Below are 288,358 nucleotides of genomic sequence, written 5' to 3'. Positions count from 1 at the left end.
AGGCACCCCCCAACTCTTTCTTTTGAGGATCAAACTTCTTACTAGAATGGTTAGAATAACCTATTTCTTAACTGGAAGGGGACGTATGAGATCATCCCATTCAGTGGTTATTTTTAGACTCTTAAACCATAGAATACTTTCTTAGAAAATGATCCTGGGGCCCTGGTACATAAAACACACAGGAGTGCTGCTGGCTGAAATGGCAGGGGGAGCTCCGAACCTGGCCTTCTCTGCGTCCTTTACAGCCGGAAGCAAGTTAAGGAAGCCTTGGGTGTCTGTTGAAAACTGTTTGAAAGCTCCTGATTATCTCTCATTTTAGAGATAAGCAAGCTGAGGCCCAGAGAGGGGGAGTGGCTGGCAAGGTCAGGGCTAGTGTCTGGGTCTTCCAGCTTCTGGCTTGCAGCCTTCCACCAAATCCCAGGCCCTGTGTCTTCACAAACCCTGCAGCACACCTGGTCCAGGAAGGGGCTGCAGTGGGAGTAGAGGAGGGGAGAGGCTGGGCTTCCACTCTCCTCCTTCCTCCTTATCAACAACCTGGGCTCCCAAGCCCGTGGGGAACGAGGAAGTCAGGGAAGGGACAGACAGGGAAAAGGGAAGGGTGCAAGGGGAGGCCCTGGGAAACAGGTAACGCAAAGGAAGAGAGAAGGTGAGGCAGAAAAGGGGTGGGTGAGGTGAAAGAGCTAGCAGCTGCTTGCTGTCCCAGACGGGACCAGCACTGGCCTAGGGTTTGCGTTCCCCCTTGGGCGAGTCTGGCCCCTTTTCCTGCCTCAGTTTCCTTTGAAGGCTTCTCTGCTTACCAGTGGTGAAAGCACACCTAGGCTACTGGAGCGGTAGGGTGGGGTAAGAGCGCCACACACCGGGGGCCAGAATTAGCTGGCTCAGCTGTGCCTATAAATAGCTGAACGTCTTGAGGCTGTTTAAAAGTCTCTCTGGGCATTAGGTTCTTCACCTACAAAACCAGGTAGGATAAGAGCAACTCTAAGGGCCCTTTCGTCTAGGAAAGATCTGGCAAATGGAGCCTGGGTTTGGGGAGCCTGGAGAATGGACTGGTGCGGGCTCCCGACGCCTGGATTTGCAGGCTTAGGAGCTGGCAGGGAGCCGGTGTTGTGGGAGTCTAGCAATCCTGTTTTATAGGCAAGTAAACCGGACTTTTCTGCTCTCAACTTGGTCTCCTTATCTTCTGAACTGTAGAGTCTTAAAGTTCAGCTGAAAGCAATTCTGTGCGGTGGATGAGTTTTCTGAACACTTTATAGACTTTCAACGTTTTTTACAAAAACAGCACATGCTCGTTATAAAAATTTCCATTAATATAGGAAGTGAAAAAAGTACAAAGCTACAAATTGCCGTCCTGTTCCCTTCCTCAACCCCCTCCCCGCCCCAGGATCCCAGGGGTGTTTCTTCCTACCAGTTTACTGTGTATCCATCCTGAGCTTTCCGATGAACACAAACGTATCTGTGTGCGCGCACGCCCGTCCCCATAAATGGGATTATGCTATCAATGATTTAAGCATAAACTTTAGAATCGGACACACTTGGGTTGTAATCCAGCTCATAGCTAATTAGCTGAATGACCCTGTTACCCGACCACTTTTGGTTTCAATCTCCCCAGGTGCAAAAGAGGAGTAATAATATTTATTTTATAGTATTGTGGCAAAGGTTTAATGAGATTTTATATGACAGCACCTAACAGTACCTGGTACACAGTAAGCACCACACAAACACCTGCACATGCACACACACACAGAATCCAGGGGCACAGAGCGAGTTAGAGGTGTAGTGACAACAAGACCCAAGTTTTCTGACCTCCAGTCTCGTTGACTTTCAGCCACACCTCCCTGCCTCTCACCTAAGACCCCCCCCCAAGACCCCCCCCCCCCCAAGCACAAGTTCAGTGCTCAGTACTTGTTGAAGGCATGATTGAAGTTGGTGGGGTGAGGGCAGATAAACCCAGGGACTCGACATCGGTGCAGCTCCTGGGTTGCCTGCTCTGGAGGATGGAGGGCTTTACCCTGTGGATAGGAAGGGTGTGGGGACAGTGTGGGTTGACTGGACCAGCTGTTGCTTCAGGGCTCCAGCCCGGAGGCAGAGCCGAGGCCCCAGAGTGGCTCTCAGCTTAAAGGAGCCTGGCCTAAAAGGAATGTGCAGTGGGCTGCCTCTGCTCAGGAGGGGCTAAAAAAAGCCTTACCCTCCCCTGGGCTTTGTGTGAGGGTTATCAACTGCTCAAGTCAGCTCATCTCTCTGGCTGGACTCTGGCATTTTCGAGAGGGTCTGTTTTCCTGGCCCCTCTGGGTTTCCACTGATTGGCAGGAAGGGATCAGCCTGTCCCAGAGGTGGAGGCCAGGAGGAGTGTGAGGTGTGGAGGGAAGGGGTGGTGGGGGGAGGGGGGCTTGTCGCCCCAAACCTGGTGACAATACACAGTTGTCAGCTGTACCCTGCCGGTGTTTCTTCCTTTTATAGTCAGAACAGTTGCTCTTGCTCTCACCCAGCCCCTCTGTGGGGGCTCCTGCCCAGGATAAAAGGGGAGGGAGGCGGCCCGGCCTCCTGTCTCATCTCCCAGGCGCCACATCTCTTGATTCCTTCCTAGCTCCCACCTCCACTGAAGATCCCAGCAAGACAACATGCCTCCCAAGAAGCCTGAGCCTAAGAAGGAAGCAGCCAAGGCCGCCCCAGCCCCAGCCCCTGCCCCAGCTCCTGAACCCCCCAAGGAACCTGCCTTTGACCCCAAGAGTGTAAAGGTGAGTGAGCCTCCGCCACTGGGATGGAGGTGGGGATGAAATTCAGGATCCTGTCTGTCCTGGACCTTAGAGATCTACTTCCTGGAGACTGGACTGGCATGAGGGCTGTGGCGTCCATGCCCCACATCACAGTGCGTGGGGCAAGGGAGCCAGTGTTGGAGCTGGTGAGGGGTATTTGGGGTTGTAGGTCTTTCCCCTCAGCAATGGATTTCTGCTCTGTCACCCCAAATTTACCCAGCAGAGTTGGGAATGGCAGGGAGGTACAACCAACCGACCATTCAGCCTTAAATTTTAAGGCACTGGGGGAGCCACCATAGCAAAGAAAAAGAGACTGGCCCTTTTCTCAGAGGTAGTAGTACAATATCTTTCTGGAGAAGAGACACATAATGATAACTGCCCGCGAAACTTGGAGTAAGTGATTTAAGCAGTGAGGAAGCAGGGGGTCTGGGAGAGGCTTCGTCTGTAAGACCCTTGCAGTGGGTGGGCGATGGGGGCAGAGAGGCTCCAGATAAGGGAGAGGAGGCCTGCTTCCCTCTCCCCTCCCCTCCCCAGGTGGTTCCCTCCCTCGGTGGCCTCAGCCTGGGCTCCTGGCTGGAGTGTGCAGTGAACTGGCCCCTCCCAGGCTGAGAGCCTCCCTCTAACCTGGTGAGGGAGTGGGGTCTGGTTCCCTCTGCTGCCCTGGCCCTCTGCCCTCTCTGCCCTCCCTGCTCCCCCTCGAACTGGAAGGTTCCTCTCCCTGGAGCTGGTGTAGACTCCGCCTGCTGACTCAGTCACTTTAGGCCTCCCAGCTGTCTGGCCCAGCTGCTGAAGGAATGGGACTGGGAGGGGATGGGCAGAGGAGGGAGGAGTCAGAGGCCTCTGGAGAGTGAAGCAGTTCTGAGCCTTGGTGCCAGAATGTAAGAGGTCAAGTGCTACTGGTATGAAGAGCTATTAATAACAGGTTGGGAGTGGTGGGCCTCTGGGGATAGCCACTAGGGCAGGTCTGGGGGTGGCGAGGGATTAGATCAAAATAAGAGCTCAGGGCTGGGTTCTGTGACGAGGAGGCAGGGAAACTGAAACTCTGGGCTCTAATTTGGATGACCCTCCCTGGCTCTCTCAGCGTTCCTCCCAGCACCCACAGCCCCCCGGGACCTTGCAGTTGTGCCAAGGACCTGAGGTTGATCTATGGTAATCACTACAAGGGTCAGGAGTCAAGCAGAACTGGGTTGGCCAAGAAACGGAGGCCGTTGCACGTCCCTGGGCTTGGTTAGGGTCCACGTGAAGGCAATAGTGTAAGACCTTGAAAGTCCCTGGGTCATTCATTACTCCCACTGTGGGCAGAGCCTAGCAAGAAAAGCTGACTATCTCCCACCCCCATCAGGATGCTTTTATTTCTTTAAAAAAACAATTTTTTTTTAAATAAAGAGACAAACAGGGATGATCACTTTATTTTTAGTTTTTTGAGAGAGAGAAAGAGCGCGCGAGCCCACAAGTGTGAGCAGGGGAGAGGCATAGGGATAGAGAGAGAGAGAGAGTGAGAGAGAGAACCACACTGAGCTTAGAGTGTGACAGGGGCTCCATCCCATGAACCTGGGATCATGACCCCAGCCCAAATCAAGAGTCGGATGCTCAACCGACTGAGCCACCCAGGCCCCCAGGATGCTTTTATTTCTGATTTGTTCTGATAATGCACTACTCCTGTGGGGCAGCCTGGTCCCTGACATCTGCATGGCAGGTGCCTAGTGATCTCAGATCAGAGCCACCCTCCCAGTCTCTTTGGCCTGTCACTTCTCTCCATCTACCCACCTCCCCCAGTTTCTCACCCCTGGTTGAAGTCCTCTTTCCCATGTCTGGAGCTTCCCATCCTGAGGGTTGTTGAAATTGCTTTATTTTTTTTTTTTAATTTTTTTTTTTCAACGTTTATTTATTTATTTTTGGGACAGAGAGAGACAGAGCATGAACGGGGGAGGGGCAGAGAGAGAGGGAGACACAGAATCGGAAACAGGCTCCAGGCTCTGAGCTGTCAGCCCAGAGCCCGACGCGGGGCTCGAACTCCCGGACCGCGAGATCGTGACCTGGCTGAAGTCGGACGCTTAACCGACTGCGCCACCCAGGCGCCCCTTGTTGAAATTGCTTTAAAGTGAAAAAAGAATTTATGTATCCTTCATGAGGACTGTTTCCCCTATTATTGTATTTCTCCGGTTCCTTTGCTTAGAAGACTCTTCGCTCAAAGATAGAACGAAAGTAAACTTAAGCCCAAAATGTGTGGTTATATATTCTGATTTTATGTTTTCATACTAATTTCTCTTACACATTTACTCCTGGGGCTTAACTCATTACGATGTAACACAACCACACCATTTCCTCAGAAAGTTCATGCGAAGCATCCTTTACCCTATTTTAGGGGTTCCTCTACCTTCCTGACCAACCCCACCTTCGCCAAAGCCCGTTCCTGGTCACAGCCAGTTTCCTTCCCAACCCACTGTAACCCCTCCTCCGCTCTCCTAGCTCCTTCCAGTCACCCCCGGAAGTCCTCATTAATGGAGGTCAGCCTGTGGGGGGCAGAAGTGGGCGGGGGGGGGGACACATCACAAGTGGCAGAGTTAGGACTAGAAATGGCTGTCCTTGAAGATATGCCAGGAGTGGTTACCACCGCCACTGGGAGGGTGGTGGTAGATAAGGACGATGAAGTGACACACAAAATCCCAAATTACAATGATGACTCATGCTTGTTCATTGCCATTCATTTTCAGAGCTTCCCACCTGCCTCTTCTGTACTCAGCATCGGATTATCATGAGTTGTGGGGGCGAACCCAAAATTTATTCGTTTGCTCAACAAATAGTCTTTGAGCCTCTACCCTGTGCCAGTCATTTCTGTGAACAGTAGCAGAAATGCCTGCCCCTCGAGAACCCTGGCCTCAAGGGGCCCCCCCGCCTGGGAACACCTAGAGGCAGGACTGCAGGTTATGAAACATCAAGGGTCCACCCAAACTAGTCTTGCTGTGCCAGTGCCTAAGAGGGAGAGGTGGGGGTGGAATGGGGTGCAGAAAGAGAAGGTGTGATTGGAGGAGGTGGATCGCCAGTGGGAAAGGGAGGCTGAGGGTGAGGAGTAGTGGGCGGTGGGAGAGGGATCGCGGGTGGATTGTGGAGTAGGGATGAAAGTGAGTGTGGTTTCTTGCCGGCTGGGATGAGGAATTATTTACATTTGACCCAAAGAAATTACAATAGGGAGTCAGCATAGGTTCTAACATTATCTAGCATACTTCTCTTTCTCTCTTTCCCTCTCATTGTGAGCCATGGCTTCACAAATGGTCCTGACGGAGCTCTGGTGGCTGCCCTATGTGATAGACTGTGAGCCGTGGCTCCTAGTCAGGAGGCTGGGTTCTGTGCTCAGTCTCCTGCCCTGCTTATTGGTGACCTGCGGGAGGTGACTCCGACTGCGATGGCGGAGGCCACTTGTGCTTCGGGAGCCTTCGGCAGTCTCAGCCTTCATTCCTGTGTTTCCCTCCCCACAGATAGACTTCACTGCTGACCAGATCGAAGGTGAGTACTGACAAGCCCACCTCCTCCCACACACCCTCTGTTGCACTTTCCTGGAAGAGGAGGAGGAGGAGGAGGAGGAGGAAGGAGAGCAGTACTTGTAGGTAATAGTAATCACTGTCATCATCATCGATAACCTGTATTTGCCAAAGGTTTTCTGTGTGCCCATTTTCAACTACAACAGATATGTCCTTCCGTCCTTCCTTCCTTCCTTCCTTCCTCTCTCTTTCTCTTTCTTTTTTTTTTTTTTTGAGAGAGAGGGAGTGGGGGTGGAGAGGGTCTGAGTGGGTGGGGGGAGAAACAGAGAGAGAGAGAGAGAGAGAGAGAGAGAGAGAAAGAGGGAGGGAGGGAGAGATGTAAGCATGCTTCATGCCCAGCACAGAGCCCCGGGATCATGACCTGAATGGAAACCAAGAGTCAGATGCTCAACCAACTGACCCACCCAGATGCCCCTAAATGTGTTATTTCTTAAGTGCTTTACGTGGATTAACTCACTTAACTCTTACAACAACCTGATGAGATAGAGACTGTTACTCCCCCCATTTTACAGTGATAACACTGAGGCACAGAGAGGTTTGGTAGTTTGCCCAATCTCACACAGGCAGTTGGTAGTGGAGCCAGGATTCAAACTCAGGCAGTCTGATTCCAGACCTGAATTCCCACCTATTCTGCCAGACTGCCTGGAACATATTACATGCACAGCACCAATGTCTTTTTTTCCCCTCCACCCCCAAAACCTATTCAAGATATTTAGAACTCCCGTTTCTGTTCCTGGTATTAGAAAGCCCTCCTTAGGTCACCGGCATCCTCTCCCCTCACCCTGTAGCCCACTGAGGTGCTCACTCACTAAAGGGGGAAGGGTCAAGGGTGACTTTGGGGTGCTTAGTCCACCTGTGATCCCCACCACCAATCCTTCTCCATCTTTGATGAAGACATAAAGTTTTATTAAGTGCAGCTTCAAGAGAAGCGTCAAGATCTCCTACCCTCCGACCTGATTATTGCCCGTCTCCTATAGGAGTCTGGTGTTTTGGGAATGGAATGTTTCATCATGTGATACCTGCTTTATAGCTGGGGCTCACCGCCATTGCAACTTATCCCTCTGTTTTCCCCACCAGATGCCTCCAGGACATAAAATCATGGGAGCTGGAAGGGACCTTGAAAGGTCCTCTGATCCAACCCCTTGATTTTAAGCACATAACTATATTTTTAAAAAGTAGACTAATACCTGCAAATGGTTAAAAAATATATATACTTTACTTAAAAATAAATAATGAAAAATAAAAATATTTTCCCTTTGCTTTCCTCTGATGCTGATCCCTCTCCCAAATCCACTGTTGATAAGACTACGTGTCCTTTGAGAAAAATATAGTGATATACCAGTATGTATAAAATGTATACATATTGAGTCATGTGATACATACTGTCCTATACCCTTTACTTAATGCATATTTGGATTTACTAATATATAATATATATTACTTAATACTGTATCTTGGTATCTTTTTATAGTTTATACAATTTTTCATTTTTAAAAAGAATTACATTCTTTTATTTTTTTTTAAGTTTATTTATTTATTTTGGGTGTGTAGGGGCAGAGAGAGAGAGGGAGAGAAAGAATCCCAAGCAGCCTCTGCATTGTCAGTGCAAAGTCCTACTCAGGGCTCGATCTCACAAAGCATGAGTTCATGACCTGAGCCGAAATCAAGAGTTGGATGCTTACCTGACTGAGCCACCCAGGCGCCCTAAGAATTACATTCTCTAAAAAAGAATGGATGCACCTTTTAATTTAATCAGGCTAGCAGTGCTAGACCTTTAGGCTGTTTCCAGTTGGGGGGCATCGGCATGGTTTCCCCAGGGGAACTTCCTAGCAGGGGTCAAAGGATACATGCATTTTAAATGTAATAGCTATTGCCAAATTGCCTTTCCAAAAAGTGATACCAGTTTACCCAAACACAGGGCATGAGAACTAGTGGATGCATTTTGAAACTAGTAGATTGAATCTGACTCTGCTTTTGCAACACCCTGTGGATGCTCACTTTTCAGTCAATAGTCTGGGGTGCAGCGAAATACTTAAAATTGACTTCAGTGTATTTTATTTTATTTTATTTACTTTTTACTTTTTATTTATTTTTTAAATTTACATCCAAGTTAGTTAGCATATAGTGCAATGATGATTTCAGGAGTAGATTCCTTAATGCCCCTTACCCATTTAGCCCATCCCCCCTCCCACAGCCCCTCCAGTAACTATCTGTTTGTTCTCCATATTTATTTTATTTTATTAAAAAAAAAATTTTTTTTTCAACGTTTATTTATTTTTGGGACAGAGAGAGACAGAGCATGAACGGGCGAGGGGCAGAGAGAGAGGGAGACACAGAATCGGAAACAGGCTCCAGGCTCTGAGCCATCAGCCCAGAGCCCGACGCGGGGCTCGAACTCACAGACCGCAAGATCGTGACCTGGCTGAAGTCGGACGCTTAACCGACTGCGCCACCCAGGCGCCCCTGTTCTCCATATTTAAGAGTCTCTTATGTTCCCCCCCCCGCCCGCCATTTTAAAATTATTTTTGCTTTCCTTCCCTTATGTTCATCTGTTTTGTATCTTAAGGTCCTTATAAGAGTGAAGTCATATGATATATGTCTTTCTCTGACTAAATGGCAAGATTTCATTCTTTTTGATTGCTGAGTAATACTCCATTGTATATATATACCACGTCTTCTTTATCCATTCATCCATCGATGGACAGTTGGGCTCTTTCCATACTTTGGCTATTGTTGATAGTGCTGCTATAAACATGGGGGTGCACGTGTCCCTTTGAAATAGCATACCTGTATCCCTGGGATAAATACCTAGTAGTGCAATTGCTGGGTTATAGGGTAGTTCTATTTTTAATTTTTTGAGGAACCTCCATACTGTTTTCCAGAGTGGCTGCACCAGTTTGCATTCCCACCAGCAGTGCAAAAGAGATCCTTTCTCTCCGCATCCTTGCCAACATCTGTTGTTGCCTGAGTTGTTAATGTTAGCCGTTCTGACAGGTGTGAAGGAGTATCTCATTGTGGTTTTGATTTGTATGTCCCTGATAATGAGTGATGTTGAGCATTTTTTCATGTGTCAGTTGGCCGTCTGGGTGTCTTCTTTGGAGAAGTGTCTATTCATGTCTTTTGTCCATTTCTTCACTGAATTATTTGTTTTTTGGGTGTTGAGTTTGATAAGTTCTCTATAGATTTTGGGTACTAATCCTCTATCTGATCTGTTGTTTGCAAATATCTTCTCCTATTCCATCAGTTGCCTTTTAGCTTTGCTGATTGTTTCCTTCGCTGTGCAGAAGCTTTTTATCTTGATGAGGTCCCAGTAGTTCATTTTTGCTTTTGTTTCCCTTGCCTCCAGAGACGTGTCGAGTAAGAAGTTGCTGCGGCCAAGATCAAAGAGGTTTTTGCCTGCTTTCTCCTCGAGGATTTTGTTGGTTTCCTGTCTTACATTTAGGTCTTTCATCCATTTTGAGTTTATTTTTGTGGATGGTGTAAGTGGTCCAGGTTCATTCTTCTGCATGTCACTGGCCAGTTTTCCCAGCACCATTTGTTGAAGAGACTGTCCTTATTCCATCGGATATTCTTTCCTGCTTTGTCAAAGATTAGTTGGCCATACGTTTGTGGGTCCATTTCGGGGTTCTCTATTCTGTTCCATTGATCTGAATGTCTGTTCTTGTGCCAATACCATACTGTCTTGATGATTACAGCTTTGTATTACAACTTGAAGTCCAGAATTATGATGCCTCCTGCTTTGGCTTTCTTTTTCAAGATTGCTTTGGTTATTTGAGGTCTTTTGTGGTTCCATACAAATTTTAGGGTTATTTGTTCTAGCTCTGTGAAGAATGCTGGTGTTATTTTGATAGGTATTGCATTGAATATGTAGATTGCTCTGGGTAGTATCGACATTTTAACAATATTTGTTCTTCTTATCCAGGAGCATGGAATATTTTTCCATTTTTTTGTGTCTTCTTTAATTTCTTTCATAAGCCTTCTATAGTTTTCGGTGTATAGATTTTTCAACTCTTTGGTTAGATTTATTCCTAGGTATCTTATGGGTTTTGGTGCAATTTTAAATGGGATCAACTCCTCTATTTCTCTTTCTGTTGCTTCATTATTGGTGTATAGGAATGCAACCAATTTCTGTGCATTGATTTTATATCCTGCGACTTTGTTGAACTTATGGACCAGTTCTAGCAGTTTTTGGGGGGAATCTTTTGGGTTTTCCATGTAGAGTATCATGTCATCTGCGAAGAGTGAAAGTTTGACCTCCTCCTGGCCAATTTGAATGCCTTTTATTTCTTTGTGTTGTCTGATTGCTGAGGCTAAGACTTGCAATACTATGTTGAGCTTTAGTGGATTTTAATTAAGTATATACTTTTGTGTAGACACAAGCATAGTGTTACTCACGAGGACTAGAAAGTCAACTAATGACCACAATTTTTCATTTTCCAAATGGGAATCATGGTCAAAGCCAAGGGGGATGGCTGGTTGCCTCTTTCCTCTGTGAAGATTTTTAGGGCTGTGGCCTAATTCCTTTCAGTCTGTCATTCCTCTGGCCTTGAAGATGTTTCTTATTTTGGATCGGAATTGTTTCTGTTTTAATTTTACTCTTGCTAGCTCTTCATTTGATCTTTGATGAAGCTGAAGATGGTTTTCTTGTGTTATGCTGGAAATAATGTTATTTGGAATGAAATTTTGGTATTAGCCCTAATTCTGCCACTCTTGGCCACGAGACTTTTGGCAAGTCACTTTTTTGAACCTTAATTTTCTTATTGGCAAAGTAATATTTGGTTCTTTCCAATTCAGAAATTCTGTGACTCTTTTCAGCATGTCTTAGCTTTATATTCTCCAGGTGATATGGCCCCATTAAAAAAAATGTTTATTCATTTTTGAGAGAGGGGGGTGCATGAGCAGGGAAGGGCACAGAGAGAGGGAGACAGAGGATCTGAAGCCAGCTCCACGCTGACAGCAGAGAGCCTGATGCGGGGCTAGAACTCACAAACCTAGAGATCATGACATGAGCCAAAGTCCGATGCTCAACCGACTGAGCCAATGAGGTGCCCTGGCCCCATTTTTTTATGCTGCTTTTTTTTTTCCCCATAGGAGTTAGCTTCTAACTCTTGATTTACCAGTCCCTCTCCAGATTTCCATATTCTTGTAGGAAGGAATTACCACCTTTGCTCTTTGCACTAGTAAGCACCTGACTACTACAGACTATTGAGAAAAGGTTTCTTCTGGGCCCATGAACATCACTTCTCATGCACCCCGTGATCGCACTGGCTTTGTCCTCTACCTAGTAGCAGCCCTCAACTCCAGTGTTTGGAGTTTCTGTGCATACCAGGACTCTGCAGCAGGCTGGAGTTCAGCAGGTAAAGCAGGTCTTTCCCTCCTCCTCCTCCCTCCTCACTGTTTTCTTGGTGCCATGAATCCTTGGTCAGAAGTCATGGGCACACTGGCCTATAAATGAGGGTAACAATACTTATAGCCTAAGGTTTTTGAAAGATTAATGAGGTAATCCATACATTATTAGTGCAGATCTTGGTCCGTTGTAAGTGATCAAATCGCAGGTCATCGTGCTTATTACTTCCCCTGTCAGGTTCCATCCTCCTCATAAGTATCATTATGTTATTCTTTGATGAGAAGACTCCTTTTATTAAACCTGACCTCACTCTTCTGAATGAACTAGAACATCAAAAAGTCTGAGTTCAGATTCGGCTAACATACATTCATTGAGCACTGAATTTGTGCCAGAAGCCATGCTCATTGCCTTAAATGTTAAAAAAAAATTTTTTTTTAAATCCTTCTAACAGAACTGTGAGGTGGGTGTTATTTCCTTTTGGCAAAGGAGGAAACCAAGTTTCAGTGAGGTTAAGTGACCTGGCCAGGATTGATAGTTGAGTGGTAGTAAGATAATACTACCACCATTGTTCGAGAATTTACTATACGCTGGCCATTTTGTTAAGATTTTTAACATACGTTATTGTATTTAATTTGAATGTAATTTAAGAACCCTATGAGGTAGGTGCCATTTATGGAAGAGGAGAGGTTTATGGAGATTAAATATTTACTTGCCCAAGGTCACACAGCTAGTAAGCAATGAAAATGGAATTTGAACTCAATTATTCAGTAATTGCAAGACATATGGTTTTCTATCTTTTTAAATTCTTACAAAGCCCAATAAAGACTTGCGAGTAAACATCTTGGGGAACTTGCTTTGATGTGCAGAATGATTTGTAAATAATCCATAAGCAGCCTCTAAGGAATAAGTGTTTCTAACGTATATGGTGAGGATTTAAAGCAGCTTTCTTCCTAAGTGGTTCACGCATTCTTTGGTTTATGTTGTTAATCTATCTGCTTAGTAAATCATTTCTTTGCCATTCCCAGTCCAGATTATCCCCAGTAATGAACTAGTTGAATCCAAATTAATGAGGAATTAAGGTTCTTTGCAAAAGGCCCAGGAGTGCCTTAATTCAGCCCTGCCTCTTTGATACCTAACCTGGTACCTTCAGGAATCGAGTCCTAGCTCTGAGCTGGCTCCAGAACTAGGGAATACAATAATAGCCACCATTTGTTAATTCCTTTAAAATGCACTAGACAGCATGCTTGGTGCACTTGGTAATCCCCACAGCAACCCACTCAGGTGGACATTGTATTCCTGCTTAGAGCTAAAAAAAAAAAAAAAAAAGGGCTGATTAAGGCTAGTAGTTTGCTCAAGGCCACATGCAGGTCAGTGGTAGAGCTGGGGTGGTCTGACGGTCTCTACCAGGTCAGCTTGTCTGGCCTGGAAAAGGCAGTACTGATAGTAGCCAGCTTTTGAACAGGTCTTATCACTTTGCAAAGTGCCTCCACACGCTGCCACCTCCTTTGACACTCACAGTGGAGCCTTACTCCCTGTGTTTGCACAAGGAAACAGTCTTAGCTGGGCTTATTCTAAGCTACTCAGCAGAGCCAAGATGAGAACCCAGGAATCCTGACTTCTGAGCTAGTGCTGTTTTCATTTCCCTGATATTTTCCACAGGCAGGCACCTCCCCTACAGCAGGGAAGGGTGGATGGATGGGAGCCATGGAGCAGGGGAGACATTGAGGTTATATGACCATGACTGATGGAAGAGATCCCAGGCCCAGTGCTGGAGCAGGTCATGTAGTCTCCAGGATGCCCCTTTGATTGTCAGAAGATGGTGTGGGGTGGCTTCCAAGGAGGGTTTGGAACGATGGCCGAAGGGAAATACTGAAATGTTTTATCAATCACATTGACCTGCTCTTCAGCCTGGGTGGGTGGAGGCTGATCAGCCTTGGCCCAGGGGCCTGCAGTCGGCTCTTCTCTCTGCAGAGTTCAAAGAGGCTTTTTCGTTGTTTGACCGGACGCCAACTGGGGAGATGAAGATTACCTATGGGCAGTGTGGGGATGTGCTGCGGGCCCTGGGCCAGAACCCTACCAACGCCGAGGTGCTGCGTGTCCTGGGCAAGCCTAAGCCTGAAGGTCAGTGTGGGCCTTGTAGCTCACCTCCTGGTGTCTGTCCCGCTGGCCCCTGGGGCTCTTTCTCCTCTCCCACTTTAACCCTTCAAGACCAGCCCCCCTCCCCAGGTTAGGAGCTGTTCTTGTTTTCTCTGTGAGGTCGGAGCTCCTGAAGAGCAGGAGTGACATTCTGTTGCTTCAGTGTCTTCCTCTGATGCCCCAGGGTGCAGGGAGGTGAGGTGGGGATCTGACCACGAACCACTTGCCCGTACCCCTGCACCCAGTTGCTCTTAGTTGAGGTGTTACCACCCTGAAATGTCCTGTGACCACTTGTTTCCAATGAGGGTCAGAGCACTAAAGATTGCAAATTACTTGTTTAATAGAAGTTGGAGCAGACTTGAGATGAGCTCTGTAATGATGCCTCTTTCGCTCCTTTGCATTCAGTAGGTTTTGGGGGATGAGTTTCAAAAGTGATATAAGGGAATGTGTCCCATTTGTGAATATCACTTGTCATGTATGGGTAGTAAGGTTAACAGCTGCTCCAACACACATGTCCTTCTGAGAGGTGTAGGTACTAGGTGGGGCAGGCAGACCTGGGCAGAGCCCCCAGCTGGGCGGGGGGCTGGGATGCATCTCTAGAGGCTTCCTGGGCTCCATCTGGATCCTTCCCCTCCTCCTCTTGCTGGTGAAGACAACAGTGTGGGGTGAAGGATGTGGGCAGAAAAGGGTCAGAGGACCAGCAGTCCTGCTTAGAGGTTAAAAGATGCTTGGAATTTCCATTTTTGGAGGTTCCTGTGTTGTTATAAAAGAAAGAATTGCCAACATTTGCGGTATTTAAAAATTAAAGCTTTCAACACATGTCAACATGGGAGAAGTGGGTTAGTTACAAAAGGATTGCAAATTTATAAAAATTATTGATTCAGAGTTGTTCCAGGCAATGTGGTCTAATAATGAGACCCAAAGGGAGAATTTTGCAAAATTCTCTTTTTTTTGCAATCCTATTGGTTTACCTCTGTGACATGCCTATCACATGTCACAAGTCTACCTTGTGAATGTGAGGCCTGGTTCTGTGACCTGTTGGGCCCCCTCAGATCCTGCTGCGGCCACCCTCAGCTCCCCTGCCTAGCTGGCCACCCGGAACTGAGAGGTCTGGCTGGGAGTCATGGCGGCTTTCCCCTTCTACACCGGTCCTGACCTGGCAGAGCTGGGACCAGGCCCCCTGCTGACCCTCTGCTCCCATCACATTGTTTCCTTCCTGCCTACAGAGATGAATGCCAAGATGCTGGACTTTGAGACGTTCCTGCCCATCCTGCAGCACATCTCCCGCAACAAGGAGCAGGGCACCTATGAGGACTTTGTGGAGGGGCTGCGCGTTTTCGACAAGGAGAGCAATGGCACCGTCATGGGTGCCGAGCTTCGCCATGTCCTTGCCACCCTGGGTATGCAGGCCGGTGGTGCCCGAGTGGGAGGAATGGAGGGTGGGAAGTGCCCGGGTGGCATATGTTGGGGGCGTCCAAGGGCCCTTGCGTCCTTAGGATCACATCCTGATTCAGGCCCTGTTTCCCCAGGCCCAAGGTTGTTCCAACCTTCCCCAACTGGGTTTGCTCAGCTGACTTGGGAGGAGAGGAGAGCAGGTTGGGAGAGCAGACAGGGATGAGGCCTGAGACGTGGGACCCAGGGCCCCTGTCCTTGTCTTTGCTTCAGTCACTGAGGCCCTGGTCTGCTTGCCCAGTGCTGGCTGTAGGGCAAAGGGAGAGGCCTCGGGGAGTAGGAGGGACCTAAGACCCTTGGCTCCCCTTCCAAAGCTTGGATGTCCACCTCCCAGACCTGGGGAGCCTTGGGCCTTGAGACTCAAGGGAGTGCTAGGGTTTTGCCTGTCCCTCCTTGACCATCTGTAACTCAGAGTCTACTTCTCCGACCCCAGGAGAGAAGATGACTGAGGCTGAAGTGGAACAGCTGTTGGCTGGGCAAGAGGATGCCAATGGCTGCATCAATTACGAAGGTATCGGGTCATGCCTCACTCCCTCGGACACCCAGGCATGGTGGGCACGGTTTGGGCTGGGCAGATCTGCAGAATAGGATGGAACAGATCCAGGGCCTGGAGGCTGTGTGTACCAGATGGGCAATGGTCAGCTCTCGGTGGATGTTCTTTTCCCTCCTTGCAGTGAACAGCATAGTATAATGGAAAGAGCACAGAGTTTGGAGATAGATCTGTGATAGACTGGCCGTGTGACTTGGATCAAGTCACTTACCTTCCCTGAGCTTCAGTTTTCTCATCTGAACAATGGGGTGGTGCTGGTACCTTTCTCAAGGTTGCAGGGATTAGCAGAGAAAACGTAGCTCATTTTGTCCATGTCTGAGTGTCAGCGGCGAAGACACAGGGCAGAGGTTCTTTCTTTTCTTCCAGCTGCTCCCCTGCAACCCCAAATAAGAGAAAGAGTCACAGTCTGGAGAAAGGGGGGTGGGGAGGTTGGAAGTCTGGCAGTATATGGGAGGGGAAGAGGTCCTAGGGGCTGGGAGGTGCCAAGTGTGTGACTGATTTCTGTTTTCTTTCCCAGCCTTTGTCAAACACATAATGTCTGGGTGAAGCAGACCCGTCTAGGGTGAGTGCGGCCTCTCCCTCCTGGTCCCTTCTGGGGTGTTCCAGGGGCTCCCAAACACCACCACATGCCCTAGAGCTTTTCTGTCCTAATCCTACCCCAGATTAGGGGTAGCGGGAAACCGGAGGGGGTCACCGGAGGGGGTCACTGGAGGGGGTCATGATGGGAGAGCAGCTTAGTCTGTCTACCTATGCTCTCTGTGCTCCTGCATCCTGCCCTTGCTCCCTTCCAGCCTGGCCATGCGCTCTCCCTGGTCTTTGCACCCTATCTCCACCCCCATCAGTCATACCTTATAGCCTCTCTTAGAGGCTCTCAAGGCAAGACCATTTCCTTAGGCCTGGGGTCTCCTGTGCAGGCTCCTGCAGTGAAATCCAGGTCCTGGGTAGAAGAGAGAGTGCTTCTGGCCGGTGCTCTGGACTCTGTTCCTGTTCACTCCCCATCCCCTGAGCTCCCCTGGGCTTAGAGCCATCCTGATTGGGGTGTGGGGTTTGTGATAAGGGGCTGGGGTTCATCTAGCACTTTCTTTCAGGTGCCTGGCCCTTGGCCTTAGCCTTTCTGGGGTGAGTTAAGCAAGAGGCCCAGAGTGACTGAGCTGGAACTGGGGTCCTGGACTTAACCGCTGTGCCACAGCCCCAAGGACTCCCTGTAAATAAACAGTTTGAGCAAGCCTGGGCCAAATTCTCTGATTCCAACCAGTCTCTGAATTTTTTTTTTAAAGTAATTAATTGAGGTGTGTGTGTGTGTGTGTGTGTGTGTGTGTGTACGTGTGTGCGTGTGTGTACGTGTGTGCGTGCGTATGAGATATGAGGTTTCATGCATATTCCTCAGAGAAATGAGTAGTATCTGGGAGCTGGGAGACAATATACATACAATATAGAATTTCCATCTTAACCATTTTTAGTGTATAGGTCTATGGTGTTAAGTATATTCACACTGTGGTGTAACCAATCTCCAGAACCTTTTCATCTTAGAAAGCTGAAAATTCTATGTTCATGAAACACTAGCTCCCCATTTCCCCCTCCCCTGAGCCCCTGGTGATCACCATCCTACTTTCTGTCTCTATGAATTTGACCACGTTAGATATCTCACGTAAGTGGAGTCATACAGTATTTGTCTTTTTGCATCTGGCTTGTTTCACTTAGCATAATGTCCTCAAGGTTCATCTGCGATGTTGCCTATGTCAGAATTCCCCTGTTTTTTAATGATGAATGGTATTCCCTTGCAGGTATGTACCACATTTTGTGTATGGTCCTTGTTTCTTGACGTGGGCCCCTGTAGGTGCCTCTTCCGCTGAGTACAAAGCCCCTGGTACCTGATCCAGCCCTCCGTGTCCTGGACATCTCCCTGACTTCGCTGCTCAAACCTTGGGCTCCATACCCAGGACTCCAGCTCAGGGCCCTGGAAAGTGTCAGGGTCAGAGGGAGCACAGACTTCAGCCTGGGAGGGCAGGGGAGCAGTGGAGGGCAAGTGGCAAGAGGAGAGAGATGAGAAAACCAGGCTAGGGAAGGAGATGGAAGATGTGATGAAGTTAAAGACACACACCCAAGAGCAGAAACACTGATATGGGAGCTCAGGGACCCCCTTACCCCTGTATGGGTGTCCCTATATCCCTGAGAACTCTCCAGGGTGGATCAGATTCTCCTCTCGCAGCCTTTCTGCTGCCCTGCTGGGACATCCAGCCACAGAACTTTGTGGAACATCTATAAATCCAGCCATTGTTGAGATTCCATGAGCCCAAATGGGAAGATTGTTGTGGGAAGCAGAGAACCACAAGCCCAAATTTGCCCTTCTCAGAATTTATAGTCTGGCCAGGAAGAGGAGACCAAGGCCCATGTATAGGCCTTCTTCTTTGAAGAGGGCTCCTGCTTTGGGAGTAAACTGGTTGAATCATAAAACCAGAGATCTTTATGTAGTTGTGAGAGGGGTCGTTGACTCCAGTGGTTTTTAAACTGTTTTAGCTCCAAAGCCTTTTGCTCGAACTAACTTCTATTCTATGGGGAAGCCAATCATGAAGCTGATGGGAACCGAGCTCTCCAGCTGAGACAGCGGGCTGGATTCCAGCTTCTTGGAGTCTCTAATTGGGCTCCTTGGAGCACAACCAGAAGACCATTGATTGAGCCAGACCTAATTGTAAAAATAAAAGAAATGGATCAGTTGAAGTGAAGTGACTTATCCAAGGTCACAGCTAATAGTACTCAAGCCCACTTTCCCAGAATCCTATCTTTTCCCCATTTTCAACACCAACCTGCCTTTGAAATTTTTTTTCAAGTTAGGCTCTCGGGAGTCTTTCACTCTTGTTTACTCCCTCCCATTCTGACTGCTCTTTTTTTGACCTTATTTATTTCTCCTTTTTGAAAATCACCCTCCCCAACTTGAAATCTGACATTCTTCCTCCACGTTGGGGCCTCATCAGATTTCCTCCTTTCTTTTCTTCATGAAGTGTTTATTGTTCACTATATGCATTTCTGAGGAACTGGGGCTAAGGCTCCCAATGATTACAAAACTGAAAGTGTTTTCCCTGCCAAAGAGTAGCGTATGGTCCAGTTCAGCAATGACAGAAGCATCCAGGGACTAACCAGGAAATGACTGCCCAGTGGCGTAACAGCAGCAGGATGGCTTCATCCTTGTAACTTATGGTGTAAGTTCCAAGAGGCCTGTAAGAAGAGGAACCAGAAAGAAGTGAGGTGTGACAGGGAAGATTTTCCTTGGGAGATGGGCTTGAAGTGAGACCTTAAAGATGCCCCAAGGCTGGTGTTCAGCCCCAGGGAGAAAGAAGGTCTCGAACAGGGATTTTACCAACTCCTTCAATAGACACTTACTGGGTGCCTGCTGTGTGGATGGCACTGGCTTGGGCCTTGGGGATTCACTGTCCAGCCATGGTCCCTGCCCTCATGGAGCCTACAGTCTAACGGGAAGACAGACATTAAATGGTTGTAATCACGTGACAGAGAACAGCCAACATTTTTGGAACACGGTAGCAGTTATGCTTGTATTCGGCTGTGAGTCACGAAGACCAAAAGTGGCTTAAAAGAAACAAAAGTGCATCTTTCCCTCCCGTCGAAGTCCAGAGGCTGGCCGTCCAGGGCTGGGATGGCAGCCATTCTGCACAAAGCCCTCGGGACCCAGGCTCCTTGTACCTTATGGCCCCGCCGTGTGTGACCTCTCTTCACGGTCTAACACGGCTGTTCTGGCTCAGCTACCGCTTCTACCGGGGGAGGAGCTCCGGAAGCATTTCCTACTCAGTGAGCCTCCTCGGGCACCAGCACGACCTCTGTGGTGGTGGGCTTGTTCACGCGAAGACAGAAGAAACCCCTGTCCTCTTAGTCACCCCTTCCCTCCCCAGCCTCCCTCCGGCCTGACGCGCCAGTCAGCACTTGCCCCACCAGGGAAGAGGTGTGGGTGAAAGGCCACCTATTTCAAATTTTTCTTCGGACTGACTTCCAGGATTTCAAACCATGACCCGGGCCATGTCTTCGTCTGCTCGGGCTGCTGTGACAAAATGCCACAGACCAGGGGGGCTTAAACAACAGGCATTTATGTCTCACAGTTCTGGGGGCTGGAAGTCTGAGATCAGGGTGCCAGTCTGCTTGGGTTGGTGAGGACTCTCTTCCTGTCTTCTTGTCGTATCCCTAGAGAGGAGAAAAAGTGGGGAGAGAAGGAGAGGGAGAGAAGAAGAGAGGCAGAGGCTAACCCCATATGAGGGCTCTACAATCATGACTTTGCCCAAACACGGTTATCAAAGGCCCCACCTCCAAATACCTTTACACTGGGAGTAGCAAGCTGGGGCTTCAACATATGAATTTGGAGAATTCAATTTGGGAACCGAATTTGGGAACATAATTCAGTTCCGTAGCAGACCATATACTCTATAGGAATAGGACTGAGCCCACTGTGGTCCCTTCTGCCACCCTGAGGGGGGGCCGACTGTTGACCTAAGAGGGTGGCCCTTCAAGGAGGTCGAATGAAGGTTGGGGGAAGGGCCATCCCAGATCCTGTGCAGATGGGAGGAGGGCTCCGGCCCGGGGCTAGCAATGCCATCGTCCCCGTGGGGTGATGGCCAGTGATGGCACACGGAACAGCTGCTTTTGTGGAAGGATGAAGGCGACTGAATGTGCCCACAGGCCAGACTTCCCGTCTCCCAGCGCCTGGGACAGTAAACACAGACCCTGGTGTAGCTTCCTCACCACCCCGAGCCCTGCGGACAGATGCTGCAGAGGAAGCTTCCTGCTCCAGCTCAGAGAGGATGGGCAACTTCACTGAAAGTTCCCACCATCAGAGGGGATGAACCAAAGCAGGACACAGGGAGGAGATTTAGGGAAGGTTCCTGCTTACACTCTCCCCTGCTCTGCCCCATCCCCACCGCCTGTCCAAAGGTCATTGTGTGCGTCCTGGCTCCTAAGCCCAGAGCCTGTCCTGCCCCCTGGAGACAAAATGGGGAAGGCAGTCACTAGGGCCAAGGTGATTACGGAATGGGGTCTGCTGAGGCCACAGGCAAATTTCAGAGAGATGCCGATAAAGAGCATTATCAACTTAGCGAACACCTACTATGTGCTGGGCGCTGTGCTAAGCACTTCACTTTTTCTCATAGCAGCCTGCGAGATAAGAGTCCTTATGCCTGTTAAGATTTTTAAGACATGACAGAGAATGACAACAAGCTCTATTCTTTAGTCTCTTAATTTCTCTGCTCCAGTCGAAGGCTGTAGCATGGTATAATATTAATATTCCCAGAACGCCATTTTCATCAAGTTGCTTCCTCAATTAGGACTTCTAAAACCTCCCTAAAAGCTACTGGTCACTCCCAAACTTTTCTGTCAGTTTCTTCATTTATTTGGCCCTACGCTCCTAGGGACACCACTTGCTGTGGCCAGCTGACCTCTTTCCCCTCAGTTAGCTCCCCCATTCTGCTTCCTCCTCCTCCTCCCCCCCTCTTCCTCCTCCTCCCCCCTCTTCCTCCTCCTCCTCCTCGTCTCCTTCCTCCTCCCCATCTCCCTCCTCCTCCTCCTCCCCGTCTCCCTCCTCCTCCTCCCCGTCTCCCTCCTCCTCCTCCTCCCCGTCTCCCTCCTCCTCCTCCTCCCCGTCTCCCTCCTCCTCCCCGTCTCCCTCCTCCTCCTCCTCCCCATCTCCCTCCTCCTCCCCGTCTCCCTCCTCCTCCTCCTCCCTGTCTCCCTCCTCCTCCTCCCCGTCTCCCTCCTCCTCCTCCCCGTCTCCCTCCTCCTCCTCCTCCCCGTCTCCCTCCTCCTCCTCCTCCCCGTCTCCCTCCTCCTCCTCCTCCCCGTCTCCCTCCTCCTCCCCGTCTCCCTCCTCCTCCTCCTCCCCATCTCCCTCCTCCTCCCCGTCTCCCTCCTCCTCCTCCTCCTCCCCGTCTCCCTCCTCCTCCTCCCCGTCTCCCTCCTCCTCCTCCCCGTCTCCCTCCTCCTCCTCCCTCCTCCTCCCCGTCTCCCTCCTCCTCCTCCTCCCCGTCTCCCTCCTCCTCCTCCCCGTCTCCCTCCTCCTCCTCCTCCCCGTCTCCCTCCTCCTCCTCGTCTCCCTCCTCCTCCTCCTCCCTGTCTCCCTCCTCCTCCTCCTCCCCGTCTCCCTCCTCCTCCTCCTCCTCCTCCTCCCCATCTCCCTCCTCCCCGTCTCCCTCCTCCTCCTCCCTCCTCCTCCTCGTCTCCCTCCTCCTCCCCGTCTCCCTCCTCCTCCTCGTCTCCCTCCTCCTCCTCCCCCCTGGCTCCCTCCTCCTCCTCCTCCTCCTCTCCCTCCTCGCCTCCACGACCTCTTGATCCATCTCATTCCTCCCTCCTGATGCGTGCTCTTCTTTCTGCGCAAATGATTCCCACCCTTCAAGACCCAAGTCAGGCTGCCCCCCCGCCCCGCACCCCCAGCTTTCCCCGCTGCCAGAGGTCTGTGCTAATTATCGATGGCCACAATTTAGTCTCCTTAACCCAGCTGTCAAGTTGGAACCCAAGATATCAGAGCTAGAGGAGACCCTGGAGACTTCCAGTGGAGTGTAATCACCTGAGAGCAGCATTTCGCGTAGTGACATCACTTGCCTGGGTGGCGTTCTGTAAAACCTCCTTGGTTACCAGGGCTTTCAGGTGGAAGGTGTGTTGGTGGAGGCTGCCGGTGGTGCAATATCCGCCTCACACCGCTAGATGGCAGAATTGCAGCGGCATGCTTCCGCTGGGCGCCCAGGTGTGATGCACAGCTGGACCCGAGAAGCGGAGGAAGAGGAATTCTCAGGCTGGGCTGGAAGGAACCCTAAGAAGTCACTCGGTCCATCACTATGCCTTCAGGAAAATGGGGGTTTTATTCACTTGCAAAGACTCACAACCATTAGCCAGCTTGCTTCAGTAACCCCACAAAATTTTGCAAAGAGGGGTCAAAGGGAGGACACTATCCCGGACACGTCCAGTCGGCTCCTAAGTCGCATCCGTGCTCGTCTTCAGTCCCACGGGTTGCAAAATGAGGAGGATGATGAGCTCATCGTTAATCCCTTGCAGCTTTCTGATACTAACCATTTAGAACTCGACAAACTTCTTGCTATTCAGTTTTGGTCCATTTGCTCTCTTTTCATCGCCATTGTGGTTCTAGAACTTTCAGGGGTAGAAAGCATTCACTCAGAAGAACTATGGAGTGCACTGTAGTAGGTGCTTTGGGAGATTAACAAAACAAAACAAAACAAAACAAAACAAAACAAAGTTTTGAGTTTAAGCTCTCTTGGAGGACAAACGACCTGTATGTGAATAGTTAAACTACGTTAAAAGACAAAATAGAAGAAAGGACACCAGGCAGTATAAGTCTATGTATCAAAGGAGAGGCTTGGGATCCCACAGAGCAGTGGGAGCTCAGAGGAGATGTAGTCAGGGAGGGTTTCACAGAAGAGGTGTGGCAAGCTTGGATCTCCACCAACTAGAACCAGTCTCTGTCTTTTAGGACTTGGTAAAAAGAAATAGGGAAGAATGAAAGGACAGGGAGAAAAAGAACTGGAGAATGGGACGAGAGGCAAGCAGAATGGAAGAGAGATAGAGGGGTGAGCAGGGACCACACTCTGGAGTGATGTGCACCAATTCAGAGGTAGAGAAGACATATAAAAACAATCTAAAGGTAAACTGGGAAAGTACTTTCTTTTCTCCCCTAACCTTGTAGAACCACAGAATTATAGACTTCCAGGCTGGGAAGAGACCTCTAGTTCAAACTCTTCCATCAGAGCTTTGTAACATGACTACCCATTGTTCACTTGAATACTTACCGTGATGTGGGACTCGCCACCTCTCAAGGTAACCCATTCCATTTGAGAGAAACTCTGATATTCTTCTTAGTAAGAATCTGATATTTACACTTCTGAGATTTCTATCAAATGGTCCTGGATTTGTCCAAAGTAACCCAGAAAAGATGTAAGAACACTCCCCAAGACAGAAGTTGGCATTTCTTCTTTCCTCAGCTGAGGGCCTACCAGCAGGTGCTTGTTCCAGGCCCAAATCCTTGAATCCATTTAACGTGGCCAGTTGCTTTCTAACTTGTTCCATCTGGGGCTCAGTTCTCTCTTAGCAGTGTACTTGCACACTTAATTTTTTTTAATGTTTATTTTTGAGAGAGACAGACATGAGTGGGGGAGGGGTAGAGAGAGGGAGACACAGAATCCGAAGGCAGGCTCCAGGCTCTGAGCTGTCAGCACAGAGCCCAATACAAGGCTTGGACTCACAAACGGCGAGATCACGACCTGAGCCGAAGTCGGACGCTTAACTGACTGAGCCACCCAGGCGCACTACTTGCACACTTTAGAGTCTGGAAATTAATCTTCTGGACAGAAAAGATGTAATTGAGGTCAAAAATGCCAGCACAAAGGACTGTACTCTTCCTGTTCTTCTTGCTCTGAACATATGCACATCATATTCTTTTTTTTTTTTTAATTTTTTTTTCAACGTTTTTATTTATTTTTGGGACAGACAGAGACAGAACATGAACGGGGGAGGGGCAGAGAGAGAGGGAGACACAGAATCGGAAACAGGCTCCAGGCTGCGAGCCATCAGCCCAGAGCCTGACGCGGGGCTCGAACCCACAGACCGTGAGATCGTGACCTGGCTGAAGTCGGACGCTTAACCGACTGCGCCACCCAGGCGCCCCTGCACATCATATTCTTATTGATTCTAACATTAAAAAAATTTCCTCATTTAGGACTTATGCCTTCTTGGCCTTGTTCCTCACAGCCCCATGCCCCAAGTTTATGTTCACAATCAGCCCTCAGCTGCCCCTCCTTCCACCTTTACGGATAAGAACCCTCAGAACCTCTTTCCTCAGCTCCATCAGCCTCTTTGGAACTCCTTCCCCACCTTTTTCCTTATTTAGTTGTTTGCGATTTGCTTTTGAATACCATCCATTCCGCTGGTGCTAGGAACAGAGATTTAACCATAAAAGGCCCTTGTGGGCACATTCATGCTCTTTTTCCAAGAAGATTTATACTTTTCATATTTTCAAAGGGGTCAGAGACCCAGAAAAGGTTAAGAACCATTGTTTCAGAGTCTTTGTGGGATTCTGTTTATCTTTTCCCTCAATGTTTTGACATTGCATCTGGTGTGGCCAGAGTTCCTTCCAGGCTACCATGACCTCTAAGATAGCTCACCCCCTTCTCGAAGGACTCTCTTCACTTCTGCCTCTCTCCCAGACATCCCTGAGTCACACTTAGGTTTAAAGAGGCAATTCCACTTCCTCTGTGGCCCCGCTTTGAGCTGACTAAATGTTCCTACCAAGCTGGACCCACGTGGGTGTGCACCACTGCCCCCCTCCCGGCTGGAGCTCGTTGAATTTCTACCGTCACTTCTCTTCCCTTATCACATTCGGTGGCCTCCTCTGGGCTTCCAGACAGTGGGTTCCCTGTGGATGTGAGTCTTCTTGGTGGTCAGTATTCTCATGCCTACTCTCCTACCAGTTTCATTTTTCTTAGACAGAGTCCATTGTCAAATGGAGATGAATCCCATCTCATAAATTTTTGGTCATCGCCAAGACAGTATGTGCAATTTCTACAAGAACTTAGTCATTCTGTGTTTATATGAATCTTACCTGGTGCCTCTGGCAACTAAGGGCCACAGTCAGTGTGGAGATAGGGGCTTGGGGTTGTCTGCGTCTCAGTTTTCTCTGTGGCACGTGAGACTTTGGTCCCAGCCCTTGAGGACCGGGAACCGCACAGCTGGCTGGGCTGGTCTCAGGGTTCCCTCAGCCTCCTGACCCTCAGGCTTCAAAGGAGATTTAAAGGTAGCCCCCTGGGCCCTACCACCCCTTCTCCCATTCCATCCCAACCCACGCTCACTCTCTGAACTCAGCTCCTCTGTGCCCGACATGCTATGGAGAAGCCAGGGCCAAACATCCAGCGTTGACAGCGCGGTTACCAGTTGGAATGTGAAGAGTTCCACACTGACTTCATGCGTTTTACTGCTGGTACTGCAACTTTTCGTTTGCCTTAGAATTTCGTCTTTGTGACAGTTTGCCAGGGTCTAGTCTCTTGTACTGAAAAAGCTGGCATGGTGCCAGGCCTTTGTTGTTTAGGAAATTGAATAGAATCTGGTCCTTGCCCTCAAGGAATATCGAGACTGATGGGTAAGCTAAGACATGTTTTGTGCTCAAACACGAAAACATCAAGCAGAAGGCAAAGGCTTGTAAGACTGATACTCGCAAAGAAGTGCGTGGGGGCGGGGGGGAGCTTGAGAGGGAGAAGCAGGCTTATTTCCAGTTAGGAGATCACAGAAAGCTCGTTGGAGGGGGAGGAGCTGGCATTGAAAGAGTAGAGGCCGGGGCGGGGGCGGGGGGGGGGGTGGTTTTGATCCACACCCACAGAAGCGGTAGAGCAGTGGGTTAAGAGTAGAATCTCAAGGGAGTAGATCCCAAGCACTTGGGTGGCTCAGTCGGTTGAATGTTCGACTTCAGCTCAGGTCATGATCTCATGGTTTGTGAGCTCAAGCCCCGCATCGGGCGTGTGGCTGTCAGCGCAGAGCCCGCTTCGGATCCTCTGTCTCCCTCTCTCTCTGCCCCTCCCCTGAGCATGCTCTCCCTCTCAAAAATGAATAAACATTTAAAAAAAAAAGAGTATAGTCTCAGGGTCACAATGGGTCTATGCTCAGGAGCGGTGTGACCTCCAGCAAGTTTCTCAACCTCTCTGAGCCTCAATTTCCCAATCTACAAAATGGAGATAACAGTAGTCCTGACCTCATTTGGTTATTAGGAGATGGATTAGTGAATGAATACATGTAAAACACTTAAAACACTGTCACTGTTTGAAGGATTCAGTAACTATTAGCTCTATAGGGGAGAAGAATATTCTAGGAAGAGGGAACAACTCCAGCAAAAGAAGGAAAATGGAAGAACAATTCTTCTTTAAAAAAAAAAATTAATTCCAGTGTAGTTATCATATGGTGTTATATTGGTTTCAGGTGTACAAGATACTGATTCAACAATTCCATATATCACCCAGTGCTCACCATGGCAAGTGCACTCAAGAGCTACTATTCTTTTGGGAATAATAAAATAATGATAAAAGTAATAAATATACCAAAATAATAAAAATACCTTGCAAACAAATGGAGAAGAAATAATGTTCATTAGAATACAATTGCCTTTACTGCATACCTATCCTGTGCTAATGCTCTTCTGTGCTTTCCATGCAATGTTCATTTACTGTTTTTTTTTAATTAAGATTTTTTTTTAAAAAGTTTAATTATTTTTGAGAGAGAGAGAGAGACAGAGTGCACGTGGAGGAGAGGCAGAGAGAGACAGAGACACAGAATCTGAAGCAGGCTCCAGGCTGTGAGCTGTCAGACAGAGAGAGAGAGAGAGAGAAAGAGAGAGAGAGAGAATCCCAAGGAGGCTCTGTGCTGTCTGCACAGACCCTGATGCAGGGCTCGATCTCGCAAACCATGAGCTCCTGACCTGAGCCAAAATCAAGAGTCAGACGCTTAACCGACTGAGCCACCCAGGCGCCCCATTTCTTCTTTCCAGTACTCTTCCTGGGGCAGGCATGATTATCCCCATTCTACAAATGAGGAAACTGAGGCTGATAGAGACTAAGTATCACAAGAGCACTTAGAGAGCAAGCAGAAACTTCAGGAATCAGACCCGCATCCATTTACTGCCTAAGCCTGGGTTGAGTTTCTAGCTATAGTCCCCTTGCCTTCCTTGGATCCCCCTTCCCCACCCCTGAGTCCCTCACCCCACAGCTTTGCATATACAAACCTGCCAGCAGGTTAAAACAAACAAACAAACAAACAAACAAACAAACAAACAAACCACGGCTACAAACTCCAAAATACCAAGGTGATTTGGAGTAAGGAAGTGACCAGAGACCCTTCCCAGGGAGCAGACCTCAAAGGAACTGGGGAATGCTACTCCGGGCTCCAGTTGAGAAAGTGAGAGGAAGGGACGCCTCCCCGGTGACCCTGTCCCTTTCTTTGTAGCATCTGAGGCGTCTGGTTGAGCTGAATTTGAGGGTTGCTGGGTGGGGGAGATGGGACAGGAAGAGAGTATTCCAGGGCAGAGTCGGAGAGGCAGTGAGTCACTGGTGTGATAAGATCTGCCGCTTGGGTGGATAGGTTACTAAGTTTCTTTTTTCCTACAGGTTTGGACTTGTTAGGAGTAGTCCTGATACACAATCACTCCAGCATTTATTTGCCTTTTTTTTCCCTATCTTGATAAGAAATACAATTAAAAATTGCTGCAGATAGATAGGGCTGGGACTTATGGCTTAGAGCCCGCGTAGCTCATTTCTTGAATCTTTGGCGAGTTTATCATAACCCTAACCCTAACCCTCCACGTGTTGCCACGCTCCAATTAGTTTTTGAGGGACTTTGAAAGTTCTGTCCCCCTGCCTCAAAGGGCACCCATGGTCCCTGCCAGAGTGTCCCAAATGTCCATTATCAACCACTTTTAGCGGGCGTAGGCATTGAAGGGTCCTGGGTGTGGCTTGTTAATTGAATGTTTGGGCTTGGGAGTTGGAATGCCAGGGTTTGGAGCTGAGGACTATGGTTTATCAATGAATGAGCTTGGGCGAGTGGACTGTTCCTTTCTGTACTTTATTGTCCTCATCTGAGAAATGGGGATAAAAACAATACTCATCTCGTTGAGGGGTTCTGTGAGGATTTTACAAGGTAACATGTATGAAGCATTTAGCACAGTGGCTGTGACATAATAAGCCCTCAATTGGGGCGCTTGGGTGGCTCAGCTGGTTAAGCGTCCGACTTCGGCTCAGGTCACCATCTCACAATTTGTGGGTTTGAGCGCCACGTCGGACTCTGTGCTGACAGCTTGGAGCCTGGAACCTCCTTTGGATTCTGTGTCTCCCTCTCTCTCTGCCCCAACCCTGCTTGTGCTCTGTCTCTATCTCAAAAATAAATAAGCATTGAAAAACAACAACAAAAATAAACCCTTAATAAATGTTGGCTATGAAGTTGTTACCACTCTGTCATCTTGCCTTATTCAGTGGATTGCCCAGTAACAGTTCTGAGGCAAGAGGAAACATCACATTTTGTGATCCGGGCAAAGGAAAGCTCTAGAAAGAACAGGGCATTCATTAAAGTAGGATGGTTTCAGTTGAAGATTTGATCACGTACAAGTTCTGCTGAGCATTTAAGGGTTGGGGGTGAGGGTGCAAGCTCCTAGGGAAGGACCAAAGAAACAGGATCAGGAGGACAGATAAAAGGTGGTTGGGAGAAACTAGCAAGGGATGGGGAATACGGCCCTTGGGGTGGTCACAAGTGTGAGCCCCTGAGGGGAGGAGAATGGAGCAAGAGGGGTGGAGAGGAGAGTGGGGGGGAGGGAGGGCCAGAGAAGTGGAGGTGTTCTCCTGCCAGGGGTCCTGGTGAGGGTGAAGGAGGCATGACTCTCCCCTTCCACACCTTCCTCAGTTCCTCAGGCCTCGTGGCTTCCAAGTCAGGGTCTAGGACCACAGGTCTTACTGGGTTGGAAACAGCCAGAGCCATGGGGAAGTGAGCCATACTGCTGATCACACTCCCAGCTCACCGTCATCCCACTCTTTGTCATTCTTTCAGGGAAAAGCTGAATCCCAGGGGCCCTCTGTTCGGCCCAGACCTTGGTCTAGTGCCCAGGTTTTTCCGGTGTGGCTGCCGTATCTCAGAAGTCAGCCGGGCATGGCTGAGAACTTCTTATAATAGTCAAGGCAGGAAGTGGTCAGGACCTGGAAATAGAGCAGTCCTAGGGGGTGGGAGGGTAGGGAGAAGGCTTTTCTGGTGGAAAAAGGCCTTGGGTGCCTCCATGGGCCATAATTCCCTTGGGTAGACTTCCTGGGCTTGACCTGGACTGCAGAGACCTTACGAGTAACTGTTTCTTTGTAGACCTCCCAATTTTATCTAGAAATGGGCAGCGCGAGAATGTTGTATTCCAATAGGAATTTCTCCCATTAACATGGCAATGCCCACCTAAAACATTTGGGGGTGTCTGCCATCCTGTACCCACACTTAATGTGTGGGAGACAATGGGTTGTAGAATCAGGTCCACCGGTTTTTTTTTTTTTTGTAATGTTCATTTATTTTTGAGAGAGAGAGAGAGAGAGAGAGAGAGGACAGAGCATGAGTGGGAGAGGGGCAGAAAGAGAGACACAGGATTCAAAGCAGGCTCCAGGCTCTGAGCTGTCAGCACAGAGCCCAGTGTGGGGCTCAAACTCACAAACTGAGATCATGACCTGAGCCAAAGTCAGATGCTCAACCGACTGAGCCACCCAGGCACCCGAGATCAACCTGTTCTTCGTTCTAGCTTTACTACCTTCCACCCGGGTGCCTTGACTACTACTGCTACTAATTGCCTCTTTATCCCTCCAAGCCTTACTTTCTGCCTCTGTTAAAAGTTATTATGCGGTTATTATGAGGATTAAGGAAGATGATCAATATTTGTAAAGAAGGAGGTATACAAAAAGAGGAGGGTATATATGCAATGTACTATTATATATGTGCCAAAGATCACCCATGGATCGGTACAGGGGCAGGGAATCTGACCTAGGAGCTGTCAGAGGATGCTCAGTTTGACCAGCAACAGCCTCACCCATAGCCTATAATGTCCTCCCACCTTAACTGGGCCAACATTGCCCAGGGGTCTAGCGACAGGAGCAATGAAGAAGCAGATGGGTGTCTTGACTTCGAGGCAGAATCTGGGGATTTTGACTAGGAATCCAGCAGAGATGAGTTGATCCTAAGGTGGAAAAGCTAACTCACATTTATTGACTACTTACTACATGCCAGCGACTGTGCTAACTGTCTTACGTTAATTTTTTTCCCATCTAACTCCCATCTTGCAGATGAGGAAACTGAGGCCGAGTGAAGTTAAGTAACTTGCCCCAGGTTACTAACAAATGGCAGAGCTAGTTTTTGAATCCTGGCCACCGGACTATGGTGAGTTCAATCCTGACATTACTCTCTCTTAAGAGGGGGAGTAAGGAGAGCCTGAAAGGGCTAAGACATGTGTCGGGAGCACAGCTGCAAGCTTGTATTCACTGGAGCAGAGACTCAATGACTGGGGATTTAGAAAGACACAAAACAGGAATTGGGTGTCAGAAGCCAAGCAGCAGCTCTGTTATCAGAACATGGTGTTACCCTGGCTTCAGGGTTGGTTGGGGAAAGGGCCTGAATTGGTTTCAGATGGAGTGTAAGCAGTTACACGATGCCTTCTAAGGGCATAGAGCCTGAATCCTTGAGTCTTGGCCAGGTGGTACCTTGTATGTTGAGCTGGGATGCAAAGTCCTTGGCTCTCACTTTTTTTTTTCTCCTCAGCAGAGATAGTTCTGGTTCATGAGAGGATGCACCCCAAGACAGAAGTTGATTGTCTTGGGCCCAACTGGGCTCAAGCCCCAGGAGGGCGGGGCCCTGGTGTTCTTTGCTACTGTATCTTGAGAAGGACCTGGAACATAGCAGGTACTTGATATGTGCTAGTGAATGAATGTAAAATGCCAAGGTTGATCTCCTCTCTCCCCAACTATCCTGATAAAATCTAGGAGTACTTTCTCAGAGAGCTCCCCAGAGTCTAGACATTCCAAGTTATACCAGTTTTAGTCATTTTGGACTCTAAAAAGCCCATTTTCCTTCAAGCCAAAGGAACAGCTAGGTCAGCCTTTTCTCAATGGACAGAAGGACTTCTGCCAAATGTGTAGGAGGAGAAGATTCTGAGCCAATATGCGACTCCACACTTAGTCTCCTTAACTACAGGAATGGATTTGCATTGAGAGATCTACAGTCTTTCCACAAATAGTAACAATAATAATTACATATTCCTCCGTGCTTTTCAGAGTCCAAAGGGCTTTCATATCCATGGTCTCATAGAACCTCATAACGATGTGTGTGTGTTGAAGGGCGGGGGTTAGAGTTAGAGTGGGATTGGTGGTGAGGAAAAGGGCAGGGACCAGATGGGTTATTTTTTACAGATACAGGAAATGACTATAGAGAAGATTTGGACTTTTTCAAGATCACGTAACTAGTATGACTTTTAAGGCAAGCATGACTTTTAAGGCAAGAGGTCTAGGAAATGGCCAAAACCTGGTTCCTCCAATGAAGATCTGAACAGGGGTGGGGCTTCCCCAGTGGGGCAGATAACTGGTGAGAGCACAGGTGAAGGATCCCTAGTTTGGTGTCAGCTCAGCTATGGTCAGGCAAGGGGCCAGATAACATGATTTTTGCCTCTTAAAGGGGCAAAAGTCTTGGAGAAGATCTACATGTCATGCCTTCAACACCCCTCCCCTCCATCCGCAGACTCTCAAGAAGACCACAGAATGGACGCTCTGTGTCCACCATTGTTGCTCAATTAATATTTTATTTCATTATTTATTTATTTAGTTAAAAATTTTAACATTTGTTTATTTTTAAGAGACAGCACAAGCAGGGGAGGGGTGGAGAGAGAAGGCGGGGGTGGGTGGTGGGTGGGTGGACACAGAATCCGAAACAGGCTCCAGGCTCTGAGCTGTCGGCACAGAGCTCGACGCGGGGCTGGAACTCATGGACCACAAGATCATGACCTGAGCCGAAGTCGGGTGCCTAACCGACTGAGCTCCCCCAGGCGCCCCAATAATTTATGAAAATTAGTTAAGAAATCAGTAGAAAGTAATTAGTAGTTAAAATTAGTTGCTAAGAAAGTAAGAAAAAAAAATAGAAGAGATTCTTTTACATGCTGAGGTCCTACTGGGCAATGTAAAGATAACGAACTACAGTTCCTGCTCTCCAGGAGCTCGTTGTTCAGCAGCGGTGGAGAGGTGAGAGTGAAAAAACTCATAATCACAGAACTTCTGCTTCTGACTCTGACAAAGTGGTATGGGGCTCTCTCTCCCATGTTAAACAATACATTTAGACAAAATGTTTGAGGAGCTGCTTTGGACGCCGAACTAAAACCATCGAGGGAAGGGAAACACGTGCGGTGAGGCCTACGGCTGCCCCACTTTCTGCTTGGGGGGGACTGTCTGGATGGCATGGCGAGGAAGTGAACCTAAGAAGGGCATGGCGGTCTCACCCAAGAGCACAGCTTAGAGCTGGAGGCTGCTGAGGGGGCTGTCATCTGTGGGGAAGGTTCTTAGAGTGGAAGTTGCTGACTGGAGAGGCACCCCCAGAAGTCTGCATGGGTGTCCCCCGGGGTCTTTGGATGAGGGAGAAGCAGCACATGTACATGGTGAGGTTCTGGAAGTCTTAGCAGAAGGCAGATGGGAGCTGAACAGAAGTTGCACATCGCCTAGAGATGTTGGAGTTTCAGCTCAGTCGGAGTGCAGAGACCTCACTGAACAACTTGGGTCCCTAGATGATACAGGAGGTCTACACGCTTTAGGAATAAGGACCGTGTTCTATAGTCAAAAATAAAAACGACTAAAAATAAAATATATATATAAAAGACTAGTCTTGTAAACGAATAAAACCAAGCTTGACTGCATCAAGATTATTTGCCAGTAATTTAAATGCCTAATAGGACGACACTCAATGCTCTTAGAGGGAAGATCACATAAACTCTAAAATGAATCATCTACAATGTGTAGTATGCAGTCTAATATTACTATATATTTGAAGAAGCAGGAAATTGGGACCCACAGTTTTTAAAAAAAGCAATCAAGTAAAACAGTCCCTGAGAGGAGTCAGAATGAGCAGACAGGCATTTTTAAAGGATTATAAACATGCTTAAGGACATAAAAGGAAACATAGATATAATAACTGAAGATATGGTGAATCTCAGCAGAGAAACTGAAACTATAAAAGAGAAGTGAAGGGAAATTATTCGAACTTAAAAACACAATGTCTGAAAAATTCCCTGGATAGGCTTAGCGGCATATTAGAGACTGCAAAATATAGAGTTGAGAGACTTAAAGAGAGATCAATAGTCTAATCTGAAAAACAAAAAGAAAAAAGGGATTAAAAAAAAGAATAGTGCCTCAGTGGTCTGTGGGATAATATCGAAATACTTATAATTATATAAATAATTATAAATATTTACATGACATCTAAAATATGTGTAATTGGAATTTCAGAAGGTAAGGAGAGAGAATGAGCAGAAAAAATATTTAAAGAAATAATAGCTTAAAAGTTCCTATATTTGGTGATTGGAGTGCCTGGGTGGCTCAGTTGGTTAAGCATCAGACTCTCGATTTTGGCTCAGGTCATGACCTCATGGTTGGTGAGATTGAGCCCTGCATCGGGCTCTGCGCTGATAGAGTGGAGCCTGCTTAGGATTCTCTCTCCCTCTCCCTCCGCCCTTCTCCCCCATGCACACGCTCTGTGTCTCTCTCTCTCAAAATAAAAAAAAATATTTTTAAGAAAGTTCCTATATTTGGTGAAAAATAAGCCACTTACATATTCAAAAGACTCATCAGCCCCAAGCAGGATAAATACCAAGAAAACAACACCTATTCGCCTTACAGTCAAGCTGGTAAAAAAAGCAAAGATAAAGAGAAAACTTAAAAGCAACTAGAGACCATCCTGAGACAGTTTGAGCAACAAAATAATGATGGCCCTGCATTATGACTTGTGGAATAAAATAAATATCCACGAATTCATACTGATATAAGTAAATAATTAAAATTTTGTTTTATTTATTAAAATGTTTTTAACATTTCTTTATTTTTGAGAGAGAGAGAGCATGAGTGGGAGAGGGGCAGAGAGAGACAGAGACACAGAATCCAAAGCAGGCTTCAGGCTCTGAGCTGTCAGCACAAAGCCCAATGCGGAGCTCGAACTCACAAACTGTGAGATCATGACCTGAGCCGAAGTCGGTCGTTTGACTGACTGAAGCACCCAGGCGTCCCAATAATTGAAATTTTAAAATAAGAGAAAAGGGGCAACTCTTCCTTATTGTGGAACTCCAATTGATAGCAGTGAAAGGAAAAAAAGGAAGTAGAAATCACTCTTAATCAAACACCATGGGACTGATAGCAGTCAAGAACCATTGATAGGTGCTAAAATTATTGAAAGTATGAAGAAAAACATATTTGTATAGAATTGAAGTGTCTTTCCATAAAACATTTATTAACTACAAAAAGGAAAGCAGTAACTTTATGGTGAAGAAGTCTGGCACACACCACCTGAACCATGTGACCGCGGTTAACATTGTGGTTAACATCGTGGTTAACGTTGACCGAGGTTAACCAATGACCGAGGTTAACATTGTAAGTAACAAGACATACTGTCATCAGTTACCACCTGATATGACGTGTCCACGAGCACATCATTACTGTGGTAGTCTGTCTAGAATCCCTCAATACAATCATGAGAAAACATCAGACCAACCCAAACCGGGAAACATACTGTAAAATAACTGGCCTAACATTGACACAAAAGTGTCAAGGTGAGGAAAGAAATAGGCTGAGAAGATGTCACGTTGGATCCTGGACTGGAAAAAGGACCTTAGTGGGAAGATTGGCAAAATCCAAATATTGTATCTCGATTCGTTAATACTATTGTGTCTATGTTAATTTCCTGCGTCTGGTAATTATGACTTGGTAATAAGATGTGGACATTAGAGGAAACCGGGTGAAGGATTGGAGAGAAGTCTTTAGTATTTTGTAATTTTTCTGTAAATGATTTCAAAACAAATAAACAAAAACCAAAACCAGAGGGAAAAGACAGGGGAACCACAATGTTAGGGGTGGCTGACTGCTCATAAGAAACAGTGGAGGCCAGAAAACTGTGGAACAACATCTTTAAAGTACAAGAAAACCACCTCCCCTACCGCTGTCAACATAGAAATCTAGATCTAAGAAATATTGCAAACGAGCAGGAAACAAATGAATATTGAGCATATTTGTTGCCAGGAGACCTTCACTGCAAGGTTTGTTAAAGGAAGTTTTTCAGGCTGAAGGGGCTGGGGAGTGGGACAGCAGGTTTGTTGAACCTCTGGTGCCAACAGAGCTAGGCTGAGGAGACACCTGGGTGATTGGGAGATTGGTTATAATTGTGGGAATTGAGCAAATAAGTAAATATGTGGGCAGACATGTGACCAGGCCGTGTGATCTGGATTTTGTGCCAGGGCAAGGACAGCACTGTGAACATGGTTTAGAGACTCTTCCCCAGCTGAGAGAAGCATGTGCAGCTGGTGTCTCAAACCCCGGGTCAGGAAGCCCAGCTACCCTTTGTGGGCTGGCTCCTCCTCTGTCCCCTTCAACTTGCTAGTGACATTTCTGCTGATGGGTGCTGCTCTTTTGCTGTATCCTAATGTTTAGGAGGTCTGAGGAGGAAGTGCCCACCTCTGCAGAGGGTGGGGCTGGAGGAACGGGCCCAGACAAGCCTACCTGGAAGAGATTACGTCGGGGATATTTTGAAAGAGAAGTGTAATTTTCCAGGTGGAAGATTTAGGAAGGTCAGTCAGATGGAAAGCCATGGAGTGTCTGAGAATGCCAAGTTAACTTCCTGGGCTAGGGTGGGAGATGAGGCTGAAAGCTGAGTCAGGGCCAGGTTTCAGGTATCTTGCGTGTCTCAAGAGAGGGCTTAGGGAAGCCCAGGGGCAGGTTGAAAGCCCTTAGGGGAGCCCAGGAGCTGGAGAGACTTCCATATCCTCTTTGATGCATCAGGTTTGGTTTTAATGTCATTAGAACTACCCATTGCGTCAGGAGCACCAGCCCCAGCCCCTGGCGGTCTGCTGCTCACATCCACGGCGTTTTGCCCCTCTGAGCCGGCTGGTTTCTGGTCTTGGGAGAGACCCAGAGACCCAGGGGAGGGACTGGCGGGGGGGGGGGGGGGAGGGGGGGCAGGCAGAGAGTGGGAAGGAAACCTTGGAGGAAAATACGATAAAGCTGCAAAGCCTGTGAGTTTGCGTTTGGAGGAAGTGTATTGGCCCCTGTCCTGAAACGTTGATCACTTTCCATACGCAAGCCAAGTATTTGTAGAGAGAGGCCCTTTATGGACATCATTGCTTACACAAGCTTGAGATGCGGTCTTGTCAAGAGGCTTTCTGGAAAACCAAAGTAACCCAAAGGGGGAAAAATAGTGAATAACGAAGGACTAGACCGGTGCTTGGCATAGAGTAAGCATTCAAAAGGTTGTCAAATAAACAAATTAAAGTGTGCATGAATGAAACTCAAGGTACAGAGGGAAAGTGCCCGGGAGTTCGGGTGAAAGAGAAAGCCCTCAGGAGGTGAGACTGGGTCAGGAGACGGGCCACAGGCTCCTGGCTTTTCTAAGCATACCCGGGATCCGGACGCGGACCCCGGGACCAGGATGTCTGCGGAGAACGTGCCCACGACCCCGCTCCGGTCCCAGCCTCGCCTCTCGGGGCGGGTCCCGGCCAGGCGGGGGGAGAGGAGCCGAGGTTTCCCACCACCCCCTTGCCGGCGCAGGGTCCAGAAAAGCGCCGGAGGGGAGGAAGCGCGAGTCTGCGGCCCGCCCCGTTTGTCCCACCCACCGCGTCGGCTCCCTCCCCTCCCCTCCCGCTGCGGGAAAAGTGGCCGCGGGCGCCGCTGCTCGCTGTGGGGCGGGCGCGGCGGCGGCGGCGGCGGACGAGATGCGAGCGCGGCCGCTCTGGGCCGCCGTGCTGGTGCTGGGGGCGCTGGCGGGCGTCGGTGTCGGAGGTGGGTGAGGCTCCCGCGCTGCGGGGACGCGGCTCTCCGGAGATCCGCGCCGCGCATCCTGCCGCCGCGGAGTCTGCGGACTCGGAGCCGGGAAACGCGCGGGCCGCCCCCACGCGTCTGCGCTCCGAGTGCGCGGGGCCAGGCTGGGCCGCCGGAGCCCGCAGCCGGGGAGCTTCCCGACCCCGTGGTAGCAGGGCTCAGAGGCCACCTAGGGGCGGGTCCTCTAGGACGCCGGAGCCCTTAGGGGAGTCGGGCGCCTGCCCCCGGCAACCTCGGCGCGCGCGCGCGCGCGGGGGTTGGCGGGCGCACCTTCGGGGCGGCGCGCATCGCAGGTGGTCTGGGGCGTGCGGAGGCCGGCTGGCTCGGGTGGGCGCGGCAAGCTGCGGCTTCCCGGGGCTGTTCCCGCGCGCTGTCGAGGGATGTGGTTGTAGCTGCTCGGATGAGAGTGTGTGCGCGCGCGGGTGTGCCCGCTCCTGCACATTCCTCTCTCTCCTTGGGTTACACTTTCTCCCAAGTTTTCTTTTCTTTTCTTCTTTTTCCTTGGTGGCTCCCGGCAGGAGCGGTTCGGAGGAGGGTGAGGGCTCTGGCTCCCACCCTCCTCCTGGGTCCTGGGTTACAGCAGTGCCTCCGCTTCCGGGATCGCCCTCCAGTATATGCGAGGAGCCACACCACGGGTCCCTGTTACTGGCTTCGATCCCTGGCTTTGTCTCTCCCGCTGTTGCACACACCATGCCAAGGCGGTTAGCATTCGATTCGGCCTCATTGGACCTGGGGAGCGGGTGGAGGGGCAGAGATTACAGTCTAGGGATGCTGCCCGTGGTCCTTCCGGAGCCCTAGTGACCTTGCCAGGGAGAACTCTGGCTCCTGGTCCGCTAGGGCGTTCCTCTGCAGAGGACACCCATGTGTACATATATGTACTCTTAATGAAACCAGTAGTACTCCTTGTAAGACAATTTAAATCCTGCAGAAGGTATTTAAAAGAGATAAGTCCATATCAAAGATAGCTCTTCAGAAATACTTTGATGACTGCCTTCAAGATCTTGTGTGTGTGTGTGTGTGTGTGTGTGTGTGTGTGTATAAGAGATTATACAGGACAAGGCAACAATATAAAAAAAACCACTTTAATGTATGATTGACATACAAAAAGCTGTATATATTTAATGTATATGACTTGATGAGTTTGTAGATAAATGTACACCCAGGAAACCATCCCCACAATCTATATGAATGATGTGATGGGGGAGTTACAGATCATTTATAGGGGACTAAGCTGTTTTTGCCGAAGCTTCCCATGCGATAGATGCTGAAACATGTCAACCGATGTCTTCAGCCTACAGTGAGCAGCCTGGTGACCATAGGACAGAAATACGCATCTCCAGCCTTGTGTCCTGGGAGGTGTTAGAGCCGCGGTTCAGATGCTGCCTGGTGTCGATGAGGGCAGTGGGGCTGCCTGCTTCCGTGAACTTAAAACATTTTCTTTTTACGTCTACAGCTTTCTGAATTTCTGAATGATTTCTGAGTCTAATCATTACATTCTTATAGTCTTAGAAGGAAATGAAGTAACATAAGGTAGAGCCTAGCATGGTGCAGGTGCCAGTATTAGTGAAGATGAGGAGTGTACCTGTCATTTTGGTGTCTCTTCCTCCACCCCTCCCTCCTGGAATTTTTTGTAGATCTGGCTTACAGAGTTGTAATGATCCATATAGGATACCACTGCATTGACATACTTAAGTTTGCATTAAATATCCTTTGGGAGATCTGTTCACAGATTCATCGTTGATTGGGATCATTCCAGCTGTTGTGATGGGTTGTGCTGAGCCAGCCCCAGACTCCTGAGAGCCAGGGTGGAGAAGTATTTAAGAGCTTGCTCTCTAGAGTCAGACCTCCAAAATAATAGACTCCTGGTAAAAGCAATTTCAATTATGTTTAAATCCCCTACCCCAGGGTTGAATCCCCCGCTGCTGGGTTGCAGGTGTTGTCAGATTCCTGGGGAAGCAGGAGGTTAGGATGAGAGCAGAAGAGGGTTGTTGGTCCACACAGTGTTGAAGGGACACACAGAAAGAGCTGGGTGGTGGCACAGAGAGGCTGTCCCAGAATAGGAGAGTCTGGTATGGGGAGAAGCGAGGTTGTTTGAGGGTAGAATTGAAATTTGGAATTTACATGCAAAGATGATCTTTCTGGCTTCACCCAAGAGGTATTGGGTTTTGTGGCTTCCCGAGTTTAAGTCTTTATTCTAACCTGAGACCTGAGGGATAACTAGTTTTGTTTGTTGTCACCATCTAAGTTGATTAGTTCTGAGCTGAAGTGCTAATTTCTCCTTCTGAGTTTATACCCTGGAAACTCTCCAGATGAAGCTTCTGCAGGAACCTTCAGAGCCTGGAGAGACATGGCAGGAAGGCTTGTTGGCTGGGGAAAGGGACAGCTATGGTTTAAAACCAGCCAGATGCGTGTTTAATTCTTGATTTTGCCTCTTATTGGCTGTGTGACCTTGGGCAAGTTACTTCATCTCTTGGGAATCTCAGTTTCCTCATCTGTAAAGTGGAGAAAACAGTACTTCGATGATTATGCCAATTAAATGAGATAAAGGCACAAAATAAGCATTCAACAAATGGCATTTACTATTTTATTATTATTATCAGTTATTATTTTAGAAAGAGAGAACATGAGTAGGGGATCGGGCAGAGGGAGAGAGAGAATCAGCACAGAGCCCTACACGGGTCTGGATGTGGGGCTCGATCCCATGACCCTGGGATTATGATCTGAGCTGAATCAAGGGTCAAATGTGCAACCGACTGAGCCACTCAGGCACCCCAAATGGCTTTTACTATTGCCATTATTCCTATCCATGGTACCTACCATGTGTTGGAGACAAGAGCTATTACTGCTTCATGCAGGCATGCAACCCAGGCTCCCAGAATGAGACCGGTGGAGTCCCTTATTCCATACCCTTGTGACATTCCGCCATTGGTGGTGTGGCATATCTCAGCCACTCTCACCCAGCAAGAAGCCACAGAAGAGACCAAGGAGGAAAGAGGCCCATCATTTGCTTTATATACTAGAAAACCTTAAGTTCTGTCTCTGGGAAAAGAGGAAAGTGAAAGACATTCACAAGATTTCAGGTGCTGTGAGGAGAAGGACATGTCTGTTTTGTTCAGTGCTGTAGTCCCAGTGACTGGCACCCTGGCAGCCAAAATAAATACCTAGGGAAGGCTAGCAAAAGGCATCTGGAGGTGATGTGCCTCATTGCAAGAAACCCAGTATTTGAATATCTGCACTGATTCACAGAGGATCCTCCAGTGTTCCATCTGGGCATTCTGGAGATTTTTAGAATACAGCTGAGACCATGAATTCTTTGGGCATTTGGATCTCTGCACTATGGTGCCTTAGACCTCTGTTCTCAGGGGACCCTCTGTGGATTGTCTGCTTTTTTTCCCTCTTTCCTGGGAGTAGACACTCAGGAGGGAAGCTTTCTCCTTTACCTCCCTCAAAACTGTGTGAGTGGTAGAGATCTCCTGGGGACAGCATAAGATGGGGTAAGGAGGCGACAGTGAGGAGGGGGAAAATGGATATGACTCTGGAATTTCCTAATAGAAATTCTTCCTCTGTAACTCCCCACCACACTCAGGATCTCTGGTTATCATCCCCTCCCAGCCCTGCGAATCCTTCTGCCTCTGTTGGCAGAAATAGCCAAGAAGCATGCCCACAGGAACCACAACTCATGAATCAGCAGACAGATAATTAACTGGGGGAGTGACTGAGCAGCTTCAGGGATAAACCACTTGGCCTGAGCCAGCCCCCTCTGCTGCCCACAGAACTGGCCTGCTACTTCACCCCATCGCCTCACCTCCTTGCCCCTGAGCTCTGCCCGTTCCTAGATGGGAAGATCATTGTGTTTGAAGGAACTCGGTTCCTGAGTGCCAATGCAGGTGGGAGTGGGAGAATGATACTGTCTATTCTTCCTGTGTAAGCTGCTGCTGTTTATTGCAATGTGAAACTATCCAGCAAAAGAAATGTGTAAAATCTGCCTTTTTTCCCCATGTACATAGTGTCTCCGGGAACACTCTTTTTATTATTTGTTTATTTTTTAGAGAGAGAGTGTGCACATACAAGCAGGAGGGGGGGGCAGGAGGTAGGGAAGGGGCAGAGAGAGAGAGAGAGAGAGAGAAAATCTTAAGCAAGCTCCACACTCAGCACAGAGCCCAATGTGGGGCTTGGCTGGGGGCTCCATCCCATAACCTTGGGATCGTAACCTGAGCCAATATTAAGAGTCAGACACTTAAACTGACTGAGCCACCCAGATGCCCCTCTAGGAACACTCTTTTTTTTTTTTTAATTTTTTTTTTTTTCAACGTTTATTTATTTTTTTTGGGACAGAGAGACAGAGCATGAACGGGGGAGGGGCAGAGAGAGAGGGAGACACAGAATCGGAAACAGGCTCCAGGCTCTGAGCCATCAGCCCAGAGCCCGACACGGGGCTCGAACTCACGGACCGCGAGATCATGACCTGGCTGAAGTCGGACGCTTAACCGACTGCGCCACCCAGGCGCCCCTAGGAACACTCTTTTTAAAGTGAGGTTGACTGAAGGGTAATTTACATGCAATAAAATCCACCCTTTTTAGGTATATGGTTTTTTGAATTGTGACACATGTTTAATCAAGCATCCATCACCATAATCAAGATACAGAATATTTCCATCATCCCAAAAGGTTCCCTTGAACTCCTTTGTCATCAATACCCTATCCCCACCTTTAGTTCCTGGCAACCTCTGATCTGTTTCCCGTCCTTACAGTCCTACCTTTAATGGAACGTCATATAAATGAAGTCATAGCCCATTAAGTCTGGCTTCTTTCACATAGCGTGACACATCTGAGATTCATCCATGTTGTGGAGAACCCCAGAAAGCCCAGGGGTTATCTAGGTCTACTTCATCTTCCTCAGGTGCTGAGGCGGTTACCCTGATGGGGCTCCTGGGTGGCTCAGTCTGTTAAGCGTCTGACTTCAGCTCAGGTCATGATCTTACAGTCCATGAGTTTGAGCCCTGCATCAGGCTCTGTGCTGACAGCTCAGAGCCTGGAGACTGCTTTGGACTCTCTGTCTCAAAAATAAATAAAAACATTAAAAAAATTAAAAAAGAAAAGAAAGCAGGGGACCACGTGAATGAAACCCAGATGCAACTTTCCATTTCTAAATTTTCTAACGGGATCAATGCCTTTGAGCCATGTATAACCCATTTGATTTCCCCAGTGCTAAGTAGTGATCTCTTCAGGATATTGGAGAGGACTTTGCAGCAACCAGCACTTTTATTATTAGTCTGGAAAGGAATGCGTATTTTGTGGCCAAATATGGTACATCACAATCCTTGTTAAGTAAACCTGGAGCTATTCTACCTTTTAAAATGTTTTTGCGGGGGTGGGGGGCACCTGAGTGGCTCAATTGGTTAAGTGTTGGTCTTCACCTCAGGTCATGATCTTGTGGTTCGTGGGTTGGAGTCCTGCGTTGGGCTCTGTGCTGACAGCTCACAGCCTGGAGCCTGCTTCGGATTCTGTGTCTCCCTCTGTCTCTCTGCCCCTCCCCCATTCACACTTTGTCTTTCTTTCTTAAAAATAAATTAAAAAACATTAAAAATTTTTTGAAAAATATTTAATTAAAATTTTTGATAGCATATCTGAAAATAATAAGTCTTCCTTCTGGTTTTTAGTCATATTCCCACAAAAAGACTAGTCTCCTTCCCCGCCCCGCCCCCCCCAGCATTTCTTAGCTCAATTGGTGAAGACATTCAGACATTCAAGGAGAGAATGAGGTGATATGCGCTCATTTTAAGAAAGTCAAACATTGGAGAGTAAAATGGCTAGTTTCCCTTTAATTCTGTTCTCCCATAACGTTCAATATTAATTAGATGGTGTGTTCTATTTTTTTTAATGTTTATTTATTTGTTTTGAGATAGAGCACGCATGCTCGACCACAACTGGGGGGAGGGACAGAGAGAGGGAGAGAGAGAGAGAGAGGGAGAGAGAGAATCTCAGGCAGGCTCTGCAGGGTCAGCACACAGCCCCAATGCAGGGCTCGAACTCATGAACTGTGTGAGATCATGACCTGAGCAGAAATCAAGAGTCAGACGCTTACCCGACTGAGCCGCCCAAGTGCCCCCAGGTGGTGTGCTCGATACAGATTTTCCTCCACGTATATATAATAATTCTCATGTGTGTCCCTATGCCTCTACCTAAACTTGTGCTATTTCTTTTTTTAAACTTACAAAAAACACCTCCTTTCATGCAGAAAAAAAAAAAGTCAGTGTGAAAAGATCTGCGGGTCGGAAACTGAGAAACCTATATTCGATTCCCAGCTGTGCAAGCTTTTTCATCTGTTTGCTGGGTGACTTTGCACAAGCCATCTTCCCCCTGAGCCTGGTTGGGCTCTTGGTGTCTCAGGGGCTGCAAAATGGAAGGAGATGGAGGGAGAGACTTTGGTTCACACCTGCCCCTCCTCACCTTCAACTGGAGAAGCTTTTCCTTTAATTCATATCATGGAACTCCATGTAAAGATTTCTTGGGCGGGGGGGGCGGGGAAGAGGGAGGTCTACAGTTAAAAACAGGCTTGAAAAATTTCAAGGAGAGAAGAGAGCTCCAGAGGTTTGGCAAAAGGCACATTTAGTAGCCACTTTAAGAAGTCCCCATAGTTAACCTAAATCTCTGTGCTAAATGGGATTCCTGGGTCGAGATCCACCCGTGGTTTCAAACCCTTGCTTTATTTAGCCACTACACGAGATAAGCTCCTCCAGGTTAAACCTTTGCTGGAGCTGCGTTGCTGGGGGGGTGGGTGTGTGTGACCACCTCTCTGAGATGAGGGGAACGTGGTGTCTCCGATCTGGGACTGCTACATATTGAGAACAGACCATACCCTGCTCTCTCCCGGGCGGTTCCTGAAGGGAGTGGGCCAAAGTCTATTCCTGAGTTCCCGCTGGATTTCAGATTCAAAGAGGCTAACGGGTGCTGATGCTGCAGATGTCCCGGCTTGTAGGAAGCCTGGCATGCTCTGGGGAGCCTACATGTAGGTGAATGCCAGTGTAGAAAATGAGACAGGACTGAGGACATTCAGAATTAGCTTTAATTTTTTTTTTTTTTTAGCTTATAAAAGTAATTCCGCTTGTTGGTAAAAAAAAAAAGAAAAGTTGAAGCAGTGCAGAAGTAGGATAATGTGAAGTACCAAGTCCTTTGTAGTCTTGTCCTTCAAGATACCCGCTGTTAATAGTTACTCCAGTTTTATTCCCCCATGTGTGTCACCATATGCAGTTATTTATTCTTATTGTTATTTCTTTTTAAAAATTTTTAAAAACTGTTTTGAGAGAGAGACAGTACAAGCTGTGCAGGGGCAGAGAGAGAGGGAGGCGTAGAATCCGAAGCAGGCTCCAGGCTCTGAGCTGTGGGCACAGAGACCGACCCGGCGCTCGAACTCGTGAACTATGAGATCATGACATGAGCTGAAGTCAAGACGCTTAACCGACTGAGCCACCCAGGTGCTCCTCTAAGCATGTTTTATGTCAGTTTATATCTTTCCATTATTTATCCTAAGAGATATAATTCTTGCCAGAAGGCATACTGTTATGTGGATGTAGCAGAATTTACTTAATGGATTCCCTGCTGGCGGACTTTGGGATCATTCCCATGTATTTGCTACTACAAATAAAGCGGCAGGGAGTCTCCTTGTTCATTGTCTGCACCTTTGTTCAAGTGTTTCTACAGGTTCAATTTCTTGAACCAAAGCTGCTGGGTCAAAGGACATGAATGTTTTACATCTAAATTGTAATAGGTTTTGCTGAGTTGTTTTCCAAAACGGTGGGAGTAATTTGCCTTCCTACCAAGACGGGGTGGGGAGGGGTGGGGGTGGGGACCGTGAGGACCATTGCCTGCTGTCCGTACCCACCAGACGTGAGCTGGAGGAAGAGGAGGAGTAGCAGAACTGGACAGCTGCATGCCAAGGAGGTCACCAACAGGGCACCGCTGGGCTGGGCCTCAAACAGAGCTTGGTACCAGCTCGCTTCTTCTCTGTGCTGAGTGTGTCACTTGGGAGGTGGGGCCTGTGCTGATAACATTTTCCAGAGCTTGAGATGCAGCATTTGAATCAAGTATCTGTCAAGCTGTTAAGAAGAAATGGGCGTTTGTACATTGTGTGAGTGGTCTTGGGCCCAGGGAGGCTAGGCCTCCTAGACTGGGAGTCACTCGTGATGCTTTCTGGCTGGAATATAGACGTCCAGGACTGGCGGAACCTTGAAGATCTTCTAACCCAACACTGTTTGCTTTACAGAGAAGGAGAAAGGGAGACCCTGAGCGTTGAAGGGACCCTCCCAAGGTCATACAGCTTGTTTAGTGGCATTGGTAGGCGCTAGCCCTGGGGGCTCTTGTCTCCTGGCCAGTGATTTCTTCAGCATATCCTTTTAGAGGCAGAGGGTCCTATGAGTCTGACCCTGGGGCAGGGCTGGGGCAGCGGTGGGGATGGCATTCCTAACTCAGGAAGTAGTTCGAGGGAAGGTGAGGAGGAATGAAGCCAACATTTACTGAGCATCCACCATAGGTGGTTCTTCCACATAAATTATCTCATTTAATCCTAACAACACCTGAGATAAGTACTATGTCCATATTTGGGAGCATGGGGAAAGGAAGCAGCCATTTGGGGTCTCCCGTGTTTGGCCCATGTGGCTGCATTAGGCCCTTTAAATACCAATGAGCAATTACGAGTCCTTGAGTAGAGAATACAAGAGTCACTGGTGTCGCAGCCCAGGGAGATGAATGGGCCTGCTGGAGGCTACCTAGCCAGCGGAATGGCAAAGAAGTGGCTTTGGACCTGAGATCCCCTGCCTATAGTTCTGCTTGTTTTCCCCACCACGTTCACTGTTACGCAATGATAATGATCATTGATTTTACCACGGCTGCCCTATGGTGTTGCTCAGGGACTGGGTGTTAATGTTATATGACAACCATACAGAAGGTAGGACTCGGTCGGAGGAGGGGCCTTCTGCAGTGTTCTGCACACGGCTACCTCATTAACCCAGTTGGAGATGCAAACCAGGCATGATCTGGCTTTGCTTACAAGGGCAGGGCCTACTGGCTGAAGAGTCAGTGAAAGGGTATGGCCGGTGGTGAAAACATTCGAACTTTGTCCAAGCAGGTCCACTTGCTAGGGAGCAAACCTGTCTTTCTACCGTGCCCCACATGTCATCCGGCAGTAAGTCCTTGGAACATGTCTAGGGTCTGACCACACTGTTAACACCGTTACTATCCCAATCCAAATCCCTGCCGTCTGTTGCCTGAATTATTGTAATAGCTTCCTAACTGGTTTCTTTTCATCTTGTTCCCCTTAGGTCTGCCTTCCTTTCAGTGGCCAGGAGGACCTTTTCTCTACTCACGTTTGCTCAAATTCCTCTAGTCGCTTTCCATCATATGGAGAATGAAAGCCATACTCCTTACCATGGTTGTAGTTTTCTAGCGTTTTGGTCCCTGACTGCTTCTCCAGCCACTTGTCTGCCTCTTTCCTCCTCCCTCTCTCTTCCTGCTACTTCTTTAACAGGCTGAAGTCCATCTCGCACTTGTGGATTCTTTCTGGAATGCTTGTCCCCTAGATCTTCTCATGACCCACTCATATCATTTTGAAATGTCAACTCAGAGAGGCCTTTCTTTTTTCTTTTTTCCCCCTTTTCTTAATTGTTTTTTTTATTTGAGTACAGTTGACATACATGTTACATTAGTTTCAGGTGTGCAACGTAGTGATTCAGCATCTCTGTACATTATGCTACATTCACGAGTGTAGCCTCCAATTGTCCCCATGTGATGCCATTGTAATACCATCGACTGTATTCCCTATTCCTATGACTTACTCATCTCAAAGCTGGAAGCCTCTATCTCCCAGTCCCCTTCACCCATTTTGCCCATCCACTTATCCCCTTTTCCCTCTGGCAAACATTGTTCTCTGTATTTATAGGTCTGATTCTGCTTTTTGTTCGTTCATTAATTTGTTTTCAAGATTCCACATATAAATGAATCATATAGTATTTGTCTTTCTCAGTCTGACTTATTTCACTTAGCATAATACCCTCTGGGTCCATCCATGTTATCACCAATGGCAAGATCTCATCCTTTTTTATGGCTGTGCAATATTCTAGTGTGTGTGTGTGTGTGTGTGTGTGTGTGTGTGTGTGTATTACATCTTTATCCACTTATCTATTGATGGACACTTAAGTTGCTTCCAAAGTTGGGTATTGTAGATAATGCTTCAGTAAACATAGGGGTGCCTGTATCCTTTTGAATTAGTGTTTTTTTTTTCTTTGGGTAAATACCCAGTAGTGGAATTATTGGATCATATGATGTTTCTGTTCTTAATTTTTGAGGAACCTCCCTACTGTTTTCCATAGTGGCTGCACCAACTTACATTCCTACCAACAGTGCATGAGGGTTCCTTTTTCTCCACATCCTCATCAACACGTGTTATTTCTTGTCTTTTTGATTTTAGCCATTCTGACAGGTGTGAGGTGATATCTTATTGTAGTTTTGATTTGCATTTCCTTGATAATGAGTGATGTTGAGCATCTTTTCATGTGTCTGTTGGCCATCTGTAGGTCTCTGGAAAAATGTCTATTCAGGTCCAGAGAAGCCTTTCTTGACTATGTTCTCTAGAAGAGACTTCTTCCCCTCATTGATGTTATTCTTTTATTCTCCCCCCCTTTTTTTTAAAGCATTTGCCACTGGTTGAAATTGTCCATTTTTGTTGTAAGTTTTTGTTTTTGTTTTTGCACTAAAATTTGAGCTCCACAAGACTAGGGGGCTTGTTTCGTTCCACAATATGTCTCCAGTGCCTAGGAGAGCGCCAGGCACAGGTAGGTGCTTCATGAATAGTTGTTGAGTAAATGAATGAATGAACACCAACACCACTGATGTATATTAATATAAAAGTATAAAGCTGAAGTGGCCATGTTCCTATTATCTATAGATGGATTAACCATAGCAACATTTTCATTCCAGAATGGCTTTTTTTTTTTCTCAATCACGTAAAGTATTTAAGGGCAGTGTTTCTCAAAATCGTGTCATATATGCTATAGAAATGCAAAACCTTTTTGTATGATCTTCTTAGGGGTGCTACAACTGTGGGGCTTAACGCAATGAACTTTATTCTAGTCTCCCTGGAGCCTAGAAAACTGGAGGCAAGGTATCAGCAGGACCCTGCTTTCTCAGAGACTCTGGATAGAATCCTTCCCTGCTGCTTCCTGTCTCCTGGTGGCTGGTACTCTGGCATTCCTTCGCTTCCAGTTGGATCACTCCGATCTCTGCCTCTGTCATCACATGGCATTTTCTCTGTATGTTTGTCTTCACATGGTGTCTTCCCCCTGTAAGGACATCAGTCAGGCTGGGTTAGACCTCCCCTAAGGACCTTATCTTGGTTATATCTGCAAAGATCTTGTTTCCAAATAAGGTCACAGTGGTAGGCACTGGGGGTTAGGACGTCAGCATATTTTTCTGGGGGCACAGAATTCAACCCATAACACATTTTAATATTGGTAGAGGCAAATTATACACAAATGCCTTCTGATGTCACATGCCATATTTAACGAACTGTGATGCACTTTTTTAAATCTCTGAAATTATGGTACATCCTACATCCATAGTCTTAGATATGGTGAAATGTGGAAATTTGGATTTCCTGCCATTTTGGGTGATGCTTCCTGGAGCTTTATGCTCAGAGGTGCGTGTTACCTTGAACTTCACTTTTCCCTTCCCCTTCCCCTTCCTTAGATTACTGAGCTGCTGCTACATGTAATGAAGGAACAAAAATAAAATAGACTTTCCTAGCAGATTGCTCTAAGAAAGCTCTAGAGAAACTTGTGGATCCATATGGCAGTTAGCATGAGATGTTTTGTTCTTGGATGACTCACTCAGCCAGGTGACTGCAATGGAAGATCAGGCCCCGCCAAGTCAGCCGGTGTCCCCGTGGACCTAATTGGGAAGTGACTAGTCAAAGGTCAGTGGCAGGGCTGGAGAGCCAGGCCAGACCTCCTTTCTGGCAGATAGTAAGACAGTCCGTAGTGTACGCAGTGTGGATCACCCTCCCTTCCCACTAAACACCTCTCCTTTTGACTCAGCCCTTTCCTGAAGCACCCTGGCTTCACTAGGGTGGCCCATTCCTGCATTCTGGCATCCTGGCTCATTGGACAGTGTGTCCTCAAAATAGCTCTCATTGACGCATTATGACTTCCACTTGTTCCAACTCCCTTCCTGGTTCCTCTTTTTTCCCCCATTTTCCCCATCCTTTGTCTCTCTTCTGGTTTTGTGAATTGGGCTGACGTGCCAAACCACAGCCTTTCCTTCCACTGCTTTTCAGGCAAACTTCTTGGCGGTCTTGTCTATATTTTCTTTCTTTCTTTTTTAATGCTTATTTATTTACTTTGAGAGATAGAGAGAGAGAGAGAGAGAGAGAGAGAGAGAGATTGAATCCCAAGCAGGCTCCAAGCCACCAGCACAGAGCATGACGTGGGGCTCGATCTCACGAACGTTGAGATCATGACCTGAGCTGAAATCAAGAGTTGGATGCTTCACCGGCTGAGCCACCCAGGCGCCCCTCTCTCTGTTTTCTACTTGGCCTTCTCCTCTTGGCCATCCCTCCTGGACTGGATTTTCGAACACTAATATTCCTGGCTCCATTTAGAAGTTAGATCTGACAACTGATCGTTTTACTGTAGTCTGATGCTTTCTGGCTCTGTGCTCCCACCACCCCCCTGTTCAGGGCATGCTCAGCAGTGTGTCTAGTGTCGTGTAGAAGAGTGGCTTCAGCGAAAAAGTAAGAAGAAAGTAAAACATTCACCTGCCTCAAACAGCTTGGGACTCAGGATGAAAACAGCAAGGACAAAAACGACAGCCACTGTAGCAGCAGCAGCAGCCTTTAGGGAGTGCTTCCTGTGTGCCAGCCCTTTGTGCTCAGAGTTTGACAGGGACTTGTTTCATTTAATCCTTGCAGCCACCCTGTGAGGACCAGGGCCCTGTTTGCTTGCTCTGGCTAAACCATCAGAGGAAATGGGTGGTGGGGTTGCTGATTGTTTTCAGCGACAAAGTTCCGATGAAGATTGCCACTTCTCTGGCAGGGCTGAGTCTGGGCCCTTGAGGCTGAGCAAGAACACAGGCCTTATGAATGGCTGGAAACAGAGGCCCAAACTCCTTCCACATGTTCTGGAGGGAGGGGTGGTCTCAGAGCTGAAGCTCATTGAATCAGCGTGGCCCAGGCGCAGAGACTTCTGATGAGTCAGTCACTTTTAGCCACTGCGATCCGGGGAACCTGCCTTTGGTGGTAGGTCTTGGTGGGGGGTATTGTGGGGGGAATCACTGGTTCTCATGAAATCAACCTATGATTCACTAAGAGAGGAAAGGGGAACAGGCTCTTATGACTCCCTGGGCATGACTTCCTAAAGAACAGATCCCAGCAGCTTGTCTCATCCTCTGGGGTCATGGGCTGCCCATTCACCGGGAGGGAGCCTGCTGTTATTTATTTCCCATCTGGCAAGGCTTTCTATTGTGGCTATTGAGTCGAGGGCTCCTAGGCAAATACATGCTAATTGGAGAGTGAATGGTTGGAAAAATGGGTAGCCTGGGGAGAGTTTTCAAAAATAATTGGAGGTGCCCATACCTCCCATGGTCCTCTTCTCTAGTCTCACTCTTCCTGAGGTCTCCCCCTGCCTCTTCCCCCCAACCCCAGTGAAAATCGATGGCATTTATGTCTGGAGTTACCCCCCTGATGCTGATTCCCATGGAAACTTTGAGAAGGGAGACAGAGACCTAAAACATTTTGAGCTATGCTTCCAGTAAGGCAGTAAAGGTGGGGGGGGGTGTGTGTGTGCTCACATCTGGCCAGGGAAAGAGCCACCGTGAGCTGAGACATGGCCAGGCAGTCCTTGCAAGGGGAGGCCTCCTGGTTGCCTCGTGGATTCTGAACTGTGAGGTCTTCTGAGGCCAGCAGCTCCTGGCTAACTTCCTTCCATTATAGACAATGCGTGGCTGAGGGCTGCCCCAACTCAGAGGTGGCCTTGGTAGCTCAGGGCCAGGCCGGGAGCCACTGCTGTGATTCCCACGACACGGTCCTCGCGCTCGCTCAGTGAGAGTGTCAGTCAAGTCAGAGCCTGGGGCCCAGAGGTTCCTCATGGGCTGGTAGCGGCACCCCACTTGGGGAACTGTGGATTTGGGAAAAGCCTTTGAAAGTTAGACTCGAGCTCTGAGGAAGTCTGGGGCTTCCAGGATTCCACATGTGATGCTGGTGTTTTTAGGAGAACAGTGGAAGTTTAAATTGTCACAGGCACTGTTTCAATGCATTTGCATGTTTTATAATGGAACTCAATGCATAATTTGGAGACATGAGCTCGGTTGCTTAAAAACACAAAATATAACTGATCCAGGCTAGTGCCTTTCAATTTGCTCCACTGTATATCTATGGAGCATCTCCTGTGAGCAAGGATCGGGGCTGGACGGGACTGGATGGGGCTGGACGGGGCTGGACGTAAAATCTATTGGGTGGCAGTGTTGTTAAGATAGATAGATGAACAATTGTAACGTTAGGAGTTACGAGTGAAGAAACAGGCTAAGAGGAGATGCATACTCTCCCAAGGCCACGTTAGCAGTGGTGACTCAACGAGGACCGCAGTCTACTGATTGCACGCTTCCCTCTTCTGTTAGCTCCCTCCGCCCCCTGGTGAGGCCCTGAGATGGATATCGGTAAAACGTAATTTTTTAAAGAGGTAAAAGTACGTTACCATACAAGTGTAACACGAACATGTGTCAAAGATTTTATTCAGCTTAATTAATGAGGGAGTCAGTTTAATTCAAAAGAAAATTCAGGGAAGGGAGGGGCGCCTGGCTGGCTCAGGGCATAGGACATGCAACTCTTGATCTCAGGGTTGAGAAGTTCAAACCCCATGTTGGGTGGAGAGATTAATTAAAAATAGTTTAAAACAATCTTTAGAAAATTCAGGGAAGGGAGATTTATAGTTGGTAGTTGAAAGGAACGCTGAAATCAATTACCTAATATTTTCGAAATTGGTTAAAGGCAATAAAACCAGACAGAAATCATTTGCATTGCTGTTGGATAAGAATCATATGCACTGTTATTATCAAGAATCATTTCTTTTTGTTTGTTTATTTTTATTTATTTTGGGAAAGATACAGAGAGCAAGCAGGGGAGGGGCAGAAAGAGAAGGAGACAGAATCCCAAGCAGGCTCCATGCTGTCAGCGCAGTGCCCTGTGCGGGGCTTGAACTCACAAACCATGAGATCATGACCTGAGCTGAAATCAAGAGTCAGACACTTAACCGACTGAGCTATCCAGGCACCCCAAGAATCATTTCTATTGTTACTGGTTTTCTACAAGTTAACCTCTACTTTTATAGAGTTCTAAAATGTCCTAATCAATAGAAGCCAAACAAAGGTATGCACTCCTAGAAAATCAGATAATCCCTAAGTATGGTGGGTCTACCTGTCAACACTGGATACAACAGATAACAATGGATAATTTTTCTTGACAATATTCTGTGTGTGTGTGTGTGTGTGTGTGTGTGTGTGTGTGTATACACACATTTTCTGGGTATGTTTTGTCTAGGTGTTGGAAGGGAGTTCAGACATGTTAAAATAGACTTGAGACATTCAGCTTGATAGGAAGTTTTGGGGGCACTGGGAAAACAATTTTTTTTTGATCAGTCTGATTTCCCTAAAAATAGATTTGCTGGTCTTACCAGCTGGGAGCAAAGGGACTACTTTAGGAAATTGGATGAAGGACCTGGGTCATGGAGAGGAATGTATCTTCCTCAGTATGTTCCTTACATTGGAAAAAGCCTTCCTGGGGACCACTGCGGAAGGGAGGAGGTTTACCTGGCTGAGCCCAGAAAGGCTGAACTAGGGAAACAGGGAGGATGAGAGCTTCCGCCCAAGCCAATGCCTGGGGTTTGCTTCCTGGCTAGGCTTCTCTGGATTATTTCGGTCTCGGTGGTGGTCTCTGCTCTTCCCCCTCCCACCCCACACCCCAGGCTTTTCTCTGTCCCATGACAATGTGAAAACTGTTCACATTCAAATGGCATTTTGTCACATGCCCAGTACTTCTCCTTCACCTCCCTAAATTCTTTGCACAAATCCTGTGAGGTGGGTGTTACCATTTCATAAAGGTTAACTGAGCAGCTCAGTTAGTCCTGGTACAGCTAGTAAAAGGAGCATTCAGAAATTCAAATACAGGGGTGCCTGGGTTGCTCAGTCGGTTAAGTGTCCGACTCTTGATTTCGGCTCAGGTCATGATCTCGTGGTTCATGGATTCAAGCCCCACATCGGGCTCTGCTCTGACAGCTCTGACATCGGGCTCTCCCTGCTTGGGATTCTCTCTCTCCCTTTCTCTTTGCCCCTCCCCTGCTGTCTGTCTCTCTCTCTCTTTCAAGATAAATACATAAAAACTTTTTTTATATGTTTATTTATTTATTTATTTATTTATTTATTTATTTTGAAGGAGAGTGAGAGAGACAGAGCACAAGCGCGGGAGGGGCGGAGAGAGAGGGAGACACAGAATCCAAAGCAGGCTCCAGGCTCTGAGCTGTCAGCACAGAGCCTGATGCAGGGCTCGAACCCACGGAGTGGGAGATCACGACCTGAGCTGAAGTCAGATGCTCAGCCGACTGAGCCACCCAGGTGCCCCTGAATATGAAAACTTAAAAATTAAAAAAGAATTCAAATACAGGCCTTCCAACTCCAATTCCTGCTCTTCCAGCTTGTCTCACTCAGCCTTTTCTGACATTTCTGGCATTCTCCCTGGACCATTCTACACCCTGACACCTTGATATATGTATTGGGAGTCTTGAGAGGGCTTCAGAAGATTTGCTTTGTCCTGGAAGGCCAGTGGAACACTGCCTGGCAGTGACCCCCACCGTTGCCCCCCACCATATTTAGGCTGTGTGTTAATGTTAGTGCCTCAGGGCCTGGGATCCCCACGTAGTGGCTATGAATCTGTCACACGAATAATTGGAGAGAGGGCACACTGCATTGCTCTGGGCCTCAGATTTTCCTGTGCACAATGTGGGTGTCAAACCAGTTGTTAATGAAAGCCTTTCCATCTGTTATGATCTGACACTGTGGGTCCATCTTGCTCCAAAGCTTGTCATCACTGGGGCCTCTTCAGTGAGGGTGGCGATGAGTTTCTCCTGACCTTTCTCGTTCTCTTTCCTCCTTACCAAACAGCCTGTGTTTGGTGAATGTCTATGGTATGGTCAGACCTGCTGTGTGCATCTGAGAGCTATACATCTGAGCATCTGGGGAAGTTGGGAAGGATGGGGCAGGCCAGTTACCCTGTCAGGCCAAGTCGGTTGCTAACGCCTTTGTCTCCTTTGCAGTGTCCAACATCTGTACCACACGAGGCATCCACTCCTGCCAGGAGTGTCTGGCTGTGAGTCCTGTGTGTGCCTGGTGCTCAGATGAGGTAAGGAGAGGACATCTGACCTTCCTTCTTAACCCAGGCTTCGCTGCTTTTGTGCAGGAATGGACCCATAGGGTTATCTCCTCCCTGCTAAGTACACAAGCCCCGTGTCCCTTCTGAGCAGAACTAGAAGGAAGCCTTCAAATTGGTAGATGTCAACGTGAGCTGTCATGGGGTTGTTGCCGGGAACGCCGTCCAGACTCTGCGGTGTGGCCCCCAGCACGAGCCAATGTGGTCAGGCTCCTGGCGTCACTGTAGCCATTGTCTCCCTTTGCCACACTTTGATTGCTTTTTTGTTGGGGTGGAACACCCCGGGAAAGCAGGGTATCAAAAAGAGAGGCAGCAGAGGGTTATTGGTATAGAGGGGATGCTGGCATAAAAACATCCTAGAGTTTTTAAAAGACCGGTAAAAGAAGAATCTTACACTTAACGTGACAGCGGTGGGGGACGTTCAGTCAGAAGATCTTTTCTCTTCCCTTTTCCTCTGTGATGTCTGGACCCCCGCAGCTTTACCTGCTCCTCTCTCTCTTATTTTCCTCCTTCCTTCCCTCGCTTAGGTGTCAATGAGGGAAGGCGCTGGGCCCATTTGGTGAGGATACAAGGGTGACAGGAAAGGGTTAGCTGTGTCTAGGCAGAGGGTTTGTTGTGTCTGGGGCCCTAGGGAATGAGTGTGTCTGAGGGAATGGCTATGTTTGTGGCTGGGACGGGAATTTGGAGCTGGTGAGAGCTGGGGGGTGAGTGTGGCTGGAGGGATTCCAGTGATTACAGACCGAGACTGAGTCATTGGCCTGGCCCCCGGCAGGTGTTTACCTGAACTCCTGGCCTGGCTGCTTCCCCACTACCTGAGGCGCCCTCTCTGTCACCACAGCACCTCTCTGCCCTCTGCAGTTTTCTGACTGCTCTAACCCAGCCTCCTCGTCCCTTTGCTTCTCTTCCTGATCTGCTGAGTTTCCTAAAAAGGCAACCTCCCTGGCAGGCTGGTGGGGGTGTGGGGAGAGAGAGTGGGAGCTGGGAGGCTGTGTTTATCCTTAGACAGGAGGACTGCCAGAGCTGCGGGGGCCAGCCCAACACACTACTTTGCCTCCGTACAGTTCAGCACAGGAACTGCTTCCAGAGGCAGCTGCCCAACATCTGGGCCACATTGACTTCATTTAGCGAACGAAACATTCCCTGGGGCTGGGAGGGAGAGGTGGGGAGGGGGCGGGTGAATCCATCCCCCCTCCCCCCACCCCCACAGGTTCTCCACCCCTCTGGGCTGAGCTGGCTGTTCCAGTGTGATGGGGCCTCCTCCCTTGTCCTTTGCCATATCCTCCTTCCCTTGGTTGCCATCATAATATCACTCACCCGCTCTTGTAAGGAAGTTGGAATTCTGCAACTGCATCCCAGAAGAAGGGAGAGCTGGATGGGGCGGATGCCTCCTTCTTGGATTGGGTGGCCTGAAGCTGGCTGGAGCAGATGGGTAGCCAGGGGAGGAGCCCTAGTGTCGCTCAAAGGATGCTCCCATCCCCTTTCCCTCCTTTTCAACCCAAAGTGAGGGAAAATGAAGGCAACTGTGGCCAAGAGGCATCTGGGGAAAAAGAAAACATATTCTTGGAGTGTCCATCACCCCTTTTGCTCTGCATAAGGACATGCCCTGTAGCTGAGGTATGTTGAGGCCGAACCGGACAAAGCCTGTAGGTCATGTGACCAGATTTTGGAAATGCAAGTGCAGAATATTTATGGATGACCGTGGTGAATTTTGTCTCCTGGGGCAGACCAGGGGAGGATGGGGGGAGCGGGAAGGTGAGGGTAGGATCAAAGCATAAGGTAGGACCTGCCTAGGAATGGTGGTGGTGGTGGGGGGGATGGGGTGAGTCAGAGAGGAAATGAGTGTATCAAGGACCAAAGAAAACTAATGAGTAGAAGTAGAAGGTCCAATAAGATATTCTCTGGGAGAATGGAATATAAACAGGAAAGTGGGGGAGGCCAAGGGGTTAGAGAATGACTACAACTATCTCTGAGAAAGGGGGAGGAGGGGAGGAGAGATAGCGGAGGAGCCCAGTATGAGGCAAAGTGTGTCAGCCAGGGAGGAGTGGGGGGTGGGAATCCCAGCCTGTAACCTGAACACGACTGCTGGTGGTGGTTGTTTTTTTTTTTTTTTTTTTTTGCCCGAGGGCTTCCCCTACACAGGCCAAGTTTAACTGCTGAAAGTGTCTTGGCTGTCGGCTTAAAAACCCAGAAGTGAACCATCTGGGCCATTTTGTATGTGACTTGTTGAATAATTGACCCTAGAGGGCCCTCTGCCTCTGCCTCCCTTACCTTAGCCATTGCAGGCAGGGTTGGCAGTGCCTGGAAAAACAACTGGTTGGGCTCAGCTTTCCCTTGGTCCTAGAGGACAGCAGCTCTGGGTGTGTATCGCAAGTGTTTGGCCGGGTAATAGGAAAACATAGCCAAAGTGGATGAGTGCAGTTTTGGGTCCATCTGCAGAGGGTGTGTTCCTGGAGGATTGGATACTGATACGGGTGGGGGCGGTGTACTGTCTCTGGGATGTGAATGTAACAAAGAGGCCAAGCTCCCCCAGAGATTCAACTCATGGTCTCGGCCTCCATGGCGCCATGTTGGAATCTAGAACCTTCCAAACTTGCCTCGTTGTAAGAACCACCTGGGGTGCTTTTTAAATATAAAGGTTCCCCGGATGGGTCCTGGACCTTTTGCACCAGCATGGGCTCTTATAGTAGCAAGTTTGGCAAATACTCCTGATCAAAGGGGCTGATCACTGGGGTCATGGTCGGTGGAGGTGGATGGAGTTAAGGCAGCCAGCTAAAATTCAAGACACCCAGTAAAATTAGAATTAAATAACAAATAATTTATAATGTAAGTATGTCCCAAATATTTGCTATATTTGGCAACTCTAAGTAGAGGGGAGGTACTAGAAATTCTTCTGTAGTCCTGAGTTTGCATCAGAAGGTGGACCAGCTGACACTCAGCCTGACAACCGAGGATGAAAGAAGAGGAATGGGTTTGGGTTTAGCTAAGTCGAAGACTCCAGTAGAGGTGACTTATTTTCTTCTCTGCATCTGTCGGGGAAAGGTTTGAGGCTACTATTGAATTCTTTTTCAGTCGCATTATAATTTTGTTCTCACTTCTCTGCTGCTTTTTCTTTCTATTTTTCTTTTAATCTGGAGGGTAAATGTTCATCTTGAGAGTTTTGCTAAATGTGTTATTGTAAAAATAAAGGTATAATATTGAAAGTGCTCCCCTTCCCATAAACAGTGGGGTATGGATACCAATAACATAAGCTAAAGTGCTTTTCTTTTCCTCTCCTTCTTTCTGTCCCTTCCACACTTTTGCCACTGTATGGTCAAGCGATTTCTTGTCCTCACTGGATGTCAATCAAGAAAACAATGTTAATTTATTTGGGTTGGAGGCATTTGGTAGAAAAGAGTCACCCTCTTTTTTTTTTTTTTTAACTTTATTTGAAAGAGAGAAAGAGAGCGAGAGAAACATTGTGTGTAGGGGAGGGGTTGGGAGCAAGAAAATCCCAAGCAAGCTCCGCTCTGCCAACGCAGAGCCTGATGTGGGGCTTGAACTCATGAAACTGTGAGATCATGATCTGAGCCAAAGCCAAGGGTTGGATGCCTAGCCAACTGAGCTGCCCAGGTGCCCCCCAAACAGTCACCTTCTATTTGCATTTATTGGTTTATATCATATCAAAAGAATTTGAGTATATTTGACTTGTATTGAGATTTTTCATATTTTGAAAGCATTTCGTGCTCACAGTCTTATTTTATCCCCTGACCAAGCCTGTGAGAGAGGTAGCATAATGAGAGTTATTCATGCTGTACTTTCCCAGTTTCCAAATCAGGATGAATGAAGAATAGGACTAATAGCATGCATCAGTCTCCCAGGAGAGGGAGGGGATTCGGCTCACAGAGCATGTGGGCTGGAACCTCCCACCCCTGTGCTCAGGATCTTCCCCTGGGTCTTGGTTATTTCTGCCCTTTTTGTGTCACGTCCAGTTTCACCAGGAACTGGAACTTTAACCTTCGTCCTCCCTCCTTTCAGTTTTTTTCTCTGAGTAACCTAGAGACATTCCTTCTACCTTCCTAATCTGGGTTATTAAGAAAGGGAATGTTGCCCAAGTGTGTTGAGGTCACCACCTTGGTATCCTCCCGGGACAGGAGGCTCTCTGGGAGAGCGTGGCTGAAGGGCCCGCCTGTTATGTTCCTGACCTCTGATGTCAGTGACCGCAGAAGGAGGGAGGGAGACAGTTTTTGTTTGTCAGTGTTTCTATTTCTAAGGAAATTCATAACAAACCATAAGGACTATCAGCAGGGCTTAGTACTTCAAACCTTCTCGTAATAAGCACTGTCATATTGGGAAATGGGCAGTCAAGAAACCCCGCCTTCAAGGGTGCAGCTTAAAGACCCACGAAGGCCTTGCTGCTCTCCTTCAGTTCCCTGGTCTCCCCTTTGCTCTCTCCTTTGGCAAATGTCTTAGTACTGGAAAGGGTCAGCTCCTCCATGCATCTTGGTCTCTCCAGTCATTGCCTTTTTTGGAAGGTTTTCTCCCTGGGGCTTTGCGGGTAGCTGGGCTCAGAGATAAGGTAGGGAGCACTGTGAGCAGGAGGATGTTTTCTGGGGGAGAGGGGTTGGGAGAGATGTGCAGGGGCAGCCAGAGAAGATTGGGCACAAAAACTCCAAGTGCCCATAAGTTCACCCCGCCATCTGTCCTTGGCCAGGGCTGGGAGCGGAGAGGACATTTTCATCTATCCCAGAGATTTGGAGGATCTGTGATGTCCCCGTTGGAATCTTTTGGGCCAAGAAGGTTAAGTCCTTTGCACTGTTTCCCACTGCTGATGTCATTTAATCACCTCATACTCATGAAGCTGAGAGGGAAAGAAGGAAGCTGCCAACTTCCAGAAGCTTTTTCCACTTTTTGCCTGGGCCAGGATGGTCCTCATTCCATTTCTCTTAGTCTATTCAGGCAGCTATAACAAAAATACCATAGGGGGGCCTGGGTGGCTCAGTCGGTTAAGCGTCCCTTGGTTTTGGCTCAGGTCATGATCTCACGGTTTGTGAGATCGAGCCCTGCATCAGGGTTCTCTCTCTCTCTTTCTCTCTCTCTGCTCCCCCCCCCACCCATGCTAACTCTTTCTTTCTCTCTCAAAATAAATAAATAAACTTAAAATACCACAGGCTGGATGGCTTGAGAACAAACATTTATTTCCCATAATTCTGGAGGCTGAGAAGTCCAAGATCAAGGTACCAGCAAATTTTGTGTCATAGTGGCTGTCTTTTTGCTATGACATGGCAGAAGGGGCCAGGGAGCTCTCTGGGACCCTTTTTCTTAAAAAAAGTTTTTTCTAATGTTTTATTTATTTTTGAGAGAGAGAGAGAGTGTGTGGGGGGCACAGAGAGAGGGAGACACAGAATCTGAAGCAGGCTCTAGGCTCTGAGCTGTCAGCACAGAGCCCGACACGGGGCTCAAACTCATGAACTGTGAGATCACGACCTGAGCCGAAGTCAGATGCTTCACTGACAGAGCCACCCACGTGCCCCATGGGGCCTTTTATTAAGGGCACTACTCCCATCATGAGGGCTCCACATCAAGACCTAATCACCTCTCAAGGCCCAACCTCCTAATACCTTGGGGGTTAGGGTTTAACATGTGAGTTCTGGGGGGGATACAGACATTCAGTCTATAACACTATTAGTTTCATGTTTTCCTCCACATGGGGAAGACTTTCAGTCTATCAGGCAAGGGCTGGGCATGAGAGGGAGAGAGACTTCAAGCATCAGGAGGAGTTTTAGGCTACAGAGTCCTGATTTTTTGAGTATGGATGGTTCCTTGTGGCCACATCCCTCCCTTGGCAATATGGCTACTAGTCACCTGCAGGGGCTAAGGAGGCAGAACATTATCTATCCTTCCCACACCAGCCACATCCCCATCCTGCATTCTGTTCCCTACCCGGGCATTCTCAGGTGTGACTCTTCCCAGGACTGTCGCTTCCACACTCCTGTTTCTCTGCCTTGTTCCTCACTCTATACAGAATTTAATACAAACTATCACTTTAAGAGGATAATTACAGTCAGATAATCTAGTTAGACCTCTCTTCTGCCATTCTTAGCTCTGTAACTTTGGGCAAGTTACTTAACTTCTCCAAGCCTTAGATGTCTTTCCTGCAAGATCGGGTTCCTCATTTGTGAAGCCTCCGGACCTCAGGTTTTTCACTTATAAAATAACAACAGTTCCAGCACGAGGGAGCTGTGTCCACATAAAGTGCGTGTCGCTGTGCGGGATATGCGGTGAGTTCTCAGTTAATGTTAACACCAGTTTTTCTGGGATATTGGTGCGGGCTGTTCAGCTGACTTCTGGAAATGGTTGTGAGAGGGAGTGGGTAGGGATGGGGGTGAGGATTGAGGGCCTGAAGGCCTAAATATTGTGAAATAGGTCCAGGGAAGGGCTTTCCGGCTTTCCGGCCAGTTCTCCCAACCTGGCAAGGAGCCCTCCTGGATCTGTGCCCACACAGTGCTGGCTAAATGTGCTGGACGTCAGGGCAGGAAGGAACTGAAAACACCATGTCACCTGACCCCCTCGTCCCACAGGTGAGGAAACTGAGGCTCAAAGGCGTGAAATGACTTATCTGGGGTCACGTGCTCATTAGTGGTAGACCTAGGATTGAGCCTGTTTCCTGATTTCTTTCCAGTGCAGCATGCCCCCCACTCAGTACTCCAGTGTAGACACACACCGAGCTTCCGAGGGCCGTGGGATATACGCCAGGGTTTTTGGAAGGGCGCTCAATGCCCTGTGTCCAGGGTAAGGGAGGAAGCTTAAAGTGATAGGGGAGGCTCTGGTCAGTGCCTGGCATCATGGGATTTGCCCCAGCTTGTGGAGTTTATTTATAACCGACTTATCCAGGAACTATTTATAGAGCGTCTCATAACAATAGCTACCTTTTATTGAGCACTTATCCTCGGGCAGGCACTATACTCTGTGTTTCATGTGCATTGTCTTATTTAGTCCTGCATAACATCCCTGTGTGGGGGGCTATTATTATCTTCACATGACAGCTAAGGAATCGAGGCATGGAGAGCTTCCGTGACTTGCCCTCGGAGCCAGCTAGTAAGAGGCAGTGCTGAAGAGTCTCTGCCAGTCTACTCCTGTGCTCTGTACTTTATTTAATACACTGATGGTTGAGATCCTCTACATTGATTTCTGGGACTCATGTGCGGGTTGCATTTCTGTTTGAAAACTGCTGGTCTAACAGGCATCCTACTCTACTGGCCCTCTTCCTAGCTATCAATCCACCAACAGGCGCTCGCCCAGCACTTCCGGTGCCTCAATTTCCCTCTTCTGTACAATGGGCTATCTTAGGAGGGACCACCCGAGTTCATTTATGCTGGTTTAGCTCCGGAGTGCTGGGTAAACTCTAGGCTGTTGGGAGTTGGCAAAGCCTGCAGGACGCAGAGAGCCACATGGCTCTGACCACAGGGCCTCACCTTGGGCTCTTGTCTTACAGGCCCTCCCTCTGGGCTCGCCCCGCTGTAACCTGAAAGAGAATCTGCTGAAGGATAACTGTGCCTTGGAGTCCATCGAGTTCCCCGTCAGTGAGGCCCGCATCTTAGAGGCCAGGCCCCTCAGCGACAAGGGCTCTGGAGACAGCTCCCAGATTACTCAAGTCAGCCCCCAGAGGATTGCGCTCCGGCTCCGGCCAGGTAGGGATGGGGCTCTTTCTGGGGAGAGATCCTGGACAGATGGGCACAGGGTACAAGGTGGAGGCCTGAACCTTGGGAATGTAGCTCACGATGGAAATGGGGTGGGAAGAGAAAGATGTTGGGGGCGGTATGGGCAGGAGAACAGAAGAAAATGAAAGGTATTGGGACTTCAAATCAGAAAGATCTGAGTTTGAATCTTGACTGCCCCATATATTAGCTATCTGACCTTGCGCAAGTTACTTAACTCTTCTAAGATAGTAGGAACTGGAAAAAATGTTTATTTCTTCTTTTCCCAATGCTTGTTTTACCTAACTTACAGCTTTGTGTTGAGGCTCCGATGAGATACAAAATGAGAAAGTAATCTGTAATTGTAAGCCCCCTTTCCAGGTAAGATTAGGGCAAAGTCATGGCGGCAGATAAAATAGGGGCAGGAGACTTTCGGGGGACAAGGATTAGGCTGAGACAGGCTTTTTGAAGCATTGATTTAGACTCTCCAATTACATCAAGAAGAATTTTACCAAGTACCCTCTTCATGCAAGGCATGTGTTAGGTGCTAGGGGGTTCGGAGGAGGGTGGGACATAGTTCGTGCCTTTTACAGAGTTGAAAGTGTTGTGACTGCCAGAACCTCTGTGACCCTTGGGACCTAGAGGGTTAGACAGATGGGCATTTAGAAAGGGTGGAGAATTTTAGGTGGAAAAAAAAAAAGAGGTTAAAATAAGAGGATTGGGGTGCCTGGGTGGCTCAGTTGGTTAAGGATCCCACTCTTGATTTTGGCACAGCTCATGATCTCACAGTTGTGGGATCAAGCCCCGTGTCTGGCTCAGCGTGAAACATGGAGCCTGCTTGGGTCTCTCTCTCTCTCGCTCGCTCTCTCTTTTTCTCTCCCTCTGCCCCTCCCCTGCTCATTCTCTAAATAAATAAATAAATAAATAAATAAATAAATAAATAAAATAAAAGGATCAAGAATTGTAAGAGGAATAGAATTAGGGGGAGAAGAGAAAGGACCAGGGCTTTCCAGTCTGGTTTGATCAAGAAGTTACTCAATCCCAACTGTGTCCAACCCACTTATTAAGTCTCGGAGGGGGAAAAGGAGAAAAACAAACATCCCTCTTGCCTTCCAGATGATTCGAAGATTTTCTCCGTCCGAGTCCGGCAGGTGGAGGATTACCCTGTGGACATCTACTACTTGATGGACCTGTCTTACTCCATGAAGGATGATCTGTGGAGCATCCAGAACCTGGGCACCAAGCTGGCCTCCCAGATGCGCAAGCTCACCAGTAACTTGCGGATCGGCTTTGGGGCTTTTGTGGACAAGCCTGTGTCACCATACATGTACATCTCCCCTCCAGAGGCCCTCAAAAACCCCTGCTATGAGTAAGTCCCTCTTCGAGAAGCCAGGGCAGCATCACTTGCCTTTGTCTCAGGCAGGTGCAAGTTCTGTTGCCTGTTTCTAGCTCTGGGGTAGATTCGTTGGCTGCCGTCTGGCCAAATCCTGTCTCTTTTCTACCTTGGTCTTCCTGTCTGGCAGGTGAGCTGGCCTGTTGATCCGGAGCATTGTGGCAGTAGAATCCAAGGCTGTTTGGAGTGTAGTAACTGCCAAAATCTTTGTGACTCTTGGGAAGAGGATTAGACAGATGGGCATTTAGAAAGGGTGGAGAATTGGGGCACCTGGGTGGCTCAGTCGGTTGAGTGTCCGACTTTGGCTCAGGTCATGATCTCACAGTTCGTGGGTTTGAGTCCTGCATCGGGCTCTGTGCTGACAGCTCAGGGCCTGGAGCCTGCTATGGATTCTGTGTCTCCCTCTCTCTCTGCCCCTCCCCGGCTTGCACTCTGTCTCTCTGTCTCTCTCTCTCAAAAATAAAATAAACATTAAAAAAAATTCAAAAAAAAAAAGAAAAAAGAAAGGGTGGAGAATTTCCAGAAAGAAAACTCATCAGCTTCTTGGTCTTGTTACAAAGAAGTAGGAGACAAGAGAAAACCAGAGGGAAAGGAGATAAAAAGTAGAGAGAAATTTATGGATGAATAAATAGAGGAATTATAATTTCAGAAGGATTGATTCCATTGTCTCCTCATCATCAAGGTTATGAGTACTACAGAGTTAAAATGCAAGGGGGATTAAGTCCTGGAGGAATACGAAAAGAGTGGAAATGATATTTACTGAACTCTCTAATAGTCTGAAAATTGATATGTGTGTTTCTGTTGACACTTTGGCTTATAACTGAATGGCTTATTTAATTGGTAAAGACCCTGAACATCCATGGAGTGTAATCATTTCAAAGGATGGTTACTGAGCCAGACAATGGATGAATTTACCTTTTCATTTTCAGAGTTATACGAGGTACCCTTTTAGACTTTCTGTCTGGGTTGTTAAGTTCCCCAGTAAAGATGTCAGCCATCAGTTAAACTGTTGGTTGGTTTAGTCTGGTGCAGATCTATCAATTTGTTGGTGGTTCACGGATATGAAGTTGTTGATGAGCTTTTGCTTTATTGTTGTGTCAGTGTTACCTTGGAGAGGTGTTAAGTCCAAGGTGATGGTAACAACTGGAGCCTCACTCTGATATAAGCGCTTTCCATGAGTCAACTCATGGAAGCCTCACAATAACTCTTAGGAGATATGACCTATCATTTTGACCCTCTCATTTTGACCTATCATATGACAGTCTCATGGCTAGTAAGTGGAGGAGCTGGGACTTGAACCCAGGCAGACTGGTTCCACAGCTCACTATCTTATCTTGGAGGCCAGCTGGAGGCAAAGCCACCACGATGACTTGGGTCATTAGAGGGGTTTGGAGTCTGAACAGTCTGGGTAGCGGCGGTTGTATGGAATCGGCCTGGGCCTTGTGCTACCCATGCTTGTCTCCCCCTTTCTCCCTCTTACTCCTCATGCAGCCTTTTCCAGTTAGGGTTTCTGCTTCAATTATCTCCCTCCCTCCACCAGTATGAAGAACACCTGCTTGCCTATGTTTGGCTACAAACATGTGCTGACACTAACTGACCAGGTGACCCGCTTCAATGAGGAAGTGAAGAAGCAGAGTGTGTCGCGGAACCGAGATGCCCCAGAGGGTGGCTTTGATGCCATCATGCAGGCTACAGTCTGTGATGTGAGTTTGGACGGCAGGGAGTGGCGGGTGTGGTTGGCGTAGATTAAAATGGGGAAGAAGGTGGTCCAACTGTGGGGGTTTCTGTGCGAAATAAGAGAGAGGAACAAAGAGTTTTGTATAGTATGAGCAGTACATTTCTCCTGTTATGCAGCCTTTGTTTGGATCGTTCCCTGGCCAGAGCAGACGTTTTTCTGAACCTCAGTGATCCCAGATGTTTTCTGGGAAGAGCATCTTCCCACCTTTTCTAGAAGGGTGTCAGAGTCAAGGCTGGATTAGCTGAACCTTAGCAAAGCGGGCAGGTGTTCAGTTGGGATTTCTCTAGCCCAGCCCAGCTCGTACTTGCTGGTGGCTTTCTAGATGGGCCATGTGATTATCACTGGAAAAGTTATGTTTGGAGTTGAAGTAGGTGTCTTTCAGCTGCCTGAACTAATCAGCTGAGACTCTTTTCCTAAGAGACAGAAACCTTCAACTTGGAAAAGCTCTGGCTTGTGTTCTGAGGACTGGGACTGAGGCCCCTCTTTGGGACGACTTGTTCAGCCCTTCACGCATGGAAGTCCTTGAATCTTTGTTTTCTACCAATGATGTGGCTTGAGTTGCTTTCTTTCTTTTGCTTTTTTTTTTTTCAACAGGAGAAGATTGGCTGGAGGAATGATGCCTCCCACTTGCTGGTGTTTACCACTGATGCCAAGACCCATATTGCGCTGGATGGAAGGCTGGCAGGCATTGTCCAGCCCAATGATGGGCAGTGCCACGTTGGCAGTGACAACCATTACTCTGCCTCCACTACCATGGTGAGATTCTTGGTACCACCTATGGTCCCAATTCACTCTGGCCAAGGCTGCCCTAACCCAGGCAGAGTCTTTGTGTGAATGTGGAAATGGCGGCACTTCCCCTGGGCAGGGTGCAAGGCTTGTTTCAGCCTGTCTTCCCGCTGCCCCCCATACCAACTGGACACCCTCACCCCCGGTATGGCCTGCACAGACATTATAAGTGGTCCTGGCTGTGGCGTTGTCGCCACCACCTCCCCTGCCTCCAGCAGCAGAAGCAACAGCAGCGGCAGCAGCATGGCATCCAGAATGGACCCAAAGGACTTTTGCAGGTCCAGCTGGGAAGTGGGCCTTCCTGTCTACTGTGCACAGATTAGCCTCTTCTTGGAATACCGGGCTCACTTGTGATTATTGGAAGAAGACAGAGGAAAAAGAGACAAAGATCATCTGAAGAATGGCGATCTGTTCCTGTGAGGAAAGGTTAAAGGGACAAAAAGGAAGAAGGTGAAAGGATGATGTAGCTGATACAGAAGACGACTTCTTCTAAGTAGTTTTCTATGGCCTTAGTAGGTCAAGTAACAGGAGAGGATACTGATACCTGGGCATCTGGGGGGAGGTGTGAACTCTACGTCTCTTAAAGACAGTATAGCCCCTCCTTGTCTAGGTGGCTTAACGGTACACCTGTGTAAAGGCGGGAGTTCCCTGCCCCCGCCCCCACCCCCAAGCTGGATGATCTCATGAGTTCTCTGCAAGGTCTAGGATCCCAGGGACATATTCGCAGTTCACCAGCATCTCCATTGTGGCTTGGGTTCTTTGGTGTCAGCCATGTCCAAGTGGGCAGGACCGGGCACTGGGTGAGTCAGTAATCATTGACACCTAATGTATGCAAGGCACCTTACCAGGGGCTGAGGGGGATAAAGGGACTACGTAAGGTCCTACCCTTTTTGGTTTAGTTGAGGAGACGTGCTACCAATAATACAAGATGCATGATTGATTAGTGTGCAGTGGGGTAGCACGCTCAATAAGGGCTTTAGGTATTCAAAGGGGGAAAGCTCATTATGAACTGGGATAGTCAAGGAAGGACTCCCAGAGAAGGTGGGACCTGAGCTGGGTCCTAAGGAAGGAGGAGGGTTACCAGAAAGAAGGCCAGTCCATGGCGGGGAGGGGGGGGGCAGCTCAGTGGTCAGTGGAAGAGGGAGAGAGGTATATGTCGTGTGGACCAGAAGGCTGAGACCACGTTGGGGAGGATTACGCATGCCAGGCTGAGGCATTTGTCAGTAGTTGCAAAACAAGAAGAAGCTTCAAAATGGGGCTTGACACATGCTGGATGGAGAGCAGTGGGTAGGGAGACTCGGAGTTCTGCCTTGCAGCTCCCTCCTTCCTTCCCATTCGTCACCCGCCCCTCTCTCCTCGGAGCCCCAACATTCCCTTGCGATGCCCCTCTCTGCACTTCACTTTGTGTCGTATGTACCTGGCTTCGGCACTAGACTCTGAGCTCCTTGGCAGCAGAGACTGTAATATGTGTATCATTCAATGTTTGTTAAGCGAATTAGTGGGGGGGGAAAAAACGAGGCCTGACAACTAACTGGTATGAATGCATCAAAGTCCAGTAGGAAGAAAGATGCTTGGTTTCCTTTCTTCCTTTCTTTCTTTCTATGCTTATTTATTTTATTTAAAAAAATTTTTTTTAATGTTTATTTATTTTTGAAGGAGAGAGAGACAGTGTGAGCGGGGGAGGAGCAGAGAGAGAGACAGAATTGGAAGCAGGCTCCAGGCTCTGAGCTGTCAGCACAGAGCCCGATGCGGGGCTCGAACTCACGGACCGTGAGATCATGACCTGAGCCGAAGTCGGACGCTCAACCGACTGAGCCACCCAGGCACCCCTATGCTTATTTATTTTAAATGTTTTATTTATTTTTGAGAGAGAGAGAGAGCGCGTGCGTGCGCATGCATGTGTGGGGTAGGGGCAGAAAGATGGAGACAGAGGATCAGAAGTGGGCTCTGTGCAGACAGCAGCAAGCCTGATGAGGGCCTTGAACTCACAAACCATGAGATCATGACCCTGTCAACCAACTGAGCCACCTGGGTTCTCTTTAATGTTTATTTATTTACTTTGAGAGAAAGAGAGAGCACACGCAGTGTGCAGGGAGGGGCAGAGAGGGAGGGAGGGAGTGAGAATCCCAAGTAGGCTCCACGCTGTCAGTGCAGAGCCTGATGCAGGGATCAGTCTCATGAACTGTGAGATCATGACCTAAGCCAAAATCAAGAGTCGGACACTCAACCAACTGAGCCAGCCAGGTGCCCTGAGATGCTTGGCTTTGACCAGCCTTTGCCTCTTCATCTGTCCCTGGAGTTCACAACTGGGTTTGTGTTGCCATTTAGTCCATTGCCTCACATTGATCATGGCGTGAAAAGGTTTAAGCACCACCACCGTCTGGGCCACAGCCCAAATCAGCCAAATTCTAAGGTGTAGAATTCAGGTGAATTCTTAACTGACTTCCACATCCTGCCATTTTACAGGATTATCCCTCTCTGGGGCTGATGACCGAGAAGCTATCCCAGAAAAACATCAATTTGATCTTTGCTGTAACGGAAAATGTAGTCAGTCTCTACCAGGTGACTGTGCCTTCAGGGATTTCGGGAGTGGGGTCTGTATTGGGTGGAGCTGTCTCTGGGAACCCAGGCACACTAGCGCGGGCCATGCTTCCCAACCAGGAAAGCCCCTCCTCCAGCCTATTCCCAGGGGCAAATGGTTCCTTTTTATGGTCTCTCTCGTCCAACCTTGAACCTCACGGGATGGGTGTGTTGGTGTTTGTGGTGCTGGAGGGGAGTAATTTATTGGGGGAGAGGGGTGTGAGAAGTTCTTTATAATTTTTCTCAGGGCTGCAAAACTGCTATATTTGTTCCTGGAAGTGACAAGTAAAATATCCCATCCTTCCCTCAATCTTCGTTTCAAGACCCTCATTCTGATTTGGGGAGGGCTTTTGAGATCACCCTCTTCATTTAGTCAGCCTTGCACATCTCTCTGTCTTACCTTCTAGAACTATAGTGAGCTCATCCCAGGGACGACAGTGGGGGTTCTGTCTGCCAATTCCAGCAACGTCCTTCAGCTCATTGTTGATGCTTATGGGGTAAGTGTCTTGCACTGGGGTTGGGTCTGCTAAGAATCCACCTCACTTGGCATTCCCCAGGAGGGAACGCAGACTTTGGAGTCCTGGATGTGAGTTCACTATGCAGCCTTCACTGCCTTCCTCTTATTCTTCTAGAGGCTGGCTGATGGCCAGCACTGGGAGGAATGCAGCCTTCTGAGAGGGAAATGGCTCAGAAAGAAATGCCAGGGAGTGTCAGGAGCAGTGGGTGGAAGAGCTTAGAGAAGGTGGAAAGGAAAGAGAGGTTGGGGATGGTGATGAGGAAGGACAGGGTGAGGGATAGGGCTCCAACAATAGAGAGAAGAGGGAGCTGAGCCAAGGGGAAGATGAGGTTGGTTAAAAATTAGGTAAAAAAAAGCTACTATCCAAGGTGACCAGTGCTAGCCCTCCCTTTTTGCATGTCTCTGAGGCTTGCAGGAGGGTGTGGCTGGTTTAGATTTTACCCAGATTCAACTAGACACCAGGGGGGACAGAGAGAGAGAGGAGCAGGCCTTGGGCAGGAAATATTGTAAGAAATAGGCTCCTAAGGATGCTCTCCTCTGGCAGCTTCTAAGCAAACCCCGGCACCCAGCACTGCCGCGGTGAGTCCATGGCCACCTGATATTTTACTTGGGGTGGAATTGGTTCCTATCTACTTCCTCTCGGCTCATCTCCTTAACCTTCTCTTGCCCCCTTTCTGCTCAGAAAATCCGCTCTAAAGTAGAGCTGGAAGTGCGGGACCTCCCCGAGGAGCTGTCTCTATCCTTCAACGCCACCTGTCTCAACAACGAGGTCATCCCTGGCCTCAAGTCTTGTGTCGGACTCAAGATTGGAGACACGGTGAGGTGGGCTGGGCTGGGCAGGGGCTGAAGCTTCAGCTCTGACCCTGGCCTGTGCCCCTGAGCGTCTGTGGGCACCCCTTCCGTTCCTCCCCTGCACCTTCTTCCCGAAGGTCATTACAAGTTGGATATAATGGAGCTTCCAACCTTTTCCTCTGAGACTCCTGTTGTCTAAACTTCTCCGCTACGCGGAGATTTTTTAAAAACTTGCGTTTAGCTTACCTCTGTTTGTTTACACACAGTTGATTGCAAATGAAAATATTTCTTACCTTTGGCCCAGTCTCCAGCCTCCCCTACGGTAATACCTGTCTTTCCTCTACGATGTGAAATGGCAGTCACATCTACAGATAGTTGCTGAGCACCAACTTTGTGCCAGGCATCATTCGCTGCTGGAGATTCAACAGCAAATGGAACAGGCAAAAATACCAAATACCCACTGTCATAGACTTCCAGAACGCAAATGTTCATTTTGCCCCTCAAGTCCCTCCGTGGCCTCTATGGCTTTCTTTCCTTACTGGTTCTCTTCTGCTTCTGCCGATGGGGGGAGGGGTTGGTGAAGAGGGAGGGAAGCAGAAAGGGGGATAGCTATGTCTCTATCACCGGTATCATCTGTATCTCTATCATCTGTATCTCTGTCATCTCTATATCTAGGTCATCCATCTGTCCGTACACCTATCTATATTCTAGAACATGTGCACATATCCTGTCTAAGAAATATTGGCCGGAAAGGTGTTTGACTGCACAAGTCATGATGTACTATATGGAAATTAAACAGTAGATCCTGAGCCTTTGGTCACTGTGTGGCATCGTGTGGTGCCATATAGTGCTTTGTGTGTCTGGCTGACTGATCTTGTGTATAATCAGTCCAGCTCGCTTCGTTGGCCAGAGAAGAATTTTTATAAGATCACAGGTTCTGTTCTGCTTGAGCTGGCTTATTTCACGGGTGGAATTAAAACACACACACACACACACACACACACACACACATATCCAGGGGCACCTGGGTGGCTCAGTTGGTTGAGCATCCAACTTCAGCTCAGGTCATAATCTTGTAGTTCGTGAGTTCGAGCCCCACCTCAGGCTCACTGCTGTCAGTCTGTCAGCGCAGAGCCTGCTTCAGATCCTCTGTCCTTCTCTCTGCCCTTCCCCCACTTGCAGTCTCCCAAAAAATAAATATATATTAAAAAAAAAAAAAAACCAACCTCTCTCCTGACTGTAAATTATGTCTGTGCACCCAACCAGATATAACTGGACAACTGTCCCCAGGCTTTTCTTTTTGCTTTGCAGACCTTGGTCATTTGGAGGCTGAGGAACTCCAGGTTGCTGGGGGATGAGACACCCAGTTTGGATATTCCCCGGGCAGGGCAGGGCGGGGCAGGGCGGGGCTTCTTTCCCTCCAGGGCTGGAGTGATAACAGGGTGCGCCTGTGTTTGAATGCGGTCTTCCTTTCCACCCAGGTGAGCTTCAGCATTGAGGCCAAGGTGCGAGGCTGCCCGCAGGAGAGGGAGAAGTCCTTCACCATCAAGCCTGTAGGCTTCAAAGACAGCCTCACCGTTCAGGTCACCTTCGACTGTGACTGTGCGTGCCAGGCCCATGCTGAGCCTTACAGCCGCCGCTGCAACAATGGCAACGGGACCTTTGAGTGTGGGGTGTGCCGCTGCGGGCCCGGGTGGCTGGGGTCCCAGTGCGAGTGCTCCGAAGAGGACTACCGCCCCTCGCAGCAGGAAGAGTGCAGCCCCCGGGAGGGCCAGCCCGCCTGCAGCCAGCGGGGCGAGTGCCTGTGTGGCCAGTGCGTCTGCCACAGCAGTGACTTTGGCAAGATCACGGGCAAGTACTGCGAGTGTGATGACTTCTCCTGCGTCCGCTATAAGGGGGAGATGTGCTCAGGTGAGTGAAACTGCACACCCTCCCGCCCCTGTACCCGCGCACGCTCGCTCGCACATCCACAGCCTCTGGAAACTTAGGCCGGGGCTTAGGTGGGCACAGGAAGGCCCAGCAGGCAGAGCCGAGTGGATGGTCCTTCCACTCCAACGGCAGAAGACAGGAAGGAGGTTCTCTGTAATTCCGCTCTGCTCCCCGCGTCCTTGCTCCTGGGGTACACAGCGGCAGTGAGCCTCTGCTCTCCTGGAGCATGGGAATGAGCGGGGGAGCTTGAAGGTGAAGACCGTTATTTTCTTTTCTTCCACCTGCCATTCTGCTAATACTTTAAATCACTGGCTCTTGATCATTTCAAGGATGCGGAACAACTCCCTTTTTAGGTTAAAAAAAAAAATCTCTGGCTGCTGGTAATTAGATTTTTAGTAGTTACAGATTCGGAAACTGCATGGTATCAGAATACGTAGTAAAGTTGGTAGTAATTATTTTACATGAATTTGTCTTTTCATGACAAGACTTGGAAAATAGTAAAAAAGCAAGGCAATGGAGCACGTTTAACAGCCAATACACTCGGAACAATGAGTGGAAAATCATAAGCTCTTTTTACATGCTGGCACTATTTTGTTATCGCTATTGGCACTATAACGTTTTGGATTCTAGATCTGTGCTGTCAGATATAGTAGCCCCATGTGGCTATTTATTTGTAAATTAGTCACATTGAATTATAACTTAAATAAATTTAAGTTAAATGAAAAATGAGGGGCGCTTGGGTGGCTCAGTAGGTTAAACCTCTGACTGCACTGCCAGGGTATTGACTGCCTAGAGCCTGCTTGGGATTCTCTCTCTCTCTGCCCCTCCCCCATTGGAGGTTTTTGTTTTTTTTTTCCCTTTCTCTCAAATGAACTTAGAAAAATTAAAAAAATAAATGAAAAATGAAAAATGAAAAATTCATTTCCTCTGTTGCTCAGGAGCTCCACATGGCTCGTGGCTGGCATGCTGGACAGCACAGACATGAGAAAGGATTGCCATTGAGAGGCCCAGCCTGCAAACTGGGGGTTACGATTTTGGCTCCTTCTACCTGCAGGATACCGAGTTTTTGTCCTTCTCATTACAAAATTCAGTAGAGTCTTGAGGCCCACTGAAAATCTCAACCTGGTCTTTCCTTGCCCTAAAGACTGCTCCTAGGCTACTTCCCCAGCTAGACCAAGTGGAACTAATGTGAATGTCGTCTGTATGTGCTGACAATACTCGCAGAGGCAACTAGGCAGCCTGAGTAGTTCCTGGGGCACTGGGGATAGGTTTTTGCTGGATTATGGTCTCTGAGGCTTGATTCCTCTTGTGACAGAGAGATCAAAGACATTTGCCAGTTGTTTAGGATTGGTTTATGGGTGTGTTGTGTGGTGAATTAACACAGATTATAATTGGCTTCTTTGGTGATCAAATCTATGGCGCAGATTGGCTTCCTTTGCAATGGGGCTTAAAGGAGCCGAACTAATCCAACCAGATGTTCACTTTAACATCTGTCTTTAAGAAAGCTTGATTAGAAAGGGCTGCCAGTGTGGTTCAGATGGTTAACTGACTCTTGATTTCGGCTCAGGTCACAATCTCAGGGTTTGTGAGTTTAAGCCCCACGATGGGCTTCTCGGTGCCACTGTGGAGCTTGCTTGGGATTCTCTCTCCCTTTCTCTCTGCCCCTCTCCTGCTTGAGCTCGCTCTCTCTCTCAAATAAATAAACTTTAAAATTTATATATATATATATATATATATATATATATATATATATATATATAAAAGAAAGCTTGATTAGAAAGGTAAATCTCTGTCATTCTTTAAAAAAAAATTAAAAAGGGGGCACCTGGGTGGCTCAGTTGGTTAAGCATCCTACTTCAGCTCAGGTCATGATCTTGCAGTTTGTGAGTTTCAGCCCCACGTCGGGCTCTGTGCTGACTGCTCAGAGCCTGGAGCCTACTTCAGATTCTGTGTCTCCCTCTCTCTTTGCTCCTCCTGTGCCCATGCTCGGTCTCTGTCTCTCAATAAGAAATGTTAAAAAAACAATTTGATTCTAAAAAAACTTAAAAAAAAATTTTTTAATGTTTATTTATTCTTGAGAGGGAGAGAGAGAGAGAGAGAGTGAGCATGAGTGAGGGAGGGGCACAGAGAGAGAGAGAGACGGAGACACAGAATCCGAAGTGGGCTCCGGGTTCTAAGCTGTCAGCACAGAGCCCGACATGGGGCTCGAACTCACAAACCATAAGATCATGACCTGAGCTGAAGTCGGAGACTTAACTGACTGAGCCACCCAAGTGCCCCATAAATCTATGTCATTCTAAAGCATGCCCAAGTCACATAAAAAAGACTTCTTTTTATTATCTACAACATTGTTTCCTTTATTCATGTCAGCAAAATTTGACAAAGATTGGAAAAAAATGGTAGCAGGGAGATTAGGGGAGAAAGAGATCAGGCATGGACCCCCCACAGCAGTTTGAATTAGAGGGTGAGGGAGGAATTTCAGCTCATTTTACTAGTGAATAGTACTTACATCATATTCAGAGTACCAAAAGGAATGGTAAGTTTGATGTGGGAGACCACGGGGAGTAGGCTGGGGCTGAGGGGAAGAGGGTTGTCCTACGTGAGGCCTACAGATAGCCCCTTGGGGGCACCAGGGACAGAGGGAGGGCCACTTCTCCTCCAAGCCTCATGGTTCCTGGTCTGGTATGAGGCTGGGTGGGAGGGACCGCGGGCAGAGTGTGTTTCCTTCAGCTGCTGGCCCCACCGATGCTGCGAAACAAAGCCGTCGGGTTCAGCAGCCTGCTTCCTGTCTCTCACTGGTGCAAGCACAGCTCGTCAGCAATGCGCTCCACCCAGTTCACGAGGGAACCCCAGGCAGCCGCTCAGAGGCCTCCCTCCCCCACTGCCAGCCCGGGTGTCGTGTGCCTACTGGCTGCAGGTCTGGATCCTGTGGTGCCGCCGTCACACTCCCCAGTGACGGATGCTCAGGGACACACACTTATTGAGCACCTGTTCTGTGCCAGGCACTCAGTCCACACGGGTGAACAGGGGGCACGCGTGATTCCTGACCACTCAGCTTGTAGACCAGTTCACCATTGTCTCTTCCCTGGGCTGCTGGCCTGGTCTGTTCTTTGCTGCAAGCAGTGGCTCACGTGGGGGGCATGCTATGACTTAGCCATTTCCCCAGCCTCTGGCCTTCCCCCTCCCCGCTGGAGGCATGGTCTTTTGTGGTCATCTGTTATCAGCACCTCGGTCGGAAACATCAGGGAGTGCATCCTTCTCCCCGAGGGACTCTTCCGCCTACCACATCCATGAGCATAGATTGATCAGACACCCCTGAGCCAGGTTCTGTGCTGTAGTGTTGTGGGATAGGGAGGCATGAATAAGACAGTTTTGCCCTTAATTAACTTACCTGAGGATAATTCACAACATGAGGCAGAACGTGCCAGATCTTAGAAGTGAGGTGTCCTTGGGGCGCCTCGGTGGCTCAGTTGGTTAAGCGTCCAACTTTGGCTCAGGTCATGATCTCGTGGTTTGTGAGTTTGAGCCCTGCATTGGGCTCTGTGTTGACAGCTCAGAGCCTGGAGCCTGCTTCCGATTCTGTGTCTTCCCCTCTCTCTGCCCCTCCACACACTCTCACTCTGTCTCTCTGTCTCTCAAAAATAAATAAAACGTTTTAAAAAAAATTAAAAAAAGAAAAGAAGTGAGTTGTCCCTGGGGAATGTTATAGGAGTCTCCTGGAAAGAGACTCAGTGTGGACAGAGGAGGCCTGGGTGGCTTCATGGAGGAAGTAGGATGTCAGATAAAGGGTCGGCTCATAAGGCAGAGAGGAGTGGGGCTGAGCATCGGCCTGGGGGTCACGCTTTATAGGGAGAGGTCATTCCCTCTGACCTAAAATACTTGCTCCTCCCTTACCCCTCCCCCTCCCTCATCTCCACCCCTCCCCTGCTGCCTTCTTTTCTATTTCCCTCCTCTTTCTTACACTCTCTCTTCATTTCTCACCCTCCTCCTCTGACTTTGCTGTGAACCCAGGCTCAGCCACCCTTTTGCTGGAGGGATGCCAGTCCTGTGACATTACCACACTGTAGCTTCCTTCTGAGGGCTGACCCTGCCAGGGCTCGGGCTCGGCCTGCCGGCTCCGGCCCGCCACTCTACTTCCAGCTTCGCTCCGTGGCTGGCCTGGCAGACCATCTTCTCAAAGGTTACTTTGTTTGGCCTCACAAAGGAAACACTATGGGACAAGGGTTTCTGAGGAGGCGGAGGCCTCCGGGTGGTGCCAGACCTTTGTGGCGTCTGCCTTTCCCCGTTCGGGAGCCACCACTGAAAGCTGCTTGTAGTAGACACTGTGGGGCCCTTCCAGCTGCTGTTAGGGCTGCTGATAATGGCTCACAGCTGCCCCTTCCTTGGAATTATCTTCAGCTGACAGGAGCCGTCTTGCCCTCAGACCTTGGCCAATGACTGGTGGACAAAGGTTACACAAGACCATTCCCTTTGCCTCCGGGTGGAGCGGGCTCTACTCTCCAGATATTTGGAGCTGGGGCAGCTGACCTTATGTTTACCATCCAGAAAGAAGCAGACATCTCTTTCCAAGGCAGCGAAGGTGTGTCTGAGTCTTGAATGCCAGTGTATTCAAGTATAATTCAAGTATAATTCAAGTGTATTACTAGAGGATGGTGCTAGGATCACTGGCAGAGAGACTCATTGACCAAGGGCCGCTAGTCAGACCCACTGGAGTCCCTGGGGAGCAGAAGATGCCAGCTAGTGTCTGTTTGAGCCTATGCACCTCGCTCTCCTCCACCATCTTGGGGCCCATCCGCTCACACAGTGACATGATTTTCAGACCTGTTGACGTTACTTCCCCTTGGCTCCCTGCCTTTCCTCTGATTAACAGTCAGATTTTTATTATTCATCCACTTCTTCCCGATTCGGAATCCTTGAGAATGAGTCACCTTTTCTTCTGAGTTTGGGAGAGCCAAGTTTTCAAGCCTTGTTAAGTGATTAGGGGGATGTAGCACTGAGAGTTAACACCTGCATTTAACAACCTACCCCCCCCCCACCCCAATCTCTCTTTCCCATTCCTACATTCATGCAGTAAAGTGAGTAGGTCTTTCCTACTAGGGCTGATGGCTCTCTGCAGTACTGTGATAATACAACACAGGGCACATGCTGGTGAATGTGTGTGTGGTTCCCAGGATTTTTTTTTCTTTTTTAATGTTTATTTACTTATTTTGTGTGTGAGAGAGAGAGAGGGAGAGAGAGAATCCCAAGCAGGCTCCAGGCTGTCAGCCCAGAGCCTGACGCAGGGCTTGACCTCACTAACCAAACTGTGAGATCATGACCTGAGCTGAAATCAATAGTCAGATGCTTAACCAACTGAGCCACCAGGCACCCTACCCAGGAACTTAACTAGGACATAAGCTCCATGGTAATAGGGACCTTTCCTGTCTCATTCACTGCCGAATCTCCAGTGCCCAGCGTGAGCTCAATAAATATTTGTTGCATAAATGGATAAAGAAACATTAACTGCATGACTACTGTATTTCAGACGTTACGCTAATCCCTACCGACGGACAAATTGATATGTCCTCTCTCACTGTGGAGCTCAAAATCTAGAAAGAGAAACAGATAGGCAAGCAAATGGGCTGGTCATGAGGGTTAAGATAGAGGTATATGTAAGTGCTGAGAGAACACGTAGTAGACAGTTAATTTGCTCTGGGGAGGTCAGAAAAAGTTATGGGGAGGAAGGAACTTTTGAGTTGAGCTTTGAAAGGTAAGTGGGAGTTTGGTAGCGATCACAGGACGAAAGGGCGTCAAGGCAGAGCTAGCAGCGTGAGGCTAGAAGGATAGAAGGTGGTGACGCTTCCGTGGGGTGTTAATGAGTGGCCGTGGGAGGAGGGTGGATGAGGGTAAAGCTGGAGAGCGGGCTGAGCCGCGGGTTGGGGCCCCTCACCTGCTGCCCGCCCCCTCGGGCTGTGTGCTTTCAGGTCACGGCCAGTGCAGCTGTGGGGACTGTCTGTGTGACTCCGACTGGACCGGCTTCTACTGCAACTGCACCACGCGCACCGACACCTGCATGTCCAGCAACGGGCTGCTGTGCAGCGGCCGGGGCAAGTGTGAGTGCGGCAGCTGCGTGTGCATCCAGCCCGGCTCCTACGGGGACACCTGTGAGAAGTGCCCCACCTGCCCTGACGCCTGCACCTTTAAGAAGTGAGTGGGCAGAGAAGTGAGTTGGAGCCAGTCGGGTGCTAGAAGGAGGGAGGGGTCCCCCAGGCTAGAATCCCCAACCCTCCAGGTTCTTATTCGCCAAAGCTTCAGGAGGAGGCGTCCGCTGCAGCTAAGAGGCTAGCTTTCCTCTTCCCACGGAAAAGTTTGGGCAAAGATGGAGGTAGAGCCAACCATGCAGGGGCCAAAGTAGCACCCGCTGGACTCCAGTTGGAGAAACCCCTCTCCTGGGATGGCATCCTGAATCCCTGAGTTGGGAGGAAGGCTAAACCAGGGAACTTCTGGGGAACGTTCTCATGTTCCGATCCTGTGGGAGAGTTGGGCTGGAGTTATGAAGGATTCTGTGAAAGAGGAGATGTTCGCTAGTACAAACTCCACTCATCTGGGGTCAGGGGAAGCTCCTGCTATTTGTCTTGCCACTTTAAGCAGGGCTGGGCTCATAGGCATGCGACCTGTGCATTCGTACAGAGCCCTGTGCTTAGAAGGGCCCCATGCTTGGTTTACCGCTCTGCCGGCACTGTCTTGTAATGCTTAGGGATTTTTTTTAAAAAAAAATTTTTTTTTTTCAACGTTTATTTATTTTTGGGACAGAGAGAGACAGCATGAACGGGGGAGGGGCAGAGAGAGAGGGAGACACAGAATCGGAAACAGGCTCCAGGCTCTGAGCCATCAGTCCAGAGCCCGACACGGGGCTCGAACTCCCAGACCGCGAGATCGTGACCTGGCTGAAGTCGGACGCTTAACCGACTGCGCCACCCAGGCGCCCCGCTTAGGGATTTTTGAACAAGGGACCTGACATCTTCTTTTGTGCTGGGTCCCCAGATTACATGACCGGTTCTGCCTTTAAGGCTCCTGGAAGTGGCACACGCCTCACCTCCTGTCACACTCTCGGATGGGACATGAAGAAGTTTAATGAGGGGACTGGGGCCTTCTGCCTGCCAGGCCCTGCCTCTGGGTGAGGAGGAACTCCCACCCCTGAACTCCAGACCCGACCCTCTGGGTCCCCCAGAATTGCCTTACAGGGGTTTTTGTTTCGGTGTTTGTTTTCCGAGGTGGGGCAGCTTTCTGGTGTGTGGAGGTCAGAGCTGGACTGACACACACGTAGGTTTGCTCCTCTCTCGTCTTTTTTGTTTATTTATTTTTGAGAGAGAGAGGGAGACAGAGTGCAACTGGGGGAGGGGCAGAGAGAGGGACACATAGAATCTCAAACAGACTCCAGACTCTGAGCTGTCAGCACAGAGCCTGACGCGGGGCTCGAACTCGCGGGGCTCAAACTCAAAGACGGCGAGATCATGACCTGAGCCAAAGTCGGATGCTTAACTGACTGAGCCACCCAGGCGTCCCTCTCCTCCCTTGTCTTAATCTCTGTGTCATCTCTCTTTTAGGGAGTGTGTGGAGTGTAAGAAATTTGACCGGGGAGACCTACGTAAAGAAAATACCTGCAGCCGTTACTGTCGTGATGAGATTGAGTCTGTGAAGGAGCTCAGTAAGTTCAGCATGTCTTAGAATCGCGCACATATGCGGCTGCGGAAGTTTTCAGTTGATCCCAGAACGTGTCTATGTCTCATCAGTAAAATGGAAGAGTAATCCCGGCCTCAAAGGCGTGTTGTACAGACCTGATGCACACGAGGCACTTAATAAAGGCCAGCTTCCCTGAGTCCTCTTGTGCCCTCTGCTAATTTGTTCCACAGTCCCTCCCCATTCTGCTGCTTCCTGGAACCCACAGACTCAGCAAGACCCTACAGACAACTTTTAAAGTATGTAGAAATCAACCCTAACTTGACCTCCCCAGGGAAAGGAAGACAATGCATCCCATTTTACGGATGAAGAAACCTAGGCTAGGTGACGTCAGTTTAGGAGGCTAGTAACCATTTACTGAGTTTACTTAACTGAGAGTGTTAAGCAATGCCCAGGCATACTGCTCTGCTGGTTTGGAGGGAAACCTTCACCCTTATGGATTTTAGCTAAAATCATAATGCTGTAGCCTTTTTTGGCTCTCTGGAGCCCTTCCTAGAATAAGACAGATAAAAATACATGGTGAGCAAAACTCTTGCCTGCAGTCATTCTAGTTTGAATTTCACCTTGACCGAAAAGGGGATAATCTTTGTTGCTGTCAGCGCATCTGATGTGGTTATCTGGGTCAGCTAGGCATTGGTTGGTCTAGGGAGATGGCAATCTCTCCTGAGATAGCTGTCTCTCACGAAGGCAGGAAACATGTTTTCAGTGAGAGCCACAGTGAGACACAGCCAGTCAGTCGGCTTCTGGCTGGGGGTGTTACAGAAAAGGGTCAGCTCTCTGGATCCTTTGGCTAATATCAGAAGTGGGGCTGGTGGGGGGGGGTGAGGGGCATGATTTGGGGATTGAGTTTGAAGAGACGGCTTTTCCTCCTGAGGAGACTCGGTATGCTGTGATTAGCTCAGGCAGGTGAGACTGCTGAGAGAGATGTGAGATGTTATTATTACCTAGACCAGAGGGGAATCTCAGGTTAGTTGAACATATTTCTGTTACCCCCTACCCCCGTGCCATGATAATCATAAAGATAAATGCTTGTTTGTATGGAATTGTGTAACTTATAAAAGTTAGGCAAGTATCTTTTCATACACATGATCTTGTCTTTTTCTCAGCCACCTAGTAGAGTAGAACTGTGGTACTGTTGTTATCTTCATTTTGCAGATGAGCAAACTGAATCTCAGGAAAGCTACATAACTTGCCCGAACAAGTTAAGCTTAGAACTGAATCTGGAAATCCTTACTCTTTCCACTGTACTCTTATACCACTAGTTTTCGGGAGGCTCATTGAGTTCAAGTCTGATACTATACTTGATCTTAGCCAAAAGGCCGAGAAGCAATATTGAGTTCAAGTCTGGTATGCTCTGAGACTCCTGTTTTAGTTCTGTTCCATCACGTACTTGTGTTGACCTTGGTGCATTTGCTTAACGTCATCGTGTGTCAGTTTTACCTGTCTGGTTGCATCACTATAGGACGTGATGCAAATGATAGAGGGGCACCTATAGTTTCCCTGTCAGAATAACAGGCTTCAGAATTAGAAGGGGTGAAGCCTACAAAAAAGTGATGGGAGTCAGAGAAGAGAGGCTGGCTCTGGAGAGGAACACTGGATCAGACGCAGAAACGGAAGAAATGTAAGGGCTTTGCCAACAAACTATTGAGAATAGTTGAGCCAGGAGGGAAAGGAAAGAGAGGGAAGGGAACACCCTTCTGTATTAGGTACTGTTCACTTGACGTCATTTAGTTCTCTACCAGTGTTGTGAGGTGGGTTATCCTTTTCCTTTCATAGATGAAGAAAGAGCCAGTGAGGTCAAGTAACTTCCCCAATATTACGCAGCTGACAGGTGGTAGAGCCAGGCTTTGAATCACACTGTGTCATGTGTTCTGTCATGTCCCTTCCAAGGGAAGGAATACGAACCAAAAAGGGTCTAGGAGGGACAAAAGTCAGCAGCGAGGGTCATCTAGAGGCAATTGCCAGGCACAACAGCCATCTCAAATCTAGGCATCTTGCCTAATGTCAGGCATAGGGTTTCCTGTTGCATACTTTCTCAGAAGTCCCATGACTGGGGTTTGGGGATGGCCCCGTCTTCCAGGAATTGCCTTGTTTTTCACTCTCCCATATTTTCCCCTTCCTCAGAGGATACTGGCAAGGATGCAGTGAACTGCACGTACAAGAATGAAGATGACTGTGTTGTCAGATTCCAGTACTATGAAGACTCCAGTGGAAAGTCCATTCTCTATGTGGTAGAGGAGCCAGGTGCGTGAACCACCAGGGCCCCTGACGCTGCACCTATAGGGAGAGGGAGAGCCACGTTAGGCAGCAATTTCCACCCATTACGCCTCTTACACAGAACAGCCAAGTTAAGACTACCTTACAAGTGGTAAGTTAGGGCCTGTCATCTGGGTGTGGGAGATATTTAAATACCGATCTTAGTGAGAAAGTGACTTGCTAATTGAGGAGACAGAAAAAGAAGGTGGGTAAGGAAAGGAAGAAGGTAGATATGGATCCCACCAAGGGACAAAATACATCCTGGCATTTTTTTGAGGGGACAGTATTAAGAAGTGAGGAATTTAAAGTCTGGGACTCTTCAGTGTCCGCTCTACTTAAGGTCAGGTGGTTGCCAAGGGCAACCTGTTCGCTGCTTCAGAGGAAGGCCTGATGCTTTGAGGTGTTGACCTTACCAGGGTCACCATGAGACACAGTACTGGGTTTGAGGCACCAACCCAAGGTGTTCTGAGCACTGAAAAGATAGTGCTTGCTCTCACAGCCTTCTGGAAGCAGGAGGAGCTCATCCTTCATACACAGACCAACCACAGGTTTGTCGCCATCCAGCATAGTAGATTAGCTCGCTTCCCCTTACCACCCCCGTCTCCTTCCTTTCTCTTACACAACAGACGAAGCTATGAATCACTAGACAATATTTTCGAGTACTTATTGTATATCAGGCGGTAGACTAGGTGCTGGGAATATAACAATAAATAAAGCAGATGTGGCACTCACAGGCCAGGGGGAGAGGGACATGTAAATTGATAGTGATACTGCTGAGGGACAAGGGCTGTGCCAAGGCGGGGGGTAGACAGGAGCTTCTGTGAGTGAAGGAACAATGTCTGAAGGCAGAGACTAAGTCAGCTGGTTGTTCGTCAGTTGATTCCCACAGTGGTAGAAATTTCTTCAAATCCTCCTTCAGACCAGGGTCCAGCAAACACTTTCTATTCAGGGCCAGGGGTTAAATATTTTAGGCTTTGGCGGCACCTGGGTGGCTCAGTTGGTTAGGTGTCTGACTCTTGATTTCAGCTCAGGTCATGATCTCACAGTTCATCAGTTTGAGCCCCACATTGTGCTCCGCACTGGCAGTATGGAGCCCGCTTGGGATTCTCTCTCTCTCTCTCTCTCTCTCTCTCTCTCTGTCTCTCTCTCTCTCTGCCCCTCACCCACTCGTGCTTTCTCTCTCTCAAAATAAATATTTTAGGCTTTGTGGGCCTTGTGGTCTCTGCCATGACTACTCTGCCATCGTAACAGGAAGGCAGCCATAGTCTATATTTAATGCACAAGCCTAAGTATATTTAGAAAGACAGGTGGCAAGCCACATTTGGCTCCCAGACAATAGCTTGCTGGCCCCTGCTTTAGGAAAGTGGGTCTCAAACTTTTCTATGTTCCCCTTGTTAAAAAATCAAGAGTCCTGAGCCCCATGCTGCTTCCATGAGCCTCTATGTTCTTTTTATTTGATTTTTTATTACATTTTTATTTTATTTTATTTTAAAAAAAAAATTTTTTTTTCAACGTTTATTTATTTTTGGGACAGAGAGAGACAGAGCATGAACGGGGGAGGGGCAGAGAGAGAGGGAGACACAGAATCGGAAACAGGCTCCAGGCTCTGAGCCATCAGCCCAGAGCCCGACGCGGGGCTCGAACTCACGGACCGCGAGATCGTGACCTGGCTGAAGTCGGACGCTTAACCGACTGTGCCACCCAGGCGCCCCTTTTATTACATTTTTAAATGTTTATTCATTTTTTGAGAGAAAGATGGAGCACGAGTCAAGAGAAAGATGGGAGGGGCAGAGGGAGAGGGAGACACAGAATCCGAAGCAGGCTCCAGGCTCTGAGCCCAACACAGGGCTCGAACCCATGAACTGTGAGATCATGACCTGAGCCAAAGTCAGACACTTAACTGACTGAGCCACCCAGGTGTCCCCAGCCTCTGTGTTCTTGAATAGTGCTCCTGGCAGTTGTGAGACGCCCCAATATTTGAGTGCCTCTGCTTTGGACACATCACTTCCCCTAGTGAGCCTTCTCAGACCTCCTCCATCATCCTTTCTTCTGATTCGGTTGGGTGCTCCTGTTTGAGTCCCAGAGCAGTTGTGTTTCCCTTAGATGGGCCTTCATTCCACCATTAACTTGCTTCTTTAATCACCCATCTCCCTCAGTAGATCACGTGCTCCACGAACACACGAACCATCTGTCTTATCTATTGTTATATCTCCATACTTGGCTCAGTCATCTACAGAGAAGATACTTAGTAAACGGGTTTTGAATGAGTTACTAGGACTGATTATTCGAGTTGACAGGCGGGCTTGCATACATGTTGATACCTGCTCGGAGAACTTTGGCTGCTTGGAGAAGGAAGCAGGTGACAGTGGAAAGAAGCTCTACTACATCCGGGTCAGCCAGGGTGTTGCTGGCTGCATGGGTACCGGAGAGCATGGCGCCCCCTACCGTGATATTGTTCACCTGCCTTTCCCAGGGCTCTCACCCTTCAGAAGGGAGAAGGAAGGTAAAGGAAAGGGTATGACCTTAGTTTGATTTAGCGACTCAAGGGAAAGCTGACATGGTAAGGGGAGAGGGCAGAGTCTGGGTATGTATCTGTGGGGGAGCACATGTGGATTATTTGGCCATGACCCCTCACACTTTCCCGCCCACCTGTGTTAACACGTTTCATGGATTTTTCCACACCCGCCCTATTTGCACCTTTGTGCTTTCTCATTTCTGAAGGGCAGTATGTTCTTGCTTTGGGGTTTAACGTTACTTCATCTCTGCTATAACAATCCTTGCAGGTGCTTCTGCTGTAACACCAAAATTTTTTGGCTTGATATTCTTAGACTGGAATCCACTACCTGGAATTATGGGGCAGAAAGATGGTGATAACCTGAGCTGTACAAATAACCCCCCAGGGTGGGGGGTGGAGTAGCTTTTCTGATGTAGATCCCATCCTCCACATGAGGAGATGGGACCCCAGACCCATATTCCCTATCTTGTTGCCCTGGAATTCTGAATTTGACCTCTCTTCTCACCTACCGCCCCCAACTATTTTCAGGGGTTCTGGCTTTGTGCAGAATGTGTCATCTGAGGTCCCAGAGCATAGGAGGGGATTATTCTCATTCTCTTCCCCAACTCATGCCTTTGTGGATGGTCTCCCTGAAGGGCTGGGCCACTGCAAGGCAGTAGAGACAGCACTGCCAAAGGGCTTGGCCTTGACTGGGTGGTGTTCAGCCTACTATGTGGAGTGGGCTCGGCTGAGCTGGGTCCTTATCACTCCCAGATAGAGTTGCCTCGTCGAATACAATATGTCCCATTCAACATTTAGTACCTACTTAGGCTGAAAAATTATTGTTTATCTGAAATTCAAGTTTAACTGGATTTCCTGTGCTTTTGCCAAACCTGCTAGCCCTGCCCAGTCTTTCCTGACTTTGGGTCGCCAGATGGGTCCTCATCACCGTGGCTGAGAGATCTCTCTAGAGACCAGCTGATCTCGTCATCTTCTTCCAGGAATCCTGCCATCTACTCCTTTCAGGACAAATGCTTAATAGATGTTTTTGCCTGAAGACCTCTTGACATTCTACCTGTCCCGCCCATGCTGACATGCGGAATTGAAGAGATTTCACTCTGAGGTTTGAGGGTCAGCCCTCTCTTCCCAAGAATTCATGATTGTTGTTCCCGGAAGAGCTGGTGCCCTTCACTCCTGGGAACTCAGACACTGGAACCTCACAGCCTCTCTCCAGATGCTCCTTTAATTATAGACAGGTTATAATTTGGTAGCTTGGGAAATAGCCAGCTTGGGTCTGCATCGGTGGTTGTTTTTGGGTCATGTGTGGTGAGCATAGGGTGTATGTTTAGAGAAGAAGGTGGGAGACAGTGTGGAAAGTGGGCATGACCACCTCTCCAGACCCATCAATACCCGTATAGCCAAACACCTAATTACATAACACCTGAGAAGTTACTGGAGTGAGGTCACCCATCAGACACCTGTGGTTTATGGGAAGCAGAGCTCTGCAGAGCACAGTCCGCTTGGTCTTCAGAGGGGTGATGCACCTCTGTCTGTGTTGGTTGTTGACTAGGGTTGAACAGGAAGTCGGCTTTCAATAGGGTTAGGATTAAAGATGACGAAATATTTTGGGAAGGAACCCAAAATATTGTCTGGGTTGGCAGGCTTCCTGGTCTCTAAGTGTGCTAACAAGGTCATTAGGTTCCCAGCCCTCAGAGATGTACATATCCAAACCAGAGAAACAAATACAAATGCCTAAGGAGCTAGGTAAATAAATTAATGAAAACAGTCAGGTGTAACAAGAACACAAGTAATAACAGTAGCTGATCGTTATTGAGCACTGAGTCTGTGCTAGGCAGAGTTCTGAGTTCTTTAAATATATTTAACTTATTTATTTTTACAGGTTTCTTTTTTTTAAAATATTTATTTTGTGGGAGAGAGAGAGAGAGTGTGCACGAGTTGGGGAGAGGGGCAGAGAGAGAGAGGGAGAGAGAATCCCAAGCAGGCTTCATGATCAGCATGGAGCCCGATGCCTGGGTGGCTCAGCTGGTTAGGCGTCCTACTTCAGCTCAGCTCACGATCTTGCAGTTCGTGGGTTCAAGCCCCTATTGGGCTCTGTGCTGACAGCTCAGAGCCTGGAGCCTGCTTCAGATTCTGTGTCTCCCTCTCTCTCTGCTCCTCCCCTACTCATGCGCTCTCTCTCTCTCTCTCTCTCTCTCTCTCTCTAAAAAATAAATAATCATTAAAAAAATAAATAAGTTGGGGTGCCTGGGTGGCGCAGTGGGTGTTCGACTTCAGCTCAGGTCATGATCTCACAGTTCATGAGATCGAGCCCCGTGTTGGGCTCTGTGCTGACAGCTCAGAGTCCGGAGCCTGCTTTGGATTCTGTGTCTCCCTGTCTCTCTGCCCCTCCCCCATACATGCTCTGTCTCTGTCTCTCTCAAAAATAAATAAATGTTAAAAACAATTTTTAAAAGTATATATTTAACTATTCTTCATAAGTTTTGGAATTCAGTGCTATTACTTTCTCCATTTTAAACATGGAGAGATAGGAAACAGACACCCAGAAAGGTTAAATAGTTTATCAAAGGTCACATAGCAAAGTAAGTTGTCAGCCAGGATTCGAACCCTGGCGGTCTAGCTCCAGAGCCCACAGTAGCACAGCCTCCATGACAAGTTACATGTTGCCTCTGTTTAGTGGAGAAAAGAGGGTGGTGGCAAGTCTGGCAAACTAGAAAATGTGGCCCATCTAAAGGGGACAGCAGCTACTCACATCTAACCAGGGCTGCCCTGTGGGTGCAGTGTTTCCAGACCTTTTCATTTATGTTTAAAAAAAATTTTTTTTTACTTTTATTTATTTTTGAGAAACAGAGTGAGACAAAGCATGAGCAGGGGAGGGGCAGAGAGAGAAGGAGACACAGAATCTGAAGCAGGCTCCAGGCTCTGAGCAAGCAGTCAGCACAGAGCCTGATGCGGGGCTTGAACCCACGAACTGTGAGATCATGACCTGAGCCGAAGTCGGACGCTCAACCGACTGAGCCACCCAGGCGCCTCTATTTATTCATGTTTTTAAAGGGAAGAAGAAGAATCTGAAGTTTTAGGGGGATAATCTCCTGATTATTTAATGCTGCCAACAAAATAAAAATTTAATCAAGCTTTTGTTTTAAATCCAGTAGAGTTAACATAAAATCAACTTTTTAATAAACACTTGAGTAGGTTAGATTCTACCGGGGGTGACCTGCTTATGACCTCTAATTTAAACTACTCAGGACAGATTATTGCTGTCTTAAATATTGGTACTCCCCCCCCCCCTTTAAAATTTTTGATTTATTTTGTAAGCCCTGTTTTCCTCAGAGAGATTTCTAGTAATTTCTTACTTGGTCAAGTTGCCTTTACAACATCCCTGCTCTGTGCTCTCTCCTGACAGAGTGTCCCAAGGGTCCTGACATCCTGGTGGTCCTACTCTCAGTGATGGGGGCCATTTTGCTCATCGGCCTTGCTACTCTGCTCATCTGGAAGCTCCTCATCACCATCCATGACCGGAAGGAGTTTGCTAAATTTGAGGAAGAGCGAGCCAGAGCAAAATGGGACACAGTAAGAATCAGGGCTGGGCATTTTCTTAAGTCATTGGTTTGAGAGCCTCAACTGGAAATAGTAGGTACTTAGGGGAGCCAGGTTCAGCCAGCACCATAATTTCCCAGTTAGTCTCTGTTGTGGAAATTGGGAGATGGTCCTGTTGTCTTTATTCCTGAAAACCACCTGAGTCTCTCCCTGCCACACAGTGACCATAGGTCCCATCGGTGAGAACTGACTGAGTACAGGTAGGGCCCAGCTCTGCTCTGGACACTGACACAATCAAAAGGAAACATATTCTCTAATTGAGGAAGACAGGACAAATGATGGGGGGGGGGAACGTTATTATTGCCAGTTTGTAGATAAGAAAACTGAGCACAGAGAGGTTCAACGGCTTGCCCAATTGTGGGAGGGAATCAAGTTATGATAGAAATTACTCTTTGAGCCAGCCTCTTAAAACATATCCTCTCTGCAGTTTATTCTGATTGCATTCAATCAAGCATCTATTGAGAACTTTCTATATACTTAATTTTGCTCTGTTCTCCTTTGGCTCATCTTCCACATTCTGACTTTTTTTTCTGGACCTTCCAAAATGGCTGTTTGACTCCATGAATGTCTAGCGGGAGGCTGAAAGTTTGTTCTCATTTGATGGTCACCTCAGGCCTTGGTACTCAAGGGTCCCAAGAAACTTGAGATGTTTCTGTTCGTACAGTGTAGAAATCTGGAATCTCAGCGGCACGTGAGAATGTGTTGTATTTCTTGAAATGGGACTCCTAAAGACGGCCAGATCTTATGGGATTTATCACTTTTTGTTAGAAAATAATTTGGGCAACCCAGTGAGGGTCTTATTTTTTCCTGCTAACATGACAGTGGGTAGCGCTTGGAAGGATGAGATGAGAACAAATTAAAATTATTTTGAGTGAAAGCTATCCTCTCTGTTTCAGCTACCACCTGCTACATTTCTTGTCTCTGCCCGCATCCCCCAGCATAGTCACAACAAAAGAAAAAAAAATTGGAGAAGGGCAAAAGAGAGCATTCAGGAGAGAAGCAGGAAATAGATACTGGCTACAAGTGGTACTGAGGTGTTTGGGGATCACCAAAAAGTAATGGGTTGAATTCAACCCCTTCGAAACAGCAGCACAATGGCATTCCACTTTCTCTCTCCTCTTATTTCCTACCCACTCCCATCTCAGAAGCGAATATGGGGTTACAATGAGCATTAAGCGATTCATGGATGGTGTAGCCCAGAGAAAGGTGTCTTGGGTAAACTCTTCAGGCGAAATGTAATCGTTGAGAGCAGGGAAGAATTGAGGAATTCATTGTAAGACACATTTCTGTTCTCTCCGCAGGCCAACAACCCACTGTATAAAGAGGCCACATCCACCTTCACCAACATCACCTACCGGGGCACTTAATGACAAGCAGTCATCCTCAGTTCACTGTCAGGCTGTCCCAGAATTATGGACACATCTGCTGTCATGTTTACAGGGAATGAAATCTGTGGGGCAGGATCGGGGGCTGGGAGTGGGGTGGGTTACAAGAATGTCAGTATGTGGAGGTGTGGGTCTCTGTGCGTGTGTATGTGTGAGTGTGCTGCATGTGGGGGAGTGTGTAATTTAAAACTTGAGGTGTGTCCAGACACGTGGAGCTCCTCAGCCTTTGTCCGCAGAATGCCTCCTTCAGGGATCCTTCCTGCTTAACCTTAGGGTGACCCATGTAGCTGAGCAGGTACTGTTCATTACCTCAGTGAGAAGCCAGCTTTCCTTTTCCGGCCATTTCTCCTGAAGAGAAGGGCAGGGCTGAGCCTCTCATTCCAGAGGAAGGGGCCTTGACTCTGCCTTGAGTTTACGGTTCTTGGGTCTGACGCTCAGCAGCTCTGATAGCAAATGCTGGGCTCTGCAGCCTTGGTGTGTCATCTGGACTTTGATCTCCTTTGCCTTCCCTCAGGCTGAAGGAGAAATCAGAAGCAAGCGGAGCCATCGGAGTTGCCTGTGTCTTTTGCTATCCCCTCAATCCAGTATGGTTCTCTCACAAGGGGAGCCCTTGCCAGCAATTCTGTTGGGAGTGAGGATGGGAAGGCCACTCAGGGGTCATGCATGGCCTGGATGAATGTGCCAGAGTCCCCCAGTTCATAATCATCACCCTTCAGATTTGTCTCCTTGGCACCCCACCCTAGAAGTTCGATTGGAGGACGCGTGTTACCCTTAGACCAGCATCACCTCTTTACCTTCTATGTCCACACTCGCACTGCTGTAGACATTTGCTACATACTGGGAATTTCTTTCATGACCGGACGCTTTTCCTCCCAGGGAGAGTGCTGTGATGAGAGCCAGAGATCTGGCCCCACCCTTCAGGCCCTCTGCCCCTTGTCCAAGGCACCCCCCACCCCTACACCCAATCTGGTGCTTCTGTGTGCTACATCCATCCATGGGGCTGATTGCACTTATCTACCTCTTGGCTGTCTTGTGAAGGAATCATTCCCATGGGTCTCTGAGTCTGCTGGGCATATGTGCCACATTTAGAATGATGGGCCAGTTGGATCAGTGTGTGTGGCCTATTCTCCTATGGGCTGGGCAACCTCATTTTAACTCAGTCTTTAATCTGAGAGGCCACAAGTGCAGTTTTATTTTATTTTTCTCATTGGGTCACCTGAAACCATGATGAGGCTTGCTTAATCTAAAGGAACATGTCCAGAAACACATTTGCATTATATTTTGTAGTTTTATTTGAGGAGGAAGGAGCATATTTAAAAAAAAACAACAACCCCACACAGACTTGGGATGGATACAGACCCTCCCACTTGGCATCATTCATAGGGAGTTGCTGCCCATTTGCTGGATCTGTAGGGGCTCTCTCATCCTAGGAGCCTGTGGGGATGGCCCCACGGGCATGCTGGGCCATTTCTGAGCAGGAGGGGTACAAGTGGTTCTTTTCTCCTAGCAGTTGCTTCCTTGGTGTTCACATTGGTCTAAACATTAACAACCACCCTCACCCCCCATTCATCAAGAAAAAGGAAAGAGCTATAGACAGTGGTCTGACGATCAGAAAATGTAAGTCCTGGCCTCATTGTTGCAGCTGAGGAAGCTTTACCCTTAATTAAGGCAAGCCTCTCTTCCTTCCCTTCGGGGCTCAGTTTTCTAGTTTGAAAAATGATAGTTGGGACCAGCCAGTCTGGAAGGTGTCTTTCAATATCGATAATCTGAGATGCTGGGACTTACTGTGGCATCAGACATACAGTCAAGATTCCGTGAGATGTTGATCCTACTTTTTTTGTTGTTAAGTTGGGAGATCTGAGAGACCGGCTTTTGCAAGAGCGGATGTCATTCCACATCACCTTTCTCAATGAAAAAGCCTCATTCTGGCCTCTCTTAGAGCCCCTTCTCCGATGTTTGTTAGCAGTCACATTTCCTAATGTAGCACTCAAGCTCCACTTAGTTTATTATTCCCTAGCTCACTTTGCACATGTTTGCATCCACATATAAGGGAGAGGAATCCATTAAGGAGTAGCTGAAATGTGTATTCTGTATTTGTGTGTTAACACTGAGAATAAGCCTTGGAATTAGGAGTAGGGCAAATGACTGAGCCTTGTCTCACCCATGGATTACTCTTTACTGAAAGGGATGGTAGTACAGTAGAGGGGTAAATGGGGGAGGGGAGGGTCGATAATGAATCCAAGAAGTTTAGAACCTAACTATACCCTTTGGCTACTGAGACAAGACTCCATTAAAGCAGTAGTTGGACCTTTTCTTTAGATAAGATGGTTTATATGAAGACACTATATCAAAGGAGGAAGAACATATATTTAAAGGATGAAAAAATCAGTAGGACTCTTCTCTGAGCTTCTGGAAGGAGACTCCTAGGCTTTAAAAAGGAGCCGGGTGGTCCAGTTAGGTGTTTGACTTTGGCTGAGGTCATGAACTTGCATTTCGTGAGTTCCAGCCCCACATCAGTCTCTGTGCTGACAGCTCAGAGCCTGGAGCCTGCTTCGGATTCTGTGTCTCCCTCTCTCTCTGTTCCTCCTCTGTTCACGCTCTCTCAAAAATAAGTGAAGATTAAAAAAAAAAAAAAGACCAATACTCTTTGTATGCGGGGAGAAGCTGTAGCTGTGTTCGCGAGACAGCAAATGGCAGTCAGTTTGGGCATCACGTAGGGGGAACATCTAAATAGTATTTTGGTATCAGCACAGCCCAAAGAAGTTATTTATTTGTGCTCAGCTCATCTGGAGAGAATTTATGTTCAGTCTCAGGGTGTGTGGATAGTAATGGGAAGCTTGGGATGCTCCTGACAAGTTGTCACATAACAAATCCCTTCTTTCTCTCTCAGATATTCCTAGACCATCCATGATTTCAAGATCCTTCCCTTTGTTAGGTATTCCTGGTTGAAATGACTTAAGTGCCTTCCTGACTTCCTAACCACCCCTTCTGTTTGAATTGTGCAACAGTAAATTAAATGTGCTTTCCAAAAAGAATTGACCTAAGGCTGACCAGTTCTTCCTGTGTTGTTATTTCTGTTTTCTTTGGGTGAAAAGAGTAAATGTCATTGCCTCAAAAATGATTATTTTAGAACAAGCCTGTTTCCAAATGTAACCAAATGATGACCACCACGGGGACTGAAGTTTACTCCAGAACCCAGAGCGTTTCTTTAGACTTTCAGAATGTTTTCAAACTGAGTAGGTTATTGCTGTTCTAAGAGTTGGAGTTTTTTGTCTTTTAATTGGGGATTTTTTAGGAACTTGTGCAATCTCAATAGAACAGACTGTCAGTTTAGCCTAGGTTTTGTTTGCAGGAGGCATAAATCAGTACAATAAAGGCTTGATGGCAGATTATTGACAGGATCATTTAAATGCCCAGCTTTAGGGGGAAAAATGCCCAACTTTTATTTAAGGAATTGGGTCTCAAAATGGGGTTTGAGGACCAGCAGCCTCCATATCACCTGGGAAGTTGTTAGGAATAAAAATGCACAGGCCACGCCCCAGGGCTACTAACTCAGAAAATCTGAGATGGGGCCGGGCCCAGTGTTGTGTTTCAGCAAGCCCTCCCTGTGATTCTGCTGCTGACTCAAGTTTGAGAACCATTGACTTAAGAAGTCACTTACCTGTCCTTCTGGCTTACTAAGTTTGCAGTTAAGTCATCTCAGTTCCTAAAAGATTATGAATATAGCTTGGCGGGTATTTTAAGAGAACCGAATATCTACCCACACAAAATGAAAATCCACTTTTGATCCATTTTCCAAATTAAGTGATCAGAGGCTTCTGGTTCCCTCACAGCCACAAATTCCCATGAAAAACTAAAAGAAGTACTAGATCAAAATCACAGGGAAAGAAACCCAACTAACAGGATACTTGGCAGGCATCTAAGAAAACCTTTTATTCACAGGAGATGGGATGACTATCGAAATTATTAGCATTATCACTTTATAGGGTAAGACTCTAGAATTTGCAACTTCACTTTCTGCTATTTAAAATGTATTGAGCATCGACAGTGTGGGGTTGAAGTACTTTATAGCACACTCATCATCTTTGCCTTTGGGTCTTACATTCCTTAAATACGTGCATTTTTAAAAAACATTACAGTGCATGACGTCGTAAAAGGATTATGTGAACACACACTGAGACCTTTTATGGTGAAATTTTGTAGGTACACTGTGTTTTATTTACTTCATGGTAACTGATGAATAAATATCTGGGTAAAATGGAGGACTTTATGTGAAAATGAAATGAAAAGCTATATATCAAATCATATTTGTAATCCCCTAACTCTTGGCCTGTGTAGTCTGAACTCTACCGTAACAGCCATGTAATGACCACTGGGATCAATTACAAGCAAGTTGTCTTGGAATTACAGTGCATTCATTTTTCACACTGATGTAAGGAAACTAACATGTGCTGTGCAAGAAAACCATTTAATGCTTGTTGAAAAATAATTTCTATTTGGTTTTGTAACATATTTCTTGAAATATCTATTTCTGATATTTTGTAGTTTGACTAAAGCACACAGGCAGTTTTAAATGCTTGTGATTGGGGTTATCTATATTGTTAAATTTTAAGGGGCGCCTGGATGGCCCAGTCGGTTAAGTGTCCGACTCTTGGTTTTGGCTTAGGTCATGATCTCACGGTTTGTGAGTTTGAGCCCCACATTGGGCTCTGTGCTGATGGTGCAGAGCCTGCTTGGGATTCTCTCTCTCTCCCTCTCTCTCTGCCCCTCCCCCACTTGCTCTGTCTCTTTCACAAAAATAAACTTAAAAAAATTTTTTAAAAATCCACTTAATGAGACTATCCAAGAATAGTTAGCATGTGAAAAGAAAATTATAGGTCAGTTAACATGATTGTGTTCCTTGCGATTGCTGCCATAGTGCTGTCTCTCTAAACTTTTGCACAGAGAAGACATTTTCCGTCAGCTGTGTATTTTCTGACAATACACGGGAGAATGCTCACAGAATAGAAGCATTTAGAAAGCAACATTTAGGAGATTTAACAGCCTTCAGGCAAAATCTCCACAGTAAATTGTTCTTTATCAGTGTCCCTGAAAACAGCTTTGTAAGAAAAAAAAATTTCGCAATTCATTGTGGGTTTTTTTTTTTTTTTTTCTATTAGTTGGGTTTTCCTGTGACTCATACAATTGGCATGATTTCTTTGGAGAGATCAGAGTGCTGGGTGTGTAAATATCATTCGGTGGCCAATGAAGAGATTGGTTAGGAAAAATGTTAATGGATCTATGCTCAACTTTGCTTCTCCTGACCCTTATAATCCCCCATTGTGACAGAGGTTGCTAATTGTGCACCCATATGTGTTTTCCTCTTCTCACATAAAGTCAGAACTCCTCACTTCCAGTTGGACACATGGCTGCCTGGAATAGATACTATGTCTCCAAGCTTCTCGTGCAGCTAGCCTGCCCTGTCCATCTTGTAGACAGATGTGAATGGAAGAGGTGCATACCACTTCCATCGTGAGCCACTTAAGAAGGGAGCATGCCTCTCCTCTCCCCTTCCTTCTTCAGGTAGGCCGACTCTAGAGATAATAGCTAGAACTTAAGCAGACCTCACGGATCAGGATGGGACCTGAGGCATTGTGGTAGTTATCTATTGCTGCATAATAAATTACCCCACGATTTAGCAGCTTAAAACCACAAACGCGATCTTGCAGCTTTTGCGGCATGTCAGCTGGCTTCTCCCTAAGTGCGGAAGCCAAGAGAGAGCCAGGAGGAAGCTGCAATATCTCTTGTGACCTAGTTTTGTACGTGTCACGTCAGCATTTCCACCATACTCTATTCGTTAAGTAGCCCGCTACAACTAGTCCATATTCAAGAAGCGTGGATCAGATGCCACTTTTTTTTTTTATTGTTTTAAATGTTTACGCTTTGAGAGAGAGAGACAGAGACAGAGTATGAGTGGGGAAGGGGCAGAAAGAGAGAGAGGGAGACACAGAATCGGAAGCAGGCTCCAGGCTCTGAGCTGTCAGCACAGAGCCCGACACAGGGCTAGAACTCATGAACCTAGATGCCACTTCTTGAAGGTATGAGCGCCGTGGTAGATAAAATTGTTGCCCCTGCCCATCCCCCTCTCCCAAAGGCACCCATGTTCTAATCCCCAGAACCAGCGAATATGTTACCTGGCATGGAATAAAGAATTTTGCTGATGTAATTAAGGGCAGAAACAGGGAAATTTCATGGATTATGTGGATAGCCTTAATACAATCATAAGGGGGTCAGAGTGAGAATAGGAAATGTAATGATGGAAACAGGTCAGTGTGAGGTTGCCACGAGTCAAGGGATGCAGAAGCCTCTAGAAGCGGGAAAAGGTAAGGAATAGATTTTCCTTTAGAGCCTCCAGAAATGCAGCCTTTGTAAGACCAATTTTGGACTTCTGACCTCCAGAAATGTAATAAGTTGTTGTTGAAGTTTGTGGTAAGTTGTTACAGTAACAAGAAACTAATACACCAAAGAACTTGTGGACATAGTTCAAAACTGCCACAGTCCACCCTCTGGTCACTACTTATTCATAGTTCCCTCACTTGCAACAAGTGCTCCCCCTTCCCAAGGACCCCCCGGTCTTATCTCATTATAGCATTCACTCAAAGTCCAGAGTCTTGTCCTCTAAATAGGTCCTGGGGCAGAGGAGTCTTCTTGGATATAGTTCCTTACATTTGGCCACTTGAGTATAGTGCCTCTTAAGCTGAAGTCCTGTGAACTAAAGGAAAAAGCTATACGCTCTCTTCCTGCAACGACCAATTAAAATGGCAGGACAGATAGGGAGACATTCCAGTTTCAAGGGGCAGAAAACAGGTTTGCAGAAGCCCCCAGTCCATAGCAGTTCTGAAAGTCACTTGGGTATAGGCTGGCAGTTCCATATGAAAGGCCTGGGAATAATTCTCCATGGATTTTCATTCTATCTTCTAGGCTTTTGGTTTTACCCTTGAAGCCATCTTTATTCCATTAAAGGTAGCATATATTTACGTGGAAATAGTTTTCTCAGCCTGCTTCCTGCTTATAGAGCTTGAGGGTCCAAAGACCTCTTTCCTTTTCATGCTCTGACTCCTTCAGCCCAAGCTGGCAGTGTTTGTGACAATTACAATACTCTTTAAAAAAAAAATTATGAATCTCCTGCAAATCTTGATTGGGTTTCAGTCCCATAAAATAAAAGCCCTACCCATAAATATCTTTGAGTTAAATCTTTTGCTACCTCGGGCTTCTGCAGAAGGACAAAAGCCTTAAGCTTCTTAGAAGCCATATTATTTGAATGAGAGGATCCAAGAAGCATAACCTTAAAATCTTTTGAGAGTCTTTTGCCTGTGATATCTCCCTGAAGCCACCACTGGAATAAATGCCAGTGGAGCAGTAAAATAGAAGACTGTGTCCTTGCAACTATGGTTAGCAATATTCACCCTTGGGTGACCATCTCTGAACCTCTCGAATGTGAGACATAAAATTCTATCTTGCTTAGGCCACTGTTATTTAGGGATTTTCTGTTAGGTGAAAGAATCTAATCCTAACTACTATACTCTTGGTGCTATTTGGTGAGCGTCTCTGAAACTAATACAGTAACTAACTCATCAATAGACTCAGTACTAACAAAGTACAAGTGCTCAAGATTGTGAAGCGTCCACAATCTGGTGATCAGACGGACTGAAACCATGATAATGCTTACACGTTAGAAGTTGATGCCTTATGAATAGATGGAAAATGGGCTCAGCTCATTAACAGAGGTGGACTGTAAACAGTGTGTGTGGGTAGGTGGGGAAGTAGGGAATCGAGGGTGGGGTGTTTACAAAAATAAAGGACATGGTCTCAGCACTCATTACTTACAGACTGTGGAGGGAGATAAAACACGTACATGTAAAAGTACTAAAGAATGCTTACACAACAGGATTTGAGATATAAATGGGCACAAGTATCTCAAGTAATTAAATGTTTTAACATTTTTTGAGCACTGCATAAACATTTTTGAATTATCACAATTCTGAACGAATGAGAAAACTGAGGCTTAGAGAGCTTAGTTTGCCCCACTGCATACAGTAAATAATTAGGATAATTGACTCAATAATTGAATTTGCATAGATCCAGCTCTAAAGTCCACGCTGCTCACCACAACGTTAACAACGGAGAGCTCAGGTTGGCTCAATCAAGGTGAATTTTACCTTTTTGAAAATTTACCTTTATACCTCAAATCATGAGCTTTAGGGGGAAAATATTTGCAAAACGCTCTCCGCTTGACAGAACATTTACGACTGTAGTGTAGCAAAAACCTTAAAAATGATTAATTTCACGGTCTTGGATTCGTACAACGTTTTAGCGACATAATATTTGGGGCAAGCCGTGAAAAATCGCTTTGTGTCTTTTACCAGTAACATTTCATCTGCAGCATGCACACACACAAGAAATTGATCTTCGAAGAAACACAAAGCATCTCTTCCCAAAGTAAGCGTTAGTCCTCTGAAGGGCAGCCTGGAACCGATTTCAGCAAAGTGTCGGGACAAAGAGCTCTGCGCTGTTGTCCGGTACAGAGCGGTAGAAACCAAGAAGGATGGAATGTTTTCGAAGGCAGGGCGGGAAGTCTTCAAAGGATGGATACAGGATAATCCTGAAAAGATGTCAGACTGGGGCGGGGCACTGCACCAGGGAACGAAGAGAGCTGCAGGAAGGGTAGGGAGTGCGGGACGGACGGCGAAATCCAGGTGCCGGGAGGACAGCGCGCGGGGAGGAGCTCGCGTCTGGGCCGCCGAGCGGGGCCAGGTGAGGTCACAGGCCCTTGTGAGGTGGGGTGGAGCCGCGGGGCCGCAGCGCTGTCCAGTCGGCGCGGAGGCGGCGGCGAGCTCAGCCGCTCCCCGCTGCTCCGGAGCCCCTGCGCGGTGGCGGAGGCGGTGGCGGTAGCGGTGCCCTGAGTCCAGCACTCTTCCAGCGCGGGCCGCTCAGTGGGCGGAGCGTCGGCCTCGGTCAGGTGACCTGGGGGCGGGGCTTCGTCGCGTGGGAGCCCGGGAAGGCGGCTCAGCGAGAGCGCCTGGCCACGCGGAGGGCTGAGCGGCCTGCAGCTAGGACCTTCGGATCCCATGGGGCTAGGGCCTCGGCCCGTGAGGCGGGAGGAGGGGGACACCCTTGGGAGCCCGAGGGGGTTCACGGTGGGACCCCCCCCCCCCGGGGGACACAGGTGGAGAGGCAGGACTTGCTGAGGAGCGTGCCACCCGGTGTGAGGGACAACGTAGAACAATTACGGAGATGGACGAAGGTTCCAGAAGGGGCAGCGATGTGACTGGGCGGCCGGGCACTAAAGGGGCAGACGCGGCTGGATCCGATGGTGCCTCAGAAATGGTGGTGGTTCTAGAAGGGTGGAGGTCATGGTGGCTGGGAAGCTTCCCTGCTTCTTGAGCAAACCCTCAAACCTCTAGTAGAGCACTTGTTTTCATCTGGTGAGTAGTTTGACGTGTTCACAGGTCTACTCACTTTCTTCGCCAGAAGGCTAAACGAGCAGGGCCTCTTGGAATGTTCCACAGCACAGGTTCTTCCATGAAGTGGAAGTTCAGTCAGTATTGTTAAAGGTGGCAGTGGGGGGTGGTGCCGGTCGTGTGTGAACGTTAAGGGCAACGGGTGCAGTGAAGAGGTGTCTGCAGTTGCTGTTAATGGACATTTGCGGTCATCGCTGCAAGGGAAGTGAGGGAGGAAGTGAGGGAGCGGCTTGGAAGGGAACCCAGATGGAAAGAGTAGAAAGTACTTTGCAGAAGGCTGTCGCCCTTGGGTGATGGGAGGGAAGCAGATGTGGAGGTGGTGGTAACTCAGCAAGTGAGAAAGTGCAGTTGTGAAAGCGCAATGCAAACATCAGAGCACTAAAAACAAAATAAAGTTAGATTCTCCATATTTCTGCCTAGCTGTGCCTCTGGGTTTACTAAGCAGCAGTGTAAATTTAGGGAAAGTATCCCTGGAGTTGGGAGTCAGGGACCTGAATTTTGCTACTATTTTGTGTACGTTGTGTGAGCAAATCACAATCTTTCTATCAGCTTCCTTATATATAATTAAGGTATTAGACCAGAAATATTTCTTTTTTTTAAATGTTTGTTTATTTTTGAGAGAGAGAGAGAGTACAAGTTGGGCAGGGGCAGAGAGAGGAGGACACAGAATCTGTAGCAGCCCCAGACTCTGAATTGTCAGCACAGAGCCTGATGTGGGGCTCAAACCGCCCCCCCCCCCCGACTGTAAGATCATGAGCTGAGCCGAAGTCAGAAGCTTAACCGAGCCACTCAGGCACCCCTGACCAGAAAGATTTCTGAAATCATCCTAGCTCTGTTGTGGATTCTATGATTTCATGTAACAATAAGCACTCCTCCCCAACTTCATTTACGGCTTTTAAAGTTTGTTTATTTAAATTTCAATATAGTTAACATAAAGTGTTAGTTTTAGGTGTACAATATTCAGCAATTGTATACATTACTTGGTGCTCATCATGGTAAGTGTACTCTTAATCCCTTCAGCTATTTGACCCATTCTCCACCCACCTCCCCTCTTGTAACCATTAGTTTATTTTCTATAGTTAAGAGTGTTTCTTGGTTTGTCCCTTTTTTTCCCTTTGTTTCTTAACATATGAGTGAAATCTTGTGGTATTTGTCTTTTCTGACACATTTCACTTAGCATTATACTGTCTAGCTCCATCCGTGCTGTTGCAAATGGCAAGATTATTCATTCTTTTTTATGGCTGAGTAATATTCCAGTGTGTGTGTGTGTGTGTGTGTGTGTGTATACCACCTCTTTATCCATCCATCTATCAATGGATAGATGGGCTGCTAACAGTTGAGCTGCTTCCAAAATTTGGCTATTGTAGATAATGCTGCAGTAAACATAGGGGTGCATATAGTTTTAAAAAAAAATTTAATGTTTATTTTTGAGAGAGAGAGACTGAGCGCAAGCAGGGGAGGGGCAGAGGGAAAGGGAGACACAGAACCTGAAGCAGGCTCCAGGGTCTGAGCTGTCAGTACAGAGACCAATCAATGTGGAGCTTGAACCCACAAACCACGAGACCATGACTTGAGCCAAATTGGTTGCTTAACTGACTGAGCCTCCCAGGTACCCCCATATATCTTTTTGAATTACTGTTTTTGTATTCTTTGGGTAAATATCCAATCGTCTGATACTGGATCATATAGTAATTCTATTTTTAACTTTTTAAGGAAGCTCCATACTGTTTTCCATAGTGGCTGCACCAACTTGCATTCCCACCAGCAGTGCACAAGGATTCCTTTTTCTCTATATCCTCACTAACATTTGTTTCTTGTGTTTTTGAATTTAGCCATTCTGACAGGTGTGATGTGATATCTCATTGTGCTTTTGATCTGTATTTCCCTGATGATGAGTGATGTTGAGCATCTTTTCATGTGTCTGTTGGCCATCTGTATGTCTTCCTCCCCTAATTTTAATGTATGTATTAAATTATAAAATTTTGAAAATTCTATACTCTGCCAAGGAATGGAAAACCCTTTAATAATAATATGATAGCTTGATCTACATGGGGACTGAATCAGTCATGATACTTAAAAAAATACTTGTGATGTATCAGACGGTTTTGAATTTCCTTCTTTTTGGGAGTTTTTGATGAATCAGTGACCACCAAGATGTAAGGGAAAATGAGGAAAGACTGTGTATCTGGGAATGTGGTGGGCAGAACAAAGGTATGGCTGGTGGTGGTGGTTTTCTCTCTCGCTCTCCTAGTACTACCGGGACTAGAGGGTGAGTAGATGACCCCTTCTTGATTCTCATAGGTGCTTCCAGACATTTCTTCGTTCCATTTTCAAAATGCTCAGTTTTGCATCACGCATTATCAGATTATACCACCCACTACCACTCCTTGTTGCTTTAAATTTCAGCTCCTGGCTTTCTGCTGCTCTAACTGTACTCCTGTCATGATTCTTGTGACTTTAGCATTCATGTAGATGATCCTTCCAGTACTCTGATCTCTCAGTTCCTGTCTTCCTACAATTATTTAACCTTTCCTCAGTCACTTGTCCCTTTTTCGTATTCTCAGTATGAAAAATTAATTCTCAATTAATTTATTAATTATTGCTAATTTCTTACTGTGCCTTATTTGGAAATTAAACTTTATTGTAGGTATTTGTGTTTAGGTAAAAACAATATATACTGGGTTTGGTACTCTGTAGTTTGAGGCTTCCATTGGGGGTCTGTGAACAGGTCTCCATGCATAAGGTGGGGGAATACTGTGTGCCATTCTCCAACCATCACATTCCTGTCTTTCAGGCTCACTCTGACTCTAATAATCCTTGGACCCCACCAGGATCTTCAGTCTACCTTTTTTTTTTTTTTTTTTTAGATGTCACTCACCGTCTCTCATACTTATTTCCCACGCACCTACTCCGTTTGTTACATGGTCAATAATTAAAACCATTCCCTTTCATTTCCCCCCCAGTTTCCTTATCACATTTTCAGTTCATTTTACTTTCTTGGCTAAGTCATAATCTTAGATTAAATCTAGATCTCTGCATTGAACACAGCTAGAGAAAAAAACCACAACCATGCTTCCTGGTTTCACTTTAAATTCACTGTCCTTTCCTCAAGGGACCCTTGAGGCTGCCCAGCAACTTTATCAGGTACCCCTGGGCTATTAATTCTTCCATTCTCCTAGATGACTGTTATATAACAATACCTCTATCCTCAAACCTCTAGCATCTTCTCTCACATCCTTGTTCTCAGTTGATTATGCTGCTTCCTGTTTCACTAAGAAAACTAAAGCAATCGAGAGCAGCTGGCTGGCTCAGTCAGTAAAGCATATGAGTCTTGATCTCAGGGTTGTGGTTTCAAGCCCCACATTGGGTGTGGAGCCTACTTAAAAGCATATATATATATATATATATATATATGAAATAATAAACGCTTATCTATATATCAAATAATAAAAGAGAACTCAGCAATCAGATGATTTCCATCTTAAAATAAAAGTTTATATATATAATATAGATATTAAATAATAAAAGAAAACTCACAGCAATCAGATGATTTTCACAAGCCTCTACAACCACATCTACTTACTTGGTCTTCATGTAATTAAGCCCAATTACTCTGTCATGTCTCCTATTATTATAAGTATATTCTCAGCTAAGGACAGACCCTGCCCTTGTGCCCTAAATCTCATCTCCTTTATCCTACTTGAGAATATTGTTTCAGTAATTCTCCCCTCCAGTGTGATCATTTTTTGCTTCTCTACTAGATTATTCTTATCAGCATATGAACATGCCTTTATTTTCCCCCATCTTCAACCCTCGTAACCCCTTTGCCCCTCAGCTACTACCTCATTTCTTTTCCCCTTTAAAGCATACTCTTTGAAAGAGTCCTCTCTTCTGTTTGTCTCTGTTTTCTCTCCTCCGTTCTCTCTTGAACTCACTCCAAGGACATTATTTCCTTACCATACTACCCAAATGGCTCCTCTTAGGGTCGTTGGTGTCCTCCATGTTGGAAAACCTAATCAGCCATTCAGTACTCCTCTCACTTCACCTGTTGGCAGCATTTGTCACAGCTGATTACTCATTCTTCTTTTTTTTGAAATTTATTTTGAGAGACAGAGCGAGCAGGGTAGGGGCAGAGAGAGAGGGAAAGAGAGAATCCCAAGCAGGCTCTGCACTGTCAGTGCAGAGCCTGATGGGGGGCTGGACCTCATGAACCTTGAGATCATGACCTGAGCTGAAATCAAGAGTCAGACCCTTAACCAACTGAGCCACCCAGGCAATTACTCATTCTTCTTTTGGAGTACTTTTTTCCACTTGGCTTTTAGGAATCTAGCCCCACCTGGTTATCCTCTTTGTGACGACTAGAGTGATCCTTTCAGAAAGGACTTTACATCATGTCATCTCCCTTCTCAAAACGGTCTCACGGCTTCCCATCTCAGAGCACAAGCCAGAGTTTTTACAATGATTTAAGGGCCCTCTATTTCTGCCCCCTTTCCTTGACCCCTCTGATCCCCACTTCTTTCACTTTGCTTTTTCTGCTTCAGCTTTATGGGCTTTCCCACTGTTCCTTGAACAATGAAGCTGCTTCTTACTTCTGAGCCTAGGTACTTGCTTTTCTCTGGCTGAAATGCTGTCCCCTAAGATATTCATTGGCTTCCTACTTTCATGCCTTCAGATCTGTATGCACAAGTCTCCCTCTCAGTAAGGTCTTTCTTGGCTACCCTATCTGTTCCCTGCTTCTCTTCCCTAACACCGTACTTCACTTTTTCCCCCTACTTTACATTTTTTTCCCCTTTAGTACTTATCACAGATAACATACTACATATTTTACTTATTTATCTATTTTATTGTCTCTCCTTGACTAGGATGTAAGCTCCATGAGGAGCTGGATAAATAAACAGGATTTATTTTTTCCTGTTTTTTCACTGCTGTATCCCTGTTGTCTCTGTTTTCAGCCTGGAGGAGAGCTTAGTACATAGTAAGCATGCAGTATATATGTGTTGAATTCATAGATGGAGAGACAAACAGATAGATTGGACAAGAGAAATACAACTTCATTTCTCTTGGTTTGTCCTTGCAAGTTCATATATGTATCATAGGATTGAAAGACTCGAGACATCTTTTGTCAGATTTATGGGGAAGGGACTTCCTGTACTATTTTTTCTCTTAGCTTGGAGAGGGTTATGTAGTATTTGATTCATCCAGTGGATTAAAACCAGTCAACTTTTTGATAGGTCAAAAAATTATGAAACAATTCCTCCTTTCATGGTTTATTTAAATAAAGCTTATTGTGCTTAATTAGGTACTTTGATAACTTAAGAAGCTGTTGGTGAGTAATCTCCATAAGGAAGACATGCCTTCTCTCTTTTCTTTTCCTTTCCTTTCCTTTCCTTTCCTTTCCTTTCCTTTCCTTTCCTTTCCTTTCCTTTCCTTTCCTTTCCTTTCCTTCTTCCCTCCTCCCTCTCTTCCCCCCCTTCTTTCTTTCCTTCCTTTTATACATATAGCATTGTGCTTGTTATTGTGAGAAATAATTCAAAGAATGATAAGATACCAATCCAAGATACCATCCATGAAATTTAGGTTATAGTTGATATAGGAGATGTATATGTGGCAAATAAAAATATAAGGCAAATGATTAATGCCAGTTGAGTAGTGAAGACAGTTACAATGGTGGAGACCATACTATACCAACTAGTTGCTAAGTAAAGATTGAGCTCATTAGAGAAGACCTCGAAGAGGTAACATCGAGTGGGTTGCTGGGGAAATCTGCATAGCCACCTAATGTCTTCTGAGATGGCTATTTGTCACATGGTTTCATTGGATTTTTAACATGGTTTGAATTCCAGGAATGTTGGACATACCACATTCAGCAGTAATTAGTATAACATTTCAGAAGTAAGTGATTTTAAAGTACTATCTCTGTTAAGAATATTAATACTTGCAGTTAAACTTCATGGTATGAAAATGACCCTGATAATTGTAACAATGTAATATAACTAGCAATGTAATAAATAGCACATCCACTGTAACTCAGATATAAGTGAAAAAAACCTGTGAAAATGCGAGGAATTTTGAAAATTGGTTGGTATGTGATGTGGAAGTCTTTGATTTAAAACAGGCTGAGGCATCTTTTGTTTACAATAGTATTTTTTTGAGAGGTGATGTTATAGGGTGCTGAAGACCACGGCTCTTGAGTTAGGCTGTCTGACTTCAAATTCTGACTCCGCTATTTGTTGGCGGTTTCATCTTGGACAACTTGATCTGAGTCTTTATTTTCCTCATCTGTAAAATAAAGATAATGATAATTCCTTAAAAAATATCTGTAAGGAATAAATGAAATAATTTATCTTAAAGTGTTCATCATAATGTCTAGTATATAGTAAGCATTTAATAACATTGGGAATTGCTGCTATGTTAGTAGTTCTGTTTCTCTGGGTTTATTTGAATAAATAAATATAACTGGATTTCTCTGCCTTTTATGTCATTTGTTTTGGATTTCTCTACTTCTTATACCACAAAAGGTAAAATTAAGGGACGGTGTGATCTCCTGTGAATTATAATCTACTAACTGCTTTTTCTAGTTTTTGTACACATATATGGCTTGGGGAATATCTATTTGGCATTATACTGTGTTACATTACAGGGATAACCAGGTAGGTAAATGTAATTAAGTCTCTTAAGCAGGCATATGATTTTTTTCTTATCTTTTTTTTTTTTTTGGCAGGAAATCCTTTTGTGCTCATTCATACTTGTTCATCAAGACCTTTGAGTCCCCAAGGGCCAAATTTACCTCTAAACTGAAAAATGGAAAGTAAAGTACCTTTATTCTGCCAGGTATTTTTTTCAAAAACAGTTTCTAAAGGCGGCTTCTTCTTCTTCTTTAAAAATAGTTTACATTAAAAAATTAGTTTATGTTTATCTCACACCCATAATCAGTAAGCAGATTCATAGAGCAATATAGTTATAGGACCTTTTAATAACTAAGGTGAGTTTTGAGTTCTTTTAGTAGGCATATAATGAACTTTCATCCCAGCAATATCAAGAGGTCTGTGGTGTATGTTGAGAGTATTTTGCGGGGTAGGGGACTGGGATAATTTTTTAGGAGAATAAAGGATTTAAACCTACATAAACGGTTGTAGGTAACATAATTAATGATGTGGGAGTCTAACCAGAAGGTAATCTAAAAGATACCAAGTTTCTCTAGCCTTCTTCCCTGTGATTCAGGGGATGTTCTTATCCATTGGCCGGTATTGTGTCAAACAAAAAACAAACCCGGACTTAGTAAGGAGAGACTTTATTTGAAAGGATTATTCCAAGGGAGGAAAGGGACTATTTATTGAAATAGGAGAGGGAAGGCTGTGACCATAAGATCTTCAAGGAGCTCAAGGGCTAGGCAAAAATGGCTTTTCTTTCATGGAGAGGAGTCAACAAGGCTAGGAACTGGATTTGGGGAAGTGGGATGAAAGAGTGGCATGATGAGATAAACAGATCAGAGAATATTGTAGGGGCCTGGAGGAAGGAGGAAAGCTTAACCACAGTTTGGCTAATAATCCTTTTGTTCTAATTAATCAGTGGGGTTAAAACAGTTTAGCTAATCATTTCGTAGAGCAAAGAAAAGGAATTTTGAAGGTATTTGGCCTAGTCATAGGTAAACAAGGGGGGCATCTGTGAGTTTTATCTAAAGCTTATGGGGGGGAAGGGTGATTCCTTGCAGCAAGCCATTTTCCAGAACACAAAAGGGTAAAGGGATTCCTTTAATCTTCACTGTTTTCCAGGAGCACAAGGCTCAGGAAAAATTCAACATTGTCAACTGAGAGTCTTAACCTTTTAAATTTATGCTTTCAGTGGATCTGGTGCTACCATATGACATGTACCTATACTGTAATCCGAAAGAAATTAAAAAAAATTTTTTAACGTTTATTTATTTATTTTGAGAGAGAGCACATGTGCGCTAGAGAGAACATGAGTGGGAGAGGGGCAGAGAGAAGTAGAGAGAGGATCCCAAGCAGGCTCTGTGCTGTCAGCAGACAGCGTGGTATGAGGCTGGATCTCACAAACTGTGAGATCATGACCTGAGCTGAAATCAAAAGTTAGGGGCACCTGGGCAGCTCAGTCGGTTAAGCATTCGTCTTTGGTTCAGATCATGATCTCATGGTTCTTGGGTTCAAGCCCCACGACGGGCTATGTGCTGACAGCTCAGAGCCTGGAGCCTGCTTTGGATTCTGTGTCTTCCTCTCTCTCTGCCTCTCTCCCACTCATCTGTGTCTCTTTTTCTCTCAAAAATAAATAAACATTAAAAAAATTAAAAACAAAAGTCAGATGTTTAACCAACTGAACCACTCAGGCGCCCCCCCACCCCCGCAAAAAACAAAACAAAACAATTTCAAGGCTTCTTGCTAAGTACCAAGATGTGTGATATGTCTACTAACCTGTTCTACTTTTTTATACCTAATACTTAGTTGATTGTATCCTCATGAGCTGATTTGGAAGAGCTGATTCTTAAAAGTTAAGATAATTAACAGTGTTAATATATCATACCAGTTTGTCTTCCTTAGGCTGTGTAGTTTATACTTCACAGACGGTTCACCTTTAACCACAGAATTTCAGAGATTATTTTCTTCCTTTTCTGTATCATCAAAGTTTCTGTTCACTATTTGACTGCTTCTGTTCATCTGGTCTTTGATAACAGGTTTTTGTGCCTCTCTGTCTTTTTAGATCTTCCTCCTTTTATTTTCCTGGTTTCTGTTTTGAGTCATTTTTCTCAACATCTCTAGGAAACTTTTCATCATTCCTAATAAATATTAGGGCAGCAAATCAGATTGCCTTTTTGAAGTAGGTTGTTAAAGGTGTGCCTCTGTTGTAAGATGAATGTATGCAGACCCTAAAAGTCACTGAAATAGTTCCCTTAATTTACATTTTGTGTAGAAATAGAGATTCTCTAAACCCCCTTAGTGATCTGCTTTATACATTGCCTTTGTAATTTGTTCAGGGGTTAAAAACTAATATACCTTTGATCAGCTAGATGCAGTCCAGTTGTTTTAAGCAAGCAGCCATGTTTTTTTTTTTTTTAAGTTTATTTATTTTTGAGAGAGAGAGAGAGAGAAAGTGAGGATGAACAGTGGAGGGGCAGAGAGAGAGAAAGAGAGAGAGAATCCCAAACAGGCTCTGCACTGTCAGCAAGGAGCCCGATGCAGGGCTCGAATTCGTGAACCGTGAGATCATGTCCTAAGCTGAAACCAAGAGCTGGATGCTTAACCCACTGAGCTACCCAGATGAACCTGCAAACAGCTGCATTTCAAAAGAGTATATTTCTCACTTCGTTCCTCTTTTTCTAAACATGTTCATTGCTCCTAGGCTCTAGTTCCTTTTTTGGAGGGGGAGGTGTCTGTTTAGAAGCAATATAGCTGCTTTATTTTTTTTCTCGATAGACTTTTATTTTTTAGAGCAGTTTTAGATTCACAGCAAAGTTGAGTGGGGAGTTCCCATATACTCCCTGCCTCTATACATGTGCAGCCTCCTCCACTATCAACATCCTACACCACCGTGGTACATTTGTTACAATCAATAAACTTACACGGACATTTCTTTATCACCCAAAGTCCATACTTTACATTGGGGTTGATTCAGTATTGTGCATTCTGTGAGTTTGGACAAGTGTATAGTGACATGTAGCCATTATTATCGTATATAGAATAGTTTCACTGCCCTACATATCTTCTGTGCTCTGCTTATTCGTTTTCCCCCTCCTCCACTGACTACCGCTGGTCTCTGTAGTCTTCATAGTTTAACCTATTCAGAATGTCGTATAGTTGGAATCATATAGTATGTAGCCTTTGCAGATGGGCTTATTTTACTTAGCGATACGTATTTAAGTTTCCTCCGTGTCTTTTCATGGCTTGATAGTTCCTTTCTTTTTAGTGCCAGATAGTATTCCATTTTCTAGATGTACCACAGTTCATGTACTGAATCTACTGCCATTCATCTGCTGAAGGACACTGTTTTTTTCCCCAAGTTTTGGCAATTCTGAATAAAGCTGTTTTAAGCATCTGTGTGCAGGTTTTTGTGTGGATATATGTTTTCTACTCCTTTGGTAAATACCAATAGGTGTAATTGCTGCCAAATATGGTATAAGTATGTTTAGTACTGTCTTTCAAAGTGGTTGTACCATTTTGCATTCCCACCAGCAATGAATAAGAGTTCCTCTTGCTCCACATCCTTGCCAGCATTTGGTTTTGTCAGTATTTTGGATTTGGCCATTTTAACAGATGTGTAGTGGTATCTTGATGTTTTAATTTGCACTTTCCTATTGACATGATGTTGAGCAAATGATCTTTTCATTTCCTTGTTTGCCATCTGCACGTCTTCTTTGGTAAGATGTCTGTTAAGATCTTTTGCCCATTTTTAAGTTGGGTTGTGCTTTTTCTTATTGTTAAGTGTTCTTTGTATATATTTTTGAATATACAGAATAACAGTACTTTGAGTACAGCCCATTATCAGATATGTCTTTTGTAAGTATTTACTCTCAGTCTGTGGCTTGTCTTCTCATCCTCTTGATAGTGGATGTAGAGAAGAGTTTTTATTTCTTTTTAATTATTTCTTTAAATTTTAGTTTATATATTTTTAATTTGCATCCAAGTTAGTTAGCATATAGTGCAATAGTGATTTCAGGAGGAGATTCCTTAATGCCCCTTACCCATTGAGCCCATCTCCCCTCCCACAACCCCTCCAGTAACCCTTTATTTGTTCTCCATATTTAAGAGTCTCTTATGTTTCATCCCCCTCCCTGTTTTTATATTATTTTCACTTCCCTTCCCTTATGTTCATGGAGAAGAGTTTTTAATTTAATGAAGTAAGTTTAAAGATGCCTTAAGAACTAAATTCCACAACTGTTAGGTATGTTCACGAATGCTGGGCATTTTATAGCTGCATAATGCACTAAGGATAGTTGGTGACATTTAGAACATGTACCTAATCTGAACGAATGCACTGATAATTAAATCCTTTTCAACAAAATTCTGTCTGGTAGCATCACTTTAGAGAAAATATTTATCTACAATGAATTATTTGACCCGGAAGGTCATACTGAACTTACTTGTGCAAAGAGAACACAGTTGACTGTGGCTCTTGGTTACTCCCCAGGCAGAAGAAAATAGCGATTTATCAGATGAAGGCTGTAATTCTCTTGCAACCAACTTGCCATCGAGACATATTGACAACAAGAAAGACATCAAGTTTTCTCAAATGACACAGAAGACAATTTCACATGAAATTAGGGGTTTGAGGCTAGAGCACAAAAAAAGTAAGTTAAACTCTGAACTCACTTAATTGAATTATACTGCTGCAAGCTTGAGAGAACCAAAAATGTAGCTCCTATGTTCTCATAAGGTGCTAAATGTGGAGGATCATGCATATTTGTGGCCTTTCTTTTGGTATAGTTTTAACTCCTAGGTAGCTGTTCTTTTCATTTTTTTTCTCATTTCTCTCACAGCTATGTGGAAGCCTCTAAGCCACCATGGGCTTCTAGTTATAGCAGAGCAATTATCCATATGCCTGCAAGTTTGTCTTTTTTGACAAAATAATGTATTTAAGTCTACAATGTGAAGATTTAATATATGTTTACATTGTGAAATGATTAGCACCTTTTACTCATTTCACATATTTACCTTATTTACTTAACTATGTTGGTGAGAACACTTAGGTTCTACTCTCTTAGCAAATTTCCATTGTGCAATATAGTGTTATCAACTATAGCCATAATGTTATGCATTAGGCCCACAGACCTTATTTACCTTTTAACTGAAAGTTTCTACCCTTTACCAGCCTCTCCCTTTTCTTATTCCCCCACCTCCATCCCCGGAAACCACCCTTCTACTCTCTGTTTCTATGAATTTGGCTTTTTTAGAGTCCACATATATATAAGATCATCCAGTATTTGCCTTTCTATGTCTGACCTATTTTACTTCACATGATGCCCTCAAGGTCCATCCATGTTGCATGGCTGGGTAGTATTCCTGTGTGTGTGTGTGTGTGTGTGTGTGATGACACATCTTCAGCCATTTATCTGTTGATTGACATTTATATTGTTTCCATACCTTGGCTGTTGTGAATAATGCTGTGATGAATCTAGGAGTGCAGATATCTCTTTGAGAGTGTTTTCATTGCCTTCAGATATATAGCCAGAAATGGAATTGCAGTATCATATTGTAGTTATATTTTTAATTTTTTGAGGAAACTCCACATTGTTTTCCATAGCGGCTGCACCAATTTACATGCCCACCAGCAGTGCACAAGTGTTTCCTTTCCTCCACATTCTTGCCAATACTTGTTTCTTGTCTCCTTGAAAACAGCTATTCTAACAGGTGTGAGATGATACGTCATTATGGTTTTGATTTGCATTTCCCTGATGATGAGCGATTGTGAGCCATTTCATGTACCTGTCGGCCATTTGTATGCCTTTTTTTGGAAAAATGTCTATTCAAGTCCTTTTAAAATTGGATTATTTATGTTATTGAGTTGTATGAATTCCTTGTATATTTGAATATTAACTCATCAGATATATGGTTTGCAAATATTTTCTCCCATTGTATAGATTCCCTTTTCATTTTGCTGATGGTTTCCTTCGCTGTCCAGAAACTTTTTAGTTTGATGTAGTCCCGCTTGTTAATTTTGCTTTTGTTGCCTTTGCTTTTTGTGTCAAATACAAAACATTATTGTCCAATGTTGAAGAGCTTACTATGTTCTACAAATGTTACTATTTCCTTTTCAAAATTGCTTTAGCTCTTTGAGGTCTCTTGTGATTCTATACAAATTTTAGGATTATTTATTCTACTTCTGTGCAAAAAATGCCAGTGGAATTTGGACAGGAATTGCATTTAATATATAAATCACTTTGGGTAGTATAAGACTTTTAAAAAAAATTAATTCTTCCAGTCCACAAACACAAAACATCCTGCCATTTATTTGTGTCTTCTTCAGTGTTTTTCATTAATGTTTTATGGTTTTCGGTGTACTCATCTTTCACCTCCTTGGTTAAATCTGTTTCTAAGTATTTTGTTTTTTGATGCTATTGTAAATGGGATTGTTTTCTTAATTTATCTTTCTGATAGTTTCTTGTTAGTGTATAGAAACACAACTGATTTTTGTCTATTGATTTTGTAATCTGTTTGACTTGGGTACAGATCAGAGGTTCCCATGATCCCTACTCAGGTTTAATTAATTGCTAGAGCATCTCACAGAACTCAGGGAAACATTTATGTTCAGCAGTTTATTAAAGGACATGACTGAGTATACAGAAGAATAGTCACATGAAGATATTCATTGGGTGAGGTTTGGGAGGGTCCCAAGCACAGGAGCTTCTGTCCCCATGGGGTTGGGGTGTGTCACCCTCCTAGTCTGTGGATGTGTTCACCAACCTAGAAGTTCTCCAGAGAGGGGAAGGGGACTGGAAATGGAATTAATAATTGATCCTACCTACATGAATAAGCCTCCATAAAAATCTCAATAGTATAGGCCTATTCAGAGATCTTCCAGGTTGGTAAACACATCCACATACCAGGAGGCTGATGTCCTCCCAAATCCTTGGGGACAGAAGCTCCTGTGCTAAGATCCTGCCAGACATTGCCCTATGTATCCCTTCATCTGGCTATTCACCTGTATCTTTTATCACATTTAAAAAAATAAACTGGTAAACATATGTAACTATTTTTCTAAGTTCTGTGAGCTCTTCTAGCAAATTAATCAAATCCAAGGAGGGTCTTTTGGGAGCCTCTCATTTATAGGTGATGAGTCCGAAGCACAGGTCACAATCTGGAGTTGTGATTGGCACAAGTGGGGTGGGAGCAGCCTTGTGGGACAGATCCCTTAACCTGTGGAATCTGACAGTCTATCCAAGTAGATAGTGTTAGAATTGAGGTAAATTGTAGGACCCAGTTGGTGCCACACCCAGTTGGTGTGGCAGAGAATTGCTTGGTGGTGGGGAAGAATACCTGACACATCTGGTGTCAGAAGTGTTGTGAGTGTGGTAGTCGTGGAGGAGTAAAGGAGAAACACAGAAGAAGAATGGGTTTTTCCCTATCACATTTGGGGTATCACATGTGGGGTATCACATTTACTGTTTTGCCTATGTTGAACCATCCTTGAATTCCAGAAATAAATCCCACTAGATCATGGTCTATGATCCTCTTAATGCACAATTGAAATATTAGTATATTGTACTAATACTGTACAATATTAGTATTGTATTGTACTAATTAGTATTAATATTGTATTGTACTAATATTGTACTAATATAATGTATTATTGAAATATTGTGTTGAGAATTTTTGCATCTATGTTTATCAGGGATATTGGACGGCAGATTTCTTTTCTTGTAGTGTCCTTGTCTGGTTTTGTTACCTGTAATGTTGGCCTCATAAAATAAGTTTGGAAGTGTTCCCTCCTCTTCAGTTTTTGGGAAGAGTTTGAGAAGGATTGGTGTTCATTCTTAAATGTTTAGTAGAAATCACCAGTGAAGCCATCTTGGACTTTGTTGGGAGGTCTTTGATTACTGATTCAATCTCCTTGCTAATAATTGGTCTGTTCACATTTTCTATGTCTTCATGATTCAGTCTTGTATGTTTCTAGAAATTTATAAATTTCTTTTAGGTTATCTAATTTGTTGGCATATAATTGTTCATAGTAATTTCTTATGAGCTTTAGTATTTCTGTTATCAGTTGAATGTCTCCTCTTTATTTCTGATTTTTAGACTTTTCTTTTTTTCTTAGTCTAGTAAGATTTGTCAGTTTTGATTATTTTTTCAAAAGACAAACTCTTAGCTTCTTTTATCTTTTCTATTGTCTTTTTAGTCTATATTTCTGAGCTTTGTTATTTCCTTCCTTCTATTAACTTTGGGCTTAGTTCCTTTTTTCCTTCCAGTTCCTTGAGGTATAAAATTAAGTTGTTTATTCGAGATCTTTCTTTTTTCTTTTTTTTAAGTTTTATTTTTTAACGTTTATTCATTTTTGAGACACAGAGACAGAGTGTGAGTGGGGGAGGGGCAGAGAGAGAGGGAGACACAGAATCCAAAGCAGGCTCCAGGCTCTGTGCTATCAGCTGTCATGTAAGATCATGACCTGAGCCGATCGGACTCTCAACCAACTGAGCCACCCAGGTGCCCCTCTTTTTTCTTGGTGTAGGTGTTTATCTCTATAAACATTTTTCTTAGAACAGCTTTTGCTGCATCCAGTCAGTTTTGGTATATTGTGTTTTCATTTACTTTGTCTCCAGGTATTTTTTATTTCCCTTTTGATTTTCTCTTTGACCAATTGGTTGTTCAGGAACATATTGTTTAATCGCTACATATGTGATTTTTTTCAGGTTTTTTCTTGTAATTGATTTCTTGTTTTATACCTTTGTGGTCACAGAAGATATTTGATATGATTTCAGTCTTCTTAAGATTTTAAAGACGTGTTTTGTGGCCTAACAAATTATCTATCCTGGAGAATGTTGCATGTGTGCTTGAGAGAATGTATATGCTGCTGCTGTTGGATAGAATGCTCTCTATATGTCTGTTAGGTCCATTTGGTTTCCAGTATAGTTGAAGTTCAATGTTCTCCTTCATTTTTCTCTAGTTAGTCTATCTACTGTTGAAAGTGGGGTATTTAAGTGTCCCTTACTATTGCTGCATTGCTGTCTATTTCTCCCGTCAGATCTGTTAGTATTTGTTTTATATGTTTAGATGCTGTAATATTGGATACATAAACACTGCAGTTGCTATATCCTCTTGATTAATTCACCCCTTTATCATTATGTAATGATTCTTGTTTGTCTCTTGTTATAATTTTTGGCTTAAAAACATACATTGAGGGGCATATGAGTGGCTCAGTTGGTTGAGCATCCGACTACAGCTCAGGTCATGATCTCACAGCTTGTGGGTTTGAACCCCGCATCAGGCTTTGTACTGACAGCTCAGAGCCTGGAGTCTGCTTCGGGTTCTGTGTCTCCCTGTCTCTCTGCCCTTAACCCACTTGCATTCTGTCTCTGTATCTCTCAAAAATAAATAAACATTAAAAAAAAAAAAACATACATTGATGGGAGCACCTGGGTGGCTCAGTCAGTTAAGCGTCCAACTTCAGCTCAGTTCATGCTCTCATGGTTCGTGAATTGGAGCTCCACATGGGGTTCTGTGCTGACAGCTCAGATTCAGATTCTGTGTCTCCCTCTCTCTCTCTGCCCCTCCCTCAATCATGCTCTCTCTCTCTCTCAAAATTAAACATTAAAAAAAACCACGTATTGAGGGGTGCCTGGGTGGCTCAGTTGGTTAAGTGACTGACGTTCGCTGAGGCTGTGATCCCATGGTTCATGGGTTTGAGCCCTGTGTTGCTCTCTGTGCTGACAGCTCAGAGCCTGGAGCCTGCTTTGGATTCAGTGTCTCCCTCTGTCTCTGCCCCTCCCTCGCTCACTCTCTGTCTCTCTCTCTCTCTCAAAAATAAACAAACATTAAAAAAATTAAAAAAACAAAAACCAAAAAATATTTATTGAAATTTATTTTGTCTAATATGAATATAGCTACATTTGCCCTCTTTTGGTTTCCATTTTCATGGAATATCTTTTTCCATCCCTTGACTTTCAGTCTATAAGTGTCCTTAAAGCTGCAGGAGTCTCTAGGAGGCAGCAGATATTTGGTTCTTTTTTTTTTTTTTTTTTTCTTTTAATCTATTCAGCCACTCTGTCTTTTGATTGGAGAATTTAGTCTATTTACATTGATAGGTATGGACTTACTATTGCCATTTTGTTGCTTGTTTTCTGGCTTGGTTGCTTGTTTTCTTTGTTCCTTTCTTCCTCTTACTCTCTCTCTTTGTGATTTGATGATTTTCTCTAGTGATATATTTAAAATTATATTTTTTAACTTTTAAGTAATCTTTACAACCAATGTGGGGCTCAAACTTACAACCTCGAGATCAAGAGTCACATGTTCCACTGAGCCAGCCAGGTGCCCTTCTAGTGATATACTTTGATTCCTTTCTTTTTATCTTTTGTATATTTACTGTAGGTTTTTGTTTTGTGGTTACCATAAGGCTTATATAAAACATCTTATAAGCCTATTTTAAACTGGTAACAAGCTAACTTCAAATGTATACAAAAGTTCAGCATTTTTACACCTCACTCTCATTTTGTTTTTGATGTCACCACTTATGTCCTTTTATATTTGTGTATCCATTAACAGATTATTGTTGTTATAGTTGTTTTTAATACATTTATCTTTTAACCTTTATGTGAGAGTTATATGTAATTTACCTTCCACCATTACAAGATTTCAGTATTCCGAATTTAACTATATGTTTACCTCTACCAGTGAGATTTACACTTTCATTTGTTTTCATGTTACTAATTAGCATCCTTTCATTTTACCTTGAAGAACTCCCTTTAACATTTCTTTTTTCTTTTTTAATGTTTATTTATTATTTTTGAGAGAGAGAGAGAGAGAGAGTGTGAGCAAGGGAAGGGCAGAGAGAGAGGGAGACACAGAATCTGAAACAGGCTCCAGGCTCTGAGCTTTGAGCACAGAGCCTGACGTGGGGCTCGAACTCACGAGCTATGCGATCGTGACCTGAGCTGACGGTGGACGTTCAACCGACTGAGCCACCCCGGCACCCCCACTTTAACATTTCTTATAAGGTCAGTCTATCTAGTGTGATGAACTCCTTTAGCCTTTTTTTTTTTTTTGTCTGGGAAACTATCTGTCTTTCGGTTCTGTAGGACAGCTTTGGGGGGTAGAGTACTCTTGGTTGGCAGGTTTTTGTTTTTGGTATTTTTTGCCCCCAGGATTTTAAACATACCATACCACTGCCTTCTGACCTGCAAGGTTCCTGCTGACAAATCTGGTGATAATCTCATGGAGAATCCCACTATTCCTTTATGTTCAGTGACAAAAGGCAAAATAATTATTTCTAGAACATCGCAATAAAACTTGTCACCTAGGAAGGAATGGGAGGTGGTGGAAGTGTTCCTTTACATTCTTTCATTAGCAGTGTATAAACTACGTTAGCGGGGAGACACAATGCCCTAGAAGAATAGGGTACAGAACAAATGTTTTCACTTATTCATTATTTATAGTAAGTCATCCCAATTCTGTAAAATGTTTGAGGCAGCTCATAACATAAACACACTTATACTTTAGAAAAATAATAAAGGATTTGAAAAATCATGTAGTAATGTGGAAATCATAATTGTTCCAGAAATATGAAGATCTCAATGGAGATATATGGGGAGAGGATGGGTGATATAAAGTAGCAGTAGATTCTAGATTATGACTCACTTGTGTGTTATAAAATCAACTTAGGAGGTCACTAACTGGTATTTTGTTTAAAAAGAAATTCGAATAGTATTGAAGACACTAGAGTGTTTTTCACATAATAAGTATTACTTTGTGAAATTACTTCAGTTCTCTCTCTTTGTATATGTGTACTACATCTCAATAGAAATGTATTTTATACTCTGGGTCGTAATCAAAAGAGTTAAAGTCATTCCCTTTGTGAGTGGAGGACTGCAGAGGAGACTAATAATAGGGCAGATTCAGGGGGGCTAAGAGCAAGGCAATGGCACTCTGAGGGCAGGAATTCATGGGATTGGACTTAAAGGGATAGAGAGTCAAAAGGGCAAGGTACCTGCTAAGGAAGGGCAGTGAGGTAGGTGCATGATAAAAATTACCTGTATATCACAATTTTGCTTGGGGCCAAATTCATCTGAAGATGTTATAGATTCAATCCATTCATTGTCCTTTGTATTACTTAAGTAGCCCTTGTATAGCAGGTTACTCTAAAAAGAAGGAGCCACTTCTGCTAAAGAGCTTTTAGTTTTGCTTTTAGTTCCTTTAAAAGGAAGAATAAGGTATTTCTTGTAAAATGCTGAGTTATAGACCAATTGATGGGAGTTCTGAATAGGAACAAGCCTGTGGTTTGCATAGTGACTATCAAATTTATCTACACGTTAAAATCACCTGGCTGTCTTTTTTAAGTTTTAATTTGAATTCCAGTTAACATATAGTATAATATTGGTTTTAGGTATACAATTTAGTGGTTCAACACTTAATCTGTTGAAGTTAATCTGATCAAGTCTTTAAAATTCTACAACCATGGTGATATAATTAGCAAAATCCAGACTGTGGAAAATCTATAGGACAAATTGCCTGGCAATAATGATAATGAGGATGATAAAAGACATGGAAAAAGAGCCTATAGATAAAAAAGAGATCTAAAAGACACATCAATCAACAAACTGTAATGGTGACCTTACTGAATCCTGATGCAGAGTGTTAATAAATTTTGACATTTATGAAACAATTGGAAATTTGAACACTGACCATGTTTGATGATACTAAGAAATTATTGTTAACTTTTAGGGTGTCATAATTGTGTTTTAAATGTGTGTTTTTTTTTAAAGAAAAAACACCTTGGGGCACCTGGGTGGCTTAGTTAAGTGTCTGACTTCTGCTCAGGTCATGATCTCGCAGTTTGTGAGTTCAAGCCCTGCGTTGGGAGCCTGGGGCCTGCTTCGGATTCTCTCTCTCTTTCGGCCCCTCCTCTGCTTGTGCTCTGCCTCTCTCAAAAATAAACATTAAAAATTTTTTTTTCAAAAATAAAAGAAAAAACACCTTGTAGAAATTAATATTAAAATTTTCACTCATGAAATAATATGATGTTGGAATTTGCTTCAAAATAATAAGAAACGGGAGTAGGGATATAGCTGAAATAGGATTGCCTATTATTGAAGCTGGGTGATGGGTACATGGGAAGATTGTCACATTATTCTTTTTAACGTCTATTTATTTTTGAGAGACAGAGACAGAGCATGAGTGGGGGAGGGACAGAGAGAGAGGGAGACACAGAATCTGAAGCAGGCTCCAGACCCTGAGCTGTCAGCACTGAGTCCAATGCGGGGCTCCAGCCCATGAACCATGAGATCATGATCTGAACCAAAGTCAGACACTTAACCGACTGAGCCACCCAGTCGCCCCAATCATCACATTAGTCTGTCTACTTTTGTATATGCTTGAAATTTTCTATAGATAAAAGAGGAAAAAAAGAAAAAGTAAGAAAAAAAAGCAACTCAGGAATTATTCCAATTTTCTGTGCAATTTAGGTATGAAACATCAATATTCCTCTGTGGAGAAGAGAAATCCTCTGATTTTTCAGGAGAGAAAAAGTTCAGAAGAAAGAAAAGTTTACAAGTACAGTTGCATACTGAAAGAACTGAGGTACATATGATCTGAAAATATTTTACTTTTGAGCGTTGTTTTTAGCTTTCAAACATTCCATCACATTTTAGTCCAAGTATTGAAATGTCACATCAATCAAAATCATTTTTTTTTTGAGAGAAGAGAGAGAGTACGAGCAGGGGAAAGGGGCAGAGGGGCAGAGGAAAAGGGAGAGAGAGAATCCTAAGCAGGCTCCACACCCAGCATAGAGCCTGACATGGACTTGATCTCATGACCGTGAGATCATGACCTTAACTGAAATTCATGCAGACACTTAACCTACTGAGCCACCTAGGTACCCCTGAAATGTCACAATCTTAAATATTTCTTCTTAATCTTAATCTTATTCTTAATCTTAAATATTTCTCTTCCTTCCCCTGTTCCTCCTCTTTTTCTTCTTTTTCTTCTTCTTCCTCCTCCTCCTTCTTCTTTTTTTTTTTTTTTTTTACAAAAAATGTAACAAGGAACCCATTCAGAAGAATATGACATTTTCCCCTTCCTTCTCCATTAGATCTTTATTTTTATTACTATGCTCTCTGTTAACACTTCTGCTGTTGTAACAGTGACCCTGAGCATTCCTTGGCTGTGGCAGCATAACTTTAATCTTGGCCCCCGTCTTGCTCTATATATGGTCTTCTCCCCTGTGTTTATATCTCAAGTCTCCTTCCATTTTTATAAACACTTCATTGTATATCTCATCTTGAGATCCTTAACTTTGTTCCCTCTCCACAGACCTTTTATCCAAATAAAGTCACATATACAGGTTCCAAGGATTAGGATATGGACATATCTTTTTGGGGCCACCATTCAGCCTGCTTCATTCACTATATGATGTACTTAGATATACTGTCTATCTCATCTGGGTAATTTCTCCCATCTGCTTTCTAGGTTATCTTTCTCCAGCTGAATCTAATCTCTAGTTTAAACTGTCTATTGAGAATTTAATTTCAGTGCCTATATTTTTTACCTCTAGAAACTTTATTTGGTTCTTCTTTTTTTTAATTAAAAAAAATTTTTTTTAACGTTTATATATTTTTGAGACAGAGCAAGACAGAGCATGAACGGGGGAGGGTCAGAGAGAGAGGGAGGCACAGAATCTGAAACAGGATCAAGGCTCTGAGCTGTCAGCACAGGGCCCGATGGGGGGCTGGAACTCATGGACCGCGAGATCATGACCTGAGCCGAAGTCGGCCACTCAACCGACCGAGCCACCCAGGCGCCCCTGGTTCTTTTTAAAAAGAATTTTTTTTAACATTTATTTATTTTTGAGAGAGACAGAGCATGAGCAGGGGAGAGGCAGAGAGAGAGGGAGACACAGAATCTGAAGCAGGCTCCAGGGTCTGAGCTTTGAGCACAGAGCCTGACGCGGGGCTTGAACTCACAAACCGCCAGATCATGACCCGAGCCGAAGTCAGACGCTCAACCGACTGAGCCACCCTGGCACCCCCATTTGGTTCTTCTTATAATCTGCCTTATGTCATGTTTTTTGGTCATGTTCTTTAGTTGTTTCAAGACTGATACCTGATAAAGATAATATAAAGTCCCTGGGGGATCTAAATCTTCTGTTTATTGCTTTGTCTGCTTCTCACTCATTAACTTATGTCCTTGGGTGCTTTGTACTTTTTGTTTATTTTCTCATATATTGTTGATCTAAATCTGTGGGAATCTCACGTGAGTCTGGATCTAGAGTATTCTCCTCCAAGAGAATTTGAATTCTCTTCTGCACTGCACTTCAGAGGTGTGATGGACTTGGGACAACTTTAAATGACTTTTTGGTTTCTGTTCTCCTACCCCACATATTTAGTGTAGATTTGAGTTCTGTACTCATGTGTGGGTAGATCTATCACCATAACTAATCCAGAGGAGTACTCTTTCTTCTCTCTCTCTCTCTTTTTTTCCAGCCTGGAGCTGAGACAAAGACAGATTTTACTCTGCATACTTCTGTGCTTCAAAAGGGGCCTAGACTCCATGTAAACAAGGTTCTAGACTCCACGTAAAATTGAAGACACCTATTATTACAGTCCTCATTTTCTAAAGTGATGCTTTTCTGTCTACCCAGCTACTTGCCACTTTTGAATCATGCTTATGCATACATGTTAAGTGGATAATTTTCTCAATCATGAGGATGATTTAAAGCATAAGTACCTGTGTTATTTGAAGAACTGTGTTGATTCTCCACATTATTTTGCTCATATAGTCAAAGCCCATATATGTAGCCTAGAATCTGGTGCTCTTCTCTTCACTATACCATAGATTTGCCCTGCTTTGTGAAATCCACTATTTTAAATTGACACGACATTAATTAGATGATTTAGTTGCATACTTAGAAAAACATGACTCTGCAAAAAAAATTCTATAGTTTATTTAAAATTTTAGTGTATGTAAACTCTAATTCCATTACAAAAAGCAATTTTACATCAGTGAGGAACCCAGATATGATTAGCTATCTTTTTAAGAGGTTTATTTTCCAGTAATGCTGGTTTACCAGTGTGATCTCAGGCACCAACATTCCTGCATTTGGCTCTAGATTGCCTCTTCCTCAGTGAAGCTGTTGAAGGAGAAGATGACTAAGAAAGAAAGGTCTTCACTCAAGTTTCCGAATCAGTACAGTGTTCACAAGACTTTATCACCCCTTTGTACATCTTCCTCAATTATTCGGTATTTAAATCATTGTTTTTTTCCCTTAAATGTTGCATTAAGATTTGGGTTTTTCTTTTCAGAATCATCTATCATTTCCACATAAAGTATGCAAAATAGTTTGTGCAAACTAAGACTATGCTCTAGGGAGGGTGGTGTAGAGCTAAGATCACTGTATGTGGAATTCACAAACTTAACGTTGAGTCCTTATTGACCTCACTTGCTAGCTTAGGCTCTTGTACAATTCACTTTATATCTCTGGGCCTCAGTCTCCACATCTGTACAAGAATCTTGTACTAGACGGACCCTTGAGATTTCTTCTAACACTAACATTCTATGATTTGAGTTATTTACGTGTTAGGGGATTAGATAAATCATCTTTTCAAAATTTTACTGACAGGTTGTGGCATCTGGGATTCTTTGCTATTTAAAGATACTCTTGTTTTTCCTTTCTATAATAACTTTCTATAAAATTTGCTGTGACTTGAATTAAGAGTAGCAAAAATTGGACGACAGCCAAAGGATAGTGAATCATGGGCACTACTTACTGACCAGGGTAAATTCTGCTCCATAGAGAGATGTCTAAAAGAAGCAAGGTGGGAATTCTGGGATGAAGAGTATATAATTCACTATCAGTTGGATGGTCTTTTAATAAAGGTTTTTATGGAGTAAGAGACTGGAGAATCTTAAACTGTTGATAGGCTTGCTAATATTTTAATGGAAAAATGGCATAAATATTTTGTGTGTGTGGTGTTTTATTTTGTTTCGTTTTTGTGCTGCTTTCTAATGTGGCTCTTTCTTTGACAGGAAAAGGGAAATGCTTTCTAGCCTCTGCAAGACATCATATAATGAAGTACCTCAAGGACACTTACACTCACAAGAATTAAGCGGTAATAATAGATTCTAGAACTTCTTGAATAAATTACCTGATTGTGTACATTTTAGAAATTGTTTCAGTGATTAGTGTCGCTTTCTATACTCCTAATGGCATATGATATCAACTAATATTACACGATGTGACAAATGCTGTAGTCTGTGAGTAAGCATAAGCAAACTAGGTAAAATAAGTATTCATAAATATCTTTTTTTTAGAAATATCTTCTGTTATATTGATAGGCAAAATGTAACATATGTGCTTATTTTAGTTAAAATATTTTGGGAAAAAAGTCTGAATATTACATCCAATGAATATATTAGTAAGCACTAGAGTCACTGATTTTACTAGGATTTAGTTCTTGGTACATAGTACCCTTCACTTCTTTTTTTTCCCCCTTCACTTCTTGACACTGAACTCTCCCGTATCTTGGGCCTCTTCTTTATATTTGTGGAGTCATTTAGCATATTTTTCCTTTCTGATCATCATATTAGGCATCTTTTTATTATTTTTTTTCATAAGTAATCTCTGTGCTCAACGTGGGCCTTAAACTCACAACCCTGAGATCAGAAGTTGCATGTTCTACTAACTGAGCCAGCCAGGTGCCCCTATGTTAGGCATCTTTTCTTTTTCTTTAAATTTTTAATGTTTATTTATGTTTGAGAGAGAGAGAGAGAGACAGACAGACAGAATGAGCAGGGGAGGGGCAGAGAGAGAGGGAGACACAGAATCGTAAGCAGGCTCCAGGCTCTGAGCTGTCAGCACACAGCCCAATGTGGGGCTTGAACTCACGAACCACGAGATTATGACCTGAGCTGCAGTCGGATGCTTAATCAACTGACTCACCCAGGTGCCCCAGACATCTTTTATCCTCCAGTTTTATTGGGATATAATTAAGATGTAGCACTGTGTAAGTTTAAGGTGTATAGCATAATGACTTGACTTACATATATTGTGAGATGATTACCACAGTGTTTAATTAATATCCATCATCTCATATAGATACAGAAAAAAAGGAAAAAAAGTTTTCCTCATGAGGAGAACTGTTAGGATTGTAAACAACATCCATAGCCTTCCCTATTTTCTCATTGGAGAAGATTCCCTTTCATGTCACTAATCCCTTCACTCTTAATTTTCTTGCATTGAATTTTCTTCTGCTTCCTCAGGGACTGTGTCAGTATTATACTCTATGTTTTTCAAAGAAGCTTCTTGAAAGAGTTGGTTTCCTTAATTATTTATTTACTTCCCGTTTCACTGAAACCTGGTTTCCACCCCTAATACTCTACTAAAACTCCTGTTATTAAAGCCATCGTGGGGCGCCTGGGTGGCTCAGTCGGTTAAGCGTCCAACTTCGGCCCAGGTCACGATTTTGCAGTTCATGGGTTCGAGCCTCACATAGGTTGTACTGACAGCTCAGAGCCTGGAGCCTGCTTCAGATTCTGTGTCTCCAGCTCTCTCTCTGCCCCTCCCCAGCTTGCACTCTGTTTTTCTCTCTCTCTCAAGAATAAATAAACATTAAAAAAAAAAAACAAAACATTGTTATCAATATGTTAGTCTTTCTCTGGTATTTAGTACTGTCATCTAGCACCTCTTTTTCTGAAAACTAAGGGTAGTACCCACTGAACTAAATTCAGTTTAATTCAACAGACATTTTTTGAGGATCTGTTCTGAAGTAGGCACTGGCACTTGAAGAATGAAAAATCTTGCCCCCTAGAGCCTGATAGTTGAGTGAGGGATATTGACATGCAAGCCATCACAGTACCAATAGCTTTGTCTGAGATATGTACCAAGTGATATGGGAGCGTGGAAGAAGGATTTAAACATTCCCAGGGAAAATTGTGACTGCTTTTGCTATGTGAGCTTTGCATGACTTTTCTCAGTTTCTGAGAGTTGTTAGGGAAACTTGTAGACTTGGAGGTCATTTACTCTAGACATACCTAAGTAAATCATGAGATTGATTTTAAAGCAAAGAATTAGAACACAAAGACTTGCTCCTCTTTCTTCCTTTACTGATCATTGTTGTTTTTTCATTGGGAGAGAGTGTAGCAGGGATGACGATAATTATTCGTTTGAATTAATTAACCGTTTTGTCGTGTGTATTTAGCACTTCAGAAGGCCTGTAAAATTTTTAGCAAAATTCAAAGTGGTAAAATTTATGTGAATGATCTGCCAATGATCCATCACACCTTGAAGATTTTTATAAGTGATTCGGAAATGCAAAAGGCACTAAAGACTGTTGATATTGATGGTAAGTTTTGTGTTTTCATTATTAGTTTAAGGTTTGCAAACATAGATGTAAGTTATATGTTGGTCAGATTAATTACAAATCATAGGAAAGCTAAGCTTTATAATATGTTCTAAAAACTTTTTTTGCACATTTACGATAATATTAAAAAATTGGGCCTCCGGTATAATTGGATTGGTTGATTACTAGATTGGATTATGACATACTTTCATCAACATCTGATATTTTTAGACTTTTAATTTTTGCTACTTGCATACGATAGGGAAGATTTCTTAAGGCAAAAGTGAGTATAAAAGACCAGATTAATATATTTAACTATGTTAAAATTAAGAACTTTTATTTATCAAAAGACACTTTAAAGTAAAAAGACAAGTTATGAACTTGGAAATATTTGCAATTCACAGAAGTGACAAAGGATTAGTTTTCAGAATGTGTAAAGAACTCATACAAATTAGTAACAAACAATGGAATGGAAAAGTGAGTAAGACACACGGATAAGGATATCACATAAAAGAAAATATATGTAGCCAGTAATCATAAAAAAATATTTTCCATCCTCAGTAGTCAAAAAAATGCAAATCAAAATCCTAATAATTTTATTTTAAAACATCTGGAAAAGTAATTGTTCTTTTGTTGTCAGTGTCCAATACTTTAATCAAAGAAGTAAATAATAGAGAACTGATTATATTTACAGACCATTACAAGCTTATTAAGGAAGAGAGATAAGTTTAGAATAAAAATGGTATAGATAAGTTGAAGGATTGGTCAGAAATAAAATAAACTTAATACACACAATGACACAGTAATACTCTGAGGTTAAAAGCATCAAGCTACTCAAATAAAAGATGTGGATTGGTTATTATAAAAAATTTGTAGATGGAGAATACTAGGAGTCAAATGGACCACCAATAGAATGTTACTTAGCAACCTAACAGGAACTGACAAGTTGCAATGGTGTCATTCGTCTATCTATCCGAGTCACCCCAACATTTTTTGAGTGCCTACTGTACACAACTTTCAGAGGGTATAAAAATAAAATAATAAATATAAATCTAACTTTTAGAAAGACTAAAAAGCAACTCTATTTTTTCTGACATGTTTATTTATCCATATGTTAATTCTCTTGACATATAATTTTTTGGAGATTTATTATTAAAATAATTATTCAAAGTGGAAATAACTTTATTCTCTGAAAGCATAGGAGAATAGAAAGGAGAAAATAAAACTTATGTGTAATCCCACTACCCAGAGCTGAACTTTGGTATTTTTACATATATTTTTCTAGGATTTTTCTAAGCATGTGTGTGCGTGTGTGTGTGTAACTGTGGTATATACATATGCATAAACACATAATTAGAAAATATATATGTTGATTTACATGCATACAATTTTGTTACCTTTTTCTATTAACTTTATATGTTAGGCAACCTTCCATGTAAATAAATATAGATCCACACTGCCTTTTTAAGTATTTAATTTTTTTTTTAACATTTATTCATTTTTGAGAGAGAGACAGAGCATGAGTTGGGGAGGGGCAGAGAGAGTGGGAGACACAGAAGCAGAAGCAGGCTCCAGGCTCTGAGCTGTCAGCACAGAGCCTGGCGTGGGGCTCGAACTCACAAACCGCGAGATCGTGACCTGAGCCGAGGTTGGACGCTTAACCGACTGAGCCACCCAGGCACCCCAACACTGCCTTTTTAAATGGCTGTGTGCCGGGGTCCAGCCCCAGCAGGTCCAGGGGTTCCCGAAGGATGCACGGCGTCGGCGAAAATAACAAATGGACACGGACAACAACAGTGTGTTAGACTGGCCGCTTTATTGCGGCAAACGTGGCATTATATTTGTTAGCAATTTCCTTGTAGCGTGCGTCATCTATGTTTCTTGGCTTTACCTAATTCTAAAAATGTTCCTTTGTGTAATCACCCATTAAGGGACAACATGGTTATTTTCTTGTAACGTTACAAGAAATTGATTAATTTCTTCATATTATTTTCATTATGTATCTACGTTTATTTATAGTCTAGAAAGCGTTTGCTTTGCTATTTTCATGAAAGGTCATCTATCTCTCAACACCTCAAGTGGAACATTTACAGGGACATGACTTCTTAATTGTTTCTTTGAACCATTTGCGTATAAGGAACAAAAGTTATTCGCTTTGGTCTGGGGTGCCGGGAGGGAGCCAAGAGGGCCCTGGGAACCCACGCCTTCTGTGCTCCCAGGGAGACAATGTATACCTAGGAACTAATGAACCATTCTGTACCTTAACCCACCAGGTCCAGTTATCATCTGGAATGCCTCCTGGGGGCCAAGTGGGCCTAGGGGTTGGAGTAATTTGTATCCATAGATACATTCCTTTGTTGCCAGGGTGGGGATTTCAAATCCATTTGTCCCCCTCCCTGGCTGGGAAATATATGGGGCTATCCTTCCTTTAGGTAGAGGAGTCTTTACAGGGGGTGGCAAGGGCTGGATGTAGGCCCGCATAATTTCCCTGCGGAATCTTATTTCTTTCCCCCGTGGTCCTTTTCCCAGGGGGCCTGTCATGGGCAATTCCCCAACCGACAAATCCCCAGGTACTTTCATTGGTAGGGGGGGCTGCCCTGACCAATGCTAAGGCCAAATCACATAAAAGCAGGGGTACAAGAAGCTTCGCTGTCGGTGGGCCACCATGCAGTCCCGATCCATCCATCACCCGGGCCCTGCCATCAGGCTGGTTTTGGCAGCTGTGAATTTTTCTGTGGAACAGATCAAAGCACAAAAACAAATTGTTTTGAAAAATAAGCTATATAACAAATAATCTAAATAAATATGTTATTTCTAATATTTTTGCTGTTATAAGCAGGGTTTTTTCTCTTTATCTCATCAGACAAAAGATAGGTCACTAAAATTGAAATTGCTAGGTCAAAGGATATGAACATTTTAAGGCTTTTAAGTAATACTGTTATTAGAAATTCAAAGCAATAGGGGCGCCTGGGTGGCGCAGTTGGTTAAGCGTCTGACTTCAGCCAGGTCACGATCTCGCGGTCTGTGAGTTCGAGCCCCGCGTCAGGCTCTGGGCTGAGAGCCTGGAGCCTGCTTCCGATTCTGTGTCTCCCTCTCTCTCTGCCCCTCCCCCGTTCATGCTCTCTCTCTCTCTCTCTCTCTCTCTCTCTCTGTCCCCCCCAAAAAAAAAAAAGTTGAAAAAAAAATTTTTTTTTAGAAATTCAAAGCAATAAATCTTTAGAACTTTAGATTTCAAGACTTCAGATGTAGTTTCTTCCAGTTACCTGGATTTACAGTTGGGGAAACTGAGGGACAGAAAGATAAAAGTGTACTCCAAAGCCATACAACCTATTTTATTTTATTTTATTTGTTTTTATTTTATTTTAATTCCAGTTAGTTAGCATACAGTGTTGTATTAGTTTCAGGTGTACAATATAGTGATTCAGCAATTCCCTGTATTACGCAGTGCTCATCAAGATAAGTATCCTTTTCATCCCCTTCACCTATTTCATCCATCCCCTCATCCACTTTCCCTCTGGTAACCCCCAGTTTGTTCTCTATAGTTAGGAGTATGTTTGTTGGTTTGTCCTGTTCCCCACCCCCGCCCCCCACCACTTTGTTCATTTGTTTTGTTTCATAAATTCTACATGTGAGTAAAATCATATGGTATTTGTGTTTCTCTGACTGGCTTATTTCACTCAGCATTATACTCCCTAGCTCCATCCATGTTTTTGCAAATGGCAAGATTTAATTCTTTTTATGGCTGAATAATATTCCTGTGTGTGTGTGTGTGTGTGTGTGTGTGTGTGTGTGTGTGTGTGTGTATCACATCTTCATTCATCTATCGATGGACATTTGGACTGCTCCCATAATTTGGCTATTTTAAATAATGCTGCAATAAACCTAGGGATGCCTGTATACCTATGAATTAATGTTTATTCTTTGGGTAAATTCCCAGAGGTACAATTACTGGATCATATGGTAGTTTTAATTTTTTGAGGAATCTCCATACTGTATTCCACAGTGGCTACACCGGTTTGCATTCCCACCAACAATGCACAAGGGTTCCTTTTTTTTTCTACATCATTGCCAACACTTGTTTTTCCTTGTGTTTTTAAATTTAGCCATTTTGATAGGTGTGAGGTGATATCTCATTGTGGTTTTGATTTGCATTTCCCTGATGATGAGTGATGTTGAACACCTTTTCATGTGTCTGTTGGCCATATGTAGGTCTTCTTTGAAGAAATGTCTGTTCCTGTCTTCTGCCCATTTAAAATGGATTATTTGTTTTTCTGGTGTTGAATTATATAAGTTCTTTATATATTTTGGATACGAACCCTTTATTGGGTATGTCATTTGCAAACATCTTATCCCATTCAGTAGGTTATTGTTTAGTTTTATTGGTTGTTTCCTTTGCTGTACCAAAGCTTTTTATTCTGTGGTAATCCCAGTAGTTTATTTTTACTTTTGTTTCCCTTGCCTCAGGAGATGTATCGAAAAAGATGTTGCTATAGCTGATGTCAGAGAAATTACTGCCTCTGCTCTCTATTAGGATTTTTATGGTTTTAGGTCTAACATTTAAATTCTTAATCCATTTTGAACTTTTGTGTATAGTGTAAGAAAGTGGTCCAGTTTCATTCTGTTGCATGTTGCTGTCCAGTTTTCCCAACACCGTTTGTTGAAGGGACTCTCTTTTCCAAATGCATATTCTTGTCTCCTTTGTTGAAGATTAATTGGCCATTTAACTGTATGTTTACTTCTGTGTTTTCTATTCTGTTCCATTGATCTATGTGTCTATTTTTGTGCCAGTACCACAGTGTTTTGATTACTACTGCTTTGTAATATAACTTGAAATCTGGAATTATGATACCTCCAGCTTTCTTTTTATTTTTGAAGGTTGTTTTGGCTATTTGGAGTCATTTCTGTTTCCATACAAATTTTAGGATTGTTAGTTCTAGTTCTGCGAAATGCTGTTGGTATTTTGATAGGGATTGCATTACATTTGTAGATTGCTTTGGGTAGTATGGATATTTTAACAATGTTCTTCTAATTCGTGAGCCCGGAATGTCTTTCCATTTGTTTGTGTTATCTGCACATTCTTTCATCAATGCTTTATAGTTTTCTGAGTACAGATCTTTCACCTCCTTGCTTAAGGTTATTCTTGGTATTTTATTCTTTTTGGTGCCATTGTACATGGGATTGTTTTCTTAATTTCTCTTTCTGCTGCTTCATTATTAGTGTCCATACAAACAATTTTAGATAACATATGTTAGTTTAAATTTGTATTCCTTAATTTTTACATTGAAAAAAGTGTAGGCCTATATTGAATATCTTGGTAAAAATTGCAAATACAAGAAAAAGTTTAATAACTGAATATAAAGGTTTTTTTGTTTTAAGTTAGTATTTTTAACTGAAAGAAGTTTACAAATTACAAAATGGAAATTATCTCTTCACCTCAATCTTTCACTACAATTCTTCATAGTACACACTGCTAATAATTTGGTAGGTATTCTTCCTGGATATTTGTTATATACATTTTAATTGGTCTCATATTGATTAGTGGTGAAGTTACCTCTAAAATTTTTGCTATTACAAATAATGCTATAAAGAGCATCCTTGTTCATCAATTCTTGCACATTTGTGTAAATATTTTTATAGGATAGATTTCTAGAAATGAAGAAGCTGGGTCATAGGACATGCATATACCTATAGGAACATGGTTTATGTCAAGTCATGCTATCTTGTCCAGCTTTATTGAGATATAATTGACAAATATAAATTGCATATATTTAAAGTGTACAACATAATGATATACATATACATTGTGAAATGATTACCAGCTATCAAGTAAATAACATCTCCATCACCTCACATAGTTACCTTTTTTGTGTGTGATGAGAACACTACTCTCTTAGGATATACTCTCTCAGCAAATTTCAAAGATACAATATAGTATTATTAACTATAGTCACCATGCTGTACATCAGATTCCCAGAACTTGTTCATCTTATACCTAAAGTTTGTATCCTTTGACAAACATCTGCCCATTCCCTCCACCCTCCAGAATATGTCATATACATAGAGGTTACATTTTCTTTATTCATCTGTTGGTGAGCATTTAGGCTGTTTCCATTTCTTGGCTATTGGGCATAATACTGCAATGTTTGAAGTGCACATAGCTCTTTGAGATAGTGCTTTTATTTCCTTTGGGTATCTATCCAAAAGTGAGCTTGCTGGATGATATGATAGTTCTGTTTTTAATTTTTAGACAAAACCTCTGTACTGTTTTTGGAATTGGCTATTCCAATGGATTTTAAATTATCTGCGTATTTTATAGTTTTATTGAGGTATATACTTGACATATTTAAAGTATACAATTTGAAAATTTCTACATATGTATATACTTGTGAAAACTCAATCCCATTATACCCCTTTGTAAGCCCCCATTCTCTTTCCACAACCCCCCCTCACTACTTCCCAAGCAAACACTAACCTGCTTCTGTCACTACAGATTGTTTGTATTTTCTAGAACTTTATATAAATGATATCATGAAGTAAGTACTCATTTTTTTTAGTTTGATTTCTTTCACTCAGCGTAATTATACTGAGATTCATCTATGCTTTGGTACATATCAGGTTTATTTCTTTTTATTGCTAAGCAGCGTTCTCTCTTATGGATGTACCATGATTTGTTCATCCATTCATTAATTGATGATGTTTGGATTGTTTCTGGTTTTTGCTATTACAAATAAAGCTGGTGTAAACATTCATTTATGTGTCTTTGTGTAGTCATATACTTTCATTTATCTTGGGTAAATACCTGATGGTAGGATAACTGGGTCATATGGTAGGTATATTTGAGTTTTTTAGAAACTGCTAAACTGTGCTTGCAAAGCAGCTGAATTATTTTACATTGTTATGAACAATTTTGACAGTTTCAGATGCTCCTCATCCTTGTCAATCCTGGAATTGGTGAGCCTTTAAAAATTGTCATTCTAATAGATGTATGGTGTTTTCTCATTGTGGTTTTAATTTGCATTTCCTGAATGATCAAATGATTTTGAATATATCTTCATGTGCTTTTTTGCTCCCTGTATATCTTATGCCCATTGAAAATGTGTTTGTGTTCCTACTATTGCATTTTGAATGTATATATTCTGAATACGAGTCCTTTACTGGATATGTGAGAGAGAGCACAGGCAAGGGAGGAACAGAGGGGAAAGAGAATCCCAAGCAGGCTCTGCCCTGTCAACACAGAGCCCTATGCGGGGCTTGAACTCACCAACTGTGAGATCATGACCTGAGTCCAAATCAAGAGTCGGAATTTAACCAGCTGAGCCACCCAGGCACCCCAATTTTTGAAGAATATCTTTCAACTTAAGTTCATACTTCTGAAGAAGTCTAGTCTACAACTATTTCTCGTATGGATTGTGCTCTTGATGTTTTATCTATAAGGTTTTTGTTTAAACCTAAGTCACATAGAAGTCAGAAAACAAATCAAAATAATTGATTGAAATTTGCACAGATGTTTCATTGTGTCTTTGAAGGAAAGGAGAAACCACTCTCAAGTTATGACACTGAAAAAGAAATTTTGAGGTAGACAACTTGACAAATTTTCCAATCCAGAAAGTGTTTCTGTGGTTTAGCAATGAGAACAACTAAGCCTTGTCAATTTCTCTGACAGTAGAAGCCTGCAGACCACCAGAAGCACTGAAATGTTCTTTTATAAGTTACTTTGTTCAGATTACATTAATTTAAAATGTAAATTTATAATAAGTTTCTTCCAAACACAGATAAACCCTTTCAAAATTGGCCTCATTTACTATATGAAGAGGAAAATGACGTTAGAGTTATTTAACTTGAAGAATCTTGAAAAATTCAGATGTTCCTTGACGCAGATCTATGCTTGTCTAGAAAATGAGACAGAAGAATCCTGATTCTGTGTTTTGTCACACTTTGTAAACCTGGCTTTTCAGCTCTAGTTGCTCATCAGAGATGACCTGTGCATTATCATGCAGAAAAAAAAGCTCCATCATTTCAACTTCTCATTCAAACCAAGCAATAATTTCTTACTGAAATTTTCATTTGTACAATGTAGATTTCTTTCTTTCTTTCAATAAATAGGCATTACTTTTTGCATGATAAATGAGAGGATTTTTTGGGTGAAGACTTTAATATTGTGCAATATTTTGTGCATTTGTTCAATACATTTTGTGTGTGTGTGTGTGTGTGTGTGTGTGTAATGAGAGAGAGAGAGAGAGAGAGGAAAGGAGGAGAGGAGAGAAGGAGATGGAATGATTTGAGGCAAAGCTTTCATTAGAGTCTCATCTGGATCTGTAATCTCCCCTAAAACCACTGGTATAGAGGGTCTTAGCTAGAACACAATGAAATCAGTCCTATTCTTTTCAGGCAAAACCATTATATATGTAAAATTGACAAGTTGCATGATTTTTTTGCACCTAATGACAAGTATAAAAATTAGAGCTTTGAGTAAAGAATATTGCAGTATCTTGGGGCGCCTGGGTGGCGCAGTCGGTTAAGCGTCCGACTTCAGCCAGGTCACGATCTCGCGCTCCGTGAGTTTGAGCCCCGCGTCAGGCTCTGGGCTGATGGCTCGGAGCCTGGAGCCTGTTTCCGATTCTGTGTCTCCCTCTCTCTCTGCCCCTCCCCCGTTCATGCTCTGTCTCTTTCTGTCCCAAAAATGAATAAACGTTGAAAAAAAAAATTAAAAAAAAAAAAAAAGAATATTGCAGTATCTTAAATTCTAGTCTATATCATTTTGATTATTGCTGGGCACTATTTACTACATAATTAAAATGTGTAATTATGTTTTTATGATAGGTTTTCTTTTTACATTCTATATTTAATGTTAATGCTCCTCTAGACTATCAGTTAATTGTATTCACATTTTTAGTTTGCATTTTTATCTTATGTTCTTAATGAGTTTGCTAATGCAGTTTTTTTCCTTCTGTTTCTGAACCATTATTATAGTTAATGGAATGCTGGATTTTTCAGATTTCCTTAAGACTGTGAATGATGTTTGTTATTTGGTCTCCCAGGATCCAGGTAAAAAAACGATTCTTCAAAATTGCAGAAAAGAATGATTTTGATTGTCACTGATTTTAGGATGGGATGGTTATATGAATTTACGTTTTTTTCAGATCTCTTACGTAGTTTTTTCCCCTGTAGCCTAGGTTGAGAAAAATTAGACACGAGTTATTTCATAAAAGGCACTAAAAACCTGTCCACAGTATCCTAATTTTCTATCCGTAATCTCCACTTTTTCCTGCATGTCATATCATTCTCCTGCTCAAAAATTTAGATGCTTTTCCTGTGATGAAATTAATGTGGTCCAAACCCTTATGCTTGACATCCTCACCCCCTTATAATTTTTCTTGCCACTTCCCTCTTGGTAGAATCTTTTTCAGGTAAGAACCCCATGCTCCAGTTATAGACACAAATGTCTATACATGCCAATTTCATTCTTGTTTCCAGGCCTTTCTTTGTTCATGTGTTGTTTTTTTTTTTCTTTTTTTCCCTTTGAAATCTCATATCTCTTTTCTTCTCCAATGTGAATAGTACTTTCTTTGCTCTCTTTGGAATCTGCTTGTATTTCTCCCTAAAAATTTCAGACACTGATGGATCTCCTAACAATGTTTAGTTTACACTCCTATAAATAGCAAAGAAAGTGATTGGAAGAAATATTCGTGTTACTGATAGAAACAGTGCTTCCAATATTCTGAGATCTCTAGGGTTTGTGACCTAATTTTAACAGTTCTTTGGGTTAGAACAAATCAAAACAAAAACCAGTTCCTTGGTTTTGCCATTAGGCAAGATCAAAATCCTATGATCTGTCTTTGGGATTATATATTTCTGTCAACCAGCCTGTATTTTCTTGGAATCAAGGATATATGAATGTGATAATCTTCATATACCTGGATAAGAAGCAAGAGGCAAGAAAAACTCTTTAATGTTTATTCATTAATGTAGTGAATGTTATTTAATACATTATCGTATGCATCAATTAGCAATATAGATGTGATGCTTGGCTTGCTTTCCCTCTTTGAATTTCTTCCTACTTGGCATTTTGATTAACTCCTATAACACTGGGTTTCCTCTTTGTCTACTTGGTTTTCAGCTTATAGCTTTTTCTTGACTATAGATTTGTAAGTGTGTTTGGGTACCTAAGTACTGCCTGCTTGTCGAGCCCCAGTTGAGCTATCATGTATTCCTTTGTTTTTCAAGTTCTGGTTTTCTATTTTGACCTTATTTTTTATTTATGGTCAAATGTTCTGAGACCAACCAAGAAGTGCCAAATTTCTTTTCTTCCTCTTAAAACGGTATGCCTAATTCTCAAATACACTATTTTTAGTAAAATATCCAAGCAATATAATAGTATATAAATGTACAATACCCTCTTTAATCCTTCCTATATTAAAGTTAATGTTGACTTTAGCATCTTTTATTATATGCATTTATGAATGTATATAAATATTTACATATTTTGTAAGAGAAAATGAGTTATCAGTTACTAGGCAGAAGAGAACTAGAGTACCTGGGTCTTACAGAGGCAAGTGAAAAGATCAAGCATACAGTTAGAAATCAAGAGACCCTAAGAAAATAAAAGGGAAAAATATGATCATCTTATACTTTAAGAGAAAGGGATCATGCTATGTACTTTGTTGCATAGCATGATTTTTTTTTTTTTAACTGAGTAATATGTCTTGGAAAGTTTTCCCTGTGCCAGTAAGTGTAGGTCAGCCTTTTACTTAAAAAAAATTGTTTTTAAGTTTATTTTTATTTATTTTGAGAGAGAGAGATACAGAGCAAGTGAGGGAAGGGCAGAAAGTAAGGGAGACAGAATCCCAAGCAGGCTCCATGCTGTCAGTGCAGAGCCTGATGTGGGGCTTGATCTTACCATCCATGAGGTCATGACCTGAGCCAAAATAAGGGGTCGGATGCTTAACCAACTGAGCCACCGAGGTGCTCGATCCTTTTATTTTTTAGTAGCTGCATGGTGTCTGAAAAATGTAGATATACTATAATTTATTTAACTAATCCTTTATTGATTCTAATTATCTTCCTATTATAGACACTTTCACAATGAATATCTTTTCTTATATTTATACATATTTATTTTCACATTATAGTTTATATATGTATGCTTGTGTCCTTAAGTGCCTTTTAAGGCAAAATTAGTTGCCAATTATTAGGTAGAGGAGAACCAGAGGGACCCTATGTGTGCCTTGGGGCATGCCTTCAACACTCAGACAGATAGTTTTCAACTCTTCCTTAGCCTTCACTTCCTGCGTGTGTATATCCTCAACGTAAGCCAGACCTAAGCGTTCAGAACCTACTCTGGTTTTCCTGGGTACAGACCTGTTTATGTGTGTGGCCATCTAGATGCTCAGGAATATGTTGGAACTTTTCAAAGGCCTCTACAGACGTCTCATTTCCCAGATTTTCCTCTTAAGCTTGTTTGCTAGCCTATTATTTGCCCCAATTGTTTTTTTTTTAATGGCATGAATCTACATTTATTGACTTGTAAATAGGTCCATGGCATATTTTTAGTGAAAAGGCAGTATACTATATGTACTGTTTTAATTGAGTGAAATGTTCACAATCGTTGATGAACATAAAGAGACATAGAAAGGTATCCAAGTAAGATATTAATCAAAATGCATCATTTTTTGCATGCCCTGGATGGGAAATTTGTGTTGCTTTTATCTTTCTTCTTTGTACAGTTGTGGGTTTATTTGATTATCAGTGTGTCAGGGCCCCTGGGTGGCTTAGTCAGTGGAGTATCTAACTCTTGATTTTGGCTCAGGTCACAATCCCAGGGTTGTGGGATCAAGCCCCAAGTCAAGCTCCACATTGAGCATGGAGCCTGCTTGGGATTCTCTCTCTCTCTCTCTCTCTCTCTCTCTCTCTCTCTCTCTCCCTCTCTCCCTCTCTCCCTCTCCCTCCCTCCCTCCCTCCCTCTGCCCCTCTCCCCTGTTCTCTCTCTCTCTCCAAAAAAAAAAATTTTTTTTAATCCTAAAAAATATTAGTATGTCATTGGAAGAGCAGCAATAGCATTTAAGAGCAGGGCTCCTGAATCTGACTGGTTTTTGTTCATTTGTCTCAAGTTTTTACTTAAACTAATTAGTTAGTATATAGTATAATACTGGTTTCAGGAGTGGAATTTAGTGCTTCATCATTTACATGTAACATCCAGTACTTGCTCCAACTATTACCCACCACTTCAGACAGTTATAATGTTAACTAACTGCCTCTGATTGTGTTTGAGGAGTACTTCCAGGGAAAAGACTCTTTGCCTTGGGCAAGCTTTGAGTCCGGTCAAATAAGGCAGCTTGGCAAGTAGGGTCTTCCAGGGAGCCACAAGACAGGTCTAATAATGACAGTTCTTAGAGAATGGGGCTTTGAAGAAGTTCCAAACTCATTCTTCTCCATTGGCTGTCAGGCTGCTGTTTTTCATCATGAGGGTAGGCTCTTAGTTTTCAAGGCTCCTGGGAAGCTGGGATGGTAAGATGGGAATAATGGCAAGCTAAAATGCTACAAAGCTCATTATTACTGAGGTTCAGCCATTTTTCTGAAAGAAAACACTCTTTGGATGACTCTAAGCCTTTGATTTATAGCCAGAGTTTTGAAAAAAGTTGATTCTGACAGTTTGCGTCCGTGTTCTCACAGCTTTTATGGAGGAGAGGATTGATTCTCAGAGGTCCTTCCTCTGCTACTTTTGCTCGCCTGGTCAATAACAACTGGTTGGTTGGATGAGTGAACAATGCCCAGTTCTTCCTCCATGACTGTTCAAATCTAAGAACTTGTGGATCAGTAGGCTCGTTATATCCTGAATTCCGAGAAAATGTAGTCTGACAAAAAGTGATTCGCTCTCTGAAGTTGATTATGGGAATTGTGTTTCCTTATCAAATTAAGGAGTGCAGTAGTCTGAGGATCACTTAAATTTAGCATTAGGACACAGGTATCAATCTGTTTAGATTTTAAGGAGGACATCTGTTTAGGGAAAATTCTCTCATTAATATGAATATTTTCATTTAACTGTGTTCTTTCCAATTCATTTTTAAAAAATTATTTATTTAAAGTCAAATTAGTTAACATACAGTGTAGTATTGGTTTCAGGAGTAGAACCCACTGATTCATCACTTACGTATAACACCCAGTGCTCATCCCAACAAGTGCCCTCCTTAATACCCCTCACCCATTTAGCCCATCCCCCTACCCACCTCCCCTCCAGCAACCCTCAGTTTGTTCTCTGTATTTAAGAGTCTCTTATTGTTTTTATCTTATTTTTCCTTTCCTTCCCCTATGTTCATCTGTTGTGTTTTTTAAATTCCATATATGAGTGAAAACCTATTTGTCTTCTTCTAACTGACTTATTTCACTTACACAATACACTCTAGTTCTATCCATATTGTTGCAAATCTTTCCAATTCATTTTTGATGTTAAGGACTGTTAGCATAAGAAAATGAAGTTTCTATGGAGAAATAGAAGACCTTTAAATAGTGATTAAACCATTGCTAAACTCTTTGTAATATAAAAAAATATGAAGAGAAATTTTGCATCTGTTCTGTTCTTTCTTTTACACTATTTTTTCTAAATTACATTTTATTTATTTTTTTTTAATTTTTTTTTTCAACGTTTTTTATTTATTTTGGGACAGAGAGAGACAGAGCATGAACGGGGGAGGGGCAGAGAGAGAGGGAGACACAGAATCGGAAACAGGTTCCAGGCTCCGAGCCATCAGCCCAGAGCCTGATGCGGGGCTCGAACTCACGGACCGCGAGATCGTGACCTGGCTGAAGTCGGGCGCTTAACCGACTGCGCCACCCAGGCGCCCCTCTAAATTACATTTTAAAACAATTAATGATGCCCTCAAATTTTAGATTAAGCTGCCTTGCTATTATAGATTATACCACTGATAGATGTGAAATTATTTTAGTTACAAGGCTTAACTAAGCGGTGAATATAGTATAATGAGATAATCCAGAGCTTTTAGCACAATGCCTATAGCTTTTAGCACAACGTTTGGCATATAAATAGCATTCAATAAATAGCACCTATCTTTGCTAATATTATATCAGTAGTGATAATAGCAAAAATTACATTTTATATTAGGAATGTGGTCAGAATTGGGCAAATGCCTACTTGCAGGTACATTTTTAGAAAACCCTATGCCTATGGAAAGGTATTGTACCCTGGTAGGCTATTGACACAAAATCAGCCCCTCCAAGAAAAGCTGTTGATTCTCATGATAAAATAGCTTCTTTGTTTATTATATTTTTGCAGCATTCCAGAATGCCTTGAAGATTTTCTGTAGGATAAAAAGTGGTCGAGTTGCGACTGATGAACTGGCTGCTGTTTTGGATAGCATGGATATTCCTGTAATTCCTGAAACTTTTCAGGAAGTGATAAAACATGCTAGTATAGACAGTGAGTTATTTGAATTACTATGTAACTATATCTTTCTTGGATATCAGTGTGCTGATTCATCCTTTATCTCTCCTTCTTGATTCTTACCTCTTGCCACCTATCAACATTGCTTACTGGTGTCTGTGGTAAGAGATAGTCTAGAAAAATTAAATGAGAAATTTCTAAAATTATTAGATTTTGGTATGTTTGATAAAAATCTAAGAGAAAAATGTATTTTCTTTTCAAACTTTCCTCTCTTTTCCATTTCTTGTTTGTGGAGAGATGGTTTCTTTAATGTCAAGGGCATTGGCTTCACAAACTAGGAGACCTAAATTTCTTGAATTTTTAACTTTATTAGATAGCTTTGATTACACAATCTTCTCATGCTATTCAGTTACCCTTTGCAAAATGTAGATTTTTAAAAAACATTATGAATATATTTAGCAGATGTTTTGTATTACATGTTTATATGTCACCAGGGGGTGTCTGATAATAATGGATTGATAAATGATTGATTCATTGATTATCCATGTATTTAATGAGTCAGATAGTCATTTAATATCTACTGTGCTTGGAAATATGCAAGGTGATACAGAGATGAATAGAACACATTTCTTTTTCCAAAGGAGTTCACATTCTAGTGTGGAAAGAGTCAAATAAAATGAAAATTATAATGTTGTGTAGCAAATACTGTTATAGAATGTAGTTAGGCTGCAAATGTATACTGGAAACACCAGGGAAAGATCATCAGAGAATGTGATGTCTGAGCTAAATCTTGAAGGATCAGTAGGGGTTAGTTGGTTGAAGGTGGTAATGAAGGTGGTAATGAAAGACATTTTAGACTGAGGGAACAGTTTGTGTAAATATGGCAGGAACATTATCAGACATGGCATCCTTTTCCATGGGCTTCCACAGGTTTTTGTCATTTGTCAGTGGTGGCTTTTAGGGGGTCTTTGGTGGCTGGGATGTACTGTGAAGATAGAACCAGGCTGCATGGATTTTGGTAGGTAGTCATTTATGGTGAGTTCTGGGTTGATAGACATAAGTGGAGGGATGTTCTGGAGCATAAAGACGCCCATAAAATAGGGATTTTAAAGCTTAATCTCAAGTCATATTATTAAATAGCCTTTAGGGCATGCTCTACCAAAAGCAACAGAAATTACATATGAAACCACTGTGGCTTTTTTTTTTTTTTTTTTTTTGGCTTATGGAATTCTGGTCTGGATTTCCAGGCTTTGTACTTGGGGAGCTAAACTGAAAAATTATGCTGATTTCATAGATTGTTGTAGGAATTAAATAGAACCTATTGGCACTAGAATAGTCTCAAGAAATAGGAAGCAGAAACCTGGAAATTATCCTTGACAACTCTGTTTTCTCTGTTCTCCTCATGCAACCGTTGTGAATTACTATTATTTTAAACTTCTAGATATCTCTTAAATCTCTCTATTTTCCACCATTACCTTAGTCCAAGTTACCATAATTTTTCCTTAGGACCATCACTGTTCATCCTAACAAGTCCACCCACATCCAGTCTTTTTTTTTTTTTTAATGTTTATTTATTTTTGAGAGGGACAGAGACAGAATGCGAGTGGGTTAGGGGCAGAGAGAGAGGGAGAATCCGAAGCAGGCTCCAGGCTCTGAGCTGTCAGCACAGAGCCCAACGGGGGGCTCGAACTCACGAGCTGTGAGATCATGACCTGAGCCGAAGTCAGACGCTCAACCGACTGAGCCACCCAGGTGCCCCCACCCACACCCAGTCTTATCCCCCTTAACACTATGGCCAGAATGATCTTTTCAAAACACACATCTGTGGGGTGCCTGGGTGGCTCAGTCAGTTAAGTGTCCGACTTTGGCTCAAGTTATGATCTCAGGCTTGTGGTTTCAAGCCCCATGTTGGGCTCTGTGTTGACAGTTCGGAGCCTGGAGCCTGCTTCGGATTCTGTCTCCCTCTCTCTCTCTGCCCCTCCTCCCTCTCAAAAATAAATAAACATAATAAAAAAATAAAAAAAACCCACACATCTGATCATGTTACCTCCTTGCATAAACTCTAATAATACTTCTTGGGATGAAGAGTCCTTTAAGGTCACGTACAAGGACTTGCAATGTCTGGCCTTTACCTTAGATCTCCAGCTTCATCTCAGACCACATTCTGCTTTGCTTACTGTGCCTTCTTAGAGTTTCAGTTATATACCAGGCTTCCTCCTGCCATAGCCTTTACATATATTCTTTTCTTTTCCTGGAGCATTCTTCCCCTCTTAGTGGATTACTACTTATACTTTGGATCTAAACTCAACTCTATTCTTTAAGGATGCTTCCATGACTTTTCTGACTAGGTCAAGTTCTCATACACTCTCACAGCACTAATCACAGTTGCAATTTTTATTTCTTATATTTTAAAAAAATTTTTTCAATGTTTATTTTTGAGAGAGATAGAGAAACAGAGTGTGAGTGAGGGAGAGGCAGGGAGAGAGAGGAAGACACAGAATATGAAGCAGGGTCCAGGCTCTGAGCTGTCAGCACAGAGCCCAACGCGGGGCTCGAACTCACAAACCACGAGATCACGACCTGAGCCAAAATCAGACGCCCAACCGACTGAGCCACCCAGGTACCCCTATTTCTTATTGTTTTGTGAAGATCTGTATCTCAAATAAGACTAAATACCAAGAAAGCAGATATCATGTGTACTTTTGCTCAATGTTGTATCCTCAGTACTCCATACAGTGCTTATGGCACATATTAACTGCTCAACAAATATATGTTGAATGAATTAATAAGTCTCACCCTTCACTCCATCTCCTCCAACCAGAGAGAATAAGATTTTTTCATTTTGTCATTTTTAATGACCTGTTTGTGACTTAAGGTAAAATTCCTCATAGGGGAGGTCCTTGTCTTTTGACTAGGAAAATCATTTTAACAGGTATGTTTATGAGAGCTAAAGCCTATTGGGAGATACCTAGTGTGAGCAAAAAGGTAAGGTAAAGTACTCTATATAAGAAAACAACAGGAACTTAGAATACAACAGTGGCTAATCGGCAGCTGGAAGAGGAACACTGAGGGAACCTGAGAATGGATGGGGGTCTAGCAATCAATAGAGAGTGGCTGTGGAACTCTAGGACAGTACTATGTAGTGCTTGCTGTGCTACAAAGAAATCCCTTACTCTCATTAATTTCAAGTTATCTAGTAAGAGTTGGTTATATACAATAGCCTTGTGTTAGTCATGTGGTGGGTAGATTTAAAGGAAAAAGGTCTGTAGGTTCTGTGTTAGGTAGGCTTGGGGTGGAGAGAAGATAGCACCTATAGGATGTGATAATGTGAGAGAGATCAGGAGTCCACGGGAATAGAAAACAAAACGAAAATCAACTGCCAGCGTATAAAACACTCAGGAATCTTCAAATTTTGGAGGGAGTATTGATTGCTGTTCATATAATGTATGGTGTGGGGTCGGGTCTATTTTACTTAAACATTAAAGGAAAGGACACCCTCAGAATGCCAAAAGTTTTGGGTCACCCCAGTAGTAGATATGGATTCTTCTGTAACAGAATTTTGAAGTAAGGAGTGATATAAGTCAGTTATCCCACTAGTAGAAGCCGTAGCACCCTGGTATAGGTACTGTTTTAACATCTTGTTTTTGTATTTGGTTTGGTTTTTTGGAGCAATACTGATAACATGGAGCATATCTTCATGAGTATGCATGATGAAGAGGAATGCCACTGGAATTTGCAAGGAAGTCTAACAAGCCTTTGCTTCATTAAGATCTGGCAAGAGGAATATGGAAAATCACTGTGTGACAGCTCTGGTAGTTTGGTTTCTGAGATAGGATATTGGTGCAGTAGTTTTTTCTCTTGTGGTATTTACTGATCTAGTAATTGAACTGGGTGAAAAGTAGTAACTAGCACGATTTTTGATGAGAAGGTCTTTGATATTGTGGAGCTATTGTGGAGATTATGGAAATGTGTTAATAGTCATTTTACACCTTCAAAGTAATGTTGCCTTGAATATGACTTTGATGATTAGGATAATTTTTTTTCACATTAGATAGTTACATTTTCCAGGTTGAATGGAAAGGAAAGTTCCATTATGAGCTTCCTCCAGAAGGACAAATGTAAGAGTGGGAAGCTGTTTTGAACTTCTCTTATGAAGTAAATGCTACCTGTAACTATACTGATTGTCTCAGTCTCAACCAGGAATTATTCATTGAGGTTTTGATAAGCTAGGTAGGGGTCAAAATAGTAATTTCAGATGCTGTAATGCTTATTTGGCCACCAGAGACTATATAAATGGATAGTATTTGTCTTAGAGGTGTGTGAGAAGTATTTGTCATTGCATAGAAGAAGGAATAAATTTGAGCGAGAGCTAGTAAATCTATAAATGGTTGGCTACTGCATGCTCACTGCAATGTTGGACCTCTTTCCAGAAAGGGGAGTTCTTTAAGTAGAGACCAGATATAAACAATACAGCCTTCTCCATTGGATTAATTTATGGATGATCCAACAGAATACTTTTCACTGATCAAATTCAGGAGTTTGAGGGCTGAAGCCTTGAATTATTTTAGGACTTATGCTTTGATCTAAGAACTTGGGATATGGACTCTACAGAAGTTCCAGAAGTTCACTGGGGTGTTAGAACCACAATCAAGAACAGAATGAGAATAAATACCAAGAAAATAAAAAAACAGAATGTAAGAGTGGTGCCTGGGTGGCTCAGTCAGTTAAGCGTCCAACTTCGGCTCAGGTCATGATCTCGTGGCTCATGAGTTCAAGCCCCATGTCAGGTTCTGTGCTGACAGCTCAGAGCCTGGAACCTGCTTCAGATTCTGTGTCTCCCTCTCTCTCTGCCCCAACCCACTTGCATTCTGTCTCTGTCTCTCTCAAAAATAAATAAACATTAAAAATAAAAAAAACAAACAAACCCAGAATGTAAGAAGCAGTTCTAATCAGAAGACAACTTAACATCACTTGGTCTAGCACTTCTTTGGTTGGTCAAATACTTACTTGCTTTGCAGTGATTTAAAGTCCTGGACCTGACATAGCTTACCAGTTTTCAAAGAAGCAGAATGAATCAATCTTACCCAACACCAAAACCATAGTGTATATAATAATTCTTGGACTCAAAAGGCACATTAAAAACTGGCATCTTCTTTTCAGGGTCTTTGCTTATGCTTATAACTGAATAGTTGATTTTTTAGGCATAGGCTGAAGAACAAACCTAGTATTTTTATAAGTAGGTAAGCCAACACCTGGTCTTTCTCACCTTGGATATGAAGCGAAGCCAGACATTTGGAGGCAAGAACTATTAGGTGTCCAATTGGAACAACATTATTTGAGGTCACTGGCTCTGACCCCATTCTCTGTCATACACTGTCCAAGAAGGAAAATGGTTTTAGACAGAGGCAAGGGCAGGAATGGTAGGAAGTTATAATTATGGGAGTGCTGTACATGTGTAAGATGCTAAGTAAATGGTTTACTGCTATCCACAATGTAGACATTGCATGATTCTTTACAGCCTTTAGTATATTTATTCATTCAAAAATATTTTTTTAATTTTATTTTTTATTTTTTTAAATTTACGTTCAAATTAGTTAGTATATAGTGCAACAATGACTTCCAGAGTAGATTCCTTAGTGCCCCTTACCCATTTAGCCCACCCTCTCTCCCACAACCCCTCCAGTAACCCTCAATTTGTTCTCCATATTTACAAGTCTCTTATGTTTGTCACCCTCCCTGTTTTATCAAAAATAATTTTTAAAAAATAATTTTTTTTACAGTTTATTTATTTTGAGAGAGAGACAGTGCAAGTGGGAGAGAGGCAGAGAGAGAAGGAAAGAGAGAATCCCAAGCAGGCTCTGCACTATCAGCGCAGAGCCCAACGTGGGGCTCGAACCCATGAACTCTGAGATCATGACCTGAGCTCCAATCAAGAGTCAAACACTCAACTGACTGAGCCACTCAGGTGCCCCTCAAAAAAATTAGTTTTTAAGTGCTAGGAAGTATATAATTTGCTAGGCATTGGGGAAACAAATGACATCCTGTACTCTTGAAGAGCTCACAATCCAGTGAGAAAGACAAAAGAGCTAAAACTTGAAATTCTACCTATAGTAAATTCTCAAAACACTATTTATTAAATGAATGAAATATTAACCTGATTACCTAGCTGTGGAGCTTAAAATGTGACTAATTTCTTTTGATGGGAAACTCTTTTATTAAGGGAAAAAGAAAATAATGGTCTTTTATGTTTCAGTGTGTACTGAGCTATTAACAATTCTAGATATTATTCACAACCTCTGTTCCTACTTTCACACATCTCTGTGTTGTTTTTGTATTAGAATGGGATGGAAACTAGATTTGTGTTCAAAAAAGAAATAACAGTACTTGAACTTACTCTTTCTATTACAGGTAACCACATGGTGGATATTAGAGATATTCTATTTATTTTGGATGAACTACAGCACCAGTATGAAGATTTTTGTAAGTGAGCTCTCATTGCTACAGCAAGTATTATTTATAAATAAATTGCCTTTAAATTAAATCCTAATTTGTAGGTTTTATCATATGGACTCTGAAAGCCTTCTCTGACCCCATGACTCTAACTCTTTAAAATTTTTTTTTTTATGTTTTATTTATTTTTTGAGAGCAAGAGAGACAGAGCGTGAGCGGGGGAGGGGCAGAAAGAGAGGGGGAGACACAGAATCCAAAACAGGCTCCAGGCTCTGAGCTGTCAGCACAGAGCCCAACGCGGGGCTCGAACTCACACACTGCGAGATCATGACCTGAGCTGAAGTCGGACGCTTAACTGACTGAGCCACCCATGTGCACCCCCCCCCATTACTCTAACTCTTTAGATAAAAGTTTAAATCCTAAACATACCTGATCAGTATTGATTATGTAACTACCATAATTTTCTTTTATCTTTCCCTTAATATTTTGCAACTTGAAGTCAACTTTAAAAAAAAATAATAACACTAAGAAAAAAAACGTAATTTGCAACTTGTGGGTCATTCTGACATCCTGACATTGACAGTTAAAAATTTTTAATATAAGGGTGCCTGAGTGGCTCAGTCAGTCAAATGTCCAAATTCGGCTCAGGTCATGATCTCATGGTCCATGAGCTCGAGCCCCTCATCAGGCTCTGTGCTGACTGCTCAGAGCCTGGAGGCTGAGGCAGATTCTGTGTCTCCCTTTCTCTCTCTGACCCTCCCCTGCTTGTGCTTTGTCTCTCTCAAAAATAAATAAACATTAAAACATTTTTTAAAAATTGTTTTTAGTATATTATTCAGTATCATTCATGATTAGTTTTTCTTAAGTACGTTTTTAAAAATCTCTTCCTATTGCACATGGTGTCACTCCCTTTTCTTTCTCTGTCCGGATATCCTTTGGTCAAGATTATCTATGTGTATAATTTTAAGCTCAATTTGGCTCAGTTGGTTGAGCGTCTGACTTCAGCTCAGGTCGTGATCTCACGGTTCGTGAGTTCGAGCCCCGCATTGGGCTCTGTGCTGACAGCTCAGAGCCTGGAGCCTGCTTCGGATTCTGTGTCTCCCTCTCTCTCTCTTCCTCCCCTGCTCACAGTCTGTCTCTGCCTCTCTCAAAAATAAATAAAGATTAAAAAAGCTTAAAAAAAGAATTATATAGTTCTAATAAACTTGCTACAAATAGAGCAGCCTCTTGCCTGATCCTTTCCTCAGTTTCTCCAGAGGCAAACATTTTAGCTGATTACCTGATATTTGTTTTCATGACTGTAAATAACATGTTTGTATTGCTTCTTGTTGATTTTTTTAAATTTTGGGTAGACCTAGTAAACTCCCTAATATGAAAAATAAGGGTTTAGCTCTGTTTCATTTTCCCTGTCCCCACCACATCCACTTCCCATACCTATCCATCCTCCTAATATAGTCATAGGGTAATTGAGTAAGTTTTAATTCTGTATTTATGTTAATATATTTATGTACACACTATTCACTGCTGAGCCATATGTAAGTATCTTGTGGCTACTTTCTCTTTCTGTACAATTTTTCCCTCTTTGAGTTGTCTTACTTACTTATTTGCTTGGTTTAAAAAAAAGTATATATATTACTGATTGAAGCTTAAACTCTGCCAACTGTCTAAATATCCTCTTCGTAAGTTTGTCTGCACAAGGTATTCTAGTAGTTTTGTCTTCTTGAAGAAATCTTCTTTAGAGTATTTTGATGTTCTTCAGTATGAATTTGTTGCCCTCTACATTTTGTGTGCAACTGTCATCTTGAGATCTTTCTTCATTAACATGCTGGAGACTTTTCACTTCTCTCCTCCTATGACAGATTCTGTCTTTGTATTTTATTGATAGTTTGGGTACAGAATTCTAGATTGTAAATAATTTTCTATGTTTTCTAGTTTTCAGTATTGCCATTGAAGTGCAAAATTTTCTGACTCTTGACTTTGACACTGATTTTTTTTTTTTTTCAAGCATATAGGATATTTTCTAGTCTTCTGAAAGTCTCCTTGAAAGAAGTTTCTTAGTAACGATTGTGCTGAATACAGCGTCCTTTGATTCTGGAAAATTAAAATAATTTGTTGATGATTTCCTTTCCTCTATTTTTTCTGTCTCTGTGGAACTCTTGATATTTGGATATGTGACATAATGGGATGATTCCTTTTTTTTTTAACCTTTTTCTCTTATCTCTTTGTTATGCTTTATTTATTTATTATTTATTTATTTATATTTATTACACAAGTGGGAGTGAGAGAGGGGCAAAGGGAGAGGGAGAGGGAGAGGGAATCTTAAGCAGGCTCCACACCCAGCGCAGAACCCAACATAGGGCTCAGTCTCACGACTGTGAGATCATGACCTGGGCTGAAATCAAGAGTCGGATGCTTAACTGAGCCACCCAGGTGCCACTCTTTGTTATGTTTTCTGAGAGAGTTTCTTAAATTTATCTTCCAATGCTTCTATTTCGTTTTTCATTTGTACTTTTAAATTTCCAATAATTTCTTTCCCCTCTGTTATTTTATTATAATAGCCTCCTCTTATTTCATGGGCATTTCTATTGTTCCACAAACAATATCTTCTGTTGCAACTAAGAACTTCTGTTGCAATGCTTTCGAGATTTCCTTTTTCATTCATATTCTGTCTCCTCCAAGCTATTTTTTTCTGTTTGTTTTTCATTTTAGGAGTGTTCCTCAAATGTCTGGTGATCTTTGGTTGTCTACTCATATTTGAGAATGGTGAACTCAAAAGCTATTTGGAAGCTCTGAGACTGAGGGCAAAACTAGCTGATTATGAGCTGTAGGATAGTGATTCTTAACCAGAGATGATTTGGAGATTTCCCCCGCCCCCCACCCCGAACTTCCCCTTCCCCCAGGAACATTTGGAAACATTTGGAGACATTTTTGGTCATCACAATCTGTGTTACTGGCATCAAGTGATGAGAGGCCAGGGATGCTTCTGAGTATCCTACAATACACAGGACAGCTCTCTCAATAAAGAAGTATCTGTCTCAAAATGCCAGTACTGCTGAGATTGAGAAACCCTGCTATCGGGTGGTCTGGCTGGGCTATTTGCCTGGAAAACCCTTAATATGACTGTCTTTAGGGTATATTTCCTTTTGAGATGGTCAGAGTGTTCAAAGAAACTTTGAATATCCTTCCCGGAGGTATAGCCTTGCTTCATAGAATTCCAGGTGTTAAATAAGACGAAAGACTGAAGTTCCCATTATTCAGTGTAAGCCTCCCTCCGAGTTTTGCAGGTAATGCTCCTACCCTCTATTGTGTTTAGTATTCCATAATCCAGAGACCTTGTGTTTAACCCTTTCTGATGAATTGTCACTTTCCTGCTGGAGTAGGAGAAGATCAATAACTGGCTGTGCCCAGTGGATAAAAGTGAATATCTGGCCGTGTGAAGAGACCCTAGGTATCAAATTACTACTTCAAGGGATTTTAACCAGTTCTTTCATTTTAGCTTCACTCTTACCTTCACTTTTAGAGGTACCTAAATGCTACTAATTTATGAGCTTTTGGAGTTTTTGTGTTATGAATTGCTTCTTGGCTTTCCCCATTCTGCCTTATGGTTCAGCCTTTTCAGGTCTACTAAGTTCATCCGCTTTCCAGATTCCAAAATTTAATTGTAGTAGTTTCTTTTCCTTTTCTTTTTGTTATTATAGATTTGTGATGTTTTAAAAATTCCTTTAGTTTATTTTTGAGAGAGAGAGAGAGAGAGGGAGCGAGCCAGGGAGGGCAGAGAGAGGGGAAGACACAGAATCCAAAGCAGGCTCCAGGCTTCAAGCTGTTAGTACAGAGCCTGATGTGGGGCTCCAACTCACAAACCGCGAGATCATGGCCTGAGCTGAAGTTGGACACCTAACTGACTGGACCACCCAGGCATCCCCAAAATTCCTTAGTTTAAATGGAGTGTTTGAAGGCTGTTCAATTTGCTATTATTACCTGAACGTTTCAAAGTTTATTTTGAATTCTAATTTTGTCTTTGATGTAGAAGTTTTTTCATTAATTTTTCTTTTCTGACATAGATATTACTAATAATCACATACCCACTCCCATGCATAATAATTCATGTTATTCATTCTTCTGTATCTTTGCTGATTTTTTTACTAGTTCTGTTATAGAGAAAGGAACATTGTCTCCAAATATAATTGTAGATTTGTCTATTTCTCCTTTCAGTTTTGTCAGGTTTTGGTTCATGCATTTTGAAGCTCTGTTGCTAGGTGAATTCACATTTAGAATAGTTATATCTTCTTGGTGAGCTGATTCTTTTATCATTATGCGATATGTATGTGATCACTGGTAATTTTCTTTTCTCTCAAGTTTACTTTTTCTGATTCTAATATAACTCTAGTTTTCTTTTGATTAGTGCTTAGATGGTAAGTATTTTCCATCCTTTTACTTTTAACCTTCTTATATCACCAGTTTTGAAGTATTTTGTAAACCACACAGAGTTGCGTGATGTTTTTTGTATTTATTTGTATAATTCCTATATTTTAATTAGAGTGTTTAAATCATATGTAATGTAATTACTTATACATTCAGACCAGGTATACCATATTATTATTTGTTTTCTATTTTTTCCTCTATTTTTCAACCATTTTATCCCTTCTTTTTTGGGGAGCATTTTTTTAGTATGTGAATTTATTCTATATGTATTTTCACTATATCTCTGTATTTTTCCAGTGGTTGTTTTAAGGATTATAGTATACATACTTAACCTTTTCTAGTATACTCAAATAAATATTTTACCACTTCAAGTGGAATATAGAAGTTTTACCATTATATAGACCTTTTTACCCTCCCTCCGTTAAGCTGTAATTTTATTATGTATTACCACTATACACACTGAAAGCTTCAGACAATGTTTTATAAGTTTTGCCTTCAATGATCAAACATATTTTAAACTTCTAAGAGGAGAATAATTGTCTATTATAAAATCAAGTATTGTAACATTTGAAATGCTTTAAAATGTGTTATTCAAATGTAAGGTACTATTCTGAGCCGTCAGATGAATTTTATAAAGGAAGCCCCAGTGGGACATTGTATTAATATTTTTCTGAAGAGGTTATTTTATATACAAACTATTTTTTCCCACAAGTACTGAGAATCTTTAGGAGAGTAAATATTTGTATTCTGATGTTAAATTAAAAACAATTTTTTAAATGTTTATTTTTGAGAGAGAGGGAGACAGAACGTGACTGGGGGAGGGGCAGAGAGTGAGGGAGACAGAATCTGAAGCAGGCTCCAGGCTCTGAGATGTCAGCACAGAGCCCGGCGTGGGGCTCAAACCCATGAGCAGTGAGATCATGACCCAAGCCGAAGTGGGATGCCCAACGAACTGAGCCACCCAGGTGCCCCTGTATTCTGATTTTATAAATAAAAATTTCCCCACTCCAACTTCCTTATACTTCAGTATGCTCATAACTAAGGGATTTGTAGCTGTATTGGCATATTTAGCCTATAATCTTTCAAAATTGGCAGAGTGGGGAATGAGAACTACAAACTTCAGTAGGCTATCACTTTTGATTTGGTGTAACTTCAAATAGCTTTGGATAAAAGAATTTAAATATATTAAACCAGAAGATTATATTTAACCTAGTTAATATTTCAGTCTTAGTTATCAGCTCTGTTAGTTTTTCAACATATTAACCTTATTTAACTTTTTAAACTTTGTTTATTTAAGCAATTGATAATTTCTTGAATAGTTTTCATGAGGACTTAGTTGTTACTTTTTAAAAACTATTACAAATGGTACAGGTAAATAGAATAATTAAATATGTTTCTCTTGCTTAGCAGTTATGGAATCATCAGCCTTGGATGAATCTACTTCAAACAGAAGGTTATCAAATATATCAGAATGTTATCCACAGTATAGGATGAAAAGCAGTTTCTCTTCCAGACTACGTGAACCATCATTATTCCCAAAGTTAAATAGAAAACACCTCCAATATCATAAAATTATGGAGGATAATGATTACCTTGAATTTAAAAGATCAAAAACTCCTTTGCAAATAAAAAAATTCCTAAATGGGGTTGATAGCAGTGATATAGGATTCTGGGAACCATATTCAAAGGATGGCATAAACTTTAAAAAAAGTTCAGAGAAGATTGAAATTCATGACTCAAAGTCTACGTCACATAGCTTGAAGAGCATCACAAGCCTCAAAAAGTCTCTGGATAAAAGTGATCATTTTAGTATCTCCAAACTTCAGAAGCCAGCTGTGAGAAGGCATTCCAGCCTCCTAAAACAGGTTTCGTCGAAAGAAAAGATTGCAGTGAATGCTCTGGGTCAGTATCATATATGTAAGTCAAAATATAGGTCCTTGAGTTCTTGAGTCATCACAGAAACAAGCTGAATTAACCATTGATTAGACAGTTGTTTGCATTTCATTTGTCAATACTATTGAGTAATCACCACTTCTGGTATATAGACCAGTGTATATAACACTGTGGTTTTAAGTTGTGCCTTTTCAGATGGTTGTGTTCCCTTGTTCAGATGCCTAACTTTGACCAAGAAGTTTTTTCAGAGATTAATTCAACTCACTCAAGTTCCCTAGAAATAGAGGGCCTGTTTTCTTTTGGAAATGCTTGTTTTATATTTTTATTTATTTTATTTTATTTTATTTTATTTTATTTTATTTTATTTTATTTTATTTATTTATTTTTATTTTATTTTATTTTATTTTTTTTTAATATATGAAATTTATTGTCAAATTGGTTTCCATACAACACCCAGTGCTCATCCCAAAAGGTGCCCTCCTCAATACCCATCACCCACCCTCCCCTCCCTCCCACCCCCCATCAACCCTCAGTTTGTTCTCAGTTTTTTTTTTTTTTATATGAAGTTTATTGACAAATTGGTTTCCATACAACACCCAGTGCTCATCCCAAAAGGTGCCCTCCTCAATACCCATCACCCACCCGCCCCTCCCTCCCACCCCCCATCAACCCTCAGTTTGTTCTCAGTTTTTTTTTTTTTTTTATGACTTATTGTATTTTTTTTATATGAAGTTTATTGACAAATTGGTTTCCATACAACACCCAGTGCTCATCCCAAAAGGTGCCCTCCTCAATACCCATCACCCACCCGCCCCTCCCTCCCACCCCCCATCAACTCTCAGTTTGTTCTCAGTTTTTAACAGTCTCTTATGCTTTGGCTCTCTCCCACTCTAACGTCCTTTTTTTTTTTTTTTTTTTTTCCTTCCCCTCCCCCATGGGTTCCTGTTAAGTTTCTCAGGATCCACATAAGAGTGAAACCATATGGTATCTGTCTTTCTCTGTGTGGCTTATTTCACTTAGCATCACACTCTCCAGTTCCATCCACATTGCTACAAAAGGCCATATTTCATTTTTTCTCATTGCCACATAGTATTCCATTGTGTATATAAACCACAATTTCTTTATCCATTCATCAGCTGATGGACATTTAGGCTCTTTCCATAATTTGGCTATTGTTGAGAGTGCTGCTATGAACATTGGGGTACAAGTGCCCCTATGCATCAGTACTCCTGTATCCCTTGGATAAATTCCTAGCAGTGCTATTGCTGGGTCATAGGGTAGGTCTATTTTTAATTTTCTGAGGAACCTCCACACTGCTTTCCAGAGCGGCTGCACCAATTTGCATTCCCACCAACAGTGCAAGAGGGTTCCCGTTTCTCCACATCCTCTCCAGCATCTATAGAGATTTGTTCATTTTGGCCACTCTGACTGGCGTGAGGTGATATCCGAGTGTGGTTTTGATTTGTATTTCCCTGATAAGGAGCGATGTTGAACATCTTTTCATGTGCCTGTTGGCCATCCGGATGTCTTCTTTAGAGAAGTGTCTATTCATGTTTTCTGCCCATTTCTTCACTGGGTTATTTGTTTTTTGGGTGTGGAGTTTGGTGAGCTCTTTATAGATTTTGGATACTAGCCCTTTGTCCAATATGTCATTTGCAAATATATTTTCCCATTCTGTTGGTTGCCTTTTAGTTTTGTTGGTTGTTTCCTTTGCTGTGAAGAAGCTTTTTGTCTTCATAAGGTCCCAGTAGTTCATTTTTGCTTTTAATTCCCTTGCCTTTGGGGATGTGTCAAGTAAGAAATTGCTACGACTGAGGTCAGAGAGGTCTTTTCCTGCTTTCTCCTCTAGGGTTTTGATGGTTTCCTGTCTCACATTCAGGTCCTTTATCCATTTTGAGTTTATTTTTGTGAATGGTGTGAGAAAGTGGTCTAGTTTCATTCTTCTGCATGTTGCTGTCCAGTTCTCCCAGCACCATTGGTTAAAGAGACTGTCTTTTTTCCATTGGATGTTCTTTCCTGCTTTGTCAAAGATGAGTTGGCCATCCTTTTGTGGGTCTAGTTCTGGGGTTTCTATTCTATTCCATTGGTCTATGTGTCTGTTTTTGTGCCAATACCATGCTGTCTTGATGATGACAGCTTTGTAGTAGAGGCTAAAGTCTGGGATTGTGATGCCTCCTGCTTTGGTCTTCTTCTTCAAAATTACTTTGGCTATTTGGGCCTTTTGTGGTTCCATATGAATTTTAGGATTGCTTGTTCTAGTTTCGAGAAGAATGCTGGTGCAGTTTTGATTGGGATTGCATTGAATGTGTAGATAGCTTTGGGTAGTATTGACATTTTGACAATATTTATTCTTCCAATCCATGAGCAGGGAATGTCTTTCCATTTCTTTAAATCTTCTTCAATTACCTTCATAAGTTTTCTATAGTTTTCAGCATACAGATCTTTTACATCTTTGGTTAGATTTATTCCTAGGTATTTTATGCTTCTTGGTGCAATTGTGAATGGGATCAGTTTCTTTATTTGTCTTTCTGTTGCTTCATTGTTAGTGTATAAGAATGCAACTGATTTCTGTACATTGATTTTGTATCCTGCAACTTTGCTGAATTCATGTATCAGTTCTAGCAGACTTTTGGTGGAGTCTGTCGGATTTTCCATGTATAATATCATGTCATCTGCAAAAAGCGAAAGCTTGACTTCATCTTTGCCAATTTTGATGCCTTTGATTTCCTTTTGTTGTCTGATTGCTGATGCTAGAACTTCCAGCACTATGTTAAACAACAGCAGTGAGAGTGGGCATCCCTGTCGTGTTCCTGATCTCAGGGAAAAAGCTCTCAGTTTTTCCCCGTTGAGGATGATGTTAGCTGTGGGCTTTTCATAAATGGCTTTTATGATCTTTAAGTATGTTCCTTCTATCCCGACTTTCTCAAGGGTTTTTATTAAAAAAGGGTGCTGGATTTTGTCAAAGGCCTTTTCTGCATCGATTGGCAGGATCATATGGTTCTTCTCTTTTTTTTTTTTTGTTAATGTGATGTATCACGTTGATTGATTTGCGAATGTTGAACCAGCCCTGCATCCCAGGAATGAATCCCACTTGGTCATGGTGAATAATTCTTTTTAGAAGCTGTTGAATTCGATTTGCTAGTATCTTATTGAGAACTTTTGCATCCATATTCATCAGGGATATTGGCCTGTAGTTCTCTTTTTTTACTGGGTCTCTGTCTGGTTTAGGAATCAAAGTAATACTGGCTTCATAGAATGAGTCTAGAAGTTTTCCTTCCCCTTCTATTTCTTGGAATAGCTTGAGAAGGATAGGTATTATCTCTGCTTTAAACGTCTGGTAGAACTCCCCTGGGAAGCCATCTGGTCCTGGACTCTTATTTGTTGGGAGATTTTTGATAACCGATTCAATTTCTTCGCTGGTTATGGGTCTGTTCAAGCTTTCTATTTCCTCCTGATTGAGTTTTGGAAGAGTGTGGGTGTTTAGGAATTTGTCCATTTCTTCCAGGTTGTCCAATTTGTTGGCATATAATTTTTCATAGTATTCCCTGATAATTGTTTGTATCTCTGAGGGATTGGTTGTAATAATTCCATTTTCATTCATGATTTTATCTATTTGGGTCATCTCCCTTTTCTTTTTGAGAAGCCTGGCTAGAGGTTTGTCAATTTTGTTTATTTTTTCAAAAAACCAACTCTTGGTTTCGTTGATCTGCTCTACAGTTTTTTTAGATTCTATATTGTTTATTTCTGCTCTGATCTTTATTATTTCTCTTCTTCTGCTGGGTTTAGGCTGCCTTTGCTGTTCTGCTTCTATTTCCTTTAGGTGTGCTGTTAGATTTTGTATTTAGGATTTTTCTTGTTTCTTGAGATAGGCCTGGATTGCAATGTATTTTCCTCTCAGGACTGCCGTCGCTGCATCCCAAAGCATTTGGATTGTTGTATTTTCATTTTTGTTTGTTTCCATATATTGTTTAATTTCTTCTCTAATTGCCTGGTTGACCCACTCATTCGTTAGTAGGGTGTTCTTTAACCTCCATGCTTTTGGAGGTTTTCCAGACTTTCTCCTGTGGTTGATTTCAAGCTTCATAGCATTGTGGTCTGAAAGTATGCATGGTATAATTTCAATTCTTGTAAACTTATGAAGGGCTGTTTTGTGACCCAGTGTGTGATCTATCTTGGAGAATGTTCCATGTGCACTCGAGAAGAAAGTATATTCTGTTGCTTTGGGATGCAGAGCTCTAAATATATCTGTCAAGTCCATCTGATCTAATGTATCATTCAGGGCCCTTGTTTCTTTATTGACCGTGTGTCTAGATGATCTATCCATTTCTGTAAGTGGGGTGTTAAAGTCCCCTGCAATTACCACATTCTTATCAATAAGGTTGCTTATGTTTATGAGTAATTGTTTTATATATTTGGGGGCTCCGGTATTCGGCGCATAGACATTTATAATTGTTAGCTCTTCCTGATGGATAGACCCTGTAATTATTATATAATGCCCTTCTTCATCTCTTGTTACAGCCTTTAATTTAAAGTCTAGTTTGTCTGATGTAAGTATGGCTACTCCAGCTTTCTTTTGGCTTCCAGTAGCATGATAAATAGGTCTCCATCCCCTCACTCTCAATCTAAAGGTGTCCTCAGGTCTAAAATGAGTCTCTTGTAGACAGCAAATAGATGGGTCTTGCTTTTTTATCCATTCTGATACCCTATGTCTTTTGGTTGGCGCATTTAATCCATTTACATTCAGTGTTATTATAGAAAGATATGGGTTTAGAGTCATTGTGATGTCTGTATGTTTTATGCTTGTAGTGATGGCTCTGGTACTTTGTCTCACAGGGTCCCCCTTAGGATCTCTTGTAGGGCTGGTTTAGTGGTGACAAATTCCTTCAGTTTTTGTTTGTTTGGGAAGACCTTTATCTCTCCTTCTATTCTAAATGACAGACTTGCTGGATAAAGGATTCTCGGCTGCATATTTTTTTCTGTTTAGCACACTGAAGATCTCGTGCCAATTCTTGCTGGCCTGCCAAGTTTCAAAAGAGAGATCCGTCACGAGTCTTATAGGTCTCCCTTTATATGTGAGGGCACGTTTATCCCTTGCTGCTTTCAGAATTTTCTCTTTATCCTTGTATTTTGCCAGTTTCACTATGATATGTCATGCAGAAGATCGATTCAAGTTACGTCTGAAGGGAGTTCTTTGTGCCTCTTGGATTTCAATGCCTTTTTCCTTCCCCAGTTCAGGGAAGTTCTCAGCTATAATTTCTTCAAGTACCCCTTCAGCACCTTTCCCTCTCCCTTCCTCCTCTGGGATACCAATTATGCCTATATTATTTCTTTTTAGTGCATCACTTAGTTCTCTAATTTTCCCCTCATACTCCTGGATATTTTTATCTCTCTTTCTCTCAGCTTCCTCTTTTTCCATAACTTTATCTTCTAGTTCACCTATTCTCTCCTCTGCCTCTTCAATCTGAGCTGTCGTCGTTTCCATTTTGTTTTGCATTTCGTTTAAAGCGCTTTTCAGCTCCTCGTGACTGTTCCTTAGTCCCTTGATCTCTGTAGCAAGAGATTCTCTGCTGTCCTCTATACTGTTTTCAAGCCCAGTGATTAATTTTATGACTATTATTCTAAATTCACTTTCTGTTATATTATTTAAATCCTTTTTGATCAGTTCATTAGCTGTTGTTATTTCCTGGAGATTCTTCTGAGGGGAATTCTTCCGCTTGGTCATTTTGGATAGTCCCTGGAGTGGTGAGGACCTGCAGGGCACTTCCCCTGTGCTGTGGTGTATAACTGGAGTTGGTAGGCGGGGCCGCAGTCCGACCTGATGTCTGCCCCCAGCCCACCGCTGGGGCCACAGTCAGACTGGTGTGTGCCTTCTCTTCCCCTCTCCTAGGGGCGGGATTCACTGTGGGGTGGCGTGGCCCGTCTGGGCTACTTGCACACTGCCAGGCTTGTGATGCTGGGGATCTGGCGTATTAGCTGGGGTGGGTAGGCAAGGTGCACGGGGGCAGGAGGGGCAGGCTTAGCTCGCTTCTCCTTAGGTGACCCACTTCAGGAGGGGCCCTGTGGCAGCGGGAGGGAGTCAGATCCGCTGCCGGAGGTTTGGCTCCGCAGAAGCACAGAGTTGGGTGTTTGCGCGCAGCGAGCAAGTTCCCTGGCAGGAACTGGTTCCCTTTGGGATTTTGGCTGGGGGATGGGCGGGGGAGATGGCGCTGGCGAGCGCCTTTGTTCCCCACCAAACTGAGCTCTTTCGTCTGGGGGCTCAGCAGCTCTCCCTCCCTTTGTCCTCCAGCCTTCCCGCTTTCCGAGCAGAGCTGTTAACTTATGACCTCCCAGACGCTAAGTCGCGCTTGCTGTCGGAACACAGTCCGTCAGGCCCCTCCGCTTTTGCCAGCCACACTCGGGGGCTCTGCTTGGCCGGCGGGCCGCCCCTCCGCCCCCTGGCTCCCTCCCGCCAGTCCCTGGAGCGCGCACCACCTCGCCGTCCTTCCTACCCTCTTCCGTGGGCCTCTCGTCTGCGCTTGGCTCCGGAGACTCCGTTCTGCTAATCCTCTGGCGGTTTTCTGGGTTATTTAGGCAGGTGTGGGTGGAATCTAAGTGATCAGCAGGACGCGCGGTGAGCCCAGCGTCCTCCTACGCCGCCATCTTCCCTCTCTCCTCTCCAAAATAATTTCTAAAAGAAAATATGAACTGCGCTTTGGAACATTTCAGGCCTGGCATGGAATGCAGTTTTTATACAAGCTGCCACAGGGCACTGCTCTCCATGTGCTTTCTTTCCTGACCACTCTTCAATTAAGAAGAGTGTTATTCCCTTTCAGCCGGAAAATTCTGTGATTTCTTGTCTTGTGGTTCAGAAATCCGATTTCACAGCTTATCTTCCGTTAGATGAAAGTGTTTACGGTGTGTCTGGAGCTGGAGTAAGTTCCTGCGGGTGCCCAAGAGCAGGGGCCTCCTCTCTCCTCTCATTAATTTGCTGATGCCTGCACTGACGCAGCGGTGAGATACCAGGGAGAGAGCTGTTTTATAATTTTTAAACTAAATATGTAAGGAGTCTATGTGAAATTTTTGTTCAGGTTCCATAATTTAAATATATGATATCCATATCCAATATGATATGATAATCCTTCAGATATCATCTCTTTTGGACATGGGAATATGAAGAAAGATAAAATAACTACTATTTTACAGTTTGGTTCCCCAGGGCTTTATGGTCTTTCTCAAAGATGAGCAAGGTTTTCCAACCAATATATAGTTTCCTCCTTCCATGGTACCTCTATCACAGAAGTCCTGTGTGTGGAACTTAATTAAATACTCCTTCCTATAGTCCTTGGCTGAAGTTACTTAAGTTGTTTATTTTCTTGAAAGTAACTTATCTTTTTATTGCATTTAATATTGAAGGTAATTGTTAAAATGAGTGCTTAGTGAAATACTAGTGGTTCTTACACAGTAATACATATTTTAAACAACTCGGTTGAACAGAAAATGTGCTCTTTTAAGGAGGCACAACAATGTTCTTTCTGATTCCTTTACTGATACACTACTATTACTCTGTGCCTCATTCCTAATTCTGAGTTCTTTATATTCCAGTAAGATTAAAACCCTTGTTAAAGGAACAGTGGAGTAGTAGGCATTTAGCCCTTGGGTAGAAGAAGCCTGTGGAAGAAAGCACTTATCTATCTTGCTGGTGTCGCCAACCTTTGCCATACTTAATATTCTTTGTAAAGAGAAGTGTGAAATAGTTTATCTGGTATAACTTCTCAAGATAAATTGATGGTAATTGAACATTTCTGAAATGTGACTGTCATTGGATATACATTTTAAAAACATTTTTAACTTTTCATTGTTATGATAATTTTTAAATCATAAGAATTACACAAAGCGAAAGACATTTCTATATACTCTTCATCTAGTTTTCCCAGGTATTAAGATCTTGTATAATCACAGTACAGTGAACTAAATCAGGAAATTGACACTGATACAATATTATTTATATTCTGAAGATCTTATTCAATTTTTTTCAATTGGTCCATAAATGTATTTTTCCTGGTTCAAGGTCTCATCTAGGATCACACATTCAGTTATCGTGTGTCCCTTAGTCTCCTCTGATCTAGGATAATTTCATGACCATGACACTTTCGAAGAGTATTGACTAGTTAATTTGTAAAATGTCCCTCATTTTGGGTTTTCCTTATATTTCTTCGTAAGTTCAGGTTATGCATTTTTGGTGGGAATTACAGAGAAGTGATACTATGCCTATCTCAGTGCATGATATTAGGGGACTCACGATGGCCATGTGTATCTACTGCGAAGATTTTTATGATTTTGAAGATTGTGAACTGAAAACATGGTAGCCTAAAATGATGGGAAGGGGAAGAACTCTCATTGTTTGCTTGGAATCCTGGAATTTAAACTAAACACTTTGTTGTTGTGATCTCTTGAACTCGTTCATTATATTTTAATCAGAACCAAGCAGCATTGGCTGGGTCACTGGAACAGGCTGTTCCTCCAAACAAGTAGTTTATAAACATTTATAGAACTTCAAGATTGTTTCCTGTTTGAGCTATATGGGAAATATTTAGGTATAATGTAAGATACAACAGAAATACGAAGAAAAAAGCAGTCATATGAGGTAATAATAATTAGATAAAACTTGTTTTCTAATTGCTAAAGACTTTGGGTGCTAATTATTGCTTAAGACACATAAATTCTGTGGCTGAATAGTCTTCTACATTTTCTATATTTAGAAAACATCTGTGAAGCTATCAATAAACTCCAAGAAAATTACATTACTGCAGAAGAACTTCAGTCCTTTTTGCCTTCAATAGGAGTTACTTTATCAGACAAAGAGTTCAAGGAGATTGTGGCAAAGACTACTCAAAATGGTGAGACTGATAATACCAAACTTTTTGAAAAAATTAGATACTTTTATGGGATAGTATTAAATGATGGAGTAAGTTCTCAACTAGGAATGGAACAGAATGGGCCATGCTAAAGAAGATTCTAAAAGAACAGATATAAAAATGGAAAGCGGAAAAAAAAATTCCTGGAAAATCTGCCCTAATGGATTGGTTTGGAGGGACTAGGCCTTTTATATCTCAGAATTGTTATGTAACACTCTATCACTATCCCTAGCTATGCCTTCCCGTATGGGACAGGTACTGGAAAGGCTGGCCCAGTTGTAGGGAGGTTCAGGCAATAAGAGCACAAAATCCAAGGGGTACAAAAATCTCTGAGCAAATAGCTTAAGCATCCAAGAAGAAATAACTGGAGATTCCAAAATGGTAAGGAAGTGCTACAACTAGGAATTTAGGGCTAATGATACTTAACCAATCAAGGCAGATGATTAGCATCTAGATGTTAAATAGCATATCCCAGTCACCAGCGTAAGTTCAAGGCAGATTTTAAGTTTCTAGGAAGAGCTTTTGTATTGGAGAAGTTGTTTTATCATTAAGTAAGAACCATCCACAACACAAGTTCAGCTGAGGAGAGGGCAGAGGCAACATTTTGGGGAAAGACTGACTTGGGAATATGTTCTTGGGAAATGAATTCTTAGAACCTGAGCAAAATTTCTTAGCTAAGGCAAATGGGAAAGAAGATTAAAAAAAAAAAATCTAAGGTGTAGGTGCTACTAAAATTATTGAGCCCTTTCATGTTGCTTATCAGGATTGGTAGGATCACTGTGGAGGGTGTATATCTAAAAATAGGTAGTTAATTGGATCAGCTGATAGTAATGGGGACACTTGGGTCTGTCAGGATTGGTCAGTATTGTCAAGGTGTCTTAATGGATAGCATTTTGACTGGGTTTTCATGATGGTATGAAATAGACTCCTTAAGTTTCTCATGGTCCATCTATATGGTCACCTTTCCTTTTTCCTATATCTATCAAAAATTGAGGACCTAGCTCAGTCCATTGCACTTTATAATAGGTATTTAAAAATTATTGAGTAATTATCAAAATGAAACGAACTGACTTAATTCAGAGACAGGATATGAAAGGAGAAATAGAATTATGATGAAGTGAAGAAGTAATTTTTTTCATAGTTGTATGAAACTATGAATTTACCTTTTATGCAAAAATATAAAGAATGCATGATCTAAAGTCTTTATTTTACAGGAAATGGAATGGTGAAGTTAGATGACTTTATGAGCACTCTCTCCAAGGAGCAAAGTCTTCCTGAATGTGATGGTAGGTAGGAAATTTATTTTAAAATGATTTGGAGGAAAGAAGTGGTTAGGTTGAAAAGAGGTTCAACTGAACTGAGTTTGCTTTTTGGGTAGTTACTTAATAGTTCTGAAATTCTCAGGCAAGCCATGAAAACTTGATGTATTAGGGTAGTGATAGCTAACTTGCTTCCCTCACAGAATTGTTAGATGGATTTTAAAAACTGTAAAGTACTACATAAATGTAGAGTAAGGTAATGAGGAATTCCAATAGGTGATTAGCCCCATTTTTAGCAATTGATGGGTGATTTGATTTTTAATTTTTTTATAAGGAACTTGTTTGAATGAAATACTGGTTTTGTTTCCCTTGTTTTAGAACATTTCTGAAAAAATTGTATTAAGCTATAATTTACATACATAAAACTCACTCATGCACTAATTTTCATGAAATGTATAGAGTCATACAGTCAACACCACAATCAGTTTTGTTAAAAATTTTTGCTTGCAATGATTTTGGGGTTTTATGCAAATAATTAAATATTTTTCAGCAAGATTAAAATGAGAAATGAAAGATACTAAGCCTTGCTGTTTTTATTTCTTTTTGTTTATTCATATGCTAAAAAGGAAAGATAAACTTTTTGTGTCTTCCCAAAGGATTTCTCAGATAGAGAAAAATTAATCCAAAGGAAGAGATTTTTCTCTTATACTTACATGAAGTCTCACGTTAAAAACTACATTATTGTGGCACCTAGGTGGCTCAGTCAGTTAAGTGTCCGACTCTTGGTTTTGGCTCCAGTCATGATCTCACAGTTTGTGAGTTCAAGCCCTGTGTTGGACTTCTTGTGGACAACACAGGGCCTGCTTGGGATTCTCTCTTTCTCTCTCCGCCCCTACCCTGTGTGCTCTCTCTCTCTCAAAATAAATAAACTTTAAAAAAAAAAGCTACATTATAATTTGTCACTTACGATGAATTGCTTAAGTGGTGTTCTTAAAGACACTATTAGCAAATTTCTTGAGTGCTTTACCTTGTAATCATTCATTCATGAACTCAGTCACCGTTTCATTGCTGTTTTGTGAAGTAGTGTCTTGGTTATAGCCGACTCCTCCCTCCCATTTCCCCCATTATACTGTTTTTAAAATTTATTTTATTTTAACGTTTCATTTATTTAAATAATCTCTACACCCCACATGGGGCTCAGACTCACAACCCTAAGATCAATTGTCTCATGCTCTTTGGACTGAGCCAGCCAGGTGCCCCTAAAATTTATTTTTAATGGTGGTATCTAACACGTAACATAAAATTTGCCATCTTAACCATTTGTAACTGTACAGTTCAATAACATTAGGGTTAAGTATATTCACACGGTTGTACAACGAATCTCTAGAACTTTTTCATCTTGCAAAACTGAAACTCTATACCCAGTGAACAACAACTACCCATCTGTGCCTCTCCAGCTTCTGACAACCATCATTCTACTTTCTGTTTCTGTGAATTTGCCTACTCCAGATACTTGACTGGAATCATATAGTATTTGTCTTTATGAATGAATGGCTTATTTCACCTATCATAATGCCCTCAGGATTCATCCATGTTGTAGCACGTGTCAGATTTTTCTTTCCTTTTCGTGCTAATATCACATTGCATGTATATGCCACATTCTGTTTGTCCATTCATCCATTAATAGACACCTGTGTTACTTCTGCCTCTTGGCAATTGTGACTAGTGCTGCTGTGAATGTGGGTATGCAAATACCTCTTTGAGCCCCTGCTTTCAATTCTTTGGGATATATAATCAGAAGTGGACACAATCCAGGTCTGTAACATTTCCTTCACTCCTAAAATTCTCTTGTGCCCATTTACCGTTAATCTCTACCTCCATTCCCAGGCAACCACTGATCTGCTTTCTGTTTCCATAAAGTTGCCTTTTTTTTTTTTAACATTTAATATAAATGAAATCATAAAACATGTGGTCTTTGTGCCTGACTTCACTTTTTTGAGGCTAATTCATGTTGTTGTGTGTATCAGTGGTTTGTTCCTTTGTATGGTTAAAGAAGTCCATATTACATTTTGTAGGTATATTCCATTTTGTTGATGGTTCACCAATTTATGACATTTGCTTATTTGCAGTTTGGGACTGGTATGCATAATGTTGAAATTAACATTTGCATTGCAGTCTTTCTGTGGACATGTTTCCATGTCTTTTGGGTAGATTCCTAGAATAATTGCTAGTGTGTATGGTAAATTTATGTTTTACTTTTAAAGAAATTACCAAACTGTTTTCCAAAGTGGCTATACCATTTTCATTCTCACCAGCAATGTGTAAGGATTCTGGTTTCTTCCTATCCTCCACATGTAGGTATTATCTTTTTGTTTATAATCATTATAATAATTGTGTAGTGGAATTTCATTATGGTTTTAATTTTGCATTTCCCTAATGGCTGATAATGTCAAGTTTATTTGCACGTGCTTACTAGCTGTTCATATATCTTTGGTGAAATATATATTCAAATCTTTTGCCCACATTTAGAATTCCATTTTGATTTATCTATAGTGTTTCAGAGTATATCTCTTTGTATACCTTTTAAAGTGTTGCTTCAGGTATATATACATAACTTATCACACTCTATTTGTGTCATCATTTTGCCAGTTCAAGTGAAATACAGAAGCCTTATCTCCATATACATTGCTCCCTCCTTTATGATATAATTACCTTAAATATTTCCTTATATATATTTAAAACCACATCAGGTGGTATTATTTTTACTTCAACCATCAGACTTGATTAAAAAATTCAAGAGAAGGAAAGCCTACTATATTTACCCATATTTTGACTTACCATTTTCTTTTTTTCCTTCTTGATATTCCAGAGTTTTTTTTGTTTTATCCTTTATTTTCTGTTTAAGAACTTCCTTTATCCACTCTTAGGTCTACTGACAACAAATTCTTTTAGTTTCCTCTCATCTGAAAACATCTTGATTTCCTCTTCATTCCTGAAGAATAGTTTTTCTGAATATGGGATTTTACGTTGATAGTTCTTTACTTTCAGCACTTGAAAAATATTGTGTCACTTATTTCTGGCTTCTGTGGTTTCTGCTGGAAATCCTGTCATTCAATTGGTTTTCTTTCCCTATAGTGTTTTTCTTAGGCTGCTTTCAAAATGTTCCCTTGTCTTTAGTTTTCAGAAGTTTAATTATGATGGATCTTGACATGGATTTCTTTGGATTTATCCTGTTTGAGGTCCACTTTTGTCTTGGATCTGTTGGTTAATGTCTCTTGATAAAAATTTGGGAAGTGTGCAGGCATTATTTCTTTGAGTGCCTTTTTAAGTCTCTTCCTCTACTTCTGGGACTCTGATGGACACAAATGTTAGATCATTTTTATATTCCTACAGGTGTCTGGAACTGTTCATTTTTTCTTCAGTTTATTTTCTCAGTGTTGTTCATCGGATGACTTCAGTTGCTTTCAATTCATTGATTCTTACCTTTCTCTCCTCCTTTCAGCTGTTGAGTCCATCCACTGAACTTTTAATTTCAGTCATCATATTTTTTAGTCATTAAATTTCCATTTGGACTTTCTGTGTTGGTGTTTGTGCAAGAGAAAAAGCAGGCAGCTCTCCCAGTCCTCACATACTGTCCCTATACAGGAGAAGACCCCCACCCATCGGCCCAGCCTGATAGGCCCTAGGCCTCTACCACCTTTTTCCTTCCCCAGGCTCTAGGACTGACGAGATAGCTGATGGTTCTTTGGGACACCCTGAAAAAGTTGACGTGCTGGATAAACTCTTTACCTCTCCAGGAGGAAACTAAGAGCTGGGAATTTTAATCTAACCCTGTGCTGAACAGAGGGAAGGATCACTGCCTTCTACCAGCCCAAGCCATCGCTTTATTCTACCCCAAATACTAGACTGTGCTAGACCCATCAGAGCTCCAAGGCTGGCAAAACAGAAGCCAATCTTCTGGGGAGGCATTTTGGAAAAGCTGAATTTCTGGATATGTGGACCAAACTTTTCTTCCCCTTGGGTGAAGCTGGGAACTAGAGTCTTTTTTTTTTTTTTGGATCATATGGTGCTGCATTGGAGGCAGCACTTGTGGGAGGGTGTCCCAAATCTCTGTACCAGCTTCAGTATGTCTGGTTTCGCATTCTCCTGGGATACAAGAGCCTGTCAGTTAGTTTCTAATTTCTCACAAAAGGAATTTATTTTTTAATTTCTGCTGAATCAGTGTGTTTGTGGGGAGAAGAAGGGTCCAGGGCATCCTACTCAACCATCTTACTGACATCACTCACAAGCTGTTTACTTTTTAAAAAAAAATTTTTAATGTTTATTTATATTTGAGAGAGAAAGAGAGAGAACGAGAGTGGGAGAGGGACAGAGAGAGACGGAGACAGAATCTGAAGGTTTCAGGCTCTGAGCTGTCAGCACAGTGCTCAACACAGAGCTTAAACCCATGAGTCATGAGATCGTGACCTGAGCTGATGTCAGGTGCCCAACCAACTGAGCCACCCAGGTGCCCCATCAGCTATTTACTTTTAAGTGAGAATTTTATTCATCTAAAAAGTCCTTTCACAAGATAGTATCATATATCTTGTTCTACATATTTATACATAAAAATTACCTTTTTAAGAATCATTTTAAGAATCATCCAATTCAGACATCATTTTGATCATTTCTTTGTTTAGTAATCCATAATGACGTCCAGTGACTGCCTGAAGTCGATTAACTCCTGATAATGGCTTTAATGCCCTCCACTGCCCAGCTTCCTCACTTTACCTATCCTAATATTCTATTAGAGAAAATCTATTTGAGTTTAGTTTGTTCCAAAATTTACACAAAAACACACCCGCATGCATACCTGTCGACCCCCTTAACAATTCTATGTGTTTGTAAGTTATTTTAAGAAAATTTTATTGCGTAGGCACCTGGGTGGCTCAGTTGATTGAGGGTCCACTTTGGCTCAGGTCATGATCTCGCTGTTCCTGAGTTTGAGCCCCATGTCTGGCTCTGTGTTGACAGCCTGGAGCCTGCTTCAGATTCTGTGTCTCCCTCTCTCTCTGCCCCTCCCTGACTCATGCTGTGCCTTTCTCTCTCTCTCAAAAATAAACATTAAAGCTTTCATTGCAGTAAAAATTTGTTTAAATTTAATGGAGGGAATACTGCCCAAATTTGTGAAGCATATATTCCAAAGTATCATAAAAAGACATGTGGGATAGTTATTTCCAAGTGATAATATTTATGTATACAGAAGATAAAAGATTAACCAGGGACTGAGCCATGTATTGCTACAAAACCTTACCCCAATTCATTATTCAGGATTGAAAGTTTTCTACTTATTTCTGTATCTGCTACCGAGAAACAGACTACTAAGAAAGTTTAAATTGTTAGAAAATTAAATGGGGAAATTGTATAATATTTTTGTTCCTGTGCACTTAAATTGCAATTAAATTGGCACTTCCTTCGATACAGAGATGATAGCAAAGTAGAATATATTTTTGGCTCTCATTTTGTACTTTGTTGGTTTTCAGTATTAAAGATCTGGTAATTCTTTTCATATATAACATTTCTGAAGTTATTTTCTATGCTTGTTTATTTAGTGTTAGAACTAAAATTCATCTTACTATTGGTGTTTTCTTTTTGACTTATATTTAATACTCATTAGCATACTGCTTTATTTTCAGTGTTGACTGATGTCATTAAAGCCATTGATAAAATTAAAGATGAAAATATTGATTATGAGGATATGAATACTTGTCTTCAGCATTTTGGAGTTTACCTTTCTAAGCCAGAATTTGAGAAGATCACAGAGTTGACTGAAGCTGACAGTAAGTGAAAACTGGGTTGACACATGTGAAAAGATGGTCACTTTGCTATTTTTTTTCCCCTCAGAATAATGAATTTATTTTTTTGATTAGAAAAAAGTCCATTAAAATGAAGTCAATACAGAAAAATACTCAAAAGTACAACAAAACACACAAAATCCCATGATCCAGAAATATCCAGTATTAACAGTCTTTCCAGACACTTTTTTCCTATAGGCAAAAGTACAAACAAAAAGAAAGTAGAGTTTATGGTTTTGCTTTCTGACAGGAAGAGGTCAGGACAAAAGTCGTTAAATGGGACAAATGACTATTATGCCAAAGCCTATAATTCATAAGGAAGGTACTAGTTTTGAGTATCTATACCCTTATAACTTAGCAGCATCTTTTCTAAAGAGAAAGGGTGGTTGTGAGATAGACAAGTGTGTGGGGCTATAGATGAAATAAGAATGGCCATGAAGAGTATGTGAAGAGTACAGGAAGAGTATGTGAACTTTTATTACAATATATTTCTTCTTTGGCGTGTATTAACATTTTTCCATAATGAAAAGCAAAAAAGGCATAGGACAAATGTAAGTTATGTGCCTTACGTGAGAAAATGATAAGACTTTGTTAAAAGACATTATAGAACACCTAAATAAATTGGAATATGTCCCATATTAATGGACTCAGAGACCCCCAAGTCTGCCAATTCTCATAATTAATTTACTTATCTAAAGCAATTCTAATAAAACCCTGACTTTTTTGATGAATTAATTCTAATATTTGTATGCATAAACAAAGATCAAGAATAGCTAAAACACTCTTGAGGAAGAAAAACGTGGATAGGGTGTATGCGTGTTGTTGGAGGGATCTTGCTACCCTGGATATTAAGACTCATTATAAAGTTACAGTAAGTAAAACAGTGTGAAAATGGCACAGGGATAGAGAAATTGATAGGACAGGATAAGTAACTTCCAAATATATCTACACACATATAAGGAAACATATATAATGAGGTGGCAGATTACTGGGGGGGAGGGGAAGCACCAGTTAATAAATGGTGCTGGAATAATTAATTATTCAAATGTAAAAAATAGAATTGGATCCCTACCTATATATCATATTCAGTAATGCTTTCCAGATACGAACACTAAAATTCTTTAGAGAAAGAAGAAAAATTTTCTGACTTAGAGTTACAAGGAATTATTTTTAAGATACAAAATCACTAACCAGAAAAGATTTATACATTTGACTACATTAAAAATAAGAACTTCTCTTTATTAAAAGGTAACACAAACAGAATGAAAATACAAGCCACAAATGGAGCAAAGATTATTATTTAAAAAAAATTTTTTTTAAAAATTTTTTTTTTCAACGTTTATTTTTATTTTTGGGACAGAGAGAGGCAGAGCATGAACGGGGGAGGGGCAGAGAGAGAGGGAGACACAGAATCGGAAACAGGCTCCAGGCTCTGAGCCATCAGCCCAGAGCCTGACGCGGGGCTCGAACTCACGGACCGCGAGATCGTGACCTGGCTGAAGTCGGACGCTTAACCGACTGCACCACCCAGGCGCCCCTAAAAAAAATTTTTTTTAATGTTTATTTATTTTTGAGAGAGAGAGAGGTGCAGAGTATGAGTGGGGGAGGAGCAGAGAGAGAGGGAGACAGAATCTGAAGCAGGCTCCAGGCTCCCAGCTGTCAGCACAGAGTCCTAAGCGGGGCTTGAACTCATGAATTGTGAGATCTTGACCTGAGCCAAAGTTGGATGCTTAACTGACTGGGCCACCCAGGCATTCCAGAGTAAAGATTATCTGTAACACTCATAACAGTGAAAGATCATTGTGGAGAATAAATAGGAAACCCCTATAAATTAACAACCCAAGAGAAAAATGGCCAAATTACAAGAACAGCCATTGCCAGATGAAGAAACGTAAGTTGCTAATAATCATATGAAGTCTTTTTATACATCATAGTAATCAGGGAAATGGAAAATTTAGGTCACAATGAAATACCTTTTGATGCTGACCAAATTGGCAAAAATTAAGGTCTGTTAATTTAATTGTTGGTAAATAAGGCAAAAGTGGTAAAAGAACTTTGAAAAACATTATGTAGTATTCTGTAAGGTTTTCATACTTCATGGCTTAGAAAATCCATTTTTTAGTGATACATCCCAGAAAATCTCTGCACTGATGTGCAAGGAGACATGTTAAAAAGGCTCATAGCAGCTCTGATCTTAATAGAAGAAGGAAGGAAGGAAGGAAGGAAGGAAGGAAGGAAGGAAGGAAGGAAGGAAAGAACAAAAAGAAAGAAACAACATGATCGGTGATAGAATGTATAAATAAATTGTGGTATTTACCACTGATGCATGATGAAATACTGATAATGTGTACATTAGTGAAAATGAACTATAGCAATATACTATATGGATGGTTCTTGGAAATATAATATTGAATGAAAAAAGCAAGTCTAGATTGCTATAGTGTGATAATTTTTAGAGAGCTGTAAAACAAAATTAAGGAATATTTTGTTTATCCTGTGTAAAATTATATGTAAAAAAGCAAGACCTTGGTTAATTTTAAAAAATTCAGCAATGTTCTCTCTGTAGAGAAGCAGTAGAATAGAATGGGGGAAGCACAGAAGCAGATGCAGTGGTGTTAATAATGCTCTTCAACTGTGAGGGAGAGGAAGGGGGAAAAATGTTACAGAGAGGGAGTGAGGCAAACCATAAGGGACTCTTAAATACTGAGAACAAACTGAGGGTTGATGGGGGTGGGGGAGAGGGGAAAGTGGCTGATGGGCATTGAGGAGGGCACTTGTTGGGATGAGTACTGGGTGTTGTATGGAAACCAATTTGACAATAAACTATATTAAAAAAATAATAAAAATAAAAAGTAATTTTGTCCTTAAAACAATAATGTTCTTCAAATGGGAGGCGGGTTCAGTGGTTCAGCTAAAACATTTGTGTATCAAATAGACATTATCAAAAATAGGGGATCTATTGCTTTAGAAAGTTATATGTTCCTGTTAGTGAATGTAAATCTTCATTAACTCTAACATTCCCCTAGAATTTTTCAAAGTCTCATTTTTTTCAAGTCTTTAAATATTTGGTTAAGAATACAAAGTAATTTGGTGCTCCTTAAAGTAAACTTCTCAAAGATTCTTTATCTTGGAAATAGGCAATAGACTGTGCCTTATCTTTTATAGATTAGAATTGGAATTTGATTTTTTTAGTGGGATAAACAAAGGAGTAGTGTTATCAAAAGCTCATCCTGGGGCGCCTGGGTGGCGCAGTCGGTTAAGCGTCGGACTTCAGCCAGGTCAGGATCTCGAGGTCCGGGAGTTCGAGCCCCGCGTCAGGCTCTGGGCTGATGGCTCAGAGCCTGGAGCCTGTTTCCGATTCTGTGTCTCCCTCTCTCTCTGCTCCTCCCCCGTTCATGCTCTGTCTCTCTCTGTCCCAAAAATAAATAAATGTTGAAAAAAAAAATTAAAAAAAAAAAAAGCTCATCCTATTTATATAAAACCTTTATATGCGGCCTTAGAAAATTCTTAGAAATCTTTATCCATTCTAATATTGGGATATTATATATAATCAAGGAAAGACATTTTCTAAGTATAGACTGACTATTAAAACGTTTAATAGTTTCAAAAGTATACTGGAATAAAGATAACAATGTGAATGGTAGCCTGAGGTGGGAGAAACCAGAGGTCAAGAAAGCTAACTTCTAATCTCTGATCTCGTATTTCCTTTTGTGACCTGGGGAAAAAAATCATGATATCATGTCTAAGTATTTTTTAAAATTTATAGAATAATACACTAATTCTTTACCGACATATCCTTGAGTTGTTGTCAGGCCAAGACAAGATAATGTAAGTTAAAATTAAAAATGTTGTACGCTTGTAACTAGAAGGATTTTGATTAACTTTCCTGGCATTTTTCAGTTTTACTTTCTCCTTGTGTGTTGAATTGCTTTTTCCTCTTAGAACCATATATTTTTAGTGGTATTAGCTGATGGCTATAATCATGTTATCTCCCTGTAATTTATTTTACATAATTCAATAGTTGTCATAATTAACATTTGAAGATATTGAAGAAAATATTCTTTTCTCCTTAGAAACGAAAAAAGTGAATTTTAAAGATTTCATTGATACAATGATGACCAATACGGAACGCTTCTCTGAAAAATTATGTAAGAACTCACATTTTGTGCTTTTATTTACTTTTTCAAGTTTATTTATTTATTTTGAGAGACAGAGAAAGAGCAGGGGCGGGGCAGACAGAGAGAAAGGGAGAGAGAAAGAATCCCAAGAAGACTCCACACTGTCAGTTACAGAGCCCAGTGCACAGCTCGATCTCACAAACCATGAGATCGTGACCTGAGCGGAACTCAAGAGTTGGACACACTTACCCGACTGAGCCACCCACCCCAACATATATTGTGCTTTTAGTGGACCAACTGGTGTGACAAACTTTAGAAGAGTGTAGTAGACTAAAAGAGGCAGTCATCCTGTAGGTTGTCATCAGCCAAACAGATGCCTGGCTTACTGCTGATGTTTGGTTTCAATCTTCTCTGTTCATGGTTTCTAAATCTCGAGCACTTCCACGTGCAAATGAATTGAAAGTTTTTACGAGCTTACTGTTTATCCTCACACTTACTATAAAGAGCTAGAACCGTGTATATAAAATTCCTTTTTGGAAGATGTAAAATGTCTTCCCAATTTGGGGAAGTGATGCCATCTAGTGACTAGCGCTGAGTACTCATATGCAAAATTTCCTCTTTCATTTGTTTATATATTTTTTTCCATCTTCCAATTTATTCAGTAATACTTACTGAGCCATTGTTATATATGCTTTCTGTTAAGCTGATGAGCTGTTAAGATGAGAAAGACAGTCTTGGCCACTCAGAAGCTCACTGTAAAGAAATATAAGGTCCTATATGTATATTTTAAATGGAGTGAAGTTAGTTTAAAAATTGAAGCGAAAAGTAGTATTTTGTTATTTTGTGCTTAGCTATTGGGTAATAGTGCATTTTAAGTAACAGTTATTTTACCTTACAGTAGAAATCAATTTAATTTGCTTTCTATACAAGGTGGAACATAATAGATTAATTGGATGAAGAGATTATTTGCATTGTTAGTCACTTCATTTATCCTGGGAATTTTAGTTTCATGGAGATAAAAAGTTTTTGTTTTTGTTTTTAAACATTTTTATTATTTATGAGAGACACAGAAAGATAGAGCACAAGCCGGGGAGGGGCAGAAAGAGACAGAAACACAGAATCTAAGCAGACTCTAGGCTCCGAGCTGTCAGCACAGAGCCCGACGTGGGGCTCGAACTCACAAACAGCGAGGTCATGACCCAAGCCGAAGTAGGATGCTTAACCAACTGATCCACCCAGGCACTCTGAGTTAAAAAGTTTTATTAGCACAGAGTTGTATAGTATATTATCTTACTCGTATCTATAGTTAAATTTCCTTTCTTGTTGTTAAATATTGCACATTTATATTCACTGCTTTCCTTTTTTCTTCATCTGGCTGCTCATTTCTTCACCAGACAGCTTATTGGTTCTGTATACCTCATTGGGACCGTCCATCCATTTATCCCTCAACTTCGTCCTTACCCACCAGTCTCCCTGTTTTCACTTTTCTTCCTTATCCACTTGAAAATCTCTGGTCTGTGTACCTCGAATACCCTAAAGTCTTCAGTACCCTAAATTGCCCTTTGGTTGCACCTGTCTGACAAAACTCCCAACCCTGGCTTCTCCTCGTGGCTGACATCATTTCTAGAGAAAATCATATAGCTCAGCAGAATGAACACTTTGAAATCTTGACCATCAGTGTCTGGTGGCCCTCAGCACTACCTAGGAATTATGTGATTCCCACCCTCTCCCAGTTAGTTTATTCTTTTACTCTTTGAAATAACTAATTAACAATCTCCATTCTCTCAAACTTCCATTCCTACTCCAACCTTAGCCCTTCTCACATTTAGCAGATAACTTAGCCTTTAAAAGGAAAATAGAAGCCTGTCACTATTTTGATGACGTTAAGATATTTCCCAATATTTTCTCCTAAAAGTTTTTAAGTTTTTCTTTTTCATAGTTAAGTCTTTAATTCACCTGAAATTGATTTTTATGTTTAGAGTGAAATTGGGATCCAATTTAGTTTTTTTCCATAAAGATATTAGCTGGTGACAGTTTTATATTAATTCTTTGAGATTTATGTATTGTATAAATTGATTTGGAACCTGACACTCACACATGATGGCCTTGGGATTTAGGTTATCATTGGAGATTTTATTCCTTCTATCCATACCTCTGGCAGAGAACAGGCTTTCTTCTTGAATTCCTAAAAAGGTGACTAAAGTGTTTTTATTAATAATTTTCAGATAGAAAGATTTTCCAGGGCCCTGTCTTTTTTGGGAAAAGTTTTCAATTAGCAATAATCGCGCCTCGGATAAACCTCATTGGCTATGATACTGCCACTGTGCAAAGCTGGGCCCTGTCTTTTGTTTGTTTGTTTGTTTTGTATTAAAATTTTTTTTAATGTTTATTTATTTTTGAGAGAGCAAGAGACAAAGTGCGAGCAGCAGATAGGCAGAGAGAGAGGGAGACACACAATCCAAAACAGGCTCCAGGTTCTGAGCTGTCAGCACAGAGCCCAATGGGGGACTCGAACTCACAAACTGAGAGATCGTGACCTGAGTTGAAGTCGACGCTTAACTGACTGAGCCACCCAGGCCCTGGTTTTAAGTAGGCATCTCAATTATAATTCTAGACTTGTCTGTACCAAGTAATAACAATAATACTTATTATATTACTCACATTTATTGAGGGTTTACTATGTGCCAGTACTGTTTTAAATAATTTTTATTTATTAACTCATTTAATTCTCACATCAACTCTATTATTTTTATTTTATGGATGGGAAAACCACGGCACAGAGGTTAAAGAAGTCACATAGCTAGTATGTGGTAGAATTAAGATTAGAACTTGGGTAGAGTGGTGCCTGGTTGGTTCAGTCAGTTGAGTGTCCGACTCTTGATTTTAGCTCAGGTCATGACCGCAGCGTTGTGAGATGGAGCCCCACATCAGGTTCTGTGCTGGGCATGGATCCTGCTTAAGATTCTATCTTGAGAGGCCCTGTGTCAGCTTGGCAGAGTGGTGCCACCCCAGAACCGGGTGTGTGGAGTGGGATCCTTTAAGACATTGGGGTTTGAATCCCAGCTGAGTGCCTGGGAGGTGCAGGAGACTGTGGAGCGGGACAAACTGACCAGATCGTGCCTGTGCTGTGCTGTGCTGTGAGGGCTGCCTGAACAGGGTGGTTTGGTCTAGGGAGGAGAAACTGCGATGATGCCATTTTCCTCCAATCACCAACATGGTGGGGCTTCAGGGAACAGGACAGCAGGCCCCCAGTGGAGGTTGGACTGCTTACACCAAACCCTGCCTCACCATGCCTGGCAACTGCATATCTGCTGGAGGGAGAATTGCCACTTACCCAACCAGAGGGTCCCTCCTCCAGACCAGCACAACCACTGGCTCCAGGGCACCTTCGGACAACGGTCTGGCAGTTTTTCATTTTCTGATTTGATTTTTGGTAATACCTATTTTCTTTTCTTGTCTTTTCTCTTTCTTCTTCTTCCTTCCCTTCTCTATTCTGGTTGTTAATTTGTTTAAGCAGGCATTTTTAATCTATGCATTTTACACCTCTTCTGTACCTCCTCCTTCTTTATTTTTCTCTCTCTCTCTAGATTAAGCCGTATAGTTTCTCTGATTCTCTGTCTGCTCAATTTTTTTTCTCTTTCCCTGCCCCTGTCATTTCCCTCTTTCTATGGGATAAGGCTTCTTCCACCCCCTCCCCTTTTTAATTTTTTCCAGGGTTACTTCAATGAACAAATCAAAGCACGCCTGGTGGAAGGTCCAAACCACCAGTGCGAGTAGGGGTATAAAGCAACCAGAGTCACAACAACAGAGAGCATGCGACACACTCCAAAAACACCTCCTGAAGGGTCAGGCCCTGGATAGTATATGACCCCTTTTTAACACAGTAGTACTCACAGGGGCAGGACACATAACAAACTATTAAAACACATAAAAGACAGAAAACTAGACAAAATGACTAGACAGAAGAATTCTCAAAAATTCTAGGAAGAAATGACAGCCAGAAAAATTGCTCAAAACAGATATAAACAATATATCTAAACAAGAATTTGGAATAATCGTCATAAGACTAAGAGCTGGGCTTGAAAAAACTATAGAAGACAGCAGAGAATCTATTGCTGCAGAGATCAAGGACACAAGAAATAGTCATGATGAATTAAGAAATGCACTAAATGAGATGCAAAATAAACTAGATGCAGAGACAGCAAGGATGAAGGAGCAGAGGGAAGAATAAGTGAAATAGAAGATAACATTATGGAAAATGATGAAGCTGAAAAAGAGAGAGAGAGGAAAATATTAGACTATGAGGGGAGAATTAGAGACCTAAGTGATTCAATGAGATATAATAATATCTGTATCATAGGAGTTCCAGAAGGAGAAGAAAGAGAAAGGGGCAGAAGGTTTATTTCACCAAATTATAGTTGAGAGCTTCCCTAATCTGGGGAAGGAAGCAGACATCCAAGTCCAGGAGGCACAGAGAACTCCCTTCAGAATTAACAGAAACAGGTCAGCCCCAAGGCATATCATAGTGAAATTGGCAAAATACAAAGATAAAGAGAGAATTCTGAAAGCAGCTAGGGACAAATGGGCCTTAACCTACAAGGGCAGACACATAAGGGTAGTAGCAGACCTGTCCACTGAAACTTGGCAGGCCACAAGGGAGTAGCTGGAAATATTCAATGTGCTGAATAGGAAAAATATGCAGCCAGGAATCCTTTATCCATCAAGGCTGTCATTCAGAATGAAAGGAGAGATCGAGGCTTTTCCAGACAAACAAAAACTGAAGGAATTCATGGCCACTAAACCAACCCTGCAGGCACTCTGTGAGTGGAATGCTGCAAAGACTACAAAGGACCAGAGACATTGCCACAATCATGAAACCTACAGATAACACAATGACACTAAATCCATATCTTTCAGTCATAACTCTGAATGTAAATGGGCTAAATGCCCCAATCAAAAGGCATAGGGTATCAAAATGGATAAAAAACCAAGTTCCATCTATATGCTGTCTATAAGAGACTCATTTTAGACCTGAGGACACCTGAAAATTGGAAGTGAGGGGATGGAGAACCATATATCATGCTACTGGAAGTCAAAAGAAAGCTGGAATAGCCATACTTATATCAGACAAACTAGATTTTAAAGTAAAGACGGTAGCAGATGATAAAGAAGGGTATTATTGTCATAATTAAGGGGCCTATCCATCAAGAAGAGATAATAATCGTAAATGTTTATGCCCTCAACTTGGTAGAACCCAAATTTATAAATTAATCACAAACATAAGCAATCTTACTTATAATAATACGGTAATTGTAGATGACTTTATTTTTTTTTCAATATATGAAATTTATTGTCAAATTGGTTTCCATACAACACCCAGTGCTCATCCCAAAAGGTGCCCTCCTCAGTACCCATCACCCACCCTCCCCTCCCTCCCACCCCCCATCAACCCTCAGTTTGTTCTCAGCTTTTAACAGTCTCTTATGCTTTGGCTCTCTCCCACTCTAACCTCTTTTTTTTTTTTCTCCTTCCCCTCCCCCATGGGTTTCTGTTAAGTTTCTTAGGATCCACGTAAGAGTAAAACCATATGGTATCTGTCTTTCTCTGTATGGCTTATTTCACTTAGCATCACACTCTCCAGTTCCATCCATGTTGCTACAAAGGGCCATATTTCGTTCTTTCTCATTGTCATGTAGTATTCCATTGTGTATATAAACCACAATTTCTTTATCCATTCATCAGTTGATGGACATTTAGGCTCTTTCCATAATTTGGCTATTGTTGAGAGTGCTGCTATAAACATTGGGGTACAAGTGCCCCTATGCATCAGTACTCATGTATCCCTTGGATAAATTCCTAGCAGTGCTATTGCTGGCTCATGGGGTAGGTCTATTTTTAATTTTTTGAGGAACCTCCACACTGTTTTCCAGAGTGGCTGCAACAATTTGCATTCCCACCAACAGTGCAAGAGGGTTCCCGTTTCTCCACATCCTCTCCAGCATCTACAGTCTCATGATTTGTTCATTTTAGCCACTCTGACTGGTGTGAGGTGATATCTGAGTGTGGTTTTGATTTGTATTTCCCTGATGAGGAGCGACGTTGAGCATCTTTTCATGTGCCTGTTGGCCATCCGGATGTCTTCTTTAGAGAAGTGTCTATTCATGTTTTCTGCCCATTTCTTCACTGGGTTATTTGTTTTTCGGGTGTGGAGTTTGGTGAGCTCTTTATAGATTTTGGATACTAGCCCTTTGTCCAATATGTCATTTGCAAATATATTTTCCCATTCTGTTGGTTGCCTTTTAGTTTTGTTGGTTGTTTCCTTTGCTGTGAAGAAGCTTTTTGTCTTCATAAGGTCCCAGTAGTTCATTTTTGCTTTTAATTCCCTTGCCTTTGGGGATGTGTCAAGTAAGAAATTGCTACGACTGAGGTCAGAGAGGTCTTTTCCTGCTTTCTCCTCTAGGGTTTTGATGGTTTCCTGTCTCACATTCAGGTCCTTTATCCATTTTGAGTTTATTTTTGTGAATGGTGTGAGAAAGTGGTCTAGTTTCATTCTTCTGCATGTTGCTGTCCAGTTCTCCCAGCACCATTGGTTAAAGAGGCTGTCTTTTTTCCATTGGATGTTCTTTCCTGCTTTGTCAAAGATGAGTTGGCCATCCTTTTGTGGGTCTAGTTCTGGGGTTTCTATTCCATTCCATTGGTCTATGTGTCTGTTTTTGTGCTAATACCATGCTGTCTTGATGATTATAGCTTTGTAATAGAGGCTAAAGTCTGGGATTGTGACGCCTCCTGCTTTGGTCTTCTTCAGAATTACTTTGGCTATTTGGGCCTTTTGTGGTTCCATATGAATTTTAGGATTGCTTGTTCTAGCTTCGAGAAGATTGCTGGTGCAATTTTGATTGGGATTGCATTGAATGTGTAGATAGCTTTGGGTAGTATTGACATTTTGACAATATTTACTCTTCCAATCCATGAGCACGGAATGTTTTTTCCATTTCTTTATATCTTCTTCAATTACCTTCATAAGTTTTCTATAGTTTTCAGCATACAGATCTTTTACATCTTTGGTTAGATTTATCCCTAGGTATTTTATGCTTCTTGGTGCAATTGTGAATGGGATCAGTTTCTTTATTTGTCAACTGATGAATGCAACTGTTGAATGCAACTGATTTCTGTACATTGATTTTTGTATCCTGAAACTTTGCTGAATTCATGTATCAGTTCTAGCAGACTTTTGGTGGAGTCTGTCGGATTTTCCATGTATAATAACATGTCTTCTGCAAAAAGTAAAAGCTTAACTTCATCTTTGCCAATTTTGATGCCTTTGATTTCCTTTTGTTGTCTGATTGCTGATGCTAGAACTTCCAGCACTGTGTTAAACAACAGCGGTGAGAGTGGACATCCCTGTCGTGTTCCTGATCTCAGGGAAAAAGCTCTCAGTTTTTCCCCATTGAGGATGATATTAGCTGTGGGCTTTTCATAAATGGCTTTTATGATCTTTAAGTATGTTCCTTCTATCCCGACTTTCTCAAGGGTTTTTATTAAGAAAGGGTGCTGAATTTTGTCAAATGCCTTTTCTGCACCGATTGACAGGATCATATGGTTCTTTTCTTTTATTAATGTGATGTATCACATTGATTGATTTGCAAATGTTGAACCAGCCCTGCATCCCAGGAATGAATCCCACTTGATCATGGTGAATAATTCTTTTTAGAAGCTGTTGAATTCGATTTGCTAGTATCTTATTGAGAATTTTTGCATCCATATTCATCAGGGATATTGGCCTGTAGTTCTCTTTTATTACTGGGTCTCTGTCTGGTTTAGGAATCAAAGTAATACTGGCTTCATAGAATGAGTCTGGAAGGGGCGCCTGGGTGGCTCAGTCGGTTAAGCGTCCGACTTCGGCTCAGGTCATGATCTCGCGGTCCGTGAGTTCGAGCCCCGCGTCGGGCTCTGTGCTGCCAGCTCAGAGCCTGGATCCTGTTTCAGATTCTGTGTCTCCCTCTCTCTGACCCACCCCCATTCATGCTCTGTCTCTCTCTGTCTCAAAAATAAATAAACATTAAAAAAAATTATAAAAAGAATGAGTCTGGAAGTTTTCCTTCCCTTTCTATTTTTTGGAATAGCTTGAGAAAGATAGGTATTATCTCTGCTTTAAACGTCTGGTAGAACTCCCCTGGGAAGCCATCTGGTCCTGGACTCTTATTTGTTGGGAGATTTTTGATAACTGATTCAGTGTCGTCGCTGGTTATGGGTCTGTTCAAGCTTTCTATTTCCTCCTGATTGAGTTGTGGAAGTGTGTGGGTGTTTAGGAATTTGTCCATTTCTTCCAGGTTGTCCAGTTTGTTGGCATATAATTTTTCATAGTATTTCCTGATAATTGCTTGTATCTCTGAGGGATTGGTTGTAATAATTCCATTTTCATTCATGATTTTATCTATTTGGGTCCTCTCCCTTTTCTTTTTGAGAAGCCTGGCTAGAGGTTTATCAATTTTGTTTATTTTTTCAAAAAACCAACTCTTGGTTTCATTGATCTGCTCTACAGTTTTTTAGATTCTATATTGTTTATTTCTGCTCTGATCTTTATTATTTCTCTTCTTCTTCTGGGTTTGGGCTGTCTTTGTTGTTCTGCTTCTATTTCCTTTAGGTGTGCTGTTAGATTTTGTATTTAGGATTTTTCTTGTTTCTTGAGATAGGCCTGGATTGCAATGTATTTTCCTCTCAGGACTGCCTTCCCTGCATCCCAAAGCGTTTGGATTGTTGTATTTTCATTTTCGTTTGTTTCCATATATTTTTTAATTTCTTCTCTAATTGCCTGGTTGACCCACTCATTCGTTAGTAGGGTGTTCTTTAACCTCCATGCTTTTGGAGGTTTTCCAGACTTTTTCCTGTGGTTGATTTCAAGCTTGATAGCATTGTGGTCTGAAAGTATGCATGGTATAATTTCAATTCTTATATACTGATGAAGGGCTGTTTTGTGACCCAGTATGTGATCTATCTTGGAGAATGTTCCATGTGCACTTGAGAAGAAAGTATATTCTGTTGCTTTGGGATGCAGAGCTCTAAATATATCTGTCAAGTCCATCTGATCTAATGTATCATTCAGGGCCCTTGTTTCTTTATTGACCGTGTGTCTAGATGATCTATCCATTTCTGTAAGTGGAGTGTTAAAGTCCCCTGCAATTACCACATTCTTATCAATAAGTTTACTTATGTTTGTGAGTAATTGTTTTATATATTTGGGGGCTCCTGTATTTGGTGCATAGACATTTATAATTGTTAGCTCTTCCTGATGGATAGACCCTGTAATTATTATACCATGCCCTTCTTCATCTCTTGTTACAGCCTTTAATTTAAAGTTTAGTTTGTCTGATATAAGTATGGCTATTCCAGCTTGATAAATAGTCCTCCATCCCCTCACTCTCAATCTGAAGGTGTCCTCAGGTCTAAAATGAGTCTCTTGTAGACAGCAAATAGATGGGTCTTGCTTTTTTATCCATTCTGATACCCTATGTCTTTTGGTTGGCGCATTTAATCCATTTACATTCAGTGTTATTATAGAAAGATATGGGTTTAGAGTCATTGTGATGTCTGTAGGTTTCATGTTTGTAGCGATGTCTCTGGTACTTTGTCTCACAGGATCCCCCTTAGGATCTCTTGTAGGGCTGGTTTAGTGGTGACAAATTCCTTCAGGTTTTGTTTGTTTGGGAAGACCTTTATCTCTCCTTCTATTCTAAATGACAGACTTGCTGGTTAAAGGATTCTCGGCTGCATATTTTTCCTGTTCATCACATTGAAGATCTCCTGCCATTCCTTTCTGGCCTGCCAAGTTTCAGAAGAGAGATCAGTCACAAGTCTTATAGGTCTCCCTTTATATGTAAGAGCATGTTTATCCCTCGCTGTTTTCAGAATTTTCTCTTTATCCTTGTACTCTGCCAGTTTTACTATGATATGTCTTGCAGAAGATCGATTCAAGTTACATCTGAAGGGAGTTCTTTGTGCCTCTTGGATTTCAATGCCTTTTTCCTTCCCCAGATCAGGGAAGTTCTCACCTATGATTTCTTCAAGTACATCTTCAGCACCTTTCCCTCTCTCTTCCCCCACTGGAATACCAATTATGCGTAGATTATTTCTCTTTAGTGCATCACTTAGTTCTCTAATTTTCCCCTCATACTCCTGGATTTTTTTTTATCTTTTTCTCAGCTTCCTCTTTTTCCATAATTTTATCTTCTAGTTCACCTATTCTCTCCTTTGCCTCTTCAATCCGAGCCGTGGTTGTTTTATTTTGCAGCTCATTTATAGCATTTTTTAGCTCCTCCTGGCTGTTCCTTAGTCCCTTGATCTCTGTAGCAATAGATTCTCTGCTGTCCTCTATACTCTTTTCAAGCCCAGGGATTAATTTTATGACTATTATTCTATATTCACTTTCTGTTATATTGTTTAAATCCTTTTTGATCAGTTCATTAGCTGTTGTTATTTCCTGGAGATTCTTTTGAGGGGAATTCTTCCGTTTGGTCATTTTGGATAGTCCCTGGAGTGGTGCGGAACTGCGGGGCACTTCTCCTGTGCTGTCTTGAATAACTTGCGTTGGTGGGTGGGGCCGTAGTCAGACCTGATGTCTGCCCCCAGCCCACCGCTGGGGCCACAGTCAGACTGGTGTGTACCTTCTCTTCCCCTCTCCTAGGGGCGGGATTCACTGTGGGGTGGCGTGGCGTGGCCCATCTGGGCTACTTTCACACTGCCAGGCTTATGGTGCTGGGGATCTGGCGTATTAGCTGTGGTGGATCAGCAAGGTGCACAGGGACGGAAGGGGCAGGCTCAGCTCGCTTATCCTTCTGTGATCAGCTTCGGGAGGGGCCCTGTGGCACCGGGAGGGCGTCAGACCCGCCGCCAGTGGGATGGATCCACAGAAGCACAATGTTGGATAATTGCGCAGTGCAAGCAAGTTCCCTGGCAGGAACCGGTTCCCTTTGGGATTTTGGCTGGCGGATGGGCGAGGGAGATGGCGCTGGCGAGCGCCTTTGTTCCCCACCAATTTGAGCTTTGTTGTCCGGGGCTCAACAACTCTCCCTCCCGTTGTCCTCCAGCCTTCCCACTCTCTGAGCAGAGCTGTTAACTTATAACCTTCCAGATGTTAAGTCCCGCTTGCTGTCCGAACACACTCTGTCCAACCCCTCCGCTTTTGCAAGCCAGACTCGGGGGCTCTGCTTGCCCGGCGGGCTGCCCCTCTGCCCTGACTCCCTCCCGCCAGTCCATAGCACGCACCGCCTCTCCGCCCTTCCTACCCTCTTCCGTGGGCCTCTCGTCTGCGCTTGGCTCCGGAGACTCCGTTCTGCTAGTCTTCTGGCAGTTTTCTGGGTTATTTAGGCAGGTGTAGGTGGAATCTAAGTGATCAGCAGGATGCGGTGAGCCCAGCGTCCTCCTACGCCACCATCGTCCCTGTAGAGGACTTTCATACTCCACTTACAGTAATGGAGAGATGACCTAGGCAGAAAATTAATAAAGAAACAACGGTCTTGAATGATTCACTGGACCAGATGGACTTGACAAATATATTCAGAACTTTTTATCCAAAAGCAGCAGAATACACATTCTTTTCGAGTGCACATGGAACATTCTCCAAAATAGATCACATACTGGCCACAAAGCAGCCCTAAATAAATATAAAAGGATTGAGGTCATACCATGCATATTTTCAGATCACAATGCTATGAAACTTGAAATCAACCACAAGACAAAATTTGGAAAGCCTCCTAATGCATGGAGGTTAAAGAACATCCTACTAAAGAATCAGTGGGTCAATTAGGCAGTTAAAGAAGAAATTTAAAAATATATGGAAGCAAATGAAAATGAAAATATAACATTCCCAACCCTTTGGGATGCAGCAAAGGCAGTCCTAAGAGGAAAATACACTGCAATCCAGGCCTATCTCAAGAAATAAGAAAAATCCCAAATACAGAATCTACCCTCACACCTAAAGGAACTAGAAGCAGAGCAGCAAAGAAACCCCAAAGCCAGCAGAAGAAGAGAAATAACAAAGATTAGAGCAGAACTAAACAATATGGAATCCAAAAAAAACCCCAAAAAACAAAAAACACAGTAGAACAGATCAATTAATCTAAGAGGTGGTTTTTGGAAACAATAAACAAAATTGATAAAACCCTAGCCAGACTTCTCAAAAAGAAAAGAGAGAGAACCCAAATAGATAAAATCACAGATGAAAGAGGAGAGATCACAACCAACACCACAGAAATACAATTATTAGAGAATACTGTGAAAAATTATATGCCAACAAACTGGACAATCTGTAAGAAATTGGACAAATTCCTAGACACTCACACACTACCAAAACTCAAACTGGAAGAAATATAAAATTTGAACAGACCCACAACCAGTGAAGAAATTGAATCAGTTATCAAAAATATCCCAACAAATGAGTCCCAACAAATGGGCCAGATGGCTACCCAAGGGACTTCTACCAGACACTTAAAGCAGAGTTAGTACCTATTCTTCTCAAGCTGTTCCAAACAATAGAAATGGAAGGAAGGCTTCTGGACTAATTCTATGTAGCCAGCATTACCTTGATTCCCAAACCAGACAGAGACCCCACTAAAAAGGAGAATTACAGGCCAATATCCCCGATGAACATGGATGCAAAAATTCTCAACAAGATACTAGCAAATTGAATTCAACAGTATATTAAAAGAATTATTAACCATGATCAAGTGGGATTCATTCCTGGGCTGTAGGACTGGTTCAGTATTCGCAAATCAATCAATGTGGTATATCGCATCAATAGAAGAAAGGGTAAGAACAATATGATCCTGTCAATAGATGCAGAAAAAGCATCTGACAAAATACAGCATCATTAGTAAAAACCCTCCAGAAAGTTGGGATAGAAGGAGCATATCTTAACATCATCAAATCTACATATGAAAAGCCCAAGCTAATATCCTCAATGGGGAAAAACTGAGAGTTTACCCCCTGAGATCAGGAATACAACAGGGATGTCTACTCTCACCACTGTTGTTTAATATAGTGTGGGAAGTCCTAGCCTCAGCAATCAGACAACAAAAGGAAATAAAAGGCATCCAAATTGGCAAAGAAGTCAAACTTTCATTTTTTGCAGATGACATGATACTCTACATGGAAAACTCAAAAGACTCCACCAAAAAACTTCTAGAACTGATACATGAATTCAGCAAAGTTGCAGGATATAAAACCAATGTACAGAAATTGGTTGCATTTCTATACAGCAAGAATGAAGCAATAGTAAGAGAAATCAAAGAATCGATCCCATTTACAATTGTATCAAGAACCATAAAATACCTAGGAATAAGTTTAACCAAAGAGGTAAAAGATCTGTATGCTGAAAACTGTAGAAAACTTACGAAAGAAATTGAAGAAGACACAAAGAAATGGAAAGGCATTCCAGGCTCATGGATTGGAAGAAAAAATATTGTTAAAATGTGGATAGTACCCAAAGCAATCTACACATTCAGTGTAATCCCACTCAAAATTGCACCAGCATTCTTCTCAGAGCTAGAACAAACAATCTTTCAATTTGTAGGGAACCACACAAGACCCCGAATAGCCAAAGTAATGTTGAACAGGAAAACCAAAGTAGGAAGCATCACAATCCCAGACTTCAGCCTCTACTACAAAGCTGTAATCATCAAGACAGTATGGTATTGGCACAAAAATAGGCACATAGACCAGTGGAATAGAATACAGAACCCAGAACTGGACCCACAAATTTATGGCCAACTAATCTTTGATGAAGCAGGAAGAGTATCCAAGGAAAAAAATGAAAGTCTCTTTAGCAAATGGTGCTGGAAGAACTGTACAGTAACATGCAGAAGAAGGAAACTGGACCACTCTCTCACACCATACACAAAAATAAACTCAAAGTGGACGAAGGGCCTAAATGTGAGACAGGAAACCATCAAAACCCTAGAGGGGAAAACAGTCAACAACCTCTTTGACCTCAGCCACAGCAACTTCTTACTTGATACATCTCTGAAGGCAAGGGAGATAAAAGCAAAAATGAACTATTGGGACCTCATCAAGATAAAAAGTTTCTGCACAGCAAAGGAAACAATCAACAAAACTAAAAGGCAACTGATTGAATGGAAGAAGATATTTACAAATGACATATCAGATAAAGGATTAGTATCCAAAGTCTATAAAGAACTTACCAAGCTCAACACCCGACAAACAAACCAGTGAAGAAATGGACAGATGACATGAGCAGACACTTTTCCAAAGAAGACATCCAGATGGCCAGCAGACACATGAAAAGATGCTCAACATCGCTCATCATTAGGGAAATACAAATCAAAACCACACTGAAATACCACCTCACACAGGTCAGAGTGGCTAAAATTAACAACTCAGGAAACAACAGATGTTGGTGAGGATGTGGAGAAATGGGAGCCCTCTTGCACTTTTGGTGGGAGTGCAAACTGGTGCAGCCTCTCTGGAAAACAGTGTAGAGGTTCCTCAAGAAATTAAAAATAGAATTACCCTACAACCCAGCAATAGCACTACTAGGAATTTATCCAAAGGATACAGGAGTGCTGATTCATAGGGGCACATGTACCCCAATGTTTATAATAGCACTATCAACAATAGCCACATTATGGAAAGAGCCAATGTCCATCCACTGATGAATGGATAAAAAAGATGTGATACACACACACACACACACACACACACACACACACACACATACCAGAATACTACCGGCAATGAGAAAGAATGAAATCTTGCCATTTGCAACAACATGGATGGAACTGGAGGGTATTATGTTAAGTGAAATAAGTCAGAGCAAGAGAGATATCATGTTTTCACTCATATGTAGAATTTGAGAAACTTAACCGAAGACCATGAGGGAAAGGAAGAGGAAAAAATAGTTTCAAACAAAGAGGGAGGAAGGCAAACCATAAGAGACTCCTGAATACAGAGAACAGACTGAGGATTGATGGGGAGACTGTGGGGGAGGGGAAAATGGGTGATGGGCATTGAGGAGGGTACTTGTTGGGATGAGTACTGGGTGTTGTATGTAAGCGATGAATCATGGGAATCTACTCTTAAAGCCAAGAGCACACTGTATGTTAGCTAACTTGACAATAAGTTATATTTAAAAAAAAAAGCATTCTGTCTCTCTCTCTCTCTCTGCCCCTCTCCCATATGCACACACTCTGTCTCTCTCTCTCAAAAAAAAAAAAAAGGCAACTCATGGGGCACCTGGGTGGCTCAGTCAGTTAAGCATCTGACTGTTGATCTCGGCTCAGGTCATGATTTCACAGTTTGTGAGCTCAAGCCCTGCATCAGGCTCCATGCAACGGTGAGAAGCCTGCTTGGGATTCCCTCTCTCTGCCCCTTCCGCATGCTCTCTCTCTCTCTCTCACTCAAAATAAATGAATTAATTAAAAAAAAAAAGCAACTCAGAGCTTATGTTCTCTACTTATGCGTTATACCATCTGACTGCCATGGCGTCAGCTCAGGCACACACACAATAATTCTTCCTCACTTCTGGCATCTGGTGATTTCCCTTTCTATTGAGCTTAGCATTCAGTTGTTTAGGCTGAAAAGTTAGGAGTCATTCTTGGTCTTTTTTTTCCTTGTGGCCCTAGCTCCACCACTTCCACTTCTCTGATTCAATTCATCACCCAATATTATTTTTATTGATATTTTAACTCAGTATAGAGTGTGTTTTGCATTGGAAATTGAAGGGGAATCTGGCTATCGTCATTCTATATTGCCAGTTCTCTCTTTATAGGGGGCACCTAGGTGGCTCAGTCGGCTAAGCGTTCGACTTTGCCTCAGGTCATGGTCATGCTGTTCATGAGCCCTCTGTCAGGCTCTGTGCTGTTTGAGCCCCGTGTCAGGCTCTGTGCTGACAGCTCAGAGCCTGGAACCTGCTTCAGATTCTGTGTCTCCCTCTCTCTCTGCCCCTCTCCAGCTCGTGCTCTGTCTCTCTCTCTCTCAAAAATAAACATTCAAAAATAAAAAATAAAAACACTCATTCATGGGGTGCCTTGGTGGCTCTGTTGGTTGAGCATCCAACTCTTGATTTTGGCTCGGGTCATGGTCTCACAGTTTCGTGGGTTCAAGCCCTATGTTGGGCTCTGTGCTGACTGACAGCATGGAGCCTGCTTGGGATTCTCTCTCTCTCACTGTCTCTCTGTCCCTTCCCTGCTCTCATTCTCTCTGTCTCTCTCAAAATAGAAATAAAATAAACTTTAAAAAACCCTTGACATTCCACCTTAGCTTTTTACAAAAGTTAAATCTCACTTTGTTAACTCCATTTGCCAATTTTCTATTTTCATCTTGTTTACCTTTAGTAGTTTTTTTTTAACTCAAGTATAATTAACATACAGTATTACATTAGTTTCAGGTGTGCAGGTTGAATAATGATTCAACCATTATTTTTAATTTAATATGTTTATTCTTCAAAATTCTTCTCCTTATGTTTTCTGTGACACCGTCATCTCATTTTTTTCCCACCTTATTGGCTCTTCCTTTTTTTTTCTTTAAAATTGAGATATAATTGGCATATAACATTGTGTGAATTTAAGGTGTACAAAGTGTTGATTTGATACACTTATATATTGCAATACGATTACCACCATAGTGTTAACTAACAGCATCATCACATCACATAATGATCATTTCTATTTTTGTGGTGAGAACACCAAGATTTATTCTCTTAGCAACATTCAAGTATATAATATAGTATTGCTAACTATAATCACAATGCTGTGCCTTAGATGCCCAGAACTTATTCATCTTCTAATTGTAAATTAGTACCCTTGACCAGCCTCTTCCCAATTTCCTGGTAACCACCATTCTACTCTGTTTCTGAGTTCTGCTTTTGCAGCTGTGAGACCTTATAGTATTTGTCTTTCTCTGATTTATCTTACCAAGCATAGTGCTTGTCACTCTTTTGTCCCTAATGTCAGGATTTCCTTCTTTCTCATAACTGAATAATATTCCATTGTAGACCTAGCTCTTCTTTTTTGGTCTTGTTTGCTGGCTCCTTCTTTTCTGACTGGCTTTTATATTAGCATGATCCCAGGATCCATTCTGAGTCCCATTCTCTAAGCCTCTTCCCGAATCACCTTATTGCTTTAAATAATACTGCTGTTCTTTTGACTCCCCATGTATCTCATACTTAATATGTATAAAAAAGAATTCTTGCTGTCCAACGATCTTATTCTTTCCCTAGGCTCTCTTACCTCAGTTTTCGACACCACTGTCCACTCAGCTGCTAAGTTCTAAACCTAGGAGTTCTTCATGGCCCCAGCTTCTCATTCAATTCATCACTAAATACTCTCAGTCTTGGGGCACCTGGCTGGTGCAGTTGATAAAGCGAGTGACTTTTAATCTCTGGGTTGTAAGTTTGAGCCCCACAATCAGGTGTAGAGATTGCTTAAAAATAAAATCTTAAACAAACTTAAAAAAATTTTTTTTAAATACTTTCAGTTTTATTCTCCAAACACATCCTATGTTTGTCCACTTCCATTCTCATCACTGTTACCCTTGCTGAAGCCACTGTCATCTTTTTCTCTGAACTAGCTTCCTAACTGCTTGATCTTCCAGAGAGTCTATTCTCTATACAGTAGTAGAGTGATCTTTTTACACATTGGTAATGAGATAATTTCACTCCCTGCCCCTTAAACCTTCCAAAGGTTTTCCATTGGAATTAAAAACAAAACAAAAACAAAACAAAAACCCCCACAAAATGTCTTTCCATGGGCTGCAGTAGTAGATTGAAGAGAAAGTAAGATCCAGGGAACAATGTTCGGGGGAGATGCAGAGCAAAAGTTATTTTGGTTTCATGGTTTAATTCATGGTTTAATCAGTTGGAGTTGTTTATGAATTCAGACTTCTGTAAATCTGTAAGTCAATGAAAATGACTCTTTATATTGGTTATTCAGCAGAGGGTCACTATAAGTTCTTGAAATATTTCAGAATCCTCAAAGAAACACTAATTTTGGTGTTAAATATTTTATTGTGTTTTAATATTTGAAAATTGGCAATCATTTATAACACATTTGTTATTCTTCTTAGCCATAAAAACCTTAATTCCTGACTGTTCCAGGTAATAGTTTAACTGTACTAACTTCTTGGACAAGGGTGTTGTAAAACTTGTGTGTGATTTACCTTTCAGTATTGCCTGATGCTATTGAAAACCTCCATAATCTCAGCAAAGGGAAGATGAATATTTCTCACCTGTGGACCACTCTGTCTAACTTGAATAGTAACTTGAAAAAAAATGAATTCCTAGCTGCACTGAAATTAGCAACAGTGGATGGTAAGTATTCCAAATATTACAATTAAAAGATATATAAGACTGTGGGTCTGCCTTTTGTCAATCTTTTTTTTTCCTTGTATCTTGTACTTGGTTGATATGCCAATATATACACTTAGAAAATATAAAGAAACCTCAGATTGTTTGGTTGTCCAACAGAAAAAATGTTAATATCTAATTTATTGTTACTCTAAATTGATCAAATATGCATTGATTACCTTCAAGTTGTGTAACATGCAATTGGAAAATGGCATATCCCTGTGAACACAGAGGGGACTGTTAGGAAATGTTAAGAGATCTATTCCCGTTTTTTTATTAACATGACTTCAGATATCCATACTGTAAAATAGACTTCGTGGTGGCCACCACCACTACTAAGTTAGCAAGTCAAAAAAGATTCAAACAAAACAAAAATGAGTTTACAAAGTAAAACAAAGACCGTGGACTATAATTTTTCTTAAAAAATTTTTTTTTAGCGTTTATTTCTGAGAGAGAGAGAGAGAGAGAGACAGAGCAGGAGCAGGGGGAGGGGCAGAGAGAGAGGGAGACACAGAATCAGAAGCAGGTTCCAGGGTCTGGGCTGTCAGCACAGAGCCCGTTGCGGGCCTCAAACTCATGAACCATGAGATCATGACCTGAGCCGAAGTTGGACGCTTAACCAACTGAGCCACCCAGGTACCTCTACAGTTTTTCAAATAAGACTATCATTTACTGCTGATGTTCTGCATGTAGGAGACAAGTAGTACACAACCACAGGTGAACATTTCCACTCCTTCGTACTTTTCATACCTTGAAGTTACAAATGTACTATTATACTCTTTTATGTGAAATGTTTATGCAAAACTAGCCTAGTAACAAGAGCATGCTGTCTATGGTCTTTGTCAAAGAACTGTCTTTCCCTGTGAGGATTACCTACCCCTTTTTCTTCATTAAGCTCCTGTTTAAGTGAGACTGGTAATTTTGAACTTTAAGTGTGTTGGTTGTTTTGTTTATTAACATATTTGAGATGAGGAGGGTTGATGAAAATATAATACTACCTGATAATAGCGATTTTTTTCCCTCTCTTTTACTGAGACCTTTTATTGGACCTTCAGTACAACGTGATTTAATTCTTATTTTAATGCAGTGGTTTGCAAAGTTTTGAACCTTGTTATTTTTGGTTTTGCATTTATATTTGGTGCTGGTAAAGCAGTAGAATCCTTTTCTTCTAAATGAAATCTTACAGAGTCCCTCAATATATAAATCATAAAAGTTGAGTTTCTCTGAATAAAGTGGGGGAAATGACCAAGTGAACTGCTTAAGTATTTCAACAGAGCTTTAGAAACGTGAGAAAGAACGTAAGCATTCCTGACCTAGGATCCTCTTTTTGACCATGGTGTATGTTAAAAAAAGAAAAAGGTCGGGGCGAGGGGGGGGTGTGCCTGAATGGCTCAATCAGTTAAGTGTCCAACTCTTGATTTCAGCAGGTCATGATCTCACAGTCGTGGACTCGAGCCCCTTGTCTGGCTCTGTGCTGACAAGATGGAGCCTGCTTGGAATTCTCTCTCTCCCTCTCTCTCTTCCCCTCCCCCCCCTCAAAATAAATAAATAAACTTAAAAAAAATGTTTTTCTTGCAGAAGATGATGAAGTACAAATAGAAGAATTTGGACAAGTGGTAAAGGATATTCGTGATGCCTCCAGGTTAAAAGGTAACTAGTAAATTATTTGTGACTGTTACATTTACTTTTATTGAATGGATGTCTTCATGTTTTGTTTTTTAGAATTTCTAGTTCTGTTAATTTCTGCTTACCATGTTGGCATTGATCTGTTTTAAGGCAGGCAAAACTTGATTTTGATTAAAAGTTGGCAGCATCCATGATGAAAGAAAAAAAGCCTTTTTCTGGAATGGGGCCTGTGTAAACCTATTTTAAATCCCTTTTTTTGTTGTTGTTATTTGTGTGTGTGTGTGTGTGTGTGTGTGTGTGTGTGTGTATGTGTGTGTGTTTTGTTCTGGACTTTATGTAAAGTCAAATACTAGCTTTACAATTTTTCAGATATGAAAATTTTCTATACCATTTTTAGCCTCAGACTTAGGACTCTACGCTATGTAAAGGCTTATATATTATAGAATTTCTCAGAAATCTTCTACCTCTTCCTTTAGTAGACATTCCTCATGTTCCTTTCTTTGGATTTTGTTAACATACAAGAGTGACCATGTGCATTTTGGTACCGTGGGTATTTCCTACCACTTGACTTCCATTTTTGCTTAAAAGTTAAAATCATAGACCTAAAACCAATGGAGATCATACTCATGGAGTTTGTGTACTTTTCTATTGGGAAAATAAGTTTAAAACTTAATTATCACTGGTAATTTATTTGAATGACATTCAAATGACTATTTGGTCAATGAGTGCTGTCAGGAGAAGAATAATGACATAGGTATATGTTTAGGAAAACGGAAGCGGAGTCATTTCTGGGTGTAAAGAAGTAGATAGATACTTTTCAGATTTTTAATAACCACTCTGCCCTCGTATAAAAATTTTAACATCATTGCTTCTCTTTTAGGTTAAGAAAAGTACTTAATAATTCTCTGTTGACATATAAATATGTTACCTGGGTCACATAACATAATTAGCATCAATATATTATAGTGAAATAGATTAGCTGTGCTATAGGAAACAATGCATACAGGTAGAAAAGAACATGGGCTATGGAGTTTGATACATGGTGGTTTGTGGGTTTTTGACTTACCAGCTGGGTAGTCTCTGTAGGTCATTCTGGTTTCCTCATCTTTAAAACAAGGAAGCTAATAAAATCACGTTTCTCCTAGAGTTGTCAGGATCAACTGCAAAAACACATATAAAGCACATAATCTAATTATTAGGCACATACTATATACTTGGTAAATGGTAGTTAATTTTGAAATCAGAAAACAGAGTTCAGAAAGACTGGTATTCAGGACAGGTAACTTTTATGTGGAGGAAGGAAAAAAAATGGAAACTAAACCATTGAGAAAGGAGAACAGTGAAAAAGGAGAAAGGTGTAGTTTAGGTACCTGAATCTGGGAGCTGGTCATAATGATTGGGGGTTGACACTGGAATCTGTCAGCCAGTGCAAGAAAAGGCCAATAATTACAGGGAAGAGTTAGGAAGGGCCACCCTGGAAGAAAAGTGTTAACATAGCAGGCCTGAAACTGCTCTCTTTAGAAAAGTCTGCTTGCAAGGTTGACTGTCATATGCTCAGAATGTTCCCTTCATTACTGACTGATAAGGTTAGTTCACTGTGCCTGGACTATTTGTTGACAAACTTGGAGGGGCTGAGAAAATAGGCATATTGTGGATCAAGTTCTATGCTTTCCTTCAGTATACACACAGTTTTAAGGGATTATGGTCAGTGTCTGATCTTGTAGTTGAAGATTTTAGAGGTTGGGCAGGCAGTTCTAGGTGTTGATGAGGATTAAGGATAGCCATTGATTTGGATGACTTTGGAAAGGAAGTGAAAGTTTTTGGAGTTGAGAGGTCAAGGTCATTTTTATTGTCATCAGATGATAATGGGAAATGGGGCTGAGGGAGGATTATGAGCAGGGTGACAAAGATCCTCCAAGAAGGTGAAAGAGTGATCAGAAAGTCAGTAGATGATGGTGTCCGGAGGGTAGTGTAGGTCAATGACAGGCCTGAATCTCAGGGGAGGGATAGGTTTGATTGAAGGTGGAACTAAAATAGCCAGACAGCAGAATCTTAGGAGTGTTTCTCTGCTTCCTCGTCCTATGTGGAGCATGGGAGGATGAGCAGACGCCTCTTAAGGTGTCTGTGCAAAGAAACCATATGTTAAAGGAAACCAAGCTTTAGGTAAAACAAACAGAGCTGATACAGGTTTTTAGGTGACTGCCATTTGCAGTTGCCTCGCTGAGATGTTAGGGGGACAGAAAGTGAAGCGGGATCGAAGGTACTAGGAAGCTGTGATTACTGTTTGCAGCTATTCCTGATGGCTTAATAATAATAATAATAATAATAATAATAATAGTAACTTTATTGCTATTAATATGACACTTAGTGTTTCTATATACCTAATGTTGTTTTAAGTGTTTTTCATACATCATATATTTAATCTCCATATTAACTGTGTGAGGTAGGTAGTATTATTAAATTATTTTAGATACAAGACTACTGAATTTGATAGAGGGGTTAAATAGTAATAATTTGCTCAAGGTCAGATAGTTTCAGGTCACAAATCCTGGAGCCAGGATTTGAATGTACTTAACACTGCCTCCTTTGAAAGGGCTGGAAATAAAGCAAAATTCCAGATGCCAGACTACAACTGGATCTTGGTAGAATTGAAAAGAAAAGGTGAGTGAGTCTTTGTGATACTTGTGTTTACTATTTTACATTTCTCATGATTCTGAAATCTATTTCACTTCCACCAGGATGAGTTAATTTTGTTTGCTACCATTAGAGCTCTAGTTTAAAATAACTACTTTGTGTCATTGCAGTGAAAAATTCAGCCATAGCAACCATTTTGGTTGTGCCAATTTTATATTAGCACCAAAGAAACATGGCAGACCAAGCATATTGTTTTGCTGGACTTAGAATTTCCTGAGGGCTGGATTCTTCACTGAGATTTCTTATTCAAGAGGTGACCATAAATCATGGACTACCACTGACAAAAGTCTTTAGTGATGGCTACTGTTGTTTTTTAAGTCAGAGGTTAGTTCAATTACCGAATCACTTTTTTCTGTTTCTAGAGTTACAAGACATTGTCTTAGCTCTTGATGGGCTTGAAGGTGACATGATCTCTGGGAAGAACTTGGAGAGCTTTCTAGGAAATATTGGGATTAAGTCACCTGAAGAAGAGGTAGAGAAAATTCTTCAGTCAGATCTTGTTTCTGGTAAGCATTTAAATATTATTATCCATTTTTTTTTGTTTTGGGTAGGAGTAACTGAAGAAAGTGTGCAAGGTTTTTGTTCAAGCAAATGTGGCTCCTTTGAGCTAATATCTATAGGTATTTGCTTGTATTGCTGTAAATGTCCTTAAAGAGGAGACTTTCTTTTACAGTCCTTTTTTACAGTTAATGAGAATACTCTTAGCAAGCAGGTAGAAATTTTGTGGGGGAGTGGGCTCGTTGGTATCCACTCTCTTTAGATAGATCTTGATTTAGTGACTAACACAGAGTTTGGAAATTCCAGCTCTGTGAATAGAATACCTAGCTTTGTTGGTTTGTACCAAGTAAAGTTATTGGACTTACAACTTTCTTAGTAGGTTAGTTGCCTTACAGGTAGAATCAGAATTAGTATATCTACAGTCTTGTAAGGTTAATTGCAAGGCACAGTGGGTGAAAATGAATCCCAAGTATCTTGTATGTAAAGTAAAGAAATTGTATACTGGTTTTGATTTTCATATGAGCTTTTTAATATTACGTTTTCCAGGGATTCTTGTCTGTTCCCCCTCTCTCTCTTTCTTACAGATGACAGCATGGTGAATGTTAAAGACTGTATGAAGGCTTTGAAGGACACTCAGAAATTTTCCACTTTTGTTGGTAAGAACTTTATGGTAAAACTGTTGAATGGCAAACAACACAGGACTCGTTCAGAGGTCACGTAGCCAAACATTATATTTGGTGCTCAGATCTTCTTTGTAGTATCTGTGCCAAATGTTTGTTTCATCTACATTTGAACTCTTCCAGTTATGGCAAACTTGATTACATTTGTTTTTCATTTAAGAATTTGTATTTGAATGGAAAAGATTGGGAAAATCACAAGGTTATGATGTTTTCCAATAGCTAAAGTAAGGACATTTTATTATATAATAATGGCAATTTTGAAACTGTTATAAAAAAATTTAGTGACCAGAAATGTAAGAGATATAAAGTGCAAGGCTCATGTAATGTCACCTTCTGGAAATATCCCTGTTAAAGTGTGGTAAATATCCCTTTAGCCTTTTTTATTTGAATCTATGAATATTTGTGTATTCTGATATTATTTAAAAATTAGGCGCACTTTGGTGGCTCAGTTGGTTAAGTGTCTGATTTTGGCTCAGGTTATGATCTCATGGTTTGTGAGTTCAAGCCCCACATTGGGCTCTCTGCTGTCAGCACAGAGCCCACTTCAGATCCTCTGTTTCCTTCTCTCTCTGCCCCTGCTTGTTCTCTAAATAAATAAATAAAGTAATTAATAATTAATTAATTAAAATAAAATTACCATGTCCATAATATTCCACGACTTGCAGTTTTAAAGAAATTAACAGTGTATCTTAGATATTGTTCCATGTTCCACTGTATCATAAACAACCTCATTCTTTTTATTTTTTTTTTTTTATTATTTTTTTTTTTTATTCAACGTTTATTTATTTTTGGGACAGAGAGAGACAGAGCATGAACGGGGGCGGGGCAGAGAGAGAGGGAGACACAGAATTGGAAACAGGCTCCAGGCTCTGAGCCATCAGCCCAGAGCCCGACGCGGGGCTCGAACTCACGGACCGCGAGATCGTGACCTGGCTGAAGTCGGACGCTTAACCGACTGTGCCACCCAGGCACCCCAACCTCATTCTTTTTAAAGACTGCATAATATTCCATTTGGGGGATGTACTGTCATTTTATCCACAACACTTTTGATGATATTTGCCAATTAAAAATCTGAAAATTTGCCAATTTTTCACCACTGAAACATTTTGATGAGCATTGTTGTATGTATGTATGTGCATAAAGTTCTCCTGGGGGATAAAATCCTCAGAAGTCACACTGCTAGACTGAAATATATGCAGATGTGAGATGTTAACAGCTACTGCTTAATTATCCTCCAAAAAGTTTGTAAAAATTCACACTTTTGTCAGTAATGGATATTATTTATTGAAAATTCTGCTGGTAAAAGAATTCTATTATTGTTTTAATATGCATGTCTTTAATGACTAGTGAGGTAAAACATTTTTCATATGATTGTCGAATATGCTTTGCTTTTATTTTAATTAGATTGCCTTTTTCATATGAATTTATAAATAGCTCTTTATATATAAGGGACATTAATGTTCTGTCTTGTCTATTGCCATTTTTTTTCTAGTTTATTATTCATCTTTGACTTTGATTTTGGTGGACTGCTTATTGCCATCCTCTGTTTTATTTTGTCAGTTTTGGTAATTTTTATTCTCCTAGGAAATTTATTTTATTCAAGTGTTTTTTGGGAATATTAGTACAATCCTATGCAGTGATAATTCTTTTGATTTTTTTGTATCTGGTTATTTTCTCATTCTTAAATTTGTATATATATTTGTGTGTGTGTGTGTGTGTATTTATATATCTTTTTCTAGATTTCCTAGCAGATCTTTTAATTATCTCTGTTTTTTTTTTTAATTTTTTTTTTCAACGTTTTATTTATTTTTGGGACAGAGAGAGAGACAGAGCACGAACGGGGGAGGGGCAGAGAGAGAGGGAGACACAGAATCGGAAACAGGCTCCAGGCTCTGAGCCATCAGCCCAGAGCCCGACGCGGGGCTCGAACTCCCGGACTGCGAGATTGTGACCTGGCTGAAGTCGGACACCTAACCGACTGCGCCACCCAGGCGCCCCTAATTATCTTTGTTTTTAAAGCTCTACATCTTAGATTTATCTTTAGTGTTTCTATTTATAGTAAAAAAAATTCTGCTTTTATCTTTAGGATGTCCTTTCTATTGTTCCCTTTTGTCCATTTTATAGTTTTTCTAAGTTGTTTAAATTATGAACTTACTTTTTTCTTCTTACTGAGAAATAAATGTTTAAGACTATCAATTTTCAGTAAGACTTTGGTTTATCAAAGTCTTTATTCTTGTTTTTTTCTAAGTATATTCAGTTGTATTTTGATTTTCTCCTTGATGTAAGAGTTGCTTAAGAGAAAAACCTTAAATTTTAAAGCAATTATTTGAAAATTTTTAAATGACTTTAAAAATTTTTAATTTGAATTTCATTATTGTCCTCTCTTTGTTGTTTATTTTTAGTTTACTGTGGTCAGAGAATGAGGTCTATAGTAGAGGATTTGATAGTTTCTGTGTTAATTAGATATGGAGTTTCTTCAATTTTTACATGTTTGTTTATTTTTTTTTTAATTTTTTTTTCAACGTTTATTTATTTTTGGGACAGAGAGAGACAGAGCATGAACAGGGGAGGGGCAGAGAGAGAGGGAGACACAGAATCGGAAACAGGCTCCAGGCTCTGAGCCATCAGCCCAGATCCCAACGCGGGGCTCGAACTCACGGACCGTGAGATCGTGACCTGGCTGAAGTCGGACGCTCAACCGACTGTGCCACCCAGGCATCCCTACATGTTTATTTAAAAACCACATTAGGGGTGCCTGGGTGGCTCAGTTGGTTGAGCGTCCAACTTTGGCTCAGGTCATGATCTCGCGGTCTGTGAGTTCGAGCCCTGCGTCTGGCTCTGTGCTGACAGCTCAGAGCCTGGAGCCTGCTTCAGATTCTGGGTCTCCCTCTCTCTCTGCCCCTCCCCCACTCATGCTCTGTCTCTCTCTGTCTCAGAAATAAACATTAAAAAAAAAAATTAAAAAAAACCACATTAGTGGGTTTCAGGGACAGGCTAATCGTAATGTACACTCATCCTACTGTTTGTCTTGGAAATCCTTATGACTTTTTGAAGCAGCCCATTCCATAATTTTTGGACAGCTGTAGAACTAGTCAATTGTTCCACATATTTGATGGAAATCCTGCCTTACAATTCCATTCCCAAACTTAACATTTGGACTCTTCCCCCTGTCAGTAGCCCTCCAGGGATGGGAGGAGAGCTCTTATATTTTCTTTCTTTTACGTTGAATCATCTTTTCTCTGGACTCAGATTTCCCTTCAACCATTCCTCACATGGCCTATTTTTGAAACTTCTTACCAATGACTAATGACTAACTCATGGAACAACATAATATATTAAATTATACTTTCACATAAATTAGCTAATTTTAAAGTAATTTATTATATATTTCTCTTAATGAATTCTGAAAGATTATTTTTTTAGACATGTACTTTAGAAATGTGAAGAGGTTTTTGTTTGTTTGTTTTAATTAAGGGGGGGTGGTCAGTCATGGATTTCCTAGTTCAGATGTTTGATATTATCATGCTAAACATAATAGGCTTTGCTGATTCTCTAAATTGGGTAAAGTGAGCTGACAGGAGCAAGGGGTGTAGGGAAAGAAAGTAGAAAGGGAAGGATTGGAGTTTGGGAGCAGTTGTGACGAATGGAGGGTATTTTTTATGAAATGGTGAGCTCGTTAATAGAATAACTAGAGAAACTTTGGCATACTTTTTTGTTCATAAAGGAATAGCCCACGCAGAACCCGGAGTTTTAACAAAATAATCTAAGAATAAAGATAAGGGACTATAGAAAACTATAGTGGAGAATGGATTGCTCTACCTTTTAAATGGCCACATGTGGGTAGTGGCTGCCATTTTGGACAGTGCAAAACTGGAAGAATCCATGAGTTTTACTGTTATGTTCCAAAAATTTAGATCCGTGGACTGAATTACATGTTGCATGTATATTCTCTGTGTTTGTAGCATTGAATGACATCATCGGTACATTGGAATGTATGGAGGAAAGTGATCAGTCTGGCAAGGACAACTATGCAGATGTACTTGGAAACACCAATAGAATTTATTTCACTGATAATAGTTTTCAAGAAGTGCTGGATGATTCCTTGCTCGACGGTGAGTTGATTGAGCAGATAACCAGCAACTTGTAATAAAAATTTCTTCTAAAATTTTATCCAAGGTTTTAAAATATTTTACCAAATACTTAATTAATTAAATCTTAATACTTAGTTCCTAAATACTACTGTAAATGTATTGAAATGCAATTTACTACAGATCAGATTTAGAGATATATCTTATATTCTGTATTCACAGAGGTTTAGTTATTACAATATCAAATTCCTGGATGATCTCTTGGACTGCACTGTAAACTTGGTCTGAAAGTATTTATATATATTGTCATATGGCTTTAAAATGTTTCTTTCTAGAGTAATTTCATTTCAAAGTTAATCCCTTTCCTTTTATGAATTTTAGAGAGGTCCTAATAGTTGTCTAGCTTTCTTTTTCTTTTAGGTGAAAGGCTCTTTGAAAAATACAAGTTATTGTTGAACAATTAAACCGTTGGTCTATATAACATTCTGTGTAAGTGTTGATCTGGCTATTTGCTCTATTTACAAAGAATTTACCTGATCCATCCATATGCTTATCTGGGATATACCCAGATGGATTTTATCAATACTTGGAAAGCCATCTCCTGCCTTTAAATTTAACTTCAGCTAAAAAATGAGATCAGATCTGTGTCTCAGGGAAAAACTGGCAATATGCAAAGACAGTTTAGATTGTCAAAACTGATGGGGGAGGAATGCTGGGATCTGGTGAGTAGAGGTGAGGGATGCTACTAACCACCCTATAATGTATAGGACAGCACTCCCCCACATAATTAGCTGGCCCCAAATGTAATTTTGCTCAGGTTGAGAAATTCTGTTTTAGAGTTATCTTGTAAAATTGCCAAACCTACTATTTTGAAAGTACTTTTTAATAGGTTAGTTATATTTTTTTAATCCTGCTTAGATCACATTTTAAAAATTAATGTAAATATAATGTATCTTGATTCTAACCCCCTTTTGCTTCAAGGTAATACCTGTACTAGTTGTGAGTTATTCTAAACTGCTCTCTAACTGCAATGTGGTCCATCTATGCAAATGGACATATTTTGTTTCTATCACTTGTCCCTCAAATAGATCTCTGTATCAATTTGCATTTTTGTAGAAAATGTATAGGATGAAGGGTATAACTGCACCTTGTCCTTAGGAAAAGCTCCAGAATTAGATAGATAGATAGGCAGGCAGGACTAAAGAAGGACAATTCAGACTAATAATTAAACATGTTATTGAATAGATGAGCCTGGGGATTAAGCTGTTCTCTTAGGGATAAAGGAAGCATTTGTAACATTAGAATCTCAGCCACATTTAAGAAGCTTGGTGGAGCTTGACGAATCCATGGAGTCTAAGAAGTAAGAGGAAGATGAGTAGAGAACGTTATTCTGGAAGCTAGTGGAGGATTTTGAGAAGAAGGGAATGGTCAATGCTAAATGTTATTGAGAAATGAAGTATGTAATTTATCCATTGGTTTTCTTCCAAACTGGGTAAAATCATTATGCTGTTCCTTATGGCCTAATCTCTCTATTTAAATTTGCAGACTTTAGGAAAGAGGCTTTGTCTTCAAATCTGAAACTACCAACAGCAGATGGTAAGGACTTTATATATGTATACAAGAAAGCATTCCCTATGAAAGAGTTATTTTTTAGGATCATTGCCAGGTGCCAATGGATTCCTAGTCCATTCTTCCCACTCCAGCCAGAGTAATTTTTTTTTTCAAAAAAGTAATCTGATTGTGTGATGTCCCCCTATTTTCAACTCTTTAAACATTTTCCATTGTTGTTAAAGATCAAAATCCTGCATGTCCTAGCTCTCTGGTATAATTTTGTACCATTACCCTTGCTTTCTGCATTTTCAAGTACATTGGCTTTCTTTCATTTCCTTCGAAATCCAACTACAAAGCTTTTGCGTATTTTGTTCCCTGGAATAGTTTTCCCTGACACTCTTTGCCTAGTTAATGTTTACTCATCTTTCAAATGAGTGATGGGGTGCCTGGGTGACTCAGTTGGTTAAGTGTCTCACTTTGGCTCAGGTCATGATGTCGTAGTCTGTGAGTTTGAGCTCTGGGCTGAGCTTTGTGCTGACAGCTCAGAGCATGGAGCCTGCTTCAGATTCTGTGTCTCCTTCTCTGTCTCAAAAATAGACATTAAAAAAAAAATTGAATGAATGTCAATTTCCTCTAGGGAGCCTGTCATTATCTGCTAGTCGAGGTCAGCTTCTTTTATTATAAGCTTTCATTAAACTATGTCTTTTTCATAGCATTTACTTCATACTATAAATACCCATTAATATTTTTTTAAATGACACTAGAAATGCTCAATATATTTTAGCTTATAAAGTGACAAAAGTAGGAGCATCTGACTGGTTCAGTTGGTAGAACATGCAACTCTTAACCTCAGGGTCATGAGTTCAAGCCCCATGTTGGGTGTAGAGCTTACTTAGGAAAAAAAGTAGCAAAAATATTAGAGAACTTTGAATTATCTTAATTCATTAAGACCAAAATAATATAATTTCTCATTAAATTTTTTTTATTTGAGTACGGTGGACACACAATGTTACATTCGTTTCAGGTGTAGTGATTCTCTATACATTTTGCTATGCTCACCACAAACATAGCTATTTGTCACCATACAACAATATTACAATATCACTGACTATATTCCCTTTCCTGTGCCTTTTATTCCCATGACATAGTCATTACATTCCTGGAAACCTGTATCTCCTACTCTCCTTTACCCATTTTACCCATTATCCCCCTTTCTCTCTGGCCACCATCAGTTTGTTCCTGTATTTATAGGTCTGATTTTACTTTTCTTTTTTTTAATTTGTTTTTTAGATTCCACATATGAGTGCAATCATATGGTGTTTGTCTTTCTCAGTCTGACATATTTCACTTAGTATAATACCCTCTAGGTCCATCCATGTTGTTGCAAATGGCAAAAAAAAATCTCATTCTTTTCCATGGTTTTGTCAAATTCCATAATATACCACATCTTTATTCATTCACCTATTGATAGATAGTTGAGATACTTCCATATCATGGCTATTGTAAATAATGCTGCAATAAACATATAGGGGCGCATATACCTTTTTGAATTAGTGTTTTTGTTCTCTTTGGGTAAATACCCAGTAGTGGAATTATTGGGTCAAACAGTATTTCTGTTTTTACTTTTTTGAGGAACCTCCATACTGTTTCCACATCAGCTGTACCAATTTACATTCCACCAACATTGCAGAAGGGCTGCTTTTTCCCCACGTCCTCGCCAGCACTTGTTACTTCTTATGTTTGTAATTTTAGTCATTCTGACATGTGTAAGGTGATATCTCATTGTTATTTTGATTTGCATTTCCCTGAGATTGGTGATGAATATCTTTTCGTGTGTCTGTTGGCCATCTGTATGTCTTCTTCAGAAAAACGTCTATTTAGGTCTTCTGCCCATGTTAAAATCTGGTTGTTTTCTAGTCATATTTTTGATTATTTGGTTAATGATTCTTTTCTTACGTGCCTGGAAGCGTCATTGGGCCAAGAACCATGTTTCCATTTTGCTACAAGTCCTAGCATTGTTTCTCCAGATCCTAGCACAGTTTTGGCTTATTAATAGCTAATTTAATAGCTAATATTATATGATATTTACTGTGCTAGGCATTGTTTCAAATCTTTTATATTATTAACTTATATAATTGTGAATATTTATGGAATTAAAGAATGACAATAAATCTGTCTTCTTATCTCATTAGCCTCATCTCTCATCACTTCTGCATTTGTATTTATTCTGTAGCCATATTACTTATTATAATTTAAATTGGTTCCATATCTTCCATGTGCTTTTGGTTCCATATATTTGCATGTGCTGTTTCCTTTCTGTATATTTTCTGTCAAACAAATTCACATTTTTCCCCCAAACTCAGCTCAAACATCACTCCTCAACCCATAAGACTTTTCAGAGTTATAGGTTAGGTGAACTGTCTCAGTGCTTTATATCTGAGTGCTCAGTGCTCATATCTGGCACACATTTTTCTCATAGTACCAACTATATAATGTATTATAATTTTATTTATAGACAAGACAAATTCTAAAGTCCCTGTCTTCAAGGAATTTAAAGGAAACTCTTTAAGAGGGCTGAAATTTTCATTGTTGGTCTTAGTAGCTATAAAATAAATGTTAGTAAAAATGAATATAGGTCTAAAATGGTATTATGGTATTCTTTCCAACTGAAGGTTTAGATCTGTTAGTATAATGCAACGATTTTCGGACTATGGAAACATACACGACAACTTCATTTTGGGGTTGAGAGAGAAATGGGGTGAGAAATGGTATTGACAAAAAATTGAAACTCCCAGTAATGATCACGTTTTATATTTTAAATTGGTGTGGTATCAACAGGACTACATTTGGTTGTATGGGTTGTGCTTGCACAAAGATGCCTGGTTGAGAGGGTACAAGTAGAGACTGAAATGCATTCTACATTCCACTGTGCTCTCCAGGCTGGGACCACCAATGCTAGATTGCAGCTACCTAGAGGAAGGTATGCCTCTTTGTAATTGATACATAGAGAGGGGTGCCTTTTTTCAATTCACACAAAAGCACAATATAGACTGGTAGTGGCCCTGGAGATCAAGAGCTTTAATCTCAAATTTTAGCTTTTTTTTTTTTTTTTTTTTTGGTGTATTTCATCAGTTGATAGAAGTCTTTAGATCTACATGTACAGGACGTTACTATTATTTAAGAAAGGGTCACAGCTTATTCAGTATTTAATGGATGAATGGATTCAGATAACCCATCAAATTCTGCATATAATTTTTTGGTTTAATTTTTCTTTTCTTAAATGTTTAGTTTTAAGAGAGAGAGAGAGAGAGAGAGAGAACAAGTGGAAGAGGGGCAGAGAGAGAGACACAGAATCTGAAGCAGGCTCTAGGCTCTGAGTTTTTAGCCCAGAGCCCAATGCGGGGCTTAAACCCAGGAACCATGAGATCATGACCTGAGCTGAAGTTGGATGGCTAACCGACTGAGCCACCTAGGCGCCCTTAATTTTTTTAAATGCTGCTTGAAATAAATAGGTTGTCAGTTACAAGTAGAAAATACTTTGCTTTTTTTCTGCAGAGATTTTAGTTAAATATATATACTTAAATTGAGAGTTCACCTATAGTGGACTCTGGACAAACTATTTTGCATTTTTTAAAATAATAGTATCTTATATATATTTATTTATCTTTGTAGCATTTAAAGAAGCTGCTTATATCTTGACAAGTGTTGATAATGGCAAGATTGGCATACGTAACTTGGAGCATGCCCTGAAAAGTTTGAATGTTAATTTAGCTGAGGAGGACGTCAGTGAAGCCCTTAAATATTGTGACATCAGTGGTGAGCATTTTTTTGGCTTGAGATTCTGCTCATTTTTCCCTGTTTATAGGAACCAGTTTTAGAGTGTTTTATATGGAGGTAAAATGCTAAAGGCAGTCGTGATGAGGCTTAGGTTGATATAAATTAGAGCCAAAATAGTCTGCTAATTTATTTACTGACCGTATCTATCTGTTCATACTCTACATATGCTTATTTAAATAATTAGCATTCATTTCTTGTAAGCATGGGTGGGAAAATACCATTATGTAATAAAACAAAGACATGACATCAGCAGCTTCATTTTGATCTGCAGTCTTTCTTCAGAGGAGACCCACTTTCACCTTTTATTTTGCTTGTCCCATTCTGCTTTTCTAACCAAAGGAAATACCCAAAGTTTCATTACATCTCAGAAGAATAATTATTTGGTCTTGATCATTGTTTCCAAGTGGTCACGTATTTATCTTTGTTTTCCATCTTTGACTTCATGTATTGTGTACTTGATCTCCTTTCCTATTTACATCCACTCTTAAGTGTCAAATCGCGTGGGAATACTTCTAGAAGCTGGTGAGTTTTACCAGTTTTAGGTGGCTTTTTATTTGGGGTCTATCTTAACCAGCTTGTTTTTTCTATGGGAATCCCATGAGCATGTCTTAGGTTTAAGAGTACCTCCCCAGCATTGTTTGGTTATTGCTTTTGCCATAGATTATTATTGACCTCAATCAATTTTTATGTTTTGACCTGGGGTTTTTCATATCATGAGAGTGGTATAAATTTAGACCCTAAGCCCACATGAGATGCAGGAGATTTTTCACAGGTGATCTTTTTTACCCACTGCCTCTCAAAATTGGGAAGATTTAGGTCACCTTGGTGTTTACATGGGCCAGTGAATATAATATTTTAATCTCCCTTTCACTGGATTGAAATTCTTTAAGCATCCCAGTTTCATTTGGTATCTAAATTCAAACTCTCTGTGTAGCAGGACCCAAGTTTTCTTTTATGAATATGCATGAACATTTAAATCAAGCACCTTGCTGCTTTTGGATCTAATATGTATCCCCAAATAGCTGTAGGCTTAGTATTCACTTGGTTTTCCCCTCTGGATCTCTGTGCCCACTTAACGTTTTATTATTTCCTTTTCATACAACTTGATAATGCATTTATAGAATAAAATATTTCATACAGCATCTTTAGGAATTTGTAATTGTTCCTGTGCTACCCAGCTTGCCATTTTGTTATAAGTTAAAGGCTTTTCATTGTAGGTATAGCCCTATATTTTCTGCTGTGGTTACATTACTGCATTTTATTTCCTGTGTGTGTGTGTGTGTGTGTGTGTGTGTGTGTGTGTGTGTCCCAACAGTTAACATTGTCACCTCTGGCCTTAGACTGCCTTAGTTCAAATACAGCCTCGAGCACTTTCTGGCTCTTGTGACCTAGACAAGTTATTTAATTTCTCTTTGCTTTCATCTTTTAAAGATAGGCATATCAAGCATGTTATAGAATTCTTGTGCATATTTTAGTTAATAAATGTGAAGCATCATAAGGATACTTAGTATATATACATAAGGAACTCAAAGTTATTTTAAGTTCTTACTTTTGAGTAAGAAGTCAAAAAAAGTGAACTATTAATATCATGAACTGATCAATGGGTGTGGTTCCTGAAAGTATGAAAAATTACACTGAAATAGTTTCAGCCATTTGAGAGAGAAAATAAGGTAGAATGAGATTTTAGGTATTGTTAATCAGAGCCTTTATTTTGTGTACTATCAGGGTTTTAATGACAATATGCTTGATTTTGATATTTCCAGATAATAATGAGGTGAATTTAAAAGATTTCTTTGAAAGAATTAAAGGAAGTCCACCTTTCAAAGAGTCCATAGGTAAGTGAATACTTCCAGTTTAAAGAAGTGACTGTAAAATAAAGATAATGAAATCACATTTAAAAAAAAAATCACTAAATGGATTTCAAGTGTTTAATTTGTAGTCTCTATAGTTTCAAAAAGGATTTCAAGCAGCTTATGCGATATAAAAAAAAAACACAAGTGAAAATGGGGCAAAGTTATAAAGGAGGGAAAAGAAATAAAACAGGGTTGAAGAAGATACACAGTAAATACCTTTGCTGTTAATATAAAGTCCTTCCTCAAGAGGAGATAAATTTTTCTTCACTCAAGGGGTTCTGGATCTATGAATTAAATCAGGTGTGGAAATTGGGTGAGGGACCACTACCCTCTGTGCTGTCTCAAGTCAGGCCTTTGGAGTTTTCAGGTTTACCCAAATGGACTGGCCATTGATTTCATTTATAGAAATCTTAGCTTCATCTGTCTAGTTTCTTTAAATGCTTGGGCCATTAATCCCTGTATCATTCTTACTACCATGTCATTTCTGTGGCCTAACCACATCATTTTGCCCCTGCTGCATAAAGACAATTGCTTGGTCTTTGTCCCCAAAGTTCCTCTCGTGCTCCTTGAAATTAGGGAAACCATTTCAACACCAGCATCTTTCCCTAAACCCCCATGTCTACAGAGAACACCTACCGAAGAACTCTCCACAAATGCAGACACCCCTGCCAACAATGTATTTCTAAATGCGTTGGGGAAACAAATGTCTTTTTTTCTTCATGTTTGAATATCTCTAAAATTAGAACACCTTTATAATCAATGGCATTATTTATCAAACGTACATTTTTACTGAGATATAAATCACATACCATAAAATCTCATCCTTTTAAGGTGTTCAATTCAGTGGTTTTTGGTATATTCACAAAGTTGTGCAACCATCACACTCTAATTCTGGGACATTTTCATCACGTCCAAAAAAAACCCCTGTACCCTGTAGTGCTTATTTCCCCACTCTCCCCAGCCACTGACAACCACTAGTCTGCTTTCTATGTGTGTTGATTTTTGAACATCATATAACTAGAATCATATAATATGTGGCTTTTTGTGTCTGGCTTCTTTCATTTGGCATACTGTGTTTTTTTTTTTAATTTTTAATGTTTATTTTTGAGAGAGAGAGAGAGCGGGGGAGGGACAGAGAGAGAGGGAGACACAGAATCCGAAGCAGGCTCCAGGCTCTGAGCTGTCAGCACGATGTGGGGCTCAAACCCACGAAACCATGAGATCATGACCTGAGCTGAAGTCAGCCGCTCAACCGACTGAGCCACCCAGGTGCCCCAGCATACTGTTTTTAAGGTTCACCTGTATTATAACATAAATGAGTACTTTATTCCTTTTCGTGGTAGAATAATATTCTGTGGTTATACCACATTTTCTTTGGCCATTTATCAGTTCATAGACATTCGGGTTGTTTCCCTTTTTTGGCCACTAAGAATAATGCTGCTATGAACATGTGTACATTTTTTTGAGTACAGGTTTTTGTGTGGACGTACATTTACATTTCTCTCAGATACCTACCTAGGAATGGAACTGCTGGGTCACGTGGTAACTTTACCTTCAACTTGAGGAGCTGCTGGAACGTTTTCCAAAGCAGCTGCCCCATTTTACATTCCCAACAGCATTGTACATTTCTTTAAATCCTTGTCAGTACTTGTTACATTGTCTGTCTTTTTTATTCTAGCCTGGTCTCACAAGTATCTCACCGTGGTTTTGTTTTGCATTTCCCTGATGGCTGATAACTTTGAACATCTTTGCATGTGTTTACTGGCCATTTAGAGATATGTATCCTTTGCTTATTTTAAAATTGGGTTATTTGTCAAGTTGTTAGGGTTCTTATATCCTGGATACTATAGCTTTATCAGATAGATGATTTGCAAATCTTTTCTCCAATTTTATGGGTCTTTTCTCTTTCTTGGTGGTGTCCTTTGAAGCACAAACGTTTTTAAATTGGGTGAAATCCAGTTTATATTTTCTTTTGTCACTTCTTTTGATATCATGTCTAAACATAATCCAAGATCATTAAGATTTATACTAATGTTTTCTTCTAAGAATTTTATAGTTTTAGCCTTTTAATTTCAATCTTTGATTCATTTTGAGTTAATGTTTGTATGTGGTGTGAGATGGGAGTCCACTTTAATTCTTTTGCATGCAGATAGCCAGTTACCCCAGCATCATTTGTTGACAAGATCATTCTTTTCCCCCTTAAATAAATGGTTTTGCCATCCTTGTAAAAAATCAATTGATCAGAAATGTATGGATTTATTTCTAGACTCCCAGTTCCATTCCATTGATTTTTATTTATTCTTATGCCACATGGTCTTAATCACTATAGCTTTGTAGTAAAGTAATAACCTAAACAGTAATTTTCAACCAGAGCAGGGCATCAAATTTACCTATAAAGCTTGAGTTACCTGGTTCTACTTCTGACTATGATGGAGTAGCTTATGTGAAACCAACCCTCCTGCTGAGAACAACTAGTAAAATGTGGACTAAATTAAGCAGCATCAACAACCACAACTGTTTGAAGGCATTGGAAAGTGACCAAGGCTGTCAACGTTTGTGGGGCTATAAGATAAATATAAAGAGCACGACTTACAGAAACAGCACCTTCTTCTTCTTATTTTGTCTCTGTAACATAACTTTAAGTGAAATATGGCAATAAAGTTTTGATGTAAACTTCTTTGTAATGCTTCACAATTATTTCAGGGTCCACATATGAAGTATTATGTAGCTGTAGGCATAATGGTTGACCAGTTACATATGTCTACTTGAAAGGCACAGTAGTTAAGAGCATGGGCTTTGGAAATATCGTGCCTGGATTTGAATCCTGGCCCTGCCACTTAATACCAGTATGTTCTTTAGTAAATAACTTAATCTCACAAACCTCGGGGCGCCTGGGTGGCTTAGTTGGTTAAGCGCCCAACTTCAACTCAGGTCATGATTTCGCGGTTAGTGAGTTTGAGCCCCACGTTGGAGTCTGTGCTGACAACTCAGAACCCGGAGCCTGCTTCAGATTCTGCATCTTTGTCTCTCTCTGACCCTTCCCTGCTCATGGTCTGTCTGTCTGTCTGTCTCTCTCTCTCAAAAATATATAAACATTGAAAAAATTTTTTTTAAATCTCACTAACCTCAATTCCTTCATCTGAAAAATGGGGATAATAATGCCTATCTTGGAATTATTATAGGTAATAATAGACTTAAATAGGTAAAGTAGAAGTACTCAGAAGAGTCTCCAGCACTTAGTGTTCAGTAACTGCTAGCTGTTATAATACACAATGGTTTTTAAAACTACTAGTAATTTCATGTAAAATTCTTTTATGCAACTCAAGCCCATTAAGTGAAAATGAACAGTGTACTCTTATTTCTGCTGTTGAAGCATGTTTTTGCTCTTTTTTTTTTTTTCTCAGTTACACAGCTACTCTTAGTTACTGTTCAAATTCTCCAGAATGATCTGATTGATGTCTCTGACCTCAAGGCATTATTGATGAACAATGACTTTCATGCAGCTAATGTTTTACTTGATGAAGTATTAAGACATGGACCTGAACACGGTTAGTAGTCTGAATGCATCTAGTTGTAAAGGCCATCATCTACCAGTGGGGATGGGAGATGTACGGATGGGGTATACAGCAATGGAGGGCACCCTGGGGGGGGCTGCAGTGAGATGACTGGTGAGCACCAGTGCCACCATAGTGTGCCAAGCCTGAGCTCTGTGAGACTGAACAGATGGGTGAGTCTGGGCCTACTTTATCCCTGTGGGTGGTGGTACTTGGGAGATGAGGTCACTTTGTGAACTGACTGGCACGGGCAGTATTTAATCAGAATGCCATGCACAGAGTACAACAGAGTCCGTGAGGCCCTTCACCACGTGTTAACCCTTTGGAAGGTAAACTATGCTGATATCCAGGAATACCTCAGGGGGTGTTGCCTGTGGCATTGGCTCAGGGAAGCAGATGTTTATATGTACAACATAACTGCGTTATTTTAATGACTGGTATTGTTGAATATCATTTTTGCTACGTTTTCAAAAGAGTTGGGGAATATTCTTTACTTTCCTATTCTCTGTAAGAGATTTTTTCTTCCTCAAATGTTAAGCAGAACTCACAGGTGAAGCCTTATGGGCCTAGAGTTTTATTTATGGAAAAATTCTGTATTATTGATTTAATTTCTTAAATTGTATGGTATTACCAAGAAAATATTCTATTTTCCTGTCAATTTTGGCAGGCTGTGTCTTTATAGGAATTTGTCCATTTCATCTGACTTTTCAAATGTATTGGATAAAGTTGTCCTTGACATCTGCTTTTTATCTTTTTTGATTTCTGCTTCATCTGTAATGATACCTTCATTTTCATCCTCAATATTAGTGACTTAGAGCTTTTTTTTCCCCCACTCCACCTCCACAGAGTTTTTCTTTTCCTTTTTGTAAAATTGAGATATAATGGGCATATAATAACATTATGTAAGTTTAGCGTGTCCAATGTGCTGATTTGATACATTTATATATTGCAATATAATTATCACTGTAATGTTATCTAACACCTCTATCACATCACGTAATTATCACAATTTCTTTTTTTGTGGTGAGAACATTTAAGATCTAGTCTCTTGGCAACTTTCAATTATGTAATACAGTATTAGATCAGCACAGCATTAGATTTCCAGAATTTATTCATTTTAACTGCAAATTTGTACTTTTTAACAGTATCTGCCCAATTCACCCCACCCCCTAAGTCCTTGGTAACCACCATTCTACTCTCTTTCTATGAGATCGGCTTTTTTAGATTCCACATATTAGTGATATATACAACATTTGTCTTTGGCTTATCTCCTCTAAGCATAAGGACTTCAAGATCCTACCATGTTGTTGCAAATGACAGGATTTCTCTCTTTCTCATGGCTGAAAAATATTCTGTTGTATATTTTCACACTACCTCTGTTTATTCATCTGTTGATGAGCACTTAGATTGTTTCCATATTTTAGCTATTGTGAATAATGCTACAATAGACACAGGAGTATGTCTTCAAGATCCTGTTTTCGTTTCCTTTGAATATACACTTATAAGGGGAATTGATGGTTCATATTGTAGTTCTATTTTTAATTTTGAGGGGAATCTCTATACTGTTGTCCGTAGTGGCTGCACCAATTTACATTGCCACCAACAGTGTATGAGGGTTCCCTTTCTCCACATCATCACAAATCCTTATCTCCGGTCTTCTTGATGATAGCCATTCTACCAGGTTTAAGCAATATCTCATTGTGGTTATGATTTGCATTTCCCTGATGGTTAGTGATGTTGAACACCTTTTCATGCACCTATTGGTCATTTGGATGTCTTCTTTGGGAAAATGCCTATTCTATTACTCTGCCCTTTTTAAAATAGTTCATTTGCTTGTTTGTTATTGAGCTGTGTGAATTCTTTGTTATATATTTTGGATAATAATCCTTTATCAGATACATGGTTTGCAAATATTTTCTCTCATTCTGTAGGTTGCCTTTTCATTTTGCCGATTGTTTCTTTTGCTGTACAAAAGTTTTTAAGTTGAATGTAGTTCTGGAGTGCCTGGGTGGCTCAGTTGGTTAAGCGTCCGACTACAGCCAGTTAAGCATTCGACTCCAGGTCTCGATCTCATGATTCTTGAGTTCAAGCACCATGTCAGGCTCTGTGCTGACAGCTTGGAGCTTGCTTCAGTTTCTGTGTCTCCCTCTCTCTCTGCCCCTCCCCTGCTCATGCTCTGTGTCTTTCTCACAAATAAATAAACATTAAAAAAAAAGAAAAATCTTAAATTGGATCTAGTTCTACTTGTTGATTTCTGCTTTTGTTGTCTGTGCTTTTGGTGTCATGTCCAAAAAATCATTGCCAAGACCAATGTCTGAAAGCTGTTTCCTTATGTTTTCTTTACAGTATCAAATCTTACAATTAAATCTTTAATTTATTTTGAGGTAATTTTGGGGAGTATCCCAAGTGGTTATTCAGTTTCCCAACACCATTTGTTGAAGAGACCATCCTTTCTCCATTGAATGTTCTTGGCTGTCTTGTCAAATATTAGTTGAGCATATGTGGGGTTTATTTCTGGGCTCTGTCACTTCTGCTGTAAACTTTTCTTTCTACTTTTTTTTTTTTTTTTTTGCATTGGTTTGTTTTTTTTCTTCCTTTTCTCTCTCCCCCTCCTTTTTTTTTTTTTTTCCTTTTGGTTCTTTTCATGTCTATCCTTTATGTCCCTTACTATAGTTTGTCATATCCATTCCACCTTGTGTACCTTTACTTTACTTGAGTCTTTATTTTGGAGCTGACTTGGTCTTTCTACACAATCTGTTTTCTGAGTTGTTGGCTCCCATCTCAAATCTTCCTTTGTCCATTTCTATCCTGATTTGTTGAAAGAGTTGAGGGTGTTGGGTGGCACATTCAGTTTGGAGCTCTGTCTTCAGTTTCTACTGAAGTAGATGAAGTCCGTTTACTTTAATGGCACCTTTGGGGCAGAGGGTGGGAGGTGGGGGTAGTGAGCCTTCTGACATTTTGATACTGTTTAGTAGGGACTTCATCTTTAACTGCTTCTTTCTTTTCCTTCACCACCAAATCCTATGCACTGAGTTCCACATCAAGGTGCCATCTTTGGTCCTATGGATTGCTAAGCCTTTTTCTTAGATTTCTCCAGAGTAAATTTAGGTGGTTACCATTATCCTAAAAGTAGTGTTTCTTAACCTTTAAAAAAAAAATCACTCCCCTAAGGAGACTTTTTAGACGTTTTTGTCTTTTTCACCATCCCACACGTTATGAATGTTTAATGCCAAAAATAAATATTTGCTTATGTACTGTGGCCACAAACCATTGTAATGGCTAAGATTTTTTCCCCTCCAAGAACCTGTTTTCCTTCCTGAAAGCCTATCACCCTCAGTGAAAATGCATGTCCTAAAGGTATCTAGAACTTTAGTTTCTGCTTATACTGCTAAACCCTATTTTCTAGAATTTCACTTAGATGTTAACACATTTGTAAGGAATATTGGCCTATAGCCTCTTTGCCTGCCCACCATGTGTTTGTTTTGTTTTGCTTTTGTAGTTTTTGGACAAGTAGGAGCTACTGAAGGGTTTTATTCAGAGGAGTAACCAGATTTTTTTTTAAAGAGAAAGACCTCTCTTGCTGCATTGTTTAAAATAAATGGAGAGCAATGAGACTGATGCGATAGATTTTTAGCAATGCTATTGTAATAGCATAGGCATTAACTAATATAGTGATATATTCAAGAAGTATTTGGAAATAATTGAATAGAAATTGATAATCATATGTATGCAGAAGTTAAGGAAGAAGGAACAGTATAGGCTGACCCCCGGGGTTTTCACCTTTGTTATAACTTGACTATTAACTGCTGACAGATTAATTCAGAAGCAGTAATTCCTTCAGCTACATTTTACTTTGCATTACAGAAAATGGCAAGATTACCTTTCAAGAATTTTTTATTAAGTTCTGTAATACATTGAACATGCCTAAAGCCTCAGGTGAATTCCACTTAATATGTATCTACTGGCTCCGTGTGGAAGGACAGACAGTGGTTTTCATGTTAAAACAACACAGGATTGGGGCGTCTGCGTCACTCAGTCGGTTGAGCAACTGACTCTTGACTTCGGCTCAGGTCATGATTCCAGGGTCATGGGCTCAACCTGCATCCATTCGCGCTGAGTATGAAGCCTGCTTAAGATTTCCTCTCTCCCTTCATCCTTCTCCCCAGCTTGTGCTCTCTATCTCTCCCTAAAATAGTAAACAAACAAACAAACAAACAAACAAAATCTTTTAAAAAACACACAGGATTAGATAAAGCACAGGTAAGTAAGAAACAATATAAAGATAAAACAATATAGGGGCACCTTGGTGGCTCAGTTGTTTAAGTGTCAGACTTCGGCTCAGGTCATGATCTTGTGGTCTGTGAGTTGGAGCCCCCCATCAGGGTCTGTGCTGACAGCTCAGAGCCTGGAGCCTGCTTCGGATCCTGTGTCTCCCTCCCTCACTGCTCCTCCCCCACTCGCACTCGGTTTCCCTGTCTCTCTCTTTCTCAAAAATAAACAAACATTAAATTTTTTTAAAGATAAAACAATACAGTATTAGTTTATATAACTTGTGTTTGAATTATATGGCAAAGACTGCTAAGTTTACCCCAAACTCAAAGTTATGGGTAGTTTTACTTTGATAGTGCTAGAAAAATATTAGATTATATACTGTTCTCTGAGATTATTCACTAGGTATATCTGACCTGAATTTATTAGAATATTATAAACGATGAGAAAATAATTTTTAGAATGCAAATTGGTGCAGCCACTGTGGAAGACAATATGGAGTTTCCTCAAAAAGTTAAAAATAGAACTACCCTATGACCCAGCAATTTCACTACTAGGTATTTACACAAAAGGTACACAAATACTAATTTGAAGGGCCACATGTATCCTGATGTTTATAGCAGCATTGTCAACAATTGCCGAATTATGGAAAAAACCCAAATGTCCATGGACTGATGAATGAATAAAGAAGTTATGGTGTATGTATATGTATATGTAATGGAATATTACTCAGCCATCAAAAGAATGAAATCTTGCCATTTGCAACAATGTGGATGGAACCAGACTGGATTATGCTAAGCGAGATAAGTCAGGCAGAGAAAGACAAATACCATATGATTTCACACATGTGGAATTTAAGAAACAAAACGGATGAACATAGGGGAAGGTGGGGGAAAGAGAGAAGCAAACCATATAAAGAGTCTTAACTATAGTGAACAAACTGAGGGTTGATGGAGGGAGGTGGGCGGGGGATGGGCTAAAAGGATGATGGGTATGAAGGAGGGCATTTGTTACGTTGAACACTGGGTGTCACATGTAAGTGATGAATCACTAAATTCTACTGAAACCAAGAGTACACTATATGTTAACTAACTAGAATTTAAATAAAAATTTGAAAAAAAAAAAAGAAGACAACTTTAAAACTTTTGACCAACCTAGCAAAGTGGATTTTATACCTATCTTTTCTGTTTTTATGTATTCTCAACTACTCTCTTGACTATATTTTTGAGGAGCAAATTTATACTTATTGCAGTATAACTTGCATGTAGTAAAATTCACCTCTTTTTAGGTATATTGTTGTTTGAATTCTTAAAAATAATGTCATGTAACCATTACTAAACAGCACATAGACAGTATCACCACAGAAGTTTCTTTGTGTCCTTTTGTAGTCCATCCATTTCGCTAACCCTCATTCCTGGTGACCCCTGATCTATTCTTTGACTCTAAAGTTTTGCCTTTTCTAGGATGTCATGTAAATGGAATCATAACATATGAAGCTCATTTGAGTCTGGCTTCTTTCACATAGCATATTATACTTTACATTCATCAACTTTTTGCATGCAGTGTGTTTATTTTTATTGATGAGTATTATTCCATTACATGAATGTAATGTTTGTATATTTACCAATTGATAAACTATTGAAATTTCCTGGGTTTTGGTGATTATGAGTGAAGCTTCTATAAATATTTATGTACAGGTATTTGTGTGGACATATATTTTCATTTCTCCTAGTTGAATACCTAGAAATGGGATTGCTGGGATATATATTTAAATTGATAGAAACTGCCAAACATCAATTTATGATAGATAACATCCATTTATGATTAAAAAAAAACCTCTCAACAAAGTGTGTACAGAAGGAACATACCTCAGCTTAATGAAGACCATATACAAAAGGCCACATATATGCTCAATGGGGAAAAACTGAAAGCTTTTCTTCTAAGATCAGGACAAGACAAGGATGCCTATTCTTGCCAGTTTTTTTGTTTTGTTTTGTTTACTAAAATATAGTTTACATAAAATGTTATATTAGTTTCAGGCATACAACATAGTGATTCAATAATTCTATGTATTGCTCACTTCTCATCATGATAAGTGTAGTTATCATCTGTCACAATAAAATGTTATTACAGTGTTATTGACTATATTCCCTATGCCGTAATTTTTCTCACTATTTTTACTCAACTTGTATTCATAGTATTGGAAGTCCTACTGAGAACAATTAGGCAAGAAAAGGAAACAAAAGTCATCCAAATTGGAAAGAAAGAAGTAAAACTGTTACTATTTGCAGATAACACAATATTATATGTAGAAAACCCTAAAGGCCCTATTAAAAAAAAACTGTTAGAACTAATAAACAAATTCAGTAAAGTTGCACCATATGAAATCAAATAGAAAAACCAGTCGCATTTCTATTTGCTAATAAACTGTCAGAAAGAAATTAAGAAAACTATCCCATTACAATTGCATTGAAAAGAATAAAATACCTAAGAATAAATTTAACCAAGGAGGTGAAAGACCTGTACACTGAAAACTATAAGACATTGAAGAAAGAAATTGAAGATGATGCAAATGAATGGAAAGATATTCCATGCTTGTGGAGTCAAAGAATTAATAACGTTAAAATGTCCATACTACCCAAAGCGATATATGGGCTCAATGCAATCCCTATCAACATTCCAATGGCATTTTTCACACCTAGAACAAACAATCCTAAAATTTGTATGGAGCCATAGAAAACCCTGATAGCCAAAGCAATCTTGAGAAAGAGCAAAGCTGGAGCCATCATACTTTCTGATTCCAAACTTTATTACAAAAGTAATCAAAACTCTATGGTATTGGCATAAAAACAGACATCAGTGGAACAGAACGGAGAGCTCAGAAATAAACCCTTGCATATACGGTCAATTCATTTAGGACAAACGAGGCAAGAATATATAGTGGGGAAAGGACAGACTCTTCAATAAGTGGTGTTGGGAAAACTAGACAACCACATGCAAAAGAATGAAACTGGATTCCTATCTTAGACTATGATTAAATGCTTGCACTTGTAAGACCTGAAACCATAAAACTCCTGGAAGAGGGGCGCCTGGGTGACTCAGGTAAGTGTCTGGCTTGGCTCAGGTCATGATCTCGCGGTCTGTGGGTGTCGGGCTCTGTACTGACAGCTCGGAGCCTGGAGCCTGCTTCGGATTCTGTGTCTCCCTCTCTCTCCTCCCCTCCCCGGCTCATGCTCGCTCGCTCGCTCTCTCTCTCTCTCTCTCTGTCTCACAAAAACAAATGAAAATGTTAAAAAAAATTTTTTTTAACGTTTAAAAAAAATCTAGGAAAAAACATAGGCAGTAAGCTCTCTGACATCCATCTTGGAAAAAATTTAAAAAAAAACCAATTTTATCTATTAATACAATATCATAGGTAAAGTCAAAGAACAAATAACAATATGGTAGAAACTATAATGTATATCACAGAAGAAAAATAGAAAAATGGGCAAAAGTCATGGATATATAAATCATAAAAAAGATCTTAAATGGCTTATGAACATATTAAGAGATGTTTGATTTTACTCATAATAAGAAATATGTAAATTAAAATGGAGATACAATTTCTCACCCATTAGATTGGCAAAAATTGAAAACCTTCACAGCATACTCTGTTAGGTTGTAGAGAAAAAGACGTTTACCTATAGCTGTTGGGCATTTAACATGCTACCATTCTAATGGAGGGAATTTGGCAATGTCTAACAGAACTACATATGCCTTTACCTTTGGACCCAGCAATCCTGCTTCTAGGAATTTTCCCTGAAGATACCCTCCAACAATGTGAAAATATAGATACATAAGATTATTCATTACAGAATTATTTGAGATGGCAAAATCATGAAAATACTTAATGTGTAAACATTGGAGGTTAGTTGAATAAACTTTAGTTTCTATGTACAGTAGAGTATTATACAACTATAAAAAAGAATTTTTTAAAAAGGAGTTTCAGGGGTGCCTGCATGACCTAGTCGGTTAGGCGTCCGACTTTGGCTCAGGTCATGATCTCACGGCTCGTGAGTTCAAGCCCCGTGCCAGCCTGGAGTCTGCCTTGGATTCTGTGTCTCCATCTCTCTCTGCCCCTCCCCTACTCATGCTCATGCTCTCTCTCTCTTTCAAAAATAAACATTAAGAAAAAAGAATTTCATACCACTACTTTTTGTACTACTGATTTTATACCTTTCCAGCATTTAAAACTACAAATTTCCCTCTGAGCACTTTCACAGCATCTCACAAAATTTTATATGTTGTGATTTGATTATCACAATATATAAATTTATTTAAAATATTTTCTAATTTACCTTGTGATATCTCATTTGAAACATGAGTTATTTAGAAATGTACTATTTAGGGACACCTGGGTGGCTCAGTTGGTTAAGTGTCCAACTTCGGCTCAGGTCATGATCTCATGGTTCCTGGGTTGGAGCCTCGTGTCGGGCTCTGTGCTGACGGCTCAGAGCCTGGAGCCTGCTTCGGATTCTGTGTCTCCCTCTCTGTCTGCCCCTCTCCCACCCACGCTCTGCCTCTCTCTGTCTCTCAAAAATAAATAAACATTAAAAAAATTAAAGAACTATATTATTTAATTTCCAAATATTTGGACATGTGCTAGGGATCTTATTACTGATTTCTAATTTAATACACCTTGGTCAGAGAATTTATTTCGTACAGTTTAAATTCTTTTAAATTCATTAAGATTTGTTTTAAAGACTAGCATGTGGTCTACCTAGGTGAATATTCCATGTGCACTTGAAAGAATGTATATTCTGTAGTTGTTGGGTAGTGTTCTATAAATATCATTAGGTTAGATTGTTTGCTAGTTTTGTTGGATATTCTAATTTCTGATTTTTTTTAAACATTAAAATTTTTTTTGTTTTAATATTTATTTTTGAGAGAGAGAGGGAGAGAGAGAGAGAGAGAGAGACAGAGAGAGAGACAGAGAGAGACAGAGAGTACGAGCAGGGGAAGGGCAGAGAGAGAGGGAAACACAGAATCCAAAGCAGGCTCCAGGCTCTGAGCTGTCAGCACAGAGCCCAACACAGGGCTCTAACTCATGAACTGTGAGATCGTGACCTAAGCCAAAGTCAGACACTTAACTGACTGAGCCACCCAGGCGCCCTTCATTCTTACTGATGTTTATTCTAGTTGTTCTATTAATTACTAAGTGCAAGATTTTCAAATCTGCAGTTCTGATTATGGGTTCATGCATTCCTCCCTTTAATTCTGCAAGTTTTTGCTATATTTGGAAGGCTCTTGTTAGATGCATACACATTTGATATTGTTGCAAAATTTAATGTATATGACCTCATGAAATGTACTTTGTCTGTTGCTCTCTTTTGTCTTATTTTTGCTGCTCTTCTGTTTCTTTCCCCCAGTTTCCTTACTTATATTTATACATTTATGTGTACCTATTGTCACCTATTTTAAATTATTTTAGGTACATAAATAAATACAAATACTGCCTTTTCTCTTAAGTATAATTTTATATCTTGGGAGATTTTTTTCCCCACTTTTTTTTTAAATATAAAGGAGACGGGTGCCTGGGTGGCTCAGTCGGTTGAGCGTCTGACTTCAACTCAGGGCATGATCTCGCGGTCTGTGAGTTCGAGCCCCGTGTCAGGCTCTGTGCTGACAGCTCAGAGCCTGGAGCCTGCTTCAGATTCTGTGTCTCCCTCTGTCTCTGCCCCTCCCCAGCTCATGCTCTGTCTTTCTCTCTCTCTCTCTGTCAAAAATAAATAAACATTAAAAAAAATTAAAATATAAAGGAGAAACATGAAAATTCCTTTCTAACTGAAGGTGATTATCTCTTCCCAGGAAATAAAAATCAATTTTACAACATCAACATTTACAAAAATGAACTTAAAGACATTCCTGTACTTCAGCAAAATTTAAATGCCATTGGAATCTATCTAACAGATGATAAAATAAAGGAGACTTTGGATAACACTAATCCTAACGGTGAGTAATTATTTCAATTTAAAATAACAAATTTTGCGTATTTCAGAAGTTTCACTCTAAATGCCAAAGGAAATATACTGCCATATATCTTTTAAAAGAGAAATTAAAAATTGTTTCTTGTCTATCAATTTATGGGTTTTTATCAGAGGAAATGATGTTCAAAGTGCATCTCTGACAGCTTTATTTTAGGTCTATTCTGCATATCACATGTGTCACAATAGGATTATCAGTCCTCTCCATTATTTTTGTGTTTATAGCTCTGGTGTTATAACATCAAATGGTCCTTTTTACAATAATATCTAAATTCTTTCTTTTTTTCTTTTTTAAAAAAAGATGAAGTGGTGAGTTTTAAGGATTTCATCAGAGAATTGAACAACAGTGATGAATTTATCGAGTGCCACAGTAAGTATGAAATTCAAAATGCATATGAACAGGAACTTCATTTTTGGGGGTTGGTGTATGTATAGGTATGTGTGTATATAGACTTTATATATACTCTACCAAACCCCCCTTTTATGCATTTTCTCATTTAAACTCAGTTGATGTTGTAAACTCTAGGTTTTCACACATAGATACATATTTTTCATACTGTAATATTCTTGAATTATTTAAAAAAATTTCTGTTGTCTCTCTTTCTTCCTTGTCATGTGTTTTATTGCTATATTCTTTCTTTTGTCCTTCCTAATGCTGATGGGGTTATCCATCTTATAATCAAAGTAATCAAGTTTGGTTTTTTAAATCACATCTAATGACTTTTCCCCTCTGTATTCTTATCTTTCTTGTTTATTTCTTCATATATATATTTTTTTTACATTTGCTCTCTATCTCCTTGTGAAAAACGTTGGCCAAATGCTTAACTTTTTTCGGTTTGTTTTGAAATTTCAGCACAGTTCTATCATGGGGACACTAAAACAGCCTTGGACCACAGACATTGAGATTGAGAATTGTAGTCCTAAAACTGGGGTTTTATAAGAAGTATTGAAATAAGTGGATTCTCTCTAAATAATCTGTACTTGGAATGCAGTTCCACTCACTATCTCAGGATAAGTTTGGTGGGAACCTTGACAAATTAATTCTATATTCATTATAGAAGATTATAGATCTATGAATAGCTAAGACCCTTTTGGGAAAAAAAAGATAAAGATCTTGCTTTGTCACATGTTAGTACATAGCATAATGCTGTTTTAATATAGACCTGTGAAAATAGACCAGTGCATCACAATATAGAACCCAGTAGAGACTTCTATTAATGGGAACTCGGAATGTGATAGAAATGACATCATCAGTTAGTGGGGGAAAAGATGTATTATTTAGCTTCTGATTTGAGAAAATTGTCTTACAATGCAGAGAAAATGAAGTAGAATCCCTATGTCATACCATATACAAAAATAACCTTCAAAGAATCAAATGAATGTTAAAATGGATCTCAAAGATTAAACTATAAAGCTGATGGAAGAAAATGTAAGAAAAACTATTGTGCCTTGTGGTTATGGATGCCTTCTTAAAGATGTTACTCCCCAAAAGCACAACCATGGGGTAAAAAAGGATTTGATTACATCAAAATTAAGGATTTCTGGTAAATGAAGGACTCTAAAACATGTAACAGACTGGAAGAAGATAATTACAAGATAACTAACAAAAAATTAGTATCTCAAATATAAGGAAATTCTGCAAATCAACAGTAGAAAGAAAGAAATCAATTGGAAAAATAAGTAAGGATATAAGACTTAGTATACAGGAGGAGAAACCCACATAGCTAAATATGTGTATGAAGAGAGTTGGCAATACTCACAAATTGCTAGTGAGTAGGTAAAATGGTACAGCATTCCAGATTGCAATCTAGCAGTACTTGTCAAATTCAGTATGCATATTTCTTATGATCCAATAATTCTATTCTCAGATAAATAGCCCAGAGAAGTTTCTTGTAGAGACATGTACAGGGATGCTCCCTGCAACATTATGGGAGGAAAGAAATGAAAACAATCTATGAGTCCATGATTGGGGAAATGGTTGAATAAAATATGGTCCATACATACACGTCATAACAGTAAACTAGATTGACATTTGCGCCAGAGAGAGACCTCAGTAATAATACGGTTCCATGAAGAAAGGAAAAAATGGAATAAGTGTATAACAAAGAATGCTTTATATAAGTTGGATTTCTACTAATGCCCATAAAACACAACCATATTTATATCTATTTCCAGGTAAACACTGAATTCTAAATAGAAAGAAGAGATTGAAATAGACGGATTGAAAGAAATTGAGAAAGAGATTGAGATTGAAGTGACAATATTAACAAAGTTGACTTCAGAAACAGATTACTCTGTATCCTAAAAACATACACATTCTTTTCAAATACTTATGGAATATCCACAAAAATAGATGATGTATTTAAGCCACAAATAAAAATTTCAGTGAATTCTAAAAATCAGAAGTCATTCAGACCACATAGTCTGACCATGATGTTGTGACATTAAAATTATTTGTGAAAGAAAGGAAAAGTGTTGCTTTTAAGATGAAAAACAAATTGCCTTGTAAGTAATTCCTTGGTTGAAGAATAAAAGAAACCTGAAAGATTTTAGAAATGATGACAGTGAAAGCACTATGTATCGAATCGTGTAGAGTGTGACCAAAACAATCTTACAGGATATTTTATAGCATTAAATGCTTTTATTAGAAAACAAGAAATATCAAAAATAATTTATGTTTTTTTAAGTTTATTTATTTTCGGAGAGAGAGTGCGTATGGGGGGGGGGGGAAGAGCAGAGAGAGAGAAAAAGAGACAGAATCCCAAGCAGGCTCCTTGCTGTCAGCGCAGCTGACATGATCATGACCTGGGCCAAAATGAAGAGTGGGACGCTTAACCGACTGAGGCACCCGGGCGCCTCCAGAACAATGTATCTTAAATGTTCAGCTTACAGAGCTAACCAGCAGCATAAACAACAAAAGAGCAGTACAATCCCCCTGAAAAGTGCTAGTCAGGAGCTAACAAAGTGGAAAGTTGAAGTTAGTGAAATAGAACACACACACACACACACACACACACACACGCACACACACGCACTTATCCATATAACCAAAAGTTGGTTCTTTCAAAAGACTAATAAAGAACTCTTTAGGAAGTATGATGAAGGGGAAAAAATAGGGAGGACATAATAAAGAAGACAGTTGTAACTTGGTTACAAGGGAGATTAAAAGATATAAATGAATAACACTTAAGTTAGTAAAGCAACAAATTATTGGCATGTCATCAACAACACTCATTCTTTCCAAATGTTTAGATAAAGACAGAAAGGGCTGCCTTTTTTTAATGTTTGTTTATTTATTTTTGAGAGAGAGAGAGAGTGAGCGAGCATGAGTAGGAAAGGGGCAGAGAGAGAGAGTGCCAGATCTGAAGCTGGCTCTGCACTGACAGCACAGAGCCTGATGTGGGGCTCGAGCTCACAAACCGTGAGATCAAGACCTGAGCCAAAGTCAGACACTTACCTGACTGAGCCACCCAAGTGCCCCCTTTTGTTTCCCCATCATGGCACTATTTTCTTAGAGATAATTTTGGTATTTTGTTGTTTTGTTTAGCTTCCTGCGTTGAACTAGTAAGGTAAACTATTTCAGTGTGTCTTGTTTTCTGATCTAAGCATTGTAAACCTATAAATGTTGTTGAGCTTTCAGTTTGGAGAATATTTCAGAGAGGCAAAATCTTTCAAGACTGGGTATTCTAGAAAATGAATACATTTCACCCAAATCAAGTTGTTATGTGCTTCTCTGGATAGACTGACCAACTAGATATCTTTGTATTTTGTCATGTCTCTGTTTAGGAATAGAAGATGCATGTAACGTTGTTAATAGTGTCTTTGATAGGAAAGTTGAAGTTAAAGACCTTTTATCTGCGTTGGAGGGCCTGGAGAAACCTTTAAATGAAGAAAAACCTGAGGTGTTACTGAACTCTGAAACAGATGGTGAGTTCCTGAGTTACCTCTCAGTTTTCCTGTTTAGACTTTACGTGTTCATGCTGGCTCTTTTTTTTTTTTTTTTAAGAATACTAATACCATAGGTTTAGGAAGATTGTTATGGGACTGCTATGTTTATAAATTGGTTACTGAGAATTGTTGTAACCCTTTTGGAAAGTGTGTGGATACTCTTCTTTATTTGGAGAAGACTAGTAGAAACAAGTACTGTTTTTATCCAGGTTTTAAAATCGGATACTTCTTGGGGCACCTGGGTAGCTCAGTCAGTTAAGCGTCCAACTCTTGATTTTGGCTCAGGTCATGATCTCACGGTTTGAGATCACGATCTCACAGTGCTCTGCACTGACAGACGGAGCCTGCCTGGGATTCTCTCTCTCTCTGCTCTCTGCCCTTCCCCTGTTCTCTCCCTCTTTCTCTCCCTCTCAAACATAAATAAATAACCATTAAAAAATGTTTAAAAAGATGTTTTCAAACATTTTAAAAAATAAATAAAATCAGATACTTCTTTTTTGAAGATTTTTAAAAATGTTTTTATTTATTTTTGAGGGAGAGAGAGTGGAGGAGGGTCAGAGAGAGGGAACACAGAGTCTGAAGCAGGCTCCAGGCTCTAAGGTGTCAGCACAGAGCCTGACGCGGGGCTCAAACTCATGGACCACGAGATTATGACCTGAGCCGAAGTCAGACGCTTGACGACTGAGCCACCCAGGCGCCCCATCTTTTTTCTTTTTAGGTCATTTATGCTAGTGGTTTGTCAATTTTAATAACTCTTAATTAATTCCTGGCTTTCTGATCCTCTCTATCATGTGTGTTTATTGTTTACTCGATTTATGTTTTCATCTGTATCATTTTCTTCTCTACCATTGATTTTGTGACATTTTGTATATATATTTCACATATAGAATGAAATGATCACAACGATAGATCTAGTTAACACGTCACCATGCATAGTTAAAAAAAGGGTTTTTTTCTTATGTTGAGAAATTTTAAGATTTACTCTCTGAGCAACCTGCAAATATGCAATACAGTATATTTTTGGATATATATGTATTTTCTATTCTTTTAATTTCACTCTTTCTGTACTCTTCTAAAAAAAAGATAAATTTGAAAACATGTAAGGGAAACTAAAATTTGAAAAGAAGGAAACAGGACTTAAAGAAATTAAAAATATAATAATTAAAATTCATTAGCAGACAACAATATTAGCAGATTAAACATGGGTGAAGAGAGAAATATGAAATGCAAAGGAGTTTGAAGAAATTATACAGAATGCAGCATAGAAAGACAGAGTTGGAATATAGGAAAGAGGTTAGGGGCGCTGGGGTGGCTCAGTTGATTGAGCATCAGATTTCTGCTCAGGTCATGATCTTGTGGTTTGTGAGTTAGAGCCCTGCATTGGGCTCACTGCTGGAAGCATGGAGCCCTCTTCAGATCCTCTGTCTCCCTCTCTGCACATCTCCTACTCTCTCTCTCCCCCAAATAAATAAACATTAAAAAAAAAAAGAAGAAGAAGCTAAAAGGAAGGCAGAATGAAGAGGTCTACTTAGTATGGCAATCAGTTTGAAATATGTATGTGTATCTGATTACGTTATATATTAGTTACAACTAATATAATGTTCCATCTCAGTAAAGCTAGAAAAAGAAAGAATGAAAAGATGTGATATATATCCACACAGGAGAGAAGAGACAGAGTGGTTGCAGAGAAAATATTTGGAGAACTATAGCTGAGAATTTTCCAGAATGAGAAAGACCTAAACCTACCAATACAAGAATTCCAGTGAATCCCACATAGGATGAAAGGAAATCCATATGTAGGGTTATCATGATGAAACTGTGACATACCAAACAGAGAGAAAAATCTTTTTTTTTTTTTTTTCAACGTTTATTTATTTTTGGGACAGAGAGAGACAGAGCATGAACGGGGGAGGGGCAGAGAGAGAGGGAGACACAGAATCGGAAACAGGCTCCAGGCTCTGAGCCATCAGCCCAGAGCCTGACGCGGGGCTCGAACTCACGGACCGCGAGATCGTGACCTGGCTGAAGTCGGACGCTTAACCGACTGCGCCACCCAGGCGCCCCATTTTTTTTTTTTCAACGTTTATTTATTTTTGGGACAGAGAGAGACAGAGCATGAACAGGGGAGGGGCAGAGAGAGAGGGAGACACAGAATCGGAAACAGGCTCCAGGCTCTGAGCCATCAGCCCAGAGCCTGAACAGAGAGAAAAATCTTAAAGGTAGCTAGAGAGAAAAGTCAAATTATCTATAAAGGAGGAACTTTTTCTTATTCTTGATATTTTTTTCTGGGTCTTGAAATGTGGAGAAACATTTTTGTAAATTGAGGATAACCACCCCACGTTCCCCTCCACTTTGGGAGGAACTTGGGCTTTGTCTGAGCCTTTGAAACTACAAACTAAAATTCATCCAATTTTGTTTTGTTTTTGTTTTGTGTTTGGCAAACACTCTTTGGGTAAAAACAGTCGCCGTGTTTCTGGATTACAGCCTTTCATCAGTTGTTTGGTCTGGGAATTTCTTACTTTCTTGGCAGCACATTGATGAATTCAAGATTTAAAAAAAATGTTTTTTTTTAACATTTATTTTTGAGACAGAGAGAGACAGAGCATGAGTTGGGGAGGGTCAGAAAGAGAGAGGGAGACACAGAATCTGAAACAGGCTCCAGACTCCAAGCTGTCGGCACAGAGCCCGACGTGGGGCTCGAACTCACGGACTGTGAGATCATGACCTGAGCTGGAGTCGGACGCTTAACCGACTGAGCCACCCAGGCGCCCCAAGATTTTTTTTTTTAATTTTTTTTTCAACGTTTATTTATTTTTGGGACAGAGAGAGACAGAGCATGAACGGGGGAAGGGCAGAGAGAAAGGGAGACACAGAATCGGAAACAGGCTCCAGGCTCTGAGCCATCAGCCCAGAGCCTGACGCGGGGCTCGAACTCACGGACCGCAAGATCGTGACCTGGCTGAAGTCGGACGCTTAACCGACTGAGCCACCCAGGCGCCCCAAGTTTTTTTTTATAGCAATAATTTTATTTAGAATTTTTAGTTGTTTTTAGTAGGAGGGCTGATCCAGATATCTAGCTACTAAATACCAGAAATTGAAATCATTTTTTTCTTTCAATTAAATTAAATCAGACCCTGGGGGCAGGGTGGTTGATTACTGGCACCCTCTCCCATTCCAAAGTCACACCATAATGTGGGAGACAGAGGAAGAGCTTTTAAAACTTCCTTGCATTGTGTTTCTACGGACGCTTTGTTGTTGGAGCCTGTGGTAATCCTGCATCTGTGTGAAGGGAAGCTCCCACAGGGTAATTCTCACTCTTTCCCATCAAACCTCTAGTCTCTCAACCCCTCCCTGTCCCTCTCTTTCCTTCTCTCTCTGTCTCCAGACAAACTCTTCCTCTCTGTTTAGGCATTTGGCATATTTTCTTCAATGACTAGGTTTTTGCAAACACAGTCCCTACAAAAACTCTCAGTCTACAAAAATCTCAGGAGTGAGGAAATATTTAAGGCCAAGCTAACTGCTTCGAATAAGAAAGATGGGTCAAATTATCCTGCCACTTCAAGAGGTATAGTGCCATAGCTCCAATATTTGCTATTTAGATAAATTACAATAGACTTCAATAGAGAAGGGTAACTTTTGAATCAGGCTCTGCAGAGTCCGCTAACTCAAATGCCTGCAGTAGCCAGGCACGTAATGCAAAATTAATAAAATGAGTTGGTTATAAGACAAAAGGAAGGGGTGTGGACTGTAGGGTAACTTGAGAGCATGTGTCCTAGATGAAGATAGTTAAATTCAAATGGAAAGAAAACCCCACCACTCCCTGGGACAATGAACATGACTGAATCTCAGCTATATTCAGTCTGTGGGCTACCAGCCTATGATCCCTGAAGCAGGCTTCTGTAGGAGTGGGAACACAATCTTTTCCTTCTACCCTTCTAGGCTCCCAGCTGGAGCCCTGTAACAAAAGACAGATCAACAAGAGAAAAGCATTCAAACTTAATATAAATTTTACATGAAAGGGGAATATTCATAAGGAGTTGTTAAACCTGAATGTTTTGGTGTTAGCTTTGATGAAGTGTGGAAAGTGGTAGAAAACCGTGATGGGACAAAATGATATGAGCTGAGGGTGGTCAACCAGGGGAAACTTAGTAAGGTCTGTTCGTTCAGATTCCTCTTGGTGTCCCTCCAACCCTCAGTCTTCAGAGATAAGGATGCACCCTCCCTCTGGGTATAGCAAGGGCATCTCTCACATGAGTGTCTTATGACCTGCCTCGGGGCAGGGGATGGGGAGGTCTGAATCCTAACTGTACCTTGCAATTCCCAGATTGTGTTTCCTTGCATTCCCTGTTTGTGTGTGTGTGTGTGTGTGTGTGTGTGTGTGTGTGTGTGCGCACGCACATGCTCATAATCTAAGTGTATTTCTTTTTTTTTTTTAATTTTTTTTTTCAACGTTTATTTATTTTTGGGACAGAGAGAGACAGAGCATGAATGGGGGAGGGGCAGAGAGAGAGGGAGACACAGAATCGGAAACAGGCTCCAGGCTCCGAGCCATCAGCCCAGAGCCCGACGCGGGGCTCGAACTCACAGACCGCGAGATCGTGACCTGGCTGAAGTCGGGCGCTTAACCGACTGCGCCATCCAGGCGCCCCTAAGTGTATTTCTTACCATGCATTATGGTCACAGAAGTTTGAAAGCTGAATGAAATTGAAACAATACCAGATCCCTGCTTTAATGAGCTTAAAATCTATTTAAATTCCATTTTATTTCTTAACTTTGCAGAAAGTAAAAAGATCTTAAAAGATGTAATTGATGTTTTCACTAATTCACCTAAACCATCAATGCCATTCAATAGTAAGTATAGTAAAAGAATGAAAATTAAAAGTAAATTTCTAAGATCATTCAATGGTATTCTTTTTCTAAAATATAGTTTGTTTTCCCCTGTATTTTTAATTCCTTAAGTTTTCTTTGCTGTATCAAGATGTTATAATCTGCTTTCTTATTCCTTATCATATTTAAGGAATAAGATATCTGTGCTTTGACTGTAATGAATTATTTAGAATTACATTCCTAGAATATGCTTTCTTTTTTTTTTTTTAATTTTTTTTCAACGTTTATTTTATTTTTGGGACAGAGAGAGACAGAGCATGAACGGGGGAGGGGCAGAGAGAGAGGGAGACACAGAATTGGAAACAGGCTCCAGGCTCTGAGCCATCAGCCCAGAGCCTGACGCGGGGCTCGAACTCACGGACCGCGAGATCGTGACCTGGCTGAAGTCGGACGCTTAACCGACTGCGCCACCCAGGCGCCCCTAGAATATGCTTTCTTAAAGCAAAATAGTTTGTCTCAGTATATGCTCCAGTATAAGGTACACATTTTCTCCCCTGGTGAATCTAATACAATTTTCTCTCACCTCCAATAATTTCCATATGCTTCTTTTTCTCACCTATAGTGAAATGTTAAAAAAAAGTACAAAAAAAAAAAAAAAAGGATTTACTGCATGTAATACTAGTAGGTAGGCTAGCAAGAAAGAGAGGCTTTCTAATGCCTAGGATAGGGTGTGACTGTTTTTCAGTGCATAACAGATTTATATTTTTCAGTTTTCCTTTTGCCAACTAGCTGGGTTCTATTTTTGATATTTGACTTCATTCTAAGAGCTATTTATTATCAAGCTGTTCTTGAAATGCTTTACAGTCCATGAAAGACTAGAGCATGTAGTAGAAAAACCTTTGAGGAGAAATAGTTAATAAATAAAAGCAAACTTCTACAAAAATGTTGCAGAAACTCAACTTTTAGCTGGCTAGGGGTGTGTTAAATTTTGCTTATTGTTTAAGTGCCTTCTGAAAACAAAGCCCACTGACATGTTTTGAAAGCCCTCTAACTCAGAATTCCTTTTGTAATGCATCTACTCTGTGCAGGTTAGGGTGTTAAGTCTAAAAAAGGGCTTTGCCTCAACTTCCTCATCAGTTCTCTATTCTTGACATGTCTACAGATTTATTTAAAGAGATTACAACTCTTGATAAGATCAGAAATGATAAGATGCCTATAAATGAGCTGAGGTCCCAACTCCGGAAGGCTAGAATTCCATTAAGCAACAAGACGTTCCAGGAAATTCTGGGTCAAGCATCTATTGATGGTGAGTCCTTTTTAAAAGAACAATCTCTGTTGAAGTCCTAGTTTTATTGTGTGCTTGGGATATGTTTTATATATGTATGTTTTAGATAAACTAGGTCTTAGAAACATAATGAGAATGTAGGCATACTGAGAACAAATTAAAATTAATATTTTTTTTACTCTTGGAAATATTTTTAAGAGTCACCCTCTGTCTGGCATCACATTTGTAAAATGTATACATCAATATTTAATTAAGACAAATAATACGGTTAGAATTTTTTCTTGTTTTAAGGGAATAGATTCGTGGTAAAATTATTTTAAATTGATTAGTTTTTATCTGGCTAATTTTCAGACATTAAAATTTGTCCCCCCTCTCCCCACACACACACCATTCCCTGTCATGGTTATTTTAATGATGATTATTAACATTGACACCTTGCCATTTTATAATCCTTATACTTTACTTTTTAGAAAATAGTGAAGTAAGTCTCAAACAAATTTTGGAGGCTTTGAACACAAATAAACCAGCTCCTGAATTTGAAGGTGGGTCATATTTCCCATTGCCTTTTGTTATTATTAAACAGTATTGTGAGCTATAAATGATATTCAAAAGCTGTATATTTTTATAATTAAAAGTACACAGTTTGACATATGCACACACCTATAAACCTGTCATCACAATCAAGGTAATGAACACATCCCTGGCCTGCAAAACTGCCTCATGCTCCTTTGTAATCTCTCCTGCCTTTTTCCCATCCTCTTCCTCATCCGCAGGCAACCACTGATCTGCTTTTTGCCAGTATAGATCCATTGGCATTTACCAGACTTTTATAAAATGGGTATATTCTTTTTTGCTAGATGCTTTCATTCAGCATAATTATTTTGAGATTCATCCACGTAGCATGTGTCAGCAGTTCATTCTTATTTATTACTGGCATAGCACTCCATTTTACTGATACACTGCAGTTTATCTACTTACCTGGTAAGGCTCGTTAGGCTATTTCCAGTTTGGGGCTCTTATAAATAAAGCTGTTATGAACAGTTGTGTACAATTCATTGTATGAATATATGCTTTTCCTTTCTCTTGAGTAGTTACCAAAGATTGGCTGGTTCACATGGTAGGTGTATGTTTAACTTTTTAAGAAACTGCAAACTGGTTTCCAGAGTGGCCACACCATTTTACATTTCCACCAGCAGTGTATGAAGAGGTCCAATTCCTCCATATCCTCGGGAGTGCTTGGTGTAGTCAGTCTTTTTAATTTTAATCATTCTAATAAGTGTGTAGTAGTATCTCATTGTGGTTTTAATTTGTGTTTCCTCACTGATTAATGATGTTGAGCATCTTCTCCTGTGCTTATTTGTCATCTGTGTATCTTCTTTATAAAGTGTCTGTGCAGATCTTTTGCCCGTTTTTAAAGTTGGATGGGTTTTGGGGCACCTGGGTGGCTCAGTCGGTTAAGCGGCCGACTTCGGCTCAGGTCATGATCTCGCGGTCCGTGAGTTCGAGCCCCTCGTCGGGCTCTGTGCTGACAGCTCAGAGCCTGGAACCTGTTTCGGATTCTGTGTCTTCCTCTCTCTGACCCCCCCCTCCCCCCACCCCCCGTTCATGCTCTGTCTCTCTCTGTCTCAAAAATAAATAAACGTTAAAAAAAAATAAAGTTGGATGGGTTTTTTTGTATTTCTGTTTATATTCTGGATACATGTCCCTTATGAGATATATACTTAGCAAATATTTTCTCCGAGTCTTCTACTGAGCACATTTTTCTCTGAGTGTCTTCATTTTCTTAAGTGTCTTTAGAAGAGCATTAGTTTTAATTTTGATGAAGTCCAGTTAATTAGTTTTTTTTTCTTTTATATATTGTGCTTTTGGTGTCACATGTATGAAAACTTTGCCTCACCCAAGGTTACAAATGTTTTATTATATGCTTTCTTCTAAAAGTTTTATGGGTTTTGGTTTTGCATTAAAAAATATTTTTTTAATGTTTTTATTTATTTTTGAGAGAGAGAGAGAGAGAGAGAGAGAGAGACAAAGCACAAGTGGGGGAGGGCAGAGAGAGAGGGCGACAGAATCCAAAGCAAGACTCCAGGCTCTGAGCTATCAGCACAGAGCCTGAGGCGGGGCTCAAACTCACCGGGAGATCATGACCTGAGCTGAAGTCGGCTGCTTAACTGACTGAGCCACCCTGGCACCTCTGGTTTTGTATTTTAGCTCTGTGATCTATTTTGAGTTAATCTTTATATGTGGAATAAAGTATGGATCAGAGTTCCTTTTTGTTTTGTTTTGTTTTTGCATATGGACCTTCATTTGTTCCAGCACCACTGTTGAAAAGATTGTATTTTCTCTCTACTTTCTATACTGAAATTCCTTTGTAGTTTTGTAACAAATCATATAAATATACATATATATTTATTTCCTGGATTCTCTCTTCTGTTCTATTAATCTTTGTCAGTTTTTACACAAACCACATTGTCTGACTCCTGTTGCTTTGCAATAAACATTGAAACCATTCAGGTAGTATTGGCGCTCTAACTTTGTTCTACTTTTAAAAAGTTGTTTTGACTGGGGCACCTGGGTGGCTCAGTCAGTTGAACGTCTGACTTCAGCTCAGGTCATGATCTCATGGTTCGTGGGTTTGAGCCCCATGTCAGGCTCTGTGCTGACAGCTCAGAGCCTGGAGCCTGCTTCGGATTCTGTGTCTCCCTCTCTCCCTGCCCCTCCCCTGCTTGCTCGCTCGCTCTCTCGCGCTCTCTCTCAAAAATAAACATTAAAAAAATGTAAAAAAAAAAATTTGTTTTGACTATTCTAGGACTTTTACACTGCCATGTGGATTTTAGAATCAGTTTGTAATTTCTACAAAAAAGCCTGCTGGGATTTATTGGAGAAATAAGGCACTCGTGAATTAGGATTTGTTGGAAAATGTCTTATCTAATAGTGTCTTACTAAATAGTACAACTCTTTCCTGCAATTCTTTTGAGTACCAGTACTTTGCCTCCTTTTATATATTCTCTTAGATAAACTAGAGATTATAATCCAAACAGTGACCTTGAGTGTACCATGATTTGTGTGAGTCATTGAAAAGGCAGACAGAGGCTTGGTTCTAATCCTAAGGACCCCATTTAGAAGGGAAAATCCCTAGAGGTTTTAGATAAGAGCTGGGAATGGGGCACCTTAATACTCCCACACTCCTTGGCGGACTTCTAATAATAGAGTGAAAGTTATGAAGAATATGCAAAAAATGAAAGCAGTAGCAAAATAAGCAGAAGAAAATTCAGGACTAATATTTTTATACTCTGAAATTTGGGCTATTTCATATAGACAGAGGTAAGCCCCAAATTCTGTCTCATGGGTATACAATGAAACAGTTCCCTAAAAGATGCAATAATGGCCTATTTTAACTTTTGAGAAGCTGATATCTTGAGTGTATGATGATTTGTGTAACTCACTGGTAAGGCAGTTAAGTTAAAAAACAAAAACAAAACTGAGTCATCTTAGTTTTTTTAGATTGAGACAAAAATAACTGAACATCTCAGGGAAATATGCTTGGAATAAAGGGATGTTTGGCTTATTAATTTTGGAATCATAATGATAATATTAATTGAAATATATGACCTATAGAATCCCCCTGTGTTTTCAGATTTATGTACTGCCCTCCAAACTGTCAACTTGATGAATTGCAACAGAATTCAGATTGGTGACTTGAAAGATGCTTTTGATGACCTCAATGTTTCTGTAAAGCCTGAAGAACACCAGATGTTAGTGAAAACGCTTGATGTTGATGGTATATATAACTACGTTGACTTTCCAAATAAAGTGATAGCAAATTTTCCATTCCCCTTCCCTATCCTCTATTCATCACTCCCCAATAATTTTTTTCTTTATTATCCTAATGGAAAAAGTACTCTAAGAGAGCGTGTCTACTGAGATCATAGATTTATCTTGACAGAAAAATCTTTGAATAAGATTAATAAGATTTTTTACGACCCGTGAAGTATCCTGTGTTGATTCCATCAGTGTATTTGTGTGTATGTTTTCAGCATCTTCAGGGAAGGCAAGGTCATTCTCTGTGAAAGCTGTGCTGAAGGGAAACTGCTCTGAGCCAGGAAGAGACTGAGGGAGGACTTTCTCCCCTCTGCAGGAGACATTTGTGGGAGAAGATTGATTGAATCCTAGGAGGTTTCAGAGAAAACAATGTATAATTTTCAAATTTTGCCAATTATTATGTGGTTCTTTTATTCATTTAAATTCAGTTCCTAAAAGTATTTTCTTTATTCCATTACTAAATGGGTTTAAGCATTGTTTCATTAATCATATTGACGGGAGCCGCTGTACAGCACAACTTATGGGTGCTTGTAAACAGCACCCTTCAGTGTTAGGCAGTGCCTGGCCTGCATGGCTAGGGACAGACCTGATCCTGAGTGTCTTTTATATGTAAGGGGTCATGTAATGTGTCAGATAATCGAGGAAATAGAAAATATTCATAGGAAGCTTTCAGTCTAGTTGGTGAGGCAAGCTGTAAACAACAAAAGGGTATATAACAATATAAGAGATAAAAGTTCAGTGAATTTACAATGGTATATGGCAGTACTTGAATAATAGCCAGGGACATAGTGATGTGATGTGTTGTGATTTATAATAAGAAATATATATTTGCCCTTCAACCCCATTCCTGGCACGGAGCTCCTAAAACACTGGCAAATCCCTAAGTGATGAGAACTCTAGGGGCATCTTTTGTTCTAATAGGTGATTCTGGGAAGGCTTCTGATTTCTAGGTGGGGACTGGTCACCATAAGGATAAGCCATGATTGGAACTTTGGAATTTTCAGCTCTGTCCCCCACCCCCATTCTTCAGAAAAGGGAGAGGGTCTGGAAATGGAGTGAATCATTGATTATGCCTATGTGAGGAGGTCTCCATAAAATCCCAATAGTATGGGGTTTGGGGAGTTTCCAGGTTGGTGAACACATCTACATACCAGAAAGGTAACTGACCCAACTCCACAGGGACAGAGCTGCCATGCTTGGGATGCTCCCAGACCCCCCAGACCCTATGTATCTCTTCATCTGACTGTTCATTTGTATATTTTATCATATCCTTTAGTAAACTGATAAATGTTAAGTGTTTCCCTAAGTTCTGTGAACTATTTTAGGAAATAATTGAGTCCAAGGGAGAGAAAGTCATGGGAACCTCCAATTTGTAGCCAAGTTGGACAGAAGTTGTAGGTAACCTGGGGACCTACTACTTGTGGTTGGCATCTGCAGTGGAGGGGGAGCAGTCTCATGGGACTGAGCCCTTAACTTGTGAGACCTGATGCCATCTCCAGGTAGATAGTGTCAGAATTGCGTTAAATTGTATGACACTCAGTTGGTGTTGCAGAGAATTGCTTGGTGGGAGAAAACCCCCCACATATCTGGTGTCATAGTGCTGTAAGTGTGGCCGTAGAGTGAGAGTAAAGAAGAAACACAGGAGGAGGACTGAGTTTTTTTCCTCCACAAGTGATGATACTGAGTTGTATGAGAGTTCAGAGGTGAGCTATTTCATTCATTCAATGAAAGTTTATTAAGCACTGTTGCTTGCTAGACACTAAGTATATAAAGATAAAAGAGCTTACAGTCTGTCAAGATGACAAACAACGCGAATTCCAATTGTTAAATACCATGACAGAGGTAAACAGAGTGTTATGGGATCGTATACAATAGGTACCTAACCCACACAGGGTTGGATAGGGTAGTCAGAGAGGCTGTTTGGAGGAGATGCTGTTGGAGTTGAGTTTTGAAATATGAATAGGAACTAGCCAAGAATTGCGGGTGCAGGGAAGGGCTGAAAGGAGTTAGGAAGGAATGTTCAGTATGTACAAAGTACAGAAGAACAAAGCTCATGGAGAAGCCAAGGAACTCTAAGTAGTCCAGTAGGACTTACAGCATTGGACCTCAGACTGATTTACATCAGAACTGCCTAGGAATTTGTTAAAAACCCAGAATATCTGAATCATGGCCGAGGTGTATGTGTGCGTGCGTGCGTGCGTGTGTTTGTGTGTGTGTGTGTGTGTGTGTGTGTGTGTGTGTTTACAGTTTAGGTTGATGTTTGACTATCAACTTGATGGTGCATAGTGGTGGAAGGAGTGGGAAAAGAAAGAAATGAAGTGGCCATATAGTCAAGAACAGATCCAGAAGGGTTTTGTTTTTATCTTTGTTGTTCTCTGAGCAACAGAGTTTGAATTTTATCTTGAAGGCTCTAGGAGTCATTGAAGAAGTCACATTTGAAAAGTGACATGACTAATTTTGCACTTTGTAATGGGCATTATGATAGCAGTGTTAAGAAAGAGCAGAAGGGGGCAAGATTGGAAGCAAGGAGACATTTTAGAAGGCATGCAAGAATTCAGGTTAAAAGTAATGAGTGTTGATGTAAGGCATTGGCTCCAGGGATGGGAAGAAGGGAACAGATATGAGTTCTAGGAGGCAGAACTTCTTCATTGTTTGGTTAAGTTAGGGAAGGAAAAGAGAGAGGAATTGAGAATGATTAACAGACTTCTGGTTTGGGAGACATTTCATGGTGATGTCTTTTTTTTTTTTTTAAGTGTATTGATTTATTTTTGAGAGAAAGAACGTGAGCTGGCTAGGGGCAGAAAGAGAAGGAAAGAGAGAATCCCAAGCAGGCTCCATCCTCTCAGTGCAGAGCTGATGTGGGGCTCAAACTTATGAACCATCAGATCATGACCTGAGCCAAGATCAAGAGTCGGTCACTTAACCGACTGAGTCACCCAGGCACCCAAGCGATGCATTTTAATAAGCTGGGGAATATAGGAGGAGGCTTTAGTGCAAAGATGAATTCAGCTTAGGATATATTGTGTTTGATGAAGGGCATGATGGAGGGAAGAGATTGAAATGAGAATAGATAAATCTAAATTCCTTCACAAAATGCACAAGGCCTTTTTAAATCTAGTTCCCGTTACTGGACCTGTTAAGATTAACCTTTGCCCACAAACTTTCTGACACATTTTTGTAAGGTTTCAAGACACTTAATAGACACAAATAGAATAATTTAAACTAAATCCAAAATTAAAAAACTACTTATAGTTTCCAGAACGCATCATACTCGCTTATATACATTTTCCTTATGAGTCTTTCTGTCAACCTTCAAATATGCAGCCAAGTCAGTAAAAATGTAACCTCCTTGAAGCTTTTCTTAATTCATTCAGTTAGATGTGGAAGCCTTTTACATTTCAATAACATGCCATGTTTAGCATCATTGAGACAATTTTGCTTTATAATTGTTTGAGAAAAGTGATATTATTTTGGAGAAATTTCCATTAGAATTATGAGGAGAGGATACATTTTGAGCATTTGGTTACTGATGAAAAATGAATACTTAAACTGTAAACAAATTTAAAGTATTCTGTGGGGAGAACAGGTTAAATATTTAAAGCCATAATACAATGTGAGGTAGGTGGAAAGATCAAATGAGCAACATATGTTTTTGTTTGGGTTTCCGCTTCTTACTTTGACCTACATCACAGTATCTCATTTATTTTGTAGGTTCTTCCAGCTAACAGGAAAAATATAAGTACTTGCATATTTCTGAATATACAATACGTACATATTGCTTTAAAAAAATTTAACAGGAGGGGTGCCTGGGAGGCTCAGCATCAGACTTCAGCTCAGACCATGATCTCACCATTCTTGAGTTCGAGCCCCGTGTCGGGCTCTGTGCTGACAGCTCAGAGCCTGGAGCCTGCTTCGGATTCTGTGTCTCCCTATCTCTCTGCCCCTTTCTTTCTCTCTCTCTCTCTCTCTCTCTCTCTCTCTCTCTCTCTCTCTCAGAAATAAAATAAAAACATAAAAAAATTAGTAGGAACTACACTACCACTGGGTAGGTGGTCATTTTTAAAGTTTGCCCCCTAGATGAATCTTCAAGTTTCGTGTTTTCAATTGTTTAAAAAGTAAGGAATTGTTAGGCAAATAGTCATTGGTTTACATTAAAACTGATTTCCCAGAAATGCTCATTCTTTTAACCAATTAATATGTGAAAATTAATTCCTTTCAGATATATGTTGTAAAACCCAAAATAACAGTTTAAACTGAGATTGGGGGGGGGTTGATTTATAATAAAATGATTTTGTTTTAAAAAGAAGATGCAAATTAATCCAGTTATTGCTTGTTTTAGACCTAATTTTGCCTCATCTTAATTTTTCACTCTTTTATTTAAATTTTGTGTTTACCTCTTCTGTCTTCAATATAAAGTAATACACCAGTAAAGAAAGTGGTGAAAATAAATAAGAGAATATGATACAAATAATTTGTAATAACATTAGTCAATACTTTTATATATCTAGCGCATCCAATCATCCTAGTTCTTTTTTCTCTGCATCCATTGTGCAAATTGACACTAGACACTTCAAACTAGATTCATACTTAGAGTCTGTGAAAACTTCGTACAGTGTTCATTAAAGAAGGATGTAAATACAATGTCAAAACCACAGAAAGTTCAGAGCCATGTCGAGAAAGAAGTTGCTGCAGCTGAGGTTAAACAGGTTGTTGCCTGTTTTCTCCTCTATGGTTTTGATGGTTTCCTGGCTCACATTTAGGTCTTTCACCCGCTTTGAGTTTATTTTTGTGTATGGTGTGAGAGAGTGGTCCAGTTTCATTCTTCTGCATGTTACTGTCCAGTTCTCCCAGCACCATTTGCTAAAGAGACTGTCTTTTTTCCATTGGATACTCTTTCCTGCTTCGTCAAAGATTAGTTGGCCATACATTTGGGGGCCCAATTCTAGGTTCTGTATTCTATTCCATTGGTCTATGTGTCTGTTTTTGTGCCAATACCATACTGTCTTGATGATTGCAGCTTTGTAGTAGAGCCTGAAGTCTGGGATTGTGATGCCTCCTGCTTTGGTTTTCCTGTTCAACATTACTTTGGCTATTCAGGGTCTTGTGTGGTTCCCTACAAATTGAAACATTGTTTGCTCTAGCTCTGAGAAGAATGCTGGTGCAGTTTTGATTGGGATTGCCTTGAATGTGTAGATTGCTTTGGGTAGTATTGACATTTTAACAATATTTGTTTTTCCAATCCACGAGCGTGGAATGTTTTTCCACTTCTTTGTGTCTTCTTCAAGTTCTTTCACAAGTTTTCTATAGTTTTGAGCATATAGATCTTTTACATCTTTGGTTAGGTTTATTACTAGGTATTTTATGGTTCTTGGTGCAATTGTAAATGGGATTGATTTCTTGTTTTCTCTTTCTATTGTTTCACTATTGGTGTATAGAAATGCAACCAATTTCTGTACATTGATTTTATATCCTGTGACTTTACTGAATTCATGTATCAGTTCTAGCAGCTTTTTGGTGGACTTTTTCGGGTTTTCCATGTAGTGTATCATGTCACCTGCAAAAAGCCAAAGTTTGACTTCTTCTTAGTCAATGTGGGTGCCTTTTATTTCATTTGCTGTCTGATTGCTTAAGCTAGGACTTCCAACACTCTGTTAAATAACAGTGATGAGAGTTCCAGAAGCAAGGGAAATAAAAGCAAAAATGAACTATTGGGACCTCATCAAAATAAAAAGCTTCTGTACAGCAAAGTAAACAATCAACAAAACTGAAAGGCAACTGATGGAATGGGAGAAGATATTTGCAAATGACATATCAGATAAGGGGCTAGTATCCAAAATCTATAAAGAAGTTACCAAACTCAACACATGAAAAACAAATAATCCTGTGAAGAAACAGGCAGAAGACACAAACAGACACTTTTCCAAAGAAGACATCCAGATGGCCAACAGACACATGAAAAGATGCTCAACATCACTCATCATCAGGGAAATATAAATCAAAACCACACTGAGATACCACCTCACACAGGTCAGAGTGGCTAAAATTAACAACTCAGGAAACAACAGATGTGGGTGAGGATGTGGAGAAATGGGAACTCTCTTGCACTTGTTGGTGGGAATGAAAACTGGTGCAGCCTCTCTGGAAAACAGTGTGGAGGTTCCTCAAAAAATTAAAAGCAGAATACCTTATGACCCAGCAATAGCACTACTAGGAATTTATCCAAAGGATACAGGAGTGCTGATTCATAGGGGCAAATGTACCCCAATGTTTATAGCAGCACTATCAACAATAACCAAATTATGGAAATAGCCCAAATGTCCATCAACTGATGAATGGATAAAGAAGATGTGGTTTATATATACAGTGGAATACTACTCGGTAACGAAAACGAATGAAATCTGCCCATTTGCAACAACGTGGATGGAACTGGAGGGTATTATGCTAAGTGGAATAAGTCAGTCAAGGAAAGAGAGATATATGTGTACACTCATATGTGGAATTTGAGAAACTTAACAAGAGATCATAGGGGAAGGGAAAGGGAAAAAATAGTTTCAAACAGAGAGGGAGGCAAACCATAAGAGACTCTTAAATACACAGAACAAACTAAGGATTTATGGGGGGGTGGGGATCAGGGGAAAGTGGGTGATGGGCATTGAGGAGGGCACTTATTGGGATGAGCACTGTATGTTGTTGTATGTAAGCGATGAATCATGGATTCTACTCCTGAAGCCAAGAGTATACACTGTATACATTGAATGTTAGCTAACTTGACAATAAATTATACTAAAAAAAACACACACACAGAAAGTTGTCCTCTCTCTTTTCTTACAGCTTCTTAAGTTATGAAGGTAAAACAAAATGCAATTAGAATAATCCACTAGGATCTTTATTTGCCACCTACCATTCTCTGAATGCCTGCTGATCAAAGTTTTTAACTGCAGATTTTCCTTGATAGACTGGAATGAGGAAAGTTTCCGTCTACTGTCAGTGCTCCAGCTGCCACAGGGGGATAAATATAGAACCGATCAAATTAAAATTTGGCAATATGGAAGTAAAAAAATGTATCTGATCTGTCCCAAAGAGTTGTTATTTGCATGGAAATAAAATCATCTGTTCATTTGAATTCACTGAATTCATTGAATCACATTCAATATATCACACATTGAATTCATTGAACCACATTCAATATATCACACAAAAAGGAAATATTGTGTTTGAGGGCATGGAGTGGACACGGAGTTGAAGATGTGCAGTAGACAATGGTCTAGCCTAGAAATAGAAACTTGAGACTCAGCAACATACAGTTTGTAGTTACAAGAGAATTCAGGAATGGTTTATAGAGTGCAACAAGAAGAGGGCCAAGGACATTGAAATGCTAACATTTAAGTAATGGTGGAGAAAGAATAGTTTATAAAGGACGTAACAGGAAGTAACTAGAACGAACGGTAGGAGAGAAACCAAAAGAAAGCTATAGCAACAAAACAGAGAAAAAAGAGTTTGAAGGAGGAAAGTATTAGATAAGACCAACAAATTAAGAAGTATTCATTAATTTGGGAATGAAAGAGGAAAGTATTAAATAAGACCAAAAAAAAGTATTCATTGATTTGGCAATAAATAGTTAATGGGTGAACTTGGTAAAAGCAGTTTTGACAGGGTGGAAGCTAGATAAGACCAGTTTGATGTGTGAATGACAATATGATTATGATGAATAAGAACTTTTTTTTTCCAGATAATAGTTTGGGAAGGAAAGGAAAAGGAAAGAGTAGTGGTTAGAGGGTATCATCTAGGTTCAACAGAAGGCTTTTTAGAAATCTAGACTTAGGAGCTGGTTTTGACATGAATAGGATTTAAATAGGCAGACTGTAGATTGCATTCAGGACAAAAGTTTACATAGCTAGAAAACCATAAGATGCCTTAAGGGCCAGCAAGAGAACCAATTTAGCTCACTGTGGAAGTACTTTATGTTTCTTGAATCTACTAATTTTTCTTTGTTCTGTTTTTGTCTTCACAGAAAAGGGAGATACTTCTCTAAAGACTGCCCTTTTAGCACTGAAGAGCATTAAGCGTTTTCGAGATTTTAGAGGTGAGAATAATTAGGAAGTTTTGAACTCAGTTAGAATATAGGAAACTTTTAGCTAGTTGTTGAAAAGTGATGGACTACTTACATCAACATATAACTAATATGCTACAAGATTAAATGAATGGTATACATTCAGTATTTTGGGTATTCAGATGAAGGTGAGCTTCCTGTGTTCATGTAAGTCTAGTTTGAAACGTTATAAGTTTGTAATTGAAGCAAATAATATGTCTTCTAACAAGGTTGCCAAAAATACGTGACCCTAAAAATGTTTTAATAAATTTAAGGTTTTTGATTAGGTAATACATTCACACAGATCATAAATAAAAAAGTATTGGGGCGCCTGGGTGGCTCAGTCGGTTAAGCGTCCGACTTCAGCTCAGGTCATGATCTCACAGTTCATGGGTTCAAGCCCAGCATCAGGCTCTGTGCTGACAGCTCAGAGCCTGGAGCCTGCTTTGGATTCTGTGTCTCCCTCTCTCTCTGCCCCTCCCCTGCTCATGCTCTGTCTCTCTCTGTCTCAAAAATAAAAATAAAACATTAAAAAAATTTTTTTAAGTAAAAATAAATAAAAAAGTATTTAAAGATACACAATGAAAATCTCCTTCTTGCTTGGTCTATTCAGTTCCTATTCCTTTTCCCCAGTAACTAACTAATAAGTAACTAGTTTCTTTTTTTTTTTAATTTTTTGTTAATGTTTTATTTATTTTTGAGACAGGAAGTACTTAGATCCTTCAAGAAAATATGAATATATGTATGTATATATGTATGAATATATATATATTATATATATATATATATCCCTCCCTCGCTTTTTACGTGAGAGCATGATATGTACATTGTTCTGTATCCTTGATTTTTTAATACAGTAATATATTTGGGATATTTGTTCATATCAGAATATAAAGGCCTTTCTCATTCCCTTTTATAGTTCCATAGAGAACATGTGAATTCTCATTCTGATGGAAATTTATTTTTTTAATTTATTTTTATTTTTAAAAAATTTTTTTGTTTATTTATTTTGGAAAGAGAGAGAGAGGCAGAGTGTGAGCAGGGGAGGGGCAGAGAGAGAGAGGGAGACACAGAATCCGAAGCAGGCTCCAGGCTCTGAGCTGGCAGCACAGAGCCCGACATGGGGCTTGAACTCACGAACCGTGAGATCATGACCTGAACCAAAGTCAGACGCTCAACTGACTGTGCCACCCAGGCACCCCTGATGGAAATTCATATATTTAACTTATTGGGATCAGTGATCCTTCCAACTTGAATCTTTGTCTTTTCGATTGTGGTACCAAGAAACGTTTTGCAGCATCACATGATGGATGCCCTGTGTGAATTATCTAACTTTTGAGTATAATTTTGAAAATATCTAACTCACTTTAAAAATGAGCTAATTGCCTAATGTTTTATGAACTTACCAAAACTCTTCTTTAACTCTTATTTTCAGTATTAAAAGTATCTTAGGGTCAAAAGTACATAGTTTTATTTCATAGTCTCTAAAGGTATACTTTATTTTCTTTGGTTTCAAATAATATCGTTAATGGTTGGCAAATAATATTTTTGCATAATGTTTGATGTTTTACCAAGCACTTTCACATAATTTATTTTTTATAATTATTCTTTTTTTAAAAACATTTATTTATTTTGAGAGGGACAGAGACTATGAGCAGAGGAGGGACAGAGAGAGGGACACAGAATCCAAAGCAGTCTCCAGGCTCTGAGCTATCAGCACAGAGCCTGATGCAGAGCTCGAAATCACAAATTCACAAATCGTCCTGAGATCATAACCTGAGCCGAAGTTGGACGCTTAACCGACTGAGCCACCCAGACGCCCCTCACATAATTTATTTTTTAACTATTCTTTATGACTATCCTGTTAAGTAGAAATCTTACAATAAAGAAAGAGAAAAGTGAAGTTTGAGGAAATTGTACCTTACCTAAGACCCCACAGCAAGTGTTGGGCTCCATGTGCAGATATTTCTTTTACTGTATTATAGTTTAATGGTTCAGTTTCAAAATTCCTTTAATGCTATAACTTACCGATTAATATTATCATGATCAGCACACATATATTGAACACAAAAATATGCATAAAGTAGGCCATGAGAAATCTTAAAATCTAGATGAAAAGATAGGTCATTGACATAAAAATATAACTAGTATTCTGTAAGGGCAAATTAGTGATGCATATTATTTTAAGAGTTTGGGTGAAGATTAGATTCCTACGAAAAAAATGGAGGAACTGTGAAGGAAGGGTAGCATCTTGCTTGATAGGTAGAGGGAAAGCCAGAAAACATTGACACCTAGAGATTTAAAAGGGAAGAAAAGATCAGAGGTGTAAGTAGGATTTGAAAGATAAGGAATGAGAGATAGTTGGTAGGTCTACATTGGAGGAGATGTTAAATGTTTTGCTCAAAACAGGTCTCAATACAGTCTTTGGGCAAGAGAGTGTCAGGTACTAAGCTGTCTCTAAAGATTGATTTAACAGTGGATTGGACTAAGGAGCCACTAGAAGCAGGAAGATCGTTTATTTAATCCATTCATTCAGCAAATGAGTGACACTATGCTGGTAACCAAGACAGGTAAATACTGGTCTCTGACCCCAGAGAATTCACTGAAGAAAGACAGATGAGCAAATAAATAACTACAAATTGTGCTAAATGTTAAGGAGAAAATGTACAAGGAGGAGGTAGAGCGTTAAGGTGCAGTGACTTAATTTAAATAGGATGGCCAGGGAAGCGTGTTCTGACATGTGACATTTAGGCTGAAACCTACAGGATTAGAAGGAATCAGCTGCTGGAAGAGTTGGCAGAAGCGTCTTTCAGACAAGAGGAAGAAGCTGTGAATGGTTCTAGGGTAGGAAATAACGCATATGTTTAAGAAACTGAAAGGCCTTTCTGGCTGAAGTCTAGTGAAAAAAGGAGAGACTGGCAAAAGATGATGTTAGAGTGATGGTCAGGGACCAGATCATTCAGATTCTTTAATGAAAATAAAGGTAAGGAATTTGAATCGAATTCAAAATATAATGGAAACCAATGAAGTGTTTTTATTTTATTTTTTTTTTTAATGTTTATTTTTGAGAGGGAGAGAGTGAGCAGGGTAGGGGCAGAGAGAGAGGAAGGCACAATCTGAACAGGCTCCAGGCTCTGAGCTGTCAGTACAGAGACCAATGTGGGGCTCGAGCTTGCAGACCACGAGATTATAACCTGAACCGAAGTCAGAGGCTTACCTGACTGAGCCACCCAGATGCCCCCAATGAAATGATTTTAAACAACAGAGTGATATGATCAATTTAGTCACTCCCGTTGCAGTGTGGAGATTGGATTGAGAGAGGGAAAGAGTGGTATTTAATAGTATTTAGAAAAATTTGGAAATAATACAGGCCTGGGGAGGTGAGGACCTGAATAGGGTCCTCAGTATGGACTAGTAAGGAAAAATGAATGAAAGAGATATGCTAAAAGGGGAAAAAACTGTGGTGTCTGGGTTTAGAGAGAAACAAATGAAAACAGAACCATGGGTTCCAACTTAGGTTAATGAAGGAATGAATCTAGTTGAAAGTATATTTATTTCAAGTTAGTAGCAATGATGGTACCTCAGAGACTATCCAGAGAAATAGGCACATGAGAAAAGCTGGAGATGTAATTTGGCCATGTAATTGCCTCATGGAGGTAACAGCTGGATAACAATCGGAGAAATAAATCTCAGAGATAATATAGAGAAGAAAAAGCAATGACCAAGACCTTCTAGCCTAGATTCTTAATCTGTTTAGTCAATTTCATTACTTTGATTGTTTTATCAATCTTTGAGTTAATGCTAATCCCCTTAAGGTAAAATGAGAAAGATTTTTACCATTTTATGGATAGATGTCGCATATCATACATAAGTCACTTCTCTTTAATTGATAAATGTAATATAATTCCTGAAGAGTTGTTTTTGTGGGAAGGTGTTGGAGGAAATGATTGACAGCATGATCTTAAAGTTCTTCCAGAAGAATAAGAAGAGAATAAGGAGAAAATAGGAGTTGGAAAGGATGTGGTGAAATGAATGGCTTTTTTTTTTCACTACCTACATATTTGTGTAAATTGGGCCAATTCTTCTGAAAGAAAATTCTAAGAGGGTTCATTATTAGGATTCCACTGAATTTTGGTTTAGAAAGATAGGATGCAGTGGAATACTATGTGGTCATTTAAAAATAATACTCCTAGAATAATATGCTGACAAGGGAAAATGTTGAAAATACATTGCTAAATGAAATGAAACTTGATATTAAAGAGTATTAAGACCAAACACTGTTAAAATGTAAGTCATTAAGCACGTGGCATGGCGTGTACTCATTCTGTAATTGGAAGGAAGGAGGCTAATTAAGACGTGAGGGCAGGTAGTCAGCTACCCAAATTGTACAGAGGACAGTGAAGGCTAAGAGTATTAGATCTGACAAAGAAGGGGGTTGAGAGGTTATTTGCTGTTCTTTGTAATAGCAGAAGCATTGTGCTCTGCATCAGCATGTTTGACCTGTAGTCTAATGTTTTCTTCCTCATGATCTTGGACAAATCACTTCATCTAAATATAAAATACAGGTATATGTGCTGAACTATAGATAATAGTACATGTCCTATATATTTCATAAGATTTTTTTGTGGCTGTCACAAGAACTAATATAGAAGGACCCCATAAGTTATAAAAAGTGGTCAAATGTAAAGTAGTATCATTCCAAGAGAGCTATGGGGGCTTAAAATAGAGATTGGGTGATGAAATAGGGGCAAGAAATACTAAATTACTCATTTGAGGAGCTCAGTAATACAGAATGGAAGGAAGTAGAATAGTAGGTAGGCATGACAATAGGATAGAGGAATGGAAACATTAAGGGAGCAGAGGAGAAAATATATTAGTCAATAATCAAGTAACAATTAGTGAGTCTATTTGGTATGCATGGTAGAGATCGTAGAAGTATTATAGCACAAGGGTCTTGTGCTCACAAGGGAGGTTATGGTGAGATTAAAGAAAAAAGACATTTAGAAGATTGTATACTAGATCATGTGGCACCAGCCATAAGAGCTACAAGAATTTAAGTATAATGAGAAGAATACATCTTATATATACTGATATTATGCCATTATTATATATCATGGTATATGAGAATGAACTATGATAATCTGGGGAAGCCTAAAGGAGCAGATGGACCTTGAACTGGTTGCTGGACTGGGGAGAGAATTTAGATGTATATTCTAGATGAGGAGACCAGCCTGCCCAAAGAAAACATGTGAGAATGACTTAGATGTCTGTGAGGAATAAAGTAGAAAGATGTGGGATAGATTTGGGAATGCACAAAATCTGAATGATAAAATACCTACTTTATAACATTGCAAATTATAATATGGCTGAGTTTGTCTTTCCCCAAATACATAATGGAATTACTAACTACCTTATAGCTATCATATTTTTAGGTGTCTATTTCTAGGCAGAAAAGTTTTACCTGAATACAAAGGCAGTGTCAGCACATTTTGTACCTAGGAAGTACAGTCATCACAGTCAGAAGTTATAAATCCATATTCCAAAGTGCTAAATTCAGATTGATTATATACTATTAGAGAATAAATACGGGTTTTTCCTAGACAGAATACGTAAGTACTTAAAGTGATAGGAAGGATAGTTAACCTCTAAAAAAAAACCTCTCTAGGATCTTTCACAGCATCAGAAATTACTATCATTAAGACATTCTTTTGTATTACCTATCTTAGGCCACTATTAAAGTATTGTTATTAAATAAGAAGGAAACTGACACGGAGGGGGAAGCAAAGCTCTCTCTTCTGTTAACATTGGTTTCCAATTATTAAAAAAATAACAATTCTAGGTTGATGGGGGGTGGGAGGAGGGGAGGGTGGGTGATGGGTATTGAAGAGGGCATCTTTTGGGATGAGCACTGGGTGTTGTATGGAAACCAATTTGACAATAAATTTCATATATTAAAAACAATAACAATTCTATCAGCAGATTAATTAGCGGTTACTTGTGTATACCAAGGTTCTCAGCTCTAAGTACAAGCGAATCAGTATAAGACAAATTAAGTTTAATAAAGGGACGGGAAAGAGGCAGATTTGAGGTGGCAGTGACTAGGGGCAGCAGAGAGACCCCTGGACACATACAGAAAGGATGTAAGAAACTTGAGAGGCAAAGATAGATGGACAGAAGGAGACAGATATCAAGGCTTAATTTCTACTATGAGTTTGCCCTATAAGTGATCTATTTTGTAGGTATACAATGAGAGTTAGATGTGTATGTACCTCGGGGCGCCTGGGTGGCGCAGTCGGTTGGGCGTCTGACTTCAGCCAGGTCACGATCTCGCGGTCCGTGAGTTCGAGCCCCGCGTCGGGCTCTGGGCTGATGGCTCGGAGCCTGGAGCCTGTTTCCGATTCTGTGTCTCCCTCTCTCTCTGCCCCTCCCCCGTTCATGCTCTGTCTCTCTCTGTCCCAAAAATAAATAAACGTTGAAAAAAAAATTAAAAAAAAAAAAAAAGATGTGTATGTACCTCAAGAGAGTATTTAAGGTGAATGCTTAAAAAATGCTAGGTATCTATATTAGTTTTTTGAATCATAGTTTAAGCTAATTGTTTAGAATTTGCATCTAAACTGAAAGTATTTTTTCCTGATAGAGGTTAATGAACTTGCAAAGGCGTTAAACAAAGTCACCAATGAAAAAGTTGTTGTTGATGATATAAAACCTATACTGAAAGGCTTGGGGATTTATTTGCCAGAGGAAGAATTGCAGGAGATGCTTACATCCATTTCTCTTGATAGTAAGTATTTCTTTTCTGAGTCATTTATTACATATCACACTCGTGTTTACTTTCACTTATAAACCCACAGAGCTGATTGATTAGGAATCAAATGCAATGAGTTCAACAACATTAGATTTTCCCTATTAGGCTTGGGTGAGAATTTGCTTTGGATTAGTCTCATATTGAATTATCCTAGGGATGTATAATCTTCCTGTCTTCATCCCATTGCTTTGCCTCCTGAGGTTTGAATCACACGTTTTTATTGGACAGGAGCTGTGCAGCTAGCTCTCTCAAGCCCCTGAAATGCAGGGCCAAGCCTTAGTGTGGTGACACACACTTACCAGTTTGGTTTCCCCACAGTCCTCAAAGGGCTACAGTGGTGTTTTTGGAATCCTGCCAGTGGGAGGTTTAACTTACATGCAGAGCAAAGGGGTACTTTTCTTCTTCTTCAGTTCCAAATACATGGCTAATAAAAAACAAAAGATGCACACTTCCTTTACCAATATATCTTTGCTTATAAGTATATATATAGTCTCCATTAGGTATTTCGGTTGGGGTTTGGTTTATGGTACTTGTAGGGAATATCTTCTTCCCTCGTAACATAGATAGTGATAGTAGGACTTGTAATGCTGAAAAATTCAGAGAATGTCATACCAGAGAGGAAACATACCAAAAAACAATGGTCCCAAGTGGTTAAAATATATGTAAAATTCATAAAACACTCATTGGCTCTACAACAAAAAAGACTGCAAGAGTTATCATAATCATGTTCCTTTTTATAGTCTGAGGTGTGTTTAGCAGAATCAGAGTTAGAAAACAGGACTAACTTGGTTCTGAAGATTTGGTAAGCATGCATATCTTTTGACCTCATCCCTTTGTATCTTTGGGTGAAAGACCATTCATTTCTTGATGTTTCATTTTCAGACGAGGGGAAAGTGAACTTAAAAGATTTCCTGACTCAGTTAATGAAAATGCCATATTTTACAAAAGTTCAAAGTAAGTGAGAATTTTTTAACAATAAAAATGTTGAGTGGAATCCTTTAGTTTTGATTATATGCATTTGTGCAGTTTTCTAATGCTGAAGCACATCATGTATGTAACAAATATACTTTGGATGATGAATCAGTAAGGGATCCTAGTCCTGACCTTTTCTTGACTTAAATTTTATGAACTTATAGTATTTTTCCATCACTCAAAAGGGATTAACTAAGTGTTAATAGCTGAATGAATAAGGAAACCATAAAAAGGATGAGATCATGCCATTTGAGACAACATAGATGGACCTAGAGGGTATTATGCTAAGTGGAATAAATCAGACAGAGAAAGATGAATGCCATATGATTCAAATTATAAGTGGAATCTAAAAAAAGCCAAACAGGGGCACCTAGCTGGCTTAGTTGGTAGAGCATGTGACTCTTGATCTCAAGCTTTTAAGTTCAAGACCCTAATTGGGTGTAGAGATCACTTAAAAATCACAAAGAAGAATTATAAATAAATAAATAAACAAACAAACAAACAAATAAAGCCAAACAAACAACAAATAAATAAATAAGCAAATAGCAGAATCAGACCTATAAATACAGAGAACAACTTCATGGTTGCCAGAAGGGAGGGTCTTGAGGGTTGGACAAAAAGGGTGAAGGTGAGAGGGAGATACAGGCCTCCAGTTATGAAATGAAGAAGTCACAGGAATAAAAGGCACAGCATAAAGAATACAGTCAATGATATTGTAATAGTGATGTAATGGGACAGATGGTGGTTACACTTGTGGTGAACAGAGCATAGTATAAACTTGTCAAATTACTAAGTTGTATACCTGGAACTAATGTAACATTGTGTGTCAGCTATACTAAAAAAAAAAAAAAATCAATGTTACCTTTTCTTTTTTTATCCTATTATATGTTCATAAAAATGGGATTTTATCATGAGAAGATTAACTATTGAAACATGTAGGAATATGTTGAAACATACAAGCTTCCTCCATATTTTGTAAGAGGTATTCTTCTCATTATTCCACTGCCTTAGCCATGAGGCATTGAATGTAATCTGGTTTTAATGTGTTCATTTAATTGACATCTCCAACTGTGAGGTATTTGTGATATCTGTGGAACTTCTGGGTCTCCTTGGAGCCTTTGTTCTTGAGATTAATTGAAATGGCTTAATTTCCTCTAAATTTTAATTCCCAAGATTGAAACTGAACAAAATTCAGAAGGCCTAATTTAGGTAGCTACAAAAATGAAATTATTCCCTAGAGTGTAGGTGTTTAGGATGTGACCAAAATGGTATGTTTTTTCAACTGACAAAATATTTTGTCCTTAATCTCTGGTTTTCTGAATGGGATCTATAAAACTCTCCTAGGTATGTGGTTTATAAGCAAATCTCTTACAGGATTAATGTTTATGATATGATAGTGTTTATCATAATACATTTAAAATGTGTTTTCTTACTTGAACAATTGAACCATGATACTTTCAGAAATGAATGTTACCTTTTTTTGGTATTGATAGCAGTGCTAATCCTTCCATTATTTGGGGGACTTTTTGTATGTATGTGTTGGATATATCCAAGTATCCACTGAATGAAAAAAATTAAGAATAGTCACATCAAACTATGGCTGGTTATCTAATTTTTGGCAAGAGAATTGCTAGAATTACTTTTATGCTTAGTTATCCTAGCTTTAATGGAATTCCCAGCCTCTGATATGCCAGAGATGAGTATAAGCAGATGTCCTGAGATTCCTTTATATGTAATCATTCCTCAATCTCAAATTAAATATTTAAATGCCCTGTTTAGCCTAGCGCCTAAACATTCTATGAAATCAGATAGCCTGCACTTCACACTTGGCTTTACATTTACTAACTGTGTATGCTTAGACAGACTAGCCTCTCTAAGTCTAGGTTTCCTTATCTGTTAAATAAGGGAAATATTGGTAACAACCTCACAGAATCTTTGTATTAAAATGGGATGGTGGAGGGGTGCCTGGGTGGCTCAGTCAGTTAAGCATCCGACTTCAGCTCAGGTCATGATCTCGCCGTCTGTGGGTTCAAGCCCCGCCTAGGGCTCTGTGCTGACAGCTCAGGGCCTGGAGCCTGCTTTAGATTCTGCGTCTCCTTCTCTCTCAGCCCCTCCCCCACTCTCACTCTGTCTCTTCTCTCAAAAGTAAATAAACATTCTAAAAATTTTTTTAAATGATAAAATGGGATGGTGTGTATAAAGCACTTAGCATAGTGCTTAGCAAGCACTAAGCTGAATACTTAATAAGTGGTAGAAGTAGCAGCAGTATTACTACTAGTAGTAATTATTGTCACTCAGGACCCACTGAATATTGCATATTTTTTAACTTCATATATTGCATATTTTTTTGAATATAGAAAAAGAAGGCCCCTTGAAAACTTTGGCCGCCATTAGGAAAAATGAGGTCACTCCCGATGATCTAGACTCCATGATGAAAAATATAGGAGTTCCATTACCCCAAGATGCGATTCAAAGATCCCTGAAGAATGTGGCTATCACGGGTGAGTATTTAACATTTCTAGGTATCCTTTATCTTAGCTGACATGCATGTGTTTGAACTTTTCAAGAATCCTTAAAGTGTTTATCCACTTCATGGATTATCCGAGCTCTTTTCTACCAACTACCCACTTGGGTTCTACTTATTTTAAGTAGCATCATACAGAGGAGGATCTATACGGTAGGAGGTATGTGTCTGAATGATACGCATGAGTCTTTTTGATGGAATCTACAAAATATCAAACGTTTTTCAGTATAGCAATTATAGTTGCCAATCTCTGTTCATATTCCTTGTTCTCTGACATGCATTTTTTCTTTCAGAAGATGGGAAAGTGAATTTAGAAGGGTTCATTGGCAATTTCGTCAATTCAGGATTTTCATTTCTACCTGAAAGTAAGAATTTTCAGTTGAATGGAGATAGCTAATGATATGTAGGTTATAGATCTCTTGGGAAAACCCTAGCTAGATTTTGAGATGGTCTTAAACTGATTTACCACTGGCATAATTTTCTAGTATCTTTACTCCACACATGTCAAATGTGTATGTAGCACATGAGAACATGCCCTTTAGAGAGTTCTAGTTACCTCTTCTGCCTAGTCTGAGACCAGAGTCTTGACTGCAGTTATCTTTCCACTAAGGACCTTGTGAAGAAAAAAATCACATTAATTAAAATGACTAAACCAGCACTTAGAATTACACTGTTTGCAAGTTACTCTACTTTAACTCAAGTGTAATTGTGTGAGACATATTAATATGATAAATAGTGGGTTCCTGATATTGATTTACAATAATTCTTCTTTAAGAAATGAGTGAAGGGGCGCCTGGGTGGCGCAGTCGGTTAAGCGTCCGACTTCAGCCAGGTCACGATCTCGCGGTCCGTGAGTTCGAGCCCCGCGTCGGGCTCTGGGCTGATGGCTCAGAGCCTGGAGCCTGTTTCCGATTCTGTGTCTCCCTCTCTCTCTGCCCCTCCCCCGTTCATGCTCTGTCTCTCTCTGTCCCAAAAATAAATAAACGTTGAAAAAAAAAATTAAAAAAAAAAAAAAAAGAAATGAGTGAAAATCTTTGTTACTGTTAGGAGAATTTTTCTTCAGGTTTGTTTTTTTTCTTTTGTTATTTCAACGTTGTTTTCTTCGGTTATTTCTTTGTATGGTCTCCATGTTTTTGCCCCTAGTTTCTCTTTATACACTAATTCAAAGTTTAATTTTAGCACAATGTTTGTCAATTATAATGTTAAGGACCCTTTTCTTCTTTTGGTTTGCATAGTATTTCTGTAACCTTAGGCCTCTGAATTCTCTGATAGGCTGCCCTTTCTTGCCACATGGTGCTGAAAAGGAAGGAATGATTCACATTTTGCACATTTAAGTGAGCAGAATATCTCTGACACCAAGCCAAAATTATACACACATTCAAACCACTTCATATTGTCCATTTTTAAGTGCCCTCTATGGTTGCAGAAATTCAAGGTTTACTTCTTTGACCATTTCCACCTACTTTTGGATAAGCACATATATGTAGCTTTGATAAGCAAAAAAATATTTATGAAGAGATGTTTTGTAGAAATGCCTGGGATCCAGACCTGAGCTGAGATCAAGAGTCGGATGCTTAATTGATTGAGCCACCCAGGCGTCCCTAGAAATGCCTTTTTTGAGACAACTTCCTAATAGTATATATCAACTGCTTTTGGGAACTGGTGTTAAAAATAGCCATATCAAGAGTGTCACTATATCTTCAGAAGATGTTGCCCATTAGATTATTTAGTGATGAAAAGTGTCTTGAAATTTAGATGATTGATTGATTGATTGATTGATTTTTTAGAGAGAGACAGGGCAGGTGTGCTCACCAGCAGGGGGAGGCTGAGGGAGAGGGAGAAAGAATCTTAAGTAGGCTCCATCGTGAAGCCTGATGTGGCTCTCCATCCCACAATTGACCATGAGATCCTGATCTGAGCTGAAATCAAGAGCTGGATGCTTAACTGACTGAGACCCCCAGGCACTCCTTGAAATTTAGTATCAGAAAAAAAAATTCTCTCTTCCAAAGACCAGTGTGCTTCTTTGTGTAGGTAATAACCTGAGTTCCCCTTTATGCCTTAGCTTCCAAAAAGTTTCAGATCTAAACTTAATATTTAAGCACTATTAACCATGTTGGCCTTGTTTGTTATTTACTACCTTTTTCTCATGTGTTTTTGATGCTCACATTTCTAATTATGATTGTTGTATTTTCTATTTCTCCATGAAATTTTGTCAGTTCTGTTATATACTTTTTAGACTCTCTAATTTGGCTCATCTGCATTTATGATTGTTATATCTTCCTGATGAATTGGCTGGCAGAGAATACCGAATGTATCATTTTGGAAGAGAAATCACTTTTTCCTCTGAGTACAAGCTGAAAATTGATTCCCCATTCTATGGCTACATGACTCTTTATTTACCACATTTTTTTAATGTTTATTTATTTTTTTGAGACAGAGAGAGACAGAGCATGAACGGGGGAGGGTCAGAGAGACAGGGAGGCACAGAATCCGAAGCTGGCTCCAGGCTCTGAGCTGTCAGCACAGAGCCCGACACAGGGCTCGAACTTACAGACCGTGAGATCATGGCCTGAGCCGAAGTCAGACGCTCAACCGACTGAGCCACCCAGGTGCCCCTACCACATTTTACATATTGGCTCCTAACTGTTCCCTCAACATCAGCCAGTAACACTTCTTGTCTAATATCATATGGGCTGTACTGGGTTAAATGTTCCTGTGCTTATAGCCATATTCTCTTTAAAATGATCAAAAGAACATGTTTCTATTTCTGATAGAATAACTGAAAGTGTGCATCTGAATACATGTCAAAAGACTCTTCTTTTCACACTGAAATGGAGTATAGCGATGTGAAGATAATAGGAAGTATTTTTCTGAAATTGAAAATTATTAGCATTTCCCATTCTCATAGCTTTTACCGCTTCTATTTTTCTCCTAGGAAGTAAGGTTGATGACAGCAACTTAGACACTTTTCTAGGAAACATGAAGATGGAGATGTCAGGTAAAGAATTTTGTAAGATTCTGAAGCACCCGTCAGTTGAAGGGGACATATACATAGACATCGTTCACATGGTTCTATGTTGTGAGAAGTCTTTTTATTAATGTAAACTTCTTAGATATAAAATTCTTATAGAAAGAACCATAGAAAATGATAAAAATTAAAAAAAGTTACCTTAAGTGTCATGCTTTAGGCTCTCCTCCTTGAGAATAAATTTTATGGTTTCCAAAAGTTCCATTTGGGAGGTGTGGAAGAAAGATGGAAATGTATTTGCTATGTTAGTACTTTAGATCCAAACTTATGTTTCTAGGAATACTTTGGCAACCTTTCCTCTGTACACTGATTCAAAAAGCATCATTAAGATCCCACAATATTCTTTTTATTATTTAAAAAAAATTTTAATGTTTTCTATTTTTGAGAGACAGAAAGAGAGACAGAGCATGAACGGGGAAGGAGCAGAAAGAGAGGGAGACACAGAATCCAAAGCAGACTCCAGGCTCTGAGCCGTCAGCACCGAGCCCGACGAAGGGCTCGAACTTTAGGAGTGGGGTAGCATCCTAAACTGCCACCGTTACCATCTATACCCAGTCCAATCCACCAAGAAAGGCCTGGCACACAACATTCTGTTCTTTAAACTTTTTTTTTCAATTTTTCCTCCTTTCTCCTTTTAAAATGCTATTCTGCACTTTGAAAACAGAATCAAGACATGATGAAGAATCAGCTTCTGAAGAAAAGGATTTCTATAGAATAAATACAGCTGTATTACACTGCTATTAAATAGCTCAATGCAGGAAAAAATTTACAAGATACAAGTTTGTTTGTGTTTTTTACAATATTAAAAGGCAGGAGTTTCAACTTTATAAATCTAAGAACATTTTATGCATAGGGTAACGTGCATTACTGTTATTTAAAGAAACACTGACAAATCCTTTAACTTGCAAATCTGATGAAAAAATATCAAAATGTTGAAAGCTGTGGAACAACCTAACCATTAAGCAATTTATCTACTATTTTTATATGATTACAAAATGTGAGGGGCACCTGCGTGGCTCAGCCGGTTTAGTGTCCGACTTCAGCTCAGTTCATGACCTGGCGGTCGGTGAGTTTGAGCCCCGCTTCAGGCTCTGTGCTGACAGCTCAGAGCCTGGAGCCTACTTCGGATTCTGTGTCTCCCTCTCTCTCTGCCCCTCCCCCTCTCACGCACTGTCTCTCTGTCTCTCAAAAATGAATAAATGTTAAGAAAATCAAAATGTGATAAAAAGCCCTTATCTTGCCTCCCCCCTTTTGGTGATATGATCATACCTGAGACGGTCACAAGGTTGACCAAGGAGGGTGATGAGCGAGCAATGGGAACCACAGCTAGGACCAGACAGTGTTCCACAGGTAAGGGGAGCATGAAAGTGGAAGGGCCTAACTGACATCGACAGGGAACTGGATGTGAAAGAAACAGGACTAAATGAATCAGTCTGTAAAAATAGAATTATTTTTACATGAGATGACTGCTCATGTCCCAGACCCCCTAGTTTGCAGAGAAGTGGGAATAGAGGTGAAGTAGTCCTAACATGGACTTTATAGACCAGGGCAGGTAATAAAAGCATTTTGAATGGAAATACTGGTGTGTGGGGTTATGTACCTGGTGGGGTGGAGCACAGAAAAGAATATGAAGGCACGGGCGGAGCGGGGGGAGAGAAGTACAGTTGTAGTAAAAATCATGGGAAATTGTTGATTTCTTATGCTCTGTTTCACAGTTAAGAATTTCATGTGTTTGAATCTCATTATGATCTCTGTAATTTGTACCTCATTTTACAGCTGATGGAACAGTTGAACCTAATAAACTAATGAATAAAGCTGAAGCTGTTACAGGTAAGAAGTTGATATAAAACTGGGAGAGCAATGCTTTAAACTTTTTTAAATGTTTTATTGATTTGCGAAGGGTGGGGGGAGGGGCAGAGAGATGGGGAGACACAGAATCAGAAGCAGGATCCAAGCTCTGAGCTGTTAGCACAGAGCCAGATGCAGGGCTCAAACCCATGAACCATGAGATCATGACCTTAGCTGAAGTCAGACACTTAACCAACTGAGCCACCCAGGCGCACCTGAGATAGTAATGCTTTTAAAACATATTTTTGCAACAGTATTCTTAGCAATATTTTTTAAATTATTGAAGTATAGTTGACATACAATGTTATACTAGTTTCAGGTGTGCAATGTAGCGGTTCAATAATTATCTACTTAACGAACTGCTCACCATGGTAAATGTCGTTACCATCTGTCATCATACAACGTTATTATGATATTACTGATTATATTCCCTATGCTGTACTTTTCATCTTTGTGACTCTGTTCACCTATTTCATGCAACCCCCCCCCACTCCCCTTTCCTCTGGCAACCAACGGTTTGTTCTCTGTATTTATGAATCTATGGTTTAAGAAAGTGCAACTGGGGGGAGAAATAGATAAAGATCTCTCTCTCTCTCTCTAAAAAAAAGGTTTAAGTGTTCTTGCTGCCTGCTGCACATCCCCGTCATCTCTACCCTCAACCCCTCTTTCTAATCAAACCCTGATAGGAGGTAAGATAGAAGAAAAACTCTAGATGTGTTGATGGGATGGGAGTGAGGGTATAGAAAAAACCAAGGAGACCTTTTGTCGTGCTTCCTATTTGGAACTCTGGGATGTCACCACCTCACTGAGTGTCCAGACAAGATGCCATTTTCACCAGAATAGATATTGCGGTATGATGTTCTTAGGCAGAGGGAGGGCTGGAAACAGGCCGCTGCTTTGCCCCCTTTGGCTTTGTGTGGTATGAAGGATATCCAGTTTTCCCACGTACTCCCAGTAAGCAATGTAGAAGGTTTCTCAGAGATGGAGGTCAGTGGGTCTGCCATGGGACACCAAGTCAAAGGGAGAGGTGATCCCTCCAGAGGCTATGGAGTAGACAGTATGGTCTGGGGACTAATAGAATACTTGACTGAGACACAGAGGACCTCATCACCAGTGAATGCTAGGGCTTAGCCAACCAAGTTAGTGAAGGAAGGACCAAAGAACCTTGACTTTGCTAAAAAACAAAACAACAACGACAAAGACCACAACGACACAGACCACAAGTTTCTCAGGCCATCAGCTTCAGCAGGAGATGTCAGGACTCATGAAATGGGCTGTCAGGGCTCATGAAATGTGGATTTTGTTGAAGAGGCTATCGAGAATCCAGAGGGCAACCCAAGGTCTGGCCGCCCTCCTTTACGGGCAGCAGGACCCCCAAGCTTTCCCTGATACTACGAGGAGGCCTCTCAGAGCGGAAGTGTGGAAAGGTTTGAAAAACTGAGAATTTCCCAAAATAAACTAGGTCAACCAAAAAGGAACTTTTTATTTTAAACCGGAAGAAACTAGGTTAACTCTATTTTTTAAGTTTTTGTTTAAATTCCAGTTAGTTAACATACAGTGTGATACCAGTTTCGGATGTGAAACTGTTTCTCCACCATCACCTGTTTCTCCTCCCCTCACCCACTCCCTTCAGGTAGTTAACAGACTTTTCCCCTCCTCTTCTTACCAAACAGGATACGGGAAGAAGGAGGAAAGGGAGCTTCCTTGTGTCATTTTTTTTTTCCCTTTCAACCCTCTGGTTCACAGTAAAACGAAATGTTAGATTTTTCAGGTTTGCTTTATAAAAAGTAGCTTTTGAAAATTAAAAAAAAAACCCTCTTTCCTCTGAGTTATATAAATTCTATGGCTGAATAGGAAAAATTTTATGGAAGAAAAGGAATATGAAGAAGAAAAATACATGAGTACAATTTACAATGTCATACCTGTTCCACATGTTTCAACATGGCAGGATGTCACTCACAGCTGCTTCAAGGGGAAAAGATTTTGACCTAGCTTTTATATTATTATGGAGATAGGTATTCCAGATGTATAAGCCAAATCAGAAAAGTGCTTCTTTATGAAACTTCAGCAGTTTTATGAATTCCACTTCTCTTTCTCTGTGATTTGAATTTTGCCTTGTCTTTAGCTAACAGGAAGCTGTATCATTGTGAAATCTTACCTTTCCAAGGTGAGATTGATGATGAATCAACAAACCACTCGCAATGTATCACTTATTGTCTTATTTCCTAATCGTGTGATAAAGAATCCTGATACTCTCCAACATATGGATTCAATATAATTGAAATTATTTTATCTTGGTAGGTTGTTTTCTTTGGGGCTTTTATATTGATCTTATTGATATGAATTTTAACAAATTTTCCAAGATAAGAGACAGAATTTATTATTGCAGGTTAATTGTGAAATGCAGAATAAGAATGTAATTATTCTGTGATTTTGGTTAGCACAGGCAATGAATCTAGTTAGAGCTAAAAAAAAAAAAAATAGGAAGCCAATGCTACTTTGGCTTAGATGTAGTTATTAAAATGTATCACGCGGGGCGCCTGGGTGGCTCAGTTGGTTAGGTGACCGACTTCAGCTCAGGTCATGATCTCCCTGTTCGTGGGTTCGAGCCCCACGTTGGGCTCTGTGCTGAATGCTTGCCTGCTTCAGATTCTGTGTCTCCTTCGCTCTCTGCCCCTCCCCCGCTTTGCTCTGTCTCGCTCTGTCTCGCTCTGTCTCTAAAAAATAAATAAATGTAAAAAAAAATTTAAAACAAAACGTATCAAACGTCTGCTACATACCTGACAGAATTCTAGATCTTTTCATAAGTGTTATTTTATCTTCACAGAAACTCTGCGAGATAGTCTCATCTTTGTTTCATACAACAGAAAACTAGGACTCAAAGTTAGGTTATTTACCTAAGTTCCAGTAGATGATAAATAGTAGAGAACAATATTCAACCCTTGTGTTCTTACTCCAACCATGGTGATTTTCTCATTTCACTGGAACTGCCTATTTATTTTTCTTAAAAATGTTTAACATTTATTTTCTTTTGAGAGACAGAGACAGAGCATGAGTGGGGGAGAGGCAGAGAGAGAGAGAGAGAGAGAGAGAGAGAGACATACAGACAGACAGACAGACAGAATCTGAAGCAGGCTCCAGGCTCTGAGCCGTCAGCACAGAACTAGATGTGGGTCTTGAACCCAGGAACTGTGAGATCATGACCTGAGCTGAAGTTGGACACTTAACTGACAGAGCCATCCAGGCGCCCCCTGCCTGTTTCTATCATAAAAATTATACACTGGAAAGTAATTCTGTTCCTTTAGAAGTTTATGGTGTATATGGTTATTTTTCCAAAAAGGTTTAAGAGAAGTGAGCTTAATTCTAACCGTATTGAAGCCCTGCCGTAAACTGAAACATGTTCCATGGATCTTGCATATTTCTGCCAAGTCTATAATGAATGGGTAAAATATATGGAACATTTCAGCATTAGTAGGAATTTTCATATTTTTTTCTCTTTCCCTAAGGAGAGACAGTAGCTGTCAGAGACCTGGATGAGACACTAGGGAACATGGGCTTTGAACTCACCAAAGAAGATTCTGGAGAGATGAAAAGAAAACTTCCACTTTATGGTGACTCATTTTAGATATAAAAAGTCTTTCAGGAAAATTTGGTCTCGAGGGTCTATGTAAGAGTTATTCTGAAACCAGATTAATTTTGTGATGTAAAATCTTAGGGAAAAATGTAGTTCTAGAACAAGAACTAATCCTGTCTTCCATTTTCTGAATGTATATAGAACACAAAGCACTTGACTAGGTTGATTCCAAGACCATCTTTCACATCTGGGAATGTTGAGGAAGCACAGTTAAACGATGGGAAAGGAAATAAATGCAAGCCCACTGTGTACCCTTCCCACATTCCCCATCATTCCTCTCTTCGGACACAGCCCCATAATACTACTGAAAGCTCTCTCTGGGCACCAGTAACCTGCCATTTGCTAGTTGCATTAGACATTATTCACTTTTTATTGGAGCTTCCTACTGTCTTTTGTATTGGTGATAATTCTCACCTTCTTGAAATTATTCTCCTTTGGCTTCTGTGTTTTTTTCCTCCTAACCTGGATCTTCTCATTTTTTGATTTTCATTTTGCATACTCTACCTGGGTAATCTCATCACTGTCTTTTGTTCAACCTATCATCTACATGCTTGTGACTGTAAATCTGTGTTTCTATACAGCTTCAGACTGGTGTATCCAAATGCCTGCTAGACATTTCTACTTGGATATTCCATGGGATGCTTCTTTTTCCCAACTGAACTGAATTTAGAATTTAAAACTGAATTTAGTATTTTCCTGTCCAGTCTCTTAGTCCTGTATTCTCAATCTCATTTGTGCTCTCCCTATCCATCTATTCACCTAAACTAGATATATGGAATTCATTTTTTTTTTAATTTTTTTTTTCAACATTTATTTTTGGGACAGAGAGAGACAGAGCATGAACGGGGGAGGGGCAGAGAGAGAGGGAGACACAGAATCGGAAACAGGCTCCAGGCTCTGAGCCATCAGCCCAGAGCCCGACGCGGGGCTCGAACTCACAGACCGTGAGATCGTGACCTGGCTGAAGTCGGACGCTTAACCAACTGCGCCACCCAGGCGCCCCTGGAATTCATTTTTGATTCCCCCAATCCCTGTCAACCACTATCTGGATTATCTGTCACCTAATTTTGTAAGTTTTACCTTTATATAAACCTAAATTTAAAAATTACTGCACACAGATGGGTAGATGGATGGATATGTGGCAAGCCAAGTATAGTAAAATGTTAAATAGTAGAATCAGATGGTGGGCATATGGGTGTTTATTGCACAGTTCCTTCACCTTTGCTATATGTTTACAAATTTTCATAATAAACCATTGGAAAAAATCCCATATGTAAATCCGTCAGTTTCTCTCACTCCCTGCTACCACTGCCCTATTTTAGGTCCTTTCATTCCTGACTTCAGCTACTACAACGGCTTCCACAAAATAGTAGACATTAGAGTGATCCATATAAGATGCAAATCTGATGACATTCTGCACCAATTTAAAATCCTTTAATGGCTTTCAGTTAGGTACTTGGGAATGTCTCAAGTCCTTTTTATGGCAAACAAGCTCTTTCGTTATCTGGGTTGGCCTTATCTGTCCAATCTCGTATTTTACCCTCACTAACATTGAACTTTTATTCCAAGCATACATATATCATGCTTTTTGTCGCATCTTTGTTTTGTTTATACTTTCCCTGCTATTCAGAGAGTTTCCCCTTCCCCTTTGTTTGACCTACTCCTCACCATTGCTTATTATAGTTGAGGGCATTTTTTCCAGTAAGTTCTTTAAATACCCAGGCTCCATTAGATGTCTCTTCTCTGTGTTTCCACAATAACTGCCTACATTTTTCATTATAATTGCCACATTGTGTAAATGTATGCTTATTTGCCTGTCTTGTCACTTTAATGTGACCTTAGAATAGAAAAGGTTATTCTGTATCTAGTACCTAGCAGAGTGTCTGGCCTATAAGGAAGCACCCTATAAGTGTTGAGTGAGAGATGATAGAGTAAATGAGCGAAAAAGTGAATGATTCCTAAGGAAAACAAAAACTGCCTTTGGTCAGGCCACTAATACTTACTTCTAGTACATTATAATCATTTGCAGCAATTCTGAGCAACAGGGAGAATCAGAGTATATTAGCAATAAACCAGAGATGAAAATAGACTTTTCTTCACTAGAGACTCATACTTAAGAGTCATAGCATTACCAGAATTGAGGGCCTTTAGAGAATTAACTTGCATGGATGGTATTTTCTATCCTGTTTATAAGGACTAAAATAGCTGAGTAAAAGCATATTTTTCCATGGGCCAGACTTTATGGTTCAAGGGTCAAAGGCCAGCTTACTAAAATAGAATCAATGTCTTGGGGAACCTGGGTGGCTCAGTCGGTTAAGCCTCCGACTTCAGCTCAGGTCATGATCTCACAGTCTGTGAGTTCGAGCCCTGCGTCAGGCTCTGTGCTGACAGCTCAGAACCTGGAGCCTGCTTTGGATTCTGTGTCTCCCTCTCTCTTTGCCCCTCCCCTGCTCATACTCTGTCTCTCTCTGTCTCAAAGAAAAATAAAACATTAAAAAAAATTTAAAAAAGTAAAATAGACTCAATGTCATAAAACTAAGAATTAAGCAATTCAAGTGAGCCCAAATGGTGATGTGGAATAATGAAATTTAGCTTATTTCTGGTTTCTTATTTTATAATTTTTTAAAGAACCTGCTTTGTATCTCCATTATGTCTTATTTTTTAGCTAAAGGGAAGACTGATCTAAAAACATTGATAGATTCAGTACAAGTTATTACAGGTCAGTGAGAAATTACTATAAATATGAGATCCCAAGTCTACACTAAATTATATTTTTTCCTGTGATAAAGATTTTACTGAAGTATGAAACACGTAATTACTACGTTGTATAATGTGTCCAGCTTAAGAATTATTACCAAGTGAACATACACATTTATCTATCACCTGGATGAAGAAATACATTATCAATAATACAGAAGATCCACTATACCACTTCACAGTCCTGTCCTCTGGACTCTCTGGAGGTAACTGCATCCTGTATTCTAGGACCACAGATTAGTTTCACCTGCTTTTGAAATTTGTATAAATGCAGTCATCTGATCTGTGTTCCATGATGTCTGACTTCTTTCATGTAACATTGTATTACATCTTATTCTCTGAGATTTGTCCACATTGTTGCATGTAGCGGCAGTTTGTTAGTTTTCATTGCTGCATATTGTACAGTCAAATTATAGTCAAGGAGATCTTTAGAGAATGTGCGGTAGTAGGTAAAATGATTTCTGACTAGCTCGTTGTACCTGAATTGCCGTGCGATATTCCACTGCGTCAGTATACCACAAGATATGTATCCAGTCTACCATCGCAGGACATTTCTAGTTTGGAGCAGTTATGAAGAACATATTGCTATGAATATTCTTGTATATGCCTTTTGGTGAACATATGTGCACAATTCTAGGCCATCCACCTAGAAATGAAATTTCTTTGTTGTAAGATGGGATTGTGTGTACTTGATTAGATATTGTCAATCCATTTTCTAAAGCAGTTGTACCATTTGACACATCAACAATTGCTTTACATCCTTGCTAATACTTGGTATTATCTCTCTTCTCCATTGTAGCCATTCTGGTGAGCATGCTGTGGTATCCCACTGTTATTTTTGGATTTCCCTAATGATTAATGATGTTGAGCATTCATGTTTACTGTTTATTTGGATACCTCTACTATAAAGCTCCTTTCATGTCTGTTGCCTATTTGCTTGGATGTCTGTGTTCTACATACTGAATTTTTAAAAAAATTTTTATTTGTTTTTTAAATTCAAGTATATTTAGCCTAAGGTGTTATATTAGTTTCAGGTGTACATTCTAGTGACAGCTATACATTATTCAACAGCTCTATACATTACTCAGTGCTCATCAGCTAAGTGTACTCTTCAATCCTCATTACCTACTTCATTCATCCCCCAACCCACCCACCCATCTGCCTCCTGGTAACCATCGGTGTGTTCTCTGTACTTCAGAGTCTGTTCCTTAGTTTCTCTCACTTTTTTTTTCTCTTTGTTTATTTCTTAAATTCCACATATGAGTGAAATCCTTTGATATTCGTCTTTCTCTGATTGACTTATTTCACTTAGCATTATAGTCTCTAGCTCCATCCATGTTGTTGCAAATGGCAAGATTTCATTCTTTTTATGGCCGAATAATATTCCATTACATATATATTCCATTATATATATATTCCATTATATATATATGTTCCATTATATATATATATTCCATTATATATAATCCATTATATATATATTCCATTATATATATATTCCATTATTATATATATATTCCATTATATATATATATTCCATTATATATATGTATGTGTATACACACACACACACACACACACACACACACTACATCTTCTTTATCCATTCATCAGCTGATGGACACTTGGGCTGCTTCTATAGTATGGTTATTGTAAATAATGCTGCAATAAACATAGAGGTGCACATATCTTTCTGAATTAGTGTTTTTGTATTCTTTGGATAAATACCCAGTAATGTGATTACTGGATCATAGGGTAGTCTATTTTTAATTTTTTGAGGACTCTCCATTGTGTCTTCCACAGTGGCTGCACCACCTTGCATTCCCACCAACAGTGCACGAGAGTTCCTTTTCTTCCACATCCTCACCAATCCTTGTTGTTTTTTGTGTTTTTGATTTTAGCTATCCTGACCAGTGTGAGGTGATATCTCATTGGAGTTTTGATTTGTGTATCCCTGATGATAGGTGATACTGAGCTTGTTTTCACATGTCTGTTGGTCATCTGTATGTCTTCTTTGGAGAAATGTCTGCTTGTGTCTTCTGCCCATTTTTTAATTGGTTTATTTGGGGTTTTTTGATGTTGACTTGGTGTAAGTTCTTTATACATTTTGATACTAACTCTTTATCAGATACATCATTTGCAAATATCTTCTCCCATCCAATAGGTTGTCTTTTAATTTTGTTGATTATTTCCTTTGCTATGCAGAAGTTTTTATTTTGATGGCATCCCAATAGTTTATTTTTGCTTTTATTCCCCTTGCCTCAGGAGACATATCTAGAAAAAATGGTGCTACAGCCGATGTCAGAGAAATTACTGCCTGTGCTCTTTTCTAGATTTTTATAGTATTAAGTCTCCTATTTAGGTCTTTAATCCATTTTAGTATCCCTTGGTGTGGGGTGTAAAGTGGTCCAGTTTCATTCTGTTATATGTAGCTGTCCAGTTTTCCCAGCACCATTTGTTGAAGAGATTGTCTTTTTTCCCATTGTATAATCTTTTGTCAAAGATTAATTGACCATATAATTGTGGATTATATGCCTAAATATGCTTTATATGCTTTCTACCCTTTTCTATTGATCTATATGTCTCTTTTTATACCAGTACTATATTGTTTTGATTGCTACCGCAATGTAGTATAACTTGAAATCTGGAATTGTGATACCACCCACTTTGTTCTTCTTTTTCAAGATTGTTTTGGCTGTTCGGGGTTTCTGAGGTTCCGTATAAATTTTAGGACTATTTGTTATAGTTGTTACTGGTATTTTGATAGAGAATTCATTAAATCTGTAGATTGCTTTGCATACTATGGACATTTTAACAATATTTGTTCTTCTACTTCATGAGCATGGAATATCTTTCCATTTATGTCATCTTCAAATGTTTTCATCAATATTTTATAGTTTTCAATGTATGGGTCTTTCACCTCTGTGGTTGAATTTACTCCTAAATATTTTATTATTTTTAGTGCAATTGAAAATGGGATTGTTTTCTTAATTTCTCTTTCTGCTACTTCATTTTTAACGTGTAGAAATGCAACAGATTTCTGTATATTGATTTTGTACCCTGTAACTTGGCTGATTTCATTTATCGGTTCTAGTAGCTTTTGGTGGCTTTTGTAGTTCTTCTTTGTTCCTTTCTTCTCTTGCTTTCTTCCATTGTGGTTTGATGGCCTTTAGTGATATGCTTCAATATCTTTTTCTTTTGTTTTTTGCATATCTGTTACACGTTTTTTTATTTGTGGTTGCCATCAGGTTTATATATAATATCCTATGCATATAGCAGCGTATATTAGGTGCTGGTTGCTTAAGTTTGAACCCATTCTAAAAGCACTAAATTTCGCCCCCCCCACACACACATTTTATATGTATGATTTCATATTTTACTTCCTTTTATTTTGTGAATTCCTTGACTGATTTCTATAGCTATAATTGATTTTACTGGTTTTGTGCTTTAACTTCCATACTGGTTTTATAAGTGATTGATCTACCACTTTGGTTATGTTTGTATGCCCCTGTGAATTTTTTTCCTTTCCTAATTTGCTTGCTCCTGATTATGGCCTTTCCTTTCCAAAGAATTCCTCTTAACATTTCTTGTAAGACTGGTTTAATGGTGAGGAATGCCTTTTACTTTTGTTTGTCTGGGAAACTCTGTCTCTCTGTCTATTCTGAATGATAGCCTTGCTGGATAGAGTATTCTTGGTTGCAGGTTTTTTTCTTTCAGCACTTTGAATATATCATACCACTCCCTTCTGGACTGCAAAGTTTCTTCTGAAAAATCAGCGGATAGACTTAAGGAGTTTCCCTTGCATATAACTTTTTTCTCTTGCTGCTTTTAAAGTTCTCTCTTTACCACTATTTTTTGCCATTTTAATTATTATGTGTCTTGGTGTAGACTTCCTTGGGTTTATTTTGTTGGGGACTCAGAGTCTTCTGAATCTTGATTTGTCTCCTTCTCCACATTAGGGAATTTTTCAGCTATTATTTCTTCTAACAAACTTTTCTGGCCACTTTTCTCTCTCTTCTCCTTCTGGGATCCCTATAATGCTAATGTTATTACATTTGATGGTGTCACTGAGTTCTCTATTCTCATTTTATATTGTTCTTTTACTCTTTCCTTTTCAGCTTAGTTGCTTTCCATTACTGTTCTTTCAGTAGTGATCTGTTCTTTTGCTTCCTCTAGTCTACTATTTATTCACTCTAGTGTGTTTTTAATTTTAGTTAATGAGTTCTTCCTCTCTGGTTCTTTTTTTGTATTTTCTAATATCTTTGTTGAATTTCTCACTATGATCCTCTGCTCTTTTCTCACATCCAGTAAGTATCTTCATGACCATTACTTTGAATTCTCTATCGGGTATATTGCTTATCTCTGTTTCATTTAGCTCTTTTGCTGTGATTTTGACCTGTTCTTTCATTTGGGACATAGGCTGCAGTTTCATTTTGTCTAACTCCCTGTGTCTGTTTCTATGTATTGGGAAAGTCAGCTATGTCCCTGATCTTGAAAAAAGCGGTCTTATGAAGAAGAGGCCCTGTAGTGTCCTGTTGTGTAATGTCCCCTGTTCACCAAAAACTAGCATTTCAGGTGTCTTCTCTGGGTGTTGCATGCCCTAGGGCTGTGATTGTTGAGTCATGTTTGCCATCAGATGTCATCTGCAATGGCCTTCTTTGCCTGTTGTGGACAAGGTTTGGTCCCTGTGATGCTAAAGGGCCAGGCTGGGGCCACCTTGGGCTTGAGTTGGGTCAGACCAGATGCCTGCCCTTACCCCATTTGCCAGAGCTGTGGTTGCACCAAACTTCAGGGTGCTCACTTTCTGCTGCCCGCTGTGAGATCTTCGTTGGTGGGTAGAGCTGGCAGTCAGAGGTCTGTACCCATCCCAGAGCTGGGAATATAGTCAAACTGATGTGTGTGATTATGTTCCCTCTCCCAGGGCAAGAGTCACTTGGGAGTGGTCCTGGACAGTGTTGGAGCTGCCCGCTGCTTACAAAATGAGAGGCATCTAGTGCTGCTTTGGATGGACCCCTGCCCAGTGGGGATGGTTGGAGGGGGCAGTCTGCAGGAGAATGCAGGGGTGGGTGAAGCAGTGTTAGCAAGCTGCATGGCAAGTGTTCCAGCTGGTTCCTGCAGCTGTCTGGGTATCTGGATTAGGGTGGGGGTAGGGGAGAGAAATGGTGCCTGCCAGGTCTTTTATTCTTGGAGACGTTTCCTAAAGATCCCTGCCCTTCCAGGAGAAGTTCTGAGATTAGTAAATAAATCTCCTTTCTCTATATCCCAGCCACTTTTCAAACTGCCACTTCTATGCTGTATCCCTGCAGGGCTGTTTGTTATGCTGTCTCTTTAAGGATGGAGACTGTTTCCTCTTGCCCTCCAGCTCTCCCAGAGCCAAGCCAACTGATTTTTAAAATTCTAGGTGTTAAGCTCCAGTGATTGTAAAAGCTAAAAAAAAAAGTTAAGCCCCTCTGTCTTTCAAAGCCAAATATTATGGGGGTTTGTCTTTACAGTGCAGGTCGCCCATGTCTGGGGTGCCTGGTAGGAGATCTCTTCCTCTCCCTTTTCCGTGCTTGTGGCGTCCCTCACATTTGTGGTCGGTTTCCCTGGGGGTCTGGTTCTAACCACATCTCCGTTATTCCTCCCATTCTTTTCATTGTGGCCTCTTCTCTTCAATTAACTGTGGAGGGTCTGTTCTGACAGTCTTCAGGTTGTTTTCTGGGTTGGTTACACTGATATGGGTGTATCGAGGGGTATCCATGAGACAAATGAGCTTAGGATCCTCCTACCTTGCCATCTTTCCCAGAAATTCATATTGCATTTTTCGTTTATCTTTTACCTGTTTGTTTTTTTAATGTACTCTAGATACAAGTCCCTTGCAGGTTATATAAATTATAAATATCTTGCTGTATAGTTTAACTTTTCACTTATATTTTATCTTCTTTTTTTTTTTTGATAGGGAAAAACGTTTTTTAATTACACACTCAATCCATTGGATGTATTTCAAAATACCCCCCAAAACACTTTTCTTCATTTATCAGTGAAAGAAGTTAGAAAGTAACGTCAAAAAAATAGCATATGGCAATCAAATTTCCCTGAAAGTCATAGTCACATATAGAGTACATCCTAGAAAAGAGGAGGGGCCAGACAGGTTCTCCCTACTTTCAGGAATTTCATCAAGTACTGGACCTACTCATGGGTGGAGAGAAAAGGCAACTTTTAACTATGAGTATGTTATTAAATGAGGCATTTACTATACTCCTTCCTAAGAGCACCAGGTGGGGGACAAGTGTTCTAAACTTGATCTAGGAAATGGAACGTGGAGTCAGTCCATCCTCTTCCCCCTAAGAGCTGTCCAGTGGCTAGTGAATTTAAAAAGCATGATTAAATAAAAACAAATGCCCACATACTCTCTCCTCTCCCCCAATAAAGGTAAAAGAAAAAAACTGGATTTCCCAGATTGTTCTCCAGAATAATAGTTGCTTTATATATTTGGTATAAGTGGGATGTTAAAGTCCTTTACTGTTCATTGCTATCAATTTCTTCCTTTACATATCTATTAATAGTTGCTTTATGTATTTGGCTGCTTTCATGTTGGGTACATAAATATTTGCAACTCGAGAGTGGATGGAGCCTGGGAGTAGCTTTAACAACCCAAATTCGTCGATTACAGAGTCATCACAAGCATGCCTTGCTTTTAAACAACAAAAAAAATATTTTTGAAACAACAAGATAAAAACCTAGTACTAATCACTTTCTGACAATACACAATTACTGAATTAACTAATATTAAGAAGGGGAAGGGAATCATACCTATGGGCCTTGTCTCACACAAGTGCATGTTTGTAGGTGCAAGGCACTTGTCATTATTGCAGAAATGAATTTTAATTTTTCATCTTTAGTTTAACATTGCTTTTAGTACAATGCTGACACCAGCAGTGCAGAAAGGGCTCTGGAGAGTTGTTCATAGCAGCAGCTCTCCTTTGGTTCTGGAGGCTCCAGGCCAGCCAACATTGCCTCATCACATACATTCTTTAGGCCTTTCTGTGAGTGCAGAACCCGCCACATATTTGACCACTTTCAGGTCATGGGCCACCTTTTCACATCATTTCAGCAGTCTCCGGAGGGATAGACTTCTCTTTGTTCTTGGTTTCTCAATCGTAGAGGAGTCATCTTTAAGATCAATTTGGGTCCCAACAAGCAAGAAAGGAGTCTTGGGACAGTGGTAAGTTATCTCAGGCACCCACATTTCCTTCACATTTTCGAATGAGGAGGCAGAGATCACTGAATAACAGACTGGAATACATTTGTAGAAATGTATTCGTAGATACATTGAAATACGTTTGTAGAATAACTTGGCAGTTGTAATCTGTCATAGTCCTCTTGCCCCGCAGTATCAGAAAGTCCAAGAGTGTATGGCCCCCTATCGATCATAACGGTGACTGCATAGTTGTCACCAAGAGTCGGTACATCCTCGGAAATGTGTTTGTTGTGTAGGATATCAGGAGACATGTTTTACCAACAGCACCGTCACCCACAACAACGCACTTAATTGTCTGCATTACTGAAACAATTTTGTATCCACTTTAAATATTTCAAATTCGGTGGTGATCTCAGCTTCTCCGCAGGGGCATTGGCAGTGCTGTGTGGTGTCTCCTCTTGTATTTTATCTTCTGATGAACAAAAGTTTCTCTTTGACACGTAGTTGAATTAGTCAACCTTTTTTCTTTTATAGTTAGAATGTTTGGGAGCCTGTTGAAGAAATCCTTCCATACACCGCGGTCATGAAAATGTCTCCTATTTTATCTTCTGGGAGCTTTATTATTTTCCTTTCACATTTAGATCTATAATCCACTCAATTGATTTTTCTACATGATGTGGGATAAGGGTCCCTTTTTCTTCTAAATGGATATTCACCATTTATTGACAAGATGATCCTTTCCCTACTTTAATGTAAGGCTAGCTTTTTCATAAGTCAAAGATAATAAATGTGTTGCTATATCTGGACTTTTTATTCTTTTTGTTCTTTGGTCTATCTGCTGGTCCTTGCACCAGTATACCTACTCTTTTAATGTAGATTTAATATGTCTTGATATCTGAAGCATAAATCCTCCCAATTTTATTTACTTCTTTAAACTCTTCTTGGCTATTCTTAGTAATGTCCTTTTTGTCATTAGAAATATTTATTCTTTGTGCTTTCTCTCTTTTTTTCCTTTGTCAGTCTTAGCGCAGGTATGTATCACTTTTGTTGGTCTTTCCAAAACCCAACATTTGGCTGTATTGATTTTATTTAAAGTTTGCTTTTCATTTCAGTAGTTTCTGCTTTTGTCCTTAGAACTTTTCTTCTCCTTTTGAGGGGTTTAATTTGCTGTTCTTGCCTAACTTTTTAAGATAGAACCTTGGGTTATTGATCTTTTCATCTTTTCTATTACATGCATTTAAGGCTGTGAATTTCCCTCAGCACAACCTTACCATATCCTACAAGTTTTAATATGTAATATTATTTTTACTCAATTCAAAATATTCTAACTTCCAGTATGGTTTATTTTTTTGACACATGATTTACTTAGAGAGGAATTCTTTAGTTTCCAAAGTTAGGGGAGTTTCCTAGTAGCTTTTGCTATTGATTTCTAGCTTAATTTCCATACCCTATATTAAGTTATTTGTACCGATCATCTTTATTATTCTAATAATTTTTAAATTATATGAACCTTATTCAATTGTGAAATATTACTTTATAACCATTATTATGGGAGCATCTCTTTTGCCAGTGTTAAAGAAACACTGTTCATTTTGTGTCTGTAACTGACTGCTTATTTTTTAGCAGGTATCATTATGCTTTATTTCTCTTTAATAATTGGAAATTATGCTATTTTTTAAAATGTCATCTTTCTCTACTTCTTTTGTTCTGCAGGAGGAGAAGTTGACCTCAGTGACCTGGAAAATGTCTTGCAAAATATGGGGATAGAGTCCTCACCAGAGCATTCGGAGCTAAAGAAATTACTTCCAGTTAATGGTGGGCATTTCAAATATCAGAATAGTCTTCAAGAGAGTTAATATAGTCATCCAGGGAGTTGTTCAGCCATTGCAAGTATCAGGTAGAATCTTGAGGGAATTAGAATTATAGCCTAAAAATTTTTTATAATCCAAATCTCCGTGTTTATTCTAGATCACTTAGAAGTTAGAGTTTAAAATATCCATAATTCTAAAGATAATTATTTTTAATATTTAGGAATCCATAAATTGCCATTTAAAAATATGTCAAAATCAAGAGGCTCATCAGTCATCAGTCTTGCCATCTGGACTAAGGAATATTGATAGTTATTTTTCCTTCCATTGAGATGCCTTGGGTTAAGACCTCTAGGAAAAAGGAGGAGGGCGAGGAGAGATGTAGAACTATCCTTACTAGTAGAGGGGGAAAAATGTGGACTCAGAAAAAATACAACATAAGGAAGTGTTTTTGCTTTGGCCTGGTAAATATTAATAATTGTCTCAGGTGCTAAAGAATTGATTTACCATATTAAGAATTTCGTTTATATTTTTTGTTTTATTATTTCCAGAAGATACTAGGTAAATTTTAGGAGCAAATTATTTTATGCTGTATATTTCTGAACTTGGATATTTGATATTGTTTTAGCATGTCTAGATATTTTCTCTATGACCTAAATTATGTGTTTCTTGCAGCTACAGCTAGTAGAAAAATATGTAAGACTAGTTTGCTGAATTGTGCAGAAGATGTAAAAGGTGAGTGAGATTCAAATAAAGATGTCAGATTGAGACTCTTTGTGTTTTGCTTTTTTTCTTATTAAATATTGCCCCCTGCCATTCTCATATATATTTCCACGATTAGTTTTAATACACACATATGTTCCTACTGATTAAATAATTTTCTGTCTTGTTTTTAAAAGGTGTTCTAAATATTTAGGTTTACCTGGATTTTTGATGTGGAAATAATAAAATTTAGGCCCAGCTATAAAAATTTAAGATAGTATATCTTGAAATACAGTGACCAAACTGAATCTCCTTGTATAAATGTTTATATAAAAAATAACTATTATATTTGCAGTTTTGCTGCTAAAATTAACCTGAGTGGTGTCTCAGCCTTATTCTGATGTATTGTGTTATGTAAGCTTATCTTCAGTGTGGGATATTTTGGGTATAAATGAATAGATAATTTTAGTCCATTAGTATTTCTCTTTAAAAATTTAAATGTCCTTAGCCTCTTTTTTTTAAGATGAAATTGATACCACCATACATTAGGAATTTATATTGTATTTTGATTTTTATTTTAATATCCTCATATCTTTCTCTTTTGTTGGGTTGCAAGATGATGACCATGACCTTGACTCTATTCTTGAAAACATGGCAATCAAACTTACAGCTGAGGAACTTAATGATGTACCAGTTGCTTCAGATGCTTCAGATGTACCAGTTGATGGTGAGTGATTTAGATATCATTATGCCTTCATGAAAATTTGGGTTTTGCAGCTGACATTTTTTATAGGACTTATGTAGCTGAAATAAGAATTATTTTTTCTCTCAATATATTAATCTAAAGTTGATACTTATTCGTTTATTTAACAAATATTTACTGAGCACTATATATCATGTATTCTGCTCAGTGCCAGAAATACAATGACCACGAAATACAGACATAGTCCTTGACCCAAGGAACTTAATGTCTAGTGTATCACAATACTCAGTATTCTAGTAGAGGCTGAGAATGTTGCTGGGGCCTCAGTCAGGTTAGTAGTTTTCACAGGAACAAGGGCTTTGGTTTCAGCCAATATGAATGACATTTTTGCTACTTCTATATAGGCATGGGTCATCATATCCTTGGACCAGACTTCACGATTCAAGGTCAGTATTGTATGTATTAAATAAAATATTAGGATTGAAGTGTGATGTATCACAAAGTAATCCCCACTTTAAATAAACCAAAAAAGAATATATTTAGCTGAGCACAATCCACTGAGGTCAAGCAATATCACCTAGAAACATTTTACTGAATACTGCCTCTTACCTGAAAAAATATTTTTTTTCACATGATTCATATACTATTTAGTTATGTCTTTGCCATGGGTTTTATACCCTTCTGATAGGGTGAGTTTTTTTTCCCCAAAAGATATTTTTATTAAATCATTCCTTAATTTTCAAGTACTACTGTGTACCAATGAAAAACATGTAGTTAGTTTTTTATTTGCTTATTTTCTTTATGCTTTTAAGTTTCCCTGGGACATCTGGAAAAAATAATTAAGTGGGACTATCAACAATTGCCAGAGGTTATTTTTAGCTTCAGAAACTCACTTGGGGATGTCAGATAAAAGGCAGAATAGCAACCACCGAAAAACTCTCTCCTCCATAAGAGCAATGAGCAAACTGGCAAAAATTGTCAAAATTAACATTTTCAGAACTGGAAATTAACCAAAGGTTTGCTGCAATCTGGGAGGATTTAAGAGAAAAAAGACTGAATCTCAGTAAGAATAGTGAGCTTTGTGATATTTTAATTTGCCCTATTCCCATCCTCTGTCTTACAGCTCCATAATAGCCTTGAAAAATAACATTTTCTATTTGCAGTGAAAACTAGTAGCCTGGAAACCACTGGAGGGAGCAGAGGGGAACTGGAGCTCTTTCAAAGCCTTATTGCCTAAGAACTGTCATTATTTGGTCCGTTTGGTGGTTCCTTGGAGTGAGGCTTTATATCTGTCTCCCTTTATGTATGAATTAATAAATGAATAATTCATGAGTATGGAAAGATGAATCAAGAGATAAACTGAAAAGAGCAGAAAAGAATAAGAAAAAAAATAATTATTTGGAGTCATAAAGAACTAATAGCAATTACTGCAGTAGTGGAGTAATAATTAGTCAGCAGCCATACTGAAATGGACGCAGTGATTAGAAAGAAGAGGAGAAAGTATGTTAGTAAAAGACAAGAGATGAGAATTATGGCCTTTACTTCTTTTACTCTTGGTACCTGCATGAGTCTTGTCCCTGCCAGAACAAAGATGAACACAGAGAGCATCAACTGTCCTGTAGAGTTTATGAACTAGTGTGGCATCATAAAATGTTTTTCCTAGACTCCGAGTCCATTTTGCAAATACAAATTGAACCCCAGAAAGCCTGAAATTAAAAATTAAAAATGGACTCAAATAAAATAGTGGAAATACTGGACTCTGCCTTAAGCTTTTTTACAGTATGGGTACTTTATGTTTTCATTCTAAAGCTCTATCATTTTCTGGATCCCAACTAAGTTTTTTTTTTTTTTAACAGCTAATGGGAACTTTGATGTTGGTATCTTAATGGATGGAATGGATGGAATAAAAGCCAAAACAGGTAATAGAATAACAACTAAGAGTAAGATGCTACTAGAAATCTAAGAACCAAATTCTTTCCACTAAATTACAATATAATGCTCTTTCCACATCATGATTGCATGGACTTTTAAAATCTGTCTTACACATCTTATAAAAATGTTTATGTATAAATGCCTACAGTTAGTAATAGATTATCAGAACTTTTAGCAATAAAACTTCAGTGCTCTTTGTTGTTTCCCAAGTCATTATCTGAAATCTCTGCCAATAATTAGCATACCTTCTTTTATGGCGGAAAGCTAAATTCCAGTTTAACACAGTAAAAAGTGAAGGAAAGTTTTGGTAAAGTTAGAGGCGATCTCAAAGCAATAAAAGTGCTGAGAAAACTATTTAGATCAGCAATCTGTATCATTCTAATGTACTGCAAAGTTTATACTCATAATCGCATGCTCTGTTGCCCTGCCTATCATTCAGAGATTATACTAGAAATAACGAGAAACCTCTGTAGGCCCAAAGGCCTATTTTTTAGGCTGGGTCTCTTTTCATTCAGCAGTTAGCTGTAATGCTACAAAGGCAATTTTTTTTTTAATTGTGTGGAATCACGACATCATTCACAATAATACCAGAAGTCTCCCTTCTTTTGCTTTGAAGGAGAGGTTGAGGTCAATGACATGAAAAAAGTTCCAGGAAACAGAGGGATAGAACTCAAAGATAAGAAACAGGGAGAGTTGGTGAACAATCTGCCAGTCGATGGTGAGGATTTCTCTAACAATTCTATTTCATATCTAAGTGAAAAAGATTGTCCAAAAAAATCTTTTACAAGGTAATGACTGTTTTCTCTTACGAAGAAATACCAACGGTGTCATCTCATTCTTAGTTGGGAATGAGGTGGCTTTAGTCAGAAATCCTGCGACCATGGTTGAGAAATCCTGGCTATTATTCTTGAATACACTGTGAGTCTGAAATTTTAAAATGAGAAGAGGAAAAGGAAGGCATTGAAAAGTATGAAATGGAAATAAATGAGAAATTACAAAGAATAAATGGATGGGAGGGGTTCTGCCTGTTAGAGGGCCAGCAATAACTGCCTTAGGTGCCAGTGAATGAAGAGTGGCCTTATTTTCTCCATTTCATATATTTTTAAAAATTATTGAGAGTATATTTGTACTGTATGGAAATGTAAAGTCTGACTTTGTGAAATGATGGCTTCTCTGTTGCTTAGTAACGAATTTTGGTGAGATTTTGATTTGTATGCTTCTTAAAGCTGATACATCTATCAGGATAGGCTGATGGTTGGCACAGAGGCCTTTTTCATTAATTTATTCTAAATCAAAGGATAACTGACATATAACATTAGTTTCGTGTGTACAACATAGTGATTCAACAATTACACACATTATGAAACACCATGGTAAGTGTAGTTGCCTTCTGTTGTCGTAGTTATTACATTATCGACTCTGTTCCCTATGCTATACTTTTCATCCCTCTGACTTATTTTCTTTATAACTAGAAGTTTGCACCTCTTAATCTTCTATTTCACCTAATCCCCCACCCACCTCTACTTTGACAACCACCTGTTCTCTCTATTTATGAGTCTGTTGTTTGTTTGTTTTACTTTTTAGATTCCACAAGTAAGCAAAATCATATGATATTTGTATTTCTCTGTCTCACTTACTTCATTTATCATAATAGCCTCCAGGTCCATCCATGTTGTCATTAATGGCAAGATTTCATTCTTTTTTATGGCCGAGTAGTATTCCATTATGTGTATGTGTACCACATCTTCTTTATCCATTCATCGGTTAATGGACACCTAGGTTGCTTCCCCATCTTGGCTATTGTAAGTAATGCTGCAGCAAACAAAATGGCATAGTATCTTGCCAAATTAGCGTTTCCATTTTTTTCTTGTAAATACCCAGAAGTGGAATTACTAGACCATATGGTACTTCTATTTTTAGTTTTTTGGAGGAACCTCCCTACTATTTTCCAGAGTGGCTGCACCAATTTACATTCCCACCAATAGTGCACAAGGGCTCCCTTTTCTCCTCACCTTCACCAGGACTTATTATTTATCTTTTTGATCCTACCCATTCTGATTGGTGTGAAGTGATATCTCATTGGGTTTTGATTTGCATTTTCCTGATGATTAGTGATGCTGAGAATCTTTTCATGTGTCTGTGGGCCATCTACATGTCTTCTTTGGAAAAGTCTATTCATGTGCTCTGCCCATTTTTAAATTGGATTATTTGTCATTTTTCGGTGTTCAGTCGTATGAGTTCTTTGCATATTTTGGATTTTAACCCCTTACTGGATATATCATTTGCAAATATCTTCTCCCATTCAGTAGTTGCCTTTTTGTTTTGTTGATGGTTTCCTTTGCTGTGCAATGAAGGCCTTTAAAGATGAAAATATACATACGATGTTAAATTTTGATACTTGCCACTTTTCAGATATTTTGATAGCATATTTATGCTTCTTTTAATCCGCCCATACTTTTGCAGACAATGTATGTTCTATCCTGGGGGATAGAGTTCCATAATTTATTGAAAAGTTTACAATTTGTGGCAAAGAAGAAAACAAGTCTAGTCTGAAAAGTGATTAATAAACAAAAAAATTAGTAATGGTTAAGGAAATTTACTCAGAAAAAGAAATTTTTCTCTGGGTATCATCAACAAAAAAATCATGCTTATTGGATGGAAAGATGAAATTTGTTATCCCCACTAGTGTATTTCACTGAGTAGCTCACCGATTACCTTTAAAGCTTTCTGCTCTATGGACTGACAAAAGGAAGATATTTTATTCTAACTCTATTATTGAACATATTTTAAATATTTGAACAATGTATTTAGCTATGTTTTTTGTGCTAGAACTTGTAACTATATATTATACACGAATTAATAGTCTTGGTCACATTTAAGAGTGACTACATTTTGGTGTTATTTCTTTCAGTTTCCTAGGGGTGAAGATGATTGATATCAACAATCATGTTGATATAACAACAATCACTGTTCTGGAAAACATGAGGTTGAATCTTACAGAAAAGGAACCTAAAAATATGAGACAGAATCTACAAATTAATGCTGAGCATTTAATATAGCATTGAACCACTTGGGAAGTCTTGGGCTTACGAAGTGATGGAAAGACTCTCGAAAGCCACTAATTTGGCACTAAGAAGACATTTTAAAAACTCACAGAACACATCTCTAAATAGAAATGAATGCTATCGTAAAAACTTATATTAAGTTTATTATATCAACAACTTCTTTCACTGTGAATCATAAGTAATGCTGAGGTTTCCACAGGCCACAAAAGGCCAGAGAAGAGTCAGGGGGATAGGGAGCATGGAAATAAGATGAAAAAAAATCTTAAATTGGAAAATCAAATCTAGGTCTATACCGCAGACATTGAAGTGAAGTACTGGCCATTGTTCAGTGGAAGTGTCCTGGGAGTTCAGGAAAATGAGAATGGCTCCTGTTCTTGTCTGCAGCAATGAGATCTGTGGTCTAATAGCCCTAAGGTGCTAAAATATACCTTAGGCACCTTTTGCTGTCTCAAGTTGTCCCAAGATAAGGTGAAAGGAGACAGGTTCTAGTTTTACCCATCCTATTAAATTTTTCCAGATAATTAGAAAAGTCAAATGAGTCTTGGTACTCCTATTTAAAATGTTAAATGATAATATGAAGACATGAATTACACTTTCTCTCTTTTTTCATATCATTAGCACAGGCTAATTAAGTTAATAATACACAGAAACGAATGCATTTTTAATATTGTGGAAACATTCTATTTTTCTTATTTCCCATCCCTATTGCTTTCCTAAGGTGGGAAGGTTAATGTGGGTAATTTGGACAGCATTCTGGGGGAAATGAGGATTAAGCTCCCAGAAAAGGAACAGAAAAAGCTGACAGAAAACCTGCTACTTAATAGTGAGGATTTTAGAAATAACTGTGTCTTTGAAGAGAGTTAGCGCTTGTGAACATGCATACCAGAATTTCTAAAGCACTCAGAAGATATTTGCAGATCTTAAGGAGGGATTAATTCCTAATGTAAAAGTCCTATTTCTTCATTTTTATAAACTCCAGGGAGCAGAATGAAGTTCTGTTTGTAGTTCATTGTTTCATTTAACACTCTCTGAAAAAACTTCCTTTCCCCCATCATCCCTATATCCTCAAAATATTCAGATTTATATCTTCAGATCAATTTTCTCACTCAAATATTGTGTGTTGTAAGTTTTATAGGACTTTTCTTTCTTTTTAAAGTTTAGTTTTGAGAGACAGAGACAGAGAGAGTGGGGGAGGGTCAGAGAGCGAGGAGAGAGAGAGAATCCCAAGCAGGCTCTGCATTGTCAGCACAGAGCCCAACGCGGGACTGAATTCCACGAACCATGAGATCATGACCTGAGCTGAGATCAAGAGTCAGACACTTAACCAACTGAGCCACCCAGGTGCTCCGCTCAAGGAACCTTGTAACCTATTGCAGTCTGTTCAAGTCTCAATGACATGGTAGAAAGATGGTTTCATAGACAATGCAGAGATCGAGACCGAAACTTCTCTTATTTTCTTCCAATTTCTTCTTTGTCGTCTCCCCATTCTACCCCCATGTCCTTCTAGTCTGAGGCACCGAATGTCCCTTTTTGGGTTATAATTTACTTTATTGGGACTAATTACAATTTCATTATAGTTAGTAGCTTTATCAAAGGACTCTGTGAATACCCAGAACACCCCAAAACAAAACCCTATATCCTTTAGCTATCACCCTTTTATTCTCTCCCCACCACCCTACAAGCCCTAGGCAACTTACTAATCTATTTTCTGTCCCTATAGATTTACCTATTCTGGACATTTCATATAAGCGGGATAGTATGTAGTCTTTATGATTAGCTTCTTTCACTTAATATGATGGTTTCAGGTTCATCTATATTGTAGCATGTATCAATATTCCATTCTTCCTTTTTTCCAATTTATGGTGGTAAAATGCACATAACATAAAGTTTACTACCTTAACCATTTTTAAGTGTCCAGTTCAGTGTTATTAAGCACCTTCACATTTTTTGTGCAATGACTACCACCATCCGTCTCCAGAATTCTTTTCGTTTTGTAAAATTAAAACTCTGTATCCATTAAACAAACACTTCCCATTCTCCCCTCCCACGAGCCCCTGACAACCACCACTCTACTTTCTGTATGGTTTTGACTAATCTAAATACCTTATATAAGTGGAATCATGCAGTATCTATTTTCGTGACTACTTTATTTTACTTACCCTAATGTCCTCATGTTTCATCCAGGTTGTAACATATGTCAAAATTTCCTTCCTTCTTAAGACTGAATAATATTCTACTATATGTATATATATTTATGCATCCATCAGTGGATACTTGAGTTGCTTCCACATTTTAGTGATTGTGAATATGTTCTGTGAACATGCGTATACAATTTCATTCCTTTTTGTTGCCTAATAACACATTCTGTTGTATGTGTATATGTTGTGTTTATTCACTCATCCTTTGATGGGCATCTGGGTTCTTTCTGCCTTTTGGCTATAATGAGCATTTCCAAACGTATACAAAGTAGGTAGAATAATATAATGAATGATAAAGAATAAAGAATAATAGAATGAACCTAGATTCAACAGTTATGAAGATTCATCTCACTTGCTTCTTATTTATTTATTTATTTTTTAAATTTTAACGTTTATTCATTTTTGAGAGACAGACAGAGACAGAGCATGAGCGGGGAAGGGGCAGAGAGAAGGAGACACAGAATCCAAAGCAGGCTCCAGGCTCTGAGCTGTCAGCACAGAGCCTGACGTGGGGCTCGAACTCACAAACCGCGAGATCCTGACCTGAGCCGAAGTCTAATGCTCAACCGACTGAGCCACCCAGGCGCCCCTCTTATTTATTTCAAAGCAAATTTTCATTTAGTCCTTATATACTTCAGTATACATCTTCTTAAAAGTATGGATTTTTTGGGGCGCCTGGGTGGTGCAGTCGGTTAAGCCTCCGACTTCAGCTCAGGTCACGATCTCGCGGTCCGTGAGTTCGAGCCCCGCGTCAGGCTCTGGGCTGATGGCTCAGAGCCTGGAGCCTGTTTCCGATTCTGTGTCTCCCTCTCTCTCTGCCCCTCCCCCGTTCATGCTGTGTCTCTCTCTGTCCCAAAAATAAATAAACGTTAAAAAAAATTTTTTTAAATAAAGTATGGATTTTTTTACATGACTGCAATACCATTATACAGTTTATTTTTAAATTTCCCTTCTTTAAAATATTTTTTACAGTGAGCTTATTCAAATAAAGAACGTAACAAGCTTTACACACTGCATCTATTATGACACTTAAATCTCACGTACTCTACAGCTATTCCTCTACCTTCTTCGTCTTTTCTTTTTAGGCACTGATTTTTTTTTTTAAGAAACTGGGTTGCCGATTGTCTTGTAGCATTTCTATATACTAAAAAAAGAAAAATTTCCCATATACTAAATTTACCCGTTTTTGTCTGTTTTCTCATCTCTCTTGTTTCTCTGTTGTCCGTATTCCTTATAAACCAGGAGTCAGCTCTGATGGCTTAATTATTTTCATCTTCAACATTTTTTGACAAGAATACTTCATAAGTAATACTGTTTATTTCACATTGCATTCCATCAGGAGATACAGATCTAGTTTATCTTTTTGAAAACGGCTCTACAGTTGTCCCAGATCATTTATTTAAAAGTCTGTCACCACATCCTTGAATTTGAGATGCCATCCTAACTATATACTTGATTTCCATGTGCACTTGTATATTTTGAGAATTTCCATTCTGTTCTATTGGTCTGCTTATTCATGCTCTAAATTGTGTTGAGTATAACAGCTTTATAGTCTTTTGATATGAGTAGACCTAACCCCTCACTCCTCAGCCCTTGTACGCACACACACACGCACACACACACGCTCCCTTGTCCACCACGCCCAGTTCTGGCTGTTCTTTATAGAAACATCTTTTTTGTGTGACTTTTAGTAGGAGTGTATTTGTCTTGTTTTTTTTTTCTTTCATTTTCCATTTGCTGTGTAACATATTTCCTGGTGAGAAGATTGATTTCTTAGGGTTTGAAAACCACTTATATTATGAGAGGACTTATCACATGTACGTGTTTACTGTTGTGCCAAGTTTAAATCCCAACATAATGAAGAAATATGAAAGCATATCATGCACCCTTATTTCTTGTTTTCTGTGGTATAGAAATACTGACTACCCTTTCAACTTTAACATCGAAATCTTCCACATTCAATACAGATCCGCGTTATTGTGAGTCAAGATTTAACCACGTGGTGATGTACCCACTTGGCTGTAGCTTCGGCCTCCGTGGGTGCAGACAATGCCATATGCACGGTGTGCACCAGTAAGAGTGCCCCATAGACACCGTGAGCTGCCCACTAGGAAGCTCGGGAAAGACACACCACCGCTACTTGGCACTAAACCAAGGATTGTCCCAAAGGACTTTCCCGCAGCCCTAGATTCAGTAGTGGGTAGAGGATGAGTTCCATGTGGTTCAAGGTCCCCTTCATGTTCCCATACAGCTGTCTTGTTTCCTTCCTCCCTCCTTCCTCCTCTTTCCCCCTTCTTTTCATTTCTAAGCATTTTTTTCTCTTTTTCGGCTATCCTGGGTCATTTTGTATTGTTTCCTATCTCCTGCAGATGCAGATACTTTTAGCTTGTTTTCCATTGCTTTACACATAGGAAGCACAATAGTTTTGTAACTTGTGCCTGATAACTTCTAAATCTAAAGTTTTTATGAGCATGTTGCTGCTGCCTGTTATTTCTGCTTATTCTCTCTCAGGTAACTTGTTTCGCTCTGTGTTTGATTCTTTGGAGTGGGAGCTATTTTCCTTGGAAAATTATAGAAAGAAACCTTTGAGGGTAAGGATGGAAGCATGTTCCTAAGGAATACTTGCCTTTGCTTCTGCTGGGCACTTGGACAGAATCACCCACACTCCATGAGGTCATCAACATGACAGTTCAAATCCAGATGGAGCAAGTATCATTAGAACAGAAACAGTACCAGGGCTCTGCTTACCTCCCTAGGTTCCTACTTTTGATGAGACTTTGCACTAGTAACGTACTCTCTTATCAGCTCTTCAGTACTTTTGAGGAGATGCTTTTTACATTTTATCCAAGATTTCAGTTTCCAGAGGAAGGTTGGTCTGAATAACATCGTCCTCCACATAAATGGAAACAGAACTTGATGATCGATTTTTGTCAGGAGTTGAGGCATCTAATCTGGGAGTTCAGGAAAAAAAAAAAAAACAACCCCTCATTGTCAGCCACAGTTTGATTTTACCATTTGCTGTGAAAGATTTGAAAATTGCTCATTCACCTGGAAGATTTGTATTCGAATTCTAACATCCTTATTGACCCCCTTGATATATGTGAATATTAAATCTTGTTTTCCTCATGAGACTGATAATCATTAATGCACTATGAGTAATGCGAGTGGTCACATTTTGGAATCCGTGAGTTTTCCCCGTATTCTTTACTTTTTCACAAGGAGAGATTATTGATGTTGATAAAATGGATTCTCCTTTGCAAACTATGGGGATGAACCTTTCAGAAGAGGAAATTAATGATCTAACACGTGATCTACCAGCCGATGGTGAGTATTTAAGATATGTTTGAATTGGTTAATCTGAGCTTCTATAAAAGAATCTCTGAAAACTCTACTTTGGCATTAAGAAGACGGAAAACATGAAAGATGACTCAGACTGGAAGTAAACATGTTTTGCCCCTTGACATTTTCAGTAACTTCATTTCCACTTGGAGTATGGCCAAGGCCAAGGCCACTATTAGAACTCAACAAAATTAGAGAGAGACACTGCTGTGGAGGGAAGGGAGTGGGGTGCATTAAATAGAAGAAACTTTAACACAGAAAAAATTTTTAAAAATTATAGAGAAAAGAGAGCAGAGCCCAAAGTGGGAAAGTATTTTTAATTTCTTTTAAGTAAGCTCTAGGCCCAGTGTAGAGCCGAGTTCACAATCTGAGATCAAGAGTTGCATGCTTTACCACCTGAGCCAGCCAGGTACCCCTAAGTGGGAGGTTATTAAAATAGCATTTCTGTCTTTGCCTCACCATTTTCAAGGACATGTAGAAAGGCAGAATAGGGGCGTTTGGGTGATTCAGTCCGTTGAGCATCCAACTCTTGATTTCGGCCCAGGTCATGGTCCCAGGGATGTGGGATCGAGCCCTGCATCCAACTCTGTGCAGAGTGTGGCCTGCTTTGGACTGTCTCTCTCTCTCTCTGTCTCTCTTTCTCTCTCTCTCTCTCTGTCTCTCTCATGCACACGCGCGCTCACTCTCTCTTAAAAGAAAAAAAAAAGCATGATAAAGGAGGAATATGAAGTGTAGGACCTATTTCCTGCACCAAAGGAATAGGACCAAGTTTTCCAGATACCCTTGAGGGGAAAAGGAACAGTAACCACTCAGGCCTGAATGTGTGGAATGCCTGAATGCTCAGCGGCCCCACCTATGCCTCTGCTTACATCCCATCATTCTGAGCTGGATTCCATGGTCCAAGGACTGACTGTTCCCAAAGCTCTAATCTCCCTTGATGGGCTAGAGACAAAGTCTAAAGTTTAGTACATTCTGAATTGGGGCTAAAAGAATTCTCAAGCTAAATAAGCAAGTTAAATATCAGCCTGAGAACGTTATAGTAGGGCTAAGAAGTATCTGTCTGGAACATGCCTTAACTATCATATAACCTTAGATGAATCAATACTTGCTCATCTTATTAAGGTGCATTTATTCACGTCATTGTGTAAGAAAAGCAGTGTACCCTTAAAAATATTTTTGTTAATTCATTTAATTTATTCTCTAATTTTTACCACTGGTAGTGTACTAGAAGGACCATGCAAGTGGTCTTCACTGTCTTGTTTTCTTTGCTTGCAATGGTGTATCCGTGAATGAGACTAGATGTGGAACAATCAGCTTTCGTAATAGAAAACTATTTTTTATCTATTTGAGATTATGGTGGAATTTTTTTTAATATTGCTAAAAAAAGCAGAATTATGGGTGGAAATATAGCTATTATTTGAAACTATCCTCTGGTATTGCCAATGATTTCTGTTCCTTATTTTAAAATAATAATTTCAGGGGCGCCTGGGTGGCGCAGTCGGTTAAGCGTCCGACTTCAGCCAGGTCACGATCTCGCGGTCCGTGAGTTCGAGCCCCGCGTCGGGCTCTGGGCTGATGGCTCAGAGCCTGGAGCCTGTTTCCGATTCTGTGTCTCCCTCTCTCTCTGCCCCTCCCCCGTTCATGCTCTGTCTCTCTCTGTCCCAAAAAATAAATAAACGTTGAAAAAAAAATTAAAAAAAAAAAATAATAATTTCAGATCAACCAACATAATGAAAATCATTGTGAGATTAAAAAGTACACATGAAATAAAATGGACATGTGGAATGATTAATCCTTTTTTCTTTAAATCAGAGTTAGAATTTTTTTTAAGTTAATTTATTTATTTTGAAAGACACGAAGAGAGCGTAAGCGGGGGCTGGGACAAAGAGGGGGGGGTGGACAGAGGATCCAAAGTGGGCTCTGTGCTGACAGCAGCAAGCTTGATGCAGGCTTGAACTCATGAACCGTGAGATTATGACCTGAACTGAAGTTGGATGCTTAACCGACCGAGCCACCCAGGCACCCCCAGAGTTAAAATTTTTAAGTTATTGCTTATTGGTGATCTGCTCATCTGAAGAGTTACCATCAGTATTGAGCTTAAAAAGAAGTTTTGTGAAAGATTAAGGCTCAAGCATACAGCCCCAATTATATCATTTGGGACAGAAAGACCCCATTTAGGGCAAAGCTTTTCTCATACTGTGTCTGTCAGGACGGAGATATAAATTTACTGGAGAGGGCAAGATTCAGTTGAAATGGGACCCAAGTTAAATAGCGAATTTTACACCAAATAGGTGTTATCATCTTTGTTTCTGAGAATTTCCAGTGGCCCCGTAAAACTGACACATATCTTCATGCTTTCCTGACCTCACTAATTGGTTTTACTACAGAAATAACTTTTGGA

The 288,358-nt window shown here is 41.0% G+C and overlaps 3 protein-coding genes, 1 long non-coding RNA gene and 2 pseudogenes across 6 annotated transcripts; 4 read left to right on the top strand and 2 right to left on the bottom strand.

Annotated features, from left to right (window-relative positions):
- Positions 1–2,571: 2,571 nt before the first annotated feature.
- MYL4 (myosin light chain 4) lies at positions 2,572–17,028 on the top strand. Of its 2 annotated transcripts, none has more exons than XM_047080517.1 (7): positions 2,572–2,735; positions 6,230–6,257; positions 13,611–13,760; positions 15,002–15,175; positions 15,661–15,738; positions 16,295–16,339; positions 16,692–16,859. In XM_047080517.1, the coding sequence occupies exons 1-6, from the start codon at positions 2,619–2,621 to the stop codon at positions 16,321–16,323; spliced, it is 576 nt and encodes a 191-aa protein (XP_046936473.1). In that variant the 5' UTR covers positions 2,572–2,618; the 3' UTR covers positions 16,324–16,339; positions 16,692–16,859. The 2 variants fall into 2 exon arrangements, with proteins under 2 accessions (XP_046936473.1, XP_046936472.1); XM_047080516.1 differs by lacking the exon at positions 16,692–16,859 and adding an exon at positions 16,866–17,028 and having other exon boundaries at positions 2,574–2,735.
- Positions 17,029–37,226: 20,198 nt separating this feature from the next.
- On the top strand, positions 37,227–92,017 carry ITGB3 (integrin subunit beta 3). The gene is made up of 15 exons (XM_047081664.1): positions 37,227–37,334; positions 54,722–54,807; positions 62,306–62,501; positions 63,624–63,876; positions 65,441–65,603; positions 66,233–66,394; positions 68,891–68,986; positions 69,412–69,501; positions 70,204–70,338; positions 71,795–72,224; positions 78,206–78,428; positions 79,829–79,929; positions 82,086–82,205; positions 88,136–88,302; positions 89,631–92,017. Exons 1-15 carry the CDS (start codon positions 37,268–37,270, stop codon positions 89,694–89,696), a joined length of 2,355 nt encoding a protein of 784 aa, XP_046937620.1. The 5' UTR covers positions 37,227–37,267; the 3' UTR covers positions 89,697–92,017.
- A 13,985-nt stretch (positions 92,018–106,002) lies between these two features.
- Positions 106,003–211,201, top strand: EFCAB13 (EF-hand calcium binding domain 13). 2 transcript variants are annotated; one of them, XM_047081662.1, is made up of 19 exons: positions 106,003–106,045; positions 110,351–110,514; positions 119,331–119,445; positions 121,973–122,103; positions 122,890–122,972; positions 146,005–146,076; positions 151,876–152,370; positions 161,100–161,237; positions 162,470–162,541; positions 168,190–168,333; positions 172,422–172,496; positions 190,642–190,785; positions 192,400–192,471; positions 195,504–195,647; positions 196,224–196,295; positions 201,953–202,003; positions 205,631–205,774; positions 207,559–207,630; positions 211,053–211,201. In XM_047081662.1, the coding sequence occupies exons 1-19, from the start codon at positions 106,016–106,018 to the stop codon at positions 211,199–211,201; spliced, it is 2,367 nt and encodes a 788-aa protein (XP_046937618.1). In that variant the 5' UTR covers positions 106,003–106,015. The 2 variants fall into 2 exon arrangements, 1 of the variants encoding a protein (XP_046937618.1); XR_006962425.1 differs by lacking the exons at positions 106,003–106,045; positions 110,351–110,514; positions 119,331–119,445; ... (13 more) ...; positions 207,559–207,630; positions 211,053–211,201 and adding an exon at positions 139,411–139,632 and having other exon boundaries at positions 146,005–146,181.
- LOC124513685 (uncharacterized) lies at positions 174,673–174,799 on the bottom strand (annotated as a pseudogene).
- Positions 211,202–221,372: 10,171 nt separating the features above from the next.
- Positions 221,373–225,363, top strand: LOC124513556 (uncharacterized). Its single transcript, XR_006962426.1, has 3 exons — positions 221,373–221,462; positions 221,796–221,864; positions 225,281–225,363. It is a non-coding gene; the product is annotated as an uncharacterized LOC124513556 (long non-coding RNA).
- Positions 225,364–271,924: 46,561 nt separating this feature from the next.
- Positions 271,925–272,571, bottom strand: LOC124512836 (cell division control protein 42 homolog; annotated as a pseudogene).
- Positions 272,572–288,358: the final 15,787 nt, after the last annotated feature.

Source organism: Lynx rufus, unplaced genomic scaffold, assembly GCF_022079265.1.
Source record: "Lynx rufus isolate CCGP_SWC_20201006 ecotype Redwood Valley unplaced genomic scaffold, mLynRuf1.p SCAF_18, whole genome shotgun sequence".
NCBI lineage: Eukaryota > Metazoa > Chordata > Mammalia > Carnivora > Felidae > Lynx > Lynx rufus.
This window is presented reverse-complemented; position numbering and strand designations above follow the sequence as displayed.

Coding starts and splice junctions, on each gene's coding strand:
- ITGB3 (XM_047081664.1), top strand. CDS start 37,268: ATGCGAGCGCGGCCGCTCTGGGCCGCCGTGCTGGTGCTGGGGGCGCTG. Junction 37,335..54,721: donor GGCGGGCGTCGGTGTCGGAG/GTGGGTGAGGCT, acceptor TCTCCTTTGCAG/TGTCCAACATCTGTACCACA. Junction 70,339..71,794: donor GACTCAAGATTGGAGACACG/GTGAGGTGGGCT, acceptor CTTTCCACCCAG/GTGAGCTTCAGCATTGAGGC.
- EFCAB13 (XM_047081662.1), top strand. CDS start 106,016: ATGGAAAGTAAAGTACCTTTATTCTGCCAG. Junction 172,497..190,641: donor ACGCTTCTCTGAAAAATTAT/GTAAGAACTCAC, acceptor TTTACCTTTCAG/TATTGCCTGATGCTATTGAA. Junction 192,472..195,503: donor TGATGCCTCCAGGTTAAAAG/GTAACTAGTAAA, acceptor TTCTGTTTCTAG/AGTTACAAGACATTGTCTTA.
- MYL4 (XM_047080516.1), top strand. CDS start 2,619: ATGCCTCCCAAGAAGCCTGAGCCTAAGAAGGAAGCAGCCAAGGCCGCC. Junction 6,258..13,610: donor CACTGCTGACCAGATCGAAG/GTGAGTACTGAC, acceptor TTCTCTCTGCAG/AGTTCAAAGAGGCTTTTTCG. Junction 13,761..15,001: donor GGGCAAGCCTAAGCCTGAAG/GTCAGTGTGGGC, acceptor TCCTGCCTACAG/AGATGAATGCCAAGATGCTG.